Source organism: Tiliqua scincoides, chromosome 2 (genome assembly GCF_035046505.1).
Source record: "Tiliqua scincoides isolate rTilSci1 chromosome 2, rTilSci1.hap2, whole genome shotgun sequence".
Taxonomy (NCBI): domain Eukaryota; kingdom Metazoa; phylum Chordata; class Lepidosauria; order Squamata; family Scincidae; genus Tiliqua; species Tiliqua scincoides.
This window is the reverse complement of record NC_089822.1, coordinates 148,963,386-149,251,743: the sequence shown is the minus strand read 5'-3', so window position 1 is coordinate 149,251,743 and position 288,358 is coordinate 148,963,386. Positions and strand designations below refer to the sequence as shown.

The 288,358-nt window shown below is 44.7% G+C and overlaps 8 protein-coding genes and 1 pseudogene across 8 annotated transcripts; 5 read left to right on the top strand and 4 right to left on the bottom strand.

Annotated features, from left to right (window-relative positions):
* Positions 1-18,630: 18,630 nt before the first annotated feature.
* On the top strand, positions 18,631-38,109 carry FSCN2 (fascin actin-bundling protein 2, retinal). Its single transcript, XM_066617098.1, has 5 exons — positions 18,631-19,450; positions 32,420-32,576; positions 34,399-34,520; positions 35,834-36,001; positions 37,904-38,109. Exons 1-5 carry the CDS (start codon positions 18,631-18,633, stop codon positions 38,107-38,109), a joined length of 1,473 nt encoding a protein of 490 aa, XP_066473195.1.
* A 13,483-nt stretch (positions 38,110-51,592) lies between these two features.
* On the bottom strand, positions 51,593-77,048 carry FAAP100 (FA core complex associated protein 100). Its single transcript, XM_066615713.1, has 10 exons — positions 76,882-77,048; positions 76,515-76,695; positions 73,348-73,466; positions 68,815-69,743; positions 63,799-63,952; positions 62,124-62,929; positions 59,501-59,637; positions 56,216-56,332; positions 54,303-54,389; positions 51,593-53,007 (listed from the first exon to the last, which is right to left on the bottom strand). Exons 2-10 carry the CDS (start codon positions 76,677-76,679, stop codon positions 52,882-52,884), a joined length of 2,640 nt encoding a protein of 879 aa, XP_066471810.1. The 5' UTR covers positions 76,680-76,695; positions 76,882-77,048; the 3' UTR covers positions 51,593-52,881.
* A 23,793-nt stretch (positions 77,049-100,841) lies between these two features.
* Positions 100,842-165,103, bottom strand: NPLOC4 (NPL4 homolog, ubiquitin recognition factor). Its single transcript, XM_066614670.1, has 17 exons — positions 165,024-165,103; positions 159,172-159,252; positions 154,457-154,569; positions 153,693-153,872; positions 151,506-151,554; positions 150,647-150,741; positions 149,603-149,726; positions 147,295-147,474; positions 142,869-142,955; positions 138,593-138,664; positions 135,145-135,271; positions 128,506-128,666; positions 113,181-113,252; positions 111,283-111,378; positions 109,390-109,506; positions 107,137-107,239; positions 100,842-102,852 (listed from the first exon to the last, which is right to left on the bottom strand). The coding sequence occupies exons 1-17, from the start codon at positions 165,036-165,038 to the stop codon at positions 102,695-102,697; spliced, it is 1,830 nt and encodes a 609-aa protein (XP_066470767.1). The 5' UTR covers positions 165,039-165,103; the 3' UTR covers positions 100,842-102,694.
* Positions 165,104-168,411: 3,308 nt separating this feature from the next.
* On the top strand, positions 168,412-174,414 carry TSPAN10 (tetraspanin 10). The gene is given in 3 exon segments (XM_066612856.1): positions 168,412-168,513; positions 169,735-170,354; positions 173,967-174,414. Coding segments are annotated over 3 exon segments (1,170 nt in total).
* Positions 174,415-177,417: 3,003 nt separating this feature from the next.
* On the bottom strand, positions 177,418-198,151 carry PDE6G (phosphodiesterase 6G). Its single transcript, XM_066614580.1, has 4 exons — positions 198,048-198,151; positions 185,280-185,467; positions 182,902-182,942; positions 177,418-177,649 (listed from the first exon to the last, which is right to left on the bottom strand). Exons 1-4 carry the CDS (start codon positions 198,105-198,107, stop codon positions 177,573-177,575), a joined length of 366 nt encoding a protein of 121 aa, XP_066470677.1. The 5' UTR covers positions 198,108-198,151; the 3' UTR covers positions 177,418-177,572.
* Positions 198,152-198,371: 220 nt separating this feature from the next.
* CCDC137 (coiled-coil domain containing 137) lies at positions 198,372-204,575 on the top strand. Its single transcript, XM_066616903.1, has 6 exons — positions 198,372-198,482; positions 199,646-199,776; positions 200,945-201,140; positions 202,067-202,149; positions 203,611-203,690; positions 203,950-204,575. The coding sequence occupies exons 1-6, from the start codon at positions 198,412-198,414 to the stop codon at positions 204,160-204,162; spliced, it is 774 nt and encodes a 257-aa protein (XP_066473000.1). The 5' UTR covers positions 198,372-198,411; the 3' UTR covers positions 204,163-204,575.
* A 29,379-nt stretch (positions 204,576-233,954) lies between these two features.
* GPRC5C (G protein-coupled receptor class C group 5 member C) lies at positions 233,955-257,290 on the top strand. Its single transcript, XM_066617735.1, has 5 exons — positions 233,955-234,147; positions 242,523-243,585; positions 250,176-250,270; positions 253,186-253,332; positions 253,744-257,290. The coding sequence occupies exons 2-5, from the start codon at positions 242,565-242,567 to the stop codon at positions 253,774-253,776; spliced, it is 1,296 nt and encodes a 431-aa protein (XP_066473832.1). The 5' UTR covers positions 233,955-234,147; positions 242,523-242,564; the 3' UTR covers positions 253,777-257,290.
* A 21,016-nt stretch (positions 257,291-278,306) lies between these two features.
* GPR142 (G protein-coupled receptor 142) lies at positions 278,307-281,214 on the bottom strand. Its single transcript, XM_066612855.1, has 2 exons — positions 281,091-281,214; positions 278,307-279,220 (listed from the first exon to the last, which is right to left on the bottom strand). The coding sequence occupies exons 1-2, from the start codon at positions 281,212-281,214 to the stop codon at positions 278,307-278,309; spliced, it is 1,038 nt and encodes a 345-aa protein (XP_066468952.1).
* Positions 281,215-283,223: 2,009 nt separating this feature from the next.
* Positions 283,224-283,343, top strand: LOC136643015 (5S ribosomal RNA; annotated as a pseudogene).
* The last annotated feature ends 5,015 nt before the right edge of the window (positions 283,344-288,358 follow it).

The following is a 288,358-nucleotide window of genomic DNA, read 5'->3' as shown; positions in this document are numbered from 1 at the left end:
TCTTCTTCTATACAACCGCCTTTCGGATAGCTGAAGACAGTTATCATGTCTCCCCTATGCATTGTCTTCTCCAGGCTAAGAATACCAAGCTCTTTAACATTTTTAATACTGTAACCATTTAAAGATGAGAAAACCCCACTCCAATTTATTGTGCTATGAGGAAGAGCACTGATGGAACTCTTGCATGTTGCACATCATGGCTGCCACCTGTGTGGGTGGTGCTGATTGTGTCCTTGTACCTTCCTTGTCAACTTGCATGTGCGGTTGCTTGTCTTTGTGCAGTTGTACAGTTCTGTTATGACATCATAATGCAGCTGAACAACCATTGTTAAGGATTTTAAAAAATAAAAGAAGTCAACCCAGGAGATCGACAGACAAGCAAGCTCTTCCCACTCCTCCCAAGGGAGAAGCACACTGAAAAATCAAATGACACACCCTCACTTGAGTTTTTTAATGACACCTCAGAAATTGAGGTTGGCAGCAGATAAACAGCACCCACTCTGAAAGCCACCACCCAAAGAAACTGCTTCACAGCATGATAAAAGGTCAACCCAGATGGGGCTGTTTTGATCATTGCAAACACACAGGCCTTAAAACTAAGATATGGGTTGACTATGCTTCCCTGTCCTTGATTCCATTTGACCACCAATAGTTAGTCTACACTTAGGAATCAAGGCGTACAGGACCCATAGCCAAGCGGTTTTCAGCCAGTGTGCCACAAAGGATCCACAGATGTGCCACAAACGTTTGAGGGAGGGTCATTTATTACTATGTCTTTTGGGGGATGTAAGCCCCCTACCTGCAGTGTAGTGTACTTTGTCAATTATCAACAGTTTGATAGTGCGCCTTGACAATTTTAGGGCCTTGTTGGTGTACCATGAGATGAAAAAGGTTGAAAATGGCTGCAAATAGCCCCTGATGTTAAGGAAAGGCAGCCTGCATACAATTAAAGAGCACTGGTGTTAATTTACATATCCAGTTAAGGGCGCAATCCAAACCTGTGCAGGAGCAGGCAAGCCAGGAGGCTTTCGCTGCATCCCATGCAGGTTCGTTGGGTGCAGCGGCTCAGCAAGGGGCAAGGGGAAGCTCTTTCCCTTACCCCTGGGTAAGGGCTATGCGCCTCAATGGGTCTCCTCAGACCTGCACCACCTCTGGAGGTGGCGCAAGTCCAAGCAGAGCGGAGCGGCTTGAAGCCGCTCCATTCTCCCCGGGGACGGGGGTTGGGATCTGGCATAACCGCTGGGTCCCATAATAATAATAATAATAATAATAATAAACTTTATACCCCGCCCTTCTCCCCAAAGAGACCCAGGGACCCATCCCTGCCCTGGCACCTGGCGTGCCCACCCCTGGGGCTGCCCATTGCCTGCCCCCTGCCCAGAAACACCCCCTCCCACCCCCCCATGCCTACCTTCACCGCTTGTGTCAGTGTGGGTGCACTGGCACAAGTGGTGGAGAGGAAGCTGCTGCGGAGCCGTCCACTGGCCTCCGTGTGTCGGCGCATCTGGATGCGCCAATGCAGTTTCCTTCCACGGAGGCGCCCTCAGGGGCTCCTATGCTGGCATAACTGCCAGTTAGGATTGCGCCCTAATTCATATAAGGGAGAGTGTCCACAAACAGTCAGTAATTACCAGTAATGATACACTGTCTGATAGAGTTATAACTGCCCACAATTACTTCAATGAACTGGATTAATGAAGAACAAAATATAATACACTCACCTATAGATGTATGACTTTGGAGTCTTCATACCACAACATAGTGAGGCTGCAACAAATTTAGTGAAAGAGAAAACACAGAATACATAAAAACAAAATAACATGAATACAATCAACAAAAAAGGGGGAAATGTCATTAATAAGTTACATTAAAATCCAGGAAAAGCTGCTAACTTTTCAGATGTCGTCTGGAGCTGTACGTTTAACAGCAGCTTGATCTGAAGACTCTAGCAGGTGATAGTTTTGTATCTCTATGCCATGAAAAGCTTCACCTGCTGGTTTCTGTAGATCAGGCTGCACAAAAAGAGCCCAAGCTGGTTGAGTGGTGGTTAATTTTTCTCATCAGTCAGCAGTTCTAGTCTTTATATTCCAGGGTTGTTGTTATTATTTTTTTTTAAGAAAGAAGGAAGTAAATAAAAATTAATTAGCTTTGGAATGTTTTGTTTAGGGGATGATGGCAAAAATGAAGTTGTAAAAATAAAGAATGCCTTTAATATCCCCAAAGCAAATTCCAGAAATCATGTTAGGGGTGAACTATTTGCTACAGGTTTAGTGCAAATAGTTAATAGCAAACATTATAACACATACACTAGTATTTTTTGGGGGGGGGGAGTTTCAGGAGGGAGCTACTGGTGGGATGAGAAAAGGGGAAACTTAACCCTTTTCATGCCAGTCATTTCGTCACTCCAAGTTACTCCCCCAAGCAGCCTTCTCCCATCAAGGATTTCAAATATGTGTCTGTTGCTGCAAGAAGATAAAAGCACTTGTGGTTCTCTGATTTACAGCTGCAATCTCAGTTTTGGATTATAGGTTTTATATTTTTTCATATTTGTTCTAAATAAATTCAGAGAGCCTGAGTGACTCTGGCAGAGAAATCATTTGACAGAGTGAAAGTGTACACATGTTGATTTCATATCCAGGTTAGCTAGATTCCCTCCCTGCTTACCGTCAGACTGCTGCCTTTTGATGATCTCTGTCCCTTTCCTGGAAGATGGAATACATTTTAACAGCATGCTTTATTCTCCAAAGCTCTCAGCCACAGATACACACACACTCATTGAGCTGTGCATCTACAAGTCATAGATACAAAGTTGATTCTACTACTCTGGTGAGAAAGGCTTCCAGGAACACAATAAACAACGTGGCTTCCGAGAACATAAATGCCATTGCTCCAATAATAAAAGCCCTTTTTATTAGTAAATTTGTGTTAACAAATTGATAACTCTGAGTGAAGTTCTAGCAAAGATATGGCATGCTCGTCATATAATGTACTTCTTGCAATGCCTTTCGCTCCAGCTTTCCTCCCCAGAACAGATCTGGCAGTGCCTCTCAATCCTGGTCCATTTTATCACCCTCTACTAGAATCAGAACCACACACCCTTTTTCATACTGACCATTCAAGCAGCAACTCACAACTGTTGTAGCATCATGGCAAATACCTGTTACACACATCAGTTGGCTGTGTGTCCTGCAAAGTTCTTCAGGATTTTTCCTCCCCAAAACCTCTTAAGTCCTCCTGATTTCAGAGCACCTTATCATCAGGTAAATATACTTAGGGGGACTGTAGCCATGACAAAAAGGTGGTGCCCTAGGCAGTTGCTTATAGTCACCCAGAAGAGCCACTTCCTGAAAAGAGCCTTTCCCCAGTTGCCACACATGTGATCTCTGATGCTAGAGGCACTCAAAGAAGGGTCTCTAATGCTGATCTTAATGCACAAGCAGGTTGATGTAGATTGGTGAGCATCTGAAATTATTTTATCCAAAATCAATTTTGGAAAAACCATAGATGTTATTTGGGGCTAAGGTCACCAATGAATCCGTAAACAAGCCCAATCGGACCTGGTTTGCCACCTTCTCTCTTGCCCCCACTGCCCACCAAATCAGATTTCTCTCATTTGGCTATTTCTTCCTCCTAGTAGCAGAAGCATCCATACTCAAGAGGGACATCTACTGCAGTAACAGCCCAGTCTGGAGCTTCCCAGAGCCCTCTGGAGCAGCGGCACCAAAGAGGCTACTGCCCTATCCAGCAGGCACTGGGAAGCAGCTAGAGGTCTCCTCATAGAAAGGGTACTTTCATCCCCTTCCCCCCCCCAAAAAAAAGCCCCAAGCCCCACAATGGGGCTTCTCAAGTCTACACCAGCTATTTTGCCAGTGCAGACTTGAGAGATTTCAGGATATGGTGGAGCAGAGCTCTTCTGATCCCCATCCCGCACCCCTCCCACCCCGGTTCCTCCCCCCCACCCTTGTTCTGCCTTTCCCCACCCCACCCCCCAGAGGCTGCACCGCTACCTGGCAGTCACACACCCTGAGGGTAGCACATCCTCGTTCTACCAGCTCTGGGTCCCACACCTGACTGACGTGGCCCTAGCACTGGCACTCCCTACTCTGAGGGTTTAGCATGCTGTTAAAAGCACTTCTCTGGCACGTTTATGGCATCCAGCACTGGCGCTAGGGCTCAGAGCCACTGGGCCACTTTAGGATTGGGCCCTAACTCTGCTTCACCAAGCAGGAATGTACCTGAGCGTCATCCGCCCCCCTCCCGTTGCCTCCAAACTTGTGAGTACTTTTATCTCATCACTGAGACATCTCAAGTGCTCAGGAGAGACGGGGGTAATTGATAGTCTCATGCCCAAGGCTCTCCAAAACTTGCAGGTGGCCTTTCGAAAAACACATCTGGGGTATATTGCTGTCAAAGATATAACAATTACTGCACATCATCAAGGTTCAGATTTCTCATCTAGACCAATTTATTTCCTCTGTAGCTACATAGGGAAGTGGGCCCGACAAAGAACTTCATTTGGAATCCTTGTTCATACTCATAGTTTTGCTTTGAGAATATGCTTCTTTTCTTTATAATGTATAAAGAATGTATCCTGAGTGGCAGGATGGGAAAAAACGGCAGGGGTCCATGCACATACCGATGAAGAGAGTGTGTTGGCTTTGGGGTTGGAAGGCCAGGGTTCATATGTCTTGTTTGGCCATGGACAGTGGCAAGTGGCAAAGCGCACTTCCTCTGCTTCATCTATGATTCTATGTAATGGGAATCATAATCACCTACCCCACAAATCATTGTGAAGGGAAACAAGACTGTGAAATGTGCTATGTATCTATGTAACTGATTCATGGCTATTGTTATTTATTTAAATGATTTATATCCTGTATTCCACTCTGAATAAACACAGCAATCTCTTGCCACCATGCATTAGGAAATTTTCTTTGCACAACTTGTGAGTCTCAGTGGAGATTCAACAGCAGCTTTCTGCTTGCCTGGTGCTCAGGTGCTGCATTTTCTTATCCAGTCCACCAGGTGGGTCTATGGGCTGACACAGTTCAAAATCCCATCTGGGGCTGTGGTGGAATCCATCCCTCCTGCAATGTATGCCACAGCCTGATATGACCTGAGTACATGGCTAAGGGTTTCTCATTCCATCTCTGCCAAGGGAGCTTAAATAACCCTCAGGCGATTTCTGTGAGTGAAGAAAGGAACAAACCTGGTCTGAAAGGTATCATCAGACTCTGATGCCACACAACCATTCTCTTGCTGAGAGTGTGCTTGATCTTGGTTTGTAGTGAATGAACTGGGAAAGAAGCAATGAAACATGTTGAGAGAGTAACAGCACAATCTTAAACACATCTTCTCAGAAGTAAGTCTCATAGTGTTCGCTGGGTTTACTCCCTAGTAAGTGTGTTTAGGATTATAGCCTAATTGTACAAGGAAGGGATTGTCACTAATTGTGGAAGGGATTGTCACTCCCGGATTGGCCTTTTCAGCCACACTAGACGCTGTGCCAGAACCACCTTTCAGAGCGCGATACCATAGTCTTTCGAGACTGAAGGTTGCCAATACAATACTATGTACAAGGAAGCCAAAATAACATATATGGCCATCTCTACTGAGAATTGCTTCATGCATTATATAGCACCTCTGTTACATTTTGATCCCAGGCTTCCTATAAGGAACTCAAGGTGGTGTACAAGGTTTTCGCCACATTGACCATCACAACACTGTGGAGTTGGTTAGGCTGAGAGAGCATGGCTAGCATAAGATCAAGTAAGGATTTGATCCTGGTTCCCCCTAGTCCAACACAGCACCACACTACACAGTTTCATATCTATAATATGTTGTATCATCACGATAAAATATATTATCACTATAAAATATATCATGAGAGAGAATCAGCATGGTTTCTGTAAGGGTAAGTCTTGCCTCACGAACCTTACAGAATTCTTTGGAAAGGTCAACAGGCATGTGGATGCAGGAGAACCCGTGGACATTATATATCTGGACTTTCAGAAAGTGTTCAACAAGGTCCCTCACCAAAGGCTACTGAGAAAACTCTACAGTCAGGGAATTAGAGGGCAGGTCCTCTCATGGATTGAGAACTGGTTGAAGACCAGGAAACACAGAGTGGGTGTCAATGGACAATTTTCATAATGGAGAGAGGTGAAAAGCGGTGTGCCCCAAGGATCTGTCCTGGGACCAGTGCTTTTCAGCCTCTTCATAAATGAACAGGAGACAGGGGTGAGCGGTGAGGTGGCTAAGTTTGCAGACGACACCAAACTTTTCCGAGTGGTGAAGACCAGAAGTGATTGTGAGGAGCTCCAGAAGGATCTCTCCAAACTGGCAGAATGGGCAGCAAAATGGCAGATGCGTTTCAATGTAAGTAAGTGTAAAGTCATGCACATTGGGGCAAAAAATCAAAACTTCACATATAGGCTGATGTATGTCTGAGCTGTCTGTGACAGATCAGGAGAGAGATCTTGGGGTGGTGGTGGACAGGTCAGTGAAAGTGTCGATCCGATGTGTGGTGGCAGTGAAGAAGGCCAATTCTATGCTTGGGATCATTAGGAAGGGTATTGAGAACAAAATGGCTAATATTATAATGCCATTGTACAAATCTATGGTAAGGCCACACCTGGAGTATTGCGTCCAGTTCTGGACGCCACATCTCAAAAAGGACATAGTGGAAATGGAAAAGGTGCAAAGGAGAGCAACTAAGATGATTACTGGGCTGGGGCACCTTCCTTATGAGGAAAGGCTACGACGTTTGGGCCTCTTCAGCCTAGAAAACAGACGCCTGAGGTGGGACATGACTGAGACATACAAAATGATGCAGGGGAAGGATACAGTGGATAGAGAGATGCTCTTTACACTCTCACATAACACTAGAACCAGGGGACATCCACTAAAATTGTGTTGGGAGGGTTAGGACAGACAATAGAATATATTTCTTTACTCAGCGTGTGGTTGGTCTGTGGAACTCCTTGCCACAGGATGTGGTGATGGCATCTGGCCTGGACGACTTTAAAAGGGGATTGGACAAATTTCTGGAGGAAAAATCCATTATGGGTTACGAGCCATGATGTGTATGAGCAACCTCCTGATTTTAGAAATGGGCTATGTCAGAATGCCAGATGCAAGGGAGGGCACCAGGATGCAGATATTTTGTTATCTGGTGTGCTCCCTGGGGCATTTGGTGGGCCGCTGTGAGATACAGGAAGCTGGACTAGATGGGCCTATGGCTGATCTAGTGGGGCTGTTCTTATGTTCTTTTGTTCTTATATCACTTCAAACAGTCCCAGCCCCGTTCAAATCTCACCTCAGTCCCAAAGTAATTAGGCAAGCCTCAGCCTTCTCCACACCTGCAGTCCTAGCCTACCTTTCAGGGCTGTTGTAAATATAACAGTGACAATGTAGGCGTGGTGCTTGTAATGTTTGAAGTGTGCTATATAAATGCTAAGGATCGTTATTTTAAAAAGAGTTTTAAGAAGACCCCATTCTATTTATGGATCTGGAGTCAGGATGGTCATCTTTTCTTTCAACACAATGGAAAACTTGAAGAGGGATTTCAATTCAGCCAAGGTTCTGGGAGAAGAGCCCAGTGGATAGAAATGGAAGGATGAGCCAATGCAAATACTTATGCAAGTATAGAAGGGGAAAACCCCAAGATGTATTGTTGGATACATGGAATAATTATAGCCTTCAGGAGATCCCAAGGGCTGCGCTGACTCCATGGACAAGTACCTTCATTATATCAGCATATCCTTTTGTAGTGGGTAGTGGTGAGTTTCTTGAATAAAACGGAAGCTCTGAGGCCCAAGAAAGCAAAAAGAGCAACAGTATCCAGAGAGGATGACATGCCCAAGGTAATGTAGCAGCTCAGTGGCACAGTTAGGAACTCAGGGCCCAATCCTATCCAATTTTCCAATACTGGTGCAGTTGTGCCAGTGGGGTGTGCGCTGCATCCTGTGGTGGAGGGGCAGTCAATGGGGCCTTCTCAAGGTATGGGAACATGTTCCCTTAGCATGGGGCTGCATTGTGGCTACACTGGAGCGGGAAAGTTGGATAGGATTGGGCCCTTTGGCTCTTATTTCCTAGACTTTAATCCCCCAGACCACATTGCTACTGTAAAATAGTGATCTGAATATGACCCAAAACCCAGTCCCTCCTTGCTCCATTCCTGGAAAAATAACCCACGTGTCATGTATCCATTACAGTGCTCACTTAGCTGCATCAAGTGTTACAAGAGGCTGTTACACTAAACCCTAGCTGTGTGCCCAGGTAACCTACACCTGCCTTCAGGGAGGAGATTGGCCAGTCTCGGGAGACTGTAAGTGGAGCCTGTGGCGAAAAAGAATGCTCTCAAGCATGAAAAAATTATTAGGCAACCAATCCTCTGGATCTATTTTCAGCAACAATGCCTACCTCTTGGTACCAATGAAACTTAAACTGCTCCTTCAGGGAGAAATCAGAGCCTAGGCCTATCTGAATGCTTGCCTCAGTGGATGGTAGATGGGCCTGTACAGGAAGCTTTGGACCACAAGCCTCTCCTTATTGTTTGTTGGCCTCAGGGGAGCAGAACAGCAGCAGAAGCATATGTCCTGGGTCTGCTTTGCTTTTCATATAAGTAAATTGCCTCTGAAATTGGTGCAATGCCAAAAGAATGCACCAATCATTTCATCTGCACCAGCTTCCATCCACTTCTTGACTTTGCCAGGTTTTGCATGGCACATTCCAAGCTAACACCTGGAAAACATTTTGGTGCTTTAACATCTTGTGGGGATAGCACTTGTGGGGAGAGCTTCTTATTTATTAAGAAGCACTTATTTCAGACCCTCCCAGTTGAACAGAACAGCAAAGAACACAAACATACACACAGATTCCATACCTGCTAACATTTTCAAGGTGGCCACAGGGACATTCTTGTGTTCTAGTTAGGACTCGCTACATGAACTCTGCCTTCCCACACTACTACAGACTGCTGAAGGCTCTTCTCTGCCTGCTTATCATTTACTAAAATGCATCCATCAACACAGACTATCAAGATAAGCAGTTCTTGAGAGGATGTGTGGGGTGTGCATCTGTGCACATGCAAAAGGGAAGCACTGTGCTGGTATTTTGTGTCCATGTATGTGCATTTACATGCTTGAGCAACATCCAGGCCTCATTTTGGGGTGGGGACCTGAAAAACAGCAATGGACACTGACAAAATAGAGTAAACAAGCATCCCTAAAATCTGCCCCCAAAAGAAAATCAGGACCAAATCAGGACAATGATTTACAAGGGACAGCAGAAAACACAGAGTTGTCCTAAATAGGAGTGCGCCTGCATTTTGAAACAATTAAGCAAACTGGGCCCATTTGTATCAAAATGAATGGACAGTCATGCTGTTTGGAACCCTGCTTGTTTCTAGAAGTGGCTGATAACCAGAAGTGGCTTGCCCTGGAGTGTGGCTGAGTGATGCTCCCCCCTTTCTCTTTTAACCATTTGAAATGGCAAAGAAATGGAAGAGCTCCTTTTGGCAATTGCCTTTAATGAGAGCCATCTTTTTTCCTGATAATGCTCCAGGCATTGTGTTGGTCCAGGGTATTGTGAGAAAAATATGTGGCTGTTGCCAGAGGCGACTATCTTGGTTTTGTGGCAGCTGTTATGTTTTTTCCCATGATGCCCTGGAATGACACAATGTCCAGGGCAATGCAGGAAAGAAAAAAATGGCCACTGCCAAAGGCAGCCCCCCAAGGCGTTCTGCTACTCCTTTTCAACTTTCAACAGTTTTTTTTTAAGTCAACCAAAAACCACTGCTTGATCATGCTGTAAAGTAAACTCAGCCCCATCCTGAAAACTGAGAACAAAATAGTTACAGTTGGTCTCAAAATGAATGGCATCTGTAATAAAACACTTGCAAACAACAAAAACAAATGTCACAATAAAATGAAAAAAAGAGAAACTTGTCCTCCACTATTGGCCTTGCAAAAAGGTTAGGTTCACAAAAAAGGTCTACTAATTTGCCGGCCCACACATACCTATGATTGTTATTTTTGACAAGTGGACACAGCAGCTTGTGTGGCCCAATGCTCTTCCCACTGACACCAAGTGTTCTCACCCAGTCACCTCAAGGTGACTATAACTATTCACAGACAATGAGGTAAGTGGCTGCATGCATCATACCTTATACAGAAACAAACCACGAGGATTGTGGTCATAGGCTGCAATCCTAACCACACTTTCCTGAAAATAAGCCCCATTGAACAAAATAGGACTTACTTCTGAATAGACCTGGTTAGGATTGTGCCCATAGTGTTGTAAGCAGAATTGTAGCTTGTCTCTGTCCATTGCCTACAGCTGTTCAGAGTTGCAGAATCAGGGCTAGATTCTAGAGCAGCCATTTTCAAACACTGTGCCGTGGCACACTGGTGTGCCGTGAGTGGTCCACAGGTGAGCCACCGGAATTTGGGGGAAGGTCATTTATTAAAAGGGCCAATGGGAGATGTGAGCCCCACTGGCAGCAGGTGTGCCTATCAGTTGTCAACAATCTGGTGGGGTGCCTTGACCATTTTAGTGCTTTGTCAGTGTGCCATGAGATGAAAAAGGTTGAAAGGTTCAAAGGATCTCTCTGTTCTAGAGAGAGGGAAGTGACATGTGGTCTGGCAGGTTCCATGTGTGGGTCAGCAGCCTACAAGGCACCATTCCAGAGATAAAGTGGGGGTCAAAATGAACTGCAACCAGGCTTGGAATCCATTTGGAATGTTTGTCAGAGGCAACCCAAGCAAACCAAGACCTGTCTCTGAATAGCCAACACAAAAATACAGGATGTGGCCATGGAGGACAAACAGAAGTGGTAGCAGCAAGGTGGTCAAGTACTTGAATTATTGGTGAGGGGGGAAATAGGGGGAACCTTAATGATATCTACAAGCCCACCTCCATTTTTTCCTAGTTTTAATGAAATTATGCTCCCCGGTAGCATTCAAAAAGCAGCTCAGGGGACGATCACAGAAGGTAAGGGGCTCACTGTAATTTGAGCGTAGAGTGGCAGGGTCTGAACATTGATGCAAGGTTTGAGGAAGAAGGAGCAAAGCACCAACAAGGCTTAAGAACCAGACAAGGTAATGTCATTGCTCAGGCAGGAGTGGGTTTCTCCTAGAGAACTCTCTTTGTCCTCCCTCCCCCCCTCCCCATGAAGAGACTTGGAGTGGTATTGTGGCTGAGAGTCAGTTTCATCAGGACTTCCCCTGGTTTGAATCTTCTGCCAGGAGCTCACCAGGTGGCCTTAAACAAACCATTTCCTTTCAACTTTAGCTCCCCTGCTCCCCTCCCTCCACAATATGGGGATAACACAATACTCACCTTCAAGGGTTGTGGCAAGGATTCTATCAGGGTAATTTGAAGGCCTTTGAGCATTGAAAAGGCTAGCCAAATACAGTAGAACCTCCAAAGTTTACCACCTCTCTATAATGACCACCTCCTTAAGTTGACCTAATTTTCACAGTATGGACAGACACTGCATATACACTATGGGAGACCAACCTCTCTATATTGACCACCTCTGTAAGTTGTATCTTGACCACGTCGACCATTGCACAGAGTATTAATTTACCCTCCATAAGTTGCCCACTGAACATGATACTGTGGGCCTGTGTTTTGTCTGGTTTGTCCCATCTTGGAAAAGCAAGAAGCCATGCGACAATCCCTCCCCTACGCCTGCTAGCGCATGTGTGAAAGGGTTTTTATAGGTGGGCACACTGCAAATAGCCGACAGACCTGCGCCAGCTGCTGATTGTACCTGGACATGTACCAAGTTCTGAGGGAAATGAGGTTGCTTGTGCATAGCGAAACCATTGTCCTTTTACTTTGGTTCCCATCACCAGTGCATTACTTTACACTTATATTGAAACACAACTGCTATTTTGCTGCCTATTCTCCCGGTTTGGAGACAGCATTCTGGAGCACTTCACAATCCCTTCTGGTCTTCACCACTCAGAAAAGTTTAGTGTCATCCACAAACTTGTCTACCTCCCTGCTTATCCCTGTTTCCAGGTCATTTATGAAGATGTTGAAAAGCGCCAGTCCCAGGACAGATCCTTGAGGCACTCAACTTTCCACCTCTCTCCACTTTTTTTGTCAATTGCCCATTGACACCCACTCTCTGTTTCCTGGTCCTCAACCAGTTCCCAATCCATGAGCGGACCTGTCCTCTTATTCCCTGACTGTGGAGTTTTCTCAACAGCTTTTAGTGAGGGACCGAATCAAACACCTTCTGGCATTTAGTGAATCTGAGGAGACCCAGTGGAGGCCAGGCAGCCTAAGTAAAAAAGTGTTGTTGTTTTTTTGAGGGGGCGGGGTTAGCTGTTGGGGCTATGTAACATGCTACATGCTATGGGCTGGCAAGGGATAGCATTGGTCTGCCTGTCTGCTATGAAACCAAGTATTTTTTTTAGTGCTTTGCTAGTTACCATTTTAGAAAGGAAACAAGGAATACATGGCTGCCTTTACAGATTGTGAATTTGCTGAATGAGAGAGGGAGATCCTATTAAAGGACGGAAACAGGCCACTCCACCGGAAATATCTGTTTCCTTCAGGCAGCAACTAAGGAACTCACAGTCACTAAAACAAAAGTTTTCTGAGCAACAGCTGGGAGACGATTCTGTGAACATTAGGTTCACACGTGCCAGGGCAGCTTCCTGTTTGTTATGAGCAGAGAAGGGTAAATATCCTTGCTCTTCTCTTAGATATGCTGAGGAAACACTTGATGGGTTCTGCAGGGAAAAGACTGGGTTATCTTGCAATGGCTGAATAAAGCAAGTCTTGGATTGTGAGAGAATTCAAAGGCAGGATGGCAAGAGAGTTGTAGGCCAAGCTTTCTTGGGGGGGGTATAAGCAAGTTGGCTGGAAGATACTGCCTCTTATGGGAGTGAGAAATCTCTCTTCCTCCCGCACTAGTGCAGAGCTGAGCTGAAATGGGAGCTTCCTTTTCACAGTTTGCCCATTTTGTTTAATCTTGAGAGACAATCAACCAATGGTGAAAACAACCCCTCAGCTGCAGTGATATGTGGGGCATGATCCTGCTCTTTTCAGGCTCTGCATATTACACTGGAGCAGAGGATCTTCTTCCTCAAAGGGCTACTGCAGCCACTTTAAGACAGACCATTTCTAGCAATATGGGGAGTGTGATTCATCCTGTCTCTTGTGAAGAGCAGAAGAGGCCTGGATTAAGCTCAGCAAAGGGCCATGGTTTGCTCTTTGTAGACTTCATACAGATAGCCCAAGATCTCCTGGCATCTGAAGCAGCATGGAAGATGCTCCCCTGCCTTACCTGGTATTGTGCAAGTCCCTGTGCCTTCTACCCCCTGAACTGGAAAAGGAAGAAGGGGGTGGAGTGGAAGGGAAAGTGTGAAGGAGAGTGGTAAGCTAGAGCATATCCAGTCTAGTCCACCACTCTCCACTCCTCTATGCTGCCACTTCTGCTCCACGCACCCCTTCCTTTTTTAATCCAACCTAAGGTGTGATAAGTGAAGGAGGAGCAGTGGAGGAGAGTGGACTAACAGATGTGGGCACCCGCTGCCAATCTGCTGCCTGAGCCAGTTGCCTCAGCTGGCCACATTAATGGGCCGGCCTTACATAAAGGTTAATTTACAAACAGGAGAGAACACAGATTTTTGGTTGCAGGATGAACTCCGTTTCTACCTGCCTGTGATCTTCAAAGGGCATATGTACAGCTCCTGTCTTAAATGCTGATTGCCTCTTCATTCTTGAGCTGTCTGCTTTTTTCTTCCCCAAGTGTCCTGAAAGTTTAGCTTATGATAATCAACCATTTGTTCTGCACTTTGTTTTTTTAATTCCTCCCACACACACACTGTGCCTAGTCCCTTCAGCTGCAAACTGGAAAAATGCATTTCCTCTGAACTTGGGAGAGGAGCATGAGTTTCCTCTGAACTTGGGGCAGATTCAAACCAAAACACCCTTGCACAATGAGTTGGTATAAGAAACTATGTAACCTATATGTGCCATTTAAGTGACTCCTGCAGCCACTTCAGAAGTGACCTATGGGGAGTGTGATCCATTCTACGGTGCTCCACTTATCACTAACAACACCCGCCTTTAAAATGACTATAGCATCTGTTTCTTTAAAAGCAAACCACAGTGATATGTGGAGCCTAGTGAAGTCTTTCCTCTTATTTTGACAAGTACAAGGTGGCCCTTAGTATCTAAGGGGGTTCTGGTAAAGGAACCCTTGGAGATGCAAAAATCTGCTGATGATTGAATCCGTTGATTTCAGGCCCTCAAACCCTCCAAACCTGACTGGTCAGATCCAGAGGGTGATCTGAGTGCTGGAGAGCCTGCATGCAGTCTCTCCAACTCTCAGAATGCTTGTTTCGGGTCAAAAAATGTGACTTCCAGTCTCTCAGGGAAGCTGGAAGTCTTTATCCCCTTTATGCTGGAAGGCATTCTCAGGCCCAGAAAAGCCCTGTGGCTGTGTTTAGAGGGTCTAAGTGGGCCCAAATCAGTAGATTTGGAACAGTGGATGATCAAATGCCTGTACTTTGTAAAGCGGGGGGGGGGGGGGGTAGCCCAATTTCTCAGCAAAAAAATCCCTCCCTTTTTTAGGGAGCTCTGCTCTTCTCAGTGATGTTCCAAGGTCATTTGGTACCCAAGGTCCACAAATTTTTGACACCCTTCCATGACAAATTTTTCCCCAATAATAGCCATGACATGAAACGTATAATAATAACGGCCAGAGAAAAAGCACAAATAGTGAACATTTTCTTTTATTGAATGGTGTGTGTGTGTGTGTGTGTGTGTGTGTGTACTCTAACTTTGTAAGTTCATATATTTATATTTGTAAATCTAAATATAACTTGGAAACATATATCATTCCAATAAACAATTGAAAATAAATTTAAAAGAAATAAGTTTTTTTTATTGAAAAAAAAGTTTAAACATCTTGGGGTGGCCTCTTGGACACCCCTACTGCCTGGTACCTGGGGCAAGACCTGTCCACCCTCTTCAGATGCCACTGGCTCTTCTACAGGTAATGATGCATTTGTGGAAATGTCATTTTTTGTTGCCCAAAACAAACTCAATGAAATTTCAACTTAGCCCTAAGAGCAGGATAAAGTAGGCAGGTGTTGTGTTTTAGGTCACAGCCTCAGATCCTGAGCAAACAGAAGGACAGGGAATATTGATGATATGGTTTTGTGAAAGGATGTAAAGGAGAAGAGGAGACTTTCTGACAGATGGCAGAGGAGGGTGCTTCAGAAATCAGGGTCCAGACAGGGTCTATCACTAATACTAATGACTATTTTTTTTTCCTGAAAAGTGCTAGATTACTGATAGAGCCTCTTTCTCTTAGCTGCACCTTGGAAGATGTAGATGGGGAAGCCACCAGAGCAACACAAGCTATAGAAGTTACTCAGTTGAAAGATGTGGGATAGGGAGGACTTCTGAGTTCAACCAACTACAGGGCATGCTGGGCTGGATGGTGACAGGGAAGGTTACTGGGAGGTACATCTGGAGGGATGTTCAAGAGCAATAGCAAAAGTTCCCTGAGAGGCTTGTACTAGAGCAGGGGCATCAAATTCATTCCATATAGTGGGCTAAATAGCTCCTCCTGAGGGCTGGAATTTATCTCATTAAGCAGGAAGTGATGTCACTAAGCAGATGATGGTCAGAAATAAGCACTTTGTTCTCACATAGAAACTCATTAGTTGCAAGTGACAGAAGAGAAAAATATGCATCACTTGATCATATTTTTCAGTAGTGCCACTTCTGTTGCAGCATCACCATACTTGCAGCTGAGAGGTGGTCTGCAAAGCGACACCTCAACAGAAGCCACACTACTGAAAAGGCAGCATCTTGGCAGCAACTCCTTCTTTGCTCTGCCTCTTCCCCTGCAGGGTTCCTTGCCTTTGGAGCCTCCTTCCATTTCTCAGACCCTCCACAGAAGCAGCACTGCTGAAAGTATGGAATTGGGACAGCCCAATTATCAATTATCAGCCAATTATCAGGTTCCAGGGGCCACATCTCACCCATGGGCCTTATGCTTGACACACCAATGCTAGAGAGTCCCCATACTACCCATTTCCCCCAAACCATTAGTTTGTATTTGTCTTCTTCATGGATGAACTGGACATATGTGAGACAGGATATCTTGAACAACATAAACTCATATAGCTGACAAAAGCCCCTCTAAGCTAGGATGACTCCATGTTATGTAGCCTTTGGAGTTGTGTCTCATCCAATGTTAAGGGAGAGAACATTTTTCCCTTGATTGAACTTTGTACTTGATGACAAAGATGACTTTCGCTTGAACTTCTGCTTGCCAACACTCTAAGAACATAAGAACAGCCCCACTGGATCAGGCCATAGGCCCATCTAGTCCAGCTTCCTGTATCTCACAGCGGCCCACCAAATGCCCCAGGGAGCACACCAGATAACAAGAGACCTCATCCTGGTGCCCTCCCTTGCATCTGGCATTCTGACATAGCCCATTTCTAAAATCAGGAGGTTGCACATACACATCATGGCTTGTAACCCATAATGGATTTTTCTTCCAGAAACTTGTCCAATCCCCTTTTAAAGTCGTCCAGGCCAGATGCCATCCCCACATCCTGTGGCAAGGAGTTCCACAGACCAACCACACACTGAGTAAAGAAATATATTCTTTTGTCTGTCCTAACCCTCCCAACACTCAATTTTAGTGGATATCCCCTGGTTCTGGTTTTATGTGAGAGTGTAAAGAGAATCTCTTTATCCACTTTATCCTTCCCATGCATCATTTTGTATGTCTCAATAATGTCCTCCCTCAGGCGTCTGTTTTCTAGGCTGAAGAGGCCCAAATGCCGTAGCCTTTCCTCATAAGGAAGGTGCCCCAGCCCAGTAATCATCTTAGTCGCTCTCTTTTGCACCTTTTCCATTTCCACTATGTCTTTTTTGAGATGTGGCAACCAGAACAGTTGTCCAGGTGTGGCCTTACCATAGATTTGTACAATGGCATTATAATATTAGCCATTTTGTTCTCAATACCTTTCCTAATGATCCCAAGCATAGAATTGGCCTTCTTTATTGCTGCCGCATACTGGGTCGACTCTTTCATCGACCTGTCCACCACCACCCCAAGATCTCTCTCCTGATCTGTCACAGACACCACAGAATCCTTTATGTGAAATTATCCCCATGCACTCCAAGGATGTCTTATGCTTTTTAGTCATAGTAGAGAATTATAGTACAACTGGAAGCTTATTAATAATCAGATATTTCTGTTCACTTTGGATTTTTCTCTCTGTTGCATAACTGTTGAACCCTTTTCACTTGTCAGCATATTTTCTTCAGCCGTGTTGTTGTTAACTGTTTCAATAGTGGCCTCACCAATGAATGAGGCCACCATTGAAGTGAACATCCAATAGGACCACTTCTCTCCAGCAAAATTGCACTCGGAGAACAATCTTAAATATCTGTTTTGAAGTCATGGCAAGAGAGAGGATGCTTTGCTGCTACCTATGGAAGATAAAGTCATACTATTGAGTGTGGGTCCAACTCCCTCATTCAATAGCTTATGTTTAGCAAATCCCAGGTCTCTGTGTTTAAATGAATCTAAACCCTCAAGATGCATTTATGTAAGCCCTCCTGGCTCCATTTCCCTGCTTGCCTACCCTAGATAGATTCTGGGCTAGGCTATTTCATTGGCTGTGAGGGTTGATGCAATTATCCTTCTACAGAGCTGTGGATTTGGGGCTACAGGACAGATGGAGGCAAAGGAGCCAAAGGAGGATCAAAGATTTACGCTAATAGCAATTCCCAGCTAATTGTTAAGGAGATTATTGGCTGGACTGAGGAGGCATGTGGCTCGGAGGTGACCTACCAAATGGAATCAGAGAGCCGTGTAACTTTACCCAGGTGCAAAGAGGAATAAATCCACCACCAGGGGACTCAGCAGTGGAAGGTGATAGATTGGGTTGCTAGGCAAATTTTCCACCTTGGCAGTGGGATGTGAAGGAATGGGGGATCCATCAAGTGTTAGGAGAAGGCGTTACTGAGACTGCAGAGGCAAAAGCAATAGAGATACACTGTGGAGTACCACTAGCAGGGAGAGCAGGCTCACACAGAAGAATAGGCCTAATCAAAAGACCATTGTGTAGCCTGTCAACCCCCCTCTCATTGTGGCTTACGCAGAAGTCCCACTATTGGTTACCAGAGGCCGGCAGCTCATTGAGAGCTTTGTAATCCTAGCTGTGCTAATTAAGCAGGGCTGCGGCGCCTAAGCATGTACATTTTCTGCGCATTCTCCCCCCACCATGCTGGTGAAGAGGAGGAGGAGGAGAAGCAGGAAGAGGTCACTGTGAGCCACACCGGAGGCAGCAGTGCTGCCAGCAGGGGGGAAGAGACAGTTAAACAAGATTGGCTTTATGGGCTGTGGATTAAATGAAGGTAGAGCTGGTGCTGAGAGACCAGGAACTGGGGCAGCAGCTGCACATCACTGTAGCTTTGACTGAGGTGTACGGTTCATTTGTGCTAATCCAGACTTCTTGGTTGTGAGGGTGTGCATATGTTCGCACACGTTTTTAGACCTTAGGAAGGGCTGGGAAAACCTAGACTTTTGCCCCAGTCCTTGGGAGAATTTTGCTTTCCAGACAGAAGATGCCAACGAATGGGATCCACCAGGTCTTGAAGATCCAGTTTGGCTTAATCAACTGTGATAACCGATACCTGACGGCAGAGAGCTTTGGCTACAAGGTCAATGCCTCTGCACCCAGCCTGAAGAGGAAGCAAATATGGACCCTGGAGCAGGATGGGGACAGCTCTGTGGTATTCCTGAAGAGCCACTTAGGTAGGTACTTATCTACTGACAAGGATGGCAAGGTCTCGTGTGAAGCGGAGAAGCCAGGTAATGATGGGCGTTTCGTTATTGTCACTCAGTCAGATGGGCGCTGGGCACTCCAATCAGAACCATACAAGCGCTTTTTTGGTGGTTCAGAAGATAGGTTGTCCTGCTTTGCCCAGACCATCACTGAAGCAGAGCTCTGGACGGTACACTTGGCTATCCACCCCCAAGCTAATCTCTTGAGTGTTAGCAGGAGAAGATATGCGCATCTCAGTGCCCAAGAAGATGAGATCTCCACTGACAGTAACATCCCCTGGGGTGTGGACTCTCTCATCACCCTCACCTTCCAGAACAAGAAGTATTGCCTGCGAACCTGCGATAACCGCTACCTGCGCAATGATGGCACCCTGGTCAAGGAACCTGACTCCCGTGCTGGCTACACGCTGGAGTTCAAGGCAGGCAAACTGGCCTTCAAGGATTGTGATGGGAAATACTTGGCACCCATGGGACCTACTGGCACTCTCAAGTCTGGCAGGAGCTCCAAGCCAGGCAAAGATGAACTCTTTGATCTGGAAGAGAGTCACCCACAAGTAGTTTTCATAGCCTCCAATGGCAGATACATCTCCATCCGGCAAGGTAAATGCATTACCTTCCTGCTCTGTGGAATGATGCACAGCCTGGGAATACTCCTTTTCCCTCCTAGATTAGTAACTACAAAAGGATGTCTAGTTGTTTGCCTGCCTTATGACATAGAAAGATGTATGTGCCTAAACATGGGTGATTGAATGCATATGGGCAGAGGGGTGTGTGTGAGGGTTTGATGGTAATTGTTGTCATCAGTTTCTTGATGCTTCTTTGGGGCATTTGGATTCCCTTTAATGTTGATTCCAAGACCCTCTCTTTTGCATGTTTTCAAAGGATATAGAATATGGACTCTCATTTGTTTCTAAATAGGCAGGTTAGTTGCTGCCATTGTATAGATGTGGAGCTGGAAGCCAGAAGGCTGGACAAGATAACAGATACAGGATCTGAGAGGAAAAGCATCCGCCCGGTGCAGGGATGGGCAACAGGAAAGCCTGTGGACTCTGCCTATGGAGTGAGAGATTCAACAGTTTTGTAGCTGCCTCTGTGGCTGTGTGGCCTCCAATTCACAAGGCAGTCAGCGCTGAACTTAGGGCCACCACAGTCACAGCAGACATCCCCAAAGTTTAAGAAATGGTCAAAAGCAATCCTTTACTTTATGAATGTGGAGCATTCTCCTGCGCTGATGCTTGCACAGTGCTTCCTGAGGATATGCAAATGGATTTAGTATCTAGGAAAGAAAAATGTTGCATTTCATTCACTAGCCTTTGTTTCTGCACACACACAAACAACACACAGACTTGGATGCGCTACTGTGACATTCCTCTGTATAAGCCACCCTGAAATGAGAGGGAAGTGCTCCTCAGCAACTTCCATTCATTTTCATGGCATGTGCACAGATGATGTTCATTACATTTAACTTCTTAGTTGCCATTAGGCAATGACTCTTGGATGCCACCATCCAATATGTTGCTGACTTAAGTAGTTAAAAATATCATCTGCTCAGTTTTATGATAATCCTCCTATTAGCCAGAGTGACATGATGTTGTCCCCTCTTTTCAAGAGGCCTGCAGTTCCTTCAAAGGTGTCTCTTAGCATGAAAGCCATGAAGAAGAATATTTTTTTCTCCTTTTCTCCCCACTGCAAGCAATGGTGTGTGTCAGCTTTATTTTCATGTCTAACCAAATTCATTCCTATTCCTGTACCCAACAATTCTGGTATCCTTGGTTGCCCTGTTATTCTTCACCGTTTTTGATAGGAAGACACAGTTTTATCAGCAACACAGGCACTGAGCATATAGGGAACCTTTTGAGAAGTGTGATCATTTTCCCTCAGCCCCTATCTGGAAATCAGTATCCACAACTAGGAAACATGGCAACCCCCTGTTTAAAAGCAATCTGCCCAGCTTCACGGCATGCGCTATTTACATTCATTGCTGGAGCTTCTATCTCCAGCCACCTGTTCTCATTATCACCCTTCTCCCAGTCATTTCTAGGTCAGTCTTTAATTAAATAATATAGGAGACATCAGCCCCCCACCACCATTGCCTCACACCAAATCCAACAGATCTTAAAAAGGCCTTATGAGTTATAAGTAAGAAAATGCAAACCCTTGCAAAAAATGCAAGGAATTGTACATTGGCCCTTGTACAATTCCTGCATATTTCGATCAGTACCAGACCAAAAGAGCAACAATCCACAGCAAAAAATAAGTGGAAACTACCCAAAAGTGCTGAAAGAGTCTGGTTTTACTTTTAGAACACAGCCTGATACATTTTGAACTTTACAGGGCCTTTTCAAGGGTATTTTCCTTTTGCAACTGTTTCCAGACAGAGAATATTCTCTTTTTTTTCCCCTCCTACTCTTGAAAGTGAAACTGGTTAGTTTCTTGTTTTTCCGTCTTCAAGGAATGGGGCGGGGAGCACTTTTGGGTGATGGCAGCTCTTGAAAAAATGCAGTATAGCTCCCAGAGAGCACGCTTACAGCAATGGACACACAATATTCACAGCCTATGGGCTTAAAAGTGACATGGTCTGTCTACTAAAGGTTAGTACTTGGATGGGAGACCGCCTCGGAATACCGGGTGCTGTAGGCTTATACCATAGTCTTTCAAGACTGAAGGTTGCCAACCAACCAACCAACCAACCATTAAGGTGCATATACAAGATTGCACCCTATTATTTTGGTAGACTTGTCAACTTTTTTAAAACATTTAATTGACCCAGCTTATGCGCCTTTAACAGCAATCTGAGACAAATATTTAGGAGGTGAAGCTTTTTCTATCACTTTAGGTCTGTGTCAGGAAAAGCTTTACTTGCTTCATGCGCCAAGCTGCTGTTAAAGGAAAAGGAGCAGGGCTTAGTTTAAAAGCTGGCAACTCTAACCCTAGGCAAATCATTAATCTACCTATAGCTCTCTGTCTTTGTATTTTGAATCTACAGTTGTCATCTCTGCTTTTTTAAAGCAACCTGAGAGGAAGATATTTAGCAGGTGAAACTTTTCCTAGCATAAAGATGAACTGAGGAGGGAAACATCTCTTGCTTCATTTGTGATGTTAGGGGTGCTGTTAAAGGCACAGGAGCGGGGGGGGGGTGGAACAAAGTGACAACCCCTACCTGAACCCTTGATGTGGCTTAGAATTACCTGCCCCCACATAAATATGCATTAAAAGAGTGGAAAACGTCAACCTCTGGCCATTATTTAATTTAACTCTTCAAAAGTGTGGCTGAAATATGTTAGTGGGTAACTAAACCACATTAAGTGATCTTGAATCCCTGTCCTTAATTGCTTATCTGGCCTTCATTACTGTAATATAGTACTGTATGTGCTTCTTCTCTCGAAGTGATTACTGTAATTATTTTCTCAGCATCCCCATAGAACTGGGGCAGAAAGAGGGAAAAAGGCCAGTTGCTATTTGCATATGTTAATTCACCTAGGCTGAAATCCTAACCACACATTCCTGAGAGTAAGCCTCACTGAACAAAATAGGACTTACTTTTGAGTAGACCTGGTTAGGATTGTGCCCTTAGATATATGCAAATTTAAATTATCCATTGCCTATCCTAGGGAAGGAATGTAAAAAACAAAGTCTGTTTAGATGATGATGATGATGATGATAATAATCTATCTTTGGTACCTCATCTACACCTAGATGTCAGGCAGATGTCCATGTGGATGAGGATTTACCAGCTGATAAATGTTGTATTTTTTGTGTGTATAAGATCATTATCAGCTGTGTTGTCATTTTGATGTGAATAAAATTAACAATAATAATACAAAGGAACAAAAATTTCCCAACCAGAGGAAAAAGGATAATGACACTGATTTAGATCAGCTCAGGAGGCATCCCAATCCTTCACCCAGGCACAGATGAGCATAATGTGGACCATTAAATGGTGCTGGTTTCACAGTCCAGTTTTCATGAGAGAGCCCATCTCAGTCTCTACCAACGTTCTAACTGTAAAAAGAACTAGAATTATGTGCCAAAGGCCCAGTTCTGCAACCAGAATACTGGCACCATGAGGTTGGCAACTTCTGAATGTTCCTGTTGCTGTCACTTTAACAGCAGCAGGGTTAACATAAGAACATAAGAACAGCCCCACTGGATCAGGCCATAGGCCCATCTAGTCCAGCTTCCTGTATCTCACAGCGGCCCACCAAATGCCCCAGGGAGCAAACCGGATAACAAGAGACCTCATCCTGGTGCCCTCCCCTACATCTGGCATTCTGACTTAACCCATTCCTAAAATCAGGAGGTTGCGCATACACATCATGGCTTGTACCCCATAATGGATTTTTCCTCCAGAAACTTGTCCAATCCCCTTTTAAAGTCATCTAGGCTAGACGCCAGCACCACATCCTGTGGCAAGGAGTTCCACAGACCGACCACACGCTGAGTAAAGAAATATTTTCTTTTGTCTGTCCTAACCCGCCCAACACTCAATTTTAGTGGATGTCCCCTGGTTCTGGTATTATGTGAGAGTGTAAAGAGCATCTCCCTATCCACTCTGTCCATTCCCTGCATAATTTTGTATGTCTCAATCATGTCCCCCCTCAAGCATCTCTTTTCTAGGCTGAAGAGGCCCAAACGCCGTAGCCTTTCCTCATAAGGAAGGTGCCCCAGCCCCGTAATTATCTTAGTCGCTCTCTTTTGCACCTTTTCCATTTCCACTATGTCTTTTTTGAAATGCGGCGACCAGAACTGGACACAATACTCCAGGTGTGGCCTTACCATAGATTTGTACAACGGCATTATAATACTAGCCGTTTTGTTCTCAATACCCTTCCTAATGATCCCAAGCATAGAATTGGCCTTCTTCACTGCCGCCGCACATTGGGTCAACACTTTCATCAACCTGTCCACCACCACCCCAAGATCTCTCTCCTGATCTGTCACAGACAGCTCAGAACCCATCAGCCTATATCTAAAGTTTTGATTTTTTGCCCCAATGTGCATGACTTTACACTTACTGACATTGAAGCGCATCTGCCATTTTGCTGCCCATTCTGCCAGTCTGGAGAGATCCTTCTGGAGCTCCTCACAATCACTTCTGGTCTTTACCACTCGGAAAAGTTTGGTGTCGTCTTTTTGGTTAGTGGTTGGTAGTCTAGTTCTAGGCTGTGAGAAGCTTCACGCTGATTTCTGTATATCAAACCTCTGTTAAAGGGCAGGAGCAGGCCAGACTGATGTTTGTTCTAAGCAGTTGGCAACCTGACAATATGTCAGCAGACTGCATTTTGTCTTCTAGGAAATATAATGGATGGATGATAGGTGTGCGTGTAAATTGAGGTGTCCACTATTTTACTATTAGAGGTCTCCATCCAGCCCTAATCTCATCTTAAACTCTCACAAACACTCCCAAATGTTTTCCTTTGTTTTGTGGAATCATGAAGACTAGAAGCTTACTTTTGAAAAATATGAGTACTGTAGAGAGAATTGTTATATTAGAAATCTAGTTCCTGCATTGCATGACAAAATTCTGGCAGCTGTGTACATGAGTTACTTAGCTCAAAGATGGCTATTTCACCCAAAAGATGGGAGTCTCTGAAGGACAGGATCTCCCCCTTTTCAGTGTTTGGGCTTCCTGAACACAACTAATAATAATAATAATAACAGTATTTATATGCCACTTTTCAACAAAAGTTCACAAAGCGGTTTACAGAAAAAAATCAAATTAATGGCTCCTAATAATCAAATAACTAATGGCTCCTAACTAACAAAGCAGCAGGTTCCTTGGTTTGGGGGGTAAAGAAGGAGCATTTGGCTCCTCTTAAGTTCCTGCCCTATGGCCAGAGATGAAAGTGTATTATTGCATGATTTCCACAACTCTGTGCTCTTGGGTGAGTATGTTTTGCTGGTGTCACTATCTGTTGCAACCTTTTCTACCACCACCCATTGCAATGGATTTTGGCAAAGGAGATGAGGAGATGAATGCACCAGCTCCCTGGATCATGAAGCAGGCTCCAAATCTACACAAATACCCTTTTAAGAGCTTCTTATTAAAAAAAAAGAAAAAAGAGGTTTAGCCTCAACAAGAGACAATGAACCATTCTGACATGTGTGTATTTCGGTTGGTTGTCATATGAAAATGAGATCGATGTGCAGACAGTTTTTCCTATTCAAGAAAGATGGCATCCTTCACTGCAGTCTTAGGGAAGAATCTCCCTAAAAGTGTTTCACAGAAAGTGACGATGGGCAAACAGCTGTGCATAACCAGCCCCCTCCCACAACCTGTACCTGGTGATTCATTAATGGAACATGAGCCAGATGGGAGCTGAGCAAGGAACAGGTGGTAACAGGAAGTGCCATACTGCCAAAGGGCTTCTAGTGTCACACTTGCCTACTCTATCACCATAGTAGTAGCCTAATCTTATTCTGGGGGGAGGAAGCTACACCGAATCACAGGGAAGGAAAGACCCTGCAGATTGTATATTTTGATCCCCTGCTCTAACACAGACTTTGCCATTCACCAACCAAAATGTAACACTCCCCCAGAATAAGCAGAGAAGAATACAGGGAACAGACTGAGATAGCTGCATGATACAGAAATGGATGTAGCATGAGCCACAAAAATTCCAGTTACAATCTCAATAAATCCATACATTCACTATCTCATCTCTCTTGGGGAAAAATTCATTGCCATCTTTAAATCTGGGAATTTTGATTCTGAGCATGAAAGGACAAGGGGAAGGTAAACACTTCATCCACCAAGTAAGATCATGTTTTCTTGACCCTCCGACCCAAGCTTTTGCCATCCACCATTCATGTGCCAATCAACCCTTGGTGCACCAAAGGAAGGGGGAAATCTCAATGGGTAGGAGGTTCCTTTTCCTTATTGACTCAAGTTGCTAGATCAAACAGTAAAATATGCTTTACACATATATCTATCTAGAAAAAAGAGGTTTTTCTTGGACTTATTTGCTTGCCCTGATGGGGGCAGGAGAGGCTTGAATGGGAGCTGTGTCAGGAAGTCAACAGTTCAAACCACCTAAGCCAAGAAATTTGGTGGTCTTTTGAGGAAGCCATGGTCCCTTAGCCTTACCTGTAGTTTCAAGGGAATATTGGTAAGATTCACAAGAGTGTTGTAAGAGTTAGTGAGAGAGTGGCTATGTTTCTTTTTCAGTTTCTAGTGCTAGAGAGCTGCTCTTTTTTCTCATTCCAGCATGCTCACATTCTAGCATGCTCATCATGCTAGCAATTTGAAATGCGAGCTCCGACCTAGGAAAGATGGCTGCGTTCACGCATTTATTTCTATTGGCAGGAAGATGGCGGCCTCCATGCAATTGCTTCCAATGACTCCTGTATGACTGGATGCCATTTTGCTGGGTTTTCCCCCCAAATGAACTGTACTAGAAGCATGCTTGAGACATGCTAGAAACTTCACTTCCTCCTATCTCCGATCTGAAAAACGAATGCAACCAGTGTATGTGAAACAATGTAAACACTTTAAAGTGCTAGCTAATAATAAATAAATATTATTTAGAAGCCTTATTTCCCCCTTCATGTACACACACAGAGTTTATTAACTGTTTATCAATTTGTTAATAATAATAATAATAATAATAATAATAATAATAATAATAATAATAATAATAATAATGCATTACAATGTCCAAGGCCCCTGGGTGGGGCCTGACTAGTAATGAATGCCAAGTCCAGCTAAAGAACAGACAGCTGTGATATGCAAGATAATAATAATAATAATTTATTCAACAAAGATAAAATCTCATGAATAATAATTCATAATCTGATGAATAATAATTCAACAAAGATAAAATCTCATAATAATAATAATAATAATTTATTATTATTATTATTATGAGATTTTATCTTTGTTGATAAAAATCACATTACCGTGATTTTTTCACATTAACTGAAAATGTCCTCCTTTTCAGATATGTGTGTGCACAGCTATAGCTGTTGTATAGAGGTTGCTTTCATGTATGTTCCTCTTATAAGGGTGTACAGGCATACTTCTATGCTAGTGTGTTGGGGCCTTCTCAGGGAGTAGCAAGTTGAATTTTCGCTATTTATCCATTCATTGCATGGAATCAAGACATCTTTTCTCAAGGCAGAACTGTTCTCTAGCTACTGCATTTTCCTAGCACCCAAAACTTAGTCTTTTGCCTCTGAGAAAATGTGATTCTTCCCTTCGCTCATTGCTCATCTTGAATGCTATGTGGGATGAGGCCACGTGAGTGCAGTCCTAGGATACTATGTTGACCCCTCAGTTACAGTGCAAGCCTAGGCATGTTTGCTCAGAAGTATACCCTATTGGGTTCTGTGCAATGCACTCCCAGGTAAATATGTATAGGGTTGCAGCCCTTGATGGCTTGGTGTAGGCAAATTGATGGTAGATCTATTAATTGTCAACAGATCATCTGTCAGTGGTGCCTCAGAGGTAACTAGTCTTGGGTGAGGGGGAAAGCCACAGGGGAAGATTGTTGTCTTCATGCCCTATTCTGGGCCCGAAAGCATCCTGCTGAACACTGTTGAAATAGGGTGCTGTACTAGATAGATCTTTATACAAGGTAGGCCTTTGGCCTGATCTGGCAGAGATCTTATGTTCTTATAGGCACATAATGGATACGTCTCTGGAATCACTGGAATGACTTGGAAGCCCAAGTCATGCACTGCCATTTTGTGACTGTGTGTGACCCACCCTGCTATGCCACTGTAGAGCAAAGCACTTATCCAGCACTATATTTATTTTTAATTCTCCCATCATGAGTGGCCTACCATTTCAGGAATCCTTTGATAAAAGTGTTTAATTTTAAAAACACACTTTTTTTTTTTATTAGCAAAGCCAGCACAGGAGCTGTTATTCCCCAAAAAAGAAGAAAAAACGTGAACAGTAGCACACCTCTCCCCTTGTAGTGGCTAATCCTGATAAATTGTACAAGGATTATGGAAATGTTGTTATACAGTAATTACAATCACGGAAGTAGCCAGTGCAGTTTTTTATATGTGTCTCCACTTCAAATGTTACAATGCAAACATTAGGCCACTCACCAGAGCAGCTAGTTATAGACATTTACCAGCTGCAGTAGCATCTGCACAGGCTACTGGATTTGAGTGATTGCAAATTACCTGAAAGGAACAATGGGTTAGCTTGATAATTCCTGATTCCCTCTAGATCCCCTTAATCCCAGCTTGTACCCCCTTTTCTGCCTTGCTCTGTCAGTTATAACAATATTAATGCTCCAATCAACCATTCTGTCTCTTCCAATAACCCACATTTCAGTCTACTCATAATATTGCATGATGATGATAACATGATAAAGGAATAAAATGAAACCCAATAATGCTTATCACAACCTTCTGGAGGAAATTGCTGTTTGAATGCTAGGAAGCCAGTGTCCAGCACTAGAGATTATATTGTCACACCAGTCCCATCTCTGCCCAGCTGGCCCAATGTGAGTTAACACTAGCCACAACCCTGCCAGGTCTAGATCATGTCCATGGGGGTTGCAGGATGAATGCCAGAGACATCAGTATATCTGGCAAGTCCTCTGCTTTGTTGGCAAGGAACAATCATCTGCACAGGGGCTCACAGTACTCCTGTGCTTATTCCAAGCACTTAGAAGCTGGTGACATTGGCAGGCAAGTTATTAATAGGGGCCTTGTGTGTCAGCCAGATGGAAACAACAGCAATCAGATTAATGAGACCAATCAAAGAGATTGTTCAGGGATTTGCTGGTAGCAGAGTACTAAGGGAAGGGGATGCCCATGAATCAGTGCTACAGGAATGGGTTTGGGTGCTGGAATTGAGATTTGGGCATAATTTTAGGCACAATCAGAGTGAGCTACTGTATCAATGTGGAATAAAGATAAAGAGAATATAAACAAAATAGAAATCTGAGTAATAAGTGATTTAGCAAGTAATTTGAAATCTCACAAAGTGCGGTTTCAGTGGTATGAAGTGGGTGGCAACCAAATTGATCCAGATCACATAGAGAACAGCCACTGAAGACACTGAGTATAACAAGGTATTCTAGAAATGTGAAGGGAAAAAAAGTAAAGTAAGTCCATTCTTTGAATGGGACAAAATTCCTTCAAAATAGGTATCAGACAATGGCTTGCTTAAAGTTAGAAGGAATGTGTCTAGAAAAAAAGAGAAAAGTTAAATGTATAAGAAATGGAGAAGTCTCAATGACAAGAAAAGGTGAGAAGGAAGGAGACAGGGGGACTGGAGCTAAGTCAGTAGGAGAAAAAGAGGGAGGTGCAAAAGAACAGATTGTAGCAACCAAAGACTCAGTAAACAGATTGGAAGAAAATGACAACAGAACTGACAGGGACAGAGGAGAGAGAATTTGGAGAACAAATGATGAAGACAAGAAGATGAATGAATAAGATGAGCAAAAGAAGATTGCTTAGAAGAAAAATGTGCAGATGAACATGATTAGATAGATCCAGAATATGGCCAGCAACATGAGTTACAGAGTTAGGCCACAGTAAGAGCAGAGAAATCAAGAGCAGAATTAAAGTGCTGAGTAGAAGAATCTCCAAACAAGAATAAATATTAATGTTCAAGTCACCCAAGAATAAAGAGAGCATAGATCAGGACAGAAACAGGGTAAGTACAGATTCAATATTCAAGGGAAAAAATGAACAGGAACTAGGGTGAGGATAAATAACGAGAACACCGAAGTTAAATGAAAACGAAAGGCGGATCCCATGGACTTCAAAGGTAGGAAATGCACAAGAAATAGGGAAATAAAAATATTGTCAGTAATGTAGTTCACAGCTGTATATGCCACAATCCCACACAAGCACAGACTATGGCATTGGCCCCAGAATTCAGTTTTCTGAGAATCTCATAATATAAAAGCAAGTTGCTAGCCCTTTGCAAAGACAATTACAAGCATGTGGAGCTGCTGATGAAATTTTGGAAGCCAGAAGTGAAGTTTCAGTGTTTTGCTGAGTGTCATGTCCTTACTCGTGACCAGCAGAATGCCAAATAACACCCAGTAAATATCCTCCTCCCTCCCTCTGCTTATGTTGTCAAAGTCGCCATGGATCTTATGACTTAAGCTTTGGGTGGCCGAGATTGTTCAGGTCAAGCACTGGCTAAGGGCCCATACCCGTTGAAAAGCACACCGGGCAAGGGCAAACCCTATAACCTCAGTACAGGTGGCAGTGGTAGAGTTCAGTGGTAGAGCTTGGGGGACAGACGGATGGGGGGCCGGGGGCCCAGTGCAGGGTTTAAACTCAGGGCCCCCAACAACCTGGCACCAGCACTGCTTTGAGAATATTGTCTTACAGGCCTGATTTCAGTTCCTAAGGTAACCTGGGCCTCCTCATGCTGTCTATTCCTATTTACTAAATCTGCCTCTCAGATGCCTTTTCATCAAGAGCGCAAGCTGACAGGAAAGGGAGAAGATAGATAGATATAGACTCAGAGTGAGGGTTGGAACTGATTAATTGCAGCCTGGGCCTTCCCTCCTCCAAGGTAACATTCCTAAGGCAATAAGGAGAAAGTATCTCCAGCTGTGAGAGGTGAGGTGCTCATGGCAGGCCTGAACCACATGGCCTGCTTGAGAGTTCTGTGCTGGGAAGCTATCCGAGGCCTGCCAGACAAGCACCAAGAACGTACCCATGTGGCTTTGTATGTGTCTAGCTTCTCATTTAAGCAGAGGCGCCTTGTGTACATATGTATTGTGAGCACGCCAGAGATTCATAGCCCAGCTGAGCGCTGGACTGGCATGCTAATCTTGCACACACAGAGGATGAGGAGCCGGTTTAAATGAAATGCTGAGAATGCATTTCATGCATTTGCATTTGAAGTTCTGGTAACGCTTTTCTTGGTCACCCAGAGTCATATTTCAACTGGATTTTAGATTTGGGAGCAGAACAAAGTCAGCACTGGTTCTCAGCATGAGAACCCAGACTAGTCCATATGTTTGTGACAAACAGCTGCAGAAGGTCTGGTTCCAGGCACTGAAACTGCCTCCTGGAAATACCAGAGTGGGGAGGGGTGAGAACTGGGCATCCGCATCCTAGCCATCCTGCACATGGTGCTACATCCTAATACACTAGTAACCAAAGGCATCTCTCTCTCTCTCTCTCTCTCTCTCTCTCTCTCACTCACACACACACACACACACACAGCAGCTGCAAGGGGCTCTGGTATTGGTCAGAGCAATGATGTGTTCAGGGTGGGATTTAAACCTGTATTTTTGCTGTATGTGTATCCCCTCCACAGGCCTAACTGCAGGGGGTACAGTAGATTGGGGAAATGGCATGGGATTAAAGCACACATACTCTAGCATCACTACTCTGATCAAAATGAGAGTCCCCAGGCCTGATTTAAAGTACAATAAAAATGCCTGGAAATCTAATGTTGGGTCCACATGTAATTTCAGTACTCTCTGCGTGCGTGCGTGCGTGTGTGTGTGTGTGTGTGTGTGTGTGTGTGTGTGAGAGAGAGAGAGAGAGAGAGAGAGAGAGAGAGAGAGATCAAACTTAATCCACCGCCTCAAATCACACTTTGAAGCCTGATTGCCCAGTGGCAGCAACACAACTCATCAAGTCCAAGTGGAGACTTACACAAGTTCTGTGAGTTACACCTACATAGCTCAAGTCAAAATGGGAAGAGAGAGTTCAAAGAGAGGTTAGGTTCAGGCAAGGAAAGACAGCACTAAATAAGAAGACAGGGTCAAGCAGAGAACAGTAGGGTATTCTTGGCTGGCCATGGCTGCCAATAAAATTGTATGCTTGGGGACTGACCTGACGTAGATGCAGTTGGCTTCCAATCAATCAGGAGATTGAACTGGGAACCAATCTGGATTTTCTGCAAAACAGAGAAAGGAGTTGTGGTCAGTAATTTCTAGACCTTTCAGGCTGACCATTTAGCTAATGATTCTAACCATAACCACGTTTAATTGGAAGTGTGGGTTGTTTCATATGTTACCACAGATTGTGGAAATTGCCCCTTCATGACTTCTTCTCACACTGCTCTAGTAAAACATGTATATATAAATTATGTGAAGAGAAATGCCAAGGACATGGGACCCTTGGGACATGGTTCCACCTGAATATCACATGACTGGTGAGTGCGATGTCTATCTATTACTGTTTTTATTTATTTGTAAGTTCATTGACAATCGTCTCTAACTCTTCAATGTATCAAAAGTAGAATTGCTGTAAGGAAAAAAGCTGGGGCTGATACCCAAAGTAACCCCCCCCCCCCAAAAAAAAAGTGGGACAGGTGACAGTATGAAGATGATATGGTGATGATGATCTGAAATTAATTACAAAATATTTTGCTGTTTAGGCCCAACTTGTTTTGGCATAATTGCATTTCTCATCGGAACTACTGTAAAACACACAAAAATTGTATAGAAGGATATTTATATAATTTGTATTTGTTATATTTCAGTGTCCATTAGGGAGGCAACAGTGCCAGAATGTATCAGGCCTAAACAGCCCCACAAAAAGGATAAATTGTAATACATGCTTTCACAATGGTGAAGCAGGGGTATAGTGAATCTGATTGACAAGATAGAATGTCCTTTCTTTTAGGTGTCAATGTCTCTGCCAATCAGGATGAAGAGACACACCATGAGACCTTCCAGATGCAGATTGACAAAGAAACCAAGAAGTGCATCTTTCATTCCAATACAAGCAACTACTGGACGCTGGTGTCACATGGGGGGATTCAAGCCATGGCCACTGAAGTGTGAGTTGACTTGTGTCCTCATTTCACTGATGGGGCCCAAAGTACTGTATTCAGGATCTTTGAAAACAGAACACAACATTCACTAAAGAAAATGATAAAGGGAGAGGCAGGAGACGTGGGAACAATAGACATAAGACTAATAGTACAGGATGCCAGAGAAGAGGCAAAGGATGTATTAAGGGAAGCAAGGGTATGGTTTTAGCACAACGCTGCCCAATGTGCAAGAATTTTAGTATCTGTATGAAAGTCAAATACCTCTGTGCAAGGTACAAGGTTACCTGAACAAGGTGTGAGAATTCAGTCATGCCATTCGGGGGAGGGCAACACAGTAGTAGGGCCTGCCATAGCTGGTGACTCTTGTGTGTGGAAGAGTGTGCTTAGACAACTAGAGACAAGACAGCATTTTCCCCTGCCCCCCCCCTCCGCTCTTCTACAATTATTGCTCACCCAGGTTACCAGTGCAGGAAAGGGCTTCCTTTTTCAGCTTACCTAGCTAGGTTTGCTTTCATTATGTACAAGGGTTCGAAGTAAAACCCAAGAATGTGCTGACCGTAGTGCAGGGATTCTAAATGGATAACCAGGCAGCACAGTTTTGGCTTATTCAAAACTTATAAAACAGCAACTGGAATTATGTCTCCTGATGGAGGAGAAAGTGATCTCCTCAAGTTGTTGTTCCATGACCTTGAAGTCTTATAGAGCTGAGACAGATGCCTATAAGCTACTGGGGTAAAACAAACACCTCTGCAGGGCTCCTTTAAGGAGGCAATGTAGTTTGGGGAAAACAAGATTGGGGGGAAGGGCAAGCCCAGGGATATCAAACTCGTTTCATACAGAGGGCTGTTAGCACTCATGATGCCTGCTGAGGGTAGGAAGTGATGTTATAAAACAGGAAGTGATGTCATTAGTGGGTCATGACCATAAGCAATTTTTTTTCTCACTTGGGAATTCATTAGTGGCAAATGGCAGAAGAGAAAATATGCAACTCTAAATAATATTTTCAAGATATGGAAGAGCCTATCATGTGGGCTGCCCTTTCAGCAGTGACACCGCAGCACAGATCATCTGCTGAAAGCAACTGATGGTGGTGTCAAGAGAGCCTGAGGGCCGGATAAAGAGCTTCCAGGGGCCACATCCGGCCCCTGGGCCTTATGTTTTGCCATCCCTTGGCTAGCCTCTTTTCCCCATACCATGACCCCGATCTAATTTGGGGAGTCTTGCTTTTTAAAAAAAGCCTAAAACAGGAGATCCCATCATACATCCCCAACTACCTCATGTAATTGTGTCCTCAGCTTGCCTTGATTGTGAGATAAAGCTTGTTTTTATGTTCTTTTTATGAGAAGAAAGTCTTGGAGCACTTGAGGGTTCTCTAATCCAGAAAAACATGAATCAAAGGCCAGAGGTTTAAGTCGGACGAACACAGATTAAAATAAAGCAACAGGAATTTATTTAACAGTGATTGCGGTTGACTCTTGGACTGTGGGATGTAGAATTGTAGATACTAATGAAAAGTTCTTTTATCCTCATGCACTCAGCAGGCTTAACCCCTTACTGAGGAAGAAGGGGGTTTCTTGTACTTTGCTATGAGATGAGATATCCCTTGCCCTTAATGTAGATGAATCTGGCATCACAGAAATCTAGATGAATAGATTGTAACACAATGTGATGGTGCTTTATAGACACTGTCGCATGCAACATAGTAAATAAATATCCAATTGGTAGAAAAGAGCTTTGGGGAAAAAAAGCTCGTTTTGGGGAAAAAACTGAACACCTCCCCTTTCTGGTTGTCCTGTCTAACTACTTCTCTTCTGCCTTGGTCTTCTAGATCTCCCAGTACCATGTTTGAGATTGAGTGGCGTGGTCGCCGTGTAGCCCTCAAAGCTGGCAATGGTAAATATATCTGCACCAAGAAGAATGGACAGCTGGCTGCTGTCAGTGACACAGTGGGTGAGTCTTCCTGCTGCAGCTCCAGGGGCTAATAAACCAAGAGGCATGGTCTGTGTGTCATTATAAAGACTGAAATTGAGGAGTGGTGCTGATCCTCCCTTGTTTGCCACTTCTTTCTTTCTTAACAAAAAATGGAGGCTGCAAGAGTTAGGAGAGACACAGCCATGCTTGATATCAAGAGAGCACCTAGACTATTGTACGCTTTGTAGAATTTGGGAATAAGTTGGACCTAGTGCTATCTGGCAAACATCTCTGTAGCTACATGGGTGGATTATCAGAAACTAAGAGAAGGCTGCATGGAGATGGGGTACACAGACAAGCTTTTGAATAGGAGAACATGAAAAGAGGTTGAAGCAGGGGGAGGCTATGTGGAGAAGAGAGGAATGGGACGGGGAATTGGAAGGACATCACTACTCTATTAGAGATCATGCTGATTCAGTAAACCCAGGATGACCACCCATCTGACACTGATGCCACTGATTCAACTGTAAGTGGGAAGGGAGCAATGATGAGCAGGAGGATGGGGTCTTCCAGCACACTCTGGGTGCCAGAAGACAGGTGGTCTTTGCCAAATCTCAGACCAACAGATTACTGTGGAACTGGCATGCTGGAGGTGACACCAGCACAGTCCAGTCCAGCCTTGATGGTTTCCATATAAGCACACAAAAACTGTCTTCTACTGAGTTACACCAATGATCCACCTAGCTCAGTATTATCTACTCAGACTGTAAATAGCTCTGCAGGGGTCTCTCCCAGCCCTACCTGGAGATGGATTGAATCTAGGGAATGAACCTAGAACCTTCTGCATGCAAAACAGGTTCTTCTCTGCTGAGGTACAGCCCATCCCCTTCCAATGCATCTGCTAAAGTAGTGCAAGAGCAAATGGGCAAGAAATAAAGTGACACACATTCAATATCAAAATGAGGAGTAATTGTTGACATAGGTTGTCCTAAGGATGAACCAGAGTGGGGTGGAGCAGTGTTTCCAGAATCCGCAGTCCTTGGGAACAACAATGGCTGGGATGTTGTGCAAGAAGGCAGCCCAAACCTCAGAGCCCTGATTTGGGGAAAGAATTGAAGACATGTTGAACCTGTCAACAAATGTCCCACTGAACATCCACTGGGTCAGTTGAAGAACTGCAAGTGGAGGCTCCTGGAAGGGCATATGCAGCTGGGAGTGCCATTCTGAATCCTGGCTGGTTACAGTCTAATGTAAATACATTCATAAGTGCACATTTTGCATTCCTAGCTCTTCACAGTCTCAGCAGTCACATTAGCTTGCAAACTCTCTGACCTCCAGTTATTTGACCACAGGGGAGGATGAGGAATTTGTTCTCAAGTTGATCAACCGGCCCATCCTGGTTCTTCGTGGGGCTCATGGCTTTGTTTGCTACCATCGCAACTCCAACATGTTGGACGCCAATCGTTCCATCTATGATGTCTTCCAGATCATCTTCAATGATGGCGCTTACCAGATCAAAGGTACTTGGCTGCTAACAGGGAGGCGAGGGGAGGGAAGTTTGCTAATATTCTTCATACAGTGAAGTAATTTGGGACCATATGTCAGAAAGTTGCTACATGCATATTCACTTTCCAGCTGTACACACAGTCTCCTCAACCTCCTTGGAGCCCAGATGTTCCACCCTCCTTTATAGCCACATTATACATCCCAAACTGTCTCCACCCTGCTGCAGATCCTTGGCATCTTTTGTACAATGACACGGGTCTTTTTCACTCTGAACTTGTATTTTCCTGTTCACTATCACCTGATCACCTATTCTGCATCCTATACCAAATGCTTTTAAAAACTCAGGCTCAAGCGAGACACAATGGTAATAGTACCATTTGCTTAAACTTGGGTCTATACTACTCACAAAGCAGGGGCTAGGAATGGTTTTAGAAACAGTAAAGACATGTGAGTAAAAGAAGCTGATTGTGCAGCTTACCTCCTTCCAGCCTGTTCCCTGACTTTTCACTTTTTCCTCCATGAAATTCTAGTACCAGAAGAGAGTGGAGAGAAAAGCAGGAAGATAAATGAGGGGCTTGAGGGTCAGCTCCCCCCTCCCAAGTATCCCTTTCACTCTTAAAATCAAGGCAATTCTGCCACTATCACATCTCATTCGAGCCTCAGTGGATGACATTAATAGAATTATTATAACAATACATTTACTTGCACTGAAGCTTAATCCACACATGTAAATCACAACATGCACCTGTGTGGAGACTGGCAAGCTGTTTGTGTGAAGCATCTCCCTACTTGATTTGGGGAATTGTCACCACACTGGTACAATCCTTCTTCATCATTACCTAAAAAGTGCTAGTGGTGTTCCAGATGCTGTACAATATTTAAACATGGATACACACCCTGCATGCAGGCTTGCATTCTATTATCACAGTGTGTAGTGGAGTGGTAGCAATCACCCAAACTGTGGAGGCAGCCACACAAATGGGTTCCTACAGGGGACTGTTGCCAGGCAATTTGAAATAGTTCCTGAGCTGCCATTAGCCTGTGTGAACTGGACCATGGTGGCATCCATGTCTGAAGTTGGGAAGGAGTACTACCACCAGTCCAACAGGATAATGATTTTGTCGTTTCATTGCATTTTTAGAGAGTGAATTCAGATGGGTTGCATTTGCTTGTAGTGTGTGGTTCACCTGTTCTGTGCTGTGGCTTGGAATGTGTTGATTGGTTGATGGATGCAGGGCCAGCTCACCAAGGTGCAAATAAGCCTAGTTGCATGATCAGCAGGAAATGGAGGGTCCACTCCCAATGCACCCTACTTTGGGTGAAGAGCCTATGCAGAGTGAGGAATGAGATTGCTGCATTCCCATCCTAGGAGCACAGCAATCTGGCTCCTGCACCTTCCTCCACCAGGTGCTTAAAAAGAGCCCAGTGGAAGAAGAAGCACCTGGGATGTGCTCTTTCCAATGTGTGGGCTCTTTAAACAAAGGAGAAAACGTGCAATGTGCTGGGAGTGATCCTGGTGTGCTTCACATCTCCTGCTTTGATTCATGAGGCTGTGCAGGAGCAGGAGCCAGGTAAGAAGGTGGAGTTACATGCTACTTTAGGGAGCCTAATGCCTTCAACTGGCTCTGGGTGGATGGGCTAGACATTTGGGGTCATGACTGGGCTGGATAGGTTCCTTTGCTACAGTTGCTTCCCTCTAAGTGAAAACTCTCTCAAAATCTGTCTTCAATGCTGCTACAAGCCTCCACCCCATATTCAGTCTGTCACATTTTATAAGCTTGAAGACCTGTGATTTCTATCTTTTGTGACTCATAGAGAAATCAAAGGAGGGAAGGGGAGGTGGGCCTTGGGGAAGATGCTTCTACCATGCAAGTTCCCATGCATCCCAATGATCCTTGCGTCTTTGGTGTTCCTAGGCCTTGGTGGCAAGTTCTGGTATGTGGCCAGCAATGGCACTGTGTGCAGTGATGGTGAGATGTCTGAAGACTTCTTCTTGGAGTTTCGTGAGTGCAGCCGTGTGGCCATCAAAGGGAAGAATGGAAAATACCTTCGAGGAGACCAAGCTGGAACCCTGCGTGCTGATGCCGACACTCTGAACCAGGCCACACTCTGGGAGTACTGACCCCACACCACCTGCCACGTAGCACCTTAGATGCTTTAGGGCCCACAATGGCCAAGCCAGCTCAGGGTGGACACAGAAGTGGAGGATGAGGGGCAGCCAGTGCTCCCAGCTGGACTCCAGTTTCATTATAACATGGCCTTCATGGAAAAGGACCTTGCTGGGACAAGTGTGGTCTTACCCTACTCCCTGTTGTCTTATCTGTTTAGCTGTAGAAGCAGCACCCTAACAAACTTCCCAGAAGGGAGACGCTACAATGTACCAGTTCGGATTAAAGTAATAGAGGCCCCATTTCAAAGGCAACACATGCACGGCTATGAATATCTTCTCTCTCCCTCTTCCTCAGGAAGTATCATGTGTTACAAGGCCCCCTGCATCGCCTTTGCTTCTGCCAAAGCTCCAGATCATATGCTAGGTCATATGTGTCATCTGCTCTCCACCTCTGATGGAGGAAGCAAGACTCTATGCATCACAGTTAACAGTCCTAAGAGAAGCTGTAAATGTGGGAATGCAGCATGTCTGCTGTGGCTTAGCCTAGAAGATTCCTAGCCTGGCAAAAGGCAAAGGTTAGGGGTGCTTATAGAGCCCAGTTCCCATCACATCACTTCCCAGCTGGAGCAAGGATAGCTGCTTAGGGATTGGAAAGCCCTTTCTTTCTCCTTGAAAAGATAGTAGTAGAACCAGGATATTCTCCTGCCCCTCTGTCTATCTTACTGGCATCCCTTGGTCCTGATCTGCAGCACCTCCCAACTACCTAAAGCAGCTTTCTCAATTCCTATGTATTGTCCTCTATTCCAAAAGCAATTTTCTTCCATCCAAAAGTGTGCTACATAAATTCTAGACTGGTTTTTGTGGGGCCCAGCTGCTGCTGCTACTTCCTGTTCCCCTGCCATTGTTGAATTGAGGCCACATGTGGGGACAGAAGCCAGATGCAGTATAGAAACCAATACAGTCAGGTGGGACTTGGCAGGAAAATAGCATCCTCCATGGGGTGGTCCATCCACAGACAATAGGGTAAAAAAGCAGAGTGGGGGAGGAATTGATTTACAGAACAGGCTTGAAGGTCATAAAGGAAGGGAAATTGAAAGCGGACTAGCAGAAGAGGTCTTCACAAAGTTTGAGGAACCCCGGCTGGGACAGTAGAGACCTCAAAGTCAGGACACCCACGGCTCTGTGGTCCCAGATAGTTTTCACAAGAGCTAAGCCATTCTCTACCCCCCACAACAGCCTCTGCTGCTGCTATAAGAGCCTTTCCCCCCTACATATTCTATATCCTTCCCACAAATAACTAAAAGAGGAAGGAAGTCGACTCAATGGAGCTTCCTGCTCTGACAGATGTACATGGAAGGCAAATGACTAGGATTGCCTTTCTGCAGGCACTGTTTCCCTTATTACTACATGATATGTCTGCTCTCACAGCACTGAAGGGAAAGAGCAGGGCAATGGGTTTGGAACAAGTAAAGGCCTGTGAAATTTTGCTCAAAAGTGGTGTTTTTTTTTAAATTTCACAAGCTCACACAACTCAGTTCACTTACATGTACAAACACACATGCACACAGAGCTTCCTTCTGGGTGTTACTCTTTGTACTATGAAGAGTATGAGTAAACTATGAATTGGTTTAACCCAATTCAGCACAATATGCTGTACACATGTAATGCATGAGAAGCAGGCATTCTTCCTATGGAGAAAAGCCTTTCCATCCTTTTTTTTAAAAGGTGTGGGAAGTTGCTTTGTGAAACTTTTTTGAAAAACTGTTAAATACAGATATTCTTGAACTCTTCAGTTTCTCAAGATTAAGAAAAAAAGGTAAAACACAGACTCCCCTCATAGATTTTCCATGCACATGGATTATAGCTGCATTGGATACAAGTACTGGAGTTGCCCATAAAGTAGCATTACTAAATCACATACACTTAAATGCACAGAGGGCCTGCACTGGTATTACAGGATCTTAGATACCTTGTGGATACATGAGTTGTCTCCCAACACAGTGGAAGAGAACACTCCCTCCTTTGCAAAAGCAACTAGCTCCACCTAAACTTGGGCACAGTTTTGTACTTCTGATGGAAGCTGGTGACATCAACCAGTGCCAACCCAACGAGGTTTCTCCCTAAACCCAACAAGGACCAGAGCAGAACCTGCTGTAGATTCATTCCAGCAAGCCTTTGCAAAATGCCTCTCCCTGGGGCAGAGCCCCAGATTCATTCAAAATTCCACCTTCAATAGAATTAAATGCTACCTTTTAAAAAAGTAAATAACATGGGTCAGAAGATTATACAAGTTGGGGAAGGAGAAATTGTCTCACTTGCCACCAGCAAGAGCAAAAATGCCTCATCCAAGAAATGTTTGCAACACCTGCACAACCACATTTCACAGACAGAGTACTGCTGATGAGATGTTAGATCCCCTTCAACGACTGAGCAACAGCTGTGCATTTATTGCACAGTAAAAGTTTTCCCCATCATCACTGTAGTGTTGATTACAAATATTTATATACAACTTTCAGCAACAAGGAAAAAGGGCCACAAAACAAGGCACAGAGCAAAATAAATGGAAAGGTGGTTCCCCATCCCAAAGGGGCTCATGTTCTTTTAAAAAAAAACAGAAGGGAGACACTAGCAGACCATCCCTAAAATTCAAGGTGCTTGCTGGGATGAATGACAGATGCTTTCCCCCTGCTAAACAGAAAGGAAAGGCCACTTAACCCAGTTCACAGGTGCAAGCTACTAACCATCATCCCCACCTGGAAAAATTCTAACACAGAGACATGATGAAAATTTAGGGCACAATTCTAAGCAGGTCTACTCAGAAGTAAGTCCTACTGTGTTCAATGGGACTTGCTCCCAGGAAAGTAAGGTTAGGATTGCAGCCTTATCTCTTCTGTCACATTAATTGGATGCACTCTGAAATGAGGGTGAACCCTGAAAAATAAGTGTCAAATTTCCAATTATGAAATTAGCCAGCACGTCAGAATATTCTGTCCTCACTTTTCAACCCCATGTTTCCTAAAAGGGCCACATATGACCTTCATTTATGATTAGTTAACTGGCATTAATTATCCTATCTTCATTAATTAACTGGCACTAATTATCCTATCTTGGTTCCCCCAACACCCTTATCCTGACCACAAAGCCTGAATCCAATACTTAATCCAAACTCCTCGGACAGTGTTTTCCCAAAATGCAGCTCCTAAAACCTATGGGTGCAGCTGCCTGGCTTTTCTAGAAACACCTGAATTTTGAAGGGTGAAACTATAAGAACGCAAGTAGACTCCTCCACCCTTCTACACATGGCTCAGAGCCAACCTACAGAGAGCCCTGGGAGTCACACATCAGACTGTAAAGACAGTGCTGAGCTGGATGGACCAAGACAGCTTCCTATGTTCACATGTCCCTACCTAGGATGCTAGCTTGCTGTGAGGCAGCAGCTGTGTATCGGTCCTGCCAGGCCATTGCAAAGTTTAGTCCCTTCTTGCTGTACTGCTACACTCGCCCAGAACCCCACTGGCTGCCTCCTCTTGGATCTCACGGATGCCTTGTATCCCTGTAGATCAGTGGTTTCCAAACTTTTTAGCATTGGGACCCACTTTTTAAAATGGCACTCTATCGGGACCCACCTAGGTTTATAAAACTTTTAAAAAAGGAGATCTATGAAAGACATTATTCATTTACTCACAAGCAGGGCTTTTTTTCTAATGGAATGTGGGGGATGGAGTTCCTGCACCTTTTTGCAGGGGCCCCTCCCCTTCGGAGGCATTCCAGGAGGGGTGGGTGGGTGCTGGGGGGTGCAAGGTGGGCGGGCACCTGGCCCCTGCCTGACCACACAATGACCCCCTCCTGCCCCATCTCCAAGCTCTCGCCTGAGCCCAGCCTGCCTCCCCTCCCCCCCATGCTCCACGGGGATGCCGAGGAGGACGGACAGCCAGCCAGGGAGATGGGCTGCAGCACCCACAGAACGCCCAGGTACTGGCTTGGCAGAGGAGGAGGGGAAGGAAGCTGGCTGGTGCAGCCCCCACACCAATCTGCAGCAGGAGCCTAGGCGTGTCTACTCAGAAGTAAGTCTCATTGTGCTCAATGGGACTTGCTCCTGGCAAAGGGTGCATAGCCTTGCAGCTTGAGAGCCCAAGCCTATGCATGTCTACTCAGAAGTAAGTTCCATTGTGTTCAATGGGGCTTACTCCTGGGAAAGTGTCATAGCATTGCAGCCTGAGTAGATAGGCAGAGGAAGGGCTCTGAGGCTGCAGTCCTCTCCACACCTTCCTCGGAGGAAGCCCCACTGCCTCTAGTGGGACTGAGTAGACAGGCAGAGGATTGGGCCCTGAGGCTGCCATCCTATCCACAGTAAGCCCCATTCACTAAAGTGGACTTCTGAGTAGACATGCATAGGATTGGGCTCTCAGACTGCAATCCTAGGCACTTTCCTGGGAGTAAGCTCCATTGACTAGAACTAGACTTACTTCAGAGTAAACATACCTAGGATTGGGCTCTTAATCCTGGCAGAGATATATATCTGCACCCATTTTCACATGCTAAGGGCAGGTGAAAAGGGATTCTACATGTGTACAACATGTTGTCCAGCCTTGTCAGAGATCCTCCTCATCCTTCCCCCACAAGCATGCCCTCCGCCAGCCAGCATTTGCAGCTCCTCTCCAGCAATGCACAGCAGCTGCTCAGGGCAGCAGAGGACATACAATTGCATGCCAAGCGCCTTCCCAAAGACACAGAGTATTCTGATACCTGAATTAAACCATATTTAATCGCTTGTTTGCAAACGTGGCTGTTTCTATGTGCACCTAAGGACACCTCTCGTGTAAGAATTCCTTTTTTGTTCTTACTCCCACAGTTGCTTAGAGTAATTTTACTACATGGAACTCATGTAAGCCATTTTTTGGAAACCATTCACTGCTTCCTCTCCTCGAAGTAGTGCCACACTACATATGACACACTACAAGTGCACCTGTACAGTATTTTTCCCCTTGTGTAGAAAACGTAGCTAGGGGGAAGGGGATGTGGAGATTGACAACCCAATCCTATGCATGTCTACTCAGAAATAAGTTCATCTTTAGGGGGGAAGCACATAAAAAATATTTTATTTCTCCAATAAAAAATGGTTTAAATATAAATAAATAAATAAAAGATTAACAAGTTGTGAGTTCCTGCACCTTTTTTTTTTTTTTTTTACAAAAAAAGCACTGCTTACAAGTAAAAATAACCCCCCCCCCCCCCAAAAAAAAAAGATGAACATTTATCTCCCTATGTTTACACATGGTTGCAAATTGCTGGAGCTCTGTTTGCAAGGAGTTGACCTCTTTGCAGGGCAATTAGCTGCTATATGATTTTTGAATAGTGTCAGGGCTTGAGGCAATTAGTTATCTGATCTTTCCATCACCCACATTTTTATTGGAGGCTCTGCTTGGCTGCTATGTGGGACTCGACAAAAATCTGATCCTGACCCACAGTTTAGGAACCACTGCTGTAGAAGCCAGTTGCCATAAAGGTGAGCAAGGTTGTAACCTTATGCTTATCTACTTGGGAGCCACCCCACCACACTCAGTGCAGTGGAACTGATTTCTGAGGAGCCATGCATAGGATTGGGTTGCACATCACCTGGTAACCCAGGTAGATGAGAGTTTCATCAGTCTTTGCTCTGGTGAAGTCTGATGGGTTGATGACACATGTCCTCTGCATATTTGAAAACATGCATCTCCCCTTTGCACTTTGCCATGTCTAGTGTAGAAAATACCAGTGGAGCCAGACTGTCATCCAAAGTGTCTCTAAAGGGAAACGTGACAGATTTACTGAATTATAGACACTGTGGAAAGAGTAAATGAAAAGAAAAATGAATCCCTGTCTCCAGTCACTGAGGGCATTTTCACACATGAAACTTACAGCACCACTTGTTCCAGTCAGGTCTGTCATGCAGATGTCAATCCCAGTTACGCCAGAATTCTCTTCCACACACTATTTATTAATTATATTGTTTAATTAATTAATTCACTTTTTATACCACCCTTCCTCTAAGCAGCTCAGGGTGGTGTACATGGTTCCTCCCCTTATTTTGTCCTCACAACCCTGTGAGGTAGGTGAGACAGAGATAGTAATAGTCATGACATGGAATGAATAATAATAATGGCCAGAAAAATAAATTCAGTGAATATTTCCCCACAAGTAAAGGATGAAATTCTGCATCAAATGGTATATAATTTGATGGTATTATTCCTAAAAGCCACAATTTCCAGAATTTTGGTCACTAGGGTGTCACCTCCTCCTCCCGGATATCTCATTGACCTGTTTTGAGTTAAGGCAGTGGTTCTCAAACTTTTAACACTGGGACCCACTTTCTAGAATGGTAATCTGTCCAGGACCCACCAGAAGTGATGTCATGGCTGGAAGTGACATCATCAAGCAAAATAAAATAATTATAAATAATTACATTAAATAAAAACAGATAATTAAATAAGGGGAAGCCAGCCCTGTTTCACCAAGTGAATTTTCTCTGTAGCCTGCCTGCAATAACATCCCCCCCCCGAAAATCTGAGATTTTCAGCCTTCCCCAGTGCCCACCTTACCAGCTCAAGCCTCTGTTTTATGCTTGGGGGGGAGGGGGCTGCCTTCTGCAGCATTTATTGAGCTCCACTTTCATCCGATGGGGACCATGCAGCTAGCCTTGCATTCCCCTTTGCCTGACTTGACCAGGAGCCAAGGCACGTTTGCTTACTCATGAGTAAGCACAACCATGTGGCTTATGTTCGCTTTCCATAGGCCTCAATACATTCGTCTGCTTGGAGGGAGGGACTTCCTTCTTGGGTGTTTTTTGGGGGCTACTTTCATTGGATAGGAACCATTCTGGTGTCATTGGTTTCCTCTCAGCCTGCCCTTTCCGACAAACTATGGCAAGTTCACCTACTTGTGAGTAAACACGTGATATGGCTCAATTTCATTTTCTATAGGGTTACATGCATTTTTTTTGTTTCCGGTTTTTTGGCAATAACTTTTGACAGAAAGGAGATATTTCAATCTGGTTTTCCACATTGCATTCCACTGGAAATTCCACATCCAACGGTATATGGCATGATGGGGTTACGTCTAACCTTCACGATGTTAGCGATGTTGGGGCATTTGTGGTGTTACACCCCCCAAGGGTGGTATCCGGGGCAGAACACCCCCGCCCCGCTAGCTACGCCACTGAAAGAAAAGAATCCTAGGCATGTTCCAGGCCAGAGGTGGCCAACCCGTGGCAAATGTGCCACTAGTGGCATGTGAACACTTTCTAAATGCTGCGCACACAAAGTCACCATATAAACTTAAACTTTAATAATATCAGGGAGCTGACTCACATGGCTGAGACCTAGCCTTGGAGTCCCTCCTGCATGCTGTGGCCTGTTGCGAAGGCTGCCACCAAGTCAGTGGGGCCATCCAGCCACCAGCCTTGAGTGCAACATTACTCAAGCAATATCCCAGCTAGCATTTCTGGGTGTGCCAAGGTACAGCAGGCCAGTACCCCACTGCTAGAATGTGGCACATTCAAGATGCTCTACATAAAAAGTGGCACATGCTGTGCTATGAGTTGGCCACCCCTGTTCTAGGGCCACATGTAGGCAGGGTAATGGGCAGCATCCAGAGGAGTTCCCCTAGTCTCCTACCCTTTTCCACTAGTTCAGAGGAGAGAAGATGTGGGAGAGTGTGCCATTCTGATATGGCCTCTTGACCCAACACCATTCCACACCATCCCAGATCTGAATTCACAGCATATATGTGATGCTACACCTTGCACCAAGACTCCTCCAGGTCTTTGGGAGTGTGTGTGCTCATACAAACCAACAGATGTGGTGTTCTATGAATAGAATTTGATGGTAGTAGCAGCAGGGTTAGTATAAAATCCCTATCCCACAAAAATGGGCATCTCCGTCAGAACCGCATTCTTTTGTAGCACCATTTTCACACAGCAGCAGGGGCTACATAACCAGTGAGTATATGTAATTCTTTTCTCTTGGGTTTGTCATCCTTGAGAATCTAGAAGACGGTCAGTGGCATTGCATTCCGTGCAAACACTGAAAGAGAGAGAGGAAGCAGGTCTAGCACACAGCCTTACCACACCCCAGAGGCAGCCGCATTGCCAGGGAATCCTTGCATGCCACAGAAAGAGAGCTGGTAGGGCACTCCCTCTCGCTGCCTGAGCTGGTCACACAGCCCATATAAAGGCAACCCTAAGGAATTTGGGGCAGGAAAGGGAAATGTGACCAGTTTCGGACAGGCCCATATAAGGAGAAAAGAGTGACAGCAGCAGCACAAGACTCACCAGGAACAGCAAGCCCAGTGGTTGTTACAGTAAGCAGCAGCCACTTGGTTCCCCGCCCCAAAGCATGTGCAGATCAAGGACAGGCTCCAAGGCAAACAAGGGAGGCTGCTGATGAGAAGAGACTTTGCTCCTCTCTCTCCCTGTACTGCTTCCCTGGGCTGTACACACACCAGGCAAGGGGAGGGAGTTTTTCTTTGGAACAGCTACACCCCATGGAGCTCTTCCCACTCTGGTCTCTTGAATGAAGTTGGAATCTGATTCCCAGCAAAGCTATACTGCAACCAGTCCCAATGCCTTCCCAGCCTCGCAGAAGAAACGTGGGCTACTCCCACTCCCACTGGGGCACAGTGCAAGCAGCTCCCAGCCAGGCACGCCCCCTTTCCCAGGAAAGAAAGCTTCCATGGCTATGGCTCCATTCCTAATAATCCAGAGAGCATTCCCAATCCCAATCCTGGTGTCCATTTCTGGAACAGTTTTGCCGGATGGCGCTCCCACTCGATTAGGCTGTGTGTGTTTGCCCTTTGCCTATCTTAGGGGCCAGATCACCAGCTTCCATGATGAGCATGTGTGTGGTTAGGCACCCTTTTCCAATAACCCAAAATGAAATGGGAAAGGCCTAAAAACATTTCCAAGGCATGCTCCAGCTACGAGAGTATGAGTGACACCTCCACCGACACGGCTACATATTTATTGCAGCAGTGATGCTCAAAGCTGACACTGATTTGCTGTGTTTTAGCTTGAAACTCTCAGAAAAACTGAAGAAACCAGAGATCCTAGGCTACCAGGATAAGGAACTTGTCTACCACTGGCAATGGTGACTCATATCACACCCATCTACAGCTCCAATCCTAGCCATGTCTACTCAGAAGTAAGTTTCACTCAGTTAAGAACATAAGAAGAGCCCCACTGGATCAGGCCAAAGGCCCATCTAGTCCAGCTTCCTGTATCTCATAGTGGTCCACCAAATGCTTCAGGGAACACACTAGATAACAGACACAACCTGCATCCTGGTGCCCCCCCCCTGCATTTGGCAATCAGAGGCAGCCTACCTGTACCTTGCACATACCTACCATGACTTGTAACCCGTGAAGACCTTTTCCTCCAGAAATTTGTCCAATCCTCTCTTAAAGGCATCTTGGCAAGATGCCATCACTACTTCCTGTGGCAAGGAGTTTCACAGACTAATTACACACAGTTCTTTGGAGCTTAGGTAAGTGGATAGCAGTGTTTCTCAACCTGTGGGTTGGGACCCACTAGGTGGGTCATGAGCCAATTTCAGGTGGGTTCATTTCAATATTTTCAATATTCAATAAAAATATTCATTTCAATATTTTATTTTTAATATAATAGACTTGATGCTCCCATGGTATGTAACTGCATTTGGGGAAGCATTACAGACCTATACTTTTAACAAGCTACCATGTATATTCTTTTAACAATGATAGTAAATAGGACTTATTCCTGGGAAGTGTGGGTAGGATTGCAGCCTAGGATTGTTAAAAAATTTCCTGCTTGATGATGTCACTTCCAGTCATGACATCACTTCTGGTGGGTCCTGACAGATTCTCACTTTAAAAAGTGGGTCCTAGTGCTAATGTGTGAGAACAACTGGTGTACAGGATTGTAGCCCTAGTCTCCAACAAGCCATTATCCATACACGGCTCAAGGGAACAATCCTAAGCACATTAGTGAGGGAGAAAATTCAATCAATTCTGTTGGGCTTTATCAAAGACTACACAAGTTTAGGATCATGCTGCAAGTAGTAGGAGTCTAGGGTGCACCAGATACAAAGTGGGCCAGAGTGTCTATACCTTTAACCCATTTTTGCCCACCCACAGGTGTACACATTGGCCCCTATTGCTTATATGCAACACTGGACAGAAACGGCTTAACCCAGTGGTTCCCAATCTGGGGTACATGTACCCCTAGGGTTACTTGCCATGTCCTTTAGGGGTACTTGAAAAAGAATTGAATAATGGCAGGAAAAGGCAGGGCTGGCATTAGAATGCCTTGAGTGGCCAACATGAAGGGTACAATTTATGGAAATGGGCTGCCAAGGGGTATACCAGTGAAAAAATGTTGGGAACCACTAGTTTAACCCCACTGTATATAAGAGGGAATTTTGGCAGGTGCAGCTCAGCACAGAAGGGTTTAAAAAGCTGCACCTGCCAAAATTCCCACTTCTATACAAGGGGTAAAGGTATAGGCACTCTGTCCCACTTTGTATCTGATAACCCTAGGCTATGGCTGTGTATAATATTTAACTTTTGTACAAAGAGTAGCTGGATGAAATCCTTACAAGAACTGTGTTGGGTAAATATTATCTCCATATACTATCTGGGGAGGAAGTGGCTCGGCAAAGGCCACCAAGTACGTTCATGGCAGATGCAAGTTTTGACTGGAGGAAACTCTGTTGTGCTCAGTCACTGCACAACACCAGATGCTAACATCTGGTCCACCATGAAAGTGTGATACTTCCATACACATAAAGCAGTGTAACTGCTCTCATTACCTTCCACATGCATATTCATTTCTTGAACAGGGCCACTAGGTCTTGCAGCTGTTGACGGACTACAAAAACTTTCCACCCCTGTTTGATCCTGGGTAATGATGGCTCTATCATAGTTTTCAAGCCTCTGCAAAACCAACACTGATGAACAGTGCAGGCCTTCAGTAGCAACTCTTACCAGAACAGCCTGGGGCTAGAAAAGGGAGTAGCAGCACTTGGGTTTGTCAAGGTAAACAGGCTCTGGCAACTTTACCACTTGTGTGCTGCTAGTGTGTGTGTGTGTGTGTGGGGGGGAGTTCCCTTCTTGGTAGTGCAGTAAGAGATGGAAGCATGGTTAAATGGCCTGTGCATCTGAGAGGGAATGTGCTGCCACCTGCAGGAAGAGGTGGGAAAACAGGGAACTACAGTGCATTGCAAAAGCCTGAAGCATCTTCAATTTACACACCAAAGGAAATGCCACTGACTCCCTTCCAGATTCTCATAGATGACAAACACAAGAGAAAAGAACTACACATGCTCATTTTGTACCATTCATATATGACTAGTTGGTCTATAACAAGGGTGCCCAAACCCCAGACCTGGGGCCACATGCGGCCCTCGAGGCCTCTCAATGCAGCCTTCAGGGAGCCCCCAGTCTCCAATGAGCCTCTGGCCCTCCAGAGATTTGTTGCAGCCTGCACTGGCCTGAAACAACTGCTCTCAGCGTGAAGGCAACTGTTTGACCTCTTTGCGTGAGCTGTGGGATGAAGGCTTCCTCCACTGCTTGCTGTTTCATGTCTGTGATGCAGTAGTGGCAGCAAAGGAAAGGCCAGCCTTGCTTTGTGCAAGGCCTTTTACAGGCCTTGAGCTATTGCAAGACCTTCATTCATTCATATAAGTTCATCTTTAATATATTCATTTATGTAAACTTATGTAAGTTTATTCAAATTTTAAATGTAAATTAATTCTTTTTCCCCCGGCCCCTGACATAGTGTCAGAGAGACGATGTGGCCCTCCTGCCAAAAACTTTGGTCTATAACAAACACTGAGCACCCCCAGCTATATGAGAACTATAGTGAATGACTACAGGTTAACATTTCTGCCCAACGTTACATATCCACTACAGGGACCAAATGAATACATCTGTGTGCTGAGCAGAAATGGTTTAACATCAATGCCCACCTGCAGAAAGACCATTGTGAATACTATGAGTTCAATGGCATGAGGTCCCCTGCTGACAGCAACCATGTACTGCAGCTATCCAAACTTACTCAACACGCCAATTTTACATTGGCTGTGTGTACCCAGTGCTGAGGTTGCAGTGGACTCAACTCCGTCAGTCTTGGAAAACTCATGAGATACAAGTCACATCAAAGGTAGGTGTCTTTTGCTGGATAAATCCTTCATAATCCTGAAAGACTGAACTACCATAAAGGAAGAGTGGGCCAAGGATCTATTTGGCAGGGGCCAAATTATGGGATATTGTATGTTCAGTCAATTGGGTCTTAATTAGCTCATGCAGCAATGATAGAAACCACCTAAAAGAGGTGGTGTTAAAGTAATGCAAGTTGGCTAGGATGTCCAGGATCCTATTTCTAGTACAGGGACAGATGCAAAGCTCAGTACACTGAAGAGACTGTTTTGCTGGATTCCATTTCCCGTTTTTTCTCCAGAACAAACCATCAAAGCACAGAATCTGGATGCATGAATTAGCAACTCCCTCCAATTTGGATGCAGCCTAGCAGCAATTAGGACTCCAGGGCTTCTTCCTACTGGCTATCTGCTTCATTAAATCTCTTACCAGACTTATCTCTCACTGGGGGGGGGGGAAGAGTGCCTCTTCCCAGCAGCCCATCCTGTTTCTCTGAGCAGAGTGGCCCTGAAAGCACTCCTTGCTCATGGTGGAGCCGGCTTCCACCAATCACCTTGCAAGCAGGGCTCGGCTCTCTGTATGCAACTCAGCTCTGACTGGCAGTTGGCTGGAATCCAATTAGGTTAGCCCTGCAGGGTAACTGAGGAGAACTAAAGACCCAGATATGTCAGTTCCTCCATTCAAGACTCGCTGAGCAGGAGGGGAGGCAGGCCGCCGGTGCACGAGTGGGTAATCACAACTGGCAGCCTTCTCAACCTTAACCTTTCCAAATGTATACAGGGGGACGCCACAGCCATCCTCCCGCTTTGCACCCTGCTTTCCCCAAGTGTGGGACACCCAGGCTGCCTGGGCCCTGGCCACTTGACCCTGCCCTCAGCATTGTAGACTGTGCCTGCGGGGTGCAGGCCAGCAATGTTAATTCATAAGCAGTGGAGGGAGGGCACCTCTGTATGACTCTTCTGCATGGACAGCTTCCCTCCATGCTTGTATTTCTTAAGAGAAAGGGGAGCTGCAAAGGCAGAAATGAGTTTGGTGCTGATAAGCACTGAGGGCTCATCCAGTCCTCCCCTCTTTGAGGGTCGATTCCCATATCTAATGGAAAGCCTGCTAGTTACAAATGCTGGAATGGTTAAAGCACCTCCTACATAGGGAATCCAAGGGATAGCATAAGGGAAGCCTGAGAGCACATTATTGCAGATGGATGTGGTGGGATATTCCAGCCCTTTCACAGGAATATTTAACCATTCACAGGATTCCTGGCACTGGATTCAAAATAAAGGTCTTCTGTAGGCAAAAGGAGAAGCATCACAATCTTTTATTTCATGGTGATTTTTTTCCTTTCTGCCCCTGTTCCCATTTCCAGACCAAGCTCATAGCTTGGAGGGTGGGGGCAAGGGGGCAGCCCCATCTGCTCTCTGAGGCTCAAAGTGAAGATTCTGCTGGAGGTCAGAGGGCAAAGACGACATCAATTATTCCCCAACGGGCGGGCAAGCGAGAGAGTGCACGCATTTTTCACCCCCGAGTGCTGGAGCGGTTCCTAATGGCCTTTAGTGCCGGCCAGTGAGCGCACCGAATGGCTTTTCAATTATTCATCGGGAAGAGGCAGCTTTTAAAGCAGACACTGCATTAGCTCAGCGGGGAGGCTGCTGCCGAAGCCCCCAAGCTGCCAAGTACCTGCCAGCAGATGGAGAGGAAGAGGAGATGCAATCAGACTGCATGGCCAAGGCAGGCTTTCATGGCAGATGACAGCTTTACAAAATACCAGAATTTGCTCGTTAGACACGTGGCCTTGCGAGAAGAAAAAGAATTTCACACACACAGGCACAAAACACAGATCCTGCATGAGTCTCCACCATGGAAAGAGACAAGCAAGTTGTTTATAGAAAGGACAAATACTGGAAAAAGGAGCAAAACACCCCATTAGAAAAAGAGGGCACCATACGAAGAGCACCCTGGAGTTATTTATGCATGTGACATCTTGCTTTTCCACAGTGTTCCCGAAATATATGACACAGCTAGAGGCATAGCCCTTTTTCGGAGCGAGCAAAAAATGGATCAATCACCAGCAAAACCTGCTCCTTCCCTCCCCTCCCCAAAAGCAGACAGTAACTCACCAGACTCTTGCCTGCCACAGGAAAGCAACTGTCACTGAAAGCGAAAGAAGCTGAACTAGCAATGTCAAGCATGATCCACAACACCCATACCCACTACATCACCTTGTCGGCCATCTGCGTTACACATACATATGCACACGCGTGGCGCACAGGAAGTCCGCTTGGATACTCTGCCTGTGCGCAAGACTGCCAAGACGCACTAATCAGAGCTGCCAGGAATGGGCAGAAATTAAAAACCAGGAGTGACACATTTAAAAGGAAAGGGGGGGGGGAAATAAATAAAAAGGCTGAGCTTTTGAGCATTTAGCCACCAGAGTACAACAGCCAATCAGACCCAGGGTTTGCCCAGCTAGAATCCCCCCTCTCTGCCACATCTCTGCTTCAGTCTTCAAATCAGTTCACAAGGCACACAGCCAGTTGCCCCTTCATCTCACTGGCACTGGGCAGAGATGCTTGTGGCGCCATCCAAAGTGTGCCAAGATCAATTTCCACAGCTCAGTGCTCACAGGACTACAAGGCTAGGGTTGCGCAGCTGCTGATAAATGTGCAGGAGCTTCTCCACAATTGCATCTGAGTCATTCCCCAGGCACAGACTGTCACGCAGGGACTGTGCTTCCTTCAGCAGCATCTACAGAAGGAAAGACACACTTGTGTTAGAAGTTTGGTTGGATCAGACAGCGATGGACTGAGTAGTGCAGGATCACCGTCAACACAGCACCGTGCTCTTTGTTCCTCCTTCCCTGCCCCTACTGCCACTCTTGGATCACACATCCCTTATGCCCTCGCTTGCCACTACCTAATATTTACCAAACACTGCCCAAAATAGGGGAAACCCCCAATCAGGACAAATTATGCCAATCCAGATACATTTGCAGAATTGATCCCGGGCATGGAAGATACTACACATACTTGAGTTGTGCTATTCACTGCCTTATTTAGGATTTATTGTTAGGAATACTTATATACCACTTTTCCATAAGAGTAGTACTAAAAGCATAGAAATAAAGCAATAAATAGTTCCCTAGCCCAAAGGGCTCACAATCTTAAAAAAAAGAGCACAGAAGAGACACCAGCAACAGCCACTGGAAAAGATGCCATGTTGGGGCGATGAGGGACAATTGCTCTCCCTCTGCTAAATATAAGAGGACACCACTTGAAAAGGTGTCTCTTTGCCCAGTTATCAGGGGTTCTGTGTACTGTGGACACTCTTATTATCCTGGTCTTATTTTTTGTGTTGTTATTTAGACTGAGATTTATTTTAAGTTTTTAGTATTCACTTATTTATTGTATTATATTTTAAGTTGTTAACTCTGTTGGTGGCCCATATGAACAGAAAGGTAATAAAAAAACTTTGTATAAAATCAAACTAAAAGGGACTTTCTCTGATGCAAATCTTGGATGAAGGTAGAGGAGAAGGAAAAGGGGAACACAAAGGGAGGAGAAAACATTCAGCCCCATGTGAACATTTTACAGCCCTCAAAGGTTTGCAATTCTAGTTCTTGAAATCATATGGAACACATTATAAATATCTGCTTGGGGCTTGAAGTGCAGAGACTGGGAGAGAGAAAAGGTTACTAATCAAATTAAGGAAAGCCTAAATAGAAGGAACACAAGTCACTCCCAGATTGAGTCAGATCAATTACCAGCTTTAGCCTGGCAATTATAGAACAAGCCATAAATCTATTATCTGTCAGCCCAGATTCCTGTTATTTAGGACGTGTAGCAAGGTCTGATACAACTAAGCATACAGAAGAAGAGCAGGCCAAGCAACTCTCTTGGGCAAATACAATTCCAAGGCTCAGCCCAAGCAGAGCCTTCCCTCTGCAGTGGCCTGCCTGTGGCAATCAAGGCACATGGATGTTGCACATATCTGGACTGCAGCACACTGACCCCAAGTCGCTCCAGGGCAGGAATGTCGCTTACCTCATAGTTGGCTTGGATCTGGTGAAGATACTGTACACGGACATCTGGGGAAGAGTCAACTTGGGCTGCCTGCTCCAAGACCAGAGCCTACACATACCCCCCATCCCCAAAGGACAAATTAAAGCAAAGGCAGGATTAGCTAAGTGAAGACGAGGAGTTCAATTTCTCACTCAAAGCACCTGCACATAGAATCCAAGGTGAAACAAATACTTTCCAAGGCAGACACATAATTGGAATGCATTCTTGGGTTTCCCTGCTTCTCACACTTAACAGTGAACATTGCCATTTTCTTACTATCATTCTTTCAGCTAACAGGAAAAGCCCTTGGTTTGGATTGAGAACTCCAAATATTCATTCACGTTTTCTTCAGGAGGGGGAGAACATTAGGGTTAACTTCCATCAAGACTTGAGAGGGTGGACCCAAACTGTGGCAGTAAGCACACATGTGCTTCTGCACACAGAGATATGGAAGCCTCCTCCCCCTGTTGCCCTTTGCTTTGGGGAGCTGCCTTCTGTGCCCTCTGCAACTCATGCCTTAGGGAACCAAAGCTTCCAAGATCAGGCTTGCTTTTTGGCATCAGAAAAGCCGACATCCACCCTCATTCTTTTGGTGGATGAAAGGATGGGATGCTCGCAAGCTGCCAGAAGAGCATCCAAATGACTACGGTTCTCTCCATTTATCCACTTCCATTTACCACACATACTTGTGTACAAGTCTATCTCATTGATAAGCCGAGGATAAGTTTTAAGCCAAAAATTATAGAATTTGCTATTATCCACGGAAGTTGAGGGTAATACTTAGGGTGTATGAAATTATTTAAAAACAACTTACCAGTAATTGTTCTGAGGCAGCAACAGAAAGCCAAAAAGAAAAAAAAAACTGGAGCCATTTTATGTTCTTCGAACAGGAAGGGAGATAAAGGTGCTTATAGGAGCTGACACCTTTTCGAGGAATACAGTGCAGTACTCACATAGCAGAAGTCCTCAGAAAGACTACAGTCCCATAAGTGCCTTCACCTCTTCCAGTTTGGAGACTGTAAAATGGCTCTTTTTTTGTTTGATTTCTGTTGCTGCCTCAGAACAATTTCTGGTAAGTAAAATGGCTCTGTTTTTTAAACGCCCCCCCATGTCCTACTTCTCAGCCCAGACCTACCCCCACCTCACCAAGCAGCTGCCCACAGACACCCTTTCGACTGTATTGACTCGTGTATAAGTCAACCCATTGTTTCGGAGTCAATTTTATGGCCTAATTTTTTAACTTATACACAAGTATATACAGTAATCCTTAAGCATGGACGAGACAAGAGATGTGATACAATCTTACTTCTTGTGGACTACAGAGGTGGCCTATTCATGAGGCTAGCTGCATTGATTGCTCTGAGTCGCAAGCAGGGGGAGAGAGCAAAATGCGCCCCTTGTCCACCCAGCCCCTCCCCCGGCCCACTGCCTGCCCAGCCACTCCACCCAGACACCATCCCAGACTTTCCTCATGTAGTAGCATTGGATAACAAGTGAGAGATGCATGGGAGCATGACCTACCTCCACCTCCAGCAGTGCTGCTGAGCATTATGACAGCAGAGCTGAAGGAGGAAGCAGCAACCTCTAAGCTGCTGCTGCTGCCGCCGCCTCCACTGCTTCTTTTCCTTCCCTGCTGCTTCTTGCAAAGAGGTTCCACTTCCAGGATCCTTCCAGCCTAGCCAGTTTACAAGTGGCAGCAGTAGCAGAGCTGATGATGGGGGTGCACACATGTGCAGTGGGGAAACTTGCTTCAAGCATCAGATCAATTTGGGATGGGCCTGGTGGACTGCACTCCCCCCATACACAAGTTCAAGACTTTCCATTCAACCCACAGGTTTCAACAGGATGATCGTTCACAGTGCATATCCTTTCCATCTGCCTGAAATCCGATATACCTGAATACGCCTAACCACAGCGTGATGGAGCTGGCACATGTTTGTCAGGGGTGAGCCCTGAATCATGATCTCCACAGCCTGGATGGGGCCTGCAGGGTCCAGGTCACTGACAGCTACCTGCAAGGCAAGGAGGACAACATTGTCACGAATTATGCTAAATGATGCAGCTTAAAGAGCATGCTCTTTAAAAAAAACTATCTCAATTATCTTTAATTTAAATGTACTTATTCCCATTTGGCAGACAGGCGAAGTAAGGCTGGAGTGAACAAGTTGCCCAAGGCCACCCAGAAATTCATGGCCGATATGAGATTTGATTTGCAGAGTCTAACATTCTATTTAATGGTTCTGCAGATTGTGAGAATTAATCATTTGTCATCCATCCCAGAAGCATTAAGAGTTGGGCTTCACAAAATACAAAACACATCGGTATTAAAAAAAAATCACTACTCCAAAGAATATGCTATCAAAGAAGAAAGGAGGGATTGCCAAGGGCCAAACTACCTCTTACATGTCTCATTTATAGTAGGCCAACAGTTCTTTGTCTTTCTGCCTGATCTAAACTGCCACTACACCCTGTCTTAGGGCTCCAATAGACTAGATAGGATTCTACTAGCATAAAGCTCATTGGAAGGCAGGGAAATGACAGGCTGGAAAATATTTGCTTAGGTTCCTCACAGCATGGAATGTAACTTCCCATATAACATTTGAAGCTGAACTGAGATAGGGGTGTAAGAAAAAAAAAACTTGTGTCCTTGAGACTCCTAATCTTGCGTCCTGATCATTCAGCCACAGTGCCTCTTTCTGGGCAAAAAAGTCTGAATTCTGAACTACCATCCTAGAGAAAAAGTGCCCCATCACAGTGCTTTTGCCTGTGTGCTCAAGCAAGGTCACTCTACCAGCAGCCTGGGAGGAAAACAACATAGCAATGCTTCAAACTAGTGCAGACATAATGCATTCAGATCTCTGTTTCACAGCCTCTACTTGCTGGCCTGAAGTGAACTCAGATCTGATTGTCCTCTACTAGGGACAGAGCCTTTTTGGTGGCGGCACTGCAATTTTAGAATTCCCAGGAAAATTCACCCAGTCCTCTCTCTTACTGCTTTTACTTAGGCTTTGAGACCCTTTGAAACCCTTTTCATTCTGTCAGGCATTTTATGCCTGAATTTATTCATCCTGCTTCTCTAATTTTAGATTTTATTTAGTGAATTTTTATCCTACCTTTCTTCTGATGAGGGCTTGCAAGGTGGTTTCCAACATTAAAAAACCCCCAAACTTTTTAAAAAATAGACATAAAAACACAGCAGTATAAAATCTATTTATTTAAATTTTTTCCTGATTTTAATAGCTGTTTTATTATTGATTGCATTTTAGTTTGAAAGCCGCCTTGAGAAAAATATCCTACCTTTAGTCAAGGGGTATAAACATTTTAAATGTGTGCATGATGTAGTCACTTTACTTGGAGTGCAAAGGCAACTGGGTGCTACCTTCCTGGATTCACACAAAAGGGCTAGGATGGTCTGAAGCTTGTCTAGCTTACAAACTCTAGGCACCAAACCCACATTTTAACACCCCTACAAGTTTTGTCCACACAATCCAGAGTCTAGTGCCAGAAGCAGAGAACAAGATGCCCCATGCATGAGCAACATGGCACAGCTTTGTCAGATGCAGAAAACTCAAGCAGGACAAGTCCTATGTTATGGCAAAAAACAAAACCTCTCAGAAAGTCACTAAGCAAAGGGGAGGTGGGACTTCTTCCCATCCCAAATACACTAATCAGACTGAACAAGGAGCAAAACTCTTTCTAGACTGTAGTAGAACTCCCCTCTATTCAATATCTCTTTTCCCATCATGGCAACTACTGATGCCCTCTAGAGCAGTGGTTCCCAAACTGCGGGTCAGGACCCACTGGTGGGTTGCAATCTGATTTTTGGTGGGTCACCAAAGGGTGATGGAAAGATCAGATAACTAATTGCTTCAAGCCTTGAGGCTATTCAAAAATCGGCACTGTAGCCGATAATTACCCTGCAAAGAGCCCAACGCCTGCAGTTTGCAAGCCTGCGTAAATTTAGGGAGATAAATGTTTGAGGGTCTTTTTCTGGTTATTATTACTTATAAATAAAATATTTCTAGAAATAGGAAATTTCTAGATTTCCTTTTTAAAAAGTCTGGTAAATCTAGATGAGTCTCAACAGAGTATTTTAAAAAGTGGGTCCTGCTGCTAAAAAGTTTGGGAACCACAGTTCTAGAGAAAGAGCTCCAATCCAGAAATGCTTGGGTCTTCAAAGAGATGCCACTTAACAAAGTAACCCTTTCATTAACACATTGAAAGACTCTCAGCTCCTATCCATCCTACATTACCAGGATTATCCCCCTATATTTCTCTGCAGTTTGAACAGACACTTCAGAGGTGGCCAATTGAGAGGCTAGGCCAGCAGCCTTCACTTTGGGCTGGGATAGGAGGACATGCTGCCCACTCCCCAACAAACCTGAATGAGGTTTGTTCACCTGCTCACACCATTGGCTGTGGTGGTCTCACTCTCTTCATCCAGTGGAGCTGTACTCACGCACCACTCCAGTTGGAAGATTCCCTCTAAAAGCCAACACCACAGGACTCAGGGACAATCACTTTAAAGCAGTCATTGCAACCAAATTGCTCTAGTGCCTATTCACAGAGCCCACTCCCTAAAGGGAGTTCTTTGCAAGTGGAACTCTGATCATGCCAAGTTTTCTCTATTCTCATCTGTGAATCTGTGAATGCTCTGCCTGGCTATTGGCAGATTTCCAAGAAAATGAAGTGTGCCCTTTCCATGCAGAGCTCTGTATGAGCACAGGTGCTTGTATGGAGCTATGGGCTACCCCCAAATGTGCACACAAGCACTGGGAAATGGCTTTACCGCCACTGCAAAATGACCAAATCCCCAGAGGAGACTCTATTCTTCTTGGATGATTTAAATCAGCCCAAGCCCCTCCATCCCTTTTGGAACATTCAGATGCCTCACAAAAAGGGAGGACTGTCCAGTCTCTCACTTAATCACAAGCAGCAGCACTGCTGTTGGTACCAAGGCCAACCCAAGCACAAAGAGCCTGAAACCCCTCCAGAGTCTTAGCCCCAGATGGTCTCCAAGAACAGGACAGGACAAGATGCTGTGTGGATGCTTCTACGCTGAAGTGAAACAATCTAAGGTTCTTGCTGGGTTCAGGTCTGCCCTCTGGAAGCATCTCCCATTCATTCTTTGCAAACCCAGCCCACATCCCACTCCCTTGCACAGTTAACCCATTCCTTGCCTCTCGAATGTTCAGCTGCACTTTGCCTCCGTCTGGGGCCAGGCTCCGCACTGCTGTCGCATCCTGGCTCTGGAGAACATCTGCCTCGGCATTCTCCATCAGCAACCATCGTAGAACAGCACAGCACAGCGGTGCTTCTGAGTGATAAGAACAGAAGAACAGGGGCCATTATGCGGGAGAGCTGTGGCTTCTGGCTGCCCAAAGATGCCCCTTACTGTTCCTTCCAAATACACTAAGAGCAAGTTAATCATTCTGGATGCATAGTAAGATGCTTTATGAAGATCTTTCAGGCTGAAGGTGCAAAGTAAGGTGGGTTTCAGTGCAAACTGTAGGGTTGGGCAGGTCAGGAGCAATAAAAAAGTGGAGGGCTGTGTTGCACATGGGGTTGTGTAGTCCATCTAGCTGGTGGGACCTGAATTGGCAGTCCCAGCAGACGGAATATGGGAGCCCTCCATCCGCAATCTTTCCATTCCACCCAATGTGTCTTTCATAATTTCTGGCAGAATGTTCTGAATCTTACAAAAGAACACCCTAGCAACCTCAAGCTCGAAATGTTCCAATGAGGACAAATTAGAGACATGTATACTCTGCACGTTTAAACACATAATTTAAGACTCCTTGGAAAGAGTGTTTGGCTTGTTTTAGCAAATAACAGACTCTGGCCTTTCTTGAAAATATCTTGTTAGATATGGAGACCACAACCTATGATGCCCACCCAGTCCCTGGGCAGCCTGAGCTAAGGAGCCAGCACTCGTTTTCCTTCAAACCCCTTTTTGCTTCACAAGGGAGACTGTTACTTGCTTGGCTTCAGATCCTCCCCTTCACCACCCCCACTGCCATATTCTTGCCACAGAATGCAGGAATAATTTTCCAGGCATTAGAGCAGCAAAGGCAGGAAGACCCAGATGGCATTGACCACTAGGTTCCATGGGTCTGACATTTCATAGTTCCCGAAAAGATTCTGCAGGGATTTTGTTAAAAGCATATTCAAAGAAAATAAATGTTCCATATGACACTGCAGAATTCTCTGGAACAACCTCACCTCTTCAAGCAGGAAAAAAATGCTAAGGACAGCTTGGCTAGTTTGACAAATAGAGGAAAACAGTCAATTCCAAGACTATTCCAGGCTCAGCAAAGGAAACAAAGGGATCCTTTCCCTGGGAGTACATGTCCCAAGGGATAGCCTGGCATGAGCACTCCATGCCCTGACTTCCTGAAAACCAGAGCAACAAAATTTTCACATGGCCACATGTCACCAATTAGCAGCCTGGAAATGAATATCAAAAGGGCTCACTCAGTATGAAGTAGGGCCTTGCAGCAACAACCTTGGGAATGGAAGTGGGAATACAAACCTGTCACTTCCTCTAGCAGTGTTTCTCAAACTGTGGACTGGGACCCACTAGGTGGGTCACAAGCCAATTTCAGGTGGGTCCCCGTTCATTTCAATGTTTTATTTTTAATATATTAGACTTGATGCTACCATGCTATGCATTTGGAGAAATGTTACACATCTGTACTTTTAACAGGCTACTATGTGTATGCTTTTAACAATGATAATCAAAAGGGCTTATTCCTAGGTAAGTGTGGATAGGATTGCAGCATAGGATTGTTAAAAATTTTCCAACCTGATGATGTCACTTCTTGTCATGACATCAATTCTGGTGGGTCCTGACAGATTCTCTTTTTAAAAAGTGGGTCCTGGTGCTAAAAGTTTGAGAACCACTGCTCTACAGCAAGGGTCTCTAAACTAAATATCTGGCACAGTGTTGAGGGTCGGAAATAAAATTAAATATAAAATTTAAGTAAATACATTAGAGATGGAACTTAGGTGAGTGAATAAATGACTGAGTTCAAACGTCAAGGATTTCTCCAAGCACTAACACAACCCAAGAAATAAAGCACACACTTAAATGGACTCCCATTTCCCCACCCCACAAGCAAAACTCTGGTTGTGTTTGGTCAACTGGGCCAGAGGCTCTCAGGAGATCAGAGGCTGGCCGCAGGCCAGATAGAGGCTCACTGCAGGCCACATCTGGCCCCAGGGTCGGGGTTTGGAGACCCTTGCTCTACAGGATCCAGCAAGGAAGTTATAGTGGATTTGGTAAAATCATGGCTGGAACAGCTCGCTTTTGGGATGTGCCCTGGAGATAAGAGTTGCTGCAGACACCCACTTGGGCAGCCTACATTTTCATCTGCAACAAAAGAGATTACAGGGCAAAGAGGAAATTTCTGCAGGCCACGTGACGTATTCTAATACAGCCATGCAGGTCTGGTTCACCAAGCTGACTGAGAGGGGGCTCTCCCTGGGGAACCACATGTAAGCTGCTCTGAGCTTCTTGGAAAAAGTGGGGGTATAAAATAAATGCCAGCTGGCCATTCTGCTCGGACTGAGGGTCTCCAGGGATATGATCAAACAGCCCATTACCAAGCAATTCCCCCCCCCCCACAAACTGCATCCCCCCAATCTCTTTTGCAAAACAAAGAAAACTGCTGCTCCCAGTGTGTCCAAACAGCATCTGAGAACAGTCAGTGCAGATGCAATGTGGAGATGATAGGCTTACAGTGCTGAGGGCCAGACAGAGGAGGAAATGCAAGGTTACCAGCTCTCATACAAATCACACACCTGCACAAAAGTCCTTCAGGGCAGTTCTCAGCAGATCAGATGACACCTTGATGGACGCCACTGATGGAGCCAAGTAACCGTCTCCCAGAGCACCCAGTGCTCTTGGAGCGAGCTCATCACACCCTTCTATATTCTCAAGGTCAGACTGCATCTGGGACAACTTCAGGAAGGTATCGATTGGATCCGCAGGGAGAGGGGAGACGGCTGCAGGTGCAACAGCTTCAGATTTCTCGTTGCCACTGTCCAAATGAAGGCACTGCAGGATGTCAATGGTGACCTCCCTCAAGGGCAGGCAGATGCCTTCTCTATCTGGGGAAAGGCCAGGGGAATCGTCAGAGAATAGGTCATCGAGCAGCTCAGTGGACTCCGAGACAGTAGCCAGGATCTCCTGCAGGCTGTAGTAGAGAGAACAGGAGACTGTGAACGGGAGCTCCAGTTTGGAGCCATCAGCAGGGCCCAGGGGGAGTGTCACCTCCGTCTTGTTCCCAGGAAGGAGCTGATCTATAGGGAAAGTATAGGTGGTGGCAGAGTCAGAGGAGCTTTCCTCAAAGTCACAGGAGCTGGCAAAGAGCTGAATGCAGAAGGTCCAGCCTCGCTCCAGGCTGCACTCGCCCAAGTTCTCCAGTACGCAGGAGATGGTCAAGGTGTTCTGAACCAGCATGCGGCTCCAATGGGCAGCAATGGTGCAAGTGATGGGCTTTTGACCATTCTGGCTGGACAGCAAAGCTGCACTCACATTCATCACCTGGTTCAGGCACGTCAAAGCTCGGTTCTTCTGATCCACAGCCTTTTTGAGACATGACACCCTGCAGGAATTGGGGAAGAATATAAGGACTATTATCTGATAAATGACAGGTAAGGTGGCCAAAAGCTAGACATGAACACATGAGAAGAGGTTACCTGAAGAACTCATCCACCAAAGTTACTGATGCACTGGAATTCCTACATTAGAGTACTGGAGATAACACACTAGTGGGGGCAGGTGGTAGCTACAGGCTTAGCAGACTGAAGGTTCCAGGTTCAGTCTCTGGCATCCCAAGGTAGGGCTGGGAAGGACCTTGGTATGAGCCACTACCAGTCAGTTCAGACAATACTAAGCTAGATGTATCAAGGGTCTGACCCAGGATAAGGCAGCTTCCTACGCTGATATGGTTAGAAACAACACCCACATATCACACTTCCCATATCTATCCTTCTTTGGACCGAGATACTAAGGAATCTCGCTGCTTACACCACAGACTCCTGAACTCCACGCTTTGCTAGAATGACGAAGCTGGTCTAACTCAACACACCCTAATCAGGTCAGCCACTGCCTGCATGCTTCCTCAAAAGCAGCTCCCAAGTGGTTTTTGCTGCCAACTCTTAGCAAACAAGGTAAATAGCCACACACACACAAAACCTGTTAACTAATCCACAGATCTAAGGTATTTGCTCATAGTGGTCAAAGGAGCAAAGATGCTTAAGAGGAACTAACTGGCATCGTTTCATCATTTCCTCAGGAATGGGCAAACTTCTGACCATCAGACTTCCTAAGGCCACTGGCCATGCCAGTGGCAGGGTCAGGATAATCCTATTAACTTTAGGCAAAGGTGCACATTACAAGACAACATAGAAACACTGAATGTGTATCTGACATGTGTGTGTCAGCTATACAGGGAGGGAGGACAGGTCTTACCTTTCAGAGACATGACCTATGCCAGAGAGCAGTTCCTTGATCCTCTGCCCAGCTTTGTCAGGGTTCATCTTGACAGGCTGTGTATCATCTGGACTGCACAAGCCACAGGTCATGAGTCGGCCTTTAGCAGACAACGCCAGAAGCTCAGACTCACCTGAGGAAAGCGACACACAAACATATAAGAGGCCAGGAACTGTCTAGATTTCTTCCCCTCCCTCTCAAAGGCATAAGATGAATTCATGCGAACAGACAGAATAAGGTATTTCCGTGGGGGTTTCTTCAGGAATGAGCATTTTACTTCTGCTGCATTCATACACTCTTATGTTTCCACTCAAGCCAGATCATGGAGTGAGATCATATGAGGGTATCTCCAAGTTCTCCTCCATTTTTTTTTTCTAGTGAGGTACTAACAGTCACACCACACAGTAGGCAGAGGCACCCTGGGAAAGGATGGAAAATGTCCCAATTGGTAAATCTCAGGACTTCTCTCTTAAAAATTCAGGAACAGGGGAACCTTTTCCTCATCAAGGGGCCATTAGTGTGTATTCAGAACTTATTCAGCTGAATTGAGCCAGGCCTGACTACCAACTGAAGAAATCTCAGGTGGCGTGGATGTGAACTAGATGGGCAATGAACATTTCATTCCGGCAAAGCTCTTCCAAAAGGTGCATATTGCTTTCAGAGTGGGAGGCTGCAATCCTAACCCCTTCTGTCAGTACTTTCCAGCACTGACATAAGGGTAATGCAACTCTGAAGTAAGGAAACAATCATTCCCTAACTTTGAGGAGGCCTCCGTGAGTGACACCCAACTGCAGGATACAGCACATGTCCCATTGGCACCACTATGCCAGTGCTGGAAAGCACTGACATAAGGGGTTAGGATTGCACCTGTAGACATCCTTCAGTCTGATTTCAGAGGAATTTCTCCTCACAGCCTAGCAAGTGACCAAAAGAGACTTTTTATCTTCTCTTCCTTGAATCAGTTGGCTAATGCATCTCACCTTTCTGGTACAGAACATTTGGCTGGCTCCTGTGCTCTACTTTGGTAGCATTCAATAACCTGGATCAGGCGTGCCCAAACCCCGGCCTTGGGGCCACTTGCGGCCCTCAAGGCCTCTCAGTGTGGCCCTCAGGGAGCCCCAATGAGCCTCTGGCCCTCTGGAGATTTGCTGGAGCCCACACTGGCCCCACGCAACTGCTGTCAGCATGAGGGTGACTGTTTGACCTCTCACATGAGCTGTGGGATGAGGATTCCCTCCACTGCTTGTTGTTTCATGTCTGTGATGCAGTAGCGGCAGCAAAGGAAAGGCCAGCCTTGCTTTGTGCAAGGCCTTTTATAGGCCTTGAGCTATTGCAAGACCTTCATTCATTCATATAAGTTCATCTTTAATATATTCATTTATGTAAACTTATGTAAATTTATTCAAATTTTAAATGTAAATTAATCCCCCCCCCGCCCTCGACGCAGTGTCAGAGAGACGATGTGGTCCTCCTGCCAAAAACTTTGGACACCCCTGACCTGGATGATATGAGCTAATCTATTGGGAACTTTTAAGTATCAAAGATCCAGCTTCTGTTCAGTGCACTACACTAACTGACTTTTGAGTTCCATCTACCCTTCTAGTGCTAGGACTCAGAGGATGGTCACAAAGCAACTCTCCAAAGTCACAGAGAAGAGACCCACACAATCAAAGGGAGTAAAAACTCAGCAGGAAAGAAGTGAGCAGTTTGACAAGCACAGGGGTTAGGTCTGCACCAGATGGCTACAGAGACCAGAGTCCTCCTGTTATTTGCATGCAGAGGAACCATGCAAATTTGCCGATGCTGAAGGTTTACAACCCATGGGTGCATCAGCGGGAATATTTCTCTCAGAAGCTATTTTAGAATCTGCACCCTTGTAATATATCTGAGACCGTACAGAACTGAATGGAAATGGATAGAACCAGGAGCCTGTGCTCAGGGGGTGGGGGAGCCCAGAGAAGCCCTGAGGATCATGTACAGATGGAAGTAAAGAAAAGCATATTCCCTGCTGCTGCATGAGACACCTTGCAGTAAAGCAAGCTCCCAGCTATTTGTTGAGAGGAGAACATGCATGGAAAAGTGGCTTCCCAGTACGTCTTCCTCATCTCAGTGGGAAGAGAGACTGAAGTGAAGTGATGCATAGCCCAAGTAGGTGGGCTGGGAGGGCACAAAGAACCCATTTCCCCAGAAGAGCTCTGTCACATAGGAGAAGACATGCAAAGATGCATTTGCTCCCTGTGAAATCCTACCTAGGTGGGCATTTCTGTTGGTCAGCTTCATTTCGCTTGCATGCAGTTCCTGTGTTCCCAGTTGTATTTGCCAGCTTCATTCCCTTAAGATCGATCTCATTCTGGTCTCCAAGACCCTGTGACCCAGGGGGTGGGGGTGGGAGAGACCAGTGTCTTTTGCTCAGTCTACCAGGTTCAATTATCACCTGGCCTCTCCTTTCTTGGACTCCTTCAATGGCCAGCTACTCTGCATGGGTTGGAGGGAGAAATGGGTCTTTCCATTGCTCTTTTTGACAATGATTTACCCTGGCTTTCCCCAATCAGTTCTCTCCACCCACCCCACCCCACCCCCAACATGATACACAATCTTAACCTCTAAATTGCAAGCCTGAGGACAGGGCCTATATTATTTCTAATTACTGAACAGCACCTAGAACTCTTAGGGCACAATCCTAACCAACTTTCCAGCACTGGGGTAAAGTTAATGAAGCTCCAGGGTAAAGGAACAAACATTCTCTTACCTTGAAGAGGCCTCCATGATTGCCCCCCAACTGCAAGATGCAGCACATGCCCCATTGGCACAGCTATGTTAGAGCTGGAAAGGTGGTTAGGATTTGGGCCTTAGGAACTTAGGCAATAAAATACTAATATTAGGACACTGGCTATCAGCAAGATGACATGTGTGGACACTACATGGGACATAGCCAGAGACTGAATATAGAAAACGGTTTTCTTTGATGTGCAAGTCTAAAAGCTAAGTTCCTAGTTCTCATGAACCCACAAAGAAGTTTGGAAAGGGGAAGCCAGCTCATGACACAGAAACAGAGAAACAGAACTAGTAAAACTTGCCATGCTGTTGGAAGCAGGCAACCTTTATAGTTCTAGGTCTCTTTCCCATTGCGTTCAGTTCCTGCCTTGCTACCCCTAGTATGTTCTCCTTCAACTCAGACATTCCCCTTTTCTTGTGCATACTGGCAACAGTCAGAGCTTAGCTATTTTCAGTCTGGCAGGGTCACAAACACTGAAGCCAGAGTAAACTGTTATTCTGAGTTTGGTTCTTTTGGAGCCTGGAACAGCAGAAGGAGTAACCCTAAGCAAGACTCTTCCACCTGTTCAATAAAATGAGATAACAATTGTGTCCTGCTGCTGGAAAGCCTGGGTGCAAAGGACCACATTCCTTAGCCCATCAAGGCAGCCTGAGCAACCCACTCCTCCCTTACTCCAAAGGTAGAGATAAATGGGAGGCACTGAGTTTTCACTGATCCTTATAGGGGAGGAAGGCTGCTTCCTGCTCACAGGATATTAATGCCTCTTGCATGGTGAACAAGCATGACATAGCTGTTCTACATGAGAAAAGAGGCAGCTCTGAATTGCTACACCCAGAGCTGAGCGCTACAGAGCTATTTCTGCCAAAAAGAGACAGAACTCCTAGAATACCTTCTATTCTCTCTCTTCCCCTTCTCCACTCGCCTCATATCTGGGAATGATCTGAGCTGGCCCCAGACTTCTGTGTAGGATGCTGAATCAAGATGGATTCATGGTCCCCCTAGAACACTGGGGCTCAAAGTGCCAACCATTTTGCACCAAAAACGGCTTCCCCAGTGTGAGTGAGCTAAAGCACTCCACGGGGGGAGTTGTTAATCTTCCATCCCAATCTCCCCCAAACTGCACACTACCCAGCCACATCTGCCTGGAACACCAGATGCACACGTGGCTGTGGCGATGCAACACGGAAGTAGCTGGCTGGCATGCAGTTTGGGGGAGATCGGAATGGAAGAGTAGCGGCTCCCCCTCGAAACAGTTTGTCTTGGTCACACAGCAGAGGGGTAAGCACATGTACTGGATCAGGCCCTTGGTTTAACTTGCCCTGCCCTAGAGCAAGTGCATCCTGGACACAAATTCTACCAGAAGTACCCAGCTCTTCATCAAGAAGAGGACAAGCAGATTTGGATACGAGGAACGTCAGAAAGGCAAGGAGCCTACAGAGTGCAGCAGCATCTAGGTGCTCTCCTTCACTTCACTCCAAACCAGACGTTTCACTCCATTTAGCTTCCAACTTGCACAGTCAGACAGGAATGACTTGCTCTAACTAGAGGTCAAGCAAATGTGGATCTTGACAAGAAAAAGTGGAGCTAGGACCCAGGGGAACATGAAAAGATCACTCTGACCTCATTTACAACTGCCATAAGTAACCCAATCATCAGTGATTCATCTCCTGGCCAAAACCAGTGATTACTCAGTACCATGCTACCTGCAACTTCACCCAAAACATGCTAAGGCATGGATCACCCCATGGCATGCGTAGAAGTTGGGGAAAAAAACTGACAGCCCTGACCAGCAACTAACTAAAGGGCCACTCACAAAATGAAGTGGGGAGGGTGGCAAGTTAGGGTATCCACCTCCTCACTTCATATAGCTTGCTAACATCCAATGCCATAGACACTCCTCCCTCTCTGCTCTTTTTCTACTTCTGAACTGGCAACTAAGGGATCAATGGGCATATCTTTAAGACCCAGGTCTAGCAGGGGTGTCCGGTTCCTGACCCTCTGCCTACAGCATAACTGTGATTTTTAAAGAAGCAGACTCTGTCCAAGTGGTTCTGGAGCAAGATTAGACCCAACACTTGTGACTCATATATAGCTAAGGTATAGTCACAGCAAGTTTCTCTCACAACTGGTTGGTTTTTTTTTTTATCCTTTCATAACTTACAAGTGGCATTTTGTGGGTTGTGTGCAACAACACTAAGTTCATAGACACATTCTCATACCTTCCGACTCCCGAGAAGAGAGGGAGAGAGCCACAACACTGCAGATACTCAAGCTGGCAGGAGACAAAGCAGATGGAAGGGTTCCTGCCGAGTCCTCCACCTTCTCAGCCTCAGGAGTGCCATTGTCCAAGTCCACAGCATAGATGTCTGAGTGAGTGCTGTAATACATGCGGCTCCCTCCACTGCAGGCTGCACACAGAACAGGCCCTTGTAAGTAATACTCTCGGAGCTCTGGGACCTTGATCTCTTCTCCCTGAGCTGCCTTGATGGCCACCATTTTGCCATAGTGGCCCAAAGCCACCACACAGTCACAACCCAAGTCTCCATATGCTGGCAACTCCTCTGTGTCTGGAGATCTCCGTTCTGTTCTCAAGGCCCCAATGAAGACAACTGGCTCCTCCAAATGGTGAAGGATCTTGACAGGTGAATCTTCAAGGTTGCAGTTGCCAGGGGAACTTAAGGCCTTCAGGGGCACAGAACATAGTTGCCCATCTGGGAAACCACATAGGATCATGGGAGAATCCAGCATGGCAGCATCTACACCAAAGAGGAGACTGAAGAGAGGCTCCTCCAGCATGAATCCCCCTGAGTGGCGAAGACCCTCCTTGAGGTCACTTGTCCCTGGAGAAGAAGCACAACAGAGAACAGGGAGAAAGTGTGCTAGAGATACATCTCCATCGCTTCCTGTGGAGGTAGTGATGTCCACATGGCTGATTGGTTGGCGTGGAAAATTCTCCTGGTCTTCAGGGCCTGGGAGCTCATGGAGATTCATGCACCACTTCCCCTGTACTTGGGAAAGAGTGACGAGGACATCGTTGAGCAGCGTGAAGGTGCAAAGTGTGGCATCAGGGAAGGTGCAGGCATTAGAGCCCATTGGGAGGACGCTGGAGAAGTAGTCGCTTTCCCCACCATCTGTCTGCTTCGCTAACCTTCAAAGCAAACAAGGAAAAGCTCTCAGTGGAGTCAGAAATGAATCTGAAAAAATCAGAATATTTAGCATCCGCTTCACAGAACTGAACTCAGAAGCAGTGGACTGGATAAAGAAAGCTACTACTTGGGAGAAAGGTTTCAACAATTTAACAATTTAACACTTTTGTTGCCTCTTCTGAAGGGGCTTGGAAGTTGAATAGGAATAGCAGACAAGCAAAGCACCAACCCAGACATGGTGGAGGAGACCCATGATTAGTATCTCCTGTAGGCTTTTGTTTTTGTATTAGTAGCAGCTGGGAGGGCAGATTCAAACAAAGGCACCTCTCATACTGGAGCTTTCCAACCCAAACTACCAATCCAATAATAATAATAATAATAATAATAATAATAATAATAAACTTTATTTATATGCCGCCCTTCTCCCCAAAGGGACCCAGGGCGGCTCACAACATATTAAAAACAGATTAAAAACATAATTTAACCACAAATAAAAACATATTAAAAACACATTAACATATACCCATAAAAACCATAGTCAGATAAAAAGTCAGATAAAAAGAGCAAAACGTAGCAAATCAGAGGAATCAGGCCTGTAAAAATACTAAAAAGATACAGAAGAGATGTTTAAAAAGGCCATGCACTCAGAAGGCTTCTTTAAACAAAAATATCTTCAGGCCTCGCCAAAAAGTCTCAAGAGAAGGAGCCATTCTCAAGTCAAGGGGAAGGGAGTTCCATAATGTTGGTGCCACTACTGAGAAGGCCCTATTTCTTGCCGCCGCCCCACGTACCTCCTTAGGCGGCGGCACTTGTAAAAAGGCCTTCTCTGATGACCTAAGAGGATGAGCCGGATTGTACGGAAGTAGGCGATCTCTGAGATACCCTGGCCCACAGCAGTATAGGGCTTTAAAGGTCAAAACCAGCACCTTGAATTGGGCCCGGAAACGAATGGGCAGCCAATGCAGCCCCCGGAGAAGCGGGCTGACAGAGTCAAACCGCCTAGCTCCAGTGACCACACGGGCCGCCGCATTCTGCACTAATTGCAGTTTCCGAACCGTCTTCAGGGGCAGCCCCACATAAAGCGCGTTACAATAATCTAACCTCGATGTTACCGTGGCATGGATCACCGTGGCCAGGTCTGCCCGATCCAAGTACGGCCGCAGTTGGCGCACCAGCCGCAGCTGAGCGAAGGCCCCCCTAGCCACAGCCGCCACCTGGGAATCCAGGAGCAGCTGCGAATCCAAGCTGCAGCTTGGACCCCCAAGCTGCGGACCTGCTCCTTCAGAGGGAGTGCAACCCCATTCAGAGCAAGCCGATAGTCCAGTACCTGCATCGAGGATTTCCGAACTAGGAGAGCCTCTGTCTTATCCAGATTTAATTTCAACTTATTAGCCCCCATCCAGATCCTCACTGCTTCCAGACAGCACTCCAGGCCCTCAACTGCCACCCTGGAGTCTGGAGGAAAGGAGAGATAGAGCTGGGTGTCATCAGTATATTGATGACACCCCACTCCAAACCCCCGGATGACCTCTCCCAGCGGTTTCATGTAGATATTAAATAGCATGGGGGACAGAATTGAACCCTGTGGCACCCCGCACCTCAAAGGCCAGGGTGTCGAACAGGCATCCCCCAGCACCACCATCTGGGACCGACCCTCCAAGTAAGATCGGAACCACCGCAAAACAGTGCCTCCAACTCCCAACTCGGCCAATCGGCCCAGAAGGATACCATGGTCGATGGTATCGAATGCCGCCGAGAGGTCCAGTAGGACCAACAGGGACACACTCCCCCTGTCCAGTCCCCGGCGTACGTCATCCACCAAGGCAGTTTCCGTCCCAAAGCCCGGCCTGAAACCAGATTGAAAAGGATCCAGATAATCCGTTTCATTCAAGACCCTCTGGAGTTGGGCCGCCACCACCCGCTCAATTACCTTGCCCAGAAACGGGGTGTTGGAGACTGGCCGGTAGTTATCCAACACCGTGGAATCCAGGGAGGGCTTCTTCAGGAGGGGGCGAACCCGTTTGAAACTGCCCGTTTCAAAGCGAGTGGCAACGTCCCCTCCATCAAGGAAGAATTAACCACCCTTCCCGTCCACTCAGCCAGTCCACCCCGGGCAGCTCTTATTAGCCAAGCTGAGCAAGGGTCAAACAGGCAGGCAGACGGCCTCACACTCCAAAGGAGTCTGTCCACATCCTCAGGCTGTACAAGCTGAAAAGAATCCCACAACACTGGACAAGCAGTTACCAAGGGGACATCGTCAGACATTGTCAATGTGGCATCCAAGTTGTGACGAATATGATCAATTTTATCTGCAAAGTGTTGCGCAAACCCGTCACAGCGGCTGACCGTGTATTCCTCCTGGTCCACTAGAGGGGCCTGATGAAGGAGGCCCCGCACCACACGGAACAGCTCTGCTGGATGGTTGTCAGCAGACGCAATGGTAGCAAGAAGAACGATCTCTTCGCTGCTACCACCGCCACGGAGTAGGCTCTATAATGAGCTCTACTCCGTGTTCGATCGGATTCATCGCGAGTTTTCTGCCACCGTCGCTCTAGACGTCTGCCCTGCCGCTTCATCATTCGCAGCTCCTCAGTAAACCAAGGAGCCGCTCCGAGTCTGCGACGTGGCAGAGGTCGCTCCGGAGCAATCTCATCCACTGCCCTGGTCATTTTCCCATTCCAGAGGTCAACCAGGGCCTCAGATGAGGTGCCAGTCTTGGCAGTGGGAAAATCCCCCAGAGCCCTCAGGAAACCTACAGGAACCATTAGCCTCTGGGGGCGGACCATAGAAAACGGCCCCCCGCCTCTGCGGAGGAAGGAAGTTGCAACAAGCCTAAACCTTACCAGGAAGTGATCTGTCCATGACAACGGAGTGATCTTAATCCACATCCAGATCACTGCCTCCGTGTCCAGCTGTGAACACCAGGTCCAACACATGTCCTGCAGTATGTGTCGGGGCCCAGATCTTCTGGGACAGGCCCATGGTTGTCATGGCGGCCATGAAATCCTGAGCTGCACCTGCCGCAGGGGCCTCGGCATGAACATTGAAGTCCCCCAGCACTAACAGGCGGGGGGCCTTCAATGCCACCCCCGAGATCACCCCAGTCAGCTCAGGCAGGGAGACTGTTGGGCAGCAGGGCGGGCGGTACACCAACAGAATCCCAATCCTGTCCAGTCCTCTCAACACAACATGCAGGCACTCGAACCCAGCAGACTGCTGGACAGGGCACCTGGTAAGGGAGATGGACTCACAATAGACCACTGCAACTCCCCCTCCCCGTCCCTGCAGTCTTGGCTGCTGCATCAACTGGAAGCCTGGTGGACAAAGTTCAGAGAGACTAACGCCTCCCTCCATGTCCAACCAGGTCTCCGTAATGCATAACAGGTCGGCTTTCTCATCCAGGATTAAATCCCGGATGATACAGGTCTTGTTATTCACCGACCTGGCATTCAAAAGCAGCAGCTTCAGATCCAGGGACTCACCGCCAAGACCACCAGGCATCCAACTAGGTAGCAGGCACTAGAACACGTTCCCAACAGGCACATAGCCTAGTTGGAACCTGGGATTAGCAGCAGCAGAGTATGAAATACTTGCTCTGTCTCTTACCTGCTTTGGTAGTCCAAGGATACACAGTAAATTCCAACTCCAGCACAGAGGATATACAGCTGCTGGTGCAAAGGCAGGAGCTCCACATGCCAAACTTGATCAGGAAATCTGTAGACAGCCTAGGGAAACAGAAACATGAAGAAAGAGGAAATTATGAACTGCTTTATACTGAATCTGACCATTGATCTATCCAGCTCAGTAGTGTCAATGTACACTGACTCCTCCCAGTCAGTGTACACTAGTCTTTTCCATATGTATCTGAAAAACCAGAAATTGAACCTGGGACATCTGGCATGTAAAGCATGTGCTCTGCTAGGAGCTATGATGATTCCTCTTCCTAAATGTGAAGGTCTTCAGTAGTTTCTCAGGTAGCTCCAAATGAGAATGAAGACATTGGAAGCAGTCTCTGCAGCCTCAGTCCTAAGTAAAACTAAGATGTGCAATATTCTGGAAATTTCTCCCTCTGAAATGACATAGCCAGCTGTGAAAGTTTACAAGAGGCACATTCCAAATGAGCATTTGTTGCCTCCTGCTTTCTCTCCTGCCCACACCGTGTCTGGTTAGACACAGCACTCTCTGGGTATCAGCAAGAACACCCAGTGATGTGCAGTCAGCAGCCATGATGTCACTTTGATTTAAAATGAGTTCCATTTTCATAAATCAACTGAATTTTGTTTTCCCCCTCTCTAGCTAAGGACCTACAACTTGTGCTATAAGAACAACTAAGCGAACATAGAGCTACTCCCTCTGAAAAGCACACTTTGCAATAAGCAGAGACGACATTATCTAGGAGGCAACATGCAATTCTTCATTTTAAGCCACTAGCAGTTGCCATTGCTGCTATACTGTGCTGATGAACAAGTGACATATTTTACACAAGATGGGGCTTCGTTTCAGCAGTAAGGGAACAGGCAGTAGTCCACATGGCTGTCTGCAGGAAAAGCTGCCACAGCAATTCAGAAGGTGGGTAACAGAACACCCCTTCGGCACAAAGACACCCACAAACACTAGATTTCAAGCATATTTTCTAAGCAAGAAGAAAACAAAAAAGCATTAACCCATTTGTGACCTACTTCTCTGCATGAGAGAAAAGTGTAGGAGGCTGAGCTGTATATTGCCATAATAGGTTTCTTAGAAACAATCAGGGGAATAAATTAAAGGGATGTTTGTAACATAATGATAAGGTTTGTCGCAAGCCCAGCAAACAGCACTGAAAAATGATGGAATCCATATGAAAAAAGCCAACGTTTAGCTTCAATCAGGAAGAGAGTTCAAGTGCTTAAACAACAGAGATGATGACCAAAACCCTTTGTTTTACAATTCAACAAGACTATACTGAAGCATCAATTTGTAACAGCTGACAGAAGAGAGATGTCAAATCCTGACAGAAAAATGTCAGGATTGGATGCTGGAAGTAAATTGATTACAAAGTACAGGCAACCAACTGGCTGCAAAAAGCTACAACAGTGAGAGTGCATTACAAATTTACTAGGACACCTAATTAAGGATTTAGTTTAGATCTCAGCATCAGGCAGCCCTATATGCTAAGAATAATATCCAAGCACTCATGGGTTTTAACACTGGGCTAAGGCTTCCACAAACTCTTCTACAGAACAAAGAGCAAAATTATTCCTGCAAGCTCATCACATAAGTGTGTGTATTATAGTCCCAAGCTACAACCATGAACACCCATACAAGTCTGATGTGGGATCTCTGCCTCCTGTGAAAGCTCACAGTTGATCCAAGAAATGATGCTGGCCACAATCCAGTAGACCAGTGGTATTCAAACTGGGGCGTTGCGATGCCCTAGCCTGAGGGTCCTGGCCTCTGCCCCCTTAAGGGGCGGGGGCAGCCAGGAGACAGGGGGAAGGCAGGGGCTTGGGTGCACTTGCCCAAGCCTCCTGCAGACTCCCTGGGGTGCAGGGAGCCCTGCGCAACCTTAGGCAGGGCTCCCCAGGTCAGGAAAAGTGAAAGTGGAGCGATTGTGCCCCACTCCGCAAAACAGGAAGCAGAGCAATCCCTTCTGACTGGGCTACAGGGACTGGGGTGCACCCTCCAGTTCCTGCAACAGCCGTCCCTGTATGCGGGGAGCCCTGCGCGAGCGCCTGCAAGGCGTCCCAGGTCAGGGAAAGGGAGAGTGGGGTGATCGCTGCCCTCCCCCAGCCCCTGCTGCCTCCCCCCCACCCCCGGAAAGTCTTACTGTGGGTTTCAAACTCCCGGAGAGTTTGAAAACTGCAGCAGTAGTCCAATGGATGTACAGAGCCCTGCACCAAGAGAGGATTCCATGTTCTCTTTCATGAGTTGGGGTATACACTACATATCTCAGTGCTATTTCCCTTTATGCAATGCAAAAATTTCAGCAAGCACAGGGCTTTGACTTGCAGCTATTATCTTTACTAATTCTCCCAAGTGACTATTGCTTCTCCATATACCAGGCATCCCACCTCTTTTACCCCTTAGCACGTTTGAAATAACACGATCTATGTTCTATAAAATACAGTCATTAATACCTTCGTGCAGTTTTTTCTAATTTTTAAGAACAAACATTGTATTTAGTGTATTTTCTATTTTGTCACAAAATACACTGTATTTTGTCACAACAGAGTGGGTTAGAGCAGAAATGCAACACACACACATCTTGGTCTCCTGGCCATGTACAAGAGAATTTAGTAGTTGTTACAACTTTCACATTGGTGAGGAACAGCCTGAAACTACTGGGAAAGTGAGCGACCAAGAGGAGTAAAAGGCACATGCAGAGGATCCATTTATGTAACATAGATTAGTTACCCCCCACAACACCCTTGCAGCATGATGTTGTATTCACAACGAGGTTTATATGATGGATTTTTCTCAACCTTGGTGGCCGATTTCAAACCAGGTTATCGATCACAAGCATGGAAGCAGAGGCTGAAAGTCATTCCATGTTAACGGATGTGTGATCTCCTCTCTGTGCTGTTAGTACCCCCAGTTTGTGTCAGACTAATCAGGGTCTCAGATATCCTGCATCCCTGGACATGATCTCTGAGCCCCCAGAACTAGCTCACCGCATCTGACCCAAATACCAGGACGTCCGTCTGTGCCCCACGTTACCAACCGCCCAGGATGTGCCAAAATTTTGGGCTTTGGGTGGGCCAGTGGTATCCAGGGGCCAGCCACGCACCACTTACCTTCATCAGCCGCCCTTCTTGGTCGTAGATGTAGACATACTCGGTGCCATTGGAGAGGTAGATCTGGTTCCCGTGGCACAGCACTCTGGGCTTCCCAGCTGCCAGCCCCCCCACCGGGCAGCAGAACCCCGCCAGGTAATCCACTCTGTGCCCCACTTGTGCCATGATTCCTGGTGCCAGCCTGGAGAGGGGAGCAAAAAGAGACAGGCATGCAGTCAGGTGGCGCTGGTGGTGGGGATGAATGGCACACGCCCTGCTGGTGCAGCTGCAGCCCCCTCCTCCTTGGAACACCAGCAGGTGACGGGCGGGCAGGCCTGTGGGGTCCTCACGCCCCCCACACAAAGGGACCACCCTCCTGCTGCCCCACCTGTGTGCTGCCAGCTCCCTCCGACGTGGACGACCCCTTCAGAGGAGGGGAACAAAGGTGGGCGGTGTAGAGCCACCAGGCGGGTAGGAGACCCCATAAGCCGCCCACCACAGGCGAGAGGAGCGCAGCCCCACAGGGACCCGGTTCTTCCCCCCACCCAATTCTCTCCTCAGCAGGAGGGGCGGGGCTACCGCTCTGACCCCGCCTCCCCCCTCGGGCGGGGAGTCTAGTTGCCGGGTTCGCTTTACGGCTCTCCCTAACGCCTCGCTCTGCCGCCAAGAAGCGAGCCGGTGCGATGGGAGTTACGACGGGTCGTAAAAGCGGAAGGGCGCTTACCGGCCTCGCGGTTGCTAAGGCGGTTGGAAGGCGGCGGTTGCTAAGGCTGATAAGGCGGTTGGAAGCCGCCGCCCAGGTGGCTGAGGCAACGGCACGGCCGTTGGGGAGGGGCGCCCCCGGCTTCAGCGCTGCGGGTGGGCTTGGAGGCGGGCGGGCGGCGGCGGTTCTCGTCCGGTCCGAGCGGGTCTACTCAGTGGGGCTTGCTCCCGGGAAGGCGCGCGCGGGTTGCAGCCTCTGAGCGGCCACGACAGGAGGAGAAAGCAGGCAGCCGGCAGATGGCAGCGCCGCCCGCGGGAGGAGGGAGCGACCCTTGGCGGGGGCTGCAGCACACGCCTTGCGCCTCCTGCACGGGTGGCTCCCACTGCACCGAGCCTAAGCGGGTCTGCTCAGAAGTCAGTCCCCTCAGAATTTGTGTATGCAACATGTATGACTATATGCCTCTGGGGCATAACTCATGGGTGTGTCCTCGGTGCAAGGAGCTCCAGGGACTCAGGGAACGCATCACCTCCGTTGAAGCCTTGGTGGCCGACCTGGAGAAGCAGAGGCAGGCAGAGAAGGACCCTGGGGAGACTTCTGGGGACGATCAGGCTTCCTCAGGCGGTGGGAAGTCTCGGGGCTGGAGAAGGGAAACAATCCCCTAGGGGGGCCAGGGGATTGGCCCATATCCGAATGCACTCAGGATAGTCCTTGGAGAGAGGGGGGTCAGGGGCTTCTTGTATTGGGGGATTCGATTATTAGAAACATAGAGAGGGGGGGTTTGTGACGGATGTGAGGACTGCATGGCGACTTACCTGCCTGGTGCAAAGCTTATGGACATCACTTCTTGTCTAGACAGGCTGGTAGATAGTGCTGGGGAGGAGGTAGCAGTTGTGGTGCATGTCGGCACCAATGACGTGGGCAAGTGAAAGCTAGGATCTCAAAGATCGCATTCTCTGAAGTGCTAGCTGTTCCACGCACAGGGCCAGCTAGGCAGGTGGAGATCAGGGATCTGAATGTGTGGATGAGACGGTGGTGTAGGGAGGAGGGGTTTAGATTCGTTAGGCACTGGGGAGCGTTTTGGGACAAGCAGAACCTGTACAAGAGGGACAGGCTTCACTTGAACCAGAATGGAACCAGACTGCTGGTGCATAACTTTAAAAAGGTGGCAGAGCAGCTTTTAAACTGATCCCTGGGGGAAGGCCGACAGGAGCTGAGGGGCATCCCTATGGGACGAAAATGGGGAGGTTAGAGAACAACAAGACAAAAGCAGAGTAGGAGGAGAAATTGGGAATAGTAGTGTGATGGGATGTGATAGACGGTTTGGCACAGTGAGAGAATGTGGAGACAAAGGAGCAAATAAGCTACCATCCTGGGGCGTTCTATGTACAAATGCCCGAAGTCTTCGAGCAAAGATGGGAGAACTGGAATGTCTGGTGACAAGGCAAAACATTGACATAGTGGGCATAATGGAAACCTGGTGGAATGTGGAAAATCAGTGGGATACTGCAATCCCGGGCTATAAACTCTACAGGAGGGACAGTAGTTGGAAGTGGGGTGGCCATTTACATTAAGGAAGGGATAGAATCCAGCAAAGTAGAGATTGAAGGCGGGTCAGGCTCCACTGTAGAATCTCTGTGGGTTAAATTACCAGGCCTGAGGAGTGATGTAATACTGGGAACGTACTATCATCCTCCAGACCAGAAACTGGAAGGGGACCTTGAAATGAAGAAACAGAGGTGACAAGGAGGGACAGGGTTGTAATCATGGGGGACTTCAATTATCCTCATATAGACTGGGTCAATTTGTGTTCTGGTCACAAAAAGGAGACCAGATTTCTTGACATGTTAAATGACTGCCTTAGAGCAGCTAGTCATGGAGCTCACCAGAGGACAGGTGACTCTGGATTTAATATTGTATGGTACTTAGGACTTGGTTAGAGATGTCAGTGTTACTGAGCCATTGGGGCAGGGCCTCTGAGACGAATTTTGTCAGGGGGTACAAAGTTTCTTTTATGCCCCTTTGCACAGGGGGAGGGGTGAAACAGTGAGGGAGGGAAGTGACAGGCAAGCGGAATGGAGCAGGGAGGAGCGAAGCAGGGTGAGGAGAGGGTAGAGACAGCTGGAAAAGTCTTTGGAGCCCAGGTCTACCCACTCATATGGCATCAGTAGTGCCCCCAGCATCCCCAGTCGTGGTAGTGTCTCCAGCAGATAGGAAAATGTCAGATCCCAGGAAATTTCTGGGCCCCCTCCTTTGGCTCCTGGGCCCCCCTTACGACCCTGGGCCCCCCTTTCGACCCTGGGCCTGGGTACAAATTACCCCCTTTTATCCCCCTCTCCTAGGCCCTGCATTGGGGAACAGTGATCCGTTTCGACATGCACGTCGGGGGAAGAATATCAGGCAAATCTCTCACAAAAACCCTTGACTTCTGATGAGCGGACTTCCCTCAAATGAGGAGGCTGGTTAGAAGGATGTTGAAAGGGAAGGTATAAAGAGTCCAATCTCTCCAGAGTGCATGGAGGCTGCTTAAAACAACAGTAATAGAAGCCCAGCAGAAGTGTATACCACAAAGGAAGAAGGGTTCGACTAAGTCCAGGAGGGTGCCCGCATGGCTACCAGCCAAGTTAGAGAGGCCGTAAAGGGCAAGGAAGCTTACTTCTGTAAATGGAAGTCTTGCCCTAATGAGGAGAATAAAAAGGAATGTAGACTATATCAAAAGAAATGTAAGAAGGTGATATGGGAGGCCAAGAGAGACTATGAGGAACAGCATTAAGGGGAATAATAAAAACTTCTTCAAATATGTTAGAAGCAGGAAACCCACCAGAGAAGCAGTTGGCGCTCTTGATGGTGAGGGAGGGAAAGGGGAGATAAAAGGAGACTTGGAGATGGCAGAGAAATTAAATGAGTTCTTTGCATCTGTCTTCATGGCAGAAGACCTCGGGCAGATACCACTGCCCGAACGGCCCCTCCTGACTAAGAAATTAAGTCAGATAGAGGTTAAAAGAGAAGATGTTTCAGACCTAATTGACAAATTAAAGATCAATAAGTCACCGGGTCCTGATGGCATCCACCCAAGAGTTATTAAGGAACTGAAGAATGAAGTTGCTGATCTCTTGACTAAAATATGCAACTTGTCCCTCAAAAAGGCCATGGTGCCAGAGGATTGGAGGATAGCAAATGTCACACCAGTTTTTAAAAAGGGAAAGAGGGGGAACCCGGGAAACTATAGGCCAGTCAGCCTAACATCTATACTAGGTATGATGGTGGAGTGCCTCATCAAAGATAAAATCTCAAAACACATAGACGAACAAGCCTTGCTGTGGGAGAATCAGCATGGCTTCTGTAAGGGTAAGTCTTGCCTTACTAACCTTTTAGAATTCTTTGAAAAGGTCAACAGCATGTCGATGCGGGAGAACCCATAGACATTATATATCTGAACTTTCAGAAGGCGTTCGACAGGGTCCCTCACCAAAGGCTACTGAAAATCTCCACAGTCAGGATATTAGAGGGCAGGTCCTCTCCTGGATTGAGACCTGGTTGAAGACCAGGAAACAGAGAGTGGGTGTCAATGGGCAATTTTCACAATGGAGAGAGGTGAAAAGCGGTGTGCCCCAAGGATCTGTCCTTGTACCGGTGCTCTTCAACCTCTTCATAAATGACCTGGAGACAGGGTTGAGCACTGAGGTGGCTAAGTTTGCAGATGACACCAAAATTTTCCAAGTGGTGAAGACCAGAAATGATTGTGAGGAGCTCCAGAGGGAATCTCTCCAAACTGGCAGAATGGACAGCAAAATGGCAGATGTGTTTCAATGTAAGTAAGTGTAAAGTCATGCACATTGGCGCAAAAAATAAAAACTTCACATATAGGCTAATGGGTTCTGAGCTGTCTGTGACAGATCAGGAGAGAGATCTTGGGGTGGTGGTGGACAGGTCGATGAAAGTGTCGACCCAATGTGCGGCAGCAGTGAAGAAGGCCAATTCTATTCTTGGGATCATTAGAAAAGGTATTGAGAACAAAACAGCTAATATTATAATGCCGTTGTACAAATTGATGGTAAGGCCACACCTGGAGTATTCTGTCCAGTTCTGGCCGCCACATCTCAAAAAGGACATAGTATAAATGGAAAAGGTGCAAAAGAGAGTGACTAAGATGATTATTGGCCTGGGGCACCTTCCTTATGAGGAAAGGCTACAGTATTTGGGCCTCTTCAGCCTAGAAAAGAGGAACCTGAGGGGGGACATGATTGAGACATACAAAATTATGCATGAGAAGGATAGTGGATAGAGAGATGCTCTTTACACTCTCACATAACACCAGAACCAGGGGACATCCACTAAAATTGAGCGTTGGGAAGGTTAGGACTGACAAAAGAAAATATTTCTTTACTCAGCATGTGGTTGGTCTGTGGAACTCCTTGCCACAGGGTGTGGTGACAGCATCTGGCCTTGATACCTTTAATAGGGGATTGGACAAGTTTCTGGAGGAAAAATCCATTATGCGTTACAAGCCATGATGTGTATGTGCAACCTCCTGCTTTTAGAAATAGGCTTCGTCAGATGCTAGGGAGGGCACCAGGAAGCAGGTCTCCTGTTATCTGGTGTGCTCCCTGGGGCATTTGATGGGCTGCTGTGAGATACAGGAAGCTGGACTAGATGGGCCTATGGCCTGATCCAGTGGGGCTGTTCTTATGTTCTTACAGGAAAGTGTGGAGAGGACTGCAGCCTCAGAGCCCAGTCCTAGGCATGTCTAATCAGAAGTCAGTCCCATCCGAGTCAATGGGGCTTACTCCCAGGAAAGTGTGGAGAGGACTGCAGCCTCAGAGCCCAGACCTATGCATGTCTACTCAGAAGTCAGTCCCATCAGGGCAGGAGGTCTGGTCTAGAGCAGGGGTCCTCACACTTTTTTGGCTCGAGAGCTACTTTGAAACCCAGCAAGGCCCGGAGATCTACCAGAGTTTTTTTTACAATGTTCGCGCCATCATAACATATAACATTTATGTGTACAATGTATGTTGGTGTACCTTGAGCCCCACTGAGTATAACAGGACTTACTCCTGGGTAGACATGCCTAGGATTAGGCTGTGAGGCTGCAATCCTAGCCACACTTACCTGGGAGTAAGCCCCATTGAGTACAATGGGGCTTACTCCTGGCGTTTCCTCCCAGAGGCACCTGAAGGGGGGGGGTCAGCACTCCGCGATATACTCATTTTGCCTCGCGATCTACCGGTAGATCGCGATCCACCTATTGAGCACCCCTGGTCTAGAGGGTAGAGCCTCCATTAGCCAGAAGATAACATCAGATGATCGCCAGTTCGAGAACACCGGCAGCTCCCTGAAGCAGCTGACAAACTGAGCCGAGTATTCCATCTGCTCTTGGTGTGAGCAAGAAGCGTCTTGGCTGCACTCCATGTGAGAGATGGAGCTGTTTGTCAGCCTGTGTGGGAGAACTGGAGGCCAGAAGTGAGACCAAACCAGGAAGATCCATTCTGAAATGTTGGTTCTTGAAAGACAGAACCTTTATGATTGTAAAAATCCCCTTGAGGGATTTAGAAACACCTGCCTATGTAAACTGGCTTGAATAAAGTCAGAGGAGTAATCTGGTGACCAGAAAGGCGGTATATAAATACCGAGTTATTATTATTATCAGAGTCAATGGGGCTTACTCCCAGGAATGTGTGGAGAGGACTGCTGCCTCAGAGCCCAGTCCTATGCATGTCCACACAGAAGTCAGTCCCATCAGAGTCAATGGGGCTTACTGCCAGGAAAGTGTGGACAGGATTGCACCCTGAGTGTCCCTTATCCAGATTGCTTGGGACAGAGAGGTATCTGGATTTTGGAATAATTATATGTACGTATATAAGGAGAAATGCCCCAGGGAGCACATAAGACTACAAAAGACCTGCATCCTATTGCCACTTCATTGCATCTGTCATTCAGAGACAGCCTACTTCTAAAATCAGACATACCCATCATAGCTTGTAATGTGATGGACTTTCCCTCCATCAATGTGTCCAATGCTCTTTTGAAGGCATCTAGGCCAGGCATCATTACCACATCCTGTGGCAAGGAGTTCCACAGGTTAATGACACACTGGGTAAAGAAGTATTCTGGGTCAGGTGGAGTGGGACAGTGAACTCCTCTGACAGTTGCAGAGCTCTCTGGTCAGCTGCTTCCCAAGGCAGGCTGGATCGGGCCAATCTAGTTTGTTTGTTTGTTTATTTATTTATTTATATCCCGCCTTTATGCCCAAAGGGCACACAAGGCGGCTTACAGCAATTAAAAATACAACATTAAAAACAATAATTAAAACAATTTACCAATAATTAAAAATCTAAACAACAAACCACGTGGATCCTCATATAAAAAGCAAGAAAGAAAGCCAGCCAGCCAGTCAACAATTAAAAGCTTTTTGAAATAAAAAGGTCTTCAGTCCACGCTGAAATGTTAGCAAAGAGGGAGCAGTTCTCAATTCTAAGGGGAGCGTATTCCAAAGTTCAGGGGCCACCACCAAGAAGGCCCTCTTCCTGGTCGCCGCCCCTCTCACCTCTCTTGTTGGCGGCACAGTCAAAAGGGGCCCCCCAGATGATCTAAGAGCCTGGGAAGGATTGTAAGGAAGGAGGCGGTCCCTCAAATACCCCGGACCCGAGCCGTAAAGGGCTTTAAAAGTCAAAAGTAGCACCTTGAATTGGGCCCAGAACAGAACCGGTAGCCAGTGTAGCCGCCGAAGCAACTGCTCGACAGAGTCAAACCGATGTGCTCCAGCAACCACATGAGCAGCCGCGTTCTGTACTAGTTGTAATTTCCGGACAGTCTTCAAAGGCAGCCCCACATAGAGCGCATTGCAATAATCTAATCTAGATGTCACTAGGGCATGGGTTACTGTGGCCAGGTCCGCGCAGATCAGGTACGGTCACAGCTGGTGAATCAGCCGAAGCTGAGCAAAGGCTCCCCTGGCCACCACCGCCACCTGGGACTCCAGGTGCAGCTGTGGATCCAGGAGAACCCCCAAGCTGCAGACCTGCTCCTTCAGAGGGAGTGCAACCCCATTCACAGCAGGACGATAGTCCAGTACCAGAGCTGTGGATTTCCGAACCAAGAGCACCTCTGTCTTATCCAGATTTAATTTCAGCTTGTTCGCCCACATCCAGCCCCTAACCGCCTCCAGACAGCGATCCAGGACCCCAACCGCCTCCTCAGAATCAGGGGGAAAGGAGAGATAAAGCTGGGTGTCATCAGCATACTGATGGCAACCCACTCCAAACCCCCGGATGACCTCTCCCAGCAGCTTCATGTAGATGTTAAAAAGCATGGAGGATAAGATGGAACCCTGCGGCACCCCGAACTTAAGAGGTTGGGGTGCCGAACAGGCATCCCCCAGCACCACCTTCTGGGATCTGTCAGCCAGGAAGGAGCGGAACCACTTCAAAACAGTGCCTCCAAGCCCCAACCCGGCCAGCCGACCCAGAAAGACACCATGGTCGATGGTATTGAAGGGCGCAGAGAGGTCCAGCAGGACTAACAGATGCACTCCCCCTGTCCATTCCCCGGCGAAGGTCATCCACCAAGGCAGTCTCCGTCCCGAACCCCGGCCTGAAGCCAGATTGGAATGGGTCCAGATAATCTGTTTCCTCCAGTACCCTCTGAAGCTGGGACGCCACTACCCACTCAATCACCTTGCCCAGAAACGAGATATTTGAAACCGGCTGAAAGTTGTTTAAATTAGTGGGATCCAGGGAGGGCTTCTTCAGGAGGGGGCGAACCATTGCCTGCTTCAAGGCAGGCGGGAGCACCCCCTCCCTCAGAGATGAATTCACCACCCTCCCTGTCCACTTGGCCAGCCCTTCCCGGGCAGCCCTAATTAGCCACGCTGGGCAAGGGTTGAGCGGGCAAGCAGCAGGTCTCACACTCCAGAGAATCCTGTCCACATCCTCAGGCTCTACAAGCTGAAAAGAATCCCAAATAGCAGGACAGACAGGTTCCCCGGGGACATCACTAGATATGCCCACAGCGGTGTACAAGTCATGCCGAATCTGATCGACCTAGTTCAGCTCCCTGTATCTCACATTGGTCCACCAGGTGCCTCAGGGAGCACACAAGAGACCTGCACAACTGCTGCAAGAATGTTGTATGCCAAATACTGGAAAGTTCCAGAGATGCCTGTACTGGAAGTGTGAAGAATGGTTGCTAAAGATATTGGATTTGGCAGAAATGGATAAAACTTACAATTCTTCTTAAAGTCAGTTAAAACTTTTATGGACAATTGGAAACTATTCATGGACTTCCTGCACATTGAGGAGCAAATGGGCCAAATAATCTATGGATTTGATGAGTAGATAGGGGATTTAACTTTTGTTTTTCTCATTTTTCTTTTTGTGTTGAAAATGTACTTTTTAATAAGTGTACATTGTTTAAGATTTGATAACTAATTTTTTGTATGATTTTGTATGATTTTACTTTTTAATTTTTTTAATTTGCTTTTAATAAAAAAAGTTACAAAAAAAGGACAAACAAGAGACCTGCACCCCAGTGCTGTCCCTTGCACCTGGCATTCTGAGATAGCCCACTTCTGAAACCAGGAGGATGTACACACATGTCACAGCTGGTAACCTGTGATGGACTTTTCCTCCAGAAAACTGTCCAGTCTTCTTTTAAAGGCATCTAGGCCAGATGCCATCATATCCTGTGGTGACAGGTCTGTACAAGTACACACCACAGAGCAGAACTTACAGCCTGTTCCTGCAATGTACGTGGGAATGAGCACAAGACCTTCTAGTGTTCACACTGCAGAAAACACTACATGTGCTCCTTGTGAATGCAGGTCACAAGTGCTTCTTCTGCAGTGTGCTGCCTGCTTGGCTCCACACTTTGCCACTTTCTGCACTAAAAAAATCTTAGACAAAAAATGGATCTCAGAATAGTCTGTATTTTGGATGTCCAGATAAGGAGTAATCTACCTGTAGTCGTATGTTCTTGCTCCCCCATCTCATATCTTGTCATTTGAGGTTACGGTACTTTAAAAACCAAAAGGAATCGTTTTCAACTCTCATATTTTCCACACTGTGCAGTTAAGATAACATGCAGATTTAATATGTAAATGTGTTGATTTGCTCATTTTGTAGATTTATAAGTATCAAAACTGAGGGAGCGTCAGATAACAAGTGAACAAAACTAAAAGCACCAGCCAGTTAGAACTTTATTCTGCTGGAAACACAGATTTCTAAGTAAACATGCATGTTTTGATTGAAAGGGTAGGAGAAGCACTTTATTTTTAGATCTTGCAAATCGACTTCTGAAAAACGGTGAGCAAAAGTTCTGAAATTCTGCTGCCACAGTGAGACTTCCAGATAAGCAATTGCTGTGTGAACACAGATGAATGATTGCTTTGTGCTTTTGTACTTTGTCAGATTTGTTCATTAACCTCAGAACAAAGTTGACTGAGAAGCATCAAGACTCAGAAATTCCAAAGAGAAGCCTCTACCAAGTGCTTTGATCGTTATAGACTTCAGCCTTTTGGCAACATAAACACACTTGTATAAAGGCTGTGCTGGCACAATATATTAATGAAAAGTGTGATGATGTGTTGTGGCTACTAGATGCAGGATCTTCAGCTAGACAGATTTGTACATTAGGATGCTTTTTCTGACTTTGTTTTTAGGTTCTCTGAGTGAGTGAGGGGCAACCCAATTCTAACTTGCACTGGCACAGCTGGCCCACACTGTATCCAGTGCAGGTAAGGAGCAGGCTGGAGGTATCCTTGGGATAAGGGGATATTTTTCCCCTTCTGCCAAGTAATGTTTTAGCCTGTCTAATGGGGCTACTCAGATCTGTGCCAGCAAAATCGCTGGTGCAAATCTGAGTAGCCCTGTGTAGGGCATTCAGGCCCTGAAAGGAGTATAGGATATGGCCTCCTCAGGCAATCCTGCCCCTGCTCCAAAACACCCCTCTACCGTTCCGCCCTCCCCAAGCCCCTACACAGCTTGGCACTTTTCTTTCCTCCACCAGCAGCCACTTCTTCCGATGCAGTACCAGCAGGCTGGCGCAGGCCTTTCCACAGCCAGTGCCTGCACTAGAGTAGTCACAAACGTCCTTTATGGCATGTTTGTGACTCTCTAGGAAGGCATAGTGGCTACTACATGAGTGGAGCACTCCATTAGGATTGCATTGTGAGGGAGGGAGAAAGCACATTTTTTAACAAGCTACAGTTAGGAATTTTAGTGCCTAAAGCTTCTGCCCTATCTATTTAAAGAATCCTTACTACTCTAGCTATGTAGACACTTGAAAAAGACACTATGTAAACCTATGAAAAACCCAGTGCTTGATGAAAAAATGATAACCGCTCTCCAAACTCTTGCTTTCCCAACACCAAAATGCTGATGTGTTGGCACTATGACAAAGCCCACAGCCAAAATTTACACACATACATTATGTAAGTGGTCATCAGCTAAACAGGATGTCAAGAAAGAGGTGTGCCTGTTAGCTCCTGGGGGGTGTATGGGAAGCATTATATAAAACTCCGTTATTCATAATCTGGCTCAAGATTATCTGTGACATTTGGCTATGTGGCAGCTTGGCCCAACATCTCCCATTTCCAGGAAAGGGCTTTGGCTTGTAGAGCAAGACGGGGGGGGGGGGGGGAATTGAAGATCCTTTTCATTTACAGTTCATTCTACATGCTTTCACATGACATTGGGTGGAGATGGGATTTTTTTCCCCCTGTAATGAATAAAGCAGGACAGGCATACTAGGTAAATAGCAAGCAAAATAATGAATTGCCCCAAACCACAAGACTTCACATTCAAAGAAACGGCTAATTGCCTTCCAAGAAGCAATTTAAACCAGATTATAGTCCAGATTTTTCACCCATTGTACCCAACATGCTTACTTTTATTTACACACCATGCTTATTTTTATTTACACACCATTTTTGCAGCAGTAGCCATGACTATTTTGTATGTGCTTTATTGTGCTCCAGCTGAAATGTCTGCGTGACTTCCTCTTTGCCGACGATGCAGCTGTCACTACCCACTCTGCCAAAGATCTCCAGCAGCTCATGGATCGTTTTAGCAAGGCCTGCCAAGATTTTGGACTGACAATCAGCCTGAAGAAAACACAGGTCATGGTTCAGGATGTGGACTCACCTCCCTGCATTACAATCTCTGAGCATGAACTGGAGGTTGTCCATGACTTTGTGTACCTTGGCTCAACGATCTCCGACACTCATTCTCTCGATACCGAGCTAAACAAGCGCATCGGTAAAGCAGCTACCACGTTTTCCAGACTCACAAAGAGAGTCTGGTCCAACAAGAAGCTGACGGAACATACCAAGATCCAGGTCTACAGAGCTTGCGTCCTGAGTACACTTCTGTACTGCAGCGAGTCATGGACTCTCCGCTCACAACAGGAGAGGAAACTGAGCGCTTTCCACATGCGCTGCCTCCGACGCATCCTCGGCATCACCTGGCAGGACAAAGTTCCAAACAACACAGTCCTGGAACGTGCTGGAATCCCTAGCATGTATTCACTGCTGAAACAGAGACGCCTGCGTTGGCTTGGTCATGTTGTGAGAATGGATGATGGCCGGATCCCAAAGGATCTCCTCTATGGAGAACTCGTGCAAGGAAAGCGCCCTACAGGTAGACCACAGCTGCGATACAAGGACATCTGCAAGAGGGATCTGAAGGCCTTAGGGATGGACCTCAACAAGTGGGAAACCCTGGCCTCTGAGCGGCCCGCTTGGAGGCAGGCTGTGCAGCATGGCCTTTCCCAGTTTGAAGAGACACTTGGCCAACAGTCTGAGGCTAAGAGGCAAAGAAGGAAGGCCCATAGCCAGGGAGACAGACCAGGGACAGACTGCACTTGCTCCCGGTGTGGAAGGGATTGTCACTCCCGGATTGGCCTTTTCAGCCACACTAGACGCTGTGCCAGAACCACCTTTCAGAGCGCGATACCATAGTCTTTCGAGACTGAAGGTTGCCAATACATACAATACATATTGTGCTCGACACTCATATAGATCTTGACCTATGAAAAGCATTGTTTCTGCTGGTTAAACATCATGGCAAGTTTTGAGTCTCTCTCTCTCTGATTTGTTTGGGAAGAGAGGCTGCTCTTTAAAGCCAAGAACAGCAAGAGGGTAAGCTGTAGTGAAGGAGGACTCCACAAAGAGCCTGTCTAGGGTGCTGCCTCACCTCCTCTGAGGACTCAAAACTCATATCAAGAACCACGAACTTTTTGCAACTGTACATTCAAAAACCCATGTGGAAGACTACAAAATCATGGAGTAAGAGGCAAAAATGTTGGAAAGAGGCATTTGGATATTCTGTGGCACAAAGCAGATAAGGAAAGCCATGTGATTTTTGCATCCAAGCATGCACTTATTGCACAGGAAGTGCCCATTTCCATGTGGAATTTTGCATGTTTGGTCTGGGTCTGTGTCTGAGTTTGCTCTCTCTCTCTCTCTCTCTCTCTCTCACACACACACACACACACACACACACACACACAGGAAGCTAGCTGAGAGCCTACCATCGTGATTAATTGCTTTGGCAAAACTCATAGACAACCCTTAGGCTATTTAATTACTGTCTCCACTTGTACTTCAGACTAGGAAAGTTCATTCTATGGTAAGGCCACACCTGGAGTATTGTGTCCAGTTCTGGTCTCCGCATCTCAAAAAAGACATAGTGGAAATGGAAAAGGTGCAAAAGAGAGCGACTAAGATGATTACGGGGCTGGGGCACCTTCCTTACGAGGAAAGGCTACGGCGTTTGGGCCTCTTCAGCCTAGAAAAGAGACGCTTGAGGGGGGACATGATTGAGACATACAAAATTATGCAGGGAATGGACAGAGTAGATAGAGAGATGCTCTTTACACTCTCACATAATACCAGAACCAGGGGACATCCACTAAAATTGAGTGTTGGGCGGGTTAGGACAGACAAAAGAAAATATTTCTTTACTCAGCGTGTGGTCGGTCTGTGGAACTCCTTGCCACAGGATGTGGTGCTGGCGTCTAGCCTAGACGCCTTTAAAAGGGGATTGGACAAGTTTCTGGAGGAAAAATCCATTATGGGGTACAAGCCATGATGTGTATGCGCAACCTCCTGATTTTAGAAATGGGTTATGCCAGATGCAGGGGAGGGCACCAGGATGAGGTCTCTTGTTATCTGGTGTGCTCCCTGGGGCATTTGGTGGGCCGCTGTGAGATACAGGAAGCTGGACTGGATGGGCCTATGGCCTGATCCAGTGGGGCTGTTCTTATGTTCTTATATTCTGCTTGTTTTATGTTTAAATGAAACTCAACCCTGCAGCATCCACAGCAGTGTTTCACAAACTGTGGGTCAAGACCCACCAGGTGGGTCACAAACCAATTTCAGGTGGGTCCCCATTCATTTCAATATTTTATTTTTAATATATTAGACTTGATGCTACCAAGGTATGTGACTGCATTTGGGGAAATGTTACAGATCTGTACTTTTAACAAGCTAATATGTATATTCTTTTAACAATGATAGTAAAAAGGACTTACTCCTGGGTAAGTGTGAGTAGGATTGCAGCCTGAGATTGTTAAAAATTTTCCTGCTTGGTGATGTCACTTCCGATCATGACCACTTCCAGTGGATCCTGACAGATTCTCATTCTAAAAAGCGAGTCCTGGTGCTAAATATGTGAGAACCACTGATCTACAACATAAGACTTTATGTATTAGCATCCTACACAAGACTCCATGATGCTAATCTATAATATGTATAGATTCTTTACATTTCCACAAAGGAATGTCTGGATTATCACATAGTGTGTAGCTGCAAGAAAGATTCACATGCAATTCTTGGATACTTTCTTCAGCACCACTTGACTACAGGTGATCTGGATGCTGTAGCCACTGCACTTTGAGCTGCTGGAACAAAACTACTTAGTCCCTGAAAGGTTCAAAGACACTGTGAAACTTCACAAAGAAAAACCAAACCTTTTCTGTTTCCCACAAGATTCTGGCCTGGCTGAGAAGTAGCAAGCATGGGCTAAATTGTGTGTCTGCCTCTTTGGCAGCTCAGAACAAGATTTCCCAATCAGGTCGAACTGTGAACAAATTTTTAAGGATAGGGCTGACTGAGATTCAAACTACCCTTGTGCAATGGGTGACCCTTCCTTCTCAATAGAACTGTATTGGTAGTTTTTGTAAGCCCTGGAATCTACCTGAATCCATCCTAATCATACTTTTAAATCAGAATATGGTGAAACTGCAACCCAGACCAACAAGGCAAATGAAGATTCCCTATCTGGTTCTTGTGGTTAGATCTTTCGCACTGAAACAATCTGCAGAAACAGTCTTTTAGTGAAAAAGATAGGACTAACAGGCAGAGATTTTGACTTCTACAACTACTGGAAGGGTTGGCAACACAAGAGTCACCAAGGGAAAAAATATTGGAGTCATTTCTATTGTGTCCCATCTGTCAGTGGCTCTGTGAGCTTTCTTCCATTCAGGATCCGGATTCTCCGGCGCTTGGCTGGCATAGGGGCAGCTGCTCTATCCACATCTGGTTGGGTGACCCTGATGGGTGCCCTGACAGGAGGCTGACTCTGGCCTTTGTTCATCTCATCCACAAAAGATTCCACTCCCTCAAAACGTGTGGTCAGTTCTCCAAGCCGTTCCTTGAGGGCATTGAATTCTTTGTACAGGTCATCAAGGGCATCAGAAAGGGATTTGATTCTAGAGAGAGAAGAGGCAAGGAAGATGTAAAGAAGTATTTAGCAGCTGGCCTGCATGGTCAGACTTTCCATACTACACCCTATAATGTATAAGGGAGATAAATTCTGAAGAGGTTCAACACAGGTCAAAGCAATACATATCTTCCATATCTGACACTGCAGAGGGGAGTAGAGAGATAGAAATGTTAAAGCCATGCAAGTTTGTACACACTGAAAGGTAGGCATTGATAGATACAGAGCTCTTTTAATTGGCTGATTGTTTTAGAGTAGGCTTGGACAATTTGTAACCTACAGGGCTGAACACAGTCCACCAGGTATGTGCTATGGCCTGTCAGGTGCATGTGTTCTCTCTCTCTCTCTCTCTCTCTCTCTCTCTCACACACACACACACACACACACACACCACTTGAAGTCCCAGGCAGAAAGCAATCTCAGATTTAATCAAACTACTGGTAGGCTGCCATACATGGGTGGTGATTTAGAGCAGGTTTACAAGCCCACTCCCCATTAGCTCACCTTCCATAGTCTGGTAATACAGTTTGGTGATCATAAAGGAGGAGATTCTTGAATTGAGTCATGATGGCAAATTTCCAGTTGTCCAGGACAACAGTGAGATTGGCGCATCCCTTCATGTTGACCTTTTCAGCTAGAAGAGCAGCAAACTGAATGACTGTGGGATATCCAAGGAGTAACAACCAAACACCCTTCCCCCAAACTACACAATTGCAACTTTATTTCCTGACTCAGAGCAAGGAATTTTCCTAACATTTACATTGGATAAGAACAGTAATTTGGCAGACTAAATGGAAACAAACAAAAAAAAAAGAGTATGAAAATCAGCCTAAAATTAAAATGTGTTTATAAACTATATTTTTTAAAAATTGCAGCCTACCCTTTTCACATGGATTCAGGATAAGTTTAAGTTTAAAAGTAGTATGTTAAAAACTGTAGACACTGAGAAAATTGAAGTCTCATTAATACCAGTGGTCTAGAAAATAAAATTACATTTAGCACAGAAGAAAAACTGTCCTATCCTCACAGTATTCTTTTATGCTGAATTCAAATACGGCATGTTACTAGTTTTTCTCTATAGGTGACACACAGGGTTAAATTTACAATTGAAAAGTTCTAAATGTATGTACATTTCTAACACTATTCATACTACCTAAAATGTGACAGTTTATTATTTTCTTCTGTATTCAGAATTGTTGGAATAAGGGTCCAACAATAGTCAGCAAGCATTCTAGAATTCAATTTTCCTGATAGCTCTTTTCCAGGATCAAGCTGTCTTAATGAAATTGCTCAACACGTTAGTCACTGACAGCACCAAGATTCTTCAGGAAGAAATTCAAGTGAGAATCCAAGAAATGGATTTTATGTGACATAGTACATCCCACACCTTTGAATGAATGTAAGAGTTCAGCCACAATGACATGGCAGTTCTGAGCTTTAAAATAAATCATTTTCTTGCAAATAAAACTGTTTAAACGCATTCTGGTGTTTACAGTTTTTTAAAAAATCACACTTTAGTGCAGCTGTGTAGCTAGGTGTGTGGTCCCAGGGCACACTTTCCAGGGCTGCCCCCGCCCCCTCCAAACACAACTGGGGCTGTGCTCCGGTTATGTCCATAGAGGGCTGCCCCAGGCCTTGGGAGGCCTTAGAAGGCCACTTTGGTTTTTGGAGGGAAAACAGGAAGTGATGTTTTAAGGCCTTAGAAGTCCTATTGAGGGTTTGGCTGGGGGGGGGGAGCACACCGCCTGTCTGGGCCTCAGATCACCCTCCAGACATGACCCGTGCACAGCTCTGGTCATGTTTTGAGGGGAGGTGGGGGTAGCAAGTGAGGGGGCAAGACACCAGTGGCCTGTGAGGGGGCAAGAAAAGTGCTGCCCAGTGCCCTGTGGACCCCCCCCCCCCAGCTAAACTTCTACTTTAGTGTCTTGCTGAAGTAGATTCCTGTCTCTTAGCCTGGACCTCAAAATTTCAACCTGTGTTTTGGACAAATCCTAAACAAGGTCATTTAACCCCCCTTGAGGGAACAGATATGGCTCAAAAGAAGAGGTACTTGTTGCTTCACAATGTTGAACTAGGAAAACTATGCAGCTAGCCAAGTCTTTATCTTCTACAGTTACATTTATTGGAGGCTATAGTTGGTACAGGTAAGTCCTCACTGTGAGGACGGACCAGATAGCATATGGCAAATTTACGTAGATCACTGGGTGTTTGGATTTACTTGCTATTCCTTTTATATTGGTTTAACATAACAAACATGATGTTTGGGTTCCCTCCAAACCATGGGAACATATGCCGTTTACCCATTTTGTCAGATGCTTCACATAAGTCAAACAGGAGATACGAGGGGTCCAATTCTTATCTTGGTCACAGAAAAACTGCAGGTGATAGAAAAAAATTCAGATTGCATATTTGAATTCAGCATGAAAAGTTATGTCAGAAACATCTTCGGTGTTCTAAGTGCCAAAAATCATGTTGACCAGTGTAATTAAGGTGGTGTGATATTTTCCCCCAATATTGTGCTTTTCAGCATGAAAGTGAGGAATGTGCTTTACAACAAACATTTATTTTTTCCCTTCCTAAAATAAGATGCCTGAACTCCTGAAACTATATTCTAGAGAAGTCTTGGCAACAGGCCATCTAGATGGAAATAGATTTATGGGTAGTTTCAGAAGGTTAAGTCTCTGAAAGGTGGGAGATTTGCAAGTCAGGTTTGATTACCCTCTCTCAGAGTTGTTAAGGGAATGTGATTGTTATCTGGGAGGGGGATGGTGCATTACCTTCAGATCTGTAGTCCCATTCAGAGGTTGTCTGCTGCCGCTTGGGTTTGGCAGTAAAGCTGAGTGCCACAAAAAGCAATAGGGACAGGAAGTGCTTCATGCTGTCTTTGTGAAGTGATGACAGAAGACAAGTTAAAAGAATGGCTTCCCTCCCACCACATTCAGCAACCTAGTTCAAAAAGCAGTCTCTTCTCTTTCCCCATCCCTTGACAGCTCCACATGGACATCCTCCAGCTGGGATGGTCACAAGCCCTCCAGTATCAAGTGGAACAGGAACAGAGGCCTCTCTGGCTCCACAACCATAGCAACATGTGTCCACTCATAGGTCAATGTCCTGCAGGGTCTTTGTGAATCAGACATGACTGGGAATGTGGCTTGAACTGGAGGTGTTGCAATCTGGACCCCAGGTGGTGTTATTTCCTCCCCCTCCCTCGTCAAGACATGTCACCAATGCCAACCCACAAGAATGACATTTGGCTTTTCAATATGGTGAGTCTGAAGGGGGTGGGTTGGGAAAAAGAGAAAGCTGCACACCAGAGCAGTCCGCTCCACATTTGCCAAGCCCTCGTTGTGCAAGCAAAGCTGCCTGTTGAGAAGGGCTGCCTACAGATGTGGGACATACCAATCCCATTCTCCACATCTATAAAAGCTACTATAGATCAAAAGCAGAGTGCCCAGATCAGCAACTGGACTATGCAGGGAGTGTCGTTGGGGTGGTTGAAGTCAAGATGAACTTCCATGGTTGGTCTTATTAAGGCTGCAGCCTTATCTCCAGTTGTGGATTCCTCCTTGAAAGAGGTTTTATCCTTTATTCTGGTTACACCCAGTATCAAAACAGCATTTGACCCATTCCCGCTGCTCTTCTGGCATCAGAAACACCCTACTATCATAATGCATGAAATATTTGTCCTTAAAAAAAAAATTAGCTGACACATAACTGACTTGATACTTGATTCTACTTAAAGCTGTCCACACTGTTTTTGTTCATTATTTTATGCTGCTCCCCCAAGAGATGAAGAACAGCCAATACAGCAGCTCCCTCTGAGCTTGACCTGGGCACTATGTTCTCTTCCCTGACTCCAACCTCTTGCTCCTCTATCAGTTCTCTCTCTTCAAAAGATCAGAACAACAGGATCAAAAACAATCCCAGAGATACTGCAAGAACCCAGTGGTCCTGGTAATGCACAAGTTAGGCATTGTCTCCCCCCAAAAAGAGGTCTGGATTTCACAGTAGTACCCCACAAAACACTCTGGAGAAAGAGCAAGTTCCCTCAAAGCTGCCCTAGAGTTATCAACGCTCAGAATGACGTTTATGGTAAAGAAAGAGGCTTAAGAAAAACCTCCAACACTTTCCCTACCTGTTGAGTGGAGATCCAGGAATAGCAAGGTACAGCAGTGGCTCTTTTCAAGTCTCCGCTTTTCTCCTCTCTCTGGCAAGGTCCTGCCTCTCTTCTTTGCCTTATAACATGCCGCCCTGGCGTTTGGCCAAGTCACACAGCAGCCTTCTAATTGCAAACAGATCCTTTTGGCCTAAGGAGATGCCTCCCAGCTGCGGCTTTTTGCCCTTAAATAATAAATTTTAAAAAAGCAGCCAGATGCCAGTGGAACATCTCCCAAAGAATGCAAAAGTATAATTCAGGACTTGGGTATTGGTAGAACAAGGGCAAATAGGCTCAGTTCTGCTCAGTTCAGCTGCTTTCGGCCAACGCACTCTGGAGAAAGCTTTGCAGTCCAATCCAGCTGCAGAACTACAGTCTGGAATCCAGGATCATTGTTTATGCCAAAGGCTAGGAAAACAAACTATCCTTTCCCCAGAACTTGCCTTCCTTTAGAACAGAGGGGAGAGTTTGATCAATCCAAGCTCCCTCTCCTTCACTCTGGCTAGAGGAAAGCAGTATCAAGGGGCCAGACTGCCTTCTTGAGATAAGGAGCCCCTTTCTCCCTTCCCTTGGCAGCAAATGTGCTTCAAAACACTTTTTCAAGTGATAGGTGCCTGTGCAGTGTGCTCAATACAGCAAACCATATGGGGGAATATGCCAGTCCTCGTTAGTCCAAATAGCAAGAACAATGCTGGTGGTACAACCCAATGGAAAGAAAATGGTACCAGGGTCAATACTAACTGGTACCTCTTTCCTGCAGTACCTTTTCTCCAGAGCCAGGTTAGCTGAAAGAAAGTTGGATATGTCCAAAGGCATGTAAAAGGATTTCATCCCAGACTAGACCCTCCACAGTCGCTCAAATGACAGACTCTGGCAGCAATCCAATGGCTGCTGTGTCTACTGTAGCCATGCCAAGGATCTCAAGCACAGAGACCAACCCTCCAATAACAGGCAATCAGCAAGAAGAATATGTAGGCTTAGGTTTGAAGCGGTATAGGTTGGTTTATGCCTTGGTGAATCTTCAAAGAAATGGGGGAAGGGATAGTAGCTTAGACTGTGAACTGCTGAATGAAGAGTACAATATCTTCCAATATGTGGGTTTTCCATTATACTGACCTCAAATTTTGCCCTACTCTGAAGTTAATTCTTTCCTAGATGTTTCAGACCTCAGCTGCCATCCTGCATGTTGGCGTTTATTATGGGCAAAAATTAAATCTGCTCCTTCCACAATTTCCTGATCAGCCAAGTGACAGTTCCATACTGCAAGGTGTGCCAAACTTCTCTGGGTGTACATTAGTTATAGGACCTGGATGGCATGTAAGTCCCTTTCCCTTCTACCAGTATTGGTAGAACATAAGACAACATCTCACAATTTTTTCTAGCTTTTCTGAAAACTAACTAGGACAGAAACAGTGTCCAGTTACCTGCTTGGCAAGATTTTACTGCAAGATACACCTGAAGCACAGATTTCCTTTACAGCTTCACAAGGCAGGCAATTCTCAAATGCCAGAGAGCCAGGTTTCCAAGGGTGTTGAAGTGCCATGGAAATCCTGAAGATGATTGTTTGCTAAGTTATTTTAGTTTCACCTTATTAGGGTTTCAAATCCATAATATTTCAAAGGGACTTCAATCTCGCATTCCACTACTAATACAACTTTACAGCATTCTCTTGACAATCCCCACCCCATAATTCTCACACAAATTAGATTTGTGACTGGCAGGACTTGAACCTGGGGACAGGGACCTCACTCATTGGCATGTACATAAGAACAGCCCCACTGGATCAGGTTATAGGCCCATTTAGTACAGCTTCCTGTATCTCACAGCGGCCCACCAAATGCCCCAGGGAGCACACCAGATAACAAGAGACCTCATTCTGGTGCCCTCCCCTGCATCTGGCATTCTGACATAGCCCATTTCTAAGATCAGGAGGTTGTGCATACACATCATGGCTTGTACCCCATAATGGATTTTTCCTCCAGAAACTTGTCCAATCCCCTTTTAAAGGCGTCTAGGCTAGACGCCAGCACCACATCCTGTGGCAAGGAGTTCCACAGACCGACCACACGCTGAGTAAAGAAATATTTTCTTTTGTCTGTCCTAACCCGCCCAACACTCAATTTTAGTGGATGTCCCCTGGTTCTGGTATTATGTGAGAGTGTAAAGAGCATCTCTCTATCCACTCTGTCCATCCCCTGCATAATTTTGTATGTCTCAATCATGTCCTCCCTCAGGTGCCTCTTTTCTAGACTGAAGAGGCCCAAACATTGTAGCCTTTCCTCATAAGGAAGGTGCCCCAGGCCAGTAATCATCTTAGCCACTCTCTTTTGCACCTTTTCCTTAATACTATGTCCTTTTTGAGATGCGGCGACCAGAACTGGACAGAATACTCCAGGTGTGGCCTTACCATAGATTTGTACAACGGCATTATAATACTAGCCGTTTTGTTCTCTATACCTTTCCTAGTGATCCCAAGCATAGAATTGGCCTTCTTCACTGCCGCCGCACATTGGGTCGACACTTTCATCGACCTGTCCACCACCACCCCAAGATCCTGATCTGTCACAGACAGCTCAGAACCCATTCGCCTATATGTGAAGTTTTGATTTTTTGCCCCAATGTGCATGCCTGGCATTTATTTCTTCATTATGCATGCATACTTTGAAGCACCACCAATCTGGCTCACAGGCACCTATGCTGTTAAGTCTTAATGATTCAACCTCATTGCTGTCTCATAGCCCCTGTTAGGTCCGGATATTCCACTCCATGTTCTACCCCTACAACACCTGCCCACTTTGCTTAACCTTGTTTGCCCAGACTGTGAGCACAGATTAGATATACTTCTGGTTAATTTCCTTCAAAGGATTCAAAGGTCAATTTCCTTCAAAGGACTTCCTCTGCAGACCACCACCCCCAGAAGCCACACTGGGACCAATTGCGGCACAGCAGATGTGGTGTTTGGCTTACAATAACAAGAACTGAATTGTCTGAAGAATATTTGCATGGTACTTGTCTGGAATAGGTATACAAAATATCATTTATGGATCAGATATTGTTTATAAAACCAATTTTAGTTCACTACCAACAAATCAGCATATACATGCAGCAGAATCATGTAGCAAAGTTTTTTTCGGACTGTACCATTTCAGGCCACCTTTGGAGATGTTGCACATTTGCATTCACTCCCATGAGAAGAAAGACCCTTAAAAGTAGAAAACTGGTTTCGCAGAAGGTTTGATTCTCTCTCTCGGCATACTGCAACTAGCATGACAGGAAGGTGGTTTTGTTTATAAATGAAGGCTTTAAAAACATGATCTTCAAAGATGCAGGCTGAAGAAGCACAGCCTAGGAAAATCTTTTCAACTTGATCCTGCAGGTGGTATAAACTGACTGCTGGAGTAAGCTAGAAAGGATTATTCTTATTGCTTCCATGCTACAAAGTAAACGTGAGGTATAGCATTTAACATTTTCTTTAGAAAGTTGTCTTGATCTCTTCCATAGTTCAGATTGTGACACTTGAAAAACGGGCCGTCAGGAGGGAGGGGATGAGAATCAAATAATTTTTTCTACCCATTCATTAGGCTCAGAACACAAAAGTTTATGCTGGAAGAAAAACATGCCTGGTTTACCCATTTCTGCCATCAGCATTATCCCATGATACAAGAAGAAGTAAAAAAGGAGATCAGAACCTGAAGATACTATGCAAGGCCCAAGTGGCTGGTAAAAGGTATATTGTTTACTATGTTGCTTGTGACCAGAGAAAGAAGTGGTTAAGAACAGGCAAACAAGTGCACAGCAGAAAATAAAAGAATTCCAACATTGTCAGGAGACCTAAAGTAATAAATTGCAAGCTTGTGAGCATTGCACAAACACAGGCCCTTTAACATACTTATATTTTACTTTGGTTTATAGTCATTGAAGCCAAGACAAAATTGCCTGGCTTGCCAAATGGCTTTAGAGGAGCCATTCTCAGCAGACATCATGCACCTGCTAGCCTTCTGCTAGAGCAGGGGTCTCCAAACTTTTTGGCCAGAGGGCCGCATGAAACATCTGGCGCAGTGCTGAGGACTGGGGAAAAATTTAAATATAAAATTTAAATAAATAAATTAGAGATGGAACTTAGATGAATGAATAAATGAATAAGTGGGCTCATTCACTCAGCCTCGCCGGCCCTCAGAACACCCTCCAGAAGTAATCAGAGCACAGCTCTGGTCATCTTCAGTTGAGTGGGCCAGAGGCTTTCAGGGGACAAGAGGCTGGTTGCAGGCTGGATAGAGACTTGCTGCGGGCCGCATCTGGTCCCCAGGCCAGGGTTTGGAGACCCCTGTGCTAGAGTGAGCTCTCAAGCAAGAATTCATCACTAGCCACTGCACATGCCTCTGGATGAAGTCAGTATTCCACACGTGGTAGATTTCTGAAGAGCTGCAGATGGGTTACAAAACCTTTACTAAGGACGACCAGATCATTCTCTAGGCAAAGCGTTATATTGCGTTGAAGGTGCTGCTGAAAATCTCAGCAGTTGTGCTCACCTCCTACTCCTGGCAAAGTACCTATACAGTAAGCAATTTGAGGGTTGGCATGGGCAGTACCTCTGGGGCTTGAAGTGGAAAGGTTGGATCAGGAGATTCTCACCAGGTACGGTGCTCTTAAAATACCAACTCTGCTAACCCATGAAATACACATTCTCCTCCTCCCCCCCCCCCAAAAAAAAAATTGATGGGAGAGAAGTAGACACAGGGGGCAAAGTATCAGAACACCACAAGGAGCAGGAGGCGTCCATTTCAGATGCTTTTAATAGATTTTTATTTGCAGGGCTGTTATTCAGTTAACTCCAGTCCAAATCAAACACACACCTCTGCAACCCATAGAACAAAGAGGAATAGCAAGAGCGGGTACAGCCCCATCAGCTCAAGAAATTAGTCAAAACGCAAACCCAGGAAAGGAGAAAGAGCTGCATGCCCTGTCAGCACCAACAAGGGCCAGATTACCAGTTATTTGATCTGAACACTTGAAGGACAAAGCCCAAGATACTTCTGCCCCAGAAGGCAGAGACCACATCAGTCACAGCAGCTGTCTCAGAGCCAGGCATACATGCCTATAATGGAAACTAGGAACTGGAATGGAGGCACATTTTGCTTTGGTGAGCATCTAAAAAGACAAACTGTTGAAGGTCTGAAAGAGGATGCATTTCATCCATACAACCCAATCAATGAAATGAATGCTTTGTTGTCCTGTAATGAAGCTGATAAATTTCCTTGGATGATAACAGGCTAGTTAAATGCAGATATACTGCAGCAGGTCCAATGTGCCCTAACATATAACAGTGTTGGCAGAGATGCTGGGAATTTCTGAGAATGACAGCACATCCCTGCACTGCTGGGAATGAAAGAGCTCAAACAGTAGAGGAAATATGGAACTTCCGGACACTGCTAAGAGGTGCTTATGGGAACATCAGGCAGTTTAGTATTATGGAGGCAAGAGAATATCCACTGTCTCAGATATATCTCTGGCTTATGGTGGAGTAAGACAAAGATCCTCCCAATATGTCAACAAATGTCCCATTTGGCTTTGCCCTGCTGGGATGTTATTCAATCACTAATAGGCACAAGGAAGGTACTTGAAGTTTTGTCTGCTCACAGGTACAAATACCAGAAAACAGCTTTAAATTCAAAGGGAATATAGTGCATGGTGATCTGGAGCAAGTGACTCATTGTGAAATGTTGCCTGCCCAAACCGGACATAGCCAGGATGGTGTTGCCAAGATCCTGTCTGCTTCCAGACCAGGAAGTCTGCTGGTCCCCACTGCCGGATTTGGCTGGGAATGATCCTCTGTGTTGCCCAGCACTAGATGAGAAGCACCAGATAACAGCTGCCAAAAGATCTCTTTAATCTTCTGTCATTATGGCTAAGCTGGACAAAGTGGGTCAACGGGCAAGCAGAGATCCTTACAAAGTAGAGAAGGATGCTCTCTTCTCTCTCCAGTTCCAAAGTACTCTGAGGCTTAACCTGGGATTCTTTTAGGCCACTGTATCTTCTGTCACTGCAGGCCACTTGATTCAGAAGTTGTAACTGGAGGGTGGACTGAAGTGACCCAGAAACCAGTGACCCAGCAACTCTGAGGCCAAATGCAAAGCATGTAAAGAGAGTGATGTTAGGCAAGCTGGCCCAGGGGGCCATGCCTCCCTTCAACACTGCTGCCTAGCCTCACTCAGTGGCTTAAGGCTGGGGAAAGCTTGTGGCATGCAAGCTAGCGGGGGGGGGGGCATCGCCCCACACTGCCATGCACCCGCAGAGCTGAAGAGCCATCCGTGCGACTGCAGCTCAAAGGGAAACATGACCTCTGGCTTTCTACAATACTGAGAGCAAAGAAAAGACAAGGCAGCAGCATTAGGCAGAGGGGCCATGTCATCTTCACCCACTAGGATATTCAGCTCCAACTGCAAGTTGCCACCCACTGAATGGCACTGAGTGCCTGTGATGTGGGTCACTCCCTCCCTTGCCCGCTCTGCCCCACCCCTGACGGTGCATCATCCCAGGAGGAAGAACAGTCCCGCCTGGCTTAGGGTTTGCCTCTGTATTCTGCCAGTTGGTTTGCAATGGCTGCCCTGAATGCCAAGGCCAGCAAGGCCTAGCTACGTGGGAGGCTACACATCTCGCAGTGATCCGTGCCTGGCTGGTTCATGAAGGTGCAGTGCTGACAGGCCCACATGGAAGAGGTTGCTGCATGTGTTGAACCACCCATGGCACCATATTCTTGGAGTCCTGGCAGCTGAACACCAACTGTGCCTGCAAAGATAAAACATGGCAAACAGGTGAGAATTAGAAAGGCTGCCAGAACTCGGACAAGCAGGGGATGTTCAATTGGAACCATGGCAGGAAGTGGTAGATTTCTGCAGTAACAGAAATTACATAATTTCCTACAGCAACCATATTCTCCATCCTCTACAGCAGGGGTGTCCTAATTTTTTGGCAGGAGAGCCGCATCATCTCTCCAACACTGTGTTGGGGGCAGAGAAAAAAAAGAATTTACATTTCAAATTTGAATAAATGTATATAAATGAATATATCAGAGATGGAACTTATACAAATGAATGAAGGTCTTGCAATAGCTCAAGGCCTATAAAAGGCCTTGTACAAAGCAAGGCCAACCTTTCCTTTGCTGCCACTACTGCATCACAGATGTGTAACAGGAAGCAGTGGAGGAAGTCCCACAGCTCACGCAAGACGTCGAACAGCTGGTGGTCATGCTGAGAACAGTTGCATTAGGCCAGAGCAGGCTCCAGCAAGTCTCTAGAGGCCCAGAGGCTCACTGGAGACTGAGGGCTCCCTGTGGGCCAGATTGGGAGTCCTCGAGGGCCGCAAGTGGCCCCAGGGCTGGGGTTTGGGCACCCCTTCTCTACAGGTTCTGTAAAGTCTTGTGCAATCGATACAACCTAACACAGTGATAAAACCTTCACTTTCTTCTTGTACAGGAAGATCAATCCATTGTCATGGGGAGATCATTTCCTGGTAAGGTTTAGGCTTATTGCAGCTTCACACCTTCGCAGAGGTGGGAGACCGCATTGTATGGTCCGCCTCCAGAGGCTAATAGACCCTGAAGGTTTCCTGAGGGCTATGGGGGATTTTCCAACTGCCAAGACAGTCTCATCTGAGGCCCTGGTTGACCTCCCTGCTATCACCACCAAAGAATAGACTCTATAAGGAGATCTATTCCATGTCTGGTCAGACTCAGCATGAGTTTTCCACCACCTCTACCCTGCCACTTCATCATTCTCAGTTCCTCAGTAATCCAAGGAGCCACAAAGGTCACTTAGGAGCAATCTTATCCACTGCCCTGGCCATTTCCCCATTCCAGAGAGATTTTTTCTCTCTACCACCATTGCATCTGCACAGAGCTGTCCAGCTGAACCGTACCGTGTTGTGCGAGGCCTACTCCATCAGGCCCTTCCAATTGACCAGGAGGAACACACAGTCACCCCCTATGATGTTTGCAAAGCATATGGCAGATAAAGTTGCTCGCATTTGTCAATTTGGAAGCCACGGTGACAATGTCTGATGATGTCCTGGTGGTGTCTGCTTGCTCAGTTTTGTGGGATTCTTTTCAGCTTGAACAGCCTGACGATGTTCAAACTTCTTTTTAGTGTGAGCCCATCTGCCTGCCTGCTCAACCCTTGCACAGCTTAGCTTATTAGATCTGCCCAGGAGGGGCTGGCCAAGTGGACCAGGAGAGTGGTTAATTCCTCCTTGATGGAAGGGGTCCTGCCACTGGCTATGAAGTGGGCGGTGGTTTGACCCCTTCCGATAAAGCCCTCCCCGGACTCCACTGTGTTAGATGATTAACGGCCAGTCTCTAATCTCCCATTTCTGGGCATGGTGATCCGAGTGGGTGGTGGCTGCTCAATTCCAGTCTTGGCTGAAGCGATTGATCACGATACCTTTCAATCTGGTCAAGCTTTGGGATGAAAACAGCCTTGGTCACCGCACTGGATGACCTACACTGGGGACTGGATAAGGGGAGTGCATCCCTGTTGGTCCTGCTGGACCTCTCAGCAGCTTTCAACACTATCAATCATGCTGTCCTTCTGGGCCAATTGGCTGAGTTGGGGGTTGGAAGCACTGTGCTGCAGTGGTTCCATGCTTACTTGATAGACAGGTCCCAGATGGTGGTGCTGGGGGATGCCTGTTCAGCATCCTGGCCCTTCAGGTGTGAGGTGCCACAGGGTTCCATCTTGTCCCCCATGCTACTTAAGATCTACATGAAACCGTTGGGAGAGGTCATTTGGGGATTTGGAGTGGGGTGCCATCAATATGCTGATGACACCCAACTCTCTCTCTCTCTCTTTTCCACCACACTCTAAGGTGGCTGTTGAGGCCTTAGAGAGCTGCTTGGAGGCACTTGGAACCTGGATGAGGGCTAACAAGCCGAGATTAAATTTGTACAAGACAGAGGTTCTTCTGGTTCAGAAATCCACAATGCAGGTACTAGAGTATTGCCCTGCTCTAAACAGGGTTGCACTCCCTCTGAAGGAGCAGGTCCACAGCTTGGGGGTTTGCTTGAATTTGCAGCTGCTCCTGGATTCCCAGGTGGCGGTTGTGGCCAGGGGAACCTTTGCCCAGCTTTGACTGATGCGCCAGCTGTGGCCGTACTTGATCATGCTGACATAGCCACAGTGATCCATGCCACAGCGACATCAAGATTAGACTAATGTAAGGTGCTGTACATGGGGCTGCCCTTGAAGATAGTTCAAAAGCTGCGTGCAGAATGCGGTGGCCCATGTGCTTGCTGGGGGTAGGCAATTCAACTCTGTTGGGCTGCTGCTCTAGTGGCTGCCCATTCATTTCTGGGACCAGTTCAAGGTGCTGGTTTTGACCTATAAAGCTCTATACAGCTTGGGGCCAGTGTATTTGAGAGACTGCCTTCTTCCATACAATCCAGCTCATCCTCTCTGGTCATTGGAGAGGGCTCTCTTACAGATGCCACCGCCCATGGAGGTGGGAGGGGTGGTGTCAAGGTGTAGGGTCTTCTCCATAGTGGCACTAACTTCATGGAATTCTCTCCCTCTTAGTTTATGAACTGCTCCCTCCTTAGAGTTTTTCCGGTTGGGTCTTAAAACACATCTTTTTACTCTAGCCCAGCATTTCTCAATGCCTGTCCTCCGCAGGACCACTTTGCATGTCCACCTATTGGAAGTACCACCAGAAGTAACCAATGATGATGTCATTGCCTGTTATTTCCAGGTTGGGAGGCCAGATGCAACACTACAAACACTGCTAAGAAGCTCAGAGCAGACAGGAGGGCTTTTCTGAGTATGCAGCTCTGCCTGCTAAGCCGAGCTATTTATCACTGTTTGTCGTGTCATATTGCTGGTCTCACAGACAGGTGGTGTGTGTTCAGGGTTCTTTTGAGTACAACCAGAAACTGACTCAAGTACCACCAATGGTACCCGTACCACTGGTTGAGAAACACTGCTCTAGTCTTTTGAGCCTTTTAATATGGACACTCAGAGCTTTTTTATGTTGATTAGTTTTATGGTTTTTTTTTTTAATTGTCTGCTGCTAGTTCTGCTTTTTATCACCCTTGGCTTTTCATGATTTTTTTTTTTTTAGGTTACTTCTGGATTTTAGGAGTTTTAAATATTTATACTTTTAAAAATTGTATTATGTTTATATTTTTTGTATTACATTTGGAAGCTGCTTTGAATGCACAAGAGAGAGATAAAGAGGGGTATGTATGCATGCATGCACGTATGAATAAATAAGAGCTCAATCCTGAGCTCCACATGCTGGCTTACCATCGGCATGCACTGTCGCGAACGTGCTGTAAGGCATGTTTGTGAGGATTAGCGCCGGCCCAGCACCGCAGCTAGTCCAATGCAAGCCTGAGCTGGGCTAGCGCTGGTGGAAAGCTGGTGCTATGCCACTTGGCAGTCGCCCGAACCACCAGGCGGCAGAGAGGTAGGTGAGGGTGTGGAGGGAGGTGGCGTTCCAGGGCAGGAGGTGTGCCAGGGGAGGGAGTGGAGCGGGAGGAGGGCAGGACCAGTGGAGCTCAGCTCCACCAGATCCTGAGCTCCATGTGATGCTGCGCAGTCCAGCACAGAACTCTTTGATACTGTAACAGCTCCAGAGCTGCCGCAGAATTGAGTAGCTCCACTGCAGGGCTACTTTCCTTACCCAGGGGAAGAGGGCGAATGTCCCCTGCCCTCAAGGAGCTGCTGGCAGCAGTCCAGTTGCGCTCAGGATGCTGTGGCAGCCATTTTAGGCACCATGGCAGCCCCACACTCTGGGCAGCTCAGGATTGGGCTGTAAATTCTCTATGCTAGCAAGGGTATGGCACCAATATGGGAATAAAAGTATTTCAGAAATGTTTCCCTCTTTGGCCAGGCAGACTGATATCACTGGTGAAGTGTCCAGGTCACTCCCTCCCCATTAATTTGTCCCAAGTGACTGAAATGTCTTAGAATTCAAAAATTCAACACTGGCAATCCATAACAGACATGTCAAAGAGCTTCAGCATCTTTGCAATGAGGGGTGTCTATCCCACAGTCAAGAGGGAAAAGGCATAATACATACTACAAAGCTGTTCGATGGTGGCCCATTGCTCAGATTTCTTCCAAGTCTGCGCAAGTTCCTCATTCCGGGTCCTCACTGCCTCTAGCAGCAAGCTGATGCTATCCTGAAAGAAGATAGATCAAATCATAGCAAAGCCCATTTGTCTTTAAAGATGTCTGTGGCAGTGGGATATGTTCAGGAAGACCCCCTTCTCTCCATAGCAATTTGCAAACTGATTACCCATTTCACTACAAAAAGACAGACTTGCAAGCAATAACATACAAGCCACTCACTTGGCTCTACGCTCCAGATCCCCTTCACCAATACTATCCCAGGTTATTTTAAAGCCAGGACTGGAAGTAAAAACCATCCCACTATTCAGTCTTCAATCTTTAGCTACAGTACACTGACACATCAACTGAACCCTATATGTGAAGGATAAGAGAAAGAGCTAGCAACTCAAACTGTGCATCATGGCATGTGAACTAATAGGAGTGCCATGGGATGTCCCCGGCAGCCTTCCTGGTGCAACCATCTTGGATCATGCAACATCTCACAAGCTCCAAGACAACAGTGCTAGGAAGAAGAAGCAGTTGTGAAAGAAGGGTGCTTTGACCATGGTAAACTTGGGAACTGCTGCTATAATGCAAGGGAAGAAAGATATTGTACCCATATGTGAGAATGACAGCTGCATACATGCCCTCCTCCCACTTAAGCTTCAAAGACAGCTGTGAGGGTGAAAATAAGAATGTGACAGCAAATGGATAGATGAGCTAGGAGGGTAGTAACTGGCCACTTCCTTATTGGACAGCAACTGTTACTTGCCACAGGAAAGCAGCAAATTGCAAGGCTATATTAAGACAACTTTACAGAAGGGATCATTTTGTGCTCCAAACAGCAGAGGGTGCTAGAGGCCAATTCTGTGGGGAATGTGCAGAAAGTCTACTCCACAGACTCTTGGATCATGTATCGAATCATTAATATTTCTCTTCAATTCAGAACATCATGCTGACCTCAAGAGAATGAAACAAAGAAACGTCTCTCCTCTCTATTGGCTTCATGTCCCTATTCTACCAACCGACCCCATTTTTTGTAATAAACCTAAGCTACATTATTTCAATGCAGAAAGGAGGAAAACATAACCAAGCAAAACAGTAACATGCAATAAATCTGACTGGCCCTGATCTCCAGTCATCCACTGGCAGCCCAGCTGTTTTGCACATGCTTGATGTATGCACTTCTTAAAGCCTCTGGAAAAACACATGGTGCTTTGTTTCCTCCTCATGGGTATTTTTTTCTAATGGTGGGGGAGGGGAGAACGGATGTTATAATCAGAGCATGAGGAGCCAGACTCCTGCTGCCAAGTCAATAAAAGGGGGCGTGGGTGTGAAGGAAGATGCAAACACAGGAAGCTGTTAGCCCTGGTGAGACTGGGTGACAGATCTTGTGATCATTTACAACAGGAATTTCTGATCCAGAGAATTTTAAAACTGTTCCATTTGTCAGTGCAGTGCAACTTCTAAGTTTGAGAACGTCAACCTTCTCCAAAATTATTAGGTGGGAGAATAGTTTTCCTTCCCCTACCTATTTAAACAGGGCTAAGACAAAAGAAGATGATGTCCAGGCACTAAATTGTGGAGCTGGGCTGATTTGTCCACAGATCTCTGCTGCCAGGCAGTGAATCCTGACTGGAACAGGTATCAGGCTTAGTCTAATTCCTGCACCCTTTCGGACAAGCAGGTCATTGCAGGATAATCTTCCCCAAGACTTGCAGACCTTGAGATGATGATGCTGCATCTGTCTGTGAGCTCAATGCTGCATCTGTCCGTAATTCCATGAGCACTTCTCAAGAAAGTTAGTTGAGTTAGGTGAAGTAGTCTACTTCACTGATATTAATTGTTAAATAAAAGTTGTGGCCCACTGATTCAAGTTTGTCTCTTTATTGGGTGCATGAGAAATACAGCAATGCAATTGTAATTGGTTTAATGCTCCAAACTATCATAAATTCAGCTAAACTAAGATTGTAAAAACTTGGAACTATTGAACATCTTTGCTACAAACCTTGAACAAGCAGATCAAAGACAGGGCAGCTTCTGGTGTCATAGAAAAGGCTTTTGCCAAACTAACTGAAAATGGATATAAGAAGAACCAGACAACTTTCTTCCAGAGATGCTAAATGGTAAGTTTATATATCAGAGAAGCTTAGTATCCTCTTCTTTGTACACAACTCTCCTTGCAAGCCCTCACCGTCAACAGCCAGAACAGCTTACATACCTTTAAAGGCATGACTTCATTGGTGACCAAGAAAAGGAGGAGATGGAAATCAGAGATGATGTCAAGAAACACAGAGGAGGTGTTCTGGGACAAATATGTAGCCAGACTGTGAAAGTCCTGTAGGGATTACAAAGAGGAGAAATAGGTATTCTTATGGTCTCCAAGATTACAGCCTATTAACTGAACTCCAGTATCTTTGTCATTTGCCAATTTAGATAACATGACTGCCGTTATGTTAAAGGGCAGGAGGTCTGGTCTAGAGGGTAGAGCCTCCATTTGCCTGAAGATAACATCCACAAGGTTGCCAGTTCGAGGCCACCAGCACCGTGCGACCTTGAAGCAGCTGACAAGCTGAAGCCGAGCTATTCCATCTGCTCTGAGCGTGGGAGGATGGAGGCAGGAATGTGAAACCAGATCAGAGAGAAACACCTGAATGTTGTGGTTCTTGAAAGAAAGAACCTTCTTTCATTTGTAAAAATCCCTACGGGGATTTAAATAAGCCTGCCTATGTAAACCGCCTTGAATAAAGTCTTGAAGACCAAGAAAGGCGGTATAGAAATACCTGTATTATTATTATTTATTATCATGACTGTCTACATCCACACTTTTCAAATGTTCCCAATTACTCTGGTAAATGAAGCTCTATTGAGAATCTTAAATCCACCTTCCTGTATCAGACACAACAGTGCGGCCAAATTCTTAAGTCAGACAGTAATTCCATATATTTAATTGCAATCAGATGAATAAGGCAGGGATATGGAGCACAAACACCAGGACTCTTGGTATCTGGAATGAACAAATGAGTGTCCACCTCTGGTTTTTGTCAGCTACAGATGCCAATTCAAAGTAAGGGTGCAGAATGTGAAGGGAAAAATGTACCAACTTTTTCATACATTCAATAGCTATATCCCAATCAGATCAGATCTGCCTCTTTTTCTGTACTAAACAGGGTTTCTTTCTGGGGCCTGAAAACAAATCAATAAAATCAAAGCACAGTGTGCTTGAGAGCATTTGAACAATGCTTGCTAATGTGGTCATCTAGGTCAGAACACCATCTCTTAAAGTGGTCAGCAACAAATGCTCTTTAAAAGGTCATATGTATAGCTGTGGACAGGATCCACCACTTATCACTTGCAGAAACTTCAGTTTCTGAGCAGAAGTTTAAGAACATTCCAAAGATGAGGCTGTAACTCTGGACTTTCCTGTCTCAGGGGGAGTTGCCAGGGTAACTAGAGTAAAAAGCAGAGCTAGGCTAAATGGATTCTAAACGCAGCAGCTCATCAAGATCTCCACAGGCACACAAGGCAAAGGCTTAAATTCAGGCAATGGGAAGGCAAGCCAGACCTGGCTGGCTGGCGCTCTCTCTCTCTCTCTCTCTCTCTCTCTCCCCACTCCCCATCCCCCCATCACTGTTCTACCTTTCAGAACATTCATGCTTTTCTTCAGCAATATACTGGACGGTATCTTTTTGTTAAAGAAACAGACAAGAAGAAAGCTGAAGGTACATACATGTTTATGCATTGGGGAGAGAGATTATGACATAGAACTGAACATTTTCCCTCTTAAAAACAATCATTTTTGTGCTAAAGTATACAATACAAAAATGCTTCTTTTATATTTATCTGTGCAAACCTTTGTTCCAATTTTTGATTATGTACTTCACAGCAAGACTTCTACTCACACGATTATGTGTAATTTGTCTCCACAGAACTGCTCCTCCCACACACAAATTCAGCACACAACTCAAAAAGCAGTCAGAAATTAGAGCTTTTTGACTACCTAGTATCTGCAATCAACCCCATTTTCTTTGTACAATTTTCTATGATCTTTAAATACTGATATCTGTCAATTCAATTGTGCAGAGTTGCCCCTTCAACCATGACTTGACCTTACCTGAGTCTCTCCCAGCACATCACGATTCTCAATAGGGAATGGATTTTGAGAAATAGAAAATGTGTAAACTGGATCCTTGGGAAATGTGGTAGTAATCTTAAACAGAAAAAAGGAGATGGATATTTAAATTATAACCCACACACTGCAAGAAAATAAGGCAAAGTCAAATGTATGCCAGGTAGTTTTCAAAGTGCATTCAACAGCTCAGAGGTGCAGAGACCCAGCTGGGAAGATCAGAAGAAAAGGCTTCTCAAAGTTTTTCAGATTTACACACATTTCATCCAACCTTGGTTTTCCCCTCAAGTAGATACTTCAGCATGCATGGCTAAGTAAGCAAAGTATAACTTGGAATTTCAATCTCTATGACTGCTTCAGAAATATGCAGGACAGCAACAATGAATGCAACTAGATCTTCGTTCACAGATAGGCACATTAAAATTGCAGGGCTAAAATTTTCAGGAGTTCAAGCTACTGTCTCCATTTCTCCAAAAAGATGAACACTGCATATCTGAAAAAGCTTTACTATAATAGAATTAAGACAAAACTATTCTCTTCAGGAGGAACTGTGTGCTTTACTAAAGCGAAGCAGCTGCATCTTTTGCACTGCTTCTGTTTCAATGGGAAGGAGGTCATGTTTGCTGATCTGACACAAATTGCCCAAGGCAGACTAATATTGCAGGCTGTTTTATTTAACACCAAGGCTCTGTCATAACCCAACTGTGATTCTCTGGAGCTGAAAACCTTACTAACAAAGGGCTTTTCAATCAGGGATCAGCAAAATTTGTAACAGACACTAAAGGTGCAGAAATAGCTCAAGTTATAAAAGAATAATACAAAGCTCAAGAACTGTACAGAGAGGCTTCAGAAATTCAGTTTTATCTCTTCTCAGACTCCTCCTAAGTACATGTTCTGTCAATCCGTTTTTATCTTAATTATACCCAAGGTAGTCCCAAAACAGATGCCTTTGCTGCTTGGGTAATAAATATGTTTCAGAGCTGTCAACTGAAACAGAAAAACTGCAGGCTCAACACAATGGCCATCATTGTTGCAAAAGGCAATATCTCACTGCCTGAATCAGACATTAAATGCCTTCAGCCCAAAGTCAACTCTGAGCAGCAGCATAAATACATGCACAAGGAGAAGAAACACATCTGCATTAAGGGCTGCTGCAGCAAACCTCTTTGGTGCAAGTACGATTCCTGTCATTTCTTCTACTGATGAATAATCTCTCAAGCTTTTCTGTCCAGTATCATGCCTTCTATTATTTTAATGCTAAATCTGTGAACATTTTTAATAACCGAGATGTAGATACTGGACACCCACACCCATGCTTCATGCCCCAAATAAGCCCATCTCTCTTTGGAAGGGACACTACCATTCTGTCACAGCTGGGCTCTCTTACCCAAGCTGAATGGGGAGGCATTCAAGACCCTGTCTGGCTCACTCACTATAGAGCAGCAGACTGCTTAATCACTCCTCTGAAAGGCACCATAGACACTTGCTAACAAGCTCCTGGTGATGTAATCACCAGCATCTCTGTGGGGGTGACAGTTTCTACTCATCTAATGGATAAACATCATTTCATAAGAGCGGCAAGATGCTCCAAGCACTGCCTAACAAAGAAGCAAAATGCTTTCCCTCAGGTGTCAAACTACCAGTAGCCCAAAAGAAAACTGCTTCTGGCAAGTTGTAAGGTGCTTGCCAATATACAGTTTTCTAATGAGGAGGAGAAGCGGAAAATAATAAAGGCAGGAATTTCGATTTTTAATAGCTGAGATTAAAAGCTACTGATACTGGACACTCACACCCATGCTTCATGCCTGAAATAAGCCCATTTGGGGCAATTTTTGCCCATTTCTCTTTTAGTCCTCAAAAGAAACAGATAACCACATACTTACGTCTATGATAAGGTACTCTACAGGAAGCGGACGTGCTAGCTGAGTGATCTCATTGCCAAACTTGTCTATATCCTGAAACAACAGCAGTCCATAGGTTAGACAAAATTTTTAAAGCAGAACTAAAGAATGGCAGACGGGGTGGACAAAAGGTAGATCACAGGTGAATGTCAAAGCATCTGCTGACTGCTAGGTTTACTGAAGGAATGCCGTACTATGGTTGCAATCCCACACACAACTTACCTGAGTAGGCACTACTGAACACAGTGTAAGTTACTTGTAAGTAAGCATACAGAAGCCTATGCTGTTGGTGGATCTTGATTTAATCCAGCAAGGCACCTCATATTCTTAAGAGCCCATAGTAAAATCATTCATTACAGATAAATTGGACCCTTACTATTAAGATTTCCAAAATATGCACTTTTTGTTTAAAAAAATAAGTATACATAATGCAGATTCTAGTGAAAAAGTAGACAATACAAGACTGAAGCCAGCCCAACCCTGCAGAAGATGTGTCTGTGGCAAAACAAGATGAGGTTCTGAAGTAATATGAATTTTATATAACTAAGGGTGCAATCCTAACCCGCGCTGGAGCAGGCAAGCCAGGAGGCTTGCGCTGCATCCAATGCGGGATTGCAGCGAACAGCGGCTCAGCCACGGGCAAGGGGAAGCTCTTCCCCTTACCCATGGGTAAGGACTGTGCGCCCCTATGGGTCTCCTTGGACCTGGGCAACCTCCGGAAGCTGCTCCGCTCGCCCCAGGGATGGGCGTTGGGATCCAGCATAACCGCTGGGTCCCAGCCCGGCGCCCGGCTCCCCGCCCTCCCCTGCCCAGTAACACCCCCTCCCGCCCCATCCCCAAGGCTCCCACACCTACCTTTGGCACTTATGTCGGTGCGCTTACGCCGACACAAGCGGTGGCGCGGGAGCTGTGGCAGAGGCTTCTGCCTCCGTCCGCGCATCGGCCCATCTGAATGTGCCGACGCAGCTCCCACCTAAGGAGGTGCAAATGTGCTTTACGGCATGTTTGCGACCCTCCAGGGCCATCTAAACCAGCATAACTGCCGGTTATGATTGCATCCTAAGCTTACTAATTACAATAAAAAGGAAGAAGTGGCAGCAAACTTTTAAAAATTGAATTCCAATTATGGAGTCAAACAGATGGCCCATCTACCACAATAGCCCGTCCATGACAGTGGGTAGAACTCTCCAAATGCCAGCCACTTTTCAGTCTGTTCTCACACTAGCAAATCAAGCACTTTTTCTCCTTCCATCCAAAGTTTTCTATGAACACAATCACACACAGAAATCTTACAGTCAATTAGACTGTACACAAAGATGTCCTTCAGGTATCTCCATGATTACAGCAATGTTATAATGGTGTTTTTAAAATTTTACTCAGAAGTAAGCCACTGTGTTCAGAAAGACTTAGGATGTAATCCTTATCGTACACACTGGAAACAAACATTTCTACATACAAGGGAGGGATTATATGTAATTCACATACATATAAGAGAGGAATTACTTGGAAAGGGTATAAAAAACTATTGGAGCTGTCTGCTGCAACATGTGCAGTTTGGCCCTTAAATCAATGGGAACAGTTGGCTGGTGCACTTTTGCAAAATATTAACAGATCAATTTGATTTTCCCTTCTTTCTGAATGTTTGCAGATAATAAAAGTGAACACTTAACTGTCTAGCAATTGAATTATAGGTAGAAGTGGGTGGAGCTTCCCTTTGTTCACTGCAAACTCTAAAGGAAAAACAAAGGAAATTTCCAAAGTTGGAGAACAAGGAAGAGACCCACAGAAGGGGAAGCTCCCCTGGGGTGTCTAATATTTCTTCCCAGTTTAGCTTGGCTAGCGTTTCAATCCCACCACAAACACACAAGCTCTCTCCACCAGACCACACAAACCTCACACTCTTGGGTGATACTTGTTAATGCAACATAACAGAGTTATGGTATCCTTCAAAAGGCTAAGCAACAAGTCCAAAGCTACACTTGAAGGAAGCAGAATGAAATGGAAAAGAGAAGATAACATCTAAAAGCCTAATATTGGACTGTATTTCCTTTGTATCACAACAGTTCAGCAAGCCATTAGTCATTTTGACACACTGCCTTGTTGAACCCACAGATCTAAGTCTTCAGTCAGATCTCATTCTCTCACTATCCTACCAAGTCAAAGAGGGAAGACTCCAAACCATCCTTTCTTGAATCAGAAGCTTAGAAAAGACACAGAATCTGCCAAAACCTAAACTTGTTTCACTTTGTTTGATGAATTGAATGCAAGTTCAATTATGGGGGGAAAAACGGCCAGCATATGTTCATTAATCACAAAGTGACAATTAGACTTGATTTATGTCAAACACACCAAGCTCAGCTCCAGACATAAATTCATAAGAACAGACACTTTTCATTAAAGATTCTGCAAGTGGGGGATGTATTTTCCACCTAAATCACCACTTAACAGGGTATAAATCATTCACTCAGACCTACATAAATTATACATTTGTAATTTCCAATCAAAGACCGAACATAAAAGTTTACATTTGCTAAGCTTTCAAAAGCAAATGTGGCTATGAGAGATCCCAAGGACAGGTACTCGGACACTGCTGTCAATCTGCATCTTTGATTTACTGCATGCAAAAAGAGAAGAAACACACACACCCTTTTCTCTATATCTTGTGGTAAGATGGTTTCTGATGGACACTAAGAAGATGTAGCCAAGAGATTTGGTAATGACTACAACCCTGAAAGTTGCATGTTCAAATCTCGGTGTCTCTCTCATTTAGGACCGTTGCCTTCTTTGAGACAGAAATATGAAAAAATCCAGACATGAATTTGTTTTAAAATATTCACATTTCTTATCACAGTGAAAAATTTCAATATTCTACAAAAGGGAAGTAAGCATCTTGCAGCTATACACAGCCCAAACCAGCACGGCCAGTTACCAAATATGGTCAGGGACCTTATCAGCCAAGGTGTGCAGATATGGTGCTTCTGGCCACAGTGCAACCAGCAATTTACCTGATTTGGCCATATTAATCCTAGAGAGCTCAAAGGACTCAAAATAGGCTTTTCCTACCACACTTTTCCTTCCCTGACACTCTGAATTTGCCGTTTTGCAACTAGTATGTCAGGATCACTAAAAATCTATATAATACTAACAAACTTATTTTTCTCTTTTAGAATGGTTTCTTTTTAATGCTTGCCTCTTCTCAGATCCTGAAGAATAAAAATGTTCTAGCAAAATAGCATTCCCAAGTTCTGAAGTTTCTTATTTCCTCATATAAGTTTGTGAAAATCCACCACAGGGTAACAATTTTCACAGGTAGTCAAGAGACTGTACTGTACCTCCAATTTTTGAACAAATAAAAAAACATTCCCAGATTCAAATTTGCCAAAGTCTTACGGACATAGTGAAAATCTATTGAAGACTATTAAATTTCAAAATGCAGGGGGAGAGAATGGCAATCATGTTTATTCCACTCAAAATTTTAAAAATGTGAAGGCCTTGGAATTTCTTCCATTACTAGCTGCCAAATAACTATAAAGCTGCCATGTTTGATTATTCTAGTTTGGGGGGGGGGGGAAGATGTTGACTTGTATATCATCCCTTTTCTGCATAGGAAAGCAGCTTGTTTATATATGACTGGAGACACAATATCCATCGCCAACCTCAACATGGCAAGTCCAATCAGACACAATCCCAAAACACGATAAAGAATTTTGAGGCTTAAAAGATATTAAAAGGGAAATGTCATACAGACACTTTTCATTACTCAAACAAGAGAGGTTGCTTGGGACATTGAAGACTGCAAAATCAGGCCCAGGGGCATATGCCTTTAGATATCTTGAGCTTCAGTAGGGTAAGCAGGAGAATGAAATACTTTGCTTGATGGGATTTAGTGCTTTAAAAGCCAACCTCTTCCTGTGAAGTGTCTTCATAGCATTTCTCTGAAGATCAGATGGATACATGCAGTGCAGCCAATCCCTACAGTTCTCCACAAGATTTGCCCACATCAATCCCCTTGGTCCCAGGAGAAATAAGTGATCTGCCTTTTCTAGGGAGACTGCCCATGCTTTTGCTTATGCCCCATAGCACCCAGTCCGCAGCAAACAAACAGCTGTTTGAGCAGCCATGCCCTCAATCTCTTCTTGAAACTATGAAAAGCAAAATCATATCCAATTACACCTACCTGGAGGCTTGCCCCTGCATGAAAGAGCCTGCAACACCACCCATATAATTAGACCATCTGAAACTGATCTTCAAAATAAATTAAGTTTCAATAAGCATACACTTTTTTTTCCAGCACCTGTTCACTTTCAACTCTGCCTCTAGGGTTTTCCATGTTAAATACCCCCCCCCCTTTTTAAGGGAAGTTACTAAAATCTGAAAAAATTTCCACTAATATTGTTAGTATCAAACAGAAACTTCCCTCTTTCCACTGCAAAAAGCAACTGTAACCCTTTCCCTCAGAAAGAAGGAGGGAACTCCAATTCCAAGATTGTCCCTTTGTGTACTTTTTAATTAAGTTTTTATGGGCCTCAGCAAACAACAGGAGGGAGACTGCAAGGGAAACAAAGACACTGCAGCTTTAGACGTGATCATGGCCTTTGCACATGTGAAAGCTTTGGTTCTTACTACCATGGAATGCCATGTCATTTGCTGACCAGTGGTGGTTCCACCCAAAAAAGGGCAGCATGGAGTTAAGGGCTGCATCCACTTCAGAGCTGGACAAAACTCAGGCAGCAACAGAGACAGACAATGAATCACATTGGATGGGGTAGATTTGCCCAGCAATCAGCATGTTTTATTCTTTTTTTAATTTTGAATACAGAACCACTTCTGGTTCCAAACATGAACACAATTAATTCAACACAGTATCATAGAAAAGTGCAACACAAAATGTTGAAGGATTTGATTGGCAGTTCAAATTGGTTGGAAACACAAAGACCAGCAGTTCTCAAACATTTTGGCCTCTGGAGCTCTTTACACTCCTAAAAGGAATCTCAGGGGGCCCTGGATATACACAGTGGCGCAGCACCTAGCTCAGTGCCAAATACTGGCAAAGAGCTGGAACAGGAGGGGAATGATGAAGGAGAGAAATGAACAGGGTTGGTGGGAATGATAGACAAGCAAACCAAGGAGTGGGGCAGATGGCAACCCTGAAGAGGTTTCCTAGGTGCACTTTTGGAGAAACATTGACACAGAGGCCAGACACTTAAGTTCATAACAGATTTAAAAATTGAAATTGTCCTATAAGATTTATTGACAAATGGGAGACAGAAACCAGCAAGTCTTTTATTCTACTGGGCCAGAGGACCTTTGTGGTTCACCAGTTAGCCTGTAGTTCTTTTTGAATAAGTAGGTGGGATATTTCTGCTTCCTAAAGTTTCTTTGCATTCCACCATTGGAGTAAAACAAGAATCAAAAGCATGATGAGAGCAGGAGGGAAATGCCTTCATTCAACCTTTGGTTTGAAACAATCCTCAAAGCCACTCAAGCCTGCTACCCCAAATCAGGCAGAACAATGTGATGGAAAGAACAACAGAGATAGTGAGAAAAGTTTTTCCAATTCTGTAATATGCAAATATATCGATTAATGTGACCTTGCAGTACTTATGATTAATCAGTCATTGCTAAACTATGTATGCAGAACCACTCTGTCTTTTTAATATACGACAATTGCCAGTATACAGTTATAAGCTGAAACAAGAGTGTATGAGAACATCACACAGCTGCTACAGAGAACTTCCTTCTTCCAACAAGACAAGAAATCTCTGAACATTCAGGGTGTGCCTGCTCAGAAGCAAGTTTCACTGAATTCATGTAACAAGAAAAAATCATGCCAAATATGACAGTATGACAAACCAACAAAGATCTGCCTTGCTGGATCAGCCAAAGGTCTATCTTCTCTGGTAATGCATCTTCAACAGCCAAACGGTAGCTCACAAGCAGGTTATGATAGCTGTTTGTCTCTACCTGTTTGTCTTTAGCATCTGGTCATCAGAGAGTCAATTCAGCTATTGTGGTTTAATAGATGTTAAACCTATTTTAGACTGAACCATAATACCTTGTGAGCCAGCAGGCTGGGTTTGTCTCCTTTCAGTTAAGTATTATAGTTTAATATTTTTATTAGCATCCATACACTTGTCTAGTTTTTAAAGCTAAGCTTATTGCCATCACAACATCCCAAGGCAATGAATTTCATATGTTGATTACACATTGAGCAATTAACATAATAGCATTATCATACTAGCTGTTTTATTGTCAGATTTTTTTTTCTGAATTCCCAGCAAGGAATTTGTCTGTGTCACAACAGCAGTACATTATGATAAAATGTTTTAAGTAAAAATATTAACATCAGTCTCTTCTGTCCATTTGCTTGTATAACATCTTGGGCAGAAATAGGATCAGTAAGTTTGCAAATGGCATAAAACCGGGAAAGATAATTACTACTCAGACTTGGTAAAGAGGATTAAAATTCAAAAGAACAAGTAGCATGTCATGTTTGATAGTTTTAGCTTGTATAGAAGAATTATCCTATCATCCGTATTTTCCATAGGAAAGAAGCAGCTGTTTATACACGACTGGAATTGTATAGCATAATCAACACACTATTCTCTTCTAAGCACCTCCCAGTGCCACTCCAGAGTTCAAGACGACTTAACAGCCAGCTACCAACTTGGCCAGCAGAAGATATCCCACCCAGATGGAAGTCTTACTTCAACTTAATCAAAAGTTAATAATTCCACTCTACATTGCACCAGTCAGACCTCGCTTAGAACACTGTACCCAGTTTTTGGCAACACATTTTAAAAGGACATTTGATAAATTGGAGCAGGTTCAGAGGAGAGCAGCTAAACTGAAGAGGAGCTTGGAAGCCAAGTCATGAAGAATGCTTCAAATAGCTCTATATATTTAGCCAGGAGAAGACTAAGGTGAGATATGATAGCCATCTTCAAGGAAGGCTGTCACACAGAAGGAGGAGAGGATTTCCTTTCTGCAGTTCCAGAGGACAGGGCCAGAACCAATGGACTTAAAGTACAGGAAAGCATATTTAGGCAAGACATGAGGAAGAATTTCCTAACTGTAAGAGCTATCTGACATTCAAACAGCCTGCCACATACAGTTGCGAACTCTCCCTCATTGAAGCACAGGCTAGACGGCCAAGTATCAGGGATACTGTGGCCACCTGAGCCAAACAGGAGGTTGGATTATATGACCTCCAAAGTACCTTGAAATTCTAGCATTATGTGGTTCTGTGAACTTAGGGAGGGGCAATTTCAGCTCACAGAGCTCTTATGGCTCCAACAGAGTAAGAGGTTAGCTGAAGAGAATAGCCGGAACACTCAAGGGGATTGGAGGGAATGACTGTGGAAATATCTATTCCCTTCCAATCATTTCTCATTACTACTCAAGTGGCAACCATCAGAATACATTAATATAGAAACAGAGAGTACAGATCAGGGGTGTCAAACATAAGGCCTGGTGGCAGGATGCGGCCCGCGGAAGTTTTTTATCCAGCACTCAGGCTCTTAGCTGCTGAGCAGTGCTGAGGTGTTACTGCTGAAAGGACAGCCCACATGAAAATTGGGCTCTCCCATATCTTGAAATATGATCAAGATTTGTGTATTTTCTCTTCTGTCATTTGCAGCTAATGAGTTCCTAAATGAGAAAAAGTGCTTTTATTTTTGGTTATGACCTGTTTAATGACATCATTTCCTGCCTAATGACATCACCTCCAGCCCTCAGCAAGCACCATGAATGCTGTTTGGTCCTTGGTATGAAACAAGTTTGACACCCCTGGCATAGATTTTACATAATAAATAAAACTGATACAAGCTGGAGAACTAGTCTATAAACAATGAAACAAAATTCATCCTAGATTAAAGACAAAATGAAACCACTTTTGAATTAGAGATTGGTGAAAATCCTCCCACACACAAACTGTTTACAACGAAGAGGAGCTTAGAATATAAGCCATAGCTATATAGAAAAACTAAAAAAAAATCAATGCTAGAAATGTGTTCTACATAAAGTCAAATGTTGTTCACACCTGCACCACAATTTTAACTGGTTTTCAATAGTTATTTTGCATTAGTTGTATAAGAACTCCTGGACACCCCACAATTTGTAAAAAGATTTGGAGCCTAAGATCTGCCAAGATGTATGCACACCAGTGCAGCTGTGCTGCACTTGAAGCAGGATTATGGATTAGGCTCCAAATCTTTTTACAAACTGTGGTGTGTCCAGGAGTCCATAATCCTGCTTCAAGTGCAGCACAGCAGATCTCAGTCATAACTTAGGTCTGGAAGCAACATCCTGCTCTCTCTCTCTGCTCCTCCCAGCAATGCTGCTGTGGCTGGGAAGAGAAGTTTCAACTCTAGGCAGAAGTGGCAGGCTTCTACCCTTATTTTTTTTGACTGGAAGTTATTATAACTAGTTTGACAAATGAAAAAAAAAACAACCCACACACACACCACTGGCTGGTATCAAGAAAGCCCGAGTTTCATTATGCGGTTATAATCTCTGACTCAGATATGCTTGAAGTTTACCAGCACTTGGGTACCTGGAAGAACATGTGCAGAGACATTCACCCTTAGCTGCTGCAAGGAATTCCACTAGTCAGGAGTAGTTTCCTGAACTAAACTGTCACAGCAAGCACTGCATAAAAGTATGTAACTCTTTACAGCAGCATCTTTTTTCTGCATTATCCATGCATTCAAAGTCACCTTTTTGGAAGTTACACCATTCTACGTTACACCACTTAGCATTCATATTCAGTTGTATACCAAACACACATCTTCCAATTACAGTAGTGTAAAATATCATCCAGCCTGGTCTGGAACCCACTGTTGCGTTTGTTGGATCACAGCATATCTACTTTGAAACTTCCAAGGCTGTCCAAGCGACCTATCTGTGACTCAGATAAATATGCCAAATACCAATGTGTGATACCAGGCTAGGCAGTAACATGGCTGAAGGACAGATGGGCTATGTGGGATGACAGATTGAAGAGGAGTTGCATGTTACACTGTAAATAAGTGGTGGGAATAAATAAATAGCCCTACTTCTGGTGCAACTGATGCAGATAATGAGTTGATTTTCCAGTTTCCTTTAAAAAATGTAGTTAGCAAAGAGAAAATACAGGAAAGTAATGTTGACTATAACGAATTTAGATTGGGGCTCATGGGTGGGAAAGGTGGGACAACTGTAACAGAGGACAAAAAGAAAAGAAAAAACCATAGAGCCTGAGGGAGGTTAAATGATGCTAGAAAGCAGGAACTATTCCATTGTCAAAGGCAGCAAAAGAAGCTGCCAAGATCTTCCACAGAAGGTTTTATATGTGGATTCAGCATGTGGTTAGGGTGTATGATGCAGTCACCTTGATGAAGCTAGGCAGGCCCGAATCTGGTATCAGTGCTCAGATGACAGATTGCCTGCGAACCCGAAAGACAGACAGGATGCACTCACAATCTCTGGCAGTGGAACATCAATATAAAGAACACTGCACTGCTTTGCAAAAGTTGGGAAGTGAGGGAGAAGAGGTGGAGTAGTGTTATAGCCTTTGCTTGACCTAAGGAACATAGAGCACCTTGAAAAATCCACTCTTCTTACAACGAAGCAGTTCCCTACTGGGTATGTCAACTGCCTGGGCAAGATCAACAGAGCATCAGGATTCTCAATTTTTCCCCTAGACTGAATGAAAAGTTAATTACATTTTAAGCCGTCATTACTCAAAGATGGCTTTGAAGGTGGCAGCATTAACAATCTCAACTGGCCCTCAAGGGACAGCACCTGGTCCTCCAATGTTGCCACTGGAATAGTTTGACAAGATGAATGTTGTACGCCAGACCTTGTCCTGGAACTAAAATCTCTTAACTGGACATTTTTCGGATCAGCATACCATAGGAGGAAGAAGCAATAATTCAAATGCAAAAACCTTATAGTTATCGTTACCAGTTAGCTTCCTATGCAAGGGGCAAAGGCCTCTTTGTAACCCAAGTGCCAGCAAGACTCTTTAATCTTCTACCCCCCGGAGCAAATTCTTGGACATTAGAACATCAATAAAAACATAATTCAGTGCAAAAGATGACATCTTTGCATTGGTGCTAAGATCACAGGTATTTTTCTAAAGTCAACAAGGGAATAGAACTCTGCAAAAGCACTAAACCTCAGCTACTTTGAATGCTTCAAAGGATCTATAAAATTCACATTCCCTTTGGATTTTTTTTAAATTTTTTTTGCACACTGCATTTGATGGAATGTTGAGACATCCATGGAATAAGTCTAGAGCTGGAATCCTGCAGTGCAGTAAGCAACTTCAAGAGTACACCGCAGCCTGAGACTCACAGGGGTGCCCAGTAGGATGACAGCTAGATAATGGAAAGTCAAACTTGGCAGGCTTACTGAACACTGCTTCAGAAAGGTGTTTGAAACACCCAGAAACACAAAAATGGGGATCAGCTCGATAGAATTCGCTGTATATGTAAATTTTCAAAGTGTGCCTAGAATTTGTAGCTTTCAATGACCTCATCTGATTATGCTACAGCTACTACCAATATATTTTTGGAAGGAGCAAATAACATTCTTAGAGTTATGTTGCACATACATTATGTCCCAGAGACTTTTTTCCCCCCTCTTCAGAACCACTAGTCTCAGACTTCTGATGAGGGCTATAAATGAACACAGGGCTTGATCAAATCTACCTCCCTGTCTCAGAAGGGCAAAATACACCTATAGCCCATGAGATGGAAACCGAAACAGCTAGTAGAGATGGGGAAGAAAAGGCTTTCTAACATAAAACACTGCACACCCAAGTGTTCTGAATCCTTGAAACCGGGGTTTTTCAAACTGGGGCACTGCAATGCCCCAGCCTGTGAGCCCTGGCCACTTTCCCCTTAAGGGGCGGGGGGGGGGAAGGCTTCAAGGCAGCAGTTTTCAGGGAGAGTTTGAACTGCAGTAAGTTCTTGCGGGGGCGGGGGGAGGCAGTGATGTGATCCTGGTGCTAAGGGGGTCGCAGGCATTTACTTACCAGTCCCCGCAGCAGCCTCCCAGGGGTGCGGGGAGCCCTGTGTGAGGGTCTGCAGGGCTCTCCAGGTCTTGAAAACCGAAAGCGCAGCGATCACGCTCCACTTCCGGTTTTGTGGAAGTGGAGTGCACATTCACTTATCAAGACCTGGGGAGCCCTGCAGACCCTCGCGCAGGGCTCCCTGCACCCCTGGGAGGCTGCTGCAGGGACTGGCGAGTGCATCTGAGTCCCTGCAGCCCCCTTAGAGACGTGATCCTGCCTCCCCTCCGTCCCCGCAAGAACTTACCGTGGTTCAAACTCTCCCTGACAGTTTGAAAACTGCCGCATTGAAACCAATGAAATTAACCGCCTTCCCATCTAAAATATCAACCTACTATGGTTGTGCTTAGTGTAAATGGAATCAAATACACTTTGGGTCTGCATGTACATATCGGAAAAGGAAAGATTTCTTTTAAAGGTTGCTTAGTTCACTGCCAAATGCATGGAATGGATATAAGGACTGTCTTACTGGGATAGCAGCATCTGGAAATTTATTCAAGTGGGGATACTTGCTTATTCAGCTGACCATGGTGAAAACAGCTTTTCAGCAGAGTATTTTGGTTCTGAATATTCCTACTTTTCATACTAAAGTACACTCCAGCCCTCTCATACAATGAATTGAGCTTCCAGATACAGTTACAAGAGCCTTGCTGCCAATACCGACCTGATTTTTAAGGGGTCAAGATAAAGAGAGTGGTAAAGGCATCAAGAGCTTGCAATGATAGACACCTCAGAGAAAATGGTCTGGCTTAGTCAAGCTGGGGCAAACCTGGTGCCGTTGGTTTTACTGTTTTTGTGATATTTAAGACACTGATGACTCATGCTTGTTCTCATGGGAACCAGAAATAGCTGGAGTGAGCTGTCACGGGTGCAAAAGCCTCTGGCCCTGTCCCACAAACACGCACTGATGCACACCACACAAAGGTGACTCAAGAGAGAAGAGGCCTACTATTTTCCCCTTAAGCACCTCTTGGCCACTTAGCAATTTCCCCCAGCTATGTGGCCTTGATCCAATATGGGCTTCTATAAATGCAGCAATACTAATTTACGCAAATTTCTGAAACTTGTTTTCAAAAAATGAAGAAACATCCACTATGCAATGAGAACAGGCATTTGCACAGGCACTGCTTCCTATCTCTCCAATTTTACATGCATCACCATTTCTGTGACTACAGGGGCTTAAAGAGCATCTGTTCTCCTACACAGCTCGACGACACAGAGCTTCAATGGCTTCTGTTGTATTTAAACTGCCGTTAACTTCGTGAAATAAATGTACTCCACTCTATACAAACATTGACTTCTTGGGGCATATGCAACACATTTCTAAAAGCCCTTTCATCTGAATGCTACCTATATATAAAGTAACTTCACTCCAATGCAGATCTTTCCTTATTATGTAGAGGAGTCATTCTGCAGATTTACGGGAGCAGGCTGCCAAAACAGCTATTGCTTCTGAGGAGACCAACCTTTGGAAGTTTGTGCTTCAAACAATTTAGACCAAGTAGCTCAAAGTCCAAAGCTCAAAATGCCAGTTGGTTGGACTTCAAAAGATAAAACACTATTTTTGCCTTGTACCTTTGGCTATTTTCCTCCTGGTCTTTCTATGAACCAGTACAGCTTTCTTGTTGTAACCCATGTGACAATGGATCTCTATCACAGAGAGCATAAAATGAAAGAGCAGTTGTTTCACTAGCCAGATTAAGCCACTTCTGCCCAGCATTGCATATATGCAACAGGGACCAAATATGTATACCTGTGGGCCGGGCAAAAATCAGTTAACTAAGCAAGGGAATACTTGATGATGAGTTATAACCAAGATGTTACGTGATTAATCTGCTTCTATTCCAGCAGACATTATCAAACACAGCCACAGTGTACCAGGAAAGCTCCAGTACCGTGCAACTATTCTAAATGATTATTTGAGTAGCTTCTGGTCTCATTTTCAGGGGGAAAAAGGAGTATCTCATGCAAACTTTTTCACATTTATCCAGATGCAAATAGTCCTTAGCAGAATTGAGAAAGCTTTTCAATGATTGTACCAGTAAAGGGAGCACATGAGAAAGGATACTACAGTCTCAAATGCAAAGGTCAACTACATGTGTCAAAGCTATGAGCCTGAGGTATGCAGCAGGAAGGGTAACTGTAGTAATAAAAACATCTCACTTAGGCTACACTTTCACTAGAGTCTGGTAAATTTGGGTTTCCTGCTGACTCAAAACAGTGTAGAGAAGTGGAAATAGGGAGAGCAGCAGTGCTTCTCCATGTTCTAAGACTTGGAGGCATAGCACAATGAGATCTGGAGGACTGCAAGGAAAAGAAACTGCTACATCTATGAAGCTGTCTAGTTCCATGGCATTCCACAACTTCTAGCAACAGGTAAAATAAGCAGCATTAAGGAACAAATGAAAATAGCTGAACATAGCTTTTCCACACTATATTCCATTCCCAATGTGGTTTAAAAGCACTTTAGAACTGTAAGATTTGAGTGCTTTAACTTGGGAGCACACACAGAACGAAGCCTTGCTTGGAAACCCACAAGTATAGCCGTAGAGAGGATTTTAAAAGGATGGCTAGCTAGCTCGGAAGGAGTTCTTGCATTCAAAAAGAAATTCTGACAGGCAGTATTATTTTGAGCTGCAAGCTATGGCTGGAAATTTCTGCAGATTATCACAGGACTGAAAAACACCAAACACTAACATAGTTACCGCAAAAGTAAAGAAAGAGAGAGTGAAGCTTTGGCAAACTCACATTCTGGACTGCCACACCTGGAACGTTTTTGGGGGGTAAGTTACCTGAATAGAAGGTACCGGTGGCATATAGTTAACTACAACTGGTCAAATTTTGATGAGGGATTTCTCTCTCTTGCTCCCGCAAACAAAAATCAAGGGTGGTTCCGAAAATACAAACTGTTAATTGAATTTCAGTTTTCTGGAAATCTGCTGCAGAATTTTCTGATTTAATATACACCAAGTAAAGCACTGAAAAAATCCCAATTTTCATTTGTTTTGAAACCAACTTTCAAGGCAGTCATCTTGAAAATGTTCATGAGGTGAAATACGTGTTGATTATTTGTAGTAAGAGAACAAAGGAATGCTCTGTCCTTACTGGTCCTAAATTTATCAGTGCTTCTCTGCACAGTTCTGTATTCTCAACCCCACCTTCCTGCACACAAATCCCTCTCACCCTCTGCTTGGGACTCTCTAAATCCTTGTTTTCCATTTTGTTGCTTTGCACTCTGCAGCAATTGATGCTGCTCACCAGGCATCTTATAAGCATATTCCATACAACAAAACCATTCTCACCGGCTGACAGCAACCTGCAGCTTTTATTGCTGCATGATTTCGCTTCACTGAACATCTCACCTAAGCATAATTGGTCAAAGGAAAGAGCAAACATTAGCTGGGGATTAAATGTCAACAGAGGGGTGGAAGCCCTGCCAAACACAAGTGGTGTCGTTAATTCAGAGGGCTTGCTAGGAGGCACAAAGCAGTGCACCGCAGACCTCATGCTGAAGCTGAGTAGAGCCTGGAGAATGATAGGAGCATTTTCAGTAAAGGGGAAATGGAGCTTATACAATAACTTAGCAAACATTTATTTCCATACATATTGCTGAGCTACTGTTTGAAGGTTCTGGGCACAAGAATGTCTGCTTCAATTAATCTTCAACCACATCACTTACGGATGTCCCTCACAGCTGACTCCCTTAACCTCCAGATGACTGGAGGTTTCCCTAGGACGCTGATAGAGACAATCTGCAAAAACAGCAGCAGCATCTTGGCACAGCCAACCTCATTTCTGACTTGGGTGGCTCCTAGTAGTATACAGCCTAACACACGTGCCCCACCATAACTGCAACATGTCGGGTCAACTGCATCAGTGTAGGTAAGGGATGTGACATCTTACAATGCATGAGAGGTAAACCTAATGGAATCTCTCCAAAGCAAAGTTAGAAAGACTGCTGCCTGTGCAGAGACCAGGATGTGAGGCTGCACTACTTTAACTCAGAGACAAATGGGGCAAGAGAAAGCATACTGTGAGCTTGAAACACGAAAAAAAAATTCTGACAATTAATTGGGCCCTTCCAGGTGAGGTCTAAAAACTTCCCTCCTGGACAGGCCAGAACTCTCTCATGGCTCGCAAATGTTGTCTCACTCCCACAAGGAATAAGAGTGAATTCCATCCTTCCTTACCACTATTCCCCAGAGGAGACCAAGGACACATGCCAATGGAGATGACATCATCAATACTTGCCTTATAGAACACATCAGGCACATATTGTTCACTGCTGGATTCCTTTGCATAGCCAAGTTCTGGAGCATCACGGCACGGCAACAAACATTCATCGCGAACTAGGGCCATGCATTGATTGGATACTTGATAGCCCTCAAAGTGGACTTGGTTGTCAGGACCACCTGGAAAAGAAAATGCCATTCAGTGATTCAGTGCTCTAAATTGTTATAAGATATCTCTTCATAAACACAGAACGAAAGAGCCCGACTGAATGAGACCAAAGCTCACTGAGACAACATCCCACTTCCCACCATGATCACACAGATGCCTCTAAGAAGCCCACAAGCAGTTCATGAAGGCCATGGCCTTCTGATGCTCTTGCTTCCCAACAACTGACACTCAGAGCACAATCCTTACTAACGGTTAAGCCCTTGTGCTGACCCAGGAGGGTTGCAAACGTGCTGTAATGCATGTTTGCACCTCCTTGTTAGTCAGCTGAGCCGGCACAGGGATGCATGCTGGCCACGGAGGCTGCATCCAGCCTCTTCATTGATGTGGGGAGGGAAGGTTGTGTTGGCCAAGCTTAGTTGATGCAGGAGTCTTGGGAGGGCAGGAAGGAAGCAGAAGTAAGGCATTCTGGGGCAGGCAGAGGGCATTCCAGGGGGTGGGCGGGGAGCAGGAGGTTGAACTGGGACCTGGCAGTTATGCTGGATCCCAACCCCGTTCCCCAAGCAGCATATAGCGGCTTCAAGCTGCTCCGTTCCCCCTGGACTTGTGCCACCTCTTGAGGTGGCGCAGGTCCAAGAAGACCCATTGGGGCTGTTGTGGCTTACCTGGGGTTAAGGGGAAGAGTTTCCCCTTGCCTCCGGCTGAGCCAATCCTGGCCCCAATCTTGTGCTGGATACAGCGCAGGCCTCCTGGCCTGACTGTACCAGCACAAGATAGGATTGTGCTGTCAGAGAAGCATGCCACTTCTGAATCTGGAAGTAGCCTATTGCTGTCATGACTAGCAGATCGTGATAGACTTGTTTTCAATGAGTTATTTAGTCCTCTTTTGAAGCCATCTAAGCTTGTGGTTGTTATTATATTCTGAGTCAGCCAATTCTATAAATTCTGCACTAAGCACTTCATTGGGAGTCTCTGCATCAAACCAAGAGCTTCTAGCTCAGATACAGCAGGCGGTTCCTGTCTTGGTTTGAAGACTTCAAATGATGGCAAACACATTATTTTCTTAAGGGTGCACACAGATACATTTGTTTAACTTTGGATATAATGTACAAGCCACATGTACACTCTTCTTCATGTGGTTTTATAAATGGTTTAATTGGGTTTCTGCCACTCTCACAGAACTGCATAGGAGCTGCCAAACTACACCCATGTAATTTTTATGTTGTGATGTCAACTCTTCCAGTTCATGTAGTGCTGAGCACTATAGATACAGATATCAGAATTCTGCCCTGCAAACTCTTCATATCTCCGCTCACAACTATAAAAATATTTATAAGCATTTAAAAAAAATGAGTTATGGTTACAACTCATTTGTAACTTTTTCCATTATGAAGTCTGTGTGCAAGATAAACTGTATGACAACTCCATGTTATACCAGTGGTGAACCACCAGTTTGGTAAAAAAAAAAATACAGGTCTCAAACACAGGGAAGAATGGGCAATTAATTTTTTTTAAAAAGGGCCAATTTATAGAACATTCTAGCACAGGGATGTCAAACATAAGGCCCAGGGGCTGGATGCGGCCTGCGGAAGCTTTTTATATGACCCTCAGGCTTTCAGCTGCTGAGTAGTGCTGAGGTGTTACTGCTGAAAGGGTAGCCCACATGAAAATTGGGCTCTCCCATATCGTGAAATATGATCAAGATTCGTATAGTTTCTCTTTTGTTATTTGCAGCTAATGAGTTCCTAAGTGAGAAGAAAGTGTTTATTTTTGGTTATGACCTGTTTAATGACATCACTTCTTGCCTAATGACATCACTTCCGGCCCTCAGCATGCATCATGGATGCTATGTGGCCCTCCATATGAAATGAGTTTGACACCCCTGTTCTAGCAAATGTGCAACAGAATGCTCATTTTTTTTAAAGAACTGTACAACATTTTTGTATGATTAGCAAGTTCCAATTTCAGCTCAAATCACCCTTGTCTTGCGTAACCAGATCTCATGAAAGTTAAAAAAAACCCTTCCAAGTGGTATTTGTAAACTTTGGCTAAATATCTCTCTTGCTTGAATTTTTAATGACTGGAGTAGAATGAGGGTATTACTTGCTTACCAGCAACATACAGACCATGTAACCCAACAGGAAGGACTTCTGACATAATCCAATTTCCTTGCACAAAATCTTTATGATTAACATTAGTACGGTACATTTTCCAAATGCAGTAAACATCAGAAGAGGTACTCTGCACTGTGCTTTAGAGCAGCATTTGTCTCCTACCATGCCACTTTGCATGGTACATCTATTGGAAGTTCCACCGAAAATAACTGGTGATGATACCATCACTAGTTATTTCTGGATTGGGAGGCCAGATGCAATACGACAAACACCAGTAAGAGGCTCAGGATGGGTGGGAGGGTTTTCTTGAGTTTGTGAGTACATTGGAGATCTGCCTGTCAAGTTGAGCTTCCTACCACTGCTTGTCCCACTAAGCTACTGGTCTCACTGCAAGGTGGTGGGGGTCTGGGGGCCCACAAGTACCACCAGATACCACCTTGAGTACCACGAGAGGCACAAGTGGTTGAGAAAGACTGCTTTAGAGCTAACCATCAATTAACCGATATTCAAGGACAGCAATGGTTCAAGAGTATTTTTTAAAATTTTCACATTTTCAAGTGTTTTGCTGCATTTCAAAGTTAAGAATTCCAGAATTCCTGCATACATGGAGAATAGAGATTGTATCTCATCACTCCTTCAAACAAGCTAAGTCAAGTCATATATTCACCTTATATGCCATAACACGTCAAATGTATTTTTACAATTCAGATCTGAGACAGATGGCCTCCGTGATTAAAAAATAAAATTTGTAAAACCAAAATTTAAAAAAAAATCTTTACCCTGCATTTAACCCTTCACACTAAGCAGTAGGGCTTACTGAACTATTCCAAATCAGTTAGTATGTATTGTATTATTTCAGTGAGCAATGAAGAGAGATAGGGAAACAAATGACACAAATTAAATGAACTACTATCTTCAGCCAGTGCTTTGCACAGGTGATACAATTAGTGCTTTTAATTTAAGTAGCACCAGCAGGTTACACAGACAGATAGAATGTCAAAGAAAACTGACCAGGTGTAAATTGGAAATGGGGTGCTATATTCAGTGACTGGAGCTGCTAAGGGACATTAAGAAAATTTGATCCTGTAAATCATAAAGATACACTTATTTTGCATTTTATCCAAAACTTAAACACACACAAGAGGCTGATTTAACAAGGGGAACACGTTATCTGGAATGAATGTTTCTAAAAGCAATTCCCAGGCCTCCAGCTTTCATTCTCAGCCACACATAGATCAGGAAAGGGCCACAGAAATTAAAAAGCAAATACATGAAAGTGTAGCTACCACCTCCTTTGTCAACTGAACCATTTGCACTTCACAAGGATTTAGGAGAAAGTCGCAGTGTGATACTCTGATTATACAGAGGCACTTTATAGGAAAGTGGATTTTTTATTTTTAAACTATCAGAAACACATCTATGTTCTGGAGCTCCTTGCTTTTCAAGGCTGATTTCAACTGTCTGGGGAGAACTGTCCAAGTTGGGGGAGGGGGCTATACATTCATAATGAACTGAGGGAGTAGTACGAAACTGTTTAAAGAGCAGGCTGGCAACCACCTGCTTTTAAAATGGCCTCTCTGGATTTCACTGTATTGGAAAATTATCAATTTTTAGCAAGGTGTTTGCCCTTACCAATCTTGGGCAAGGTGTTCAAGCATCACAAGTCTAGAGTTTTCCGGGTAAACAATCACCCTGATCTATCTCAATCTGGCTTCTGGTTGGTGTTTGGGACTCAAAAATGAAAAAAAAAAATCACTATGCCTTGTTAGCAGCCCACATAACTGGGCTTTCCTAGCACCACCCTTTCAGCAGTTCTTCTGCTAATGTGGTTCACTTTGCAGCTCAGTAGCTAAGAGCAGCTGATGGTGGTGCTGGGAGAGCCCAATTCCATATGGAGAGCTTCCATGGGTCATATCCAGCCCGCAGACCTTATGTTTGACACCCCGTAACAGCCACTTCAAGATATTTCTTGGGGCCAATCAAATGACACTTTTTGCAAGATAGAATGTGACTTATACAGTAAGTACTGAAAACCCAGTACAGTAGTTGCCAAACTGACAAGCGAATTATTTCTTCTCTCAACCGCTAGCAAGGTTTCAGATAGTGCATTATATAATCCATATTTAATAAAGTGAAAAGGGTCCTGTGAATTGGCCCCAAGAGGAAGCCAAGTACCATGAGAGCCAAGGACTTCATTTCACTTTGCGCCAATAATGAAGCACTTTCTAGTTCCCACGGCCCCATTACCAATGGACACAATGATGGAAGGATGGTGAGAGGAAGCTAAGTGAGAAAGAGCTTGAACAGGGGCATGCAGGGGACAAGAAAGTAAAGGCAAAGGATTCCTCCTTTTGCCTCCTACTCTCCTCGCCATCCTTTGAACTTTCCCACTTTTAATAACTATATTTCATCTCTAACCCACACAGTGCAGCTGGAATAGTTTAGGCTGACTAAATGGATTAGCAGAACTCAGTGAAGTAAAGAATGGATGCAGGCCAGCGAGGGAGCTGAGTGCCACCCCAAGGGCTGAGGTTCCTGACACCAACAGCATAAACTGACAAAGCCCCCACTTTGCAGACACCACCCACAGAGACCTAGGCAGCTAAAAGTGGGAGGGACAGAAGGTGAGATTTTAAGAAAACGGACAGGAAAGGGTGGGCCTGAGTTCTTCCTCAGGAAGTTTTAAGTACCAAAGGCTTATGAAGAGGAGACTCTACCAAGAGGGCAGACAGTTGAAGGAGCTGATGGGCAGCCTGATGAAAGGAGAAGCTACCCTGGAGGAAGCTATTGGGGTGAAGCAGAACCCGTCATCAAGGCTTTTGACTGATGCTGTATAAGTCTTGATGGCCCTGAGAGAAGTCTTCCAGTGGTTCAGAGGCAGGCTGATGGGCAGCAAGAATAGGAGGCCAAGCAATATTTAGGGGGGAAAAAAACCCTGGGGGCACACTATAGACAATGGGCCATGACTTGCTTTGCACACCAATCTTCTGCTGCCCAATTCCTGCTCTGTAAATGTATTCATTATCTTCTTCATAGGAAAAGATTAAAATGGTGAATAAAACACTGTATTGATAGAAATCATGAAGTGCAGACAATTTTATGAGGTTCAAAGAAATATGCATCTACTAACCAGACTCGCTTTTTTGCATTACATTGAGCCTGAACACAGCACAACACTAACACTCAGGTTTTGGTAGTTAACACAACTGAGCTAAAAACTATTTTTGTACTGTTTCCATGTTATTACAGTAGGTTCTTTTTTTTGTTACATTTTCTGAGGTTCCTTTTCCAAGTAAGTGGAATCAGCATCAAAATGTGTCTTTGTTGAAGATCTAACAGCTGTTCCAGCTGCAGACCTGATGGTCAGCCTTCATAGCTTTTGATCACAGATCATCACCAAGAAGCACTGCCAGCAGTTGGGCTAGCATTTGACGGTTTCCCCTCACCTAGTAAAACAGACCATAAGCAGCTTAAGACAAGGGCTGGTAACATTGCAAAGTTTTGTTTTTAATCCAGTGCTTTAGCTTTCATTGGATCAGTTCAGAGGTCACATTCCCAATCTTCCAAGCCATAGTATGGAAGGTGGGGCAGTTTGTGCGCACTCTGCTCCTCTCCCATATACACATTTTCGCTTTTCTCTAAAGTTTACTGGTCGGTCATAATATCCAAATTAGGCAAAGTGTGCACCAGTTATCTCCAAATAGCAAGTTGAAATCATGGTTTTGAAGTGAGTTTTCAAACCACGGTTCAGAGAGGAATTTCCTGTTAGCACTAACTGGAAATCTCTCTACACCACACAGTTTGCAAACTAACTGCAAACCATGGTTCAAAATTGTGGTCTGGAGACAATTCTGGGTGCCACAGCAGTATGCCTCTGAATACCAGTTGCAGGGAAGTAATGATGGGAGAGAGGTACGCCTTCTTTCTTACTTGTGGGGTTCCTAGAGGCAGCTGGCAGTCCACTGTGGAAAAGAGAATGCTGGACAAACAGGACTTTAGCCTGAGTAAGCAATTTCTGCCCAATGTTGCATATATGCAACAGGAACCAAATGCGTACACCTGTGGGCCAGGCAAAAATGGGTTAGGACAATTAGGGTTTTTTCTAATGTTTTGTACTAAGCAAATTTTGACTGATTCTGATGTTATGACAAACTATAGTCATGCAACCAAGGAAAAAGAGGAGGGAATTCATGTGCAGGAAAGCAGGACAGTGGAGAAATGGGAGAAGGGAGGCCACAGCACATTCCTGAGTTATGGTCTGGAGAGATCAGGAACATGACCTCTGAACTGAACTACAGACTTTAGTGTGCTTTTGCTACATGTAAAAGTTCAGTAAGAACTCTTTAGACAATCAAGAAACAAGCTGCACTTTTTTTACCTGTAGCCACCACTGTGAAAAACTTGGATCCAAAGTGACCATCCGGAGACAGGCGGCATATATTAGGGTGCTGATTCTGAAAATGTCCCGCTGTGATGCACTCTTCTGCACTGAGGAAATATGCATCCTTTAAAAAAAAAAAAAGGGAATGGGGAGAAGACTCGTAAGAAATTGATCCATTGCATTGGACCACAACCAAGGAAGACCAGTAGTACTTTCTGAAGCATGGATTTGTAATTTCAATAATCAATATTGTGAACCATGTTGGCAAATCGACATGATACAGCGCCATTAGATGGTCTACATACTTCAACTGCACATTTCTTAAGCACCTGGTGTACAATGAAACCCTAAGACGCCATATGTGAATTTTCATGGGCTTCTAATGGAATAAAGCAGCTGTTCTCAAACTGTGGGATTAGGACCCACCAGCGGGTCATGTTCCAATTTTTGGTAGTTAGCGAAACTTACAGGGCTGATTAGGCTATGTGCATCAAGGGTTAAAAAAGGTGCTACTTGGGGGGGAGCACTGCTGCCCAATCACCATTATAGCCACATCCCTTGGTATTTATAAATCAGGCAGCAGTCTCTAGGCCAGGGGTCTCCAAACTTTTTGGCCAGAGGGCCAAATCAAATATCTAGCGTGGTGTTGAAAAAAATTTAAATATAAAATTTATTTATTTAAATTAGAGATGGAACTTAGATGAGTGAATAAATGAATGAATGGGCTCATTCATTCAAGCTCTCCGGCTCTCAGAACACCCTCCAGACACAATCAGAGCACAGTTCTGGTCATGTTCAGTTGAGTGGGCCAGAGGCTTTCAGGGGACAAGAGGTTGGCCGCAGGCCAGAAAGAGGCTTGCTGCGGGCTGCATCTGGCCCCCGGACCGGGGTTCGGAAACCCCTGCTCTAGGCCCTAGGGCTTCTAAAAAGACTCCTGCTCTAGGCCCTAGGGCTTCTGAAAAGTTTCCAAAACCACTGGAATAAAGGGAGTATCAATTTCAGAAGGTTTGAAGCTTCCTCACATGAGGTGTACATCCTAGTTCTGTGCTTTGTATAGTGTTTCAGTTTTGGCAAGCAATTCCTAGTATAGTGAAGAAACAAACCCCAGAAATGAGGATTTAAAATAAAATAAATTCAGACTTATTTATCTGACTTCTGGTTGCTGAATCCTTAGATTTATGATCTAGGACTGCCTGTTGCCTGCCTATTCACATCTGGCAAATGTTAAGAATAAGAGGTGGCAAAACTCAGGCTGAAGGAGGACCCAGCCAATGACTTTCTCAGAAAGGTTAATTTCATTACTGTGTGTTTCAACTATAAAAAGAAGAATGAAATGCAACAGCTCATTGGTAGAATACAAGTAGACATCTGGGAGCGGAAATCACATAGATGGCAAATTAGATCTTTTTACTTTTTAGATTCTCCTGAGTCTCATCATGGTAGGCATGGATGAATAAAGCAATTATTCTATGCTAGTTAGTTATGTTCACATGATGTCTTTATTACTCCAAAATAAGACAAGATTCAAAGAGACAAAAAATAAGTTAAGGATCCAAACACAGATTAGTCTAGAGAAGGTAGAAGAGAACATTAACAGTTTCCAGATATATGGGACATTATAATGAATATTATAATGAAATGACATCCCTGTTCTAATACTGTATATTATATATTAGAAGAGGGGTGTCAAACCCATTTCATGTAGGAGGCCAAATATCATTCATGGTGCCTTCTGAGGACCACAAATGATGTTATTAAGCAGAAACCAATGACATTAAGCAGGTGATGACCAGATATAAGCTCTATTTCACTTAGGAACTCATTAAAAGCAAATGAGAAAAAAATCTGCAAATCTTGATATTTTCCAAGATAGGGAAGAGCCCAATTATCACGCAGGTTGTCATTTCAGCAGTGCTGCTTTGGACAAGGCTGATAGTTGCTCTGCAAAGTGATGCCTTGGCAGAAGCAGTGCTGCTGAAAATGCAGCCCACGTGATAAGTGAGCTATCCCAATGCCTTGGCGGCTTTCCCCTTCCTCACTCTCTTGGACTGCATCTTCAAGTCACACCATTCCTTGCTTTCTGAGGTCTCCTTCTGCCTCTTCCTCCCTTCTGCTTTGGCAGAAGAAGACTTGCTGAAAGAGCAGTACTGGGAGAGCCCATTATCACATGTGTGATACTTCCACCAGAAGCAGCTCTGAGAAAAGGGCAGCCTGCATGATAAGGCTCTCCCAGTAGGACTTCTTCAGCAGTGCCACTTCTGCCAAAATGTGCTTCACAGCTCAGCAGTTGAGAGCAGCTGATGATGCTGCTGTGAAAGCCCAATTATCCAGGTGGTTGCATAAAGAGCTTCCATGGGCCAGATATGGCCTAGAGGCCAATTTCTGTATCCACACCTGTAGCTGTAGTTACAAAGGAAGGTTATGGTCTTCTCATTAATGGAAACTTTAAACACAGACATATACAAACATGATAGGCCTTCACATGTGGCTGATGTTGGTAGGCAGAACAAAAATTGTGATCATTAGGACTCTGCTCCTCACCTCCACTGCAATTCTATGTATGTTTACTCAGAAGTAAGTCCCTCTTTGCTCAATAGTACTTACTCTCAAGTAAGCAAGCATAGTATTGCAACCTAGGTCAATGAGGACATCTTTTCGAGGACACAAGACTAAAAAAGAGGACATATCCAGGAAAAAGGACATCTGGTCCCGTTCCCATCCCACAAACTGACTGCGCTTCAAGCTTGGAATCAGAGGAAAAAGCTGAGGCTTTTGGCACTGGGTAGGAGAGGCACTCTGAGCATAGCTCCATCAGCTGCCAAAAACAACCAGCCCCAACTTTCCCTTTCAAAATCAAGAAAGGCTGGGGCCCAGTTAAGCAGCAGTAGTACAATGGAGTCCAAGCAATGCTGCTGCTTGCCATCAAAAAGGCCAAACTCCACCCTTCATCTCCAGCTTGAAGCTAGAGAGGGGAGCAGGGATCCTATACATAGTGTGCTGAAAGGGGGATAATTCCCATCCCCTCCCTAGTTCCAAGCCGGAAGACTGGGGTTTCTCATCACCCTTGCAAGAAGGTGACATTTGTCATGGCAAGTAGAAATGTGGGACTCTGAAGATGAACATTAGAGAAGTCCCATTTAAGAAAAGGTCTTAGATATTATTATATGGTAATAATGTTCCTTTGTCATATATGACATATGACACATGTCAGATCACTCCGTATTCTACCCTTATGAAACTCCATCACCGACAATTCATAGTCTTTCTAAATCTCCTCTGGATTCATGAATTATTCCAATTATGAATAACAAAAACCACCCTTAACAGCATGGCTTAACTTCACACACTTTTCTCTCTAGCAGGATTTTGTTTGGCAAACCCAGCATATATAAACAACAGCAAATAAGGAGGAGGAGGACAATGACTAAAAACACTTGCTTCTCACCTTGTTCCGGCTATATCGGACAGTCCCCTTTCGCGTGTCCTCCGAGACCAGATCCGTGAATATCCAGCCAACCTTAAAAGAAAGTTCTGATTTTACATTTTGCCTTTTTCTTTTTAAAGGTACCCTTTCCCCACCAGTACAAAATGTTCTTGGCAAGCTGAATCACTTTGAGAAAGCCTACTCAATAGCAGTCTAAAGGAAATTACTCCCCCAGCTGCACAGAACTTATTTGAATACAATTTACACATTTGCAGTGCCAACTGGTGAGACCTGCAGTTTTATGTCTCCTCATGGAAAGATCTGGAAACTGCAGGGGTCCTCATTCTCCCCTTGCTTGTAAACAGACATTTGCTTTTCTGTGTTCACACTGTAGTCAAGAACAGTTCACAAAACTGCTCTCAAGATCTCATGTTTCTATGCCAGCTATACTAAAACAGAAAAAGTTTTCCACTCAAATTTCATATTTCCATAACTCCACTTGATTGTTTTAAAATAACTCACCTAAGCCTCTTTGAAATGTAGATACACATGAAAATACCTCCTTATACCTCACACCTCAAGCACAGCACTTTTTCAAGAGATGCTGCTGTTACTCTTGGTACAAATGACAGGTACAAATCTGATGACCAAGAAAGGCAGTATAAAAAAAACAACACAACCTGTATATCAAAGGATTAGTGGCCACATGACAGCCAAATAACCTCAGCAGAACTGGTGTAAAAGAAAAACTAGATTCACACAGAATCAGACTGTTCTGATCTGTGCCTAGATCTTGTTAATGTCTCCGATGTCTACATAAACCTAAATGAATGAATATTCTGCCTGATATGATTCACCAAACCCAAGATGTAACAATATTCAGCCTCAAGAAAAAAAAAAATCACTGTCTCTCATCCTTTGAAAACACCAGCAACATATCCATATAGGTAAGAAAATTAAGTATAGATCTGAAAAGTCTGCATGCAAGATCTGCATGAAGATGGTGCAAGAACTAATGCCTGTAATTAATAACTTCTAGTTTGCATATAAATGAAAAATCAGGATCCAGGAGGTGAAATCTTCACCATACCAGTAATATAAAAGAACTACAGATGGGGCAGGGTTGAGGTGCTTGGTTTAGACCTCTACAAGTTGTAGATTCCTGTTTCACTGGCACCAATACTGCAGGACCCTGACCAAGCAAACAAATGAATTCAAAAAGATGTGCAAAGTGTGATCATAACTATATTTCTCTGTATCACTGCTGTGTGAAAGCCAGTCATTTGTATTTTGTGTCGACCTGTTTGTTTGCAAATGTACATTATGTTGGGTGCTGGATGCGTGCCCGGAGAGCCAGACCCAGGCCAGTCCCGTGGCATTTGAACTGTGCTGATGGCAAGAAGCCTCATGTTCCACAAGCCAAAACTTTGGTCCAACGGAACAGTCATCCCCTCCCACTCTAGTTAGCAGGCTGAAGAAAAGCTTTGCCTTTCTGTCCTTTTTTTGGAAAAATTCATGACCAGCTGCACCTTGCTTGTTAGTATTGGCAACCTTCAGTCTCGAAAGACTATGGTATCGCGCTCTGAAAGGTGGTTCTGGCACAGCGTCTAGTGTGGCTGAAAAGGCCACTCCGGGAGTGACAATCCCTTCCACACCGGGAGCAAGTGCAGTCTGTCCCTGGTCTGTCTCCCTGGCTATGGGCCTTCCTTCTTTGCCTCTTAGCCTCAGACTGTTGGCAAAGTGTCTCTTCAAACTGGGAAAGGCCATGCTGCACAGCCTGCCTCCAAGCGGGCCGCTCAGAGGCCAGGGTTTCCCACTTGTTGAGGTCCATCCCTAAGGCCTTCAGATCCCTCTTGCAGATGTCCTTGTATCGCAGCTGTGGTCTACCTGTAGGGCGCTTTCCTTGCACGAGTTCTCCATAGAGGAGATCCTTTGGGATCCGGCCATCATCCATTCTCACGACATGACCAAGCCAACGCAGGCGTCTCTGTTTCAGCAGTGAATACATGCTAGGGATTCCAGCACGTTCCAGGACTGTGTTGTTTGGAACTTTGTCCTGCCAGGTGATACCGAGGATGCGTCGGAGGCAGCGCATGTGGAAAGCGCTCAGTTTCCTCTCCTGTTGTGAGCGAAGAGTCCATGACTCGCTGCAGTACAGAAGTGTACTCAGGACGCAAGCTCTGTAGACCTGGATCTTGGTATGTTCCGTCAGCCTCTTGTTGGACCAGACTCTCTTTGTGAGTCTGGAAAACGTGGTAGCTGCTTTACCGATGCGCTTGTTTAGCTCGGTATCGAGAGAATGTGTGTCGGAGATCGTTGAGCCAAGGTACACAAAGTCATGGACAACCTCCAGTTCATGCTCAGAGATTGTAATGCAGGGAGGTGAGTCCACATCCTGAACCATGACCTGTGTTTTCTTCAGGCTGATTGTCAGTCCAAAATCTTGGCAGGCCTTGCTAAAACGATCCATGAGCTGCTGGAGATCTTTGGCAGAAATACCCTGCTGAAATCCATCATCCCACCTACTGTGGGAAGTGAAAGAATTTTGTCCCTGCAGCTCCAGTCATCAGCAGGACCTATCACTCTCATCAGTGCTTATGCACCGACTCTGTCGTCTCCAGCAGAAGCCAAAGACAAATTCTATGATGACCTGGCCACCACTGTCAAGAAAATCCCTGTAAAAGAGCCATTGTTCATCCTCGGCGATTTCAATGCTAGAGTTGGTGCTGATAACAGTTCATGGCCCACTTGCTTAGGTCAGTTTGGCACTGGGAGGATGAACGAAAATGGCCAACGCCTGCTAGAGTTTTGCTGTCATCACGGTCTCTGTGTCAGCAACACATTCTTCAACACAAAGCCCCAACATAGAGTCTCTTGGAGACATCCAAGATCAAAGCACTGGCACCAGCTCGACCTGATCCTCACCTTGCTTGTATAGCAAAATCTAAAGTTGTAAACAAAAGTCGCTTCATCACTTTGAGTAAGCATGGCCTGCAACTCACTTCCATGTTGATTCAGGATTAGCTGATAGGAACACAAAAGAAGCTTCCCCAACCTTAGCTGTTCTCACCAACATCATGACTAAATCTAGTAAGGAGCTTTTCTGAGGCCAGGGGTTCAATTAAGTCAGGAACTGGTCGTCCGCACCCTTAGGGTGCAAAACGATAGAAGCACCTATCAATCAAGGGTCATCAAGACACAAAAGAAAGGTCCTTTTTGAGCTCACCCCACAAAAGCTCCTATGCTTTCCTATGAGAGTTTAAGGTATAAAAAGCTGGGTCACAGACACCTCCTGTTCTTTGTTTAGTCCCTATGCATCAATCTCCCATTCATTTTATCCATGCTGCCATGTAAAGCATCTCCATTCCCTTCACTACCCAAAGATCACCATGCCAGCTGGCAACCAGGACAGTATCAGACAGCTTTCTTTTTCCACTGTGCCTCACTTCCCCATCCTGAGTGCAACCAAAAAGTTCTGCTCCAGGGCCTAATGAGTGGCCACCTTTTTATAAGCCACTGCTGAAGCATTTGCCGAGCAGCTTCTCAACACATCCCTTTCCCTTGGAATGCAATCTTGGTTCCCTTGACTTGCTTCCCTCCTTGGAACTAGCTGAAGCTACTGCCTAGGCCACTTTGGTTTGCTTTTAAGTCTTTTTCTCCCTTTGCAACCAGAGATCACTGTACCTTGGCACCCTTGCCCTGTAATCACTGCAAGTGCATCAAACCACGTCACAGCAGTTATAGACAGGAAACCTTGCTCTATGGAAAACCTGACCACTGACATCGACTTGAAGGCAAGTTTTGCTTCCCATATTCAGGCATTTGGAGAAAATTCTGGGATTGCAGACTACCTACTTGAAGCTTTCAGGCAATCTTTCAGGCAATATCTGAAATCATTCAAGATTTCTTTCAGGCAATAGCAACATAGCATGGCCTGCCACTCACTTCCATATTGATTTAGGATTAGTTAATACTAATACTAATTACTAATACTAATACTAATTAATAATTAGTTAATTAGTTGATTTAGGATTAGTTAATTACAGGATTTAGGATTAGTTAATACAGGATTAGTTAATACAGAAAAGGACTGCAAAGGCCATACAACTTCCAGCCTCACATGACGCCAAAAAACAATACCACAATTAGCTACCAGTAAACAAAACTAGATGCCAAACATTCACCAATCTTTATTTAACCTGCATGACTGAAGAATACTTGTGTCCCATGGAACCCCTTCTAATAGAGAGGATCATTCCCAAAATGTTAACATTTTGGTTCCAACATGATTTCATACCTTTCTCAGGCCAAGCTTGGCAGCAATCTCATCCACAATCTCTGCCTTTGAGTCTTCCAGGAGCTCCAGACTGTTTTGTGTACCAATCTGAAAAGAGAACAAGACATCAGGATTAATTCACAAAAAGATATATTTACTATGCAGAAAAAATAAAATGCCTCACTTTCAACAACAAAATAGTGAACAATGTCAGAGCAATGGAGATTCACAAGCTGCTGTGCCCCATTCATGTCAGCTGTACAATACCAGAAAATGGCTACTTAATACCACTTGTAATCCACATTTTTAGACATTAAAAAAACGCGTATTTATTCTAATAATGTCTCATGCGGCACAATTACTAGGATGGTTAAAACCTACTTTACCAATTCCAAATCTTAAAGAAAACAAATTCAGACACTACAGATTTATCTTGGAATGAACAACTTCAGACTAGCTTTGATAAATCACATAAGAGTCAAGAAACCAGGGGACAAACCCTTAAGCACTGACACACAGTGATTTCTATGCATAGCATCATGACGTAATATCAAAACACACTGAAACTTGCAAGTGATCAAAAGCCTCAACACTTAACTTCCTGGTGTGCAGAGGACAGCAAACAGCTGATGTAAGTTTACTTTGCTACTTAAGAGACACTCATAAATCTTGCCAGTGAGCAGATCCCATGTGGGTTATAATGAAATATTACTGTCTGCATGTCTCAAGTCACATGACACACATACATTTTATTTGTGTGTGTGCGCACGCGTGCATGTGTGTATATTAATATATATATTAATATATATTATTTAAAAGCAAGAAGCTTTATAATATATATTATTTAAAAGCAAGAAGCTTTATATATATATATATATATATATATATATATATATATATATATATATATATATATATATATATATATATAAAATAAAAGCAAGAAGCAGCTAAATACACCAGCAAAACCTGCAGGAGTCTCTCCCACACATTTCAGTAGGAGCTGTCCATCAACCTTTCCACGGCCCACTGTGTGTTAGCTCTCGCCTTAAGAAAAGGATCCCAGGACAATAGGATGCCTACTTTCCTTAAATTAAGAGGAATCAAAGACTAGAACACTAATAAGTGCTTTGAAATATCTTGGTCCAAGACCGAATACACTTGGTTATTGCTTTCCTGCATACTGTTTTAGGTCAGCTTTGATGCATTACGTTATTTTGTGTGTATTTATTTTTAAATACGCATTTATATTCTGTAAGCAACCATGAGGCTGTGTGAAAGAAAGGATATACAGTTAAAAATAAAAAATATATATTAAAATTTTACAGCATAAAACGCAGTATGTTTCAATGTTTATTTTTATTTGCTCAGTTGTATTTTCAGGTCAACAGTAAGGATGACCAACCATTACAGAATGATGACCAACCATTACAAAACAATGCAAAGATTGTTACAAATTCTTCATCACTTGCCACTTTCAAATCCAAACAAGATGCCTTTCTAAAGAAAATGTCAGAACTAAATTCTTTTAAGGGTCAAACTGCTTATGTTGATATGTATGAGTTTAGCCCTCTTTTTTCCCTTTTAAAAATAAAAAACACTGGGGCAATGATATTTTTTCAGGCAAGATGGCCTGAAACTATGGTGGGACGGTAAAGCATGTAGCCCCCAGCCTACACCGTTGTTACAATCACGTTCCCCCACATGCTATTTATAGGAAACAAAAAGCTTCTATTGAAAGCAAACAGAAGCTTTTTGTTGCCTACAAATTGCACACGTGGATACACACCAGCACACACTATCACAATTGTAATTGCAGAGGGGGCTAAGTGATGAGCCCCTTCCCTATAGGCCTTTTTACATGCCATGCACACAGAGTAAAATTTCTTTGAAAAGAAAAATAGGCCAGTATGCTCAAATGAACTAGATCTTCACATCTTTTGTTAAGCAATAAACCTACATGTTTTTAGAAAAGTTTACAAGCAATTTTCCACTGATATAATTACTATGAAATCTAAGTTGCAGTTTTCCATAACATTCCTTCCAAACACACTACTCAGCTTCATCTTACTGATAAGAGTACTCAGTGACTGGTGCCACCTAGTGACTTTAAAGTAATCTCACAGCTGGAAAAAAAATTCCAATCTACTCTAAGATTAGAGTTGAACCTTTTAACAGCACACATACCAGAAACACACACAACTGTACAATTACATTCATTCTATATTTTTAAGAAGTGCAAATGTGATGTGGATGTTAGAAACGCATGTATGATACACGAGTCTGATGTATGATGATACAGTCAACAGAAAGCCAGGAGTAGTTACGGCTCACTGCCTAGCACATGTAGCAAACTTGGGTTAGTTTCTGTGTAATGTGTGAAATTGACAATACTTGGTTTTATAACTCAATATAGCAATTATATAGCATATTTGAAGTATTTCACATATAAAATCTAAAACAGGTAATTACAACATATTATTTTCTCCAGTGCACAACAGGTATCTATTTGGCAATCTCCAGTATCTCAGTGTGGACACTGAAGGTACAAAATGGGAGGGCTGGCCAGGGTAGAAGAGAGTCTTTAACATGCCCCCTCCCTTGCAGACAAATCAGGGGAACCAACACAACCCCTACAGCTGCACACAGGGTGCAATCCTAACCAACTTTCCAGCACCGAGGTAAGGGCAATGCAACTCTGAGATAAGGGAAAAAACATTGTCATACCTTGAGGAGGCCTCTGTGACTGCCCCCCAACTGCAGGATGCAGCACATGCTCCACTGGTACAGCTATATCAGTACTGGAAAATTGGTTAGGATTGTGTCCACAGTGACACACAGACTTTTGTGAAGTCGCAAAGGTACCGACCCCTAATACTGCCAGAGATTACCCCCAGAGAACAGCACACGTGAATTAAGGGAGTTTTGTTGGCTGAGATAAAGCAACTGGTTTTTCTTTGTCCTGCCACACTTTCTGATTTAGGGTCCTAGGTCAACTGAGCATGTTCACCTAACAACTCCCAAACCAATCACTTGCCCAACAGGTTCTTCTGTTCAGTGTTAAGAGACACAGAAACTAATAGATGTTGTATTTTCAAAAACATGGTGGAACAGCCATTATTGTGTCTTTGTTCCAGTAGACCTCAGAACAACATAGGGCTCAGTCCTAACCCCTTATATCAGTGCTTTACAGCAGTGGCATAGCGGTGCTAATGGGACATGTGCTGCATCCTGCAGTTGGCTGTCACTCACGGAGGCCTCCTCAAAGTAAGGGAATGTTTGTTCCCTTACCTCAGAGCTGCATTGCCCTTATGTCAGTGCTGGAAAGCACTGACATAAGGGGTTAGGATTGCACCCTTAACCTGTTTTGCACCTGGCATAGGCCAATCTAATTACTTTATGCCTTACCTCTCGTCCCCACCTACCCTTTGTTTTATTTAACATCAAACCTCAAGAACAGTTCTGGAGAACCTGATAGCATGTCTACTCCAATATGTGGGATCACAGTGTATGTTGCTTACAGGGCAGGAGGTCTGGTCTAGAGGGTAGAGCCTCCGTCTGCCTGAAGATAACATCCACAAGGTCCACCGTTTGAGGCCACCGGCACCGTGCGGCACCATGCGACCTTGGAGCAGCTGACAAGCTGAAGCCAAGCAATTCCATCTGCTCTGAGCATGGGAGGATGGAGGCCAGAATGTGAAGCCAGATCAGAATGAAACACCTTGAATGTAGTGGTTCTTGAAAGAAAGAACCTTCTTTGAAATTGTAAAAATCCCTATTTAATAAGGGATTTAAATAAAGCCTGCCTATGTAAACCGCCTTGAATAAAGTCTTGAATAAAGACCAAGAAAGGCGGTATATAAATACCTGTTATTATTATTATTATTCTGTTGACACCTTACGCTCTTACATGGAGGGGTAAGGAGGAAAGTTGCCACTGTGCTTTCCTCTGCCCCCAATCTATTCAGTCCTTCTTTCCAAAGAAGCCATTTGTTGTTTACTCTAGCAGCAACTACCCTGAGGAAGCTTGCACCCAGAAAAAACACCAAACAGCTCCTTGGCAAGAACAACTGTAAATACTGCAGTGCCGATAGGCCAATTGAAGGTAGCAGCTTCTTCTCCTTCCTCCTGAAGACAGAGGGAGGTGGGCAAAGATCAGAATTTTATACACAGTAACATGAAAGTAAACCTCATCGATCTCAGTAAGACTTACTTCCAGACAAATATGCGTAGAAACAGATCTCAGCCCAAAAGGAGAAGGACAGAGACCAGGTTAACATACACATTGCTTATGACAAGTCTTCACAAACACAAGATACAACAATGATGATGTACTTTTTAAGTTGACAGTTTTACACCAATGTCAACAATTAAGGAATATTCTGTTTCCCAAACTCTTTCCCAAAATGGAGAATGCACAGGTATTTATGAATGGAAGAGCCATTACCTGCGGAGGTTCATAGATGGCGGCTACCTCAGCTCGGATACCCAGAGGGATGTCTTTGTGCTCTGTATACCTCCCATATAAATATCCAAAATGCTGGTTTCCCGTTTTTCTCCAAAAGTCTAAAAATCGATCTGCGATTGTATGGTTCTCAAACATGATATTATCCACATGTCTGTATTTCTGTCATTTCAAAACAAAAACAAGTATCAAGCCAAGAATGACAAGGATCAATTAAGTTTAAAACACAGTCACAAGGACAAGAAACTGTTTTATGCTGAAAAGTAGTATATAAATGTTCTTAACAACGACTCTGTTGTGCCTTTCAGGCACATATTCCTTCTCCCAATACGGACTTGCTATCTGTACTAATGATTAGTGCTAGAAATTCCATGTCAGGAAAGGGGTGGGATAGGAACTGGTTTCTGCATCTGATTCTGCATCACATTCTGCATCTGGAAGCCACTGATTCTGCATCACATTCCCACAATCCCTTGTGACTATATTACAGAAATCTGAGTAGGCACTTCTTAAATCGTTCTCCTAGCTCAGGGGTGCCCAAACCCCGGCCCGTGGGCCACCTGCGGCCCACAGTGCGTCCCCATCCAGCCCCTAAGTGGGTCGTGTGCCTCCAATGGGCACACGGCCCGCGGAAGAACCACCGTGGCCCGCGCTGACCCAGTGCACGATGTCCCAGTGCGCGAAAGACTCACAGTATGTCTTTCCCTCGCTGCAGGCAGTGAGGGAAAGACCAGCCCGGCGAACTGCACAGTGCCTTTTATAGCGTTAAAGTAACACGAGACTTGCAGGTCTCGCGTTACCTTATTACTGAAAGTGTTTGTGCCCATGCGCTAGCTTAGTCTCTCCCTGCCTGGCTCCCGGGCAACACATGGAGCCTGAAGCAGCAGGGAGAGACAGAGCGCCTGCGTCACCACCTTCACAAGGGAGGTTGGGCGGGCAGGCGAGCGAGCAGGGAGGTAGGCGCTTCGTTGGCAAAGCGCCGCCGCGCAGCAACAGGCAAGTGCTGGGGAGAGCAGGGAGAGACCTCTGTTCAGCAGCAGCAGGCAGGGAGAGCAGGGAGAGACTGCTCCGCCGCCTCTGTTCAGCAGCAGCAGGCAAGTGCTGGGGAGAGCGGGGAGAGACCTCTGTTCAACAGCAGCAGGCAAGGAGAGCAGGGAGAGACCGCTCCGCCACCTCTGTACAGCAGCAGCACGTGCCAGGGAGAGCTGTCGAGCACCGCGACAGAAGCAGCAGCAGCAGCCACCACCCTCACCTACAAGGCTCCCTCCGTTGGTGCGAAGCAAAGAGTGAGTCTCCATGTAAAAATACTTTATTCCTTTTTTTACTGCTGCCTGCAACCTTCCTGCCCAAAATATGTGCTTGCTCTGTTGTGGAATTTTTCCTATGGTTCTCCTCCTCTACCCACCCCCTTTTTCCTGGATAAAATGATGCACACCTGCCCTGCATTGTCTGCCTCTGGTTTTTAAAATGCTTGCTCTGTTGTGGAATTTTTCCTATGGTTCTCCCCCTCTACCCACCCCCTATAAATCTCTGCAGCCTGAGAAATTCCCAAATTTGAAAGAATTTGCTCGTGACTCTCTCTCTATTTTTGGGACAACATACCTCTGCGAGCAGACATTCTCAAAAATGAAATATGTAAAATCAAAATACAGGTCCACACTAACTGATGAGCATTTGAAGTCATTACTGATCATTGGCTCCTCCAAACTAGTACCAGATTACAGTGAACTACTAAGATCAAGACAACAGCTCCACCACTCTCATTGAAAGTTCATAGTGCTCAAAGTTCATAGTTTATATTGCTCAAAGTTCATATTGCTCAATGCTCTTAGTTCATAGTGCTCAAAGTTCATAGTTCTCATGTGTTTTGCCTGTATTATAGTTCTCATGTGTATTTGTATTATAAAGTTCAGTAAAATTCATTTGTTCATATAAGTCCCATCTGTAATGTATTCATTTATGTAAATTTATTCAAATTTGAAATGCAAATTAATTGGTTTTTTTCTTCAGCCCCCAACATGGTGTCAAAGAGGTGATGCGGCCCTCCTGCCAAAATGTTTGAGCACCCCTGTCCTAGCTCATGACCGGAGCAGATGTTCTCTGATTTATATGGAAATTGTTGGAGAAGTACGTTTCCCAGTCTCCTTGTATCAAAGCCAAACAGCAGTAGTTTATTAAGCAACTGCCAAAAGGGAACACTCTCAAACCCAAGCTGGTCACATCTTTTCAAAAACAGAGGTAAGCAATGTCTCATGAACAAGTTTCCAGTAGTGACTGATGCTGATCTTACCTGCCTGTTGAGTGTGATAGCACTTGGTTGGCACTTGGTACAAATGCCTTCCGGCCAAGGGGGGTGTCCTTCACACCCTGATTTAATCTTGCAACTAATGTTTTCAAGGGCAACAAATTTCCCCCTAATCAGAAAAGAACACACGAAATGTTAAATGACTGTGTATTTGTTAAAAAAACAAAAAGACATTCCAATACTACACAGTGTAGAGCACATATCAGATTAGAATACTGCAACAGACTCAGGCTACTATTCTACACACACTTTCCCAAGAGTAAGAAAAAAACAATGGGACTTTGGTGTAAGTGCACACAGGACTGTGCTATCAGGGGTTCTTTGAGAGCACACTATCCTAGAAGGCTGCAATTTGGCTCAGCTCACAGTATAAGTGACAGAACAAAACTCATACTAGATTTCAAAAGCCAGTTTGCCTCTGTTTCATTGAAGTTTGTTCTAGCAAAACTGTCAGATAGGCAGTTTTCATAGTGTTGGGCAGTAGTCATAGTGTTCTCTCTAAACAAACACAAGGATCAACATCAATGACAGCTTCTCACATTGCTTTTCTCTCTATGCCAAAGCAACATGATGTTTTGCATATGAGCCACGTTTCAAACTTCTTTGTGTGCAAAGTCCTTGCAATGGAAAAGCACCATAACAAAGTACATACTCATTACCAAATTCAGTACACTCCTAATGAAATGAGGGGGAAGGATTATGTTTCCAGGTTACTGCGATTAAGAGGAGGCATTAGGTTTTGCAATATTGGTGAGGTGGTCAAATTTTTGGCTCACATAACTGCTACCCACTTTCACAAAATACTGCTAACGCATCAATCTGTGGTTCTGGTATAGAATGAAGGGGGTTAAGATATGCTAATCAAGTAAGGAAAACAAACTATGGAGTTCTCACTCTTCCTTCCTGTATGCAAAACTAGTCCTACTACTGTTTGAAGTGAATTAGTTTTTTCACTATAAACAGGTTTTTCACTTTAAAAAAAATCATCAGTAATGAGATTCCCCTGCAGAAGTGGTGCAAGTTTCTTACTTGTCTGCGCCTCCGGTCAGTTTCCTGATGTAGGCATGGAATGACATATGCTTCACAGGAGGTTCCAGATGGTTTAAATAATCCTCATCAAAAGGCTGCCAAAAACCCACATACACAAAGGAAAACCAGGTCAGACACCTGCTTGATAATACACTGATCACTGAACAAATGGATGTTTTAGTCTGAACTTTCGGCTGGCATTCAATGTGGAAACAATTAGGAGGCTTTGTGCTCTTTTTCCACAGCAGTTACTACTTTGACAGTAATAGTGGGGTCCTTTTCTTCCTCTCTCTTTTGCTCTATGGAGTTATAGCCCTGCTCAAAAATGGCTTCAGAAACCCAACCTGTCTCATGAGTATAATACTCTCTTTTATTTAAAAAGCAGAGATAAAGGCTGATTCATCAAACATAGTTGAAAACACTCTGGTACAGGTTGAAAAAAATCTGCACACAACTGAAAAGGCTTGCAGAGGTTCCTTACTTAACAAAAGAAATCTAGAATATAAATAGTGGTTTAGAGATGAATTTCTATGAAGGGGAGCAAAGTAAACAATGAAAATGGGAGATACAAAATGCATGCCTATAGTTTTGCCTGAGCTTCTAGAAATATATCCTGCTAAATTCTGCACTGCAGAAAAACAGATGTCTGAAGCTGATAAATTCAAGTACTGCCCAGACAGATATATTCAAGGGACTTGATTAGCCTCTTTAGGAATTATCAGCAGAGACAGGACACATTAAAGTTTCAGCAACATCCTCTCTATTGCTGACACTAAAGCAACTCATACCTATACACACAGAGAGAAAGAGAGAGAGAAAGCACATTTTAACAAGTAAAATATTACATTTAATTTGTTACCTCTAATGGTACACAGTGCACGCATTTACCCAATGGGCCATGTCGACACCTGTGAGAAGAAAAACAAGAGTTACTAGTCATTAGCCACAAAGAAAACTGTTTTTAATAAAATTTTGCAGCAGTAAATGGAAAAATCATCTAACGCCAAGCCACCAGCAACCTAATTTTAAAACATCCAAACTGATCATAACATTAGCCGATATGAGTACAGGTGGGGTATCCCTTATCCAGAATTCCAAAATATGGAGTATTCCAAAATACGGAACTTGTAAGCACCAAAATGACTTTTTTTTTAATGTTTCTGCAGAAAAAAATAAAATCACAAACTGTGTTTCATTCACCAACCCTGGCAGATTTTCACTACATCCAATCAGATTTGCATGTTTCAAGTATCTTTAAAGTCTTCTGAAAGAAATTAGAAGTTTATCAAAAACACCTCTGAGCCAAGGCCCAAACCTATCCAACTTTCCATCACCAATGTAGTCACAATGCACTCCCAAGGTAAGGAAACAAATCTTTCATTACCTTGAGGAAACCTCTGTGACAGCCCCTCCACTGTAGGATGCAGCACATGCCTCACTGACATAGCTGCATCAGCGCTGGAAAGTTGGACAGGATTGGAACTTCAGTTTAATGATAAACACTAAGATTTGCAACATTCCTACAGGAATGTAGCCACTTCAATTCCAAGAAGAATAGGAATAGGCACAAGGATTTAAGAGTCATCCAGGCAGAGAATTTAGGAACATGGTATTTGCTGCTCTGATTTCATTTCTACACCTTCTTTGATATCCACCCTTTCTCCGGTATCACTACAGCCTTTCAGCAATTGAGTTTTATTGCTTTTCTTAGTTTACAGGCAGAAATATGAACATCTGAAGCCAATTCACTAATGAACAAAAACTACCAGAAAATCCAGTTACTCCACTGTACTCCAAAATACTAATAGTTTTTGGAAGAGGGTAATGAAGCTATAGTAGCACAACTGAATTACAGATCTGCAAATATTACAGGTCACTTGCTAATGACTTCTTACAGTCTTCATAGAAAAAATTTCAATCCATTTACAAACCATAAAACATATCCTCAATAAAGCCTAGCAGATTCAGAATATCCACTAAGATATCATGCAGGCAGGCACTAGTAGTGCTTGGACACACTGGGTGAAATCCCAGTTGAGTAACAACATGTAGTAGTAGTAGTAGTAGTAGTAGTAGTAGTAGTAGTAGTCAAGCTTGCACACTAGTGATTATGCTGCCTTCTAGCTCTCAGGACCATATAAGGATTTAGTGGAAGTGACAACTACTGGTACTTCACATGGAACCTAGATCTTGCTGTAGTTATGCATGCCTGTTGCATCTTCAGTAGACAGATATAAAAGGAATATGTTAATGAGTTGCAAAAGACACCTCAAGGACAGAAGTGGATAATAAACATAACCAAAAAACCAAACTTATTTCATAATAAGCTTGATACACTGGATAATACAGTTCAAGATGTTATTTCATTCTACACAGTCATAAATAGTTTGGAGACCAAACAGGACTCATAACTGCCAAGCCTCATCAGATAACTCTCTTCAAAAACAAATACCATGTCATTCTAAATAGGCCATTAAAAGGTCTTTTCTGACCAGATACTAGAAGAGGTTTTTTTTAAAGTCTAGTTTTGAAAACCCTTCTGAGAGTTCCTTCTTCTGTTAGAAGTTCAAAGGAGTTTTATAGTTTTACTAAGGATTTTACAGTACTACCTGTTAAATAGCTTCTACAAGTTACTATTTCAGAAGTTGGCTATACACAGTCTAAGCAGCTAGCTCTATCAAGAAGATAATGAAAGAATGAGATGGACCTCTCTAAGACCAAAACTGAATGAACCCTCTTTATAAAAAGAGAGAAAGCTTTCTCTGGATTACTTCCCTAACCTAAATAACTTGGAAGCATGCAGTATACCCATCTATTCCTTATTTCCACTCCCAACCTGTTTGCCTCAACAGTGGAGGAAAAGAGCGAGTGCTGCTAGATAATGTAAACCATGTGGTTTACATTAATTACATCTGTTACATAAGATAACAATTATGGGCTGGGGGACAGAGATGAAGAGGCACAAGTAGTAAATTTCCCTACATAGAGAAGAACTATAATAAACTTTGAGAATTTCTGTACCAACAGAAAACACAGTGGTATTTACAGTTGCTGATCTCGGTTTCTGTAAATCTTCCCATCTTGCTTTATTAAGTACTGGTCAATCTCATCTTCTACCACTTGGGGAACACCTATATGGCGCACTCCTTGGGACACTGAAGTATCCATGTTCTCAGAGGAGGAGCCAGGTGGGCTTGAAGGAAAGAGAAACAGCATATCTCCATGTCTATAGGAAAGACAAAACATGACAGAAGAACTGTTATGAAACAAATATGACAGTCTTTTTTAGATATCACAATATCTAAAGGCATCAGTCTTTACTTCAAAAGTGCTTAGATGGCACCTGAACACATTATAGCAGGGGTTCCTAAACTTCCCCCTGCCATAACCCACCTGTTTTGTGGTGGAGGGCACTGAGATCCACCCCCCTCCTCGGTGCCAGACTTCAGAAAATCTCTGCAGGTCTCTGGAAGCAACTGGCAGTTATTTTCACAAACCTGGAAGTGACTTTCCAGCTGCTTCTTGGAGGCCCATTGCAGCCTCCAAATGCATCCAGCGGGCTCCATTTTGGAGCCAACCAGACACAAGGGCAGGTGGGAGGGCCTAGCCCAGGACCCACCAGACATCGGGTTGCGACCCACAGTTTGAGAAACCCTGCATTACAGAATTGGCAAAAGTACAGCAAAGATAATGCCATATAGTGGATATTTCTGTTGAGATGGGCAGTGATGAGAAATGGTAGCCAGATTTGCCAAATAAGTAGAATCTACTTTGAGCTTCATGACCCCTTGTCTTTTGCCAGATACTTACTTAATTTTTAGTAAGTTGAGAGACTTATTGGGAGATGATGTGATCTCACCAGTTCTGTTCCTATTAATGTACACAGAAAATCCATTATTTCTGAAGCCAAATTCTTTTGCAACCTAGAAAAGAAGAGTGAGAAATGATAACATCTGGAATTTGCAGTGGAGAGCGTAATACATCTGAATAAATGTTAAAAGTAAGGCCCACTATCTTCAGTGGGGTTTACTCTCTGGAAAGCATGTACAAGATTACAGCCCAAACGTCTATAAAATTTCTGCTGTAGATACACTATCTAGATGCAGTTTGTCATTTCAAAATAATAGCTGGAGATTGAAAATGCATGCTCAAAGTATAACAGTGCATATAAATGAACAAGATGTTGTATGGGTGGATCTTCCAAATTAAGCAAGAAGCCTGGTTAAAACCACCAACGTTTAACATTGCCACGGACATAACAGTTAGGCATGGTGAGGCCCACAGGACGATTTTTCACACTCTTGATGGAAGGAGGTATGCAGTCACAAAGCTGCTCTAAACTGCTTAACCATGGCTAAGAAAATAGTCAACTTTATAATGTTACCAGCCAAAAATGGCACACAGATTAGTAGTAGGAAAATCCCACCTAAACCTCCTTCACCTTACCGTTGAAAGTTGGTGGGAATTACAGCAGAAACATCAACTTCTATTTAGTTATGTATTAAATTAGTTAAAGTTACCTATCATTCAAATGCATATAAAAACCCACTAGAACTGATACCATAGTTATATTGAACAGTCACCCCAAGTAAGTGGTTCTAGCATGGAAGTGCTCAGTGTGAACAGAACCCATCTAATGTTATGGCAGACATTTCCAGGGGAGATTTAACTAGCCTCTGCTGGCTGGTGAAGGCCTTCCTCCCTCTGAAGACCTTCTCTACATTCTGACACAAGTAGAGAAGAAGAGAAATAGAGTGGAGTGTTTGTATGTGGAAATTTAAATTACTGCTGCTTTTAGTTTCAGTTGTATTGTGATTTTTTGAGCGTTTTAATATGGAGTACTGCAGTGTTTGAAAACGTAACTATTGCCACTTGTGCTTTTATGTGCGATACCTGTGCTTGTGGCAAGCCTGGATACTATTACACAGCCCAGGAGGTCTGCCCAAAGCTGGTGCCTTCTATCTGCTGCCTTAGGCGTATGAAGTGAGGAAGGAAAATGAGGCCAGATTTCACTCTTCAATTTGGCCTCAGAGCTTCCATTCCCTTCAAGGGAGGAGAGGAAGTTCAGTTTTCACTCATTTTCTCCCCTTCTGAACAGGCAGCTTCCCTGGCTATCCAGGCCTCCTTTCTTCAAACCACGAACCTCCAAACTGTGGACCACTGCCTTACGAAAAAGCCATCTGGGCACAGTGCTTTCTATACTGTGCCACAGCCTCTTATCTTTCCAGCCAAACTTGTCAGAAACACATGCCAAGCAACCACTTCTGCCCAGACATCAGAGCGCAGAGCGCAAGTGAATGGCTGATGCAAATTTCTGACAAGATCAACTGGACAGATAAGAGGCTGCAGCACAGAACAGAAAGTGCCATGCCCAGACGACTTTTTATCAACACCAGATCCAGCCCGCCAGTTTGGCAGCTACTGTCCTAGAGTCCTCTGTACTCTAGAGCAGGGGTCTCCAAACCCTGGCCCGGGGGCCAGATGCGGCCCACAGCAAGCCTCTTTCTGACCCGCGGTCAACTTCTTGTCCCCTGAAACCCTCTGGTCCACTCAACTGAACATGACCAGAACTGCACTCCGATTGTGTCTGGAGGGTGTTCTGAGGGCCAGAGAGGTTGAATGAATGAGACCATTTATTCATTTATCTAAGTTCCATCTCTTATTTATTTAAATTTTATATTTAAATTTTTTTTCCCAGCCCTCCACACCACTCCAGATATCCCAGATATCAGGATATCCCATTTGAGGCACTCCAAGACAGGTTGCCAACTCAGGCATATTGCAGTACCCCAGTGCTTCTCAAACTTTTTATATTATGTATTAAAATTTTACATATGCATGTAGCACATCAAATAAACACATTCCAATAAACACAATAAACATTCCAATAAACACAACAGACACACTAAACTTAACAGAGCTGTACTGCTATCGCACCAGCACAGCTACAGTACTGCATGCAGTTTCTATTGTTGCAATGTAGGAATTTCTGTGATTTGTACTCATGTGTTATGAGATTGCTTGCTTTTCTAAAGATCAACCTTGACTCCATGCTGCATTTTGAGCAACTTTTTAAACTCAAAGAAACGTTGACAAGCAGTACAAGATGCTGTATGGTTAAAGTTCTGCTCTGAGAATGAATCATTTCATGTGCCTTACTGGATTGTGGCCACCATGTGCTCAGCCTCTAGGAAAACATGTCTACTCAACATCTTGAATTCTGTTTTTAAACCTGACTGTTAAAAAGTCAGGTAAAAGACCTAAGCCCTCTCAATTAGCCCTATGCATACAAGGGGCATACAAGACCTATCCCCACTCCCTCTGGCAACATAGCAGACTTCTGAAACTGGTTGAGAGGTTCTGGTTATGATACAGGTGAGGATGATGTTCAAGAGGAGGTCAACCATCCTCCTGGATGTAGCTAAACCTTCAGGTGTGCCTAACCCACCTTTTAGGATTGAGACTTCAATACTTAGAAATGATATTTTATATCTCCTCTTCTTAAACCTACTCATGGCAGCTGCAAATGTATACACTTAAAAATGATACGGTATAATTTACTTGGACACAGAATCAAATACATTGCCAAAAACCAGAAAAACTCATTGAAAGAAAATAAATTACAACCAGCTCCCTGCACCTAGGTTCCTGTTAAGCCTCCTGCTTCTCCCTTATTTCACACCCTCTTGTGAAGTTTGGCGGACAAAAGCCTGGGGCATTTTGAGTATTTCTGAGCAAGACAGTACAGGACAGGTGCAAGCTGTGACATGGAGTCTCCCGCAACCACAAATCTGTCTGAAGGGAGTGCTATTTGGAGGCAAACTGACACGAACTCATGTATGCAAGTGTATACAGCTCAATACACATGTTGCTAATGCACATGCTGCTTATTCTGACAGGACAGAAAACCAAAAAGAATCCATTTTTAAGGCTATAACCCTGTGCACACTTACATGGGAGTAAAGCCCATTAACTTAGTGGGCCTTTACTTCCAAGTAAGCACACACTAGATTGTGAGGTAAGGCTGCCATTGTACATGTGAATACTTTGATGAAGTAAGTGCTGTTGCACTCAATGGGATTTACTTCCATGTAAGGACGCATAGGATGGGGCTGCATAGCAGCTATCTATTCCAGCTGAAGTCAGTCAGTTTCACAGAGGCATCAGAGAGAAGTGAGCAATGCACAGCCCGGCACAATGTTTAAGCCTCACTTGTATAAAACATGAGGCATGTGTGAGTGAAGAAAAGTGCTCTAGACATGTTCAAATGCATTTTTCCCTACTGTGCTGCAATCCTGTAAGCAGTAACTGTGACTAGCTTCTGGGCAGTTCAAGGTGGCCATCATGGTTCAGACGCAAGACAATGTAGGCAGAATGCACAGACTTACACTAGCTAGCTACTTTGAGTGCTTCAGCAGCGGGCAGCTTCGGCTGTCCCTGGAGGAGATGGTAGCTGCACTTAGCTTTCTCCTTGGACCTTAGTTAGTTAAGTGGGGCTGACAGAGGAGCAAGCTGGAGGGACTGCAACCCTGCCAGTTAGCCAGAAAGGCAGACGCTTTTTTATCTGACAGCTCACTTCACAAGCATGTGCTGGCATCTGTGATGCCTGAACAGGAAGAGGAGGAGAGCCGCCTTCTCCTCAGTGCTGCCGAGGTTCCCTGAGGAGCCACAGCAAGTGAAAAAAGACTTGCTGCCACATGCTGCAGCTGAGATGAAGTGAGAGTGAAAGTGTGGTGGCAGCGTTCTGCTTTCTTCAAGGACCTCACTGAAGGCTGAAGCTCCTCCTGTAGATCCACAGACCAGCAGCCAATGGCCTGTGGACCAGCATTGGTCCATGGATCACACTTTTGAGTAGCACTGCTGTACACTATGTTACTTTTATTAGAAAAGTAACCTATAAATACAACAATACAGCCCAACCCTAAATAAAAGTCTGCTCAAAACTAAGCCTTGCTGAATTCAAAAGTAAATCTGTTTAGGAATGCAGCCATAGGTTGCAAAAAAGGTAACCGTTCCTTCCATGGTCAGTCAGGAAAGAGGTGCTAATCAGCAAGGCAAATGTATGTTACTGTCATTCTATTGGATTGTGACAATCTATACTGCAGTTATGTCTCCTAACTAGCGGCAATCAGCATGGAGATCACCACACTTTCTGGACAGTTTGCGAGTACCAGATGTACCAAACCACTACACTTGGCTTCTCCCATCAGAAGTTTAAAGTACTTCTGTTCTCTGACAAAAAAGTTCTATGAGACATCAAGAAGAATTAGGGTTAGGTCAGAATGCAGGTGTCGAACATGGATCTATAGCAAAAGGAAGTTACGGTTTAATTTTGGAGAGATTAATGTCTAATGTCTGTTGAATCATATAGTCAACACTTTTCCTAATTATATGAAATCATTATCACAGAAAGCTTCTGTGCAAATCCAGCCAAATCATAAGGAGCAGGTGCTGCATTCTGTCCAAGAGGAATACCTCTACTGCTGCCCTAGGAGAACATCAAAGAATAGGCCACACAAGAATACCTTTTTCAGAAATGTTGCTGCAGTTTCTCGCTTTGTAGCTGTGATCCGTTTCACTCCCTCTGGTGACTGGACACGAATTATCTGTTAAGAATTTTAAAAGTTTTGGAGATGGTTAAACAACAGAAGTCACCCAAGTCCACCCAGTTCTGACTTTTGAGGTACAAAAATCCTGAACATAAATGGACTAAATTTCAAACACATTACACAAAACTAGTAGAAATGCAGCCTTTAAGATTTAAATTTTATGTTTTATTACTGGAATTATTTTTAAGACTAAGAATATTAAAATGGAAAGAGGAAGTGAAGAAACAGAACCAAGTGTCAGATAATAATAATAATAATAATAATAATAATAATAATAATAATATTGGCAGTCAGATATAATCCACTTCCAATTTTTTAAAAAATGAAAGTTTTTAAAAAAATATTGGTGGTATTTATAAAAAAAATTTTTTACTCACAGAACCTTGGAGTTTATAAATCACAAACAGGAATTCAAGTTCATTAGCTTTTAGATTTAGTTCCCTTTGTAATTTTTTACACATTAACTACCAATACTTTTGTCACTTTCATCATTTGTCTGTGGATAAAGGACTTTTTGACAAATAGACCATAGGCAGTTAGGATGGGCTCTTATCATTCTTCCACTCTGATATTAAATACAAGAGCTCCCCAAGGCTGTGTGCTGAGCCCCTTCCTCTATTCCCTGTATACACATGATTGTACCCATCACATAACACCAATGAAATTATAAAATTTGCAGACGATACCACAGTGGTGGGGCTTGTTAGCGGGAATGATGAGTCTGCTTATAGGAAGGAGCTACAGGAGTTGTTATTGTGGTGCAAAGAAAATAATCTCTCACTTAACATCAAAAAACTAAAAGAACTTATAATTGACTACCAGAAAAGAAATACACACACCATTATACATAAATGGTGAGGAGGTGGAGAGGGTTGCTAGTTTCAAATTCACAGAGGACCTCTCATGGACTATTAACACCAGCATGTTGATAAAAAAGGCACAAAAGCGGTTATATTTTCTGAGGAAGCTTGGGAGGTTAAATTTGTCACAGCAGCTGCTTGTGTCATACTATCGTTGCACCATTGAGAGTGTCCTAACCTATGATATCTTGATGTGGTATGGAAATTGCTCTGCAGGGGACAAAAAAGCTCTGCAGTGAATTATTAAGATTGCGCAGCACATTATCAACCTTCATCTACCAACTTTAGAGGACATCTATACATCTCGCTGTCTGCAGAAGTCACATAGTATTCTGTGAGACCCCTTCCATCTGGCTTGTAAGTTCTGTTGCCTTCGGGTAGACAATACAGAACTATTAGAGTACACACCACACGACTCTGGAACAGTGTTTATCCCACAGCCACAATTACGTTGAATAAGGTGATATAGTTGTTACCATGCTCCTGGGCATTATGGTCTGTTATACTGTTTTTATATTATGATGCATGTTGTACAGAATGTGTGGGTGAGTGTGTAGAGTGTGATTGTTGGAATTGTTGTATATATTTATGCTTGTATCTCAAAGGTGTATAAATTTCATCTTGCTATAGCACAATGACAATAAAAGTTACTACTACTACTACTACTATTTCTTCGGCTCTATGGGACATACAATAATGAACAGAGATAGACAGCTCTTTAATCTGGAAACCTACAGCTCAAGGTAACCATTCTTGGGAAGGTAAGTTGAGCTTTAGTGAACAGCTAGCTTGTCTTATGCTTCAGAGGTGTGTGAAAATGTCTAGCACTTTTAAACTTGCTACTGCAAGAGACAGACATGCCTGCAAGAAAAACAAGCAGAGAAGTGTTTTAGAAAACACTAATAAACACACAGCCTATATTTGACATGCAACAATATTTGGCTGCTAATATGTCAAAAAATGAGTGTCCAAAAATTATTTTTATTCCTTGTTGTCATGCACTTCCTGAGTAAATGATTCTGACAGGAATGTGACCACTCTCTTGCTGATTAAGTACTGCTTTGTTACACTGTAACCTCAAGAGGTATTTTAAAAGGCAAAAATGAACCTTATTAGAATAAATCATAGAGAAGTAACACCATACTTCTATATAATTCTAATCAAGAGGATTTCATAAACCTCTGAACTGATAGGGTAATTGCTACATGCCTTCTCTTTAAGTATACATATATGCAGTACATCAGTACTGTTCCTGGCTTTGCCTATGCTCTACAGTTTTTATTTTAAGCACTTTGTGCACTAGAAAATGTTATAATTTGTGAAATACAAAATTGGATAACCTCATGAAGAGAGAGCTCACTCGATTTATGTATGAAATGTACACATATAGTTCAGAAATATACTGTAGATTTGGGGAAAAAAAATTGTTTTAACATTCCAGTTTCCCAGTATTTATTGTTCCCCAACAAAATATAACAGCAGCAGTTCACAACAGCATACTGCAGTGCTCCTACCCAGGAATAAGTCCCTCTGAACTCAGTGGAACTTATTTCAGAGTAAACATGAGAGCAGTGGGCTGCATAGCAGCCAACAATGTTGAGCAATTCTTTCTTACAGTCCCTGCATGTAACTTCCTGCAGGATTCCACCCTGGAGTAGCAGATGAATGACTAATCCTAGGGCCAAGCCACAGCCCCCCTTGAATTTCCATGTGTTATGTAACAGATCTAGTATTTTTCCATTTGAAGGATCACCATCAAGCTGCACGTTCTCTCTAATGGTGACAAACACAGAATGACTAAAGTGGGCAAGATGGTTTTTAAAAGAAACACTTTTTAAAAAATACCCTCTCTGCACAAATAAAAGTTAAGAAAAAGTTAACTCCCAGAAGTGAAAGGTTAGACAGTTTGCAGCTACTGCCTCAGGATGTGTTCCACAGTGCACACACAATACCATCCAGAAAATCTGCCAAATTAGATGTCATCTACAAGCTAAAATTTTTCCTATGCAACAGTAGCACATGTTTGTAATCTTTACAAACTGTATAGTCATCCTGCTTTCTGGAAAAGCACTGACTGACAACTTTGCATTCAGAAAAGTTCAACAGAAGTGATCTTCCAAATACCATTAATCTGTCAGCCTCTCTTACAATCTGCACTCCCATTCCTGGATTCATCTGTACTGCAGAACTTGGTCAACAATGAAAACTGGACATCAGCAACCAAGGAGACATGTAAACATAACAAAGAAAACCATGTGAATCAGAAAGAGCAATGCTTAAATTCTGTTGAGCTTTGATCAAAGCTGCTGATCTAACTCTAGCAAAAACAGGTTCAACTAGAACTACATTCAAGCGACACCAGAGCCTTGACTACGAAGGTTACATACTGCATGCCAAAACAGTGTCCCAGCAAGGCCATGCCTCTCTTATCACACAGTTATCCATGTGTCATCTTAGACACTTGGCCAACTTTACCACAAAAACTTGGATATAAATTTTCCATCATTCAACAGAAATATTATTAGAATTCTTGCTGCACAATCCTACACAGATATAAGTGTGCCTAATTGCATAGGATCACACTGTTAAAGAAACTAGATATAAGGGCATCACGTGTAACAGTGACCCAACAATTCAGTAACCAACCAAGTTAGATACCAATGTGGTATCAATCTATATGTACTGTAGGGGCTTTAAGAAGGAATGTACTTCTACCATAGGTACTCATCTTTAAGAAGTGAGTTTTTCATTGCTCTTAAGGCATAGTCAGGTAATGTTCTCCATATGGGATTGTACTAAATTTATACTCTCAGAAATGCCACAAACCACTAATTCCTTAATTTCCTTCCTTAGTCCCATCAACGATTCCCTCAGCTCAACCCTCTGATATGAAGGGTGACAAGAAACCTCCCACCTCTGTAATCCAGAAGTGGTATCTTATTCATATATTATAAACTTTGTATAAGGTTACAGCTGGAGTATTCACACATTCTATCATGAACTAGGAGTGCAAACCTAAGCAGGCTAACTCAGAAGTCCAACTGTGTTCAATGGGCTTACTCTCATGTAAGTGTGCACAGCATTGCATGGTTTCCCTTATTCAGTTAGAGGAGTGAGCTCTACAGCTGGAGACGAGCCAAGAATGCTTACAAATGTTCTTGGCTAAGTTCCTCTGGGTGTCATTCTTCTATCCAACTTATTTGGACACAGTGAAATGGCATATAAACTCCAATGTTTCTAAGGAAAATAATTCAGTTGTTGTAACACAGTACATGAAGGAGCACTGATCTCATGAGACAATTACAGCCCAGTCTCTGGGCTAGTCTCCGCTACCAATTTAATTCTGAAACAGGTTAAGAATTTAATCTCACTGTATCCACATACTGCACTTGACCTACTTCCTCCAGCTCACACATGAGACATAATGACTTATAGGCAGGTAGCCAAATGTCCTATCAACACAGCCATCTTACAGCATTACAACTTCTAAGCCAGAAAATAGACACTGAGAGATAAGAATCACTAAACTGAAGGAAAAAAAAATATAGAAACTTGTATAGTGTAGGTATCAGCTTTATTCTAGCTTAAGGGCCCAATCTTATCCAATTTTCCAGTGCTGGTGATGCTGTGCCAATGGGGCACGCACTGCATCTTGTCATGGGGCAGCAGTCACAGAGGTCCCCTTAAGGTATGGGAACATTTGTTTCCTTATCTTGGGGTTGCATTGTGGTGACACCGGCGCTGGAAAATTAGATAGGATTGGGCCCTAAATGTCATGGCTCCCCACCCTCCCAAAAATTCTGGTTTGGTGTTTGATAAGATGCTGAGAATTATCCTTTGAAGATCTTTAAGTGTAGTCCACCACCCCCAACCCCTACAGTCCCTAATATTAGCTGGGAAGAATGAATGAAACAGCTGAAATCTGTGTTGTAGCCATACCCACACTGTCTATTGGGTGGAGACAACATTTTTCAGAAGAGGAAAGGAGAAAGAGAACATGGCATTTTAAGCGGGGTTGGGGGAAGGAAAGACCAGGGTGACCAGATGTCTTCTTCATCCTGAAATGTCCTCTTTTTTTAAACCTGGAAAAGAACTTAGATGTCCTCCTTTTCCCTGTGAGCAGGAAGCGCATAGCTGTTGTCTCTTGTGCTCCCTGAAGCACTTGGTGGGCCGCTGCAAGACACAAGCTGGACTAGATGGGCCTTTGGCCTGATCCAGCAGGGCTCTTCTTACCTTCTGATGTTCTTACAGCCTTCTTGTACTTAATAAATTACATGTAGTTTTAAGCCATTTCTGCCCCAAGTTGCACATACACAACAGGGATCAAATGTGGGCTGGGCAGAAATGGGTTAATAATAAGGAGCAGAGTGTTTAAATGAACTGCATGAAATCACTGCATATGATTTCACTGTGAAATCACTGCATGTGATAACACATACTGCATGTGTTTTTAGTTTTAGCCTCGCCGCATCCATACATTGTGGGGCGCCTCGTGCTGCTTTATGGCTTGACACCTGGTCACCCTGGGAAAGGCACCAACAGCCTTGAGCCTCCACTCATCAGCAGCTGGCCCCACAGAGGAGGGGGAAGGAGGGGGGTCCGGGAGGCCGCAGCCTCCAGGCTAAAACCCCCCCCACCCCACAGCGCCCACCCCCCAAAAACCACCCCCTCCTCGCGGCAGGGGGTGGAGAGGGAGAGGAGCCCCGATGGCCAGTGCTGCCTGCCCACTGCAGGGCGAGCGCGGCAGCCCAGGTGAGGCACTGGGGCAGGTGCGACCCCCAGTCGCGAGCCCTGGAGGGAAGGCGCCAGTGAGGACCCCGCCCCCCAGCGCCACAAGGGGGCGCCCCCTCCCCTCACAGACAGACCCCACCGGGGGGAGCGCCCCCTCCCCTGCCCAGCCCCACTCACAATGGTCTCCGCCATGTCCTCCCGCCGCTCTCGACCCGCTTCCTGCCCCGGCTCCGCTGGCGCCGCCTCCTGCCCGCCCTCGCGCACCGCCAATACTGCCGCGTCACCGCTCCCGCCCGGCAACGCGGCCGAAGCAACTTGGTTCCGGCTGCGAACAGTCCGGCTCAGCAGGCGGCCGCTCCTCCTCCGCTGGCCCCGCCTCGGCCGCAGCCCTGCCCTGCCCGCCAGCCCTGTCTGAGGGCCCAAGCCTAGGCATGCCTACTCAGAAGTAAGCCTCACTAGAGTCTATGGGACTTACTCCCAGGAAGGCATGGACAGGACCAGAGCCCAAGCCTAGGCATGCCTACTCAGAAGTAAGCCCCACTAGAGACATCAAGTGTATTCACCTGAAAGTAAGCCCATTGAACCACATGGGACTTGCTTCTGAGTAGACATGCATAGACCAAGTGCTCTTAAGGTTCCCTTCCCTCATGTCTCTCTCTCTGAGCATCCCTTGCCTCAGGCTGCAATCCTATGCACACTTTCCTGAGAGTAGTAAACCCAACTTAACACAATGGGGCTTACTTCTGAGAAGGCATGCATAGGATTGTGCTGTTACACAGAAACACTTTTTACTAGGAGTTCCAGTCAAATCTGTTGTGCAGTTTTGAAAGGTAAATGTATGACTTGCCCACATCGATTCCCAAGTATTTTAATACTGTATGTTTAAATATACAGTATTTTATTATTATGCAGTATAATATATATACAGTATTATTAAATACCTTTATTCACAGTTTAAAGCAGGGGTGTCAAACAGAAGGCCCGCAGGCCGGATGCGGCCTCCAGAAGCAGTTTATGTGGCCCCCATTATAATTGGGCTCTCCCAGCACGTTAATGGGGCTGTCTCATATCTTGAAATTATGAACAAGATTTGCACATTTTTCTTTCCTGACATTTGCAGTTAATGAGTTTCTATGTGAGAATGAAGCACTTATTCTATCCATCAGCTGCTTAAAGATGTCACTTCCAGCCCTCAGCAGGCACCATGAATGCTAACTTTGGTCCTCTGTATGAAATGAGTTTGACACTCCTGATTTAAAGGTTGGTTAAGGGTTTTTTTTTGTATGGATGAAACAAACAGTAACATTCATAAACAAGAAGGGAAAAGACAGCACCCTGTAGGAAACAGTTGGTCTCTTTTTGTCATATCACTGTCACTAGAATTTATTTTCTAACCCCAAGCAAAGGCCAAAATACAGACCAAACTGGGAACTCAGGGAAGCCATTTTGGATGTGCCCTTTACATTTTAAAATTCTGACCAGTGTTGTTCTAGCCTTCATTATTTTTGAGATCCAACACAAATGTCATATGGTCCAGTCCTATCCAATTTTCCAGTGCTAGTGCAGCCATGCCAATGGGGCATGTACTGCATCTTGTGGTGGGGTAGCAGTCACAGGGGCCTCCTTAAGGTATGGGAACATTTGTTCCCTTACCTTCAGGCTGCATTGCAGCTACACCGGTGCTGGAAAATATCCAACTTTCCAGCACCGGTGCAACCTCAGTGCAGCCCGGAGGTAAGGGAACGTTCCCATATCTTGAGAAAGCATCTGTGACTGCCTGCCCATCGCAGGAAGCAATGCACACCCCATTGGCACAGCAGCACTGGCACTGGAAAATTGGATAAGATTGGGCCCTTAATTAGGTTTGGTGATACAGGCATATGTTTCTTCACATAAACATGTGTGCATGTGAAAGAAAGCTCCAGTGAATTCATTGGATCTTTCTAACTAACTGTTCCTAAAATGTCCTAGTATGAAAAATTGCTTGGAATGTGCCATGAACTGTGACAGATTATTTGGTAAACTATGTTTAGTGCTAACCAGGATCGCTTCTAAACCATGACTTTCAAACCCACCTTTAACTATGCTTTGGAATTATGTTTGTTGGCAAACTATGAATGGGGGGGGGGAGGGAACAGGAAAGAACTGAGGTGTGAAAGGGAAGATAAGGGGATCTGGAGAACTGCTAATATAATTCCTGCATTGAATCATAGAAACTGGTGCCGCCTGATGGACTTCAGTATTTAATATGGATATTGCCCCCACACATACACACACCATCCTGGCTTTTTAAATTACACTTAAGGTTAGCAGCTTCAATATTTTAAGTTTGCATAGGCCAGGAATGGACAAGAAGGCAATATTTGCTGGATAAAAATCTTACCTGAAGGTTCTCACATTTGTTATTTAACATGTCTGCAGATACTTTTTGAAGTGTCTAAGATCTAGGTAAATGTTCAAGAAATCATCACTAGTGACTAATGTTCAGCAGTAATTGTAGCTAGCCAATCAGGATGCACTATCTTTATAACCTCACAATCTCCTGGGTTGTGTCCAATTCAGCAGGGAAGGTAGTGAATATTGCAGGATTGTCTTGCTTCCTAGTGATGCATCATATCTTTGTGGAAATCACTTCCACTATTTAGTTGTCAATGTAATTATCACAATCCTAGGACTGGACTTTCACCATGAGAAATGTTTCCTACAAGGGTTGTCCTCATGACAGTTCTGTAAGTACTGTATTTCTGTTTTACAGATGGAGAACTGAGGCTGATGGATAACAACTTGCTTACAGCCACGTAGCAGATCCAGTCTTGTGTAGGGATTTGAATCCACCTCTCCCAGTTCTGAGTCCAGTGTTTGGTCACTGGACTACAGGTTGTAAGTTCTGCACATTGTGAAACACCTTTCTGCACAGTGTCAATTGTGCTTTCTCTCAAGCATACTGTTAGGTGGATTTAAGACAAGAATATGCCAAATGCTTAAAATTTTAAAAAATCTAATTTGGACCTTGTTGATTAATCTGTTCTAGAAAGCTCTAATGAAGCGGTTCTCAAACTTTTCCGTTTCCTGAGCCCTTTACACCCTTAAAAGGAGTCTCTTGGAGCCCTACTGGCTCACATGCAGAGTCTAGGGGAGCCCCAGAACACCAATGCCTGTGTGAAGTGGGGCAGTGTTGGGCAGATTGTGGCCACTTATGGTGTGTTTGTGGAGTCCCTGAAGGGGTCTCAGGTAGCCCCAAGGCTCCTAGGAGCATACTTTGAGAAATGCTGCTCTAATGCAATGTAGTTCTTGTCTTTGTAACTCTTTAAATATGTAGCTATGAAGAGCATTGAGTTATATGGCATGATGAGTATACTACCTGTAACTACTGGATAAACTCAATGCAAGCAAGACAAAGCTGGCCTCTTTAATCCAGAAAATGTGATTTATCACATGATACAAGTATGACTGCTGGGTGGTGGCCCTGGAGCTCCCCTCCTCTGTACAGTGCACAAAATTTGCAGCTTCATTACTTGGCTAAACTGAGAAAAGTGCAGAATACTTTCAGTTTTGTCCAGAAACTATGAGAGAGAAACTTGGCACACTTTTCAACCCTTTCCTAAAGCTAGTGGCCTTCAAGAGGACCAGTATAGGGGAAGATGAAACCAGTCCTTTGCTACCAAAGGTAAAAACGAGGACCCGCAGCATATACTGTCATTGAACTTGCCCTTGGAGTTCTTGAGTGTGTGTTTTCTTTCCATGATATTGCTTTCTTGTTTGTTTTTCAAAGTGGGAATTCATTAGTTGTTTCTGGAGGAGAATAAATGAGCTTTCTGACAGTGTTTGCATCTATATAGCAGCTGAGGTCCTGATTCTATAGAAATGTGGAACTTACCATCATCAATCCTGTTACATAGTCACTATCATGGGCTAATAGTAAGAATAAATCCTAAAGAAGTTTACTTGGAAGTACATATTACTCACTTCCCAGTACGTGTACTAGCAATGGGGCATTTGCCCTTGAAAGGATCAGTCTATCCAGTTTTTAAAAACTGGAATATTTTTGACCTTTCTGTCTCTTTAGTTTCAGAAGCTTTCTTAATCTCTCACCTTAAGAACTTCACCATTCTCCCTGCTTGACATGCTTTGGACTCGCCTGCATCCCTTTAATAATAGGGACAGGGCACATCTCCTTGGGAACTGTCTCCCCTTGCTTGTTATTCTGTGTCGTCCCCCCTCCTTTGTTGTATTTAGGCACTAGCTGAAGATTTTGATGTTCACTTTGGCTTTTAATGGAATTCAGTTTTACCCTGTTGTAATAGTTCACACTGTTGTTCTTATTTCATTGTTTATTTGCTTTAATTTTTATGGTTATGTTTTTATTATGAGAATGGTGTTTTAATGTTTATTGTGAGGCACCTTGAAAATAAAGGTTCAGGTATAAATACTTAACTGAATAAATGCAGTATTTTACAACATTCCTTCTTTCTCCTGGGACTCAACCACCTTCCATCGGCTGAAGGTGTGCCCAGTCCATGTTAGAGGTCTTGCTCTCTTATATGATAGGCCTTGCATACCACACATCTACAGTGCCAAGGTTAAAAGCAGCTTCCTGTCACCCTTAATTTGTTGGTTGCCATCATAACTGCAGAGATCCTTTTTTTACTGTGGATCAGAAATTTCCATACATTTGCCTGTTCCTTGTTTCTGCCTCCAGCTCATTTGAGGTGAGGTCATGGAGGAAAGAGTCTTCACTGACACACTGATTTTATGGTAGTCCAACTGTAACATAAGGAAAATAGTCTTAAAGCTGATTTTAAAAGATATTCATCTGCCCTACTATCATACTTTGGTTTTCCTGCCTCTGACTCACTTACATTTTCTTGTTCTTCCTTCTATTGATCAGACAGACAGACGGGATGTATTTTGTCCATCCAACGCGCAAAGTCCTCCTCCAAGTCTCTTTGGAGGAGGAGGAGAAGGAGAAGAAAAAGAAATTGGGTGGCCTAGGAAGCAGTCTAGACAAAGGCACTTCTTTCTCTCATCAAAACATCCTCTGGACTCACTTAGCTACTGCATTAAGTACTTGACCTTTGTTTGGAACCTGGCCTTCTTCATTACCGGATTGCTCATTTTGGCCATAGGAATCTGGGGTCTCTCTGAGAAGGAGTCGCTGGCATCTGAAAGGATAACTCATTTGGGCAGTGATCCAATGCTCTTTTTTGTCTTAGCAGGTCTAGCTGCCAGTACTATGTCTCTGTTGGGCTGTTCAGGAGCCCTCATTGAAAATGCTTGCCTCTTGAAGCTTTTTACAGGAGGCATCATCACCTTTCTGATCCTAGAGGCTTTGGGGGGCATTGTTCTTTTCTCTCTGAGACACCAAATCAAGGCCTCCTTGCAAGAATCTCTCATGGTGGCAGTGCAACGGTACCAGGATGACCCAGATCTCCACTTCATTATGGATGAACTTCAAATAGGTTTGCAGTGTTGTGGCGTAGACTCTTACCAAGACTGGAAAACAAATTTGTGAGTATAAAAACCAACTTACAGTTTTCCCTTTAGCGTTATTCTATCAATAACTGGGAAGGAATCACACTGATACAGTGGAACCTTAATTACAAATATTTCTAGATCTGAAGCTGTTCCAAACACTGAAATAGTAATAATTCCACTCATTCTTCTCCCTCTAACACTTTCCAACCCACTCGTTAATGTACTACTCCACACTAACTCTGAAAAGCCTTTTTTGGGATGAAAATAGGATAGTTCCATTGATTACAGTTTGAACATGAAAATGCAACCATGTCAGATAGACAGGGATTCCATGCACACTTGCTTATTAGTAAAACTCTATACAGGAGGAGGGCAGGAGGTCTGGTCTAGAGGGTAGATCCTTCGTTTGCCTGAAGATAACATCCAAAGGCCAGTGGCACCGTGAACGGCGAGACCCTGAAGCAGCTGACAAGCCTAGCCAAGTTATACTGTGTTATTCCACCTGCTCTTTGGCCGCTGTCAGCCTGTGTGGGAGGAAAATGGAGGCCAGAATGTGATACCAAATCATAAAAGATCCATCTGAAATGTTTTGGTTCTTGAAAGACAGAACCTTCTTGAATTATAAAAATTCCTATTGGGATTTAGTATAGCCTGCCTATGTAAACCGCCTTGAATTAAAGTCTGAGGAGAAATCTGACGACCAAGAAAGGCGGTATATAAATACCTGTATTATTATTATTAGTATTATTATTACACAGTGAAGCAAGTTAACATACATAGGATTGGGCTGTGTAGCTGTACTCCTGCACACACTACATGTGATGGCAGCAAACACATGTCTTTAAACACCAGCCATCTCCAAAGTGCAGTGAAATAGCTGAGATGTGTTTTCCAGTGGAACTGTAGTGGGAGGGACAGGGTGCTTAATTCATCTGTCCTTCCTCATCCCAGACTGTTTTACCCCATCTGGGCTCATTTCTGGCTGTGAAAAAAACGGGGACAGGGAAAAGTCAGAGGTGGGCCAGAATGAGCATAGTTCAGGGCCAGCCTGACTATGTTGTTGTTGTTGTTGTTGTTATTAACAGTATTTATATACCGCTTTTCAACTAAAAGTTCACAAAGCGGTTTACAGAGAAAAATCAGACAACTAATGGCTCCCTGTCCCAAAAGGGCTCACAATCTAAAAAGATGCAAAAAGAACACCAGCAGACAGCCACTAGAAAAGACACTGCTGGGGTGAGGTGGGCCAGTTACTCTCCCCCTGCTAAAAAGAGGAGCACCCACTTGAAAAAGTGCCTCTTGCCCAATTAGCAGGGGTAATTGTTGACTGCTGAATAGTAATGGTAACGCCCAATAAGACCTCAGGGGGTGGGAAGTGCTGTAAGGGCCCCAAGGCGGAGTTTTGTGCCAGGTCTCCCAGCAACCAACACTGGAAAAATTGAAGGAGGGGTTCAACTCACACTCACACTCCTTTCCTGGAAATTCCCTCTTCCTCCCTGCCCTCACTTTATTGCTTCTTGGGCATATGAAGCGGCCTTTTCTTAAACTAGAACACTAGTTGATCTAGCTCAGAATCATCTGCACTAACTAGCAGGTGCATTCTATGTGTTCTATGCGTTCTGGCAGGGGTCTTTTCCAGTCTTCCCTGGAGATGCTGTAGGGATTGAACTTGGACCCTTCTGCATGCAGTCTGCCATGGAGATAGAGTATAGCCCTTCACCTTGGCAGCATTGTGTGCTCAAAGACATGGGTCTGCTGCCAATGTGTATATTTCCACCCCCTTACTAGACAAGAAGCGCAGTGAAACTGACTTTCAGGTAAACAAGTGTAGAAGAATTGGGCGGTTGATCTGCCCTGGACTCTTACATCCACACTGAGCTCCCACCCTGCTGAAATTTAGGTAAGTTCTTTATGACAGGGATTTTTTCCCCTCCTTATGTTGCTGTATTTTGTAAAGCACCACATAAAGTCATAGCACTATCGGCAGTATCCCCCTTTTATGGTTGAGATACTGTGCCTGCAAACCATCCCACTGCCCTTCTCAAATTTCTCCTTCATCATGATGCCTGCTGATATGCATATTTAATGTACCTAAGTGAATCTTCAGTTAGGTTTCACTTAGTAGGTGGTGATGTTGAATCTGCTGTTGTAGCTATTAGCTGTACATACTGTACTGTATTTCTTACTAAGTAGAATGCCAAGTTATGAATCCAGTGTTCTGTGTGTCACCTTGGGTTGCTTGTAAGTTTACAAGCAAACATTTGATACTGCAGTGCCCTGTATCATGTGCTCATTACCTGTTAACCAGTATAGTACTGACTCCACATTTTCTTGGGCTTCATCCACTGACCTGAATCTGGGTTGATCATCTTAATATCTCTTATACTTGGATTTATTACTTTGTTAAAGCCCACTTGACCTCATTTCCGACCAAGGTCAGGCTGAGAGGAGCCTATCGGGGGGAGGGGGTTTCCTACTCTGGAATCAAAGGGACATGTTACTTATGTATAGCTATGGATTAGAGCTCAAGTATTCAATGAAGGCCTAGTGCTAGACAAAAAAAATGTATCTGTTGTATGGTGTCTACTTTGCAGATGTTTGTCTTGTGAATGATTTTCTGTTATTTTGTATAACAACATGTAGTCATTGTCTTATAGTGCAAATCTATACATGTTTAATTAGAAGTCTCACTGTATTCAATAGGATTTACTTCCTGGTAAATGTATAGGATTGAAGACATAGAGAATTTCTAACGGGTTTTATCATTCTCATCTTTATTGGTAAGAACAAATACATTTTCACCTGTAGATCTAACAGCTTTATGTAGTAGTAGGATCTATGTGTCTGCACTCACTGAAGAGACAATTGGCCCAACCAGCTTTTTACAGGAGCAGTTGCTTGTTCCATGGGGGAAGGAAGCCACCGGTTTTGTTCTATTCCTGTACCTCATAAACAAGAGACTGACACTGTCAGACCTGAGTTCTTTTAAACTGGGGGAAAAGACAGTGTAGCTGTTGTCTCAAGAAGTACAATCTCTATGTAGTAAAGAATATGCAACCAGACTGCTGAATTGAGCATTAATATTTGGAGGCAGGGTCATCTGTCGTCCTTGTACATTCCAGTGTATCAGCAAGTACCGCTGAGACTGTTGTGGCCCACTGTCATTAAGATGCTGCTTTGGTTGGTGTGGCTGGTCTCCCTGCAGTTCCTTCCTTCATCCGCAGCTGACTCTACCCCACCACTGCTCAAGTCTGATGTTCAGGATATGTTGCAGGCTGGTCCTAACAGGCATTGTTGAAGCTGACCATGCTGTTAATCAATTAGGTGATGCACTGTGCTGGATGTGGGGTTTTTTCACTGGATGTGGGGTTTTTTTCTTTGTTTTTCAACATTTGTTTTGAATGGCTTATTCAGTGGCTGGTGTATTAACTTTTGCATGTGTTAAAACCTCAGCTAGTAAGAGGATCCATATATGTATTTTCTTTATTGTTCGGGGTGGCCTTCATTTTCTCAAGGTCGCGCGCGTGTGTGTGTGTGTGTGTGTGTGTTGAGAAATAAGTGGATGTTGGAAGAACCTTAGCTATGAGACAGGACCTCTGTGCTGTACTAGAAAGGGAAATGACTGTTCATGTTGTTTACTTGCAGGTATTTCAACTGCAGTTCTCCAGGTGTGCAAGCATGTGGTGTTCCAGCTTCTTGCTGCCTGGATCCACTGGAAAATGGCACCATCTCAAACTTCCAGTGTGGCTTTGGTACATTGGAACTGGAGGAGTTTGTGGCTCAAAGCACCATCTATCTTGGGGGCTGCGTTCCCCAGCTGAGCAGATGGCTTAATAATCATGCTGGAGCAATCAGCTTCTATTGTGTGTTTCTGATTTTGATTGAAATAGGAAGCTTATTACTGGCCACTAAGCTCCTGGCAGGCATTACCTTTGCTAGGACTCTATATTAAAAGAGCAGGAGGGAAGGAACATACTTGCTTTCCTGTCATCAGAGGCAAAGGGGTTTTACCCATGATCTTCTGGGGACTATAATATATAAAGCCAGGATATTGTGGAACCTCTATTATTTTATACTAGTTTGTTATCCATGAAATTACCCAGGCAAGGTTGTTTGTGTAGTTTGGGGAGAGTATGCCTTTGGCCCTGAATTTCTCTTGCTTGTCCTCTTCCTTCTTTCCAGTTGTGTATGGGGGGGGGGGGTGTTACAGAGATGCTGTGACCCTTGGTGGCACTCATCGGGAAGGTGGGGTTGGCAATGCCACCCCCATTGCAGCAATCCAGTTGCTGTGGTGCTGTCTCCTTGCTCGCAGCTGAGCCACTTGAAGCGAGGCTGCCCACAGACGTGGTTCTTTCACCTCCTCTTCTCTCTGTCCTTAACTGAAGCTCCTTCACCCTCTCACCCTGCCTATAGTCTCTTCTATCAATTCTTTCTTCATCCTATACTGCATACTTCAAAGCTCTGATAAAAATAAGCCTGGATCCTGCCAAACCTGGGTCCTAAAGTCTGTGCCCTGTCAAGTGGCTTGTTGGAACATGACTTGAATTTCCAATGGAAACCTCTATGCCTATATGCTTTCCTACTAACCCAGCAACTGGCTTTCAAAAATCCTTTCTCAAAGCCAATTTCTGAGTTGGTCAGGAATGCCACTTTCAGCACCGGAACTGGCTTCAGGAAAGGGAGGATGTGGACAGGCAGCAATATGATTCTGAGGGTTACCTGGCCCAGTCTCTGCTCACCTTCCAGCAGTCAATGAAAACATTGATTTTTGGAGTGCTTTTGGGATGGTTGTTAACTGATCAGGGATTGTATCTTTTCTGGTGATACTATAAGACAGCCTTTTGCCATTTATTCATAGTGAACACATTTTACATTGTTCTGTATTTTTAAATTCTGCTAATTATATTTTTTGCTGCTGTAGCAAGCTATATTTGATTTTTGTTAGCTGCTTTAATCTGTTAGCTGTTTTCAAAATAGAAAGGTGGGATAAAAGTGCCTATAAATAAATATTGCACTCCATAACACTTAGAGTCTGGCAGAGAAAAAAAGAATATAGGGAATCGGCTGTTACATATATAGTTTGTCTAAAACTCATGTGTGCTTTGTGCATCACTGTAACTATAGATAAACAGCATTCTTCTTTATATAAACCTCTAAATTTCTAAATATTTGGAGCTCTTTCTTACCTTGAACTCCCAGAACTTTTATAGTTTTAATTACATAACTTCAAAGAATTCCCTTGTAGTTAAGATACTGAAAGTGATTTGGTCTGTGAAGCACTAGTGTGTGGCAATGAAAGAAAGATGCATGGAGATGTTCCTGGGGAGGGAAAGGAAAGCTTTGGGCAAACTCTTCTTTCTCAAAGGACTGTGATTCTCATTTCTTTGGTTGCTTTAATGTAATGCTTTAATTAATGTAATGCAATGCACATATTCTAAAAAAAGTACAAAATGCTACTTGATGTACATTTATGAACATACTGGATGTGAAAGCAATAGAACATGTAACTGCTTTAGAGTACCACCAAATCAAAAAGGTTATTTGGAACAACATGCTGTGACCACAGCACTGAGGGGATTCTGGCAAGGACCCAGGGGGCTTGGAACTATAGAGAAAAGTGGAAAGGAGGGAGTACAGATTTGGAGCAAAAGCACCTGTGGGCCCCATCCAGAATACACATATATCAATGCTTTACCATATATACTCTTGCCTTTCTTCCTCCAAGCATTTCATTCAGTTCTGATAATGTACCAGTCCTTGATTAATAGAGGCCAAGCCTTTCGAGGATGAGTTGTTGTTTGCTGACATTTTAGCCACGAGAGGTGAGTTGGTCCCCTACTTTGCACTCTTTGATCTGATGAGAGCTTTTTGTTTTTTTATTAATTTTACAATATAGCAATGGACTCTGCTCCCTTTGCCTGTTTAGCTTCATATTTCAGCTGCTTCAATTGATAGCTCTTGGCTCACAGTACTGAAGGTTTCCCCATTTGTATTGTGTCAGTTGCTATGCAGTGACAGTCTCTCCCATTTTTGTCTGGAATCACAACTGCTGGCCTGTATTTCTTTCAGATGTACAACTCAAAGGACTGAAAATCCCTTAACTCCCCCCCAAACTGGTTGCATTTTTGAAGCAAATGATAGGAAGCACTTTGTACTGGAAAGAATGGTAAAAGTGACGTTGTAGAGAAAAATGAAGATTATTGAGGAAGATGGAAGGGCAGTGATGTAGGGAAGAATTCCTTGCTTTAGGAGCATCTTCGCTAAATGTGCTAGCAGATGTCCATCATTCTGACAGTCTATTTGGCCCTGTTGTCATAGCTCAAGAACAGTGAGGAGGCAGGTAGGAAGTGAGGGGCTCAAAAACAGTGCGGAGACCTTCCTGAAAACAAGCAGATTGTGAAAGGGACAGCACTCTGCCACAGCAGAAGAAACATCTTCATCTCACGTAGCCCAGCTCACCTCAGAGGTGATATGCCAGGACAAATGGAAACGGAAGCCCGGCCGCATATGGAAGAGAACAGAAAGAAAAGTATAACCATGAGCTGGATGAATCTTCATCTAGTCCACACAGAATAATCCTGACATGTTCATGAAACATTTGGCCCATCCAGATGAATATAACAAACGCTTGTTATTCCATTTCCTCTCCTCACTCAGTGCACAGCTGGGGCATTTTTCTTAATATTTTTCAGTCTTGCTGCTTTCCCCTGCATCAAGCTGAACTTCAGCATTCCAGTCCTATTACCATGTGAGGTCTTAAAGGCTCCCTGTCGCAACTGTTGTCTCCCTAACCGTCACTCTGTGCCCTCCCACTTCTTTGTTTTATCTCAACAAGCAGTTTTACAGTAGTTTTCGTTATATGAGAGCCTTTACTGCTTTAAACCTTTTTATCATCTCCAGGGCACAGATAAAAAGGAAAAGAGGGTCATAGTAAATTGGGGCAATCGCTGCACACACAAAAATGTCATTTTTCAGGCATGCAGGTATTTTTTGCACTTTTGTCAGTGGGATGGGGTGAGGTGGGAGGAGAAATTACTTATGGTTGAGCAGAGAAAGTTTGCATGGGGACTGCAGCATAGACTCATCCAATGCTTGTTCACAGGGTTTTATTTTGTTGTATCAATTACTAGCAGCCAAGAGTTTATAACTACTAGCCTAGCTCCTCTGCAGAGCTTGGAGCACAAACAAGAGAAAGGTCACAGATGCTGCCCAGGCTACTGAAGGGAAGCCCCATTTATGGCTTCTGTCTGTTTAGATGATACCATATTGTGCCAGCTCATGAAGTTCCAGGTGACTGAAGGCTTCCCAGGGGCAGATCACAGTAATATCTGAAAGAGAAAAGAGCTAGTATCAGTGCAATCCAGACATGCTTCCTCTTGAAAGCTATCTGACCAAAGCTGGCACCTGCCCCAAAGACCCATGGTGACTTTTGATATAGCAGGCCATGTGTGGTGGAAGGTCTCTTATTCAAGCCTAAGCACAACCAAGTCCAAGAAAACATGCAAGAAAACAAGCTGCCTGTGGTATTTCAGAGGCAGCAGCCACCCAACTTTCTAGACTAGAGATGCTTTGGCATAGCCAAACAAGAATGGGGGAGAGTAAAAGAATGTCTAAAACTAACCCTATCTCTAAAACATCTGGGGGAGGAGACAGGCTGCAATGGCAGACCAATCTTTGCCTTTCACAATTAGAGTTGCTAACCAAACAAAAAGATCCCAACCTGCCTGATCTTTTTAAGAACATAAGAAGAGCCCCGCTGGATCAGGCCAAGGGTCCATCTAGTCCAGCTTCCTGTATCTCACATTGGCCCTCCAAATGCCCTAGGGAGCACACAAGACAACACACAACCTGCATTCTGGTGCCCTCCCCTGCATCTGGCAATCAGAGGCAGCTTGCCTCTAAAACTAAGAGCTTGCACATACCTACTATGACTTGTAACCCGTCATGAACTTTTCCTCCAGAAATTTGTCCAATCCCCTCTTAAAGGCATCCAGGCAAGATGCCATCACTACATCCTGTGGCAAAGAGTTCCACCAACTAATTACATGCTGTAATGGAAGATCAGAAGATCATCAGGTGGATGATGTGATGCTGACAGTGATTCCATGTTTTGACAGCTGTTTGACAGCTCTGGGAAGGGCAGAGCTGGCTCCACAGCTGTAATCAATCAAGGCCAATGGCGACCTGGTTGGACACCTGAGTTTCATTTGACCTTGATGGGACTTTGAATGGACATGAACTGAAGAGATGGCTCACCTGAGCCTAATTTGGACTTAACAAGGGGCTAACCAGGTAGCTCACAGGTGAGCTGCATTTTGGATTATGAGATATCCAAGGATAAAAGGCAGCTTCAGCAGAGCTACTCTGAGGGAGACACTACCTGACCAATATCTATGGGAGAAGGGGACTACCAGGACTCTCCTGGAGGACACAGAAGAGAGAACTGCCAGGACCCTGCTGGAGGAGACTGCTGGAGAGGACACAGAGGAGGGACTCTGCTGCAGAAGACTGGATTGGGAAGACTGGACTGTGCTTTGGACACTGGACTTGGACTGGAGGCTTCAGATGTTACCCACTGAGTTAAGTGGAGTTTTGGGGAGGGAAAACCTCTGGACAAGAGGACTTGCAGGGAATAAGTATGTGTTTGTAGCAATAAATTCTTGTTAATTGCTCAACTGATAAGGAGTTCTGGTCATTTCTTTGCACACCACAGCTGTTGTTCTTGGAAAAGGAGGGTGTTAACTAGCCAAAAAGTGGGCATTAGAAGGGAGTTGGAATATTTGGACAGGACAAATTGGCGTAGTCAGTAGGATAGGGAAAATCAGATGGGACACATGCTGAGTAAAGAAATATTTTCTTTTGTCTGTCTTAACTCTCCCAACACTCAATTTTAGTGGATGTCCCCTGGTTCTGGTGTTATGTGAGAGGGAAAAGAGCATCTCTGTCCATCCCCTGTCCATCCTCTGTCCAACATAATTTTGTATGTTTCAATCATGTCCCCCCTCAGGTACCTCTTTTCTAGACTGAAGAGGCCCAAACACCGTAGCCTTTCCTCCTAGAGAAGGTGTCCCAGCCCCGTAATCATTTTGGTTGCTCTCTTTTATACCTTTTCCATCTCCACTATATCCTTTTTGAGATGTGGCAACCAGAGTTGGACACAATACTCCAGGTGTGGCCTTACCATCGATTTGTACAACGGCATTATAATATTAGCTGTCTTATTCTCAATGCCTTTCCTAATGATCCCAAGCATGGAATTAGCCCTCTTCATTGCCGCCTTGCATTGGGCTGACATTTTCATCGAGCTGTCCACCAGCACCCCAAGATCTCTCGCCTGATCTGTCTTCAGCAACTCAGAACCCATTAGCCTATATGTAAAGTTTTGATTTATTGCCCCAGTGTGCATGACTTTACACTTACTTACATTGAAATGCATCTCCCATTTTGCTGCCCAGTTTCCCAGTTTGGAGAGATCCTTCTGGAGCTACTCACAATCACTTCTGGTCCTCACCACTCAGAAAAGTTTGGTGTCATCTGCAAACTTGGCCACCTCACTGCTTAGCCCTGCCTCCAGGTCATTTATGAAGAGGTTGAAAAGTACACGTCCCAAGACAGTTCCTTGGGGCACATTGCTTTTCACCTCTCTCCATTGTGAAAATTGCCCATTGACATCCACTCTCTGCTTCCTGGACCTCAACCAGTTCTCAATCCATGAGAGTTCCTGTCCTCTAATTCCCTGGCTGTGGAGTTTTCTCAGTAGCCTTTGGTGAGGGACCTTGTCGAACGCCTTCTGAAAGTCCAGATATATAATGTCCACAGGTTCTCCTGCATCCACATGCCTGTTGACCTTTTCAAAGAATTCTAAAAGGTTCGTGAGGCAAGACTTACCCTTACAGAAGCCATGCTGATTCTCCCTCAGCAAGGCTTGTTCCTCTATGTGTTTTGAAATTCTATCTTTGATGAGGCATTCCACCATCTTACCTGGAACAGACGTTAGGCTGACCAGCCTATATTTTCCCAGGTTCCCCCTCTTTCCCTTTTTAAAAACCGTTGTGACATTTGCTATCCTCCAATCTTCTGGTACCGTGGCCGTTTTGAGGGACAAGTTGCATACCTTAGTCAAGAGATCTGCAACTTCATTCTTCAATTCCTTAATAACCCTTGGGTGTATGCCATCAGGGCCCGGTGACTTATTGATCTTTAATTTATCAATGAGGTCTGAAATATCTTCTCTTTTAACCTCTATCTGACTTAATTCCTTGGTCAGGAGGGGCCGTTCGGGCAGTGGTATCAGCCAGAGGTCTTCTGCCGTGAAGACAGATGCAAAGAACTCATTTAATTTCTCTGAAATCTCTAAGTCTCCTTTTATCTCCCCTTTCCCTCCCTTCCCATCCAGAGGGCCAACCGCTTCTCTGGTGGGTTTCTTGCTTCTAACGTATTTGAAGAAGCTTTTATTATTCCCCTTAATGTTGCTGGCCATCCGTTCCTCATAGTCTCGCTTGGCCTCCCGTATCACCTTCTTACATTTCTTTTGCCACAGTCTATGTTCCTATTTATTCTCCTCATTAGCACAAGACTTCTGTTTACAGAAGGAAGCTTCCTTGCCCTTTACGGCCTCTCTAACTTGGCTGGTTAGCCATGTGGGCACCCTCCTGTACTTAGTTGAGCCCTTCTTCCTTTGCGGTATACACTTCTCCTGGGCTTCTATTACTGTTGTTTTAAACAGCTTCTATGCACAGTGGAGAGATTGGACCCTCTTTACCTTCCCTTTCAACTTCTTCCTAACTAGCCTCCTCATTTGAGGGAAGTCCACCCTTCAGAAGTCAAGAGTTTTTGTGTTAATTTGTTTGGCTCTCTTCCCCTGGCAGACATGGTGAAACTAATTGCAGCATGGTCACTGTTCCCCAGTGGCTCAGTAACATTTACCTCTCTAACCAGGTCCTGAGTGCCACACAATACTAAATCCAGGGTTGCCTGTCCTCTGGTGGGTTCCATGACTTGTTGCTCTAAAGCAGTCATTTATGTCAAGAAAACTGGTTTCTCTTTCATGACCAGAGCATGAATGTGAGGATAATTGAAGTTCTCCATCATTACAACCCTGTCCCTCCTCGACACCTCCCTGATCTGTTTCCTCATTTCAAGGTCCCCTTCTGGTTTCTGGTTCAGAGGATGATAGCATGCCCCCATATTTTTTTTAACCTCTGAGCTAGTTGTCAGTTGTTGGTGTAAAAACCAGCATTTTGGCCTGGCTGCCAGTGCATGTGCACAAGGGAGCCATGTTAATGAGCTCAGGCTTGGCCCACTATTTCATATACTGCCAGATTTGAGAATATAGAGCAGGGGTGTTCAAAGTTTTTGGCTGGAGGGCCTCATCGTCTCTCTGACACTGTGTCGGGGACCGGGGAAGAAAAAGAATTAATTTACATTTAAAATTTGAATAAATTTACATAAGTTTACATAAATGAATATATTAAAGATGAACTTAATGAATGAAGGTCTTGCAATAGCTCAAGGCCTATAAAAGGCCTTGCACAAAGCAAGGCTGGCCTTTCCTTTGCTGCCGCTACTGCATCACAGACATGAAACAGCAAGCAGTCGAGGAAGCCCTCATCCCACAGCTCACGCAAAAGATCAAACAGTTGCCTTCACGCTGAGAGCAGTTGTGTCAGGCCAGTGTGGGCTGCAACAAATCTCTGGAGGGCCAGAGGCTCATTGGAGACTGGGGGCTCCCTGAGGGCCACATTGAGAGGCCTCGAGGGCCGCATGTGGCCCCAGGGTCGGGGTTTGGGCACCCCTGATATAGATTGTACATGTGTGGTTTCTCCATAGCCATATCTCTCAGCCTTTGCTGAGCTGGGGGAAGAAAAGTGAGTGGTGGCAAACCAACACGGTGATGTGGCTAGGTCACACACGTTTCCCTGTGTGGCTCTGCCCCTTGACTCCACGCAGGATTTTTGAAATCAAATGTCAGCACCTGTACATGGAAAAGACCTAACGCAGCAGAGAGCTTGGATAAAGGAAAGAGGCATGATTATCATGAAAGTGATCTGTGTTTAAGATGCATCTGTCGAACTCATGGTGACTCTGCCAGCAGTAGTGCAGGCAGGGGCCTAAGAAGAGTCTGTGGGACTGGGTAGACTATTTCGTTCATTCATTCACTCCCACATCTAAACTAATAGTTTCCCTATTAGTTGTGAAAGAAAAACCCAGCTTGAGATTGTGGGGTAGGAAGATATACCCCTGAAATCTAGCTATACCCTCTTTCAAAACAGTCAAGATATGGTTGGCAGGCAGATATGGCTTGGGCAGAACTGGCTGAAATGACAGATGCAGAGCTAGAGGAGCAGGGGAAAAGCTAGAATGCAGGCTCTTAGAAGAGTTTCAGAGGGAAAAACAAGCCATGGATAGCAGGAATGCTTTAGACCAGGAAAGCAGAGACAAAGAGCTGGGCCGAGGTCACAGTCTTAGTAATGCAACCGAAATGAATGCAACTGAGCCTACTCACACACATTCTTGCCATCACCGACCAGCTGTTGGGATACATTCACACACTGACAAAATGAAAATAATTCCTTAATACCTGTTACCAAGCCTTCCATGCCAGGAATATCATCACCAAACCTACAAAGAGAAAAAAGAGAACATTCTGCTTTTTGCTTTTATCATTTGATCCTGGAACATCTCTCTGAACAGTGGAAATCTAACCTCTTTACAGAGCTCCTTTAGGGTGATTTATAGGGTGAGATTTTTTTTTTCTAACCTGAGAATGTTTTAGGATAATCCCTGAACAGAGGGTGATTGCAAAAACCCTCATCAAGGGCAGTGGATAAAGTTACTATGGACTTTTTGAAGGGCATAGCCTAACCACAGTGCCATGTTAGTACTGTTGCTAAAGCTCATGTGGGGCCTAACACCATATTAACAGCATAAAATTTATAATGATGATTTGGTGGCACATTATATGGCTTTATACAATGGAATGCATTAAAAAATTCACTTCCTGTTTCAGTTCACTTTTGTACATTACTTCTTTTTTAAATCTATATCCACAAAACTAATAAAAATGTCTTAAATACAATTTCAAACAATTTTATTTTGCTAAGAATCTGCATTTGTACAAAACAAAGAAACACAGAACTGTGACTGTGCCTAGGGTCTGCTGAGTATTATGTTTTTGCTACCGGCAATCCTGCTGCAGTCACATTGATTTCTGCTTGCTGCAGTGCCAGCAATTCAAGAGAGATGAATATTCAGCTGCGCTGGAGACCCACAAGTACAGATTTCAGAGGTACATCAAAGCCAGCATGCACTACATATGCCATAGCTATGGTCAAACTCATGGTCTGATCCTTGTATCCTTACTCAGAAATAAGTCTCACTGACCAAGGGGCTTATTGTCATCTAAATGTACACAGAATAGTAGTTTAAGGGTATTTCCACATCAGCAATTCTTCTTGGATTAACTGGTATAAATCATGCCATATGGGTGCTTCATTTCTGGGATTGTTGTGTAGAAGAGTATTAAAGAGGAATTTGTATCTCCATGATATCGAAACAGACATGATGAAAAGGGGGTTTATTCCTGAGTAAGCAGCTACACCTGTGGCTCTGCTTGTAAAGTGCCTGCTGCTTGTAAAGGGAGGAACCTTTCCCAGCCAGTAGGTCTGATGCAGCTTTCTATAGGCACAAGATCATCTAATGGCAGAGAAAAGCTGTCACCATTAGTAGGAGCAGGATGGAGCCTTCCCTCCCATCCAATGTATTCATGACTAAGCACTCTAGTCACCTCCTTCACAGGGCAGACCAGGGTGCTTACTCACAAGTACAGCAATTATTCTGCTGGTTATTTTTTTGTTTGTCTTTGGTGGATGCAAACTGAATAGCATATCCTTCTCCTGGGAAAAGCATGGTATGATGCAAATACACACATGTTCTGATTCAGCCCACATTTGCAGGGATATCTCAATAGGCTAGGCTTGACTTATTCCCAAATAAGTGTGCATAGTCAAGATCAGGGGTGCCCAAAACCCAACCCGGGGGCCACTTGCGGCCCTCCAGGGCTCCCAATCAGGCCCTCGGGGAGCCCCCAGTCTCCAATGAGCCTCTGGCCCTCCAGAGACTTGCTGGAGCCTGTGCTGGCCTGACACAACTGCTCTCAGCATGAGGACAACTGTTTGACCTCTCACCTGAGCTGTGGGACAAGAGCTCCCTCCACTACTTGCCGTTTCACGTCTGTGATGCAGCAGTGTCAGTGAAGGAAAGGCTGGTCTTGCTTTGTGCAAGGCCTTTTATATGCCTAACTACTGCAAGACCTTTATTCATTCTTATAAGTTCCATCTCTAATAAATTCATTTATGTAAATTTATTCAAATTTTAAAAGTAAATTAATTCTTTTTTTCCCTGGCCCCTGACACAGTGTCAGAGAGATTATGTGGCCCTCCCATCAAAATGTTTGGACACCCCTGGTCAAGATGGATAACTTGGCAGAATCAGATGGAGCACTGCATCTACATTTATTGTCAGTCTGAAATATAAATGGCCATTGTTAACATGAAGATTATTTAATTTAGGCAGCTTAGAACTCTGAACTTTACTTTGTTGAAAGCACTGATACGTATTAGATTTGGAGCAAACCCAAATGTATTGGAGAAACAAAACATTAATTTAAGTCATTTAAAGCAAAGGGGAAATACAAGGACTATTATTGACATTCCTCAGGAAAAACAAAACCATATGTGTGCCCCCATGTATCAGTTCATAGACCGAGCATATTGGTCTTCATGCTGGTATTGGTTATCAGAGCTCTGGGTTGAAAATGCTGACTTCTCACCTACTGCTGCGCTGCTTGAGGTGGTTTGTGTAATGCTGGTAAATAAAGAGGCCTATGTGATGGTTATTTTAAACTAGAGGAAGATGCTATCATCCCTCTCCTCCCAAGCAACCTCTCTCATATCTTACCCTTGGATCCCCTTCTTTGGTGGCTTGCTCTTGAACTGCCTTGTTTGTCTCTGCTTGAATTTGGGGGGTCCTTTTCTGGGGGTGACAGGTCCTCCGATCACTCTGGTGGCTGATTTGATCTCTGACTTGAGAGGTTCAGGGTTCATGGCTGTGGTGAAGGAATGACGCCCAGGCGCAAAACCTGAATCCTGTAGGTTGGTATTGATTGATATGAGAGAGAGAGAGAGAGAGAGAGAGAGAGAGAGAGAGAGAGAGAGAGACTTAAAGCACAAGTAAATGTGGAGGTAGGAAGGAAATAGGTTAGCTTCTGAACTCCCCTCTTATTTCTCTGAGACCTGTTCTACTGATCAAAGAGGATCACTAGACAGGAGGAATACCTCACATTAGAGGGCATCAGCTTTTCTGCCAGATGGTGCTTTCCCACCCCAACATATACCTTGTCGGAGAGAGCAATCATACAGGTCTCCAAGCATTCAGCTTTGAGCATCACCTTTAGCTTCCCAAGTCTGAGAAACATCTAGTGAAAGAAGATTTAATTAAGGAGGTAAACTCCCCCTACTCATGGTGCTGTACTACTGCTGTTACAAGTGCCTGTGGCATGCATATTCTCTGCTTTAGCAGAGAGTTAAAGTAATGCAGACAGTTGGACTAAGGCCACAGAGATCTGGGTTCAAATCCCCATTCAGCCATGAAAACCCTGGGTGGCAATAGGCCAGTTACTCTCTTCCAGTGTAATCTACCTCACAGGGTTGCTGTGAGGATAAGAGACAGAGCTTGCACATTGTGCAAAAATTGCCCCTCATAATTGCCCTGTGCAGAGCATCACAGGCATGACTACTCTGGGACCAGCAAAGCATTACTATGTAGAGCAAGACAGAATGTATCCGGTGTACACCCAAAGGACCACTAATTCCTGAATTTGCTTTGGTACGCATTCAAATATGCATTCAGCAGATCTACAGCCCAATCCTATCTACCCTGGTGCCCAGAGGAACAGCGGCATTGAAAGGGCTGCCACTGTATCCTATGTATTCCTAGGCAGCTGCCGATGTCTCCTCAGGGAAAAGGGAGCATTTGCTTTCTTTCCCAGGGTAGAACACAGCCAGAAGCAATGGGGCTCCTCGAATCTGCCTCCGCTATTGAGCAAGTGCAGAATCAAGGAGGCCCGTGTCTAGTTTCCCAGTCAGAAAGGGAGCGCAGGATATGGAGCCAGGGAGAGAGCACAGGTTGCCACTGTCTCTGCTCCCTTCCCAAGCTCCCTCCCCTCCCCCAATTCTGCCTTCCCCTTGCCCTGAAAAGTCACACCAGCAGCCAGTGGTTAAACTTACCAATGGCTGCTCCCCTCATCCTCATGGCATTGTGGCCCAGGACCAATGCTCCCTCCTCCCCAGGTGCTGCAGACATGCTTTTGGCAGCCAGAGGTGCACATGTGCCACCGGTGCTCCAGCCCATAGGATTGAGCCCTTAGTCCCTTAACTGGAGAACTCGGCACCAATCACTGGTTGTTGTCCATTTCAGGACATTGCGTTAGACGAATCATTTGTCTGACCCAGTCTAGCATTTCATGCACTCACATTCAAATCCCTCAACAATTCCTAATCTGATTAAAGCTTTTCTCCCTTCCACCCCGTAAACCCTTCAGCTAATAATTACACATTTTGCAAGACCACTATTGGCCCACCAGATTTCCTTTTTGTTCTTCAGCAACTACCCATCCCCAGCAGAAACCACTGCCCAAACCAACTTCTTCACCTTGCTTCATCATATAGCCACCTTCCCTGCATTGCCAAACCTCAACAATGTGAAGTTTTCCTGCTAGATAGAATCATTAAGACCAGGGAGTTATAACTCCAGAGACATGCTAACAATTGTGGTGAAAATACATTGCCAGTTTAATTGCTAGGCTGAGAACATGTTATTTGTTGAGAATCCCGCTTTCTGTTGTCCAGCTCCATGCACTCTGCTGGTGTTGTACTTATTTATTTTAAAATATTTACTCTATATGTCACCTTTTAGTCTCAATAAGGGACCACCAAGGTGGCTCACAACAATGCATAAAATACAATCACCAATACAAATGATTAAAAGCAATCAATTGAACTACAATTAGAAAAAGATAGTAAACAAGGCAAAAGGGTTTGTGAAAAAAAAATTCAAGGAAAAACTTGATGGAGCAAAAACATTTTTACTACCCATTTGAAAGTAGGCAGCGTAAAGGCCAGCCAGGCTTCCCAGAGAAGGGAATACCCAGGCTGCCTACCACAGAGAAGACCATTAATCCATGCCTGGTCTCTGTTAAGGAGGAAAGACAAAGCAGGATCTCTGATGACCATCATAGTGTGTAGGCAGCCAAGTGTGGAAAGATGCAGTCCTTCACATATCCAGGACTCAAGTCATGCAGGACGTTATAGGTGATAACCTGCACCCTGAACTGAAAGAAAGCTGCAAACCTGTTCCTTCAAAGGGAGTGGAGCACCACCCAGGACAGACCTCTGGGTCAGCTTTCTTGCTGACCACCAGCACCTCTGTTTTGCCAGGACTGAATATCAGTGTAGTAATAATAACGCCACCAAGGCATTTTAAAAATACATAGTTCAAATCCATCACTAAAATGCTAGTTGGACATATGCTTAGATGCACCTTATTTGGATTTGTTTCATTATGCAATAATTAGCCATTCAACATCTACTTCTGCACCCCACTATCCATTAACCATTACTATTCAGTATTGCTACAACTTTCATCTGCCTGATTGTATGCATACTTAGAAGCCCCATTGAATTTAGTGAGTTTACTCCCATGTAAACATGCATCCATTTGCAGCCTCAAATCTCATTTATCCTAACAATCCTGCGAGGAAGCTTAGGCTGGGAAATGATTTTTTGCCACAAGTTACCCAATGCCATTCCATGAATGCTGAGCAAGTATTTGAGCAAAACCCTTCAGTCACTACAGATGGACTGCACCCTATATATGCCCTTGTATGAACATAATTACAATGGGATGGAAGTGAAGGTTGAAGCCATTTGAACTAGTAGAAATGGTGGATGAAGACAATCAAACATCTGAGATGCTAAGCTCTACTGACTAGTCCTGCAAAATTCTGATCCCCTGCCCTAGCATTAGTGCAAGCCCCAAGAGCAACCCCATCAGGGCTAGCACCCCACATCCCAATGTCATTCAGCAGACTGCTGGGCCAGCATTAGCACCAACGCTCACTCCCACCACAACCAGCTCCCTGCGCCTCAGTGCAAGTGACTGCCGGCACCTACTGTCCTTGTCTTCCTCCATTGCTGCTTCTCTTAAACTGTTAGAGGGGAGGTTCTTGAGAAAAGAACCTAGAGAGCTAATGAAAAGAAAATGGGGGGGGGGGGGGCTGCCAGACAGGCAATTGGCCAGGACAGGAGGACCTGGGTGCTTGCCCATTTGCTGCTTGAAGCAAGTACTTTGGGCTGGCCTGCCCCCAACCTGAAGCCAAGTATCTAGTTATACTCACCGAATACTTATGATACACTCGCTTGAAAGACTGTCGCTGACCTACGGTTATAGTGAGTATATTTCTAGCTTGCAGGTGCTCTGGAAATTTCAAATGGGTTGCTGGATTTATTATGCCTCTCATAATAGGATTATGACCCTTGTTTTTTAATCCAGTGTCCTCCTCAATGATAGGTACATTGTTTCTGGTCTGTGTGTACAGGATACTAGAAAGGACAGGAAGAGGTACGGAAGGCATTTCACCTGTTACAAATAGTTAAATATCTGCCTCTGATGTTTCTAGAACCCTTAGAAACAGTTACTGCCACTGCATCGCTTTGGTCTGTGTCCCCAGTGATGCTCTGTGTAACTTGAATACTCTTCCACCAACAGACGTTGTCTCAATCAAATAGTAATACCTACGTACTGGATCTATGCCTACATGGCTGATATACTGAGTTCTGTCTGGCATGGTTTGGACAGGAACAGCCTTAGGAACTTCAGGGTGACCTGCAGAAAAGCAACCCAAGCTAGTGGAGGTCTAGCATCAGTATATCTAGGAGGCAAAAGAACAACCTAAAAGTAGGATGATCTGAGGGTCTGCATTGCCTGCTACTGCGGCTGGTTATCACTGCAGGTAGACCTCCTTGAGGCATCAGTTAGGAGCAAGATGATTTTCGAAGCCAGGATGATGCAGACAAGGCATCTCTTGAACGATGCTGTTCATCTCACTAGAGATCATCTGATGGAACTAAGATCAACTGAGACACTGGTTACACAGGCCTACAAAATTGAGCATCAGAAAAGCTTTTTCCAAACTTTATGGTGGTTTGATATGAATTTGGAGTTCCGATTCCAAAAATGGCATCCGTTTTGTCCTATCATGTCTAGTTTTGGAGATATAGTATAGCCTCATTAGTGAATGGTTCAAGCAGCTTCCTCATGAGGAAACCATGATGTAGGCTTGCTCATGAGGAAGCTGCTTGAACCATTCACTAATGAGGCTGTACTATACTCCAAAACTAGACATGATAGGGCAAAACAGATGCCATTTTTGGAATCAGGACCCCAAATATACCCAGGAATTGGTGTAACGTTTAAGGAGGCAAAATGTGTGTTGGCCTGTGTTATCGGTGCCTAGGGCAGCCACAGTGCCAGGACACATGTAAGCACATTCTAAAGTAAAAAGACCCCCTTTGGGTTTTGGTCTACTTTACTCTAGGCTGTTCCTCTGCCTCACCTCCTAACTGATGACAAACAGGCAATGAAATAGTGTTGATCTGGAGAAATGGGCATGCAAAGCTTTTCACTATAGAAAGATCAAACAACATTGTTTGCAAATGTCTTCCCATTAAGCTACTGTTAAGAGATACTGTAGTTGTGGGAGCTGGGTAAAAAGTTGGTAACTCATAGACATTGCACAAGAATCCCAAAGGGTTGTCTGCAGGAATTCCAGGTGGGAGAATGGACCAAAAGCTTTCTGGTGTTTTGTGTTCTTAACATTCAAGCAATCAATTTCACTTCCCTGGTTTTTCAGCCAAAGCACTAAATTAAAAACAAAATAGGGGTTTCATTATACATGAAGTGATCCACCTGGCTTCAATTAACACAAAACTAGCATAGTTTAATCCTATTTACTAAAGTCTAGCTAGCTATAATTAGTGGAAGGTTCAGCAGTTCCATTAAAGCACACTGTGATTAGCTTGTCTGAGGATTTCTTCAGAGCAGGGTATTAAGAAAGGATTGTAAATGATATTGTCCCAGCAGGCAGACCTAGGAGGAGGAGGAGGAGAACAGCTTGCTTTTCTAGAACATGTTGGAAGAAATGTAGCACACTGCAGAATGTACTTGAAACTCGAATGGGGTTCATGGATTCTGCCCATAAATGAAAGTCCCTTACCAAGTGAGAATGGTTATGCACTTCTTTGCAGACTGACTTTCACCCATCAAGTTAGTGTTAAAGGTACAAGAACAGACCAAGCCAGTTGGCAACATATTGTACATTTTAATGGGGTATTTGTAAGCTGCCTTGGGAATTTGCTTCAGCATGGGAAAGGTGGGATATACAGTAAATCTTTTAGTAATAACAACAATCATGGTCAAAACAGCTGCCTGTAGCAGCATGGGCTCCCCTCCCCCATGTCACACTGGCAGACACCAGTTAATCGTTATGCAGTGAACCCTTCATTTAACAGACTCCACATATAATGAACATTGCTTCTTTAAAAACTAGTCATGTTGTGCGCGCGCGCATTGTTATAAATGCATTTGGATTTAATGGACTTTTGGCATTAGTGGCCACTCCTCCCCCATTAGTCCGGTAAATCAAGGGTTCACTGTATATAGAAATGCCAGTTCAACACACTGGGCTTCCAGTAGGGTGCCCCCTCCTTGACTGCAGGGAGCATATACTAGAGTGCAGGTTCTCTTTCTCCCATAGTCCAAGGAACCCTTTCATTTCTATACAAAGAGGAGCTGCAGTTGGTTGAACAGTTGAAGTATGCCTCCAATATAGTTTTGATGCAACCTCGGCTGTGTCGTGATTGCAGCCCTTTATTTCACTGTTATCAATAGAAGCCATTCACTTCTATGGTCCATTCCTGCCTTAAAAGATTGCTGTAAAAATGTCTAAAATTATGTATGAGAAGTGCTTTGAACACTTTAAAAAAAACAAAAACCAAACCCACCACTATATAAATGCTCTCCTCTTACTGACTGACACTTTGCTCTTAAAAGTAGATAAACTAGTCAGATGCACTAAGAAAATGCTCCCCTTTCCAATGGCCAGCACAGGTGACACTCCTATACACACTTCCCTGAGAGTAAGCCCCACTAACATAATAGGGTTTACTTTTGAGTAGATAGGAGACAGATAGCACAGCCTATCTCTCAGCTTCCCCATCTAGAACAAATTTATCTTTTCAGACTTCTGAAAACAGTAGACAAATAATGTTCTATATACATGTGGAATTATTAGTTTTATTTAAATAATCTGCAGGAGGAAATAGGAGGAGGCTTGGTTTAGAAGGAAATAAAGATGAGAAGCTCTTCTGAACAGGGACTGTCTTTGGTGTATTCATGCTTCTCTATAAAGTGACACTTACACTGATGCTGCTCTATTTGTAAAACCAGAGGTGTGGTTTTTCGGTGATAACGAAATAAAAACAAATAACACTGCTTTCTGCATTTCTCAATTTTGTAAAACAAAAAACACTGCAAAATCTGTGAAAAAATAAACTGGGAAATCTGTGACAAAATTTTAAAAAATGATCTGGACTGGAGGTGCACCTGCTGACACTATACTACCTATATCACCTACCGGCACTCTTTTAAAGTGATCATAATTTATAAAAATGCACCCTTGGAATAAAAATACATAACACCATTTTCTGCACTTTTCCTCCTTGGGGAAAAAAAACAAAATCTGAAAAAAGGTTATAAAACACAAGTAACAGCAATTGTACAGGGGATGAGATTTCTTGTTTAGGGTGTGCCTGAAATGCAGTCTGACAGGAGAATCAGTGAGTGGAAGTGGAATATCATGTTGACCTCAAGTGTCCTGTGCTGCTGATTTCATCTCTAGTGCTGCTGGAGCAGAGATATTGTACTACATCAACAACTTCTCTGGCCTACAGACAATTGCATTCTCTGCATGTTTCCTGGACATAAGTCCTGCCAAGTTCAGTTAGGGCCCAATCCTATCCAACTTGCCAGTGCCAACGCAGCTGGAATGCAGCTCTGAGGTACTGGAACAACCATTCCCTTACTCTGAAGAGGCCTCTGTGACTGTCCCCCCACCACTAGATTAGTGCACACCCTTTCAGCACAGCTGCATCAGTGCTGGAAAGCTGGATAGGATTGGGACCTTAAACTTACTCCAAACCACATGTGCATGTAATTGCAGCCTAAAAGCCTATTATGTATTATGCATAATGCATATCATTTTGCCTAATCCAGAATTTTCCTCACAGTATGGCTCATAGTAACCTGCACCTTGACTAACCAGCAGAGAGAAAAAGATTAACTGATCTTTAAGGAGCCATTCAGTGCTGCTGGGTCTAAATGCGGCAATGTTGTTGAAACTAAGGCCAAACTACACATGACGCTAAGTGCACTATTGTATGGTTACAAGCTTAGGTTGATTCATGTGCAGGAGTCATGCTGGACCTTTATTCGGATCAGGGCTGCAGTGGAGAGATAGCAGGCATTTAACTCTTGACCTTAAAGCTGTTTTCCCCACTAAAAATCACCACTACAAAGCAGCAATTTAACCCTGAAAAGACTATTGTGGCAAATGGCACCTTTAGGATTAAACAGCATTTCATAGTGTTGGTAAAGCATTAAATACTCAATTGCCCCTGCTGTGATCCCGATTCAAACTGTGGCCCTTACACACTAGTAAACCTAAGCCTGCAACTACACAATCATGCATTTAGTGTCATGCAAGCAGGTTTGGGTCTCGACACTGGATGGGAGTCCATCAAGAAACTCTGCTTATGCCACCTTGGGTGATACTGAAGAAAGGCGGAAACTATGTGGAATAAAATAAAGTTATAATTTTTTAACATATAAATAAATATTTATTAAGCAAAAACATTTTTGCTTAAATTCACATAGACTATCATGACTCATATCAGTGAATTGTACCAACTGGCTAAGAACCCACGTATAAAATGAGGATGGCACTCTCTTGTTTACGTGGGACCATAACTCATTAGGATTTCATTTCCTTCAGAAATGGCGATGCCTGAGACCACCTGTGCGGCATGCAGCGCCACCAATTTTTAATCTTTCTTCAGGCGGAATCCAATTTCCATCTTTAAGAATGTTTTTATATTCTCATCCTGTATGTGCTTCTCTATGGCTGCTAGGGCCCGTTTTCCTCCATCCTGGTAATGCTTCAGAAGCTCCTCCGTGTAGGCAATCCACACACAGTTTTGGCATCCACTCATGCAGCAATTCGTGGGAGGGAGAATTGTTGGGGGTATGTCAAATGGAGGCTCTCTGTCTTTTGAAGACACATCCGCCTGCTCAGAGCTCGAGTCCTTGCCTGACTGGGAAGCAGCATTTTGGAAACCATTTCCCTGAGCATCAGCATGGCTATGACGTTGTCCGCAGTCCAATAGTTTTGCAGGCAGGCTCCACATATTGTCTAAGCATTTGTGATGGCATCTGTGCATGAGCCACGGGCTGGTGCTACCACAATCCAGCAGGTGCCTGAACAAATAAAAACATTCCTAGCAAGAACAAACAAATATAATAAATTTCAATACTGATGACCCCATTCTATAGTCTCTATCTTATTTCCAGTATATTCAACCCACCTCTGTCATTAGAGAATCTGGCTGCCAGATTTTGACCCAAATCCTAACCAACTTTTCAGCATAGCAGTGCCAATGGGGTGTGTGCTGCATCCTACAGTTGGGTGGCACTCACAGAGGCCTCCTCAAAGTAAGGGAATGTTTGTTCCCTTATCTTGGAACTGCATTGCCCTTTCCTGGGTGCTGGAAAGTTGGTTAGGATTGCACCTTAATAAAATATAATAATAAACTCATCAGAATGAATCATGACCAGAGAGACTAAACAAGAGCCAACAGAACCAAACAAAAATCAATTAGGTACATTAAACATAGATAGATGTCTAAATAGACAGGACCTTACCAGCAGAATTCCATCCATGTTTACTCAGAAATGAATTCTGTTGAGTTCAGGTGCTCCTACTGCCAGGTGAGATGTATAGAATTGTAGCCTAAAGTTCATTTTAAAAAGTCAAAATCTTGAATTTGACAGACCTCAACATGCAACTTATTCCAATATTTGGAGGCCATCATCAAGAATATTCTCTCTGCAGTGGCTATTATCCTGACAGATGATGAAAAGATCAAATGTTTCTCTGAAATTGATGTTACACAATAGGAAGATATGTGTGGAACATACTCCCTCAAGATGGACCCATACGGAGAATGAGACATGCCACAGTATATATATGAGTTGATACTATAAGTGGTAATTGGTAATGATAAATTCAGACATATTCTGCCTAATCAGAATGATTTTTAAAATAATGACATATTAAATGCACACATTTTGCCTTTTAATATAAAATGTATGGAAATTTGCACTCAAACACAAAACCAAACATTTTCAGGATTTCAGTTCTCAGACAGAATAAGTTCACTTAATAAACCCAGATTTCCCTTTTGCAGCTCCCTAGCTCCTATTCTGGCTTCACAAGTTTAGTACCAAGAAGTGTGATTAACTCAGATGCAAACATGCATAGGACCCCACAGTATTATTTCTAAATAATTTGAATGTTCTGTATTTTGTGGATTTAATTGCTTTAAGAGGCTCTGTCTTAATAAAGAGGCATATGTGTGCCCCTACAGTAACCAGACACTATGGATAAATCAAAATTCACAGGCACAAGTGGCCCTGCCCTCAGACTTTTGAGACTAGACCTTGAAACCACTTTTCTAAATAGCTGCTTTTGCTCATGGATCGTTTTAGCAAGGCCTGCCAAGATTTTGGACTGACAATCAGCCTGAAGAAAACACAGGTCATGGTTCAGGATGTGGACTCACCTCCCTGCATTACAATCTCTGAGCATGAACTGGAGGTTGTCCATGACTTTGTGTACCTTGGCTCAACGATCTCCGACACTCATTCTCTCAATGCCGAGCTAAACAGGCGCATCGGTAAAGCAGCTACCACGTTTTCCAGACTCACAAAGAGAGTCTGGTCCAACAAGAAGCTGACGGAACATACCAAGATCCAGGTCTACAGAGCTTGCGTCCTGAGTACACTTCTGTACTGCAGCGAGTCATGGACTCTTCGCCCACAACAGGAGAGGAAACTGAGCGCTTTCCACATGCGCTGCCTCCGACGCATCCTCGGCATCACCTGGCAGGACAAAGTTCCAAACAACACAGTCCTGGAACGTGCTGGAATCCCTAGCATGTATTCACTGCTGAAACAGAGACGCCTGCGTTGGCTTGGTCATGTCGTGAGAATGGATGATGGCCGGATCCCAAAGGATCTCCTCTATGGAGAACTCGTGCAAGGAAAGCGCCCTACAGGTAGACCACAGCTGCGATACAAGGACATCTGCAAGAGGGATCTGAAGGCCTTAGGGATGGACCTCAACAAGTGGGAAACCCTGGCCTCTGAGCGGCCCGCTTGGAGGCAGGCTGTGCAGCATGGCCTTTCCCAGTTTGAAGAGACACTTTGCCAACAGTCTGAGGCTAAGAGGCAAAGAAGGAAGGCCCATAGCCAGGGAGACAGACCAGGGACAGACTGCACTTGCTCCCGGTGTGGAAGGGATTGTCACTCCCGGATTGGCCTTTTCAGCCACACTAGACGCTGTGCCAGAACCACCTTTCAGAGCGCGATACCATAGTCTTTCGAGACTGAAGGTTGCCAATACAAGCTTTTGCAGGTACCATCACTGCTGCCAGACACTACTGCACACAGAAGTAGGTGGCTTGCCCCACAACTGTTGTTGCAGCAAGAAAGCAGCCTGCTGACTCCTTGCTCTCGTTTGCTCTGCATCTTCCTTTCCTGAACAGTACCTCTTCAAGGAGTAGGTAGTTGCAGAGGCACATCTTGTGCTGCCACCACACCAGCCATTTCCACTTCCAACAGGGTTTGGCTAGTGACAAGGGAACCAAGTACTACCTATCATGTTGTGAAGTACTGGTGGCGGGAGCAGCAGCATAACTGGTTGAAAAGCATTGGACTGGACACACACCGTGAGGGAAGGAGAATGGAAAGATATGGGTCTCTTGTTTCTTGTTGTTGGGCCACTGTGGCATACAGGAAAGCTAGACTAGACAGGCCCTTGGCCTGATCCAGCAGGCCTCTTATGTTTTTCTAAATGAGATGATCAGTGTGAGGATACCTAAGTTGGAGGGGACTTTTTAAGAGTCACTGAAGTCCAGTTAGACTTAACTGAGCTCTTCCCCTTTTGAACAGACAAAAGAAAATATTATGTGGTCACCACATCTCCAAAAGGATGTAGTGCAAACGGAAAAGGTGCAGAAGAGAGCAACCAAAATGATTACTGAGCTGGGGCACCTCCCGTATGAGGAGGGGCTGCAGCGTTTGAGGTTCTTCAGTCTAGAAAAGAGGTGCCTGAGGCCTGGACATGACTGAGACATACAAAATTATGCAGGGAATTGATAAAGTGGAAAGGGGGGTGTTCGTTCCCTCTCACGCAACACCAGAACCAGGGGACAGCCACTAAAATTGAGTGTTGGGAGAGTTAGGACAGAAAAAAGAAAATATTTCTTTGCTCAGCGTGTGGTTGGTCTGTGGAACTTGCCACAGGATGTGGTGACGGCATCTGGCCTGGATGCCTTTAAAAGGGGATTGGACAAGTTTCTGGAGGAAAAATCCATTACGGGTTGCAAGCCATGATGGGTATGTGCAACCTCCTGATTTTAGAAATGGGCTATGTCAGAATGCCAGATGCAAGGGAGAGCACCAGGATGCAGGTCTCTTGTTATCTGGTGTGCTCCCTGGGGCATTTGGTGGGCCAGTGTGAGCTGCAGGAAGCTGGACTAGATGGGCCCTTGGCCTGATCCAGGGGCTGTTCTTATGTTTGTCCACGGAACTCCCTGCCACAGGATGTGGTGATGGCACTTGCCTGGATGCCTTTAAAAGGGGCCGATGTATGAGAGATGCAGGGAATGTATGGTTGATGGAGAGATATATGGAGGGAAGGTCCATCATGGGTTACAAGCCATGATGGGATGTGCCACCTCCTGGGTTCCTCAGAGCTGCCTCCTCTGGCTGCTTCAGAGCACCAGGTGTGAGGGAGGGCACCGGGTGCAGGTCTCCTGTTGTCTTAGGCTTAGGGGCTCCCTGGGGCATTTGGTGGGCCAGTGTGAGCTGCAGGAAGCTGGACTAGATGGGCCCTTGGCCTGAACCAGGGGCTGTTCTTAAGTTAGCCCGCGGAACTCCCTGCCACAGGACGCGGTGAGGGCACCTGCCTGGATGCCTTTACAAGAGCGCCAGCTGCGAGGGAGGGCGCTGGGTGAGGGTCTTGGGGCTGGCCCTGAGGCACCTGGGGGCTCCCTGCGAGGTACAGAGGCTGGCCCAGGGGCCTCGGCCTGCCCAGCAGGGCTCTTCTGATGTCCTTGCTGGTGCCACCACTCAGCAGCCACTAGCCCTGCCAGGGGGCAGCCCGAGGGAGGGACTGCCAAGGAAAGCCGCGCAAGGTCAGGCACACAACTCAGTCCTCCGCCTGACCTGCAGCCTTACTTTGCTCTGGGCCCTTCCCTCCCCCCGTCTCACCTGTGCACGCGCACTCCGCGCCCCCACCAGCCCCCAGCCACACCGCGCGGTACCCAACATCTCTCCACGGGGGGGGGTGGCTCAGGGCCACCGTGCCCCGCCCCTTTCCCTCGCAATGGGCGAGGTCTCGCCCTTTAACGGGCACCTCCTTCGCCCAATAGCCACAGCAGGTGGATGGCCAGTGGACCAATGGAAGAGGCTTGAGAGAGTTGGGGTTGGGGAAGCAAACCAATGGAAAAGAGGCCGTGGGCGGAGCAACCGACGAAAGGCTCCAATCGTGGAAGAGGGGGTGGTGGGCGGGAGCCAACGGGAGCGGGCCTTGAAGGAGCCGGAAGCGGAGTGGGCTCGCGTGCTGAAGGGAGCTATGGGCAAGGCGAAGCAGCGGGCCACGCCGGCGTCTGTCGCTTCACGGAGCGGGCTGACGCTTGGCGACCGGTCAGTGGTGTCTGCCCCTTTAAGCGTGCGGGTCTCAGGTGCTCGGGGAGTTCCATGGACGTTTGATCCTTACCACAGCCCTGCGAGGCAGGCCAGTGCTGGTCGTCCCGCAGATCTGAGGCCTCCCAGTGGAGTCGGGGGGGGGGAGGATTTGAATCTGCTCCTTGCTTGGAAGAGCATCAGCCCTGCTGGGCAGGCCGAGGCCCCCTGGGCCAGCCTCTGTACCTCGCAGGGGACCCCCAGGTGCCTCAGGGAGCCCCAAGACCACCAGAGACCCTCGCCCAGCGCCCTCCCTCGCAGCTGGCGCTATTGTAAAGGCATCCAGGCAGGTGCCCTCACCACGTCCTGTGGCAGGGAGTTCCGTGGGCTAACTTAAGATGCGCCCTCCCTGGCAGTCTGATGTAGCTCACTTTTGAAACCAGGAGGCGGCACTTGCCCGTCACGGCTTCTAATCCATGACGGACTTTCCCTCCATAAATCTTCCCAGGCTCCTTTAGAGGCAGCCAGGCCAGGTGCTGTCATGTGGGAATGTCATGTGGGAATTTTGTTTTTGACCTGTCCTAACTTCCAGCACTCGGTTTGAGTGGCTGTCCCCTGGCTCTGGTGTTGTGCAAGGGGGGAAGGAGCACCCCCCCTTTCTGCTTCATCCATCCCTCACATCATTTGTGATCGGCTCAATTGCAGTCCCTGTAATTATTAACTATAAACACTGTTAGTGCGTACAGCGCTTGGCAGCGGAAGGGAGCACAGGTCCCTGCCCCGAGGGGCTTGCAATCTAGCAGTGGACGCAAGGGAGACATGATAGAGGAAGGCACTTCTCGGCATGATTACCACTGGTTGAGAAACACTGGCTTAGTGCAGTGGTTTCCAAAACTTTTTGACTGGTGGTTCCCTTGTCCTACCAGGCCATTGGCTGCAGCTCCCCATTAGAACTACAATCCTATACATTGTATAGGGCAGTGAGTTTTTTTGCAAGGATTCTGCTGCTCCCCTGGCTGGTTTCTGTGGTTCCCTGGGGAAGCCACAGAAGTTTAGGAAGTTTGGGAACCACTGCTGCTAAGCGGAAAGCATATTTTAACTTGATGTTGACTGTCTCAGCAAACACAATTCCATGCATAGAGTCCTTGCCAATGCTACTCCCTTTCTCTTTCTAAAATGTTTAGCCTAAAGAGGAAGAAAATCAACTCAAAACCAAAATGTCTGAATGAACAAGAAATTCCATATCGGCTGCGGGAGATCATGAAGAGCCGCGAAGAAATGAAGAATCCCCAGAGCAAGAAGAAAAAAAAAGCTGGTAAAAGACGGTCTTCAGTCATGCTCTTTCATACATGTTATGGTCTTCCCCTGAAATAATATAAGAATGCACACACAGCCATCTCTGCCAGCTGTCTAGATAACACATAAGTTGCTTGAAAAGAATATGATTAATTTCTCTATTATGAAGGGTGAGTGCATGTTTGCAGTGTGACACCTACACACACACACTTCAAGTAGTTAATTTTATGGCAGAAAGTTATCAAACATCTACTGGAAGAAGCCCAGTAATACACATACAGTGCCGACCAGTCTGTTCTATATCTGGAAGTTGACAAATGGAAAGGATTAACTCCTATCTTGAACAATCATACCTAGCAACAGGTCCATGATTGTTTTGGCCTGGAGAAATGCATGGTGGTTAGATGTGGTTCAAGTTGTAATGCTGACTTTTCCTCCTGAAGGTCACAGAAAGTGACTTGATGCACTCACTCTAGCTTCCACCACAGTGGAATAAATACTATGCTTGACTGACTACTGGGGAAGCAGAGGTCCAGGACACCTCCAGTAGCAGGGATGTGATGCCACTGACACTTTTTTCAAAGGATCTTAGTGGAGATGACTCATTAGGCTCAGCAGGTGGCAGACTGAGAAATTTGTTAATTTTAGGCCATTATCTTTCCAAAGGGCTACCTGAAAAGACTGTGTGTAACTCCTTTATGGTAAAGCTGCAATCTTATGCAAACTTCCCCCGAGAGTAAGTCTTACTGAACACAGTGGGCCTTTCTTCTGAGTAAGCATAACTCAATAATATGCCTTTTTTATTTATTTGGAATATTTTTTGTTACATTTTAAAGCTTTTATACATTTGTTTTAAACTGTTGCAACCCACTACAAGAGTCTGGGATGAAATGATCTAGATATTTAAATAAGGAAGTTTTGGAGTACCAAAAGAAGAAAGCACTCTTAATAAAGAAATTTAAAGTTAATTTTTTGCTGCATTTGTGGATCTTTGTGGGTCATAGCTGTACAAGGGGGTGGGGTGGGGTGTCATGCCAAGCTCCTCCACTTGAATTTGCCATGGGAATGGCTTTTTGGGGGCAAGTGTTTTTGCTGAGCACCAAGTTAGTAAGTGAATGTATTTCTTCTTGCCGTGCTGAATGTTGCTGAGCATAGGGAGACAGTTATATTCTATTCTTTTGTCCCAGGGAACAAACAGGCACCTAAGATAGAGAGCGACATCCCTGTGCCAAAATTCAGGCAGCACAAGGGGGAGTCAGAATCTTCCTATGTCTGGCGAATGGAGCAGGAAACTCAGCGTGTGCTTTTCCTCACCGAAAACCAACTTCAGCGTGAACCTGAGAAAGAACAGCCAACCCAAGAAAAGTCCCAGAGGAAAAAAAAGTAAGTTTGAGCCTGCCTTAATTTGTAGCACAGGGCTTAGGTAATGCTGCAGTCTGACCCTTGAGATGAGATCTCTGTCGGATGACCACAAATGTGGGTTGTTCTGGCCAGTTGTGAGGGGACAAAGTTGGTGAAGCTTAGATGATAGAGCTTGGTCTAACTTAAGCTTTGATGGCATTATGAATGAATGTGCCCATGTGTTAATACCAGAGGTCTGGCTGTATATTATGTTTCGTCTTGGGTAGGACTATAAGAAGTAGCAACAGGAATAGGCTGTTTTCTTATAATGTTGAAAAATTGGAAGGGTGAGTGTCCCCCTGCTTATATGTTAATGGATTGAAGACCTTTTGACCTTATCAACTTTTGAGCAAATGGCTTACAGATGACAACTGCAAATGAATATATTTATGGATATTTGAAAGCCTTTCCTAGGTGTATATACCAGTATATAGCATGTGAAATATGCAGTAGTACAGATTGCTTAAATAATCTAACAATACCTATAGCCTGAGGGTGGGCAAGAGCAAATAAGTAATGTGAGAGATGTGGCTACAGAAATATTTGTATGTTTTATTTGAGATACTAGAGAGAAGACAAGAGTCTCCCATCTGACTAGTGAAGCGAGACAGTGGCAAATGTGATGGCAGCTAACGTTGCCACCCCATCCCAGTTCTTCGATTAGAAGTGTACTGCCGGTCTGTATATTTGCAGCCTGATCCTATGCATGTTTTCTCAGCGCTGAATCCATTGAGTTCACTAGCTTTTGCTTCCAAAGACACACATGTAGAATTGGATCATTAATTGGTTACACAACATTTAGTCCATCTTCTTGTCCATTTCAGTGTTATTAATTCTTCTCCCTTTCTCTTTCCTTAAATTCAAGTACTCAGTTCTTGTATCCTTTTTCAACAAACCTTACTTTCCAGATTTCAGCAGAAGAAACTCGATAAAATCTGTAAACAAAAAGAGGAGAAAAAAGCAACTAAGTTGGAGAAGGAGTTTTTCAAAGGTAGGGAGCTATTTTTGCTTGCAGACGGATTCTTCAGTGTCAGGCTATTAAGCCATCTTTATGGTTCCAAAATGTGATGAACTTTGCCTTTATTTTCTAGATCAGGTGTTCCCAAACTTTGCAGCACTGTGACCCACCTCATCCTCTGTGGTGGGTTGTGATGCTCCTGGTGGTGCTGGAGGTCTCTCCTGGCCTCTACAGGCCTCTGCAGGCTTCAGAATGACCTCAGAAGCCCCTGTAAGCCACTTAACTGTTTTTGGAAGCAAACAGAAAGTGGCTTCAAAAAACCAGAAGTGGCTTACAGAGGCTTCTGATGGCCATTCCAAGGCCTGTGGAATGGGTCACCAGGCGAGGAGAGATCTCAGTAAGTCATGGGGCTTCTGGAATGGCTCCTATTTGGAGCCAAACTAGTGCAAGGGCAGGTGGGAGGATCTGGATTGTGACCCACTGTGCTTGGGCTCATGATCCACCAGTGGGTCACGAACCATACTTTGGGAAGCACTGTTCTAGATGACAAAAAGTCATTATCCTTTATTTGAGTTTTGTGCATGCTTCTTGGGTGTCATTGGTTTGAAGTTGTGTTTCGTGATGCATCCAAAATCAAAGACAGTTCTGCCTGACTTGTATGACCAAAATACTTGGAAAATCAGAATTTTATCTAGAAGGGAAGGCTGTTGATAGGCATATGTTGTCATGCTCACTGAAGCTTGTATTCTGCTTAGAAAGCAACTTAAGTACAGCTTCTGTAACTTGTTCTTTAAACAAAATTGTTATCTTGTTTTGAGACCATTCCAGCTAATCTTATGCAGAAATAGGGGGTTGTTATTGCATGTTGCTGGTATCATGTACTGTTTGAAGAATGGGGTGTCCTTAAGCTATAAATCCACTGCTGTAACATTCCAGTGTGATGGATGGATTGGTGTTTCCAGTTTAGAGAAATCTGAACTGAACCACCAGTGTGTCTTAGGCAGCTGACAACAAGCAAACCTTGCCTTGTATTTATCCACAGAGGCAGTTGGAAGCTGGCTTCAGCTTCCTTTCCAAAGTTAGCACTGCAACACCGTTTAACTTCAAATTAACACAGTTGCAACTGGAAGAGAAATTACAACCTTTTGTGCTGGATTCTGTGATAAGGTTATTTGTGGAACTGGAGCACAGCAGTATGTTTGGACTGGTGCATAGCAGTAGCATCTGTTACAGACTAGTCTGGTGATGTGTCAAAGTACGCAGATGTGTTGCAGCTCTACTCATATTTTTGCTAGAATTGTGTTTAAATTGCAAGATGGCGCATTTGTCCTATGCCATGATGTGCTAGAAGAGAGATTGTGTGGGCTCTAAGCTGCATTTGAGGCTAGAATCTGCTTACATGTGGGAAATAATGCAAGACATTGTTTTGTTGAATGTACAGCTGCTTTAGTAAATTTTCCGATTGGGAGTTAACTTGCTTCCCATTCCTTTCAGACACAGTGCAGTTTGGAGAGGTTGCTTTACAGCCCCCAACACTTACAGCAAAACCTAGGAAAAGTGTGCTGACAGACAAGGTAAGTAACTTTGTTGCGTGTAGTTCTAGTTCTGATTCCTCAATTTTCCCTGCTGTCCTTACCAGGAACGTTTGACCTGATCAGCCACAAAGCTCAAGAGGGGGCCAGTGACCATGGTTTATACATCAGTAGCCAGATTTATTAGAGATCCTGTTCTTATGGCTGGTTCTTGGTTCATGATTACACTTTGGGTCAGATCTTTAACCCTCTTCCTCTTCATGCCTCTCCAGCTTCGGCCAATCTCTTTTTTGTGTTTTAGGCTGGCCGGAGACAGCTTCTGCTAAGGACCCTGTTGGGCTCTGGTGAAACACTCTCTACTCATAAAGCAGTGCATACATCTCTTGCTCGTCGGAGGATTGTGCAGGAGGAGAGGGAAAGGGTTGTTGAAGCATATCGAACCATAAAGAAGCGTAAGCAGCAGCAGCAACAGCAGCAACAACTTGCTATGGACAAACTCAGGAAACCAGTGTGAGTTGTTGGGATACTTCCAGATGCAAGATGTAACTTCAGTCATCTGTCAAGACTGGCATATGTGCAGATGCAGCTGATGGGTGTGTCTGACCACCTGGACAAGCAGCTCTTTAGCCAATGGCCAGTGTCACATGTGATGGGACAACTGGGTAGCATATGGGCCTATCCCCATTGCTTCCAGAAGCAGAGTGTATTTTGCATATCACACCTTTTTGGTGCAGCTTTCAACTGCATACACTGTCGTGTTAGCACTGGAGGACTGCACCATCATTGCTTCCTGCAGAGAATTTTATCTGAGACCTATGAATGAATATTACTTCTGGTTTCCTGCTCCATTTTGGTTTTTCTTCTGTGGCTAGAAGGTGATTTGGAAATTGCCCTTTGTTGAGTACAATGTTGTGATTTATGCTCTTAGGGTGTGCAATTTTTTCTTACCTAGCCTTGAATTACCCCTCTCCCCCCCCAAAAAAAAGGTTTGAATGTGAAGGAATGAAAAATGAGTTTGTTTGAGAGTGAGAGGAAGGCAAAAAGCCAAGCTGGATCCCTCTTAAGAGTACAGCTACCAATTTCAAAACCAAAAAGGCTAGAGAAGTGCTGGAGTAGTCTGACCCTTGACTTATGCAACCTGATATCCTAAGTATACATCTCATGTTTAGGAAATGTGAACTGTTTTCTCCCTGTCCAGCTTGCTACGTGACTTTGGAGCAGAAAGTGTGTAAAATGGTATGAAGACACATCCACAACAATTAAGTACTATTTCCAGCCAGATTTGTTGACTGTCATCACTCCACAGCTAGGAGATGTGAATTGGCTCTTCCTTCATCCTTGTTTTCCCATCCTTGTAGTTCCAAAGATGATTCTTCTCTTGCTGAAGAGAAAGGGGCATTCTGTTATAGCAGCTGTCAGGCCATCCTTTGATGGTAGCCCCATCCTACTTTTGTGTTTGGGTAGGAGGTCCCCAGGATAGGAGTGCCCAGATTCCTATTTGGAGGTACCTTCCCTTGAATTTGGAGGTGCCCTCCCTTGAGCAGAATTTTAAAGTGGGGTAGAGGAAGCTTTGCAAATATTTCATCTATCAGAATCTGGTATGGGATTGGTAGGTCTGTGAGGGCCTATTGTCCTTTGGCAAGAGAAACAAAATTAAACTAGGACCAATACAAGAGGGAAACTGAGATTAGTAGGTGAACATTACTGACTTTCTTTTTTTCTTACGTAAGATCAACCATGAACTTCACTATGTTGTGCCAAGACTCTGCAAATATTCTCCATGTTGTATCTTTCTTTAGCTTCTCTATGAGTTATAATATCACTGCCTAGGAGTTGGTTGAAAATGAGAATAGTTAAATGATAGTTTGTTTTGTTTTGAGTGGGATAATGTTTTGGTGGAACGTAGCCCTTCTTGGGGTGGGTGGGGTGGGGAGAACGTGGCAGTAAGTTAGCATCCTGAGTGGATCTGTTGCACAGATCTGTCAGTAGGTGGCAGGATGTATCCACAGGCAGTGGGGAGTTCCACTGCTTGATTTGCTTCCTGCATCTTTTGTTAATATCATTTGATACAAACAGTATCCTCTGGCAAAGCGGATGTCTCACTTCTGGTGTCATGCCCTTGTTACAGCCAGGCTATTTCAAGAGGCCTAACAACACATTCATTGGCAATGAACTGCACTCTCTCAGCTCCTCCCTGTATTTTCTGGGGCACCCTCAATGCAGCATTGGACTATTCCATAACTGCTGATTGAGTATGTGATGCTATGAACCTATATCCTGGCCTGATTTCTGATTATGTAACATGTAATGGTGGTTCAGTCTCTGGGGGTTGCTGCATGTTCTCTCTTGAAGCAACTATTCCACTCCAATACTGCTTTCAGCAGCCTGTCCCTGAACTCATTTTGTTTTCTTGGTTTTTCACTGTTTATCCTTGGAAGTGTCTGTGTTTGTTAAGATTCTGAACAAAAAGACCTGTATACAAAACAGGAACAAAGTGGGGAGGTAAACATCTCCCTCTTGTGAGGTTGCATCACCTTATAACTTATCAAGGCCTGGGTATCTTTTCTCTTAACCAGGTCCTCCTTTCATCACCTTAATATGTTGCTCCACTTGGGTTTCTCTGGTTCGTGTCTTTTCTGTCTTTCCCCTTCCCTTAAAGGCCTCCCTGGGTGGCCTCCCACAGTATTGTCATTTTTGCAAACAGGCTCAAATTGTTTTTAATTAAACTCTGGTTCATTTGTTCGAGCCAGTGACTTCTGTCCCATCCCCAACATCTTCAGAACGTACTTTTGTTCCTACAAGGAATGGTATAGCAGACAGTTGTTGCTTTTGTTCTTTGGAAGTAACTAAACACAAAGAATAGCAGACATCCAGAATATCCTAAAAGCTTCTCAGTGGTGGGGCTGCTCTTGCTTGTTCTGTTGGCTTCTTCTGTTTGTGGCTGCCAAATGACCAGGGAAAACAAAACTGCCTAGCCTGCTCCTGGGTGTTTAATTGTAGTCTGATCTGCAGAAATCACCATGTGACGCTCTTCACTTGTTGATGTGTACAGATCAAACTACTGTTAAAGGCAGTAAAATGTTTGCAATCTATTTTTCAGTCCTCTTTGGCTTCCAGCTCAGGAGCCAATTCTCATAGGGAAGCAACGCAACCGGCTCCCTTTCTTTTCCCACCTCTGGTGCTTGACCTGTGGGAGATAATATGCATCTCAAGGCAATGATCCAGTTCATGTTAGTGACCTTGAGTTGAAATGTGAGTTCTCAGTTTGCTTGGAGGCCCTGATTTTTTTTAAAAAAGGATTGTACCTGTAGCCTTAGCTGAACATACTAAGCTGTAATGTAGTTGAACATATGGACAGAAATGCATGTGCTTTCTTTCAGCATCTGGCTGCCTGATCTGCCACTGAAAACAAAGACACTGTAGTGTCCACTGCTCCTTAATTGTGTGAGTCTGCAACTCTGTCTGGCCCAGTGCTTGAGACAGAAGATAGAGGCGGTTGTTGTACTCTGGAAATGCGTGCAAGGAAAAGGTGCTAGTTTTCCCCTACAGTTTTAGGCTCTAGGGTCAGCCCCACTCATACTCTTTGCTTCCCTCCTGCCTTGGCTGGGTTGCCACTGTTCTTTTCCCTCAACATACTGGAGAGAAGGGAGAACATGTGCCTGGCTCTGCAGGAAATGCTTTATCTCCTGTGTCTTGTTTTATTTATATCGCCCAGTGATAAAGATGTCAACCCAGTGTGTGACGTCTGCGAAGAAGGCAAATTTCATGCTGGAAGTCATTGGGAAACAGATCAAGAAGAAGACTGCTCATATTATCCTGCCCCATTTGGACCACACTTGTACACTTTCTTCTGTTCTGGTTGCCAGACCTCAAGAAGCATACTATAGTGTTTTCCTTTATTATTTTGTTTTCTGTTTTTACCTTGCTGTTACATTATAATCATGGACAATACAAAACCTGCTGCCAGACAGCATCACCCCCAGCCCTGCTTCCACCACCAAGTGATACCAGTTTTGTATTATGGGCTGTTTCACTGGGAACTCCTATACATAAAGTGGACAATATGACGCTGCTTAGGCCAAGCCTAGTGTGCTTTCCTTCAAGTCACACCCTGGGAGGAAGAAGAAGAAACTGCATTTGTGCAGCCTCCTGATTCCACTGAATGCAATTGTGCAACTTTTCCCCTGCCCCTCCTGTTTATATTGTTTCCATTGAATGTAGCCCCTCTGTGTAATCACTGAATCCTGTCTATAAATCTATATCTTGATTTGTTTTGGTTGCCCCCACCTTCCAACGTAATCGCTGCCTCCTGCCTGTCTCCCCTATACCCATTAAGAAATGTGCCTTGGACGTTTACCTGTTTGGAATCTTTTTTTGCCTTTCACCTGTATTTGTTTTAACCTTCAGGATCAACTCATTGAGCAGCCTTCTCTGTATGGTTTTCTCCATGTAAAAATGCTTTCCTTCACCTTGTATGTATGCCAGGATGGCTCCACTCAGCACCCATCCAAACTCCTGCTCACCCTCCTAGTCATATCTTTACACACCCATACAGAATCCTCCAGAACGTATTCAAGCCCACCTATAATTAGATTAAGGCAGTTAACTCTCTCCCTACACTGCATAGAGGTAGCTTCCCCCAAAACCTTTCAGGAAGATTTTGACCAGCAAGCAGAACCCATTCCCTTCCGGATACCAATCTGTTTTCCACCCTGCCCCCACCCCCTCCCCGTTCTGCCACCCCATTCCATCCCTCCTTGCCTCCCTCCCAAACCCTGTGCAACGCCACCTACATCAGCAGGCATCCTTGGTCTATCTTTGCACTGACCCGACCACTTGTGGAGGTGACCAGGCTGTGATCTGGCAGTGTTGCCTTCTTTGACAGCCACAAAGTAGATTATGCCAGCAGAATGCGCCCATAAAAGAAACTTTGTATCCCCTGATAAAATTCCTCTCAGTGGCCAACTGCACACAGCCATGAATTCAAAGTTTTAGCCCCTGATAAGTTTCAGCTCTATAAATGTTTCAGGTCAGGAAGTTATTCGTACAGTATTATTGACAATATTAGTATCAAAGAAAAGCAATTGATTTAGTTGTACAGTATGCACTAATAAGTGATTATAGCTATGTATATTATTTTCTCAGTTTTCATTATATTGCTCAGTCTTTTTATTGTGAGTTCCATATTTTTGAAATTAATACACATTTAATAGAAAAAGAGTGGAAAAAACTACCCATGATTGATGATGTCATAATTTAAAAAAAATTTTTTTTAACCCATCTCAGACAAATCTCCATGCTAGCCAGATAGCTTTTTGTACTCCACTTCAGCGCTTTAGAAAGAGTTCAAAAGTGCTGACAATGTAAATGACTGAACCCTAACTACCTCCGAATGCACGTTGAGGAGAAGGGCACTCATTTCAAAATCTTTGTGCATGGGAGGAGGGGGCTCTTTCAAAATAAGTGGATCCTCATGGGTGTTGTAACATTTCACTTGACTATATTGCAGGAATCTTTTCTGCCCAGAGGATCAGACTAATCCATTTTGGAAAGATTTCTGGTCATCTATTTCAGTGCTGAGCTTCACCATCTTTGTTTGTTGCATTGTTTAAGACACAGTTTCTTAGATCTGAGCACGGACGGTGTTCCTTTTAGTTCTTCCATTGTTGGAGACAATGGCCGAGACAATGGAGACAACAAAGCAGGCAGAAGAGGTGCTTTCATTGGCTGTTTTCCTTATTCTGTGTTTTGAGTATCAGGTTTCTCAATCAGGTTCTGTTTGTACAGGCTGTGGAAGTTTTCTGTTTGCTATGTTTCAGTCTGGATTACTGCCAGATGGTGGTTCTGTTTATTTGGCAGAAGCTATTTTCAGGGAGGAGTTGTGTTTTGTATATTCAGTCAGGCAAATTCCCCCATGCCATGGCCACTTTCATTTTTGCTGAAGTGAATGTGATTGAGAGCATTTTGGTGTGTTTACAATTCTGTAAAGTTTTTTTTTTCATGCAGTACACACACACACATGCTTGTATAAAAAAATCAGTACACATCTAATGAAATTGACAAACACCAGTATGTTTGGTGAAGCTGTCATATTTTAGCATAAGGGATTTCCTTTCAAATAAGCAACTTCCTTCAGCATATACACAACTTAAACCTAGTTTGCATGAACTTTAATCCTGTCCTTGGAAGGTACCACTTCACACTGCAGGTGGGGGCTCTGCAGGATTGAATGTTCCTCCATACACATGAGCCCTGCATGTAGAAAATTGGCTTCTCAAGGAGAAGAGTTATGTGCAGGAAACTTTTGTGTATGGAGGAGCATTCAGTTATGTGACGTTCCATCTGCCATCTGAAGTGGTACAGTCCAGAAACAGATTTACTGCTGTTTGTGGAAATTTGGCCTCACAGACAATCTGTGGAGGCCTTGGTTTAGAGCCCGGGATCCAGAAGATTCTGGTCTCCGTCCAAACCCCTGTAGAGACAGCAGTAAGACTTTAGTTCAAGTCCCCACATGCATAGAAAGCTCAGGTTAGATACTTTCTCTCAGCTTAACTTACCCCCAAAGGTTTGTTGCAAGGATAAAATAGGTTATATAACCTCATGAGTTATTTGGTGGAAGGGCATGTTATGCACACAATTCAAAACCTAACCCTGCCAATCTACATTGACAGAATCTGCTATGTAAACTATGAATATTGTACCAGTTTGAAGGGGGGACAAGTTTCTTTGCCTCCGTTTAACGCATCACAGAACAGTACAACTAGCCGCATGTAATAACTGATAGCTTCAGATGGAAATACACATTCTGCAGCCAAGGAGCCATCCAACCACTTCAATAAGACCCAGATGAGCTGCTATCATGTATTGCCCCCTCTGAATCAGAGCAATATGTTGCAATAAAAATCTGAATGCAGCCCCTGTGATATCTACCTGTGAGTGGAGCCTGACAATCACACCCTAGCACTCTTACTGTATGGTTCATGGGGTCAGCCAGGCTCAGATATGCCAAGGAGAGCCTAGTTTCCTCAGAGTAAGTTAACATGCAAACAAAAGATTTGCTTCTAATGTAGACTCACTGAAAGGAGGGGCAAGCTAGCTTGCATAGCAAGTAATTATGAACATCATACCAGACAGCCACAGGGAGCCAGCTTCAGATTTCAGTGGGCCCCAGGAGGATGTGTAGAGGCAAGTCAGGGAGATGTCCCTTTAGCTGTCTTGGGACAACAGGTTCTTGCCCTCTCACCATGTGAGACCCAGTTATAGGCAAGTCAGTATCTTTTATGATCTTTATGACCTGGCTGAAGAGCTGCTTGAAGGAAGCCCACCCCAGAATATCTTGCATTATGGGATTGGCCTGAGGGCTGCCCCTTCAGAACCAAATTGCACAAAGCTCCCATGGGGAAAGCACATCACAAAGAGTGGGGAATTGCAGCCTTTGTGGGGGGAGAGTGATGTGTGTTGGGGAAACTTGCGCTAGGGAAAGGATTAAAATTGCCCCTCCTTCAGTACTTCTGCTGCAAAACATGAAGCCCCCTCGTGTCTGGTTTGAGACCAAAAATGTTGGGTAACAGCTCATGGATCACCAGTGTCGTTTGACCCTTGCTTAGAATGGAGGGAGGCTGGGACAGAGGCAAAGCACAGGTTTCTGATTGACTTGGCCACCTGAATTCTGGTGTATTCTGTGTATCCTGGAGTCTCCTGCACTGCATAGAAGGCAGGGTTTTTGAATATGATCTCTTGCCTGGACTTCCGCAAATGCCCACAGTCACAATTGTTGCCACTGTGGACCTTGGAGAAACATCTGACCTGTAATGCAGACATGTCCTTGTCTCTGCCACGTACCTGGGATTCCAGCTGTAAAATGGGTATCATTATCATATGTGGTAAAGTTTAGGCAGTCCTTAATTTTTACCAGGACTTGGCTCCAGACCCTATTTTCAATACCCAAGCTCATTCTGCTAACTTGGTTAGCATTTTCTGGTAACCTTTCGGCTATATTGTACCTGCAGGCCAGTTGTAGGAAAGGAGCGTTTTTAAACATGCGTGGCGTATATTTCTCTGACTATGGCGTAGTCCTACACATCAAGGATTGGACAGCATAGTATTTAGGGCAAGGTATGCCTGTTTTAAAAATGAACCTCTGGATTCAGGGGCATGATTCAGCCAACAACAAATATGCTGAAGTCTCACTGATTTCCAGAGGAGGGCTAAGCTCTTGCCCATTGATTTCAGTGGGGCTTGCAGTCCACCCAAATCTATTTGTGACATGCTCAGTATTTCCTTTGGGTGAGAGCGGGCTATAAATAAAACCTTTGCTTGAGGAATGCATTTCCATGGGGACGTTGAGAAGGCCAACACAGCACATAGCTGGAGTTCTTTTATGGTAGCCTTTTGTAGCAACATCTGTGCTGTTTATTATTTGAACCTATTGCCTGATGGGTTTCCAGGGCCCTCTCATAATTTTCCGTCAGCGCACTTATTGTGCAGTCTATAGATGGTTCATGGTATGTTGATCAGCTACAGTCTTTGTTTGCTCCTGCTTTGCAGCTGCCCCCCTTTCCTCTCCACCAGTATGTTCAGCAAAGAGGCCTCTGCCTGGAGAGAGTATGGAGTAGTTGCTGTTTTATTTGACATCTCAATAAAGAGCTCAAAGTTGTGCAATTTCTGTGGAATCACCTTAGTAATTGGTGATCCAGAAGCAGGCAGCTGCTTGGAGCACTAGATCCTACTTAGAATTACCAACTGCAACAAGGACATACAGGATGAGCACAGTAAACCCTTAAGTCAGTGAGGTTTTTCACCTTTTTCATCTTTTCATCACACTGGCAAGGCACTAAAATGGTCAAGGCACACCATCAGCTTTTTGACCATTGACAAGGCACACTGTGCTGTCAATGGGGGCTCACATTGCCCAATGGTCCTATTGATAAATGACCCTCTCCCAAATTCCCACGGCATACCTGGGGACCATTCGCGGCACCCCAGTGTGCCACGGCACAGTGGTTGAAAATGGCTGCCTTAAGGGAAAGGCTTTGTTTCTACAGTTTCTCTTTGAGCTTGGCTAGAGGGTTGCATGACGTGAAAAATCTGTGCAGCCCCACACTCATGCATGCTCTTGATACTTGTATTTGGTACCATGATAATAGTTATGCCAGTGGATTCTTATGGTCCAAAAGAATCAGGTGTCAGTAGTGGTTTGAGAGTTGGACTTTTAGACCACTACAACCTCGTAAGGACAAAAGGAGGGGAGGACCTATGCACACCACCCTGAGCTCCTCGGTGGAAGGGCAGTATGAAAATGTGAAAAATAAATAACAAGTATCTTATGGCATGAGCGTTTTCAAGCAGGTGACTTCATCAAATGCAGCATAGGGAGGGGGAGGGGGGATGGATGGAGCATAGGAGCTGTTTGTACTTTGCTCTAAAAATAAAATCCTTTGGTAAGGTAAATACAAATTCTGCATCAAGAAATTATGTGGGCATATAAAATGAGTACTGTACATGCAACAAAAGCACTGTGCTTCTCTCTTCAGGTCCTTGGTATTTTCACAAAGTGTCTCTGCTTCCTCCCCCTTTTCCCCTACCTCCAAAGCAAGTATCTGACAGCTCAGTTTGTACAGGATTGTCTGTCCCACTTTGCAAGCCTAATTCCCCTTTAAGAATCTTATTGTAATCTGGTTGAATAATCCTCCAGACCAGACCAGGCTTTCACTGTTAATTCTCCATTAAACCATGTTTCTCTGTGCAAACTGCCTCTTCCCCCCCCCCCCCACCCTGGGAACTTGAGGAACAGAGGGATTTAGCTCCTCTTTCATAAGGATTCTGCTTTACAATGCAGGGCTGACAGTGAAAGAGAAAGGAAAAGAGGAAACATGAAGGTGATTTATTCTTTTATTATGACTGCAGCATCAAGGGCAAAACCCTTTGTGAAATAATTCGGTAGTAGGGTGGAATGACAGGAAGCATTAAAGCAGAGCCGGTCCATCCATGAGGCCAACTGAAGTGGTTGCCTCAGGAAGCAGATCGGCGGGGGCACTTTTGTCTGCCTTATTGGCCTCCTCTGCTTGTCCTCCTATCACTCCCTGGAATGGAAGAGGGAATCAGAAAGGAAAAGGAAATATAGAGGAGAAGGGGGTGATGAACATTGGAAAGTGGGAGGAGCAGAGCCTGGCACATCATCAGGTAAGGGGAGGCAGCATTTGGCATGCTGCCTCAGGTATCAAGAGGCCTTGGGTTTGCATTGATTAAAGAAAGAACCTATATTGTTCAGTTTCATGATGACAAACTCAGAGAATATATATAATAAAGATAATGAGATGTTCCAGTAATAGGGACCAGTTCAGAAGCCACTATAGAAAACCACAGATATTGGTAGGTCATGCTTCCTCATGCAGAGGAATATTAATTGTCATGTTCTATTAGCTATCCCATTGGATGCGATTTGTTGGGGAAATCCCTGCCCTGGAAGAAGATTTATTAGGGAATAAAATTGTCCTTCCTGATACTGGATAAGTCTCCTTGCTTTTAAGTTGACCACATTATGGATAAGCTTGTGATGAGGACACTGTCTTGATCAGGGATTCATCTCTTAGTTTCCAAAACAAAATGGCTAGAGCTAGGCTTAATAGCTGAGCCCTGCTTACACGCTTATGGAATTTCAAATCTCTTCCTCTACTGAACAGTTCTCAGGGTCCTTGCACTGTGCCTTTTCTTTTCTCCCTGTGAGCGCTGTTGCAATTGAAAAAAGCCTTTCTTTTTAGCGTGTATCCTTATAAATGTAAACCTGCAAGAATTAGAAAAAAATGAATGCTTCTTAGCTACACAAAAGAGAAAGCCTTGGCCACAACAGGAAACAGTTCAGGATGGAGCGGAACTGAAATGGAAGTTGTAATTAACTGATGTTAAGCTGCTGGGCTCTGATGCTCCCAGGTATAAACCTTCTAACCTTGTCCCAAAGGTGAAGCTCTATGTGCACTCAAAATAAACAAATTGTTCCAACAACAATAGAATGATGGGACAGACTGATCTGAGCCAGGAAACCTGAATAATTTGGTTAATTTTTGCTTTAGATTGGAGTCAAGCCAGCAGATGGCATGGAAAGAAATCTGCAAGAAGAGTGGGGGGAAAAATACAAGATCCTGAAGAGATTATGAGCCCCTGGGGGAGGGCAGAACTATTAACATTTTGAAAAACTGCAGTAAGCTGCTCAGAGCCCATGGAACAGAGCAGACTATAAATCAAATAAATAATAAAAGGACACACAAGGATGATCCAATGTGTCATCTCCAGATGCTAATTTTTTCCTCTCAGAAGTTGTCCTTCTAGATAGAAGGTCCTGCCAGGCTCAGCCACCCAAAGCAGCAGCAGCAACAACACTGGGAGCATTCGGACAGTAAATAGTGTGGCATGGGGAGAGGGCTTTTGGGTAGCTAAAGTGCCTCTGAAGCCCAGCAAAATTGGGCATTGGATGGAATCGCAGGCTAAGTGGTGTGCATTTTTAACTGGATCTTCACCAGCACTTCCACCTGTCGAAAGCTATTCGAGTGCCAATGACATTATCATCTGGTGCACTGAAGATGATGTGCTGAATACTAAAAGTTTTGTGTCTGCTTTTTTAAAAGCCAAAGTCATAATCTTCATTAAATGCCTTCACTCTCATGGGTACTAAAATACTGCAATACTCAAATGGCTCAATTGATTAGATTGGAAGCAATACAATTCATAACTGTAAAGGCATTGCTCTGTTGACAGCACTAGGTTTTATGCTGTACCAAACCACCCAGTCCCTGAAATTATAGTACCCCAAGGGTTGACAGCCCTCCTCAACAACTGCTCACCTTGCACTTGGAGAGACATCACCCACTGCTTGATGTTAAGTGTATCCACTTTGCATGTAGTAATAATAATACTAATAATACAGGTATTTATAATCCGCCTTTCATGGTCATCAGATTTCTCCTCAGACTTTATTTCAAGGCGGTTTACACAGGCAGGCTATACTAAATCCCTATAGGGATTTTTACAATTGACGAAGGTTCTGTCTTTCAAGAACTACAACATTTCAGATGGATCCTTTTATGATCTGGTATCACATTCTGGCCTCCAGTTTTCCTCCCACGCAAGCTGACAATCCTTTATTGCTGAGTCCACTTGAAGGGCGGCCAAAGAGCAGATGGAAAAACTCGGCTTGGCTTGTCAGTTGCTTCAAGATCTCGCTGTTCACGGTGCCGGTGGCCTCGAACTGGCGACCTTCAGCTGTTATCTTCAGACAAACGGAGGCTCTACCCTCTAGGCCAGACCTCCTGCTGTAGAAAGTTGGATAGCCCAGTCCTGAAGCCAGTGGTTCCACCAGGTGCAGCAGTACCAAAATAGCTCCTGTTGCATCCAGTGGCACTGCTGAGGCCATTGGAGGTCTCAGGGAAGGGAACTTTTATCCCCTTCCCCAATGGAAAGCCCGAGGCCCTGCAGTGGGGCTTCTCAAGTCTGTGCCGGCTATTTTGCCGGTGTAGACTTGAGAGCCTCTGTGTCAGGCTCTTCAGACCAACACAGAGAATAGGATACGGTGGGGAAGAACTCCACTGGTTGCACCCCTCTCCCATCTCAGTTCCTCCCCCTGCCCCACCTCCCCCACCCCATTCCACCCACTCCCTACCATCTCCCACTTCGAAACTACTCACCGCTGGCCAGCGCTGCTGGGTTGCCAGCCAGCCCACCACAGAGAGCTGAGGCCTAATGCAAACAAGACCCTCCTCTCTGGGTTCTGTGGATGTGCCTTACGGCACGTTTGCAACACCCAGCGCCGGCACTGGGGAAGGTTTAGGATTGGGCCCTCAGGCCCTTCAGCTCCCAGCATTGCCAGTTAAAAGGATCAGCAAGTCCAGACGGATGGAAAGTCCGAACTTTCCAGATGGCAAGTCTGGAAATAACCACTGCCCGTCACCTTGGAAAGCCTCTACCCCTCAGAACAGGCCGTATTGTTCATAATACTCAGGCTGCCATCCTATACTTTTTCTGGGAATAAGCCCCATTGAACTCAATAGAACTTTCTTCCGATTATACATGCATAGGATTGGGCTGTTAGCACTGTAGCATTTTCTGAGCATGCAAAATGATTCACATGTATAGTCTTGAATTGATGTTGCCCTTGCAATAACTGTAAGGTATTTATACCCCCATGCAGCAGCTGCAGGCTGAGGCCATCTAATGAGTTTATGGGAAAAGGAATATTTGAACTGGGGAGTTCTTGATTCATCTCTCAGGCTCTTAACCACTATGTTATAACAGCTCTCTTTAGATGATGGATCAATGACCTAACTCAGGGGTGGCCAACACATGGCATGTGTGCCACTAGTGGCACATGGACACTTTCAAAGTGGCACTCACAAAGTCAGCTGTCATGGCCATGAGCACACAGTGCTTCTCCTGGTTTGCAACCCAGCAACGGAATGACAAGGGCAGGGCAAAGATGGGAGAACAGGGGCTCAGCTGATCACATGGCCAGCGAAAGGACCCAAACAGCTCTGAAGACAGCCGAAAGAAGATGGAGTGGCACATTCAAGATTATGTATGTAAAAAGTGGCAGGGGGACTGCTAGGGGTTGGCAGCTCAACTCAATCTTTGGCAGCTTCAAACTCTCATCTGCGTTCTGCAGCAACATACAGATGGGGCCTCTTTATCTGTGGATTCGGCATCCGTGGATTTGCTTCACCGTGAATACCGAACCTCCAGATCATCCCCCTGCAGACCTATCAGATGCACCTGGAACTTTGTTCCAGTTGCATGGGGGTGGTGGTTTCCTGAGCCTCAGAGAGGCCGCATGCCCTATTGTGTGGCCTTTCCTAGGCTCAGAATGGCCCCCAGAGTGGTTTTCAGACTACGTCCGGAAGTCATCCAAAAGTCACACCAGGGACCATTCTGAGCCTCGGAGAGGCCACGCAAGGTGGTGTGTGGCTTCTCTGAGAGATAGAACGGCTCCAGACGCAACTGGTACAAGACTCTGGTCACATTCAGAGAAAAGGTGGGCTCTGAAAACTGTGGATTTTGTTATCCACGGTTTTCAGTATCCACAGGGGTGGGTAGAGTCCAGGAATGGAACCCCTGCGGATAAAGAGACTCCATCCGTACTTTGAAAAGTAACTAAGGCTCAAGTGGCATGTTCTTCTAAAAGGGTAACATGGTACAGTGTGTGTGTGTGTGTGTGTTTTGTTTTAAATAGTGGTTGGGGTACATGTGTGAAGCTGTGGGACCGGGAAGGGTTTGGGGCAGCTGGGATTTTGTCCCACCATGATTTCATTCCTGATCACCTCTCTCTCTCTCTCTCTCTCTCTCCCCCCCCCCCATTGGAAAGAGAAAAAGCTTCAACTGATTTTCAGGTGTTTTTTTTCTTTTTCAAATAGCACTCCAAAGGGGCACCATGGGAGCAAAATCATGGTTTGAGAAGGCTTTACCCTCCCTCACCATATTTTGGCACTGCTTCACAGCTCCTTTCCAGGCTGCTATTTTTAATAAGCAGTGCGCGCACGCACACACACACATGCACACACAGCAATGTTACATATACCTAGACCCTAACTGATAAGCATCTGCATTTTGCCATTCTTTTGGTTCAGTTGGGAGCCAAAACCTCCTGCCACCCTTCTCTGTGGTTGGCAGCTTGGTGGGAAGTATCTGTGGAACTCTCCCAGAACACAGAGGCCTGTGCCACTGAGCTATGTGTTAGTGCAAACCAGGGTCAGGCACTTAGAAAATAAACTGGAGCTGTGGAAAGAAATAATCTCAAGGAAACAGCATGTGTCCTGGTCGCCTTCCTTGATGGGTCAGCATTTATTGCTGGCAGGAGCTGCAGCCCCTGGCCAGGCAGCTTTGCTTGTTGTTGTTGCTTAAGGACAACATTTCCCATAGTGGCAGCTGCTGCTACCGCCAAGCGGGTTGAAACCCCATCTGTCTCTCAGCTAAGCTGTAGCACAGAAGGTGTCTAGTGCAAAGTGCAGAACAAACCAACTTGGGTGGGGAGAGGGCAAAATCCAGAAAGACAAAGTGCTGCAGGAAATTTTTTTCATACCATCCACTCCAGCACAACTAAAAACAAGGACAATCCTGTGAACCCCTTATGCCTCTGTTTTCAGACTACTTGATTGAAGGATCTTCTCTACATGTTCACTGTATGCATTTAGTTGGCAATCACCAGTCCCTCACTGACTTAAAACCAGGCAGGCTGCTCCTTCTTTTGAGTCAAGAGAATTGAGGTAAATATAATTTACAGACAATGTACTGCCAGTTCAAAATGAACCTCAGTTGCTGCAGTTGGGCTTTGAAGGCTCATACATTCACAACACATGCATGGCCTGTGCCCTCTCTGAGACTGAACGTGAAATCCTGTGTGTACTTACTTGGGAGTAAGTTCTCATTGAACTTCTGAGCCCCTGTACATAGAAGGTGCCGCATAAAACGAGGAAAGGAGAATGGCAATCGTTGTACACGTATGTACATGCGATAATAATTTTTTAAAGCATTTCCAAAAGCCAGTGTAAGGACAGTGAATTATTAGGAAATGTACAAGAAAATAGGGACTGTCCTTTGCAAACAGGGACCCTCAGAGCATTTTTTTTTTTTGCCCATCTTGCTCCAAGCTGGCTCTTTCTCCTGTGTGGAACTCTCTGCCCTTTGATATTGTAACTACACCTAAGTAAGTGTACATGACATAGTAGCATATTATTTCTCTGCTTTTATTTCCCTCCCCTTCCTTTTGTGTCTCTTTTTAGATTGTAAGCTCCTCAAGACAGGGAACTGTCTTTTCTCTCTATGTAAAATATCATCCATATGGGTGAGCGAATAATAATAAATTTTAGAGGCTAGACATTGGACAGACCTCTGATGTGGGATGATTATATCCCAAAGGAGACAGAGCTTTTATCCCTTTTCAGGGCTTCATAAACCTTTTATTGGCATTTTATATCTTAGGTTGTTGCCAGAATTCACCAGCAGCATCTATCTTCATATAAGTAGTGCTATGCAAAGAAAAAAAAAAAACAGTGCCTTTGGCTATGGTCAGAATATAGCAGTTTTCTTGAGGCCTGAGATAACAGCCCACTGACATCCGATGGTGGCTGTTACCTGTAGAGGTAACAGCAGAGATTAGGCAGGGAGGAAATAGATCATGATGTAGCCATCCAGATGGGAGATTTGGACTTCGTGTGCTATAAAGTTAGTTTTATAGCACTTCAACTGTCCCCAGTTCTAAAATATTATGGAACACTTAGTATGCTGAAGGTCTATTAGAAATGTCTGTTTCTCCCCTGAAATCTTAAGATTCTGTAGAAAGAAGGAATGTCTTTTTTTAAAAAGGGGTACAATACAAGTACAGTAAGGGTATTGTAAGGGTAAGGGCCTTTAAAAGGGGATTGGACAAGTTTCTGGAAGTTTCTGGAGGAAAAATCCATTACGGAGTACAAGCCATGATGTGTATGCGCAACCTCCTGATTTTAGAAATGGGCTATGTCAGAAGGCCAGATGCAAGGGAGGGCACCAGGATGAGGTCTCTTGTTATCTGGTGTGCTCCCTGGGGCATTTGGTGGGCCGCTGTGAGATACAGGAAGCTGGACTAGATGGGCCTATGGCCTGATCCAGTGGGGCTGTTCTTATGTTCTTATACAGTATATCGTACAGTATACTCTTCCAGAGACATTTCACTTTACAGGTAAATCAAGATGGGTTTCAATTGCCCTTTGAACCAGTCCAGTTCTTGATTGGCTCCAGAACAGCTGCCTTATTCCATTCTGGAATCATTCTTAGCCTAAGAACAGGGCTAAGGGCTGCTATTTTGAGACTAAAAGGCTTCTAGGAAGATCCCTGTGAAATTTCAACTTACCAATACCCAGTTCTTCCTCTGTACTGTCCACCCCACCCCCCATGACAACAAAACTCAATCTATGGTAGCCAACCCAGAGCTGAGCTTGTATGTGTATAGGGAAATGAATGCATACATCACTTCCTTGTGGCGTAATCTACTGAAAGATTTTTCCCACTGCAGCTGAAAGTTGTAGCTCATTCCCCAGGAAATCTTTTAATCCTCAGTACTGCATTAGATTGCAAAATACTTTTTGCTCACCTGCTGTTTGTGCAATGCATTTTTTCTTAAGGCAACCTCTTTTAACTTTTAAATAAAAGGATTTGGAAGACAAGCATCCCACTAAGCTGTCAGGAAATGGGAGTAGGGGAAGAGTATTTTACATGACGTCACAAGGAAAAAGAGCACCTACAGAAACTGGTAGATAAAAGACTAGTAGTCATTCCATTTCCAAAAGATGATGCAGAGATAGTAAAAGGGAACAATGAGCATGAGAGAATGTGTGGGTAGCTCCTAAGAAAAAGGACAATCATACATAGTATTTATATACTGGTTTAGCAACTGTTCAAATAACTTTCCATACCGTATTCAACTGTTCTTACAACTCTGTAAACACATAACAGGTATTTCTATATTACTGAAAAAGGAGAGTACTGAGATTAAGGGATCGCAGCTCGCCTGAGGTCTCCTAGTGAATTAATGACTGGCCTGAAATTTGAAAAGAGGATTTCCTGGCTCACTGTTCAGGCACATTCTACAACCTCAACAGACAGAAAGGGAGGGAAAAGAGAGGGTGGTTTCCATCTGGCAACTTCTGTGATCTGGGCAGGCTTTTACTGTGACACTCTGCCAATACTATAAGCACCCTAGGCGATTAGACAGTCCCTGATACCTACCCCTGGGGACTGGGGACAAGAATAGGCCCTCGGTTTGGCTGCACTTGATGTAAGAGGCGACTAAACAGCTACCGGGTAGATGGGACTTGATAGGCAGCTCATCTGAGAGAAGGAAAACTCTGATCCCAAACCTCTACTGCCTTGTGGCTACATCCAGTTATGGAAAAGGCTTCAGGAGTCAACCTTGAGGCAAAATCAGGAGCCGGAGTCCCTGAGGCAGTTCATGGCTGAACTCAGTCATGTTCTGGCAACTCCTGCAACGCCACTGGAACCAACCATATTGGCCTCTGCCTTTCCATTGGACCATTTCAGCGACGTGGAGAGGGGGGATTTGCTGCATGGGTAACAGTCTATCCTCCATATCTACATTACCCAGGCTTCATGCACTGAAGATGACACTCTGTTCCAGAACCACCATTCAGTATGTGATACCATAGTCTTCTGAGACTGAAGGATGCCAACAGATACCTGCAAATATCATTTCCAGCTGTAGAGGCTTTCATATACCTATTACCCATTTGACTGCATAACCATATGGCTTTGCAGATTCAGTACCAGAATGAGCTTTAGGGTCCATAAATACTTGAACATCCATGCAGGAATTAGGATGGGAGGGGAAGCATTTTAGCATCCCTCAATTCTGCACCTGTCTTTAAGATAAGCAGCCATTTCAAAGAACAATTGCAAAGGTTACAGAACAGAAAATCTTGAACAGATCAGGCTGTGTTCTGTTTTTCTCAGGTGTTTAACTAAGACTGGATTATTATTGCCCTACAAAAGAAATTATCTCCCAATTGGATTATTTTTGTACTCACATGTAGGGCTCCTGTGCCTTTTAAAAGCTGCATGAAAAGCTGACTGTCTATGTTCAACACACAAGTAATATACTTACCAACACTCTTCAAGTGTAAGATCCAACAGAAAGGAAACAATCCGGTCCCTGAGGCATTTGGTCAGGGCAGGAGGTCTGGTCTAGAGGGTAGAGTCTCCGTTTGCCTGAAGATAACAGCTGAAGGTCACCAGTTCGAGGGCACCATGAACGGCAAGACCTTGAAGCAGCTGGCAAGCCAAGCTGAGTTTTTCCATCTGCTCTTTGGCCGCCCTTCAAGTGAGATATGAAGGATTGTCAGCTTGCGTGGGAGGAAACTGGAGGTCAGAATGTGATACCAGATCATAAAAGGATCCATCTGAAATGTTGTGGTTCTTGAAAGACAGAACCTTCTTCAATTGTAAAAATCCCTATAGGGATTTAGTATAGCCTGCCTGTGTAAACCGCCTTGAAATAAAGTCTGAGGAGAAATCTGACGACCATGAAAGGCGATATATAAATACCTGTATTATTATTAGGAAATCAGTGCTACTGCAGAAAGACAACATGGACCAAGGAGAGAGGCAATTGGTAGACTGCTTGTAATTTTCTTCTTCAAAGCCCTCTGTGAACAATAGCCCCAAGCCAGCTAACCTGCTGGGATTGGCATGGGCCAGCTGACTGGACATCCAAGCTCACCTGACCAAGTCAGAGGGCAGGTGGGGATGCTAGGTGTTGTAAATCATTCAATCAGACAGACCTATTATCTCATTGAGCCTTCGTTTACTTAGGACCAAACCCAAAGGGGTTTTAGGAATGTTACGTTCTGATCTGGCTCAATCAGAGTGAATCTCTGCATAGTGGGGTCCACCTGGCTCACTGAGGCTCAGAGAGTTACAATGACAGCTAGAAAGCTGCACCCTGAGGGCCCAATCCTATCCAATTTTCCAATACCGGTGCAGCTGCAATGCAGCCCCAAGGTAAGGGAACAAATGTTCCCATACCTTAAGAGGGCTTCTGTGACTGCTGCCCCACCACAAGATGCATTCCATACCCCATTGGCACAGCTGCACCGACACTGGAAAATTGGATAGGATTGGGCCCAGAGTAAGTATAGCTAGGGACCAGAGAGCTAAGACATATCAGAGAACTATTTTGCTTTTATGTTTGCCTGTAAATGTCTGTTTGGAGTTTTGCAAAGATCTGCACCTGGGTACTTCTAACACCCAAGCCATCTGCTTGTTCTATTTCTTTGACTTTTACAATTTCCAGCCCTGCCCCACCCCCTATTGGGTCTGAATAAAGTTTTTTTTTTTTTTTTTTAAATTTTAAATCTTCCCTTGCCTGTTTTTGGCTGAGCTCAGCCAGAGCCTTACCCTAGCTATTCTGAACCTTTGGCTATTTCCCACTACAATCTGGGGAACATTTGGGGGAATTCTCTAAATAATTGAGAAAGAAATTGATTCTCCCTGCCTGACTTTGTCATAGGGGTGGCAGTGGGAGTCTTATTGATTTTGGTCCTATCATGAAGCAGATCAGGGAAAAGGAGGGAGGAACCAATACTTGCCCTCACATCACTGCAGTCAGGTAGCCAGACATTTCAGGAAACCACTGATTAATTTCTTATTTCATCTAGTCTAAAACAAAGAACTCTGGTAGCTCAGTTCATACTATTACAGCAGTGGTTCTCAAACTCTCTGGGAGAGTTTGAGAGCCACTAAGTTCTTGCGTGGGTGGGAGGGGGAGGCAGCAGCGCAACCCCCAGGATTGCACCGCTGCCTCCTCCCTGCCTCCAGGCTGTCCCTGCCCCTTAAGGGGGCAGGGACCAGGGCCCACAGGCTGGGGCGTCATGATGCCCCAGTTTGAAAAGCCCTGCATTACAGGAAACTATTTTGTTTTCCAGCATTCACTGCCACCAATATGCTCATTAACCCATGATGGTTCCTATGTTGTCCACCATTTGGGAACCTCTGCTCTGGAACACTTCACTTACCAGCACTCCCTTGAATCATAAGTGGTGCTTCTGTCTACAACAGTGTGCAACTGGATACCAGGCCATGGTTTGCTAGCTCCAAAGAACATTTCCTCAGTAGCAGAACACTGCCTGTGTGTTTCTCTTCTGGCCTGGCATTCTCCCAGTTCTCTGTTCATTGGCATCTGGTTCCACTTTTTAAGAAGAGTATTGTCAGATAAGAGGCATGCTCGACAAAAAGGTGCCCTATGATTAGTAACTCAGAGCAAGGGAAATGGTCTGAGTCAACTAGTACTTACATTTGGAAAGCAAACTTCCAAATCACACAAGTCTCTTCCTTAGGTTGGATGTTCAGGGGGAAAAGCCAGAGACTGAAAAACAGCTGTCATGTTGCCAGGTCCATTTGCTCAGCCATTTCTGCACTGTAGTCTTTCGTGCCAAAGTGCAGGAAGTGGGTTAAAGCAGATACTTAATTACATTGCAAAAGAGATCATGTTAGTGATGGTTCTAGTTACACAAAGGCCCACAGGGAGAAAGCAATGAGCTCTATATAAACTCTTTCTGTGAAGCCTTTGGTCTAACTTCCAATCTCCTCTAGTTATATTGTAGCTAAGCCTAAGTACACACCAGTGAAACAATTGCATGTTCTTCCTCAGTTTATCCCTAACTTAGGGTGCAATCCTAACCCCTTATGTCAGCACTGACACACTGACACAGCACTGACACGATGCAGCTTCAAGGTAAGGGAACAAACATTCCCTTACTTTGAGGAGGACTCCATGAGTGCCACCCAACTGCAGGATGCAGCACATGTCCCATTGGCACCGCTATGCCAATGCTGGAAAGCACTGACATAAGGGGTTAGGATTGTGCCCTTAATGTCCCTCCCAGTTGCCTCTCTTGTGTCATTTTTTAAAAATTGAATAAAGATATGGGTACAGGAACTAAATATACATGGGTTGAAGGTAGTACAAAGGGAAAAAACATTGGGAATTAGCAGAACAGTAGTTATTACCATTTTAAATCACCATAAAAAAAAAACATTAATTACTACTTTCCTCCATTTTTAAAAAGATTGTTAGTTCTTAAACTGACAGAGGATCTGCCTTCTCATTCTTTGACATGAATGGCTAATGACTGAAATAAAGACAGTTAGGAATAAGTCTTGTCTGCATCATGTCTGCATCTCCACTATCAGATCTCAAGGAGTTCTTAAAAACATAACATGGAGCACTCATTAATAAGAAAGATATAGATCCACTTATTTAAATGATTTGTGTTCTGCCTTTTCCTCCAAATAAGCACTGGAGGAAGACTAAGTTAAGCCAAATGTGATTATTGGGGTATACTGGTTTGAGAGTTTGGTGCTGTGTTCCTTTTAGGAGGAAGTTCCCAGTGGTGATGGCTTCCTGATTTAGAATTTGACTACCATCACTTTTAGATATCTTCTCAGAGCAAAAAAAACTGTAATCATGTAAAATGGACATAATAATTCTACCTCTCAAATATGTTCTAGGATCTGTTCTGAGTTTCAGGGATCCAGAAGAAATTTATACCATCCTTCAGTGGGATTCTGACTTTTTTGCTGCTCACCAAAGCACAGAGAAATGCTTCCGGAACTGAGGCAACTGTAGAAGAAAAGAGATGTTCTGTTAATGAACTGTGTGTTTCTCTCGAACCAAAGGCAAGCACAGACATGTTAAGTACTTAAGATTAAATTAACAACTAAAACCCAGTTTACACAGTCAGTTGTTAATTTTGAACATGTGAACTATCAATCTTGCTCACCATGATCAATCAAGGGGAGTGTATAAGGAATCAATGCCTTCTGTAATACCCAGTTATGCATAGCAGATGACATTTGTACCCTGTATGTCTTGCCCCTGAAATATGTCTTGGAATGACCTATGGTTTGCAGTTTGGGATTGCCATGTTTTTGATGCTACATGTCTAAAGTGATTTTGATCCTGCATGTTTAAAGCAAGCTGAGAATCTAAGTTGTCTCTTACATGAGGCTTAGGGTGGATTTGAGCTTGGCACTAGGTGAATACAGATGACTAGTTTACCATGTGGTAAATGTGGAGAAACCTCACTAATTGATAAGACCCCCCCTCCCCTTTATCACACATTAGAATGTATAGCAGGAAAAAAAAATCACACAGTATTTGCATTATTACAGTGTGCGTTAATACAGACTAATGCATATGCTTGCATTAATACCAAACATGACGACCAAACAATCATGGATGGAAAACCTTACTGTGTAGTAAATTGGCTTCTATTATTCACACACTGATGTGGAGAGACAGGCATCACAGGTACCTTGTACTTTGTATTCCTCCACATCTCTGGCTTAACTGAAAATGTTTCTATCTTTTCCATCTGGGAGCTCTTCTTAGTATGCTGGATGGAGAATGGGCTTGAAGTATCTAGAACTTGGTAATGAACTGAAGAAGGATTTGTATAGGATACGTGGGGGAAAGCAACTAGTGAAGGCCCTCATTGCCAAGCCCTGCCTGTGAGTGTCCAGAGGCACTTGGCTGGCTGCTGTTAAGAAACAGAAATCTAGATTAGATTGATTTTTTTGTTCTGTGCTAGAGGTGGTTCTTATTTTTGTCCTGCTTCTGTATTCTATTGGCTAAGTGTTTAATATAAATTTTCTTTTTCTTTTTTTTCTTTTGACTGCCTTATTTTGTATCTGTTTCCCTAGATAAATTTTCTTCTTAGTTAAGTATCACAGGATGCCTTATGTACCTTGCAACAAAAGTCAGTGTGCACATATTTGGGTTTTCCCCCCCTCTTATCTAAGCTGAGCCTTGCTTCCTTTGCTTGCCTTTGCAGTTATTCCAATGTGGAATATACCCAGGGGTGTCAAACCTAAGGTCCATGGGGCAGATGCAGCCCTCGGACCCTCCCAAAATCACCTTCAGCTGCTGAAGCTGTGCCGAGAGCAGCTGGCATGATAATTGGCTATCCCGTATCTTGAAAATATGTTCAAGATGTGCATATTTTCTCTTCTACCATTTGCAGCTAATGAGTTCCTATGTGAGAAAAAAGTGCTTATTTCTGGTCATTGCCAGCTTAAGGACATCACATATGCATCCGGCCCTCAGCAGGAATCATGAATGCTGTTCGGCCCACTGTATGAAATGAGTTTGATAGCCCTGTTTAACCTATTTTGATCTGCCATTATACTTCATACAATTTATAAATTATGTTATAATCATTTTCATTTGTATGCCTGGTTAGAAATACATTTTAAAGTGATCAACTACCCTGGGTTAAGTACAAACTTACAGCCCAATCCTGAGCTGCCTGGAGCTGTGGGACCTGGCGGCTCCCTGGTGGGCTCCTGCCAGATCCAGAACCTCCCATGCTACCACAGGAGGCTCCTCCGGAGAAGGGGACATTCATCCCCTTCCCCCAGGTAAGGGAAGCAGCTGCGCAATGGGGCTACTCACTTTAGCGGTGACTGTTTGGTCGCCGCTAAAGTGAAGGTGCTCATGTAGGGCGCGCAGCACTCCACGAGCACCTAGGATCCTGCAGAGCTCAGCTCCACAGATCCACCTCTCCCCCGCCCCCCAGAATGCCCCCACCACGCCTCCCCCCTCCCTGGAATGCCCCCGATCACACCTCCCCCCTCCCTGGAATGCCTCCTCCCCAGCCACACCCTCATTCTCCGTTCTGCAGCCCGGCAGTCGCAGGCACCGCAGGCACAGTGCCGGCTGGAGCTGAGCTTCCTCTGGTGGGAGCCCGGCAGTAAGCCCCACAAACGTGCCTTATGACACATTTGCAACTGCAGCGTGGACCACATGATTGGGCCCTCACTTGACTAAATTATCCCTTCTACTCTCTACTCCCAAGAAAAAAGTACTATTTTAGGACTTTGCTGAGTCTGAGACTATCAATAGAGTACAATCTATTGTACTCCAAAAATACCAAGATCCAGGTCTACAGAGCTTTCGTCCTGAGTACACTTCTGTACTGCAGCGAGTCATGGACTCTTCACTCACAACAGGAGAGGAAACTGAATGCTTTCCACATGCGCTGCCTCCGACGTATTCTCGGCATCACCTGGCAGGACAAAGTTCCAAACAACACAGTCCTGGAACATGCTGGAATCCCTAGCATGTATGCACTACTGAAACAGAGACGCCTGCGTTGGCTCAGTCATGTCGTGAGAATGGATGATGGCCGGATCCCAAAGGATCTCCTCCATGGAGAACTCGTGCAAGGAAAGCGCCCTACAGGTAGACCACAGCTGTGATACAAGGACATCTGCAAGAGGGATCTGAAGGCCTTAGGGATGGACCTCAACAAGGGGAAACCCTGGCCTCTGAGCGGCCCGCTTGGAGGCAGGCTGTGCAGCATGGCCTTTCCCAGTTTGAAGAGACACTTGGCCAACAGTCTGAGGCTAAGAGGCAAAGAAGGAAGGCCCATAGCCAGGGAGACATTAAGGGGAACAATAAAAGCTTCTTCAAATATGTTAGAAGCAGGAAACGCGCCAGAGAAGTGGTTGGCCCTCTGGATGGTGAGGGAGGGAAAGGGGAGATAAAAGGAGACTTAGAGATGGCAGAGAAATTAAATGAGTTCTTTGCATCTGTCTTCACGGCAGAAGACCTCGGGCAGATACCGCTGCCCGAACGGCCCCTCCTGACCGAGGAGTTAAGTCAGATAGAGGTTAAAAGAGAAGATGTTTCAGACCTCATTGATAAATTAAAGATCAATAAGTCACCGGGCCCTGATGGCATCCACCCAAGGGTTATTAAGGAATTGAAGAATGAAGTTGCAGATCTCTTGACTAAGGTATGCAATTTGTCCCTCAAAATGGCCATGGTGCCAGAAGATTGGAGGATAGCAAATGTCACGCCTGTTTTTAAAAAGGGAAAGAGGGGGGACCCGGGAAACTATAGGCCGGTCAGCCTAACATCCATACCGGGTAAGATGGTGGAATGCCTCATCAAAGATAGGATCTCAAAACACATAGACGAACAGGCCTTGCTGAGGGAGAGTCAGCATGGCTTCTGTAAGGGTAAGTCTTGCCTCATGAACCTTATAGAATTCTTTGAAAAGGTCAACAGGCATGTGGATGTGGGAGAACCCGTGGACATTATATATCTGGACTTTCAGAAGGCGTTTGACACGGTCCCTCACCAAAGGCTACTGAAAAAACTCCACAGTCAGGGAATTAGAGGACAGGTCCTCTCGTGGATTGAGAACTGGTTGGAGGCCAGGAAGCAGAGAGTGGGTGTCAATGGGCAATTTTCACAATGGAGAGAGGTGAAAAGCGGTGTGCCCCAAGGATCTGTCCTGGGACCGGTGCTTTTCAACCTCTTCATAAATGACCTGGAGACAGGGTTGAGCAGTGAAGTGGCTAAGTTTGCAGACGACACCAAACTTTTCCGAGTGGTAAAGACCAGAAGTGATTGTGAGGAGCTCCAGTAGGATCTCTCCAGACTGGCAGAATGGGCAGCAAAATGGCAGATGCGCTTCAATGTCAGTAAGTGTAAAGTCATGCACATTGGGGCAAAAAATCAAAACTTTAGATATAGGCTGATGGGTTCTGAGCTGTCTGTGACAGATCAGGAGAGAGATCTTGGGGTGGTGGTGGACAGGTCGATGAAAGTGTCGACCCAATGTGCGGCGGCAGTGAAGAAGGCCAATTCTATGCTTGGGATCATTAGGAAGGGTATTGAGAACAAAATGGCTAGTATTATAATGCCGTTGTACAAATCGATGGTAAGGCCACACCTGGAGTATTGTGTCCAGTTCTGGTCGCCGCATCTCAAAAAAGACATAGTGGAAATGGAAAAGGTGCAAAAGAGAGCGACTAAGATGATTACGGGGCTGGGGCACCTTCCTTATGAGGAAAGGCTACGGCGTTTGGGCCTCTTCAGCCTAGAAAAGAGACGCTTGAGGGGGGACATGATTGAGACATACAAAATTATGCAGGGAATGGACAGAGTGGATAGGGAGATGCTCTTTACACTCTCACATAACACCAGAACCAGGGGACATCCACTAAAATTGAGTGTTGGGCGGGTTAGGACAGAAAAAAGAAAATATTTCTTTACTCAGCGCGTGGTCGGTCTGTGGAACTCCTTGCCACAGGATGTGGTGCTGGCGTCTAGCCTAGACGCCTTTAAAAGGGGATTGGACGAGTTTCTGGAGGAAAAATCCATTATGGGGTACAAGCCATGATGAGTATGCGCAACCTCCTGATTTTAGGAATGGGTTAAGTCAGAATGCCAGATGTAGGGGAGAGCACCAGGATGAGGTCTCTTGTTATCTGGTGTGCTCCCTGGGGCATTTGGTGGGCCGCTGTGAGATACAGGAAGCTGGACTAGATGGGCCTATGGCCTGATCCAGTGGGGCTGTTCTTATGTTCTTATGTTCTTATGAGACAGGCCAGGGACAGACTGCACTTGCTCCCAGTGTGGAAGGGATTGTCACTCCCGAATCGGCCTTTTCAGCCACACTAGACGCTGTTCCAGAACCACCTTTCAGAGCGCAAAACCATAGTCTTTCGAGACTGAAGGTTGCCAACTATTACTCCAAAAAATGTTAATCTATGACTTTCCATTTGGGCCAACCATACATAGAAATTTAGTACACTTTGGAGGATACATATTTTAAGTTTTAAATATCTAGGATTGTCTAGATGAATGCCTAGACTTGAATGCCTTCAGTGTAAACTCAAATGAGTTCTAGCATTTATTCAGATAACACAGGACCTATAGCCATGAATGACTTGTTTACCTGAACATCTTCTGAACATGTCACTCATTTTTTTTTTTAATAAAAGGCTGTCCCTTGACCTTGATGATCTTGGTAACAATTGAATGATCCTACAGCTAGAAGGTGTAATAATGAAAGAAATGAACCACCAATTGACCTTTGAACCAGTTACATAGAGTCAATCCTTGAGAATAAATGGATACAAATTACACTTAAAAACTGGCAGTACTCATAGGGGAGCATTTCAGCCTCTTCCCCCACCTCCTAGTCCAGTGGTTCTCATACATTTAGCACCAGGACCCACTTTTTAGAATAAGAATCTGTCAGGGCCCACTGGAAGTGATGTCATGACTGAAAGTGACATAATCAAGCAGGAAATTTTTTTAACAATCCTAGGCTGCAATCTTATGCACACTTACATAGGAGTCAGTCTCATTTGCTATCATTGTTAGAAGAATCTACATAGTAGCTTGTTAGAAGTACAGATCTGTAACATTTCCCCAAATGCAGTCCCATACCATAGTAGCATCAAGTCTAATATATTAAAAATAAAATATTGAAATGAATGGGGACCCACCTGAAATAGGCTCGCAACCCACCTGGTGGGTCCCGACCCACAGTTTGAAAAAACAACAACACTGCCCTAGTCTGTTATAGACATGAGAGTTGCCGCACTGTAACAGAAAGTTTTCAAAGGGAGATCCATGCCAGAATGAAGTTGATATACATTTTCAGACTTAACAGGATCAGATTTTGGGAGTGGTTAGTTCACTACAGAAATTATCCTGTTAGGTATACTATTCATCTTGTTATACTTGTTCATTTGCTATTCCATTATGAACTGGGAGTACCAGTAGGTCACATTCATTCACTCTGCCTAGATCTTTTAACTCTTTTGAATGGGTGTTTCCGACTGCACTTTGCATGGTCATGTGACACACCTATCTTTGCATGGTTGGCATCATTCACCTGGTAATATCCTCTCCACCCTCACCCTTTTCCAGTGCTTGGGCCCCTGTGTGTGTTTATATGTAAATATCTGCAAAGCTTTGGTCCCCAGAAGCTTCTGTCACAATAAATCTTGTTAATTTTTAAGGTGTCACCAGATCCCTTTTGTTTTTTTCCTCATCTTTCCTTACCTCATGGGGGATGTTGTGGGAATAAAATAACTGGAAACTGTGGTCAGACATCTGTCCCCAGGGTGGTGATGATGGGCTAAGAATGTAAGAAGAGCCCCACTGGATCAGGCCATAGGCCCATCTAGTCCAGCTTCCTGTGTCTCACAGTAGACCACCGAATGCTTCAGGGCATTTGTAAAACAACAAGAGACCTGCATCCTGGGGTCCTCCCTTGCATCTGGCATTCTGAAGTAGTCCACTTCTACAATCAGGAGGTTGCACATTACACATCATGGCTTGTAACCTGTGATGGACTTTTCCTCCAGAAAAGAAAGAGCCCCTGATCAATTGAGGTCCCTTTTCCCCACTTGTAACCAAGGGTTTACTTCTTTGAGTCTGAAGAAGACAAATCTGATGGCAATGAAGGGATGAGGATGATGATGCTCCAGCGATGCCACTACAAAGCCCCCAATGATCTCAGAACATTAAGGATATCCCAAGTACAATTGTGTTTACATCTGGGCTATATTTGTGATACCAGGGCTGATCCCAGAATAGCAACAACAATGGGAATGTTAAATGTGTAAAAGGCCTCTGGGCATACGCAGAGGGCCCCCTAGAAAACCTATGAGTATTGCATTGGGCTTGCAGCCCCTGAAGAATTGACAGGACAATGAGGGAGGAGGAAGAGGAGGAGGCAGAGTGAATGAAGACCAGAAGTGATTGTGTGATCCAGAGGGATCTCTCCAAACCAGCAGAATGGGCAGCAAAATGGCAGATACGTTTTAATGTAAGTAAGTGTAAAGTCATGCACATTGGGGCAAAAAATCAAAAGTTTACATATAGGCTGATGGGTTCTGAGCTGTCTGTGACAGATCAGGAGAGAGATCTTGGGGTGGTGGTGGGCAGGTCAATGAAAGTGTCGACCCAGTGTGCGGCGGCAGTGAAGGAGGCCAATTCTATGATTGGAATCATTAGAAAAGGTATTGAGAACAAAATGGCTAATATTATAATGCCGTTGTACAAATCTATGGTAAGGCCACATCTGGAGTATTATGTCCAGTTCTGGTCACAGCATCTCAAAAAAGACATAGTGGAAATGGAAAAGGTGCAAAAGAGAGTGACTAAGATGATTATGGGGCTGGGGCACCTTCCTTATGAGGAAAGGACGGCGTTTGGGCCTCTTCAGCCTAGAAAAGAGACGCCTGAGGGGGGACATGATTGAGACATACAAAATCATGCAGGGGATGGACAGAGTGAATAGAGAGATGCTCTTTACACTCTCACACAACATCAGAACCAGGGTACATCCACTAAAATTGAGTGTTGGGAGAGTCAGAATAGACAAAAGAAAATATTTTACTCAGCGTGTGGTTGGTCTGTGGAACTCCTTGCCACAGGATGTGGTGACTGCATGTGGCCTGGATGCCTTTAAAAGGGAATTGGACAAGTTTCTGGAGGAAAAATCCATTACAGGGTACAAGCCATGATGTGTATGTGCAACCCCCTGATTTTAGAAATGGACTATGTCAGATGCAAGGGAGGGCACCAGGATGCAGGACTCTTGTTATCAGGTGTGCTCCCTGGGGCATTTGGTGGGCCGCTGTGAGATACAGGAAGCTGGACTGGATGGACTATGGCCTGATCCAGCGGGGCTGTTCTCATGTCCTTATGATGTGAGAGGGGGAGCACCAGCCCCCAAACCAGGTGCGGAATTCCAGCCAGGGGGAAACAACCTGGGCAGGGACAAAGGCGGACCTTGCGCGTCGGCGAGCCTGGCGCTTCGAGGCAGGGCAGGTTTGGAGGGGGCGGGGTGATTGATTAGCCTGCAATCGGGTTGCACAGGGCTGGGCGAGAGCCTTGAATGGGGGCTGATGTCACGGTGATGTCAGGCTGGCGGCTCCCAGGAGCAGGCGGCGAGGGAAGAAAGAGCCTTCTCCACCGCTCCCCTCCCTCCGCCTCTCCCCCAGCGCGGCACGCCCCCTGCGCCTGCGAGCAGCCTCAACTTTCGGATCTGGCTGGTGGAAGGCTCCCGGTGCTGGCTCGGAGTCCCGGGCACGCCGCGTGGCACTGCCGGGCTTTGTCCTTCGGAGGCGAGAGCGCGCCTTCTACCTCCAGCAGGTAAGCGGCACCACCCCCCGCACTGCTTTCTCGGTCAAGGGACGTGGTCGTGTGCCTGATCTGCTCCCGGGGAGATCGCCGGTGGAGGCATTGACCCTCCCTCCGTCCCAAAAGTTTGGGATCTTCCACCTCTCCTGACCTCCTTGACCCCAGAAGATGTGCACTTAGAAACAGTCCTTCTTCCCTGCCTGCCCAGTCTTTTTTTCTCAAAGCGCTTAGGCATATGGAAATGAGTCCTGCCAGCCTATACCATGAATCCTCCCTGTCTCAGCCCTGGAGCACTTTTTCCTTCCTTCTTAGCAATCTGAGCTTAGAAGGAACTCTGAGGTTCAGAGACCTTCACGCGATATAGCTTTGGAGACCATCACACCATATAGCTTAAGGCATGTACATATCATATTGGACATATTTGATACAGCTGTTCTCCTCTAACCTGCATGTAATATTGTTATTAATCTCTTGTGTATAGATTTAGCTTCCCTGCTCTAGGCATTTCTTTTTCAAATCCTTACGTGATGCTGAGGGTTGGCTTGTGTATTTTTTTTTTTTAACAAAGACAACCCCCCCCCCCTTATGAAAAACGTAGAAAGGAGAACCTCACTCTAGTCTAAGTATTATTTTTCAGGAGGGTTATTTAAACAGGAGGGCAAATCGCCCCCCTCTCTCTTTAAAAGGTCAGATTTCAGCAAGCAAACAAGCAGCTGGGGAGGAGATTTAGGACTAGAAATTTGCAAGGCATAATATGTGGTGTTCCTCTTTGGTTAACTACTGTTGTTGCAGTTCGCCTTACAAAAATAACAAAGGGATCTGGAAATGCTACCTGGCCATGCTGATTTGGGGTTTTTCTATAGGATTTAATGACTGGAATAGGGGAAATAAAGCAAGAGTGGATGACTAGTATGATAGCATGGTGTACTGTTGAATGTGAACCAGAAAGACCTGGATGCAAATCCCTGTTCAACCACAAAGTTCTCTGGCTCACTGACTCTTCCCCCCTCCCCCCAGTATATGATGAGGATAAAATGGGATATCCCCATGAATACCATCCTGAGATTCTTGGAGGGGAAAAAACAGGACACAAACACAAGATCAGGTGTCTTGGGTTTTATCACATGTTCTTAAGGAAGCATGGGAGCAGATCATGCTGACAGCACTGAGAAACTTGCTACCTGGTTGGGTTCAGTGCTTGGAAGGGAAATGTTGCCTGAGAGACACCTGGAAAGAATCTTGTTAGTATGTAGATCTCCTTTGTTTGGGCTGGGATGGTGATGCAAAGAGGCCAGGCAGAAGACTTATTCTCTGTCCCATCCTCCGCAAATAGAACAGACAGCATCAAGTAGTTTGGGAATTTTGGACTCCTGACTGGGGTGCAATAACTTTCCATGCTAAAGATGGGAGAGAAACTGCAGACTGCAAAAGCCCTTTTCTCAACCTCATTCAGTGCCTACCTCTGAACTAAATAAACAGAATAAGCCAGAATTCCACTGTTTTTCTTTCCCTCAGATGAAGCCTTGCCCATCAGAGCAAGCTTCCAATAATCAGCCCCACTTATTTTTGATCTGGTTTTTAAAGAAATTTGTATGAAAATCCTTTTCTACTGTAATTCTTGAAGACTGGCCTCAGACAGATAACCTTTCTTCCAAAATAAATTCTAGAATCTTAAAAATTATTTTCTACTTAGTTTGGGCCAGGTTAGAGATGGCTGCCCATCTCCTGCTTGCAACAGTCAACTATGATGGTGAGGACTATGATATAACCCCCCCTACACACACACACACCTGTCACATCCCTGCTCTTGAATTTTCTCTTTGTCTTTGCTATTGATCTGCCCTATGGTCTTCTGTTAGTATTTCACCATTTTACCTGCAACAGGACAAAGGTGACTAACAGGCCAATCCTATGCACATTTACTAGTGAGTAAGCCCCACTGAACTGGAAGAGCAGAATTCTGAGTATGCACGCATGGGATCAAATTACCTGACTCTGCATGAAATGGAGCTTCCCTATTTGGGTGTTCTGTGTCTCAGTGAGACTGATTGGTGTGATCAGCTGTTAAGCCATCCCCTGACACTCTAAGCCACTTTCTTCCCCTGTTGAGCCAAGATAAATAGTTGCTCATTGCTTCCTCCTCCTCTTGCCATTTACGCCCCCTCCTGCCCTGCCTGCACTACACTCTTAGCTGGAATCATCTAAATCTCTTGAGACAGATCCAGTAACCACTTTCACCTACCTTAGTAATACAGCCTTCATCCTGACAGAGAGTGAATCATGTATATAATAGGACATTCTGTGCCTCTTGTCTAACTGGGCTACCCTACAGCATATTTACTGTCCTGAGAGAAGGTTGCCCATGGCAGCATAGTGGCTTTTCTAATTACTTTCTGAAGTGTGAATACAAATGTGCATAAGGTATGAATGCAAGGCACCTACTTTGCTGTCTTCAAGACACCTACCTTCATATAATGTAGAAAAAGGACATGAGCAAAACGGAAATGTGTAATAAAATGATCTCTGCCTCCTGAGCTGGCATGGAAACCAGGTATCAGAATTGTGTTAGTGCCTGATACTTGCCTCCTCAATCACAAGCCTCTTGATGCCGCATGGAGTTTCCTAGAAACTATTGGAAAATGTAGATGTATGACATTGCCTTATATACTGTGCCAGACCACTGGGCCGTGTACCCCAGGAGTTGCCAGTGCCAATGACTGCTCTCTACAGACTCCTTCTACCAGGTATCATTTAAAGTAGAGATGCCCAGAATTATGCCTGCATCCTTCTGCAGGCAAAGCATGTGCTTTATCACACATCCCTAGATGTGAATACCAGGTTAGATTAAACCAAAACAACCTTGAGCGCTACACAACAAGGCTGAGCAATTACTCAGCTTGAATGTGGTATAAGAAAAAAATAGGTGGCAGGGAAAGCCCGCATTGGGAACCTCTCGTTCCTTTTGCATGTGCAGGAAAATGGTGTCTGTCAGGTAGGGAAGCGGTAGTGGACATTGTGGCAGGGACTGGAAAAAAGAGCAAGGAAAAATCTTGCATAAATCTGGCATAGGATCCAAACTTGCCTTGATACAGCAAGATAATGAACAAGAAGTTCCCTGGTAGGGTCTAATCATGTATCACAGAATGGAAGATCGTCACAATGATAGAATACAGAGAGTAAGTAATGGGGAACTGGGAGTGTGTACTGTGCATTGTGTGACTGGCATTTTGACAGGTAATCGCTCCTGGAAATCCACTGGAAAAGCCTGAGTGCTCTCGGGTTGTATAGCAGGTTGATTGTGTATATCTGCTGCTGCAGGCAAGTTGCAGTTTTTTGGATTCTGGAAACCCTAGAAAAAACTCTCAAGATGTGCTGAGAGTCAAATTGAATGTGTAGTGACACACGTGACTAGTTGATTGGAGGTATCACATGCAGGCATTTCTCAGGGTCAGCAGTCTTCCTGATGTTGGCGTGGATAGCGTCTGAAACCTGGAGTGACTCAAAAGTTTCCATTCTGTGGCTTTCTCCCTTAGAGGAGTGATAAAATGGACACTAAAGATGAGAGAGATAATACATTTGCACACCTCCTGAAAGTTTTTAGCTTTTTATAGCTGCTTGAAAGAATCTGCAGAGTGGAATTAAGCCATACCAGAAATCTTTGCTTTCCCAAATGAAGTGCAGCTATTATTCCACATGCAGAAAAAATGTAAGGGTGGGACCCATTGCCACAGTGAGCAACTCCACATTCTGGAGCATGGTTCTTTCCTATACAGATAATGGAGTGTACTGTGGAATCATGTGTTTTAAAAAAAACAAAACCCAATACTTGAGCTGTTTTCTTTACTACCAAGAAGGCTTGCGTATGTCTCTTAATGTAAGCTGACGTACTTGCAAATGTATTGTCTCTTTTTTTTGGTGGCGGTGGTGGAATGATTAAACAGCTAAATTGTGGGGTCTGAGATAGAAACCAACATGCACGAAAACAAAGCCCCATCCAGTTGATGTTGCAGGGAAGAATTTTACTTGGAGTGCATGACCTGAAATGAGATATATGGGATGACATCCAGTCATCTGACTCCCAAATGAAACCACCAGTAACCACCATGTGCTGCTTTGTACAGGGAGTAACTGTTCAAGCTGGTTTGGCACCTACATTCAAAAGGCAGCACGTGAGTGTGTCTCTAAAGCTCTGCCAGCTTACCCCATCAGACAGCACTCTTTTGCTTTTGAGGCAGGAAATAGCTCTCTAGGCAAGGAGTCTAAGATTCCACATCATAAAAACCATCCAAGTTTGGTTGCAGAAAATGCCTATTACGCACTATTTATGTAAACTTGGAGGAAAATGTCATACAAGCACCCAAGTTGACTTTCATAGAATTACAGGCTTGTGGAGCTAAAACTGGGCCTGGGTAAAGGTTGCCTAATTGTAGTTCTCCTCTGTAGCAAGATGATCCTCCTTGAAACCAGAATGATGTAGCTCATGTGACATAAGGCTTGCCACCATGCTTTTTTCTACTTTTCTGATAGAGGGCTTGTGCATTTAACAGTTGTATGACAGACAGAAATTCAGCAGGTTCTACTTTCCTTAGCATGGTGCAGGAGATGACAAGGAAGTTTGGCTCTTGTGTTTTTGCCTGATATGCAACTAGAAAATGCACAGGGCCTTTGTCCAAAAAAGGTGATAAAGTGGCAGTCTGACAATCTCTGAAGCTTAAAGTTGACTGTGGTATCTAATTCCCTCTCCCCCAGCCCTCCTTTTGATTTTAGGTGTTGAACGGAAAGAGACCAACTCTTAAAGGATAAGGTGCTGTGGTTGAACATGAGGCAGGGAGTTAATGTGGTGCAGTGCGCTGTTGTTCAGTCACTGCTCAGAGGCCCCACTCCCCTCTGATTTTTAAGCACCTGGCAAATAGTGTCAATGTTTTCAAAGCCAGAAGTAAAGCTACAATCTTTAAAAATACATACATGCTTAGATTTGCAGGATTTTTCCCCCCATGTAATGTACAACCTGGTGGTTTGGAATTGTGGAAGCTCTGCTGCCGCTCAGCCTTTGGGTGAGAAACCTTGCAGTGAATTTGGACCAAAGAAGCTGACAATGAGATCTTTACCTAAGCCAGTCAAACAGGCTTCTGTGGGATCCTTGCTTCAAGATACCACAGTTTATAGTGTACTGCAAATGCATTTGGTTCCTTCAACATCACAGCATTTGGTTCTCAAGATTCTTATGGTAATATATAGGTGAGTTGACATGAAAAGGATTTAGTGTTAATCCTTGGATGACAGAGTTCAGAAAACAGGCTGAATTGTAAGGAAGAAAGACTAAAATATCTTGGTAGAGATAACAAAAAAACATTTGGAGAGAACCCAAAGGAATTAGAGGGCCCAGTCAGGTAGCTAGTCTCATGACATGAACCTTGGGATTGGAGACAATTCTTGTGCAAACAGAGTATGTGCTATGGACATGGACAGCTATGTTGAAGGTATGGACTTGGGTATGTATGGACAGCTGTAACCCCCTGTCAGTGCATGCAATGGTAACCCACACTGAACGTGCTCGAAAAAGTTGAGTGCCAACATTCACAGCTTGCTCAGGGAGCTGTCTTCCCAAATAAAAAAGACTGCTGAAGCCAAACTAACTGTTGCACATTGAAGTACAAAGCCTCAGTCCCCCAAAGCAGGGACTAGCCCATGATCCAGGCCGCACAACAAGCGGATTTGGAAGCATGTGAGAGAGTTCTCTTTAGGAAGTCATCTGGAATCCTCTAAGCCTGGGAACCAAGAAGTGTTGAGTGGCAGCCAGAGGAAGGCCAACAGTCTGAGCGTGCTGATTCCTTCTCAGGGGAACATGGCTGGGCAGGGAAATGTTTCACAGTGGAAAAAAAAAAATCCTGATTTGTTCATTTTTTAAAAAAATCCAACCACAGTGACAGTGTTTTGAGAAACAATTTTCCATCAGCCCCCTTGTGAGGAATGGTTCTTCTAAAGAAGAGAAACTGCCATGTGGTCTGCCCTGTTTTTAGGTTTCATCCATGACTAGCTATGCTGCAGCTTAGCAGAACAAGAAAGCAGGGGAATGAAGGTCCTCCCATTGGCCTCTCTGGCCCTTTTTAAAATCCCGCCTTTCCTCTAAGGATCTCAGGGCAGCATGTTCTTCCCCTCCCTTTATCCTTACAACAACTCTTATGAAGTCGTTTGGGCTGAGAAATAGACTGGCCAGGACCAGAACCAGAACAGGACTACCTGCCTGAGGCAACTGCTTCAGTTGGCCTTGTGGATGGGCCAGCCCTGTGATGCCCAAAGTAACCCAGTCGTTTTCACAGCTCAATGACCCTTTCTCCTCGCTCCAGTCAAACCACTTTTCAGCAAGCTTTCGTCTCTTAGACTTCAGTGGTCAGCCACTCTGCAAGAAAGCGAGGAAGATCATGGCCCCTTCCGTTGGGTTGCTTATTGACCCTGATATCAATACTCTTTTTGTGTCTTTCCTATACGGTATTTCTTTTCTTGGATGCTTTGTCATTGGGTATTATAAGGAGGCTATAGTTTGTTATAAGATCATGCATACACCGAAGCTTTCTAAATTCTGTAAATCAAGCAGATCTGCAGGCAGGGAGGGTAACTATGCAAGTTACTAGTGCCCCATCTCTACTCCCTGACAACCTGTTTGCCTGTGATGACTTCCTTCTGCCTCATAGCTTGCTTGCTTTGCCTCTCTCTTGGATACTGGAATGGGGGAAGGCAATGGAAGCAGCTCCCACTGCCAGCCAATTGCTACAGTAATTTGCTCTGTCCAACTCTGAGGCTTTCTAAAGACATGGGGGCAGCTGCTTCCAGTGACTGCCTATGGGTGGAGATGGGGGGAATGAATTGTAGATTGATGGCCAAATACTAGCCAGTTTTGCAGCCCTGGTGAAGCTATGCCAATGGGGTGTGTGCTGCATCCTGTGGTGGGAGGGTAGCTATGGAGGCCTCCAGAAGGTAAGGGAACATTTGTTCCCTAGCCTTGGGGCTGCATTGCAGCTGCAGTAGCGCTGGAAAGTTGGATAGGATTGGGCCCTGAGACATTTACGGTTCTAAGCTGGATGTGAGAGGAACCTCTGGATGTGAGCTGTTGCTGTCCTCTGGATTGTTGTTGCAAGGTTTCTGGGATTTTTGCGTGTTTCATTGTTCTGAAGGGAAAAGAGGGGAAAGAAAGGAAAGAAACTGGTTCCCAAAAATGGAGCAAGGAGAAGCAATTTTGAGCTACAGCAGCTCTCAGTAAGTCAAAAGTGGATCAGAGCCCCCAGTGGCAGGCTGGAGTGGGCCAAGGACAGGCAGTCTGGGGGCTCATCTTTCACTGCTCTTCCAAGGATACCACCTCCACATAACTGATTCAACTTGCTTCATGGCAAGGCCAAATCTAGTGGGATAGACATAAAAAGAAATGTTTTATATCAAGTATATCTACTGGCCTATGTAAACCAACAGTGGCTTCAAGCAGTGACTTGAATTGGCAGGACATTTCAGGACCAAGCTACACGTTATGTGGGGCATCTGTGACTGGATCTCCAGACATTTTTACTTTTTGCTTTAAAGCAGTTGGGAAAGGGGAGCTCTCAATTTTTTTTTTCTGAGGAGCAATGTTGGGGGGGGCAGGGTGCTTAGCCCTTCCTGCTCATGCTCTTTCCCCAAACTAACACCCCCCAGGCTGCTATTCACCTCTGTAAGTCTAACAGCAGATGGGGCATGGTATGCCCAATTTAGATTTGGAAAACAGCATGGTGGAGGGAAAACACCACTATGCTAGAATTGCTCTTTGCTGAAATGTGGAACTTTAATGTAAACATTAAAATATCCAAGAGATCCAGTTACAGAACTTGCTGGTAATATGTAGATTGGCCTTTCGGCATAGGTCTTTACAGGAGTTGTTTTTTAAAAATGAAATCTTGGCACCACTATTAATGATACTCTGATATCTGAATTTAACTGACAGTCAACACAGGATAGTAGCAGCCCTCCTAACCTTGGTGGAAGTCCTCCTAACCTTCTTGTAAAAGGGTTGCAAACTTGCATTATATCTGAGTGGAAAAGCTCCAGGTAGCCAGGATTCTGTGCATACTCTGCTATTGCACTGGGCATGCACTTAATTTGCTATTGGGTACAAAATACTTTTAAAAAAATTATTTCTTATGGCAGTCATGATCCTATAGTAGAGGTTAAGCACCTGGCATAGCTCTTTGCCTCTCCAAATGTTGCAAAATAAGCAAATATTTGCTAAGCTGCTCTAGGTATATATACTTATGTTGTGGAATTCAGTGTCATTTTTCCCTTTCGTTTAGCACTCTCTGGCCCTGCACATTGTGCTTTTTCATACAGATCCTAACCTTGCCCTTTCTGTCTGTCTTTTTTAGTTCCTTCCCCAAGTGCCAAAGGATACTTGCCATCTCTCCAAAATGGTGGTTGGGCCCAGGACACTACTGCCTTGCCTTTGCCTCCTAGTACTTCATACCAAAGCGTGCTTGGCTCAAGGGACTTCTCCTCCACCTGGGTGTGGCAAGGATTTGCAGTCCCTCTACTACAACCTCTGTGACCTGTCAGCAACCTGGGGCGTCGTGCTGGAGGCGGTGGCTAGTTTTGGCGTTGTGACCACGTTTGTCCTCACGGTCATCCTAGTGGCCAGTGTGCCTTTTGTCCAGGACCACAGGAAGAAGAGCTTAATAGGGACTCAAGCCTTCCTTTTGTTGGGCACCTTTGGGCTTTTCTGCCTGACTTTTGCCTTCATTGTCAAGCAAGATTTTTCAACGTGTGCCTCACGCCGCTTTCTTTTTGGTGTCTTCTTTGCCATATGCTTCTCTTGTCTGGCAGCCCATTCCATCTGCCTCAATTTCCTTGCCCGACGGAATCATGGACCCCGGGGGTGGATCACCTTTGGCATAGCTTTGCTCCTCGTCTTGGTGGAGGTCATCATCAATACAGAGTGGCTTATTATCACTCTGGTGAGGAACGACAGTGCCTCCAAGCACCCCTGCAAAGTGGATAACGCTGACTTTGTCATGGCACTCATCTATGTCATGTTCTTGCAAGTGGCTACCTTCGTTTCTGCTTGGCCTGTCCTGTGTGGCCGCTACAAGCACTGGAGGAAACATGCCATCTTTGTCCTTCTCACCACCTCCCTTTCCATAGTCATCTGGGTTGTGTGGATTGTTATGTATGTTTACGGCAACGAGAAGAGAGGGGGCACGACATGGGATGACCCCACGCTGGCCATTGCACTTGTCTCCAATGCCTGTGTCTTTGTTTTCTTTTACGTCATCCCTGAGATTTCACAATTGGTCAGACCAGGACCTGAGCAGACCTATGAGGATGATGTCTACCCCACCAGAGGGGTGGGATATGAAACAATCCTCAAGGAACAGAAATCTCAGAGTATGTTTGTGGAGAACAAGGCCTTCTCCATGGATGAACCTTCTTCAGGTAGGTCCAAGCTTGGCAGCTGTGGTGGTTCCACTGCCAATAGGTGTGTACAAGTATATTGTGTGAATCAGGTTTGTGGGGGAATTGCATTCTGCATTGCCCTCCTTGCTGAAACTGTTCAGTTCTGCTTCTTGGTGAGAATGAAAATCTCAAGGTTTGCTTTAGGATCATGTTTTTAAAAACAGTTGGGTTTGCTCTCCTTCATGTTCCAGCCTTTTAGAACATAACATATATCCCATGAGTGGCCAAACTGCAGCACAAGAGCACAAGCACTTTCTGATACACCTGGACAGGAAATTGAAAGGGATTGAGGGCCTGTGGTCAGACTGACAGTCCAGTCCTAACAGGCCAGCCGGTTGGTGGAACACGTGTTCTGCTGGCACACCTAATGAGTCTGCTAGCACAGGTGGCAGGCAGCGGGAGGCCTCCTGCCAGCAGCTGGTGACAGGGGGTGGCATGAATAGGAGAGGCAAAGGAGAGGGGAGTTGTTTATGGGTGGGGACAGGGAGGAGGACAGGGGTGGAGGTGGAATGGGGGAAGGAGGGGGTGGCAGTGCTTGTGTTAGCTGGTATCCTAAGCTCCGTCACCCTCTGGATGCAATGCACATGCTGTTGACACAAATGTATCAGCGGAGGATATTTAACCCAGTGCCGAGGTAAGGGAACAAATGTTCCCTTACTTTGAGGAGCGCTCTGTGACTGCCTTACCACCACAGGATGCAGCACATGCCCCGTTGGCACAACTGCACCTGCTCTGGAAAATTGAATAGGATTCGGCCCTAAGTTAGGATTGGGCCCTTATTCTTCTATGTTTTGTCCCTGCTTATCAGCTTGGTAGACTCGCAGCAAGCCTGTATGAAAAGCTGTCTGTGCCCTTGGTATGCACAAGAGTAGCACTGTCTCGTACTTTGACACCTGTATCATAAGTCAGATTCAGTAAAAGTAGGGTAGTACTGCTCTAGGCTATAGTACTGCTGTAGACAGTACTATTCTATAGACAGTATCTATTCTTCTCTAATTGATATGGCATGAACTTATAGTTGATCTCTCTGTAACTGGATTACCTGAGCAGTCACACCTGCATTTAATAAGACTTACAGAATTAGAGTTGCTAGATCAAACCCAAACCCCTTGTGAGAACTTGACTACTTTGCAAATTCAGATAAGCTTTGCTAACCCTGATAAATGGGTCAGATCTAGTCTTGCAAGCAGACTTTGCAGAGAAGACACCTGGCTCAAAATGTATGAACAGAACAGCAATTCCTAAATTGATGTTATTAGCAAGGACACCAAGACATTTCATAACACCGTGTTTCAAGACAACACCATGCATTTCTGTCCTTGCTAATGACATACATTCAGGAATTTGATCTAAATAAGAGCAATATGACAATCGTTCCTAATGTTCTTGGCTTTATTTCCCTCTTTGGCAAGTATTGGGGACAGGGGATGATGACTTGAAGATTAATAGAACCCTGTTTTGAAAGTTGAAAAATCAGCTGTATGTGTCGTCCTGCATGTTTCTTTGCAAATGTAAGATTTATGGGTTTGCTTACATGTTTGGTAATTTTTTAAAACTGGCAGCACAATCCTAGCCATGTCTACTTAGAAGTAAGTCCCAATTTAGTCGGTGGGGCTTACTCCCAGGTAAGTGTGGATAGGATTACAGCCTCAATTACCTCACAAGAATCAGAACTCTTGTAAAACAAACTGATGGTTCCCTTTCCCCTAGTTGTCTTGTAATAGAGGACATTTATGCAGACCTGGATGAGATGGCAAACCCCACATGGAATTTTTGTGTGTTTGTGTAAATGAGTCACCTTGAGTTTTTCCCCCCTTTCTAAACATCTGCCATTAGGCTGGGTGACAACAACTAACTCTTTGCTGGTGGGCTCAGAGTTGGTCTAAAAAAAGACATGTAATGCTGTTGCATTGCTAAAGCCATACTGAACATTCTGACTGAAGTATGGAATACGTGTCATGAATAAATGAGAACCTTGTTTCCCAGGTCAAGAAGGAAAATTTCTTCCATTGCTTCTTGTACTGACAATCTCACGTCAACCCACTTTCTGACCTACCTAGTCTCTACTCTTGGTTGTCCATCTCACACTCGCAGACTGCACCTAAATCCCTTACACAAAACCTTCTGATACTTTCACCTCCCATAACACTGAGAGGAGGAGCACAGTATAGTTCTATAAGTAGAAGCAATCTTGCACACAGGTTTGTCAGCTTTTTGCTTGCCCGGATCCTGTGCCTTTAAGCAGGTAAACGCATTGATTTCTACATGGCAGGCTGTTAAGGGCAAAGGAACACAAGCACCCCTTTTTCATAGACACTCTTGCAGTGGGAATGAAATGCAACCTTAAGGACAACGCTTAGGTGGCTGATGGGCAGTGAGAATGCAAAGGAAGTGTCTTGAATACAATGCGTTATTTCTCTTCCTGTGGTGCTGGGCCTTCAAACCTTTAGAACAGTGGTTCCCAAACTGTGGGTCAGGATGCGAAACTGAAAAGCTGATAGCTGACAAGGAAAATATATTGAGCCCTATGGAAAGGGAAACTGAGCCACATGTGCATGTTTACTTGTGAGTAGATGATCATGCTTTGGCTCTTGGCAAAGGCCAGACAAAGGGGAACACAAGGCCACCAGAACAGTTCCAATCTGGTGAACATGGTGCTCAATAAACACTCCAGAAGGCACCCCCCCATAGTAAAAAGGATACAACTGAAACGAGTAACTGGTAAAGTGAAACTTTAAAAAAAAAAGTGTAAAGCTAGGTGGGTCTCCAAAGAGTGTCATTTTGAAAAGTAGGTCCCAGTGCTAAAAAGTTCAGGAACCACTGCTTTAGAACCTTGCGGGATGTTGGTTTCTTTGCTGCTTCCTGCAGGGCCTCTAGCACTTTTCTAGACATTTCATATGCCTTCTCAATTTGCCTGTATTTCACATGTAGTGACTTGCTTTCTTCCTTTAGCAGGAAAGAGAGCTTTGGGGAGCATTCACAAAGAGACTTCTCTGCTTTCCGATAAATGGAAGTTGACAAAATACCATATAGATGTGAAAGATAAAACAATCTCAGAAAAGTCAATTATTTTTGCAGGCATAATTGCCAGTGGAACGCTGTCCTACCTGCCCTTCTCCAAAGGGAGCTTAAAAAAAAAAGAAAAAAGAATGAGCATATCTAGAGTAGAAAGAAAGGAAGTGACAAAAGTAATGAGTGCACACAAGTGGAGAATGAAAGGCCCCAAGGGAAGCACCTTCTTATATGCTTTTTTTATTGGAAAAGTCAGACCAGACTGGCAACATAGAATGACTACCTATTGCGGTTTAATCCTGTTTGCTTGGGCATGAAATAGTTTCACAGAAGGGCTCCACTCATTCAGCAGTATGATCTTTGTGTTACAATTGTTTCTTCCCCTGATGGAGAGCTACTTCTCAAAACATGTTGGGATCACAATTGTATTACATGAACTGCTTATTACATGGACTGCTACGCCCTGTTGGAACTTTTCCTTTTTGGCCTGTGGTCCTGTGCCCTTGTTTCTCATCTCAGTTATTTTGGCATCTAGACATCTGGCATGAGGTTAGCTACAAAGTATCTAGAATTTTTTCACAAATGGCTTCACAGTGTACTTCTGGGCTTCCCCCCCCCCCGTGTGATACTCCCCACCAGAGTTGCATCATGTGCAAACAGATTTCACATCTATGACTACACATTTTCATACCACACCTGTGGAAGAAAATATGCTCCCAGCTGCATTTCCGTGCAATGTAAATAGACGCATGTTGGTTAAAATAATCATGGACTGGAATCCCAAGTGGGCTTCTTAGGAATCAATGGGGTGGGCATTTGACAAACATGCTCAGGATGTTGTAACCTTCTCTGTGTGGTGAGAAGCATCCTCTCCCCTACAAAATAAAGCCCCAACATCCTTCATTGGACCTATGAACAGAGCAGAGCAAAGCCTAGCTAAACAGAGCTATCTTTAGTTCATTGTTCCATGTGATGCAAATCACAGTGGTGTTCTGTGACTCACAACCTTTGAGAATTGCCTAATTGGCTCTGTCATCCTTATACCTCCTGACCTCTCTTACTCCTATACACAGTGTCTTTTAACTGAATTCGTTATGCCACCACTTTATATTGGAAGAACCTTCATATAGGTTACAGAACAGGCTCTGTGTGTTCCTTCTTTGTTTGGGACTTCCGAGTACTTCTGCAATCTCCTTTCCCATGCCTAGTTCTGGATAAATAAGGCTATCTTTATTTCCGACATTGCATCAATCCAAGATTGTTCCTTTTGTTTTTAATTTACCAGTGTCAGTGGGGGATATGTATACTAGTCCACTGCAAGTTGACAGTGTGCTTTCATTTAGTTACTCCATCAGAAGACTACAAATATGTTTATCAAGACTGGGTTACAGCACAAGCAGTGAACCTGAACTGGCTGTGGAAATCCCTTATGCAACTGATGACAATACTGACCAAGATGGCTGCCATGTCACATGCAGTTCAGAACCTGAGCTGGCCCACAGTTCCTTGTGGAGAAACCTGATTGGCTAAAACATAGACATGTAACTTTATGGCTGCCAAGAATTTCATGACCACAAGCTTTACTTCTTGAGTTCCATAAACCCTGGAGGACTTTCCTTGTTTAGGGAAGGTCTCTGAGCACAGTATGCTCATTAAAATCTACTTTGGCTATAGTCGCGCACAAACAAGGTTTTGTTTTATGGCTGGCTTCAAAAACAAAAGCCCCAGCAGGCTTTTGATAGCTCATGCACTTGGGTACATTGATTACTTAGTACTTCCCCATTTTGCTTCCAGCAGCAAGAAACAGCATGGAAGAAATATAACGATCACTTCTTCCTAAAGCTATCTGTGAACAGAGGTGAAGGCTGTTGAAATCTCTTAGCGGCATGTGAAATGAAATGCAATATACAATAGAGAAAGAACCTGACATATTTACTCTCCCAGTTATAATTTTTATGACTGAATAAAGTGCATACATCTGTGTTTTTTTTAAGAGTCAAAGTGAATTATAGCCATTAATATCATTGAAGTTCAGGCAGTTGTTTAAAGTTATCACCATTTTCACTGGCAATGCTCCTGTGCCTTGAAAACAACCAGACACCTAGACATGTACCAAGTGAATCTTTTCCTGCCATTTATATCCATGCCTGGAAAAGTGCACCTACGATTTTAACAGGCTAATGGGGGGAGGGGTGCCTGTTAATGCCAATGGTCCATTAAATGTATCTGAATTATGACCATGCACATGGGCATGTGCAAAACATACATGAAAATTTTTTCATGTTATTTCTGAAGTCTGTTAAATTGAAGTCCATTAAATCAAGCGTTCACCATATGTAAACTCAGTGTATCAGAGGTCTGTTAATGGCAAAGGAGGTGGCTGGCAAAAAGATGACAACTCTGACTGTAAGTATGAGATAATTCAATCAGCAGCAGTCCTCTTCAGCCCCGCACCTGGGGCAAAGGTCCATGATGGCGCCCCCTGAGGGCTACTGCCACCTCCCCCCCGTGCAGAAATCCACCCCCCCCCCACTCACTGGAAGCTCACGGAGCCTTGCGCGACCTTCGCCTGCATTGAAACCTCTGTGAGGTTCCCCAACACTTTAAACTATGCTTCTAGAAAACTGGAAGCACAGTTTCCACCCCCATCGGGAGTCTCAGAGAAGCTTCTGCAGGGTCCTGGTGCTCGCTTTTGCCCCATGAGACCTAATGGTAGGTCCACAACTGAATTCAATGGTAATTCATGGTTATCTAAATGTGCTTTGGTGAATGCGTGGTGGGATGGCATGCTAAGATTTGTTGAGCTGATCCTTGGGATCAGGATGAATGTGTGGCCTCAGGCATGTCCCCTCCAAAGCCAATCACACCTTTCTATGATCCTTTTGATGGTGATGAGACAGTCCCTCCAGCTGCTTAAAGGATCCAAATGGAGGTTGAGCTTGGAGGAGATGTGCTTGTTTCATGTGCTCTGAGTGCAATTTCTCCACACCCCTTAGAGCCCTGACTAATTTCCACTTAAGTGCATGAGTGCCTCTACATGTGTACTGCTCTCTGCTTCCAACATCTGAGGGCACTTGAATGCAGCCTTCTGTCTCTACCATTTTTGGAAGATCTGGAAGGGCAGGACTATCTTATTTTAAAAGGAGGATTTTCCTGTAAACTCCAACCCTGCAACCTCAAATCCCCTCCAGGTTGTCTCTTCTGTATCATGGTACCTATTATACCTGCATGCAGGCCTTAGTCCCACTTTACAAATAGTGGGAACGATGGCAATCCTGTCCCCCAGAACTTCTAAAAATTAATCTTTGACTTATTCCTCAGGAAGCATCTGCAGCCTTAGGAGTAGCTATTTCATGGGATGAGAAGGAAGAGACTTAATTTTATGTTGTCGCTATATTGTGCAGTTGTTCCTCTGCTGTTCTGCCTCTTGACAGTTTGATAGAGGTTCTTCTCTGGTTCTGGCAGCTTATTACGTGCCATCTGGATACCAGTTTTGTCTCTGAAGTGCCTGAGGCTGTGTGTGTAAATGTTGTTGTTCTGTGGCTTCTTTTTTCCAGCTAAAAAGCCTATTTCGCCATATAGCGGATACAACGGGCAGCTGCTGACGAGTGTGTACCAACCCACAGAGATGGCTCTCATGCACAAAGGACCTGTAAGTGCTTGTGTGGTTGTGTTTGCTTTGCTTATCCTACTTGACTATACCTTAGCTTCCTGAGTAGCATATGACTAGGTTTTAAAATGATACTCATGGTGTTTTAGCAGAAGAGGCTGGCAGCCTGAAGAAAGGTGAAGGCTTCACCTGAGGTGTCAAAGCATGATTTTATGTGTTATTTCCAAGTAAGAGAGCAGGATAAGCAGAAGTAATCTGTATGTAACATGGGATATAAACATATTGTCTCAGGTCTTTGGGGGCAGGCCTCTTTCTGCTCAGAGAGAGAGATGCAGAGTCCAATCCTATGCGTGCCTACTCAGAAGTCCCATTATAGTCAATGGGACTTACTCCCAGGTAAGTGTAGGATTGCAGCCTCAAAGCCCAATCCTATCTGCACTTTCCTGGGAGTAAGCCTCATTGACTCAAATGGGACTTAATTCTGAGTAGACATGCATAGGATTGGGCTGTCAGTTTTCACCCTCAGCTGCTTCTAGCTGCCTCTCTTCCAATTGCAAGCCTAGAACTCTTTCTTTTGACATGTTAATTTCTTCTGTGCAGGGAAGTTTAGCTTTATATGGAGGAACATTAAATCTTGTGAGCCCTATCTACTGTCTGAGGTGGTACAGCCCAGAAACAAGTTCACAAACTGTGATAGGTGAAAAGGAAAAAGAAAGTTCAGGGAAGACAGATCCCAAGAAGTTTATACCTCCACAAGCACCTGCATATTTGTGCCCCCAAGAGAAATACACCTAAGGTTCTGACTGGAAGCTAGTTAGGACAGTAATGTCCAACGTTTTGGGCTTGACGTGCCAAAAATTTGGAAAATGCCTAACTTAATTCTGCTAGTTTATCACCTCCCCACCCCCAAACAAAAGAGAAACAATTCTTTTACATATTCATTTATATTTTTAAAATACAGTCCATTCATGTGTAATGCTATGAGTTATATAAAGAAATGTCAAACAATTACCAAAATGAAATGCAAGTAAGACAAGCATAATTGTCGGGTGTTGAACACTGGCGGGTCACCCAAAATGTTGTGGTGTGTCACCTTTTGACACTCATGTCATAGGTTCACCATCACTGTGTTAAGATATCTTCTTATATTTTTGAAACCTGCTGCTGACAGACCCAAGTTGAAAAGTAGCACATGATGTTCTTTCAACCCAAATAGTGTCTTTTTAGGTACCAAAATAAAAAGCAAATCCAGTAATATAAATGTTCTCAATCTCCCCTGTGCTTGTTCTGTTCCCTTTCCCTCTCCTTTACAAATCTACTGTGAAATATACTTTACAAATATACTGTAAATATATTGTATAAAATATAATATAATATCATTGACAGAACTGTATCTAAATCTGAAACAGTTGTTACATGAAAATCCCCTTTTTCCTTTTAAGTTGTGATTTTATATCTGGTTATGTTATTATGGACTAAAATATCATGCAGGCCAAAAAAAAAAACCTCTCACACAGGCCAAATTTCCAAAAAAACCTGGTCAAGCCACAAGCACATGGATTACACAACCCCCACTTCCCTGTAGGTCAATGTATGCATTGTATTGTTTTAAGAGATATATGCAAAAGTGTCTCCTGATCCAATCACTGTGTATGCAAAACAAGTCCACATGCACCTCCAGAGGTAGAAGTCTAGCATCTTAAATCATTGTTTAAGTATCGCCTATTCTTGTATTGTTTTAATTCGATCACTGCTTAAGTACTCTATGCAAATTTGAATTGCCTTCCTGAGCTGCTGTATTTACTGGTTATTGTGTAAGGTCCCCCAGGTCGGAAGCCAGCCATTAGACACATTGAATTTCGCTGATAAGGGACATCCTGACCCCAAACACCCTGGTGGGTGGCAGTTTTCCCCCAGCTCAGCACCCAGCCCATCTGGGCTGGTGACAAAAAAAATCCTTGTAAGAGAGGGCTCCGACCATGTGCTCTCTCTCTCCAAGGACACAACACATCTGTGTTGTGAGGGTTCTCCATAGGACTCTCCATCCCCCATCCAACTGCTTTTCAGGACAGGTAACTATTTGCATTCTGGAACTCTTTCCCCTCATTCTTTCCCACCTATTTTTCCCCTTCTCTTCCCATCTTTAGTTAGCAACGGGATTTAGCAGACCAGGGACCCCTAAAATCCTTCCCTACAAATTTCCCTTTTCCTAATTTCCTCGGATGCACCAAATACATGCCACATGCAACCGCCATAAAGCTAGGTTACACTTTTCTAGTACTAGAACCAAGAAATGTGCATTATGTTTTCCTTTGTGCTTTTGTAATAAAAATCTAATCTTGTATTAAAAAGTTATCTTTCTCCCAGTCTCCTCTTTAAGCTAAAAAGGGAATTTCTCTGCATTACGCCATCTTGTTATCTAGCCTGTGATCCTGAAGTTCCAAAAAGGGTAGTGTACTAATTCCCCTAAACCAAAACAGCCCTTTTGGTAACACAGTTTGGTATTGAGCACACAAAATAGATGGGTTACAACCTAACCTAAAAATGCTTCAGTGATAGAAATGGGAAAAGTCAAGCCTTCTAAGGGTGCAGTCCTAACCAACTTTCAAGTACTGCCATAGCTGTGCCAGTGGGGCATGTGCTGCATCCTGCAGTTGAGGGGCAGTCATGGAGGCCTCCTCAAGGTAAAGTAATGATTGTTCCCTTACCTCGGAGTTACATTCCCCTTAATGTCAGTGCTGAAAAGTTGGTTAGGATTGCGGCCTAAGAGGCTTTTCCACAGGCAGATACATATGTTGGCATTTAAAAAGAAATCTACTACATTTGGGATACGCACAGAATGTTGGTTTGGTTTATGTCAACCTGCTTGAAGAATGTGTGGCTGTTCCCATCCCTGACTTTGCTGCCATTGCAGTTCTTACTGTTTACCCCCCCCCCATTTTTTGTCTTGCCTCTAGTCAGAGGGCCCCTATGATGTCATTCTCCCTCGTGCCACAGCCAACAGCCAAGTGATGAGCAGTGCCAATTCCACACTGCGCGCTGAGGATGCCTACATTTCACAAAACAAGCAGACATCGGCACAGAAAGATGGAAAGAGTGGGCAGGTATGTATTGTGCTGGGCATTGGCTAGTTTAGATGTAGCCATAGGAGTTGGACTTAGGGGATAACTGGACTCTGCCAGCCCATTTCCATCTCCTAATACATTAACAATGAAATCCTGAGCATGTCTGCTCAGAAGTAAGTTCCACTTTTTTCAGTGGGACTTGCTCTCAGGAAACATGTTTAGGATTGCTGTGTGAGTCCCTACCTTTCTATCCCCCTCATCTATTCTGTACATAGCTTTTTTTTCTTGATCTTGCAAGTGCAGAAAGGTAATTCTATACAGCTCTCCCATATGCACTTTGGAATTCATTTTAGTACAGTGGCTTGAGTGTGGGTGAGACCTGTGTTATTGCTATGATTATTTTCTACTGAAGGAAACCTATTGTCTGTATCCTTGTCTCTTTTGCTTCAGGCTTCATCTCCATATAGCAAGAGCAGATGGTAGATGCCTACAACTTGATTCTGGCAGGCCCTGTTCCATGAGGAAGCCTTGCAAAACCTGACTTTGTGAAGGAGCATCAAATGGGGCTAGGCCTCAGGTAGCCACAGTACAGTTCCTTTTTGTTATGCATATCCCAAGTGCTGTGCTTGGTCCCTGCTGTAGAAAATCTGAATTACTGTGCTGAGATGTACCTGTCATGCTTTTATTCTGGACAGTGGGACTTCTACTCTCCTAGGAGCCTTCAATCAGGTTATTAGTGCCATCTCTGCAGAACAGGCAGCCAGCACTTTGGGACTCTTTTTCTTACCCCACACTTTTGTTGGACCATGTTGATTCTGTTGGAAGCATCTGGCCTGCTCCAGTCACTGTGTTGTACAAATGGGCCTTTGCTGGGATTGAGAAGATCTCACCTAAGCTCCAATTCAACACCTTGGTGGATTATTAGGTGCCTCAAGCCTCCATCTTGTTTGCCAAATCCCACAAAGGGGTGCTTCAAACTGAGAAGGGTGCCATTCGAAAACATTTAATGAAGTCCATGTAATTGCCAGTCCATCTGTCAAGATAAACTGTCATGTGTAGAAAGAAATCTTGGACTCTTTATCTGAGCTGTGGTAAGCTCTCTCATAGCTCTCTGCCGCCTTTGGAACAAGCTCCGGAGTGTGACAATGCTATGCTGTTCCTAGAATACTTATTGCCCCCTCATCTGCTGCCCCCCCCTCCACAATACAAATTAAGGCAGCATAAAGAGTTTTTGATGCTTTGTGTTTTGCTCTGAATGTCAGTTGGCCTAGTGGGGGGTGGTTCTGCCTTATTTTATGGGCAACATCCTAAAAGTCTTAAGTCAGGGGTGTCAAACATAAGGCCCAGGGGCTGGATGCAGCCCCCAGAAGCTTTTTATCCAGCCCTCAGGCTCTCAGCTGTTGAGGTGTTACCGCTGAAATGGCAGTCCACATAAAAATTGGGCTTTCCCAAATCTTGAAATATGATCAAGATTTGCGTATTTTCTCTTCTGTCATTTGCAGTTAATGAGTTTCTATGTGAGAACAAGGTCTGGCTTCTGGCCATTAGCTGCTTAATGACATCACTTCTGGCCCTCAGCAGGAGCCCTGAATGCTAACTTCAGCCCTCTGTATGAAACGAGTTTGACACCCCTGGTCTAAGTGCTATAGAGCCTTTGTTTTACAGTATTGGTGACTGCCTTGGTGTCATCCATTGAGCAAGCAAGAGGCACCAACTGGTGATGAGTGGAAGCCATTGAGTATGTAGTGGCGTTCCCTGGAGATCCAAATGGTGCATCCCTGTATCCAGACAGTATGCTTGTTTGCTGTGTGGTCTACAGCTCTTTCCTATTGTATTGTCAAAAGGACCCTTCTTGGTTTTTTTTTTTTTTTCCTGCCAAAAGCTTGGTTGGCAATTGGGCCCCCAGTTGCCAAATGTCTTAGTGTAGTTAAGAAACTTTCTAAGTAGCAGTGCTTGCTAACATTAGGCAGGAGGTCTGGTCTAGAGGGCAGGAGGTCTGGTCTAGAGGGTAGAGCCTCCATTTGCCTGAAGATTAACATCCACAAGGTCGCCAGTTCAAGGCCACCGGCACCGTGCGACCTTGAAGCAGCTGGCAAGCTGCAGCTGAGCTGTTCCATCTGCTCGGAGCGTGGGAGGATGGAGGCCAGAATGTTAAACCAGATCGGAGTGTAACACCTTGAATGTGGTGGTTCTTGAAAGAGAGAACCTTCTTTCAATTTGTAAAAATCCCTGTGTGGATTTAATAAGCCTGCCTGTGTAAACCGCCTTGAATAAAGTCTTGAATAAAGACCAAGAAAGGCGGTATATAAATACTGTATATTATATTATTATTATTAAATTTGGGGCTGCCACCTGATTATTAGGATATTGATCAGTTCCAAAATCAGCAGAGCCTCAGTCCCATAATAACTTCGGCCTGTCATTTGCACAGATTGGCTTTGCATACCAAAGGGTGCACCTTTGCCTTCAAGGGTAGATAGCATATTACTACTATTGCAACAAAAAGCCACTGAAGTTTAGCGGCACCTTAAAGGCTAACATAATTATTGCAATGTAACACTTTATGGGCCAGAGCACACTTTGTCAATTCATGAATTCAATGTGTCATCCTCAACTGGCAGATATAGACACGTAAGGGTGCAGAAGGAGCGTGGGGGGATGCAGTGACAAAAGGACACCCCAGATGGGTGTGTCACCTTATGCAGAAAGAGGCCATACTTAATCAAAAAAACCTTTCACAGGAAACTCCACAGTGGAGCTGCTGAGTTGTTATTTATGTGCAGTTGTGTCAGGTTCAGTCATGGCCTTCAGAGACTGGGAGTGGTTAGCTCACTACAGAGAGTACTGTGTCCCAGTTCATGAGCTTTTGTACATCATTCAACTGCTTTACCTGATCATCGCTAATTGGAAATGAGTCGTGCCCAGTCTGATTGGATCACCTACTCTTTTGACTGCATATCTCCTTGATCTTCATGCTCTGTATTGTAATGTGACACAGCTGTCTTTTTCCTTGCTGGACCTTCTGGCCTCACCTTGTAGTAACATTTCCCCTTGGCCTATTCCATTTGTATCTGTCTACTGTACTTTCTCTTTCTGTGTGTGTGTATTTGCCAGTTAAGGATAACACCATGCATCTGATAAAGTGTGCTGAACTCTAGAAAAGATTATTCCACAATAAATTTGTTGGCCTTTAAGATGCCATTGGGCTCTTTCTTGTTTAGGCATCATGGAACCACACTTTCCTGAAAAACTCTGCGTACCAGTTGTTCAGCTGTGACCTGAACATAGTTATCCTGATGTGTCACCATGTCTCTTCTCTTGTTCTCATTGTGGAGAGGAAAGTGTTGCTGTTTCTTCTGAATAAAGGCAGAAAACATACTTTGCTATTGTGGGGGTGAGGCTGAAGGCAGGTCTGGAGAAAGTAGGGAAGGTTTGCAAACTTCTAAAAATGCCTTTTATTAGTCCTGTTCTGGCCTCTGTGACTGGTATACACAGTGCCTTTTATAGATGGGCCAGCTTTTATTTTAAGCTTACTGTGCAAGGCAGGTTTTATTCAACAGAATGGAAGGTCTGCGTGTTGCCTCCAGGGTCTGCTCTTTCTGTGCTCAGAAACATGAAGGGCCCAATTACCCTTTCTCAGGGTGTGGCTAGTCATGAAGAGGCTTGCACTGACTCATGATTTCTGTCCACCCGTTCTTGAGAATGAAGTTCTGTGCCTGACTGGTGTGTGTGTGTTTGTGTGTGTGTGCGTGCGCGTAAAGCAGTTGGGTGAGAAATTCTCTATATAGATAATGAAGTGTAATGTGATTTATTTTGGGTTTTTTTTAATGCTGGAAGTGAATGAATGGCAGCAAGAGGTTAGGAGGAGTGTGTGTGACTGTCATGTTTAATCCAAGTCTTATTTAATTGGGGGTGGAAGGAAGGAAGTGTGTCCTTTTTAGGGCTGGCTTTTTTAGCCCAGAGTTATCTGGCAAATAAATTTTGTTTTTTTCCTAAATGTTGCTGCTGACTTCTTGTTTTCTCAGATTCTTTTAAGAGATTGGAGAGAAAGGGGTGACAATAGGAGAAGATTCATTCCTGTCACCCTTTCCTTGCATGCTGTCTTGTGCCCATTTTCTAACCTGCATCATTTCCGATTACTTAGTATATCTAAGATTGAAGACCCAGATTTCAAAGTCTTGACCTTTGTTTTAACATATTAGCCTCCTTGCAGACAAGAAATAGAATATAACTGCTTTGTTCCCACTCAAGCTATTTCTCATATCAATCAGTGATGTTGCTGTACACATTCCTATTTCATTTCCCAAATCATGTCTAGTATCTAGTGCAAGTCTTGGAAAGGTAACCCAGTGGATCCAACATTGTCCTTTTGCAGCATGCATCCAATATTCCACTCCAGATGTGCAATGAATTATTCAGTTAAATTTCTCCTACCACCCCAGCATACCTCTGCTTGGTGATATGCCTTGTGCAATGGAGTTCGGACCGAAAACCTGGAAGAGCAGGGCTAGCACTATGCCTTTTATGCTCCCAGGGCTGTTGGGCATATCATCAGACCTGTAACAAGCATTGCTAGCCAGCAGCCTCTTGCGCTTGGGAATTCAAGGACTGCCAATCTCATTCAGCTTCCTGGTGTACAAAATCAAGGTTGTCTTCAGTTTAGATAATGTTGTGGAAAGCAAACTGGGCTGCCAGCTCTGCTTACTGGGCTCTTCTTCTGCCTGCCTGCCATACTTGCTATCTAGCCTTTCCCAACCTTGCCCAGCTCAAGTGGGTTATCCTCCATTTTGTGGGCTATACTCAATACCTACCTGTCCCTGCTCAAGCAAACTGAGCAGAACTAGACCCTGACGCAATGCATCTTATGTGCAGCTGACTACATTGAGGTGGAGAAGAGCTCCTCCTTGGGCCATAAATGTGGAGGTTCCCAAGCATATTTTATAGCTGTTTTTAATGTTCACACTCCAAGAGCATGTGTAAATGTGCTCATACTACCACATACTCAGCATAACTGCTTTATCATAGTTGTGGTGTGTTCGCAAGTTGTCTGAGACTAAAGCTGGCATCAGAAGGCCTCAATCATATTAGTTTCTCCTTAGGGCATTTCACAGGTGATATTAAAAGCCCTTTTTGCATCTCCAGCACATAGAATACAAATATATGTAAGTAAAACACACACACACACACACACACTCTCACACACACACACACACACACACACCCTGTATTTTAGTTTTTCCTGAAAAAATTAATGGCAGCTAACACAATATTTTGTGGAATTTTATTATGTATTTTTTCACAATTCACTACCAAAATAGAACCAATATGTCTGTAGCAGCAAAAAGTTATTTCCTCGGTTCTCAGAAACAGAATTGTGTTTACATATTCATCTAAATCATCCGGCTTGTGCATTTATGCACATGTACAATGGAGGACAACAGCAGTTTCCAAAACTATACACAAAGTGTGGCGAACCTCAAAAAAAGTAACAAAACTATTTATTGGAGCGTTCCAGGAAGTTTGTTATGCTTGAAGTGTTTTGAGCAGGAGATGTGAAACGGCCCATGCCTCAGATGAAGGGCCACATTATTCTCAAAACACATCAGGCATACCAAATGTCTAGAGTGCTTCCATGAATCAGCAGCGGGATGGAGGTCATGCCAAGGTCATGCGATGCATCTCTGGCCTGGAGAACCTTTGCTTTCTGCAGTAATTTTTCTGCCACTCAGGAAATGGCAGTCTGAGCAAACAGGAGTCCTATGAATTATTTAGCACTTGAAGTGCCTCTGTCTGTTGCTGGTGGAGGCTTGGTGACCTCTCTTCCTCCTTGATGCTGGCCCTGGAGAGCCGAGAAGAAGGTATTTCACTTCAGGAACTGGAGATCTGGTGCTTCCTTCTTATCTTGAGGGAGACTGATTCATACATCTTCTGATGGTGTGCTACAAGTTGCAACAAGAGGAGTGATGATCTTAACTGAGCTATCATTGGAGAGACTTTTTAGTAAATTGACCATTCCCCTAGGCCTGAGCCTTGAGGATTCCTTTTATGAATCAGGGCAAAGCTACTTATGTTGTACATTCCTTGTGGTCTGAACTATCTCTGCCCTGGGGCCCCTGTTTCAGGGTTGCCTGAAATCAATCCCAGATGAACTGAAATAGTTTGGGAGGTGACCTTGTCTTGGTTACTGAATAACTCCATGTGAGGGGACTTGCTAGTGGGTCTTGGATGGCCAGATAAATGAGCCTCAGTTTCTACCACTGTTCCTCTGAGTAAATTGCCAGGAGAGGCAGAAACTGACCCCATTGTTACTCATTTTTCTGGTCCCTTCCTGTTCCTTTAATGATAACCTGGCATTAGCCTGCTAATTAGCTAGGCGGAGACTTCCTGTCAATTTATCACCTTGCCAGAAAGCTCCACTTCTGAGTGTCAAGGGGCCGTGAAAGAAACAGGAGCGGCTGGTATTTTGAAAAGTGGAGGTGTGTTACACCCATGTCTAACCCATTGAAGTAACTGGAATCCCAGGAAAACCGATGAAAGTTAGAACTGAGCTCAACCCTGATATAAATTGGGGACCACCGCAGCTACTTCTTGTATAAATGTGTATAGTTTAGTTTGGCCCTTGGTCTTGTGTAATAGGCAAAAATCCTCAAGTCTCCGTTGGGATGCTACTACAATTGGGGTGTCCAGGGTGACAAAGAATGCGCTGTCATTGTCTAATGAGTCAGTGAAGTTCTTCTGTGGTCTGATATGCCGAGGAGAATATATCACTGAGGGGGTTCTCAAGGAACACTCCCTGGAGGCCAGCACAATTTGATGTCGCTTGCTATCGTATCTCCAGAGTTCTTTGTTATTCTCTGGCCATCTTAAAGCCAATGATATCAGTTGTAATGTTTGCTTTAAACAATCTTTCTTTAACTGGCAAATGGTCACCTCAGAAAGACACATTATAGAATGCGGCTAAACTTCCAGAGCCTTCTCGGAACACAACATCCTGCTGTTAACATAACACAGCGGTTCTCAAACTCTGGGAGAGTTTGAGAGCCACTAAGTACTTGCATGCGCAGGAGGGGAGGCAGAGGGGCGGGGGGGGGCAGCGGTGCGACCCCCAGGATTGCACCGCCCAGGGGGGCTGCAGGGGCTTGAGTGCACTTACCCAAGTCTCCTGCAGTCCCCCCAGGCTGTGGGGAGCCTGGCGCGACCTGCAGCAGGGCTCCCCGCAGCAGTGAAAGTAAATACAAAGCGATTGTGCCCCGCTTCCACTAAAGCGGAAGTGGAGCGCGATCACTCCACATTTACTTTCACTGCTGCGGGGAGCCCTGCTGCAGGTTGTGCCGGGCTCCCCACAGCCTGGGGAGGCTGCAGGAGGCTTGGGTAAGTGCAATCCTGGGGATCACGCCACTGCCTCCTCCCTACCTCCAGGCTGCCCCCACCCTTTAAGGGGGCAGAGGCCAGGGCTCACATGCTGGGGCGTCACGACGCCCCAGTTTGAAAAGCCCTGACATAATAGAAGAATTAAGGAAATAGCACCACAGCTGGCTGGAAGTGCCACATACTCAATCACTGTAGTGTATTTTCCTGTTTACCTGCTAAATAAGCTATTAAAAAAGACACAAGAGCAAGGTCAGTAAAAACAAGTTGGGAATCTTATCAAGTAACCTGTAAGCTGATGTCTTTGTCCACTCAGAGAGACTGGAAGGTATGAGTTTGCATAACTACTAGTAGCTCATTACACAAAGTGCTTTGTGTTTGGTGGTAAACATTACACTGCCTCTGAGTGCCTCTGGAAATGGTTAACTAGTTGGGCTGGTGTCAGGCCAAGGTATATTTAATCATTATTTTCTTGAAGGCTGCTGGCTCTGAACAATTAGCGCTCAAGGCAAAATGAAAAGAGTTAGGCTTCTGGAATCAACTATACTTTACCATTTCCACCCTATTGTCTCTGTTGCTATTCCAAAAGTCATCATTCTTTCACGCATTTACGAGTGAATTACATGCTCGTATATTACATGCTTCAGAGCCACCCCATTCCACTCTCCCGCCATCCCTCCCACTACCCCCTCCATCTTTCCTGGATTGGCAGACAGCTCTGAATCTGCAGAAGTTGACAGGAAGGTTTCGGTCTTTCCACCAGCATCCCTGGCAGTATGTTGAGTAGAGCATTGCTGGAGTGCCTGTTACAACTGGTGCTGACTGCTTTACGGCAATTGGCGCCTGTGAAAGAGGCGTTACGATGACATGTGGCCTGAATAGGATTGGACCATAAGTTCTTTTGTCTGGAATATGTCTATTGGGTGGATTATTAAGGATAACAGGGCTAGTGGGTGATATAATGACACGTCATGTCACAGACATACAGTTCATGGTCAAAGAATGAAGAAGATAGACACAGCATTTTACACATAGAAATACATTCATAAACAAACGTGCACATGTGAGAGAGTCACACAAAGAGACTGCTTTCATGCACACACATAACTTAGAGTCACAGGAAACATGACACACATGTTCTCTCATACACTGTCGGGCTGTCTGCATATTGTGCTGCACCCAAGAACAGGATGTCTGAACACACATTTCTGCATGAATGATTGTATCTGGCATTATTGTTACAAATCAGCTATTCATGTATGATGTATTCCAGTTGCACCTGCAAGGAATAGAATGCATGAGTTAACTGTACCCATGTATAACAGTGATTGTATCCAGGTACACAGAAGGAAAACTGTGATCCCAAACCTCCACTGCCTTGTGGCTACATCCAGTTATGGAAAAGGCTTCAGGAGTCAACCTCGAGGCAAAATCCGGAGCCGGAGTCCCTGAGGCAGTTCATGGCTGAACACAGTCACGTTCTGGCAACTCCTGCGACGCCGCTGGAACCAACCGTATTGGCCTCTGCCTTTCCATTGGACCATTTCAGTGACGTGGAGAGGGGGGATTTGCTGCATGGGTAACAGCCTATCCTCCATACCTACTTTACCCAGGCTTCACGCACTGGTGAGGACACTCTGTTCCAGAACACTATTCAGAGTGCGATACCATAGTCTTCCGAGACTGAAGGATCTGCCCCATGTACTGGGGTACAGATTAGTGTGTGAACAGTCCTTCAGACAAAGAAAGGAAGGGATATGGCCTGAACTAACAGGTTACTGCATGAATCTCAATTTTGAATCACACAACCTATTTCCAGCCACCACTCATGCTCATTGCTCATGGTCCTAAGTGGTGGTTTGCCACTACCTGCCATTGCTGCTCACCATTATAACTCCTCTTTGTCACCACCTACCTATCATCCAGGGCCAGCAACCATTCCCTCTACTGCTGCATGCCTCCTCCTACTGCATATTGGCTCCAGCTCTTCCAGCAACTTTCCCTGGTCCTCAGTGCCATCTGAGATTGGGCCCAGAGGGAAGGGGCTGGCAAGCTTCAAATGTTCTTGTGTGGTGGTGGTGGGGATGGTTGCAGTACAGGAGCAATAGAGACACTGACATTTTTATGAGGTCCTATAGCCTTGTGGGTATGTTGAAGCATTATGGACAAGGCTAACCAAAATGGCAGCGTCCAGCAGCATTAGGTTGGAGGAGCTCTGGTAAGAGTGGGCCTCCTGTCAGTATGCTGGCCTCAGCAAATGTCTGACCATGCCAACTGCTAACAGCAGGCCTGTGAGAGCCAGTGTGGAATTCATTTAACAAATGACTGGACATTTACTGTTCAGATCCCAGCTAAAATGAACTCATTGGCAGAATTTGCCGAACAGTTTCCTGTGCGCTGTAGGGGGCTAATGGGAGAATCTGTACAGTACTGGCATCCTACAGAATTACTGAAGAAATTGAAATAATATGTTTGTTTTTTGTTTGAATGGCTAGCAGAGAGCTTTATCATACACTGTTGCTGGATTAACCCATTTCTGCCCAGCCCACAAGTGTACACATTTGATCCCTGTTGTGTATATACAACATTGGGCAGAAATGGTAAGCTAACCCCCACCTCTTCATGCAGCTGTGATGGTCATGCTGTGGTATGGTGCTCTTCCATGAAGCTGCAGAGTGTACCTGAAAGAATGTTGCAATCATGTGGGGAAGATCAAGCAAGCAAGCAAGCTGTTATGTATGTAAGTTATGCAGGATCGAAATCCTGCATAACTGATTGGCCCAAACTTATGGCTGGCCAATCGGGTGATGGATCGAAGTCCTACCATCTGATTGGCCCTCTAGTAAGGTTTCAATTGCACCAATCACGGGAAGTCTGGGCAGAGTTAAAAGCTATAAAAAGCCAGGGGTTTGCCTTGTATTTAGCAATGTTCTGTTCTGAGGATGGAATAAACGTATTGAGCTGTTATCACTATGCCTTTCTTTATTTGCATGGACCCACTATATAACACTGGCAACAAGGGTGGGATCCTATTCCTCCATGCTGAACAACGCTAGAACCAAGAGCTGATTCACTCAGAGCTGATTCACCACTGGGGAATTGTCGCCCCAGACAAAGAAAGAAGACTGGCTTCCATACGTCTGTTGAGCTGCCACCATGACTAACCAAGGTCACATTGGGGAATTCGATCCAGCGTCCCCAGAGCTATGAGACACTTATGCAGAACGTCTGGAATTCTTCCTGGAGGCCAATGCAGTAAAAGATGCCGCCCTGTAATCCACATCAGATGGATGATGTGGTGTTGACAGCGTTTCCATGTTTTGACAGCTGTTTGACAGCTCTGGGAAGGGCAGGGCTGGCTCCACAGCTGTAATCAATCAAGGCCAATGGAGACTCTGATGGACACCTGAGCTTCATTTGACCTTGATGGGACTTTGAATGGACATGGACTGAAGAGATGGCTCATCTGAGCCTAATTTGGAGCTACTCAGCTACCCAGACAGAGCTACCCTGACCCAGAGGGAACCAGACCAAGAGGGCTACCTGAGCCAGACCTATGGGAGAAGGGGACTGCCAGGACTCTGCTGGAGGACACAGAAGAGAGGACTGCCAGGACTCTGCTGGAGGAGACACTCTGCTGGAGAGGACACTGCTGGAGAGGAGGGACTCTGCTGCAGAAGACTGAATTGGGAAGACTGGACTGTGCTTTGGAGATTAGACCATGGACTTGGACTGGAGGCTTTGGACTTTTACCCACTAAGTTAAGTGGAGTTCTGGGGAGGGGAAAGCCTCTGGACAAGAGGAATGCTGGGAGTGTGTTTGTAGCAATAAATTCTTGTTAATTGCTCAACTGATAAGGAGTTCTGCATTTCTTTGCACACCACAGCTGTTGTTCTTGGAAAAGGAGGGTGTTAATTAGCCAAAAAGTGGGCATTAGAAGGGAGTTGGAATATTTGGACGGGACATGCCCTAAAGCAGGCCACCTTGATCAGCGTCTGTGGCTCTGCCACTTTTGAAATCGCCCAGAATCTTGTGGCACCAGCAGAATTAAGGGATACCAGATATAAGGATATCGTGGGCCTCCTGCAGAATCACTTCTCGCCCCAGCCGTCCCGTATTGCACACCGCAATGCCTTCTACAAGCGAGATCAGGCTGCCAGTGAGTCTGTTCCAGCTTACGTGTCCGTGCTTTGTCATCTTGCATGAAGATGTGAATTCCGAGACCTGGAAGAAATGCTTCTCGATCGGTTTGTATGCGGCCTCCAGGACGAAAGGATTCAGGGGAAGCTCTTTGCGAAGGAAGAGCTGACCTTTCAAGAGGCTGTCTAGGAGGCGCTGGCGTTTAAAAAAGCAGAAGATGCAGCAAGGGAGATTTGTGCCTCTCGCAGCCCAGCCACAACTTGAAAAGCCGAGGCAGTCCACCATGAGGACACGGCTGCAGACCGTTGGGAAGAAGGGGAGGTGCTACGAATCAATCGAGGTATGTCAAGACGCAATGATCGCCAGGAACCATAAGCACCTAGACCCAGGGTCCGGCAGGCCTCTGATGTCTCCAGCCAGGGCCCTTGTGCCAGCTGTGGGGAACCACATGAACATCAGAGTTGCTGGTTCCGTGATGTGACTTGTCAGGCCTGCGGAAAGAGGGGCCACATTGCCTGCACTTGTCGCAGTAAGCCTTCTCAGGCTCGGAGCCAGAAAGTTCTTTAGGGGTCTGTCAGCCAGGAAGAGATCTACACTACTTCAGTATACCCCATCCAGAGCATCCAGTTGCCAACCAAGGAAAAGATACAGGTGACAGTAGAAATTCAAGGCTCTCCCTGCATAATGGAAGTGGACTCCGGATCAGCGCTCTCTATTATTTCTACAGAGACTTTTTGGCGTATTTGTCCTAGAAAGGGCCGCAACCTGGAGCCAGTTGGACTTTTGCTTATGGATTTTCAGGGTAACCGTGTCCCTGTTCAGGGTATGGGTAAGTTTCAGGTTCGTTATAAACACTTTGATGGGCTCCTGGATCTGGTGGTCACCGAGGGACATCACACCAGTTTCCTCGGCCTTGTGTGGTTTGATCCTCTGGGCATCCAGGTGACTGGGGTCCAGAGTACCAGCAAATTAGACTTTGATGTAGTCTGCCAAGAGTTCCCCCAGGTCTTCAAGGGGATCCTTGGCTGTTATACTGGCCCACTGGTCTCTCTGCACCTAGATCCGGCCGTCACGCCCATCTGCATGAAGGCATGGTGGGTTCCCTTTGCACTCAAGCCCAAGATAGAAGAGGAACTGGATCGCCTTGTGGCTCAAGGGGTTTTAGAGCCAGTGCTGCACGCACTCTTGGAGACTCCAATTGTTACCCCTCTCAAGCCTAATGGGGATGTGAGGATCTGCATGGATTACAAATGTACATTCAACAAGGCTCTCCAGCAGCATGAGTACCCCATGCTGGTCATCAGCCATCTCCTTGCCTCCCTTGCAGGCTCCAAGGTTTTTGGAAAATTGGACTTCGCCCAGGCTTATCAGCAGTTACCAGTGGATGATGACACAGCAGAGGCACAGATGATAGTTACCCACCGAGGTGCCTTTAGGGTCAAACACTTACAGTTTGCCGTCTGTGTTGCACCAGGAATTTTTCAGGGCCTCATGGACACTCTCCTCAAAGGAATTCCTGGGGTCATTCCTTTCTTTGACGACGTGCTGATTGCCGGGGCATCAGATTCAGAATTTGCCAGTCGCCTTTGCGAGGACCTTCACCGCTTCCAGTCTGTTGGACTTAAGGTAAAGAAAGAAAAGTGCATCTTGGGAACCCCAAAAGTTGAGTTCCTGGGATACCTCATCGATGCTAATGGTATCCATCCTGCACCAGAAAAGGTTCGAGCTATCGTGAATGCCCCACCTCCAACCTCCAAGCAGGAGTTACAGGCATTTTTAGGACTCCTGAACTTTTACCATTCCTTTTTGCCACATAAAGCAGCATTGGCAGAGCCACTCCATCGCCTCCTGGACAAGAGGACCCCCTGGGTCTGGGGCCGCTGCGAGGATGCTGCCTTCCGAGAGGTAAAGAATTTACTCACTTCCAACTCCGTACTGGCTCACTTTGATGAGTCACTTCCTGCTGTCCTTGCATGCAATGCCTCTCCATACGGTATTGGTGCAGTCCTCAGCCACACACTCCCAGATGGAAGAGAGGCTCCAGTAGCCTACTATTCACGCACCTTGTCTTCTGCACAGGAATTCTGGACGGAATTATGCACAGATAGACAAAGAGGCTCTGGTTATAGTGGCAGGCATCAAAAAATTCCATGACTATCTTTATGGTCGATTTTTGCTATTGATGGACCATTAGCCTCTGCTGGGTCTTTTCACCCCAGATAAACAGACGCCACAGATTCTGTGTCCCTGCATCCTGCGTTGGTCCATATTCCTGGCAGCATATCAGTATTCACTGAATTACAGGCCTGGCAAAGCAATGGGCCACACAGATGCCCTCAGTCGCCTTCCGCTGCCTGCTCATGGACCTGATCTGGCTCCAGCACATGGCATCATGCTCCTGGAATCGCTCCCAGAACCGCCGCTCCACGCATTGCACATGGCTTCACACTCGGCCAAGGACCGTATCCTTTCCCGTGTTCTCAACTGGGTGTGGAGCGGGTGGCCTATGGACTGCATAGATGCAGAGTTCACTGCATATGTCTCCTGCCAGCACGAACTCTCAGCCCATAAGGGTTGCCTCCTCTGGGGAAGCTGGGTCGTCATTCCGACTAAGCTTCGTCACCAGGTCCTAGAAGCCCTACATGAAAACCATCCGGGCATCGTACGAATGAAGGCACTGGCCAGTCTGGAGAGGCCATCAGTTCAGACATGATACTGCAGGAACCGGAGACCTCCCTGGACTTATCTGAGCCACCAGATGTCAGCGCACCTATGGGGAGTCCCTCTGCCATAGATGTGCCAACCCCAGAGCTGACTGAGGAACCAGAGGTCCTGATACTGACGCTGCGCCGTTCTTTGCGAATGCGGGTACAGCCCCGCCACTTACAGGACTATGTTGCTTAATCTTGAACTGTACTGGGGGGGGGGGTATTTATGTAAGTTATGCAGGATCGAAATCCTGCATAACTGATTGGCCCAGACTTATGGCTGGCCAATCGGGTGATGGATCGAAATCCTACCATCTGATTGGCCCTCTAGCAAGGTTTCAATTGCACCAATCACGGGAAGTCTGGACAGAGTTAAAGGCTATAAAAAGCCAGGGGTTTGCCTTGTATTTAGCAATGTTCTGTTCTGAAGATGGAATAAACGTATTGAGCTGTTATCACTATGCCTTCCTTTATTCGCATGGACCCACTATATAACACAAGCCTTGGTCACCCAGCTGATGCCCTCCCTCCTGGTTCTTATGGGACTGGGCAAGTGTATGGGGAATAGAGGTAAGTAACTGACATACAGTGTATGCAGCCAAGCTTAACATGTTTGCTTTTGGGCCTCTAGGCACAATTATGCACTCCTGCTCACCAACCTCTTTAGTTATCGTAAATCACTATCCCTCAACTTGGCTTACCCCATCAGGAGATTGGGAACCAATAGGTAAGGAATTGCTCCCGAGCAGCTGTTCTGCCAGATTCCCTTTCCAAACTTGGTCTAGAAAACTTATGCCCACTTAAGCTAATTCGTTCCCCTGGCTCAAACACAGCAGGCTCTAGCAGTGTACAGAACTACTACTGAACCCCAGCACCAACTGGAAGGTCACCAGTAGATAGCTTGCCTGTGGGGCAGCAAGTTCCCTCCTGCTGGTTCTCAAAGCAACAGCTCTTCTGGGTAAAGCAGTGCCTCCTCAGCTCTCTAGCATCAATCGATCTCCAGCTATCCCAACAATTCTCAGTAGGCTATTCACCCATCTGCTCAATAAGCAGTTCATTGGTCAGTCAGCAGGTCCAGTAGTCCATCAACTAGTCCAACAGCCAGTCCTCTCTCCTTCTGCTACCCATACAACTCTCCCTCCTCCAGGTGCTACTTTTATCCCTGAGGGCCTTGTTAGAGGCAACTATGCAGCTATGCAGCCCACTCACTACAATCTAAGGCCCTGGTGTTAACCCCATGCTTCCCAGACCTGTCAGAACAAGGGGGTCACTGTTGACCCCACACCTTGTCTCCTCGAGGGTTCTTGCGCATTTCCACTACAGCAGCTATGTCCAGCCTACCTATACCCTCTCAAGCTGAGAGAGGTCTCTCTGAGCAGGGCTACCAACTCTGGGGACTCAAGATTCTAGTACCTGGTGTACCCAAGAGAGTGAGGCTGGTGGCGGAGCTGGGGAACAGAGCCTAGTGGTCTTTGATGGTTATGAAGACAAACCATATTAAAAAAAAAATTGGTGAGGGGGTGAGCAGAATCCAGTTGTCTATTCATTAAGTTGCACAGCAAGAAAACAATAACAATAATAATTATATTTAAAAAAAACCTGAATACAATTGAAGGAGAAGAAATGACCTTGTCCCTTGCTCTTCTAACACTTGGCCCCAATGGGAAAAACAAGGCATATTTTGCTGGTTGGTGATGTTTCTCAGCGGCAGTGAACTTGCTGCCTGGCCAGCTTATTTGACTTGTTTGACATTGAGGCCTGGCAAAGGATATGGAGGTCACAGGGTATACATTCCTATCTTCACACTCCCCCGCCTTTCCTGGCAGGCAGAGGAGAAGACTCAAAGGAATGTTCAACCTGAGCTTCTTGCCACAAAAAACTTCTCTGGTGTTCTTGGCTCCAGCAAAGTGTCAGTGATGATGGCAATAGAAGAAACACTTGAGGAGGGAGGGGAAGTGTGTGTTCTGAGGAGGCATACTCACAGGGCCAGATTAAACGAGCATGGGGCCTGTACCAAATATTATAAACAGACCTAAAAGTTTTTTTAAATACATTTTTAAAAAATTTGCATTGTGCCCAGAGTAAAGTTAAATTTGAACAAAATTATTTATTTGTATCTTGTTATTAAGGGCATCCATAATGATTATGTACCATGCAGCTCTCCCAACATGTAAACAACAGGGTTTCTAGATTGTGAGATGTGGTCTGCCTAGCACAAGCACAAAAAAAACCAATTAATTTATTAATGTACCTTAGGCTGCTTGGGGAAGGTTTTTTTTGTTTGTTTGTTTGTTTTGTTTTTTTAAAGAGGAGGGAGAAGCACTTTATCTTTGTGATGATTAAAGTGCAAGGGGTGGAAATTTTATTTCTGGACTCTTTATAGTCAATGTGTCCAGTATGTGGATTCAGAATAAGGTGGGACTTTATTAGGTGGTAAATGAGACTGTATTAAGTGGTAAAATTGTGAACTACTTCAGACTGTAGGTTGGATAAGTAAAATTAAAACTATTGTAAATAAGCAATTTATAAGTAAAAGAGCCCAAGCCTAGGCTTATCTACAAACATTATAATCAATGGGGCTTACTCCCATGCAAGAGTGAATAGGATTGCAGCTTTAGGGCACAATCCTATGTATGTCTACTCAGAAGTAAATTATACTATGTTCAATGGGGCTTACTCCCAGGAAAAGGTTTATAGGATTGCAGCCTTAATTACCTGCTGCAAAAGGGTCATAGTAAATGCTCTTACCAACATCAAACAGGAAAGGTCAGGCTTTTGAATACCTCTTACATAGAAATTTCCCTCACTCCTCAGGGAGTGAGGTACACCACACCTTTCCCAGTTTTGCTAAGGTTTAATACAAATAAAAAGGACTTTTTTAAAGAAAGCAAAACAATCTGGGAGTATTAAATATGGCACCATGTGCACTTTGAAATAGTAGAGTCTTGCATTCTACTGCCTCATTCTGCATGTGTCAGTTTTTAGGGCCACTTCTCATGTTTCAGATTTGCTGCAGGAACTGCTGCAGTGCTGTTCTATCTGCATCGTGAAGGTAATGTGAGAAGCCTTTTTCCAGGAGAGATAATTCAGTTGTTCGGAGAAGTCATTGCATTGGTTCTTCATGTGTGGCCCAGAGCTTCAGGCATTACCTTGTGATGCAGGAATGAGACATGCCATTATAAGGTAATGTAAGGAGGAAGTTTAAGAAAGCTTAAGGAAGCTTAAGATTGAATCCCCTTTTTGGGCACCTTGGTTCATGCAATTATGCATACATGATCCCAAAGGGCTTAACCCATTTCTGTCCATCCCACAGGTGTACATATTTGATCCCTGTTTATGCAACATTGGGCAGAAATGGCTTAATGGCCCATTACACTGATGTTATCTTATGCTCGCATTCAGCTCCTCTAGCCTGATCTTAGTTGCTATTGTTGGTGTATTTACTAGCCACAATCAGTGTGTGTTTACATTACAAACACAAGTCATATTCAACCTTACCTATTCCTGTATTAATTGGTCATGCATTCGAAGCCTCAGAAGAATTTAAATCCAGCCAGGACCCAGCCCCAGAACTTTGCAATTCAGGGTTCAGTTCCAGAACCCAACAGCAAAAATGTACCTGACAATGAGAAGAATACTATTTCCTCTCCACTTGGGTGCTGATAGCCAGCCTCCATGCATCTGGGCTGATGGGGCAATGTTCCAGGTCAGAGGGTGTAGTAGCTAGGGCAGTTTCAGTCTTGGTACCTCTCAACAGAATGTAACCATTGAACTTTAGCCCAAAGACATATATTCCACCTATACCACATATGTGTAGAAATGTATTCTGCTGGTTTCTTCCTTTGCTGGGGAAGCGCCAGCCCAGTTCCAGAAGTCAAATGCAGTCCTTTTGTAGCAACAGACAGAAGGGCCAGCCCAAGATGTCTCCTAATGCCTGAAGCAGAATGCCAAATGCTGCCCCCCCACCTGATGATGTGCCAGTTTTTGCTCCTCCCACGCTAGCTCAGCACACTCCTTTCTTCAACATATATCCTCTTCCTCTCTTTTCCCTCTTCCTTTTCCAATCCAGGGAGGAGAAGGAGAAGGAGGGACAGTGGAGGCAAGTAAGCAGACAAAGATAAGGTGCCTCCAACAATCTGATACCAGAGGTGACCATTTCAGTCAGCCTCATGGATGGGCCAGTCCTGGCAGAGACAAATCCATAGGCGAGTGTGTTTCAGCAGCTGGAGTGGGAGTTGGAGGGATATTGAGGAATGCTGCTACCAAGGAATGCCCTCAGGCCACGCTGGGTTATGAAATCTTTCCTGCTTGAAAGTGGGCTCTCACCCACTTCTTGTTGAACTTCTTGTTCTGTCTTCTTGTTGGTGTACAACAGACCTTTCAGTTAGGCTCTGGAAGTTAACACTCTTCTTTTCTCCCTGTATTCTCTGAGAGCTTCCCTGGGTCTGCTTCTCTCCCTCCTGACCATGTACCCCTTTCATATCCTTCAGTAGTGCAGGCCCCAAACAGGTGTGGACCATTACTTCATCACTAGAAATGAACCATAAATGGAACCATTGTAAAGCATCAGGAGGGGGCACCTACTCTGTAATACATAAAGGAAGGCACTGCTTAAAACGGAGCGAAGTACAAGAGAAGGGAGTTGAATAGCACTTTTAAAAATCTGACCTACTTTCTGGATAATCCCTGTGATCTGTTGGAAGTGCCCAGGCCTAGAGCTGAGTTGGTTCCACTGGAATGATCCTGCACTATCAGAATACTGTGGCATGATATTCAACCTGCTTGCCTGAGCTTTTAATGGACTTTCAGACCTGAGGCTACTGTCATCTCTTGTAAGACTGCTGCTGTTCTTGTTTTTTTCCACTTTTCTGTTAATTGACCTTTTGATATTTTAATTATATGCATCCCAGTGTGGTCTGCACCTGCCCCCCCCACTCCCCCTATTGATGCCACTGGCTGGTGGAATGTAGGAGGATGCTGGTGACAAGGAGAAAATCACGTCAAAGTGAAAGAGCAAAAAATGTACATTCAAGTATGCTTATATGATTAAAATCAATTTAATTTTGAAAAAAATAGCATAAAAATAAAATGTTAATGACATTTTTAAAATGTGTCAGTTTTTTGCATGGTTTGCTGAGACACAATTAATTGGCATGACTGTGCATTGGCTTACTTCTTGTGAAAATCTCCCCGTCAAATTCTGGCACCCTGTTGGAGAAGAAATTCTCTCTGAAAACACTCCCCCTCCCTCAAAGGAAAAGAACAATTTCCCATAAAAGGCAAAGCGGGGTGTTGTTTTTTTTTAACTTTGTATGATGGCAATTACCAAAATAGCCTTCTGGTTAAAAACAAACCCAGAGAAACCCACATGATCATGACTTCACTGCTTAGAAAAGCAGACAGGAGAGCAATACATGGCTTTTCTTCAACTCTGAACTGGCTCTCTCTTGAACCAAACAAGTTCAGCAAGGCCACAGGGATTCTTTGACAATTAGGAAGAACACAAATATTTGTGGATGCTGCTTTATACTGCTCAGACCACTGTTCCATCTAGCTCAGTACTACCAACCCTGTTTGGTAGTGACTCTCCAGGGTTTCAGGTAGGGGTTTTTTGTCAGACTTACCTAGAGATGCCTGGGATTGAAACTGGGACCTTTAGTATGCTGATTGGATTACAATCATGCTTTAAAAAAATATGCATGAATCATTGCAGGCCTGGATTTGTTTGTTTTAATTCAAGTTATGATTCAGCATTTGCAACAATTCTCAGCTATGTGTGAATATAGCACCCTGCATTGCAAAATAGGAGTTTCTCTTCCTCTGCTTTAAAAAAAAGAAAAAGAAAAAAAAAAGACTTCAGGAACATGTCATTGAAACTCCAGAGACCTTTTATGAAGTTTCTCACTTTTCTTCTCTTTTCTGACCCTCTCTCTTGTGCCCTCTTGTGCTGGCAGAGAGATTGCAGACTGGTGTTTTGGATGATTCAGAGATGTGTTTTAAAAAACAAGAACCTAATGATTGTGTGCAGAAGACAGGACTGCTGGAGCCTCATTCCCAGATAGACAAATTATCACCAGAAAATACTGCATGGGATGTAATACTGGCTACGCACCTCCATTTCAGTATTTGATTGGGAAGTGCTACCTTTTCCTGTATGCCTCTGGCTGATATGATATATTTGGAGGACAGCAGAGAAAGAGCCACTGCCTGATTTAGTTCTTCCTGATGTGGTAGGCTTGTATCACTAACAGCATGATATTAAACATACTTACTCAAAAGTAAGTCTCACTGTATTCAATGGGGCTTACTTACAGGTAAGCTTGTATAAGATTGTGCTGCTAATCTGAACCAATGTTCACATGACTTAATACTCTGCTGTTCAAAAAATTCCCTGTATATAGAAAACTAGTATATTGCGAAGAAGATGAGGCTAGAACTCTTGTCACGAAGACACATTCTGTGGGTAAAGGATTTTTTTTTTTTTAATTTTTAGTTCTCCACCTGCAGTCTTAAGTGGTTCAGCCCAGACACAGGTTTAGTTCCTCAGTGTGAGCTAGACCATACTGTCTGGAATGGAGGAAGGATTCACTATCACTTCAGGAGACACATCATGTGTTTTGTATGACCATACATGGACAGAACAGATTTGTGTTTCTAATTGTACATGCATATATAAGCATGTCTGAAAGTGCATGTTAGAGAGTGCACATGTCCATGAGTGTGTGAAGTGGAAATGAATGCTGCTGTGGTCCATACCTGTGTGGGAGCACAGGTTGGAGGGAAGGAGAGAGGGAGAGAGCATAACTAGACAGGGCCAGTCTTTCTCCTGTGCAGTGGTGAGTTGGTAGTCCTTGGGATGCAGCCAGATTTGAGAGCCCTGAGTGTAAAAGGAGCTTTTCAGAGAGAGAGAGAAAGAAGAAAAAACCCAGCCAAAAGCAAATATTTTGGGAGCAAGAGCAAGGAGGTGGGTGTGAAGAGGAGAAGACTGGCCGTATTCTTGAAAGTGTGGAATGAATTGTCCTGGCTCGGGCATTTATTAGGCAAGCTCACTGCGCACTCTGTGCAACTGTTCTGCCAGTTCTCCTGTACAGTGGCCAGCCACGGTCCCTGCTCTCTCCGTCCAATATTCTCCCAGTGCTACTCTGATGCCTTTCAGCCATTCCGCTTTTCTGCCCTTGACAAATGTTGAATTCTACCCTCTCAACTGTTCCAGGAGTTTGCCGTTTTGGTTTGTGGCATAGAAATAAGAGCATTTGCTTCCAGCTCATTCTGCTGGAAAGAGGGGTCTGGCTGGGCAATTCAAAAACATGCTTGCTCCAACATCAACAACAGAAAGTGGTAGCCTTTTCTCCTCATTGTGTGTCAGTTGTACACACTATAAGTAACGCCCTATAAGAGCCATGGAACCCCCTACTGAATCGTACCTGTGATGTCACTGCTGCTAAGCAACACCCTTCTTACAAGGTTTATATTATTTGAAGCAGTTCTTTAGCAGTTGAATACTTCTCTGCTGTACTACTCAGGTGAAGGAGTGCGCATGTAAATTTTTGACAACAAAAGAGTGCTTGTTGACCCAAGTAAAGCCACTGCCTTGCTCCATAGCTATGCCTGCAATTTCATGAATCTTTTGTTTTAGAAATACAGTATTTAGTGTATTTCTTGGGTATCTTAGCCATATCTAGTTAAAAAAGAAACGTGAACAGGACTATTTCCAGGCCCCGTAGGAAGATTGCCTCATATGTGGAAAGGATGCAGTCTCCTAGTTGGGGATGGAGGATATCATGCTCTTGGTGTTGGGTGATGCTATTGTGTCAATAAAGGAGAGTATTTGCAAGTTTTCTGTTCATCTAGAAAGGCTCAGCACCAACATTTCTTAGCCTCGAAACTGCCAGTCTCCCTTGGTGAACAGCTTTGTCTAAATCTCCTAGTCTTCCAGCTTCCTCTTCAGTAATGTGGAAATAGCCCAGGGCTCATCACAAGTACAGGAACGCGTACACACACTTATGCAAAATCCCATTCTGTCTCCAATATCTGGAATTGATGCCCTGAATTGTACAAGAAACAGACAGCCATAAATATCTGATCATGAAGCAAACATTTATTGTGAACTGGAGCTGTGGAAGCCTGCCATTTTGCTCCTTCGCTGTGCAATCAGAGTTTTCATCAGTGCAGAGAGCCTTCCCCCTTATTGGCTGCACTCAGGTACACAGTGCAGGGCTCAACACACACACACACTGCTCAATACACACACATCAACAAGACCAGAGGGGTCAGCCAGAAGAGAATAAATTCCCTCACTTTTTTCCACGATGGAGTCCTGTTATTTATTACATTTGATGTCCTGCCCTTTATCCATAGGGCAGGAAGGATGGCAGTTATTCGATTTTATTCTTATCAAAGACCTGTGAAGGAGGCTAGGCTAGTAAATAACTTGAGGTCACTCAGTGAGCTTCATAGTTGAGTGGGAATTTGAACTCTGGTCTCTCTGGTTCGACAGCAGCCTTCTATTCAGGACACTATGCTGATTACAGGGCTAATCGCAGGCAAGTTGTTTCAGCTGGACAGTTTAAAGATGTGAAATTGCTGATCTTCTAACCTAAATATGTAACTTATCTTTTAAATTAGCTTCCAGTCCAAAACATTAGAAGGTAGTCACTTTAACACCAGGACTGAAAAATGCATCTAGGTGGAATTCAGGAAACTGTGGCACATCAGCTTAATGTCTGGTGCAGGTAAATTAAATATAAAATTATTATGCAGTCTGAAGAATGAGCCCTGCTGAAGGAGAATCAGCATGGTTTCTGTCAAGTGAAACCTCACTAACCTTCTAGGAAAGGTTATTCTTATACAAAATTCTCACACAGTTAGCCCCAGGATCCACTTTTAAAGAATGAGAATCTGTTGAGGCTTGGCCTGCATGAGTTTTAATCCATAATACATAACCAGATATAAAAATCACAACTTAAAAGGGAAAAAGGGGATTTTCATGTAACTCCAGGATCCACTTTTTAAGAATGAGAATCTGTTGGAACCCACCAGAAGTGCTGTCATGACCAGAAGTGACACCATCAAGCAGGAAAATTTTTAACACTACTAAACTGCAATCTACCCACAAGTACCCAGGAGTGAGTCCCATTGACTATCATTGTTAAAAGCTTACATATAGTAAGTAGCCTGTTAAAAGTATAGATCAATAACATTTCCCCAAATGCAGTCACATTACCATGGCAGCATCAAGTCTAATAGATTAAAAATGAAATATTAAAATGAATGGGGACCCATCTGAAATTGGCTCGCAACCCACTTGGTGGGTCCTGACCCGCAGTTTGAGAAACACTGTTCTAGGATCCTTTGAGAGTGTCAACAGACATGTGGATAGAGGCATTCCAGTTAACATTGCATAACTGGATTTCCAAAAAGCTTTTGATAGCATCTCCTACTAAAGTCTCTTATGTAAACTGAGCAAAAATGGAACAAGGGGGTAAGTTTTTTTAAGGACTAGTAACCTGGTAAAGAACAGGTGGGCAGAGAATAGGAATAGCTGGGCAATTTTTACAATGCAGGGAAGTAAGAAGTGGGGTATCCCAAAGGCCTGAATTGAAACGGATACATTTTGACTTGTTTACCAATGATCTGGAGTTAGGAACAGATTGCAAGGTGACCAAGTTTGGCCAAGGCTGGTAAAAACCAAAGCAGAGAATGAAGGGCTCCAAAAGGATCTCTCCTAATTAGTTGAATGGATAACCCTACGATTTTCAAATTTGCAGGGAGTTTGAATCCTGCAGCAAATCTTTGCGGGGGCGGGGGGAGGCAGCGGCGCGATCCCCAGGATCGCGCTGCTATGGGGGCTGCAGGGGCTTGGTGCACTTGCCCAAGCCCCCTGCAGCCCCCCGGGGGTGCGGGGAGCCCTGCGCGAACTTCGGCAGGGCTCCCTGGGTCAGGGAAGGTGACAGCGGAGCGATCGCGCCCCGTTCCGCTAAACTGGAAGCGGTGCGCAATCGCCCCACATTCCCTTTTGACCAGGCTGCAGGGACTGGGGCGCACCCTCCAGTCCCTGCAGCAGCTGTCCCTGGCTGTGGGGAGCCAGGCGCAAGCGCCTGCAGGGCTCCCCGGGTCAGGGAAAGTGAGAGTGGGGCGATTGCACTCTGCCTCCGCAAAACGCATGATGGCTATGTGTGCTACTTCTAAGTTCAGCAGCAGTATGTCTCTGAATTATCTGTTGCAGGGGAGCAACAGCAAGAGAGAAATACTGTATGACTTTCTCTCCTGCTTGTGAGTTTTCCAAAGGCAGCTTGTGGGCTACTGTTGGAAACATGATGCTGGATTAGATGGGTCTTTGGTTTGATCCAGCAAGGCTTTTCTTATGTTCTTAAAGGCATTCCATGTGGTCCTCAAGTCACATGGTAATCTGGGTCCCCACTTCTCTGGATTTTTGTGTGGTTGTTGGTTCATTGTATGGTTCAAGGCAGTGGAGTGCCAGATCTCCATGTCCCACCTGGTGGGTTGATATAGATAAATGCTTTCCCATGAGGATACATTCACATGGTATTACATTTCCACATTTTTGTAAACCGTTGGCTACATTCATCCAAAATCTCTGTCACACACAGCTTCCACACATATGTGTAAACATACAGGCATAGGTACATATATAAATACAGTATATGCAAACATATATGTATAGATATGAACACACACACAAATGCACACATGCATGCACACTAGACCCTATAATATATTGCCCAATACCCCTGGTCAAGAACCATCTTAATCAACACACCTATCTGTTTCAGGGAGCTAGTAGTCTTTTGGGCTATGGAATCTTTCAGAGAAATCAGAACTGATTAAGATAACCTTCCTACTATCCATGACCCCTAATGGTTTCAAGGCCGAATCTGAGAGACTATTCCTCCTTGGGGATTGGGTGCATGGGAACCTGCAAGATAGCAACACCTCCTGGACAGTATTCCAGAAGGTCTTGCTGACAAAGCAGTAGAGGAAGAAGTTAAGGGAGGTATTGAGCATGGCTACCATGTTGGCAACATCGAGAGCCAGATGTACTTTCCAGTTCTGACTGACCGAAGCCTTGTAGAGATGGTAGATGATGACAAATGTCCGTGGAGCCCAGAGGACAATGAAGACAGTGGTGATGGCCAATAGTATTGCTGTAGTTTTGCTGAGGTACCGCTTGGGCTCACCTGAGTGCTTGAGCTTGCAGATGATAATAGAGTTTGTCACCAGGAAGATGCTACAGGGAATGAAGTAGATGATGAAGCAGTGAACCCACTTCAGGACCATGTCTATGGTGGTGGGTGGGTAGACATCATGCCATACATCTAGCCACCAGTAGAAGGGGATTCCAGTTGCCAACGATATGGCAAACATAGCACCAATGATCTTCCAGGTCCGCTCAGGGTAAGACACAGCCCTGTACTGCAATGGGTGACAGAGTGCCACGTAACGGTCCATGGTCAGCAGTACGGTTATCCAGATGGAGGCATGATTGGCTGTGAACTGCAATACATTGATGGCATGGGCAAGGGCACCTGGAACTTCGCGGGCCAAGATAGCTGCCTGCACAATGAAGCCTGCAAAGATGACGAAGACCTGAGTCAGGATGTCAGAAGCTGTCAGGGCCAGGAGGTAGCAATAGGAAGATTTCTGAGTGCGGGCAGCCAGGCGGTATAATGAAATGGCAGCCAAAATGTTAGCTGGAACAATGAAGAGAGGGCAGCAAGGAGATGAAGAATTAGCATCAATTGGATATGCTAAAACTCAAAAACCCCTGGATCATTATTAATATTCCCCCCAACAGGTCTGTAAATCTGTATGTATTCATGCCAAATATAAGAAATTTATTTCCTCGAATCTTGAAGATTCAAGAATGACTGCCCTCACTCCCTCTGCCCCAAGCCTGACACCTTTGGCTAGATGGCTACTACCTGCTCCCATCTCAAACCCTGGTAGTGTCCCAAATGAAGGGCTGTGACTCTGCTATGGGGAGAGGCTTTCCCCCCTGAGTTGCCACAATGGCTACAGCATCAGAGTCTTTAGGAAGCTGAAAGGGAGTGGAATGGAAGTGCATCTCTGTTTAAGCTCCAGGATTTATTTATTTTTAAATTGTGTGCCTCCCTTCCAAGATGGCTCCAAAAACTCCAAGATGGCTCACAAGAATGATAAAGCAGTAACACAATAAAAACCATCCTATATGAAATCCCCATTTCTGGTCAGGAAGAATGCCCTCTTGGTTGCAGCAATCAGGGCCCCATGATTTGGGTCTGGCTCTGCAGCTTCTCCACTCCTGAGCAGCTCTGACCCTTTTTCAAGAGCCACCTGACTCTGTTCCTCTCAGCGGAGGTTCACTGCAGAGTCGTACCTGCTTTTTTGCAGGAGATTCTGCATGATTTCTGCAAAGGCAAGTCTTTTCTTGTCCGCTTACGAACTGTCCAGTCAGAATTGCATTAGGCTGTCTACATCTACATGAGATAATGTGTCCCTCTAGTGCTGAATTCTGGAAATAACATCCTGTACTGTATTATTACATTAGTAGGGACCTGTCCTTCCTAATGATCTTTCCTTTCAAGGCCAGTTCTGTTTTTGCATTTGTTTCCTGACAGCATGTTATGGTTTGCTGGGATTATCAGAAAATAAAATGTGTCCCTTAGTACTGCAGTAAACACTGAGGGGGGGGGGGGAATTCTTTTGTTGGCTAATTTAGCAGCATGTGTACCAATTTTGATTTAGACTTGCAGAAAGTCTCATATCCGAGCATCCTCATTTTGTACAACAAATGGCCATTAAATCCCATCAATGCTAACTGTAGCAAGGCTACTACCCAAAGGCTGATTTTGTGCAGCACAATATCCTATTCTTTAAGAAAAAAAATTTTTTTTACTCCAACAATCATAATAAAAAACACTGATTAGTATTGAAATGCATTTGATTCTCATTACAATATATTATACTTCATGGTATTCCCAGCATCCCTCTATTTACAAAGCTATAATGTCTTTTTGCAGCGTTTAAGCATCATGCTCATTCATTTTGAGGTAGCTCACTTTGTGGCAGTTTCCCATTTGTCATGTGCAAAGCCTGCTGAGATGTGACCGCTGAATAATAATGAATTCTTCAGTACTTGCAAGTTAAGGAAACAGAGAATGCTTCTGTTTTTGGAAATCAAGTGATGAATCTCCCTTTATCTGGGGTGTCTGAACAAACTGTCAACTAGAAAAATTGCTTTTAAAACATTTCAGTTTTATTTTTTTCTGTACTGCCATCAGCTGACTTCTCTTCATTTCTTTGAAGCAGACAGAGATGCTTTAGGTTCTCCAAGATATTATCGTATAAGAAGATATATATCGTATATCATATTATAAGAAACAAACATTTTCCTCCAAATCCTCTGCTATTTCCACACCCAAATTTCACCCCTGTATTACCCTCCTGGGTCCTTGGAGCTCCTGAGCCTTGTGGTCTCAAGTTCTATTTCCTTTCCACTTCTCATCCAGGAGCTGCTGCTCCAATGCCTACCTGTCCAAACTCTCCTAAATGGAGGTGGATCACTTCTCAGCTTTTTCTTACCTGGCAGCCCCAGGCCCAACAGGATGCAATAGTAGACAATAGCTGCTGTGCCCATCACACAAGGAGATTTGTCCCGGTCTGCGTCGTTCATAATGCTTGCCCATAGCAGGTCACTCATGTTCATCTTTTTCAGCACCTGCCAGCTACACAGGAACAAAAGGGCAAGAGATGGAGAATATAATGAAACCACAGCTGATCTCTTCTCCGATAAACCTTTGAACACTGGGGCTTAAATTCCTTGTTCACTGCACATGAGAGGAAAAAGAAAAAGACAAGGGGAGGGATCAATGTAGTCTTTTTTTAAACAAGGACAAGCAGCTGTTAATGACATTTTAGCTCCTTGGTGTATCTGTCACCCTCTACTATGACAGCAGTTCCTTATCTAAAGAGCTAGTTCTGCCTGTGAGCATAAAAATTGAGACTGACTCTCATCTAGGACAAAACAGCTGATGGAGAAGTCTGGTTTCTGGAGGGCAGGTTTCTGTTCCCTCCCTCTTCTACCAGCATCGATGACCAGCTATGCTCAGTGCAGAACACATTATGTCAGCAAATTGGTTTCCAAAAAGAATGAGATATATCTAAAAGTGGAAGGCTAACTGACAGAACTGTGGTGCACACGCACCCAAATCTTGGGAACGGGAGCCATCTTGGGAACGGGAGTTGTTGGAATCTCCTTGACAGTAAGCTAGCTGTTGTACAAGGACATAAGTAACTGCAAGCATTCCTGATCCAGATCCAGTACTGAATAAGCACAATACTCAGTGAGAGGTTCACTTAGCAAAAGCCCTGGGATGCAAGCTGGATAGACAGCAGATGGGGTTGGAAAAGCAGGTATAGACAGGTATATCTCTCAGTTTAGACAGACAGATCAATTGATTCAAAAGCACTATACAAATCCTACTGCTTGATAGATGGATAATCATGAATATGGATCAGCTGCATGGAGAGATTATCCATGCACTCTAATCTTGATAGTACATTCCAATTACTGTCCTAGTTTTACTCTTTCCTAACTGAAAATTTAAACTGAAAATTTAAACCTATTAAACTAAAATTTCCTATTAAATCCTAATCTGGCCCATCCATGGAATTCAGCAATGCTACCTGCAAACACTTCACAAAGGTGGCACCACAAAGCAGGAACCAACAAAAATTCAGCAGGTGGAGCAGAGTAACAGATTGATTCAAGCTGAAAAAATCTCAGGCCCAATGTGGCTCAAACACTAAGCAATTCCACTAGGGAAAGAAAAAATACTGTATCTATGTTACATCTGGTCAAATGGACTGTAGTCCACTAAAGCTTATTCTGGAATAAAATGGTTTCTCTTTAAGGTTCTGTGAGACTCTTTGTCTTTTCTGCAACAAGTGGCTATCCCCCTAGAACAGTGGTTTCCAAACTTTTTTGACTGGCTGCTCCCTTGACGTCGGGTGCAGCTCCCCGTTAGGGCTACAATTCTATATATTGTACAGGGTTGTGGGTTTTTCTCTAGGATTCCGTGGCTCCCCTGCCTGGTTTCTTCAGCTCCCTGGAGAGCCACAGCTCACAGTTTGGGAACCACTGCCCTAGTACGTAAGGAGAACCACTACAATAGCTCCTTCTACAGATCGTCTTTTAAATATGCTATTATAGGCACCCTACCTGCCTGCCTGCTGAAGAAGGGCCCCTGTCAAAGATGTTATGCTTGAAGCATGTTTATAATGAGATTTTTACTACTTGGATCAACATAGTCAATGTACTCAGTCCAAATCACATTGCCAGATAGACCAAGATCCACAGTTTCCTAGTGGATGGATCCTGGTGGAATCTTACTTACCTTGATGCGTCTTGCGTAGGAAGTGCTGTAATATAGTTGCAGTTGCTGTCCTTGCCTGTTCTCCCTGATCAGATACTTTAACAGTGCATCTCCTCTGAGTACCAAATGTGCAGGCTTATACTTGATAGCTGGCTGAGGGAGGGAGAGAGGGAGGAGGGAGGGGTGTGCAAGAGGCTGGGTGAGCTTGCAGCAGGTATGCGCCTGATACAGTCACACCTGGAATCTGTGGAAATTGTGGCTGGGCTGCTTCAACACAGATGGAGGACTGTCCATCAAGCATCACAGGGCACCCAGGCTTCTGTCCTGTATGAAGAAACAGAATGGCAGCAACTCTTAACCTGCACATTCCTGATCTCGTCTGATCTTGGAAGCTAAGCAGGGTCAGGCCTGGTTAGTACTTGGATGGGAGACCGCTTGGGAATACCGGGTGCTGTAGGCTTCTACCATAGTCTTTCGAGACTGAAGGTTGCCAACCACCACGAAGAAACAGAGCCTTTGAAACTTGAGGGAATAGTGAGGGCTTCGTTACGTGTCACCCCCTAGCTGTTTCCCTCTGCCACTGGATTCAAAAAACAGCTTTGCAGAAGCATTCCTTGCCCTGATGCATCTCCATTTTAACCCCTTTTCTCAGCAGGTTTCCCCCTGGAAAAGTAGTGATCGGGCTTCTGTTACACATTGCTTGTGACTTGTCCTTCCATCCTTATATGTAAGAAATAAAGGGAAGTCTCCAATCATAGAATTTGTTGTCCAGACTTGAACAAGACACCCATGTAGTTGAAAACTTTCCTGGATTTAATGACGGCAAATGCAAAATATAACCCCACCCCAAAGAACTAAATTATTGAAGCAAATATGGTATAGAAAAGGGATGAGCTGAATTGCCCTCTCTTTTTCTCCACCCCATGGTGTCAAAAAGAACAATAATTGACCTGTTTCTTTCCCCTTCTAGAGGAAGGAAGCCAGTGGGCATGGTTCATACTGCTGCCAATTTGCTGGAGGCCCTGGGGCAGAGCTCTGCACTTGGTCTCCCAGTGCCCCCTTTCCATTGGGCACTGTCACTGGTACTCAGAGGGCCCATCTGAGGAGCTTGGGCCTTTGGTTGACCTCTGGTACCACCCCTGTGCATTGTCCCTATAAATGAAATGACAGGTTATTTGTACATGAGCATTATTTTGTTTTTCAGGGCCTTGAATTCATGTGCTATTCCAATACTGGGACTGCATTTCTCACACAGATCACAATCCGACGCAGTTAGGTGCCTTTGACCAGTGAAATCATGAAAGTCTACCGATGGCTGGGGTGGACTGTGAACATGTCATTTGCCCATGTTAAAAAAAATGGCCACTGTCACTTGTGAAATATGGCATGAATGCTTGTTTTTGCCCAAAGTACACAGATTAGGGAAAACTGTTGCAGACGATATGAGGAATAACTCCCTCCCCCACCCCCACATACTCCACTAATAAATCATATCACATGTCTATGGGTTATTATTAATAATAAAACAATCAATATACAATTCATAGAATGAAAAGATAGGCCCTGCCCCCAAACAGATTATAATAGATGCTGACATAAGGAAAACTCTAGAAGGAGGAAAGGGGGAGATGGAGGTAGTAGGTAAGCGGAGGAAGTGTGTGTGATGGTTGGTTAAACACACTTAAGCTGATTTACTGTAGGGGTTGTGGACTAAGGGGTGGTGCCCTTACAGCCACCAGCGTAAGAGGCGACTGAACAGGTGGTGCCAGCGTTTTAATGGAAATTGTGGGTTTGAAGAAGGGATTTTAATGAAACGTGCATGGGAACACCCTATGGGTGTTCCAGGTGGCAGTTCCAAGCACAAAGAGTGGCAAGGGAGAAAAGACAGAGTCTTTTTGAGGGAACAGAATACTTTCAGATGCTGTGGCTGGAAGAGTGAAGGTCCAAGGCAGGAGTGTAGTGAGATATGAGGGCTGCGAGATAGAGAATGGTGAAGCCATGAAACTGATTATTTGGGCCCATTTCCAACTGGGATTCATGATGGAAACTGCCTTGATCACTCTAGTGATGATCTATGCTGGGAACTGAATAAGCCAAGTTTGTCCCTGTGGGTTCTGTTGGGCCTCTCAGTGTTGTTGGATACTATCAACCATATCATTCTGAATCACTTTACTAGGGTGGGACTCAGGGGCACTGTTCTGCAGATCTTTCCCGGACAGTTGATTACAGAGGGTGGTGCATGGGGACTCCTGCTTGACCCTTTGGCTATTTGCAGTCTGGTCGCCCGTACTTTTAAAGTCTATGTGAAAGTACTGGGGGAGGTCATCAGAGAGTATGGAGTGGGCTGTAATCAATATGCAGATGACACTCAGTGCTATGTCTCCATTCCATCTGATAACTAGGAAGCTGTGGCTGTTCTGCATCACTGTCTGGTATTGGGCTGAATGAGGCAAACCAGTTGAAATTAAATCCAGGCAAGACAGAGGTGCTATTGCTTAGGAGACCTATTGGGTATGGTCAGCCTGTTCCGGAAGAGCCTGTTCTGCTCTCCTTGAAACAGCAGGTTTGCACCTTTGGAGTACGCAACTAATCTGGACCTGGTGTTGCATCTAGACGCCTTGGTGGGGCGGTGGCCGAGGGAGCATACCAAGAGCCAATGAGAGGATTTAAGAAGGGTTGTGGGGTGATTAGGCAATGAACAAGATGAATGACCTTGGCAGCAAAGTGTGGATGAAGGCAAGGGGCTGAGGATGAGCCAGAAGAAGATGAGGAGGAGGCTGCGGAAGACCAGGAGAAAAACAACCTGGGCATGAACTCCATCTAGCCCTTACTATGGCACTCTCAGGGCAAGAGGGCCCCACAATTGTTCTGTAACCAGCATCATGAGAGAGGGATCCTGCTTCTATTTCTATCACCCATTCTTACTGTTGATACACTTCACTGGTTCTTGCTGATCATTGTCTTATGTAAACACCACTAGGTGCTCAGCAGCGATTCGATGGACTGATACCGTTGCTTTGCAAACAGGAAGTTGCTACTCAGAGTGTGAATACTGGGTAAACACCTGCTATGGAAGAAATACCTTGTCCTTCAAACCCTGACACTCCCCTGAAAAATCAAGGAAAGGTGCATTTTATGAGTATCAGTGAGAAGCAGTCAACTGGGACAATAACAGAACTTTCAGACCAGTATTTTTTCACATACGTTTCATAGCTGATGGTTGTACAAAGGGAAGAAGGTATAGTTCATACTAAATATCATGACCACATACCCTTTGGGTGAAGACAGATGTAATAGTTTTAGAATAGTGGGGGTGGTTTCAAAGTTGACTGATACAAGACCTGCAAAACGTAAAGTCCAGAGTAAACATGACACGGACATTCTGTGATTGGAACTCTTGATATCTTTTTATTTTTCTAAAAGCAGCCAAAGATATGGGGGATTTGGATTATGGCCACAGTGAAGGGAAGGTTAACATACAGTACTCCTCCCTTGCCACAGTCTCAATCCAAATGGATTTCTCTCCTAAAGCTGCTGTTAGAGGGAAAAGACAGGTGTAATATAAAAAGGGGGATGGGGGATAAGAATAGGCCCTGGGGGATCCCCTGGGGGATGGGGACAAGAATAGGCCCTCAGTTTGGCTGTACTTGTCGTAAGAGGCGACTGAACAGCCACCGGGTAGATGGGACTCGTTAGCCTGGGAAGGCAGCTCATCTGAGAGAAGGAAAACTCTGATCCCAAACCTCCACTGCCTTGTGGCTACATCCAGTTATGGAAAAGGCTTCAGGAGTCAACCTCGAGGCAAAATCCGGAGCCGGAGTCCCTGAGGCAGTTCATGGCTGAACACAGTCACGTTCTGGCAACTCCTGCAACGCCGCTGGAACCAACCGTATTGGCCTCTGCCTTTCCACTGGACCACTTCAGCGACGTGGAGAGGGGGGATTTGCTGCATGGGTAACAGCCTAGCCTCCATACCTACTTTACCCAGGCTTCGCGCACTGGAGAGGACACTCTGTTCCACAACCACCATTCAGAGCGAGACACCATAGTCTTCCGAGACTGAAGGATGCCAACAGAATATAAAAAGGGAGCTCACAGAATTTCCTTGGCCGTATAGTCAGCCCAACTTTCTTTGGGTTTAGCAATTAAAAACAGACAGAAATAGCAGTAAATCAAACACTGGTTCAGGTGTCTGCCTTAGCTCACGGATGCTTGTGAGCTGTCTGCCTTTTTGGTTTGCACTGTTTGTGTTCATTTGTTGCCTCATTAGTTTAAAAAAGAACACTTTTGAAAAGTATAAAATTGCTCTGGGAAACTTCTGGGGAAGGTTTCTTGCTGAAATCACCAGCAGGGAGACACTAATAAGTACTGTACACACTTCAAGCTCAAAGGACCATTTGTTTTGAACTTGACCCTGAAGAAGATAGATCTGAACTGACTGATGCCAGGTATTCTTCCTGAGAGTAGCCCCATTGCTCTAGAAAGACCAATGTCACTGGAAAAATGCAGTTTTCCAGTGGCGTTGGTGGGTGTGTTCTCTCCCCCCCCCCAAGCATCACTCCCTGCTGAATGAAAACCCCCTACTGGCAGAAGCAGCCCAGCCCTGCTGGTACCTGGAGCACAGGCATGAAATGTGGTCACCAAGAACTACTGTAGTTCAGTGGTGACATGACGTCCTTGCTTCTGGGGGATGTGATTTGCAGTTGTTTGGATGCAAAGGTGGGCAGGAGAGTTCTTCCACTGTGAAATGTGGCATGAAGCTCCACTCAGTCGGGGTTTGGGCTGGGACTTTAGTGCTATGAGAAAGGGAGAAGAATATCTCTCTCTCTGCATACCGTGCCTGATTGCCAGAAAGCAGAGAGCTGGTAAGGAAGCAGATGACAGGAGTTACCCTGAATGCTCTCTTGCTTATCCCTTCTTGACCAGAGGGTATGTGTGAGGCCACAATGAGAAGGAGGAGGAGCAGCTGAACCAGGGAACCCAGCAGTGGTTGCTGGGCATCAGCAGCTGCTTGACCATGCCGACTACAGCTTGACCATAGCGACACTATGACCATGGAGATCTGGGTCTAAATTCTTAGCCATAGAACTGCTGGGTGAACGTGGGAGAAACTGGATGCACAAAAGCCTCCTCTCAGAGATGGTAAATGCATGATGACTTCCAACAGACTGGGCCCAGGGGGAAGGTGACCCTGTCTGAAAACAGCTCACTGGCTTCTGCTTGCTTGACCCAAGTAGCCTCAATGATCAGTCCTTTCGCTTGCTGTAGGGCTCTTATCTGGCTGTAGGGCTCTCATCCATCAAAAGCCCACACTATTCTCCAGCTTTCATTAACTGTCTGAGGCCCAATTCCACTTCTCCCTCTTCCCCATACATCCCTCCTTCTTTCTCCTATATGCCTGTGTGCAACATCTCAGCAAGCTGTTGTTTTTCACGCTGGTGGTTAAATGAGCCATCAGCAGATGGACTGTCAAGC

Bases quoted from the DNA above. Each gene is read 5' to 3' on its own strand.
- FSCN2 (XM_066617098.1), top strand. From the start codon at position 18,631: ATGCCAACGAATGGGATCCACCAGGTCTTGAAGATCCAGTTTGGCTTA. The intron at 32,577-34,398 runs GTGAGTTGACTT...TTGGTCTTCTAG, and splicing joins CAAGCCATGGCCACTGAAGT to ATCTCCCAGTACCATGTTTG. The intron at 36,002-37,903 runs GTACTTGGCTGC...TGGTGTTCCTAG, and splicing joins TGGCGCTTACCAGATCAAAG to GCCTTGGTGGCAAGTTCTGG.
- FAAP100 (XM_066615713.1), bottom strand. From the start codon at position 76,679: ATGGCACAAGTGGGGCACAGAGTGGATTACCTGGCGGGGTTCTGCTGC. The intron at 73,467-76,514 runs GTAAGTGGTGCG...CTGTTTCCCTAG, and splicing joins AAGAAGGGCGGCTGATGAAG to GCTGTCTACAGATTTCCTGA. The intron at 56,333-59,500 runs GCAAGGAATGGG...CTTGCCTTGCAG, and splicing joins TGCAGCTGAACATTCGAGAG to GTAGCTGTCAGTGACCTGGA.
- NPLOC4 (XM_066614670.1), bottom strand. The intron at 154,570-159,171 runs GTATTCTTGTGT...CTTCTTTTCTAG, and splicing joins CAGCAACATTTCTGAAAAAG to GTTGCAAAAGAATTTGGCTT. The intron at 153,873-154,456 runs GTAAGTATCTGG...TCTTTCCTATAG, and splicing joins CTCAACTTACTAAAAATTAA to ACATGGAGATATGCTGTTTC.
- PDE6G (XM_066614580.1), bottom strand. From the start codon at position 198,107: ATGTTGGGTACCGCGCGGTGTGGCTGGGGGCTGGTGGGGGCGCGGAGT. The intron at 185,468-198,047 runs GTGAGACGGGGG...ACCAACCTACAG, and splicing joins CGCGGAGTGCGCGTGCACAG to GATTCAGGTTTTGCGCCTGG. The intron at 182,943-185,279 runs GTAAGATATGAG...TTCTCTTTGTAG, and splicing joins CCAAAGAAGGGGATCCAAGG to GTTTGGTGATGATATTCCTG.
- CCDC137 (XM_066616903.1), top strand. From the start codon at position 198,412: ATGGGCAAGGCGAAGCAGCGGGCCACGCCGGCGTCTGTCGCTTCACGG. The intron at 199,777-200,944 runs GTAAAAGACGGT...CTTTTGTCCCAG, and splicing joins CAAGAAGAAAAAAAAAGCTG to GGAACAAACAGGCACCTAAG. The intron at 203,691-203,949 runs GTAAGTAACTTT...TTTGTGTTTTAG, and splicing joins AAAGTGTGCTGACAGACAAG to GCTGGCCGGAGACAGCTTCT.
- GPRC5C (XM_066617735.1), top strand. From the start codon at position 242,565: ATGGTGGTTGGGCCCAGGACACTACTGCCTTGCCTTTGCCTCCTAGTA. The intron at 243,586-250,175 runs GTAGGTCCAAGC...TCTTTTTTCCAG, and splicing joins CATGGATGAACCTTCTTCAG to CTAAAAAGCCTATTTCGCCA. The intron at 253,333-253,743 runs GTATGTATTGTG...CTTTTGCTTCAG, and splicing joins AAGATGGAAAGAGTGGGCAG to GCTTCATCTCCATATAGCAA.
- GPR142 (XM_066612855.1), bottom strand. From the start codon at position 281,214: ATGAACATGAGTGACCTGCTATGGGCAAGCATTATGAACGACGCAGAC. The intron at 279,221-281,090 runs GTAAGAAAAAGC...TCATTGTTCCAG, and splicing joins GTTGGGCCTGGGGCTGCCAG to CTAACATTTTGGCTGCCATT.